Raw genomic sequence first — 262,502 nt, forward strand, 5'->3', positions numbered from 1 at the left:
AAGTGAGGAGGAAGAGACGTCTTTCACCATTTGATGTCCAGAGGCTGAGACAGGTCTAGTGTGCAGTGAGCATTTAATACATGAGTGTCAAAAAACCAATAACTTTCAAGCACGGGCATTCATTTCCCTGGCAACTTTACAGCTTAATTCTATCACAGCCATTTTTACTTAAATATTTATGGCCTTTCAGATGTGGGTGGCTCTGGGCACCATTTCACAGGTGGAAAACTGAAGTCTGACTCAGTGCGGAGGACTTGCCCAGGTAGCCAGAGAAGCCAGAAATCCAGTAGATCTTTTCCCCTGTACTCTTTCCGTCACCTCAGGAGCTTTTCTGCCCTGAGCTGTTACACAAGAACAGCATTTTAAAGGGGGCGTGGCTCAGTGGGTTAAGTGTCAGACTCTTAATTTCGGCTCAGGTCATGATCTCAAGGTCCTGGGATCCAGCCCCGGGGCTGGATCCCTGTTCAGTGTGGAGCCTGCTGCTGCTTCTCCATCTGTCCCTCCCCCCTGCCCCTCCTGCTCTCGCTCTCTCTCAAATAAATAAATAAAATCTTTTTAAAAAAGAAAACAGAATAATAAGGCAATTTCAGATGGTAATAAGAGCTACAAAGATTGTCACAAATGAGGGATTTTAGGGGAAAAATACAGGACAAAGTGCATCAGCAGAATCGAGCGCTGGGCTGTATGAGTCAGACGCTGACGTGCTCAGATACTTGGGGAAAGGAGAAACACGGGCAGAGCATGTCTGGGACACTTTGTGGCAGTGGAGCCCCGCATTAGGCCTTGAACAAAGGTGAGAATCCAGCAGAGTGAAGGGCTCAGGAGCCGGGTCTTCCCCCCGCATGAAGTCCACAACAAGGGAAATGGAAGTTGGGTGAGTTTATCGAGCATCTAACTATTAAGCCAGATGCTGTCACATCTGTCACAGCTCATTCCACAGACTTAATGTGAGGACGCGGGCACAGGGGAGAGATAGGACTACCGCAGAGAGGGGTGCAGTGAGGGGCAGGGTCAGAGGAGCAACAGTTAAGGTAGGCCCTGCCTGCTGGGACAGGAAACCACCCGTGACTTCCCAGGTGCTGCCAGAGCACTGTTCTGTGATCGTTCCGTTACGCGAGCTAAGCCAGGAGTGACCTGAGAGCAGAGACCGTTCCCACATCACCACAGTGGTCCCCAGACTTCAGCATGCCCCAAGGGACTTACTCAAACCCTGATGGTAAGGCCCTGCTCCCAGAGTGGCTCACTCAGTAGGTCTTGGGTTAGGCCTGAGAATTCGCATTTCTCACAAGCTCCCAGCCTCACAAGTGGCCCTCGTGATGCTTGCTTCACAAGTGGGTTTCTTCCCACACTGAGCAGAGCTGGCTCGTGTGACCCACAGGATACTGTGGAAATGATGGCGTGGGACTTCCGGACGTGGTCACAAAAGACACTGCAGCTGGCCACCTTTCTCTCAGATACTCCCAGCCACCACACTGGGAAGACACTCCACAACCTTGGGGAGAGGTGCACAGGGGTTGGGACCAGAGCGTCCCACCAGCAACCAACACTCACACCAGCCGCATGAATGGGCCACCCCAGAGGCAGGCCCTCGAGGCCCTTTCAAGCCTCCTGCCTGCAGACCCAGCAGAGCCATGACAGGCCCAAAGCCAGAAGCTGCAGAAACTGTGAGGGCTCAGAGATGGAGGCCACTGAGTCCGGGGGCCGTGGGTTAGGCAGCCACAGGCAACTAACACACCAGATGGGGCAGACGCAGCGGGCCCAGGGGCCACACTTGGAAAACGACCGCGTTATTTTAACCATGTACCTAGCATGTGCCTGGCATATAGGATGCACTCGATGAAGTTTTTTTCAGTCAGTGGGCAGGTGACTGAAAGACAGTGAGTGACTTAAAGCTACGAGCGCCGCAGAGCCGTGGAGTTGGGGAACACGAGGGCGACGGAGACGTGTGGGGCTACTTGCTGAGAAGGGTCTGTAGAGCTGTGGTTTGCTGAGGGGCCCAGACTAGGGTGCAGTGGGCACTCCAGTTTCCACCTTCTCTGTCCAGGGACTTGGCAGGCAGGGACGCCCAGGCCTGGGACTGGTCTCTCCAGTCCTCCTCTGAGCCTGCGGAAGACCTGCCGGGACACCTGCCCAGCCCTGCCTTCTTCCTGCCGTCAGGGTCTACCAGCCCTCTCCCCGCTCTCCTCTGGTGGCTCCTTTGTCTCCTTTGTCAGCTGCTGGCCCCAGGACAACTCTGCCTCCTCCCAGCCCAGGATGCTTTCTCCCTTCCACAGTACCCCCATGAAGCAGCACACAGCACAGCGCCACAAATATTTACCAAGCACCAGCCACCTGTGCTAGCCAGCACTAGACTAAGCATCTAGTGACAGATAAGACCCATTTCCATGTCTCTGTCTTCACTCCAATCCCTCTGCGCCCAACTCCACCCCTCACCCCCCACCCATCCCCATTCAACGATGCCATCTCTTTGGGGCCGGTGTAGGGATAGAGGCTGTGACCAGCGGCATTAGCTAGGCACCACCACCTCACTCAATGGCAGAAACATGCAGGAGTTAAATGAAGGCACTCTGTCAGAGGGGCACTCTCGTCTCAACCCTAGCCCAGGACAAGTTCTCTGCTCCTCGAAATACTTGATGATTGCATTTGCCGCTGGCCTGGAGTCTTGGAAGAAGCTGACTTCACTTTGATGTTTTGCCAGCTCTCTCTCTCTCTTGCCGTACTGGTCTCAGTCACTCTGCCGGGCTCTGGACTTGTTTGTTTTCCCTTGTATTTCGGCTCAGGGTGTTTGTGCAGCAGTACTCAGGATTCAGTTGGGATTTCTGAAAATCCCCGTATCTGATATATCTGATATTAGGCAGAAGCTTGGGGGTGTCTGGCTCACTTCTGAGCCGAGCCTGGGGTGCAGAGCCATTTATTTTTGGCATTCTTACAGCTGGCATAAGTCAGCCCACCCAAGCCCCCTTCTCTCCTGTGGGGCCCAGAGGTCACTTTCCAGGATGCCCAGAGCCTCCAAGATAAGTGGAGGAAGCCTCAGCCTCTTCCAAGCCTTCCGCACAGGAGCTCTAGAGTTATCTGATGATCCCAGTCAAATTCTGGAGAAACTCTCAGTCCACGAGGAAGCCACCCACATGGTCCCACAAAGGACACAGACCACCCGGGTCAACTCAGGCAGTGCCAACCCCAGAAACATTTCAGCCCTGCCTCACAGTCTGACTTCTCAGTCTGACTTCTGGCCCCTTCCCTGAGGCTGCTTTCTGTCACAAAAGCCCCTCAGACCGCGTCAGTCCAAATAAGAACATTTGATCTCTCCCTCTATCTGCTCACATTCATTAATATCGCCACCAACCAGAAAGTCTTTAAGCATTGGGAAGCTCCTGGTGGGCAAACGCTTTCCAAAACCCTGATGTTCACTTGAAACTTCAAATGCTATCATTGTCAACCCGTGTTGCTTCCCTCAACTTGCAGGCTCACTTTGTGCATTTTTGTTAATGTCTGCAAAATATCAAATCTGAATAACTATGGTTTTTCTGTCAATATATCTCAGAAGTAGAATGGTGTTCTGTTTCTGAAAAAAGTGGCTAGTTCAGCTCACAACTCAGAATTCGAGGGCTTTTCCTAAACACGCCCACTGCCTTTCCGTGCGCAGCAGAAGGGCTGTAGGGGTGCTCTGCACAGGCTTAAAGTCTTGTCTGAAAAGTTGAGAGGTAATAAAATGGTACTCCATACCTTCATCAAAGATATGCTTTAGTGCATCTGGATGTCTTTTTTCAAAGGTGAGTATGTGACAGTGAAAAATAGGGTGGAAAACCACTAGAACGTTTTGGTGGCATTGCCTTGATCTGGGCCAAGGTGCCAGCGGTTTTATCTGTCACTGTTTTTGAAGTGGCAACACCACAAAAAGGACAAATGAGATCTTAGTATTATCATGAAAAGAGTTTCAACCCTAGAGATCCTCTGAAGGCATCTCAGAGCCGAGGGGTCCTCAGACCATACTCTAGTACTGCTGGGCCAGAGCAAAAATGATTAGCTAGGACAACCAGATTCCCTCTCTGGGGGGTTTAAACCAAGAAATGCTTAACCAACAAGGTAGCTAGCAGCGAGAAGTGAACTGGAGAATGGTAGCATCCTCAGATCAGAGCAGCAGCGCCCCCTGTCCTGGGTGGGCCTCACACCTCAGGGGGGCCAGTACTTCATCTCTCATGCCTAAGACCTGTGGTGAGGGAGGCTAGCAGTATCATCTAGAGGGAGCACCCCAAGCCTGGACTAGGACTTGCAAAGGTCCTGTTCTCTGCTTCTTCCCTTTGGGAATCTCACAGATCTTCTACCTCATATTTGGGATTAACCAGATTCCCTGAGAGCTCTAGGCCCATAGCAATGTGGTTGTCTTGGGCCCTCAGTCTGGTGAGAGGACTGCTTCTGTTAGCCAATGCGGTACTTCTTTCAAGGGATTACAGAAGGTTAGGTGATCAGGATGGTATCATTGTATTTCTTTTAGTGACACTCACTCCTATCAGGCACAAGATGAGTTTGGGACTTCAGGCTACCAAAGGTCCATCACCCATCCTTGGGTTCATGTATCAGCTCTCATCCATCTGTGTTCATCCATAGTACTCTCTTCAGTCTGCAGTACCCAAAGACAGCAGGGGCACTGATGCTCCCCCACCATTAGCATCTCTGCGTTCTGCAAGCTCCATACATATGTCGGACCATCCCGTGGGGATGACTGGGCCATCTCCTCCAACGGCTTTGGAGATAATGATTCCACCATGCCAACAGGCCATTCTTATAAATGTCTTCTCTTGATTCTGGTGGATGTGATGACATCAGATTCTTTCAGGTTAGTCTTCCACCATTCAAAACAAAGGACTTCCCATTTCTTCCACCTCTGTGTCCTTCATCTATCTTCCCTGCAGGGGACAGCGTATAGAATACTGGAGTGGAGTCAACAATGAAAGAGATCATATTCCAAAGCACCTGAAGAAGTCAAAAGAAGACATGATTGGGGATGTCTTAAATTCACCTTCATTCTTTAAGGCCACTTCATTTTTTAAGGACACGTGTGCTGGATATAAACTTCTTGGCTGACATTCTCTCTTTTAGGTCGCTGAATCCCACGCCTTTGGGCCTCCATGAGATCTCATGAGAAGACAGCTGTTAACCCCATGGAGGAGCCCTTGTAAATGATGAGTCACTTCCCTCTTGCTGCTTTCAAGGTTCTCTGTCTTTGACTTTTGATTATTTGACTATAATGCATTCAGGTGTGAATCTCTTGGAGACTGTCCTTCTTGGAGATTGTCAGGTTTTTGTAGGGATAGATTAATGTTTTCAGTCAAATTTGGTTTTGGCCATTATTCCTTTAGATTTTCTCTCTGTCCTGTTTCTGTCATTCCTCTCCTTCTGGGACTCCTGGTATGTATATGTTGGTGACCTGATAGTGTCCCACAGGTCTGAGCTCTGAGCTGAGTCAAATAAGATAAGCCTTGAGAATGGCTCTCTTCTAGGGAGCTTCCTTATGACCCAAACAATAACACTTCTTTGGGTACAGTGCTTTTGGTGAGTCAAAACTCATTCTGCCCTCTTCTGTGGCTACTAAGCTGCTGATTTTATAGGAAACATAGTTGTGAGGCTGCTTCTAAGGTTACTAAGTTGTGTGGCTGTTTCTAAGGTTACTGTGGAGCTGGGGAGAGGGGAATGGGAAGAGAGGATGACAAAAATACCACAAAAATATGGTGTTCTTGCTGACATTTGGCCATTTCTTGTGTAAATGATCCTCAAATTGTTGTAGATCTTGGTTAAATTCCAGAATTCTAGAAAAGTTGATTTTGACTATTTTTGCCAGTGTTCTCATTGTGTTTATGGAGAAGATTTTTGAAAGTCCCTCCTCCACCATTCTAGAAGTGCTTTAAACGGAACACCCTGTTCCTGGTAATAGCCTTATCTGAAAGAATGTCAGTGAGGTAGAACATGAGCCATGGCTCAAACCAAAGTTAAAGAATCAGAAGCTGAGTGAGATGAGGAAGAACAAGCAGAAGCTACAAAGCGGATGAAAAACATAGAGTATTGGGGAAACATGTCAGCTGGTGGAAAGCAGAATAAAGAGCAGATCCACGGAGTTGCTGAGTCACTTCATGACCAAACATTAGAAGAAATGCACACACATTGCTGCTGCTGATGTCCCTTCAGACACCTTGAAATCAGAAACACCCACCTATTTCTGCTCTTCCTAAGATCTGTTCAGCCTCTCTTGGGATCTTTAAAATAAAGTCCCTATAAAATGAAGTAATTAAAGTGAGTCACTCTTCCTTCTAACCAAAAGAGGCTAATAAAATAGCCAGATGGGGAAAAGGGAAGGTAATCCCGGGCAGAGAATTTAGCACAGACAATGGCACAGCCAAATCATAAAACAGTCTGGAATGTTTGAAAAGATAGACCATGAGAGTCAGAAAGGAAAAAAAGGCTGAGAAGCTGGAGAAAAGAAATAGGCAGAAGAACAAGGATTGTATCATTGTTGTGGTTAAAGGAGATGCTCAAGAAACCTGGGAAACGTGGGCTCTGGGAATTTCTGTGAGGGCAAGGCAGGGCACACAGCTTTGCAACCTGGGTTTTCAGGCATACACCAAGGTTTGATACTCCTGAAGCTGAGTTAATACCTAGAGAATCCAGACCGAAAGGACCCGTTCTTCCAATCAGAAATGCTCAAAATGTGCTGCCAGGACCAGCAGCACCAACACCACCTGGGAATTTGTTAGAGATGAAAATTCTCAAGCCCCCATCTAATCCTACAGAACTAGAAACTGCATTTTGAAATCTCTCCACGTGAATCTAATACATGCTAAAGAACCACAGGTCTGAGAGAGGTCTCTGCTTGGACTTAGTTGGGGAAAGTCTGGGTAGAACTAGAGAGACAAACGTGCCCACAACTTGGCAAGGGGAGACACTCACCCTCTATGAGCCCACCTGCATGTGGCTGAGACGGAGGAGACCTCACTCCTGGTCACAGGACTCTGCGTCTCCATCACTGGCTTAGGGTGGAAGTGTGGAAGAAGGAGACAGAGAGGGGAGCATTGCATATAATAAGGACAATGAACTTGAGCCCCTCATACATGGAAGGATCCAGAATATCCTCGATCCAAATTTATCTTAGCATTATTGCAGGATCCCAGCTTAGTCTTCTAGCTGATCAGAGCTGCATGTGCTGATTTCTACACCAACTCAAGACTGTGAAAGCAGGAGGCAGAGCCGTCCTCCCCTAGACTGTGTCCCTTATCCCCTTAACCTGGGACTAGAATGTTCCGGATTAACTTGGTCAATCCCAAGACAGCTCCACCTCTCCTCCTCCCTCAACGGCAGGCTTGCGTGCGGAACCAGCTTGCTCCTCAGCTTTTGGCAGCTTGGATCACATCGTTTATTGATCCTAAACATTAGAATCAATAGGGGAGCTTTCAAAAAAACGTTTTAAGTCTTGAGTCCCGGCCCACAGCAATTAAATCAGAATTTCTGATGTGGGCCTATCGCTGGTATTTTTAGGGTGATTGCCATGGTGACTCTAAAACACAGCCAGGGTTGGGAACCACTGGTGACTGTGGTTCCCCTGGGAATCCCATCCTCCTGCCATGAAGGAGGAGCCTGCTGGGCAGGGGCAGGGCAGCTGGGACAGAACACACCAGGAGCTGCAGGTGCCTGGGTAGCCCAAAGGGTTTAAGAGCTGGAGCGAGGGAACTGGGACTAGATGGTGGAAGGACCCAGATTGTGTCGGAGGGTCCATACCCAGGCCTGGAGTTCCAACGTTATCCTGGGACACTGGAGAGCTGTAGACAGACCTGATTCAGGAAAAATCACAAGGTGATAGCAGCGTAGCATGAGGACCACAGGAAGGGAGCCGGTACTGAGCCGTGTAGTTAGTATGTTTGGCTCAGTGCCGGCTACAGTGGAGGTATCCCAAGAGCACTGGCTCCCTCCCTGCTCTTTACAACTAGGAGCAGTGGTCTGGCCACATGGAAAGAAACCATGCCCTCGTTCTCAGAGCCGCTGCTAGGTTGGAACCAGCTCCTTGTTGACGGAGAGGCCTGAGCTCGGCACACTCTGCTGGAGTTGACACCTAAAGTGTGTGGGCTGTGAGTCGGGGTATGAGATCTTGGAACATGATGCTCAGACAACCCCGGAGATGGGCGCGGCACTTGGGAACCTGAGCCCTCGAGGGTCACATGGCAGTTGTGACTTGTGTTCACGTGGGTGCGCAGGGAAACCAGGAGTCCGGGGAGGCTGCTGAACTTCCCCGTGGCGATCCCACAAGGTCAAGCAGCTCCCCTGAACCTCTCTATTCCCTTCACTGGCTCTTTTGCTCTCCACGCTCCAAGAACTCATTAAATCCTTCCTTGATGTGATCTTCACTCTCTGGTGTGAACACCAGAGATAACAAGCTCTCCTAGCAAGAGATTCCTTTTGTTCATGCTAAAATAAACTCCAAATTCAGCTTTGAAACCCAGCCAACAGGTCAGCCGGCACCCTGGCCATGACCTGCTTCTAATGTGTACTGTTCCTGCCAATGCACCAGCCCTGACTAACGTGTCTTCATTTGTTCAGTCCGCTCAGCTCGGCATTTGTTCTCCAGAAAATCCAGCCCAGCCCCTCGGGACCTTGTCTTAATAGACTGGCTTTGCAATGGCTGCCCCCACCCTGCTGTTTCCTATCAATTTAGCCTCTTTGCCAACTCACTTTCATTACAATCTCCTCTTAAGCTTCTCAACCTCCTACTTTCGGTGGAGGCTTAATGGGCTGCTTCTCTTCACTTGGAAGGACCAATGCCAGCAAAGGGTGTACCTGAGGAGGACCGGGGAGCCAGGACCACCCCTCACCCACAGTTTCAGCATGCCCCACCCTCTCTGTCCTGGGTCTTCCCCACCCTCTCCGTATATCGGATCCTGCAATTAACAGAGAGACCGAGGCTGCCTGACTCACAGACCCCTTGGACAATTTCGGACTCCATAATACCTGATGCTTCCTGATAGGGCCCAAGCCCATCTCCAAAGAATAAATTTCAACAAAGTTCACACGTATGTTAAGTCCCTTTCCCCCCTATACTGCTTATTGCACAATTTCTGCTAAAAGTCCACCTTGGACATCAGAAGAACCTATGTTTGGGGCACCTGGGTGGCTCAGTCGGTTAAGGATCTGACTCTCATCTCAGGGTGATGAGACTAAGCCCTGTGTCAATCCCTGCATCTGATTCCATGCTCAGTGGAGAGTCTGCTTGAGATTCTCTCTCTCTCTCCTCTGCCCTCTGTCCCTCTGCCCCTCCCCCCAGTTGCACACATGTACTCTCTTTTTCTCTCTCAAATAAATAAATAAATCTTTTTTTTTTTTTTCCCTTAAAGGTAGAAAAAGAAGAGCCTATGTTCTGTGACTAGTATGGAAGATATTCTTGGGAAAAATTAAGGGGAAAATGCAATGTTCATTCCAATTAAGAGGTATTTGAGCTCAGGCGTCTAATGTAAACTCACTTTGAAGAGGACAAGACAGCGCAGTGACTGGGTATGCAGGCTCTGGGGACAGACTATGGATTCAAAGCCCAGCTCTGCCACTTACTAGCTGTCTGACCTTGGGCAAGGCACTTCACCTCTTTGTGCCTCGATGGGGATAATGATTAGCAATCATCTCATAATTGTTGCAAAGGTGAAGAGTGCTGATACACGTAGGGTGCATGAAGCACACACAGGACACAGCAGGGGCTCAGTAAAAGGAGCAGTTAACCAGTTTCCTTTGGGGCAGTGGCGGGGGGGGGCGCTTTTGTGCTTTGCAGAAGTTCCATTAAATGTACACAGATAGAAGTTTCCCAATGGCCATGAGGTCTCTTGATAAACTGACATTTTGCTTGGGTCTCCCAATGTCCACAAATCACATATCAGACAAGTCCCTAGATTATACAGATGCCACATGCTGTTCAAAGGAAAGACGGACCCAGTGTACCCAGTCCCCCTTCCCACTCCCGTCAGTGCTGAGAAAAGTACCTGTAGAAACGTCCAACTGAAGAAGTGTGTATTAATGTAACCCTAACCGATCAACGTTGGCCATGGGGGGACCAGCTACTGTCACCCGGTGAATGACCAACACAAATAAGCCACTTAACACCCTTCACTCAGGGGAGGAATCATCTCGCATGTCTTCAGTTTCCCTACGTGGTTTGGGATTTCTCAAGTATTTCATTTAAATCTCACTTAAAATGTATTTTAGCCATCTAAACCATAATGAAAATGTGTTATATGCCTAGTTTTGGTCCTTGGGGACTACCAGCCCATTAACCTCACTTACAAAATCAATTCATTTTTATACAAGCCTCTGAATGCAGTTTTCTTCCTTTAACTAAAGCTATCCTGAGACTGAAAGTCAAGAAATGCAAAACCCATTCCCATTACTAAGAACTTCACCAGATAATTCAGGATTCCTTGGTGCTATGCAGCCAAAACCCAAGTCCGTAAAAAACCATGATCCGAAGTAAATTGAAGCATTGCCCCGGACTTCAGCTTCTCACACTCATCCAAACAGCATCTCTGTTCACACCGATTCTATACTAAGTCAGTATGGCCAGTTGGGAATTATAAAATAAATGCATGCCCATGAAATGCCGCTTTGTGTGATCTATTTAAGGGCTCCAAATAAAGATGTTTATCTTTAAAAGCAGTCTGAAACCTTACACTAATGGTTAGTACCCCTCAAAGCCCACCTGCACGTCTCTTCCAGAATCACCTCTCCGTTTTACACAATACCCTCATTATATGTGACCGTGGCGGTCTCCTGCTTCAGCAGTCTCCAAGACTCCCTCCCCCTTACCAGGAGACAACCTGAGGACTCCTTGGCTTGGCTGCTGCACATTCACTGGTATCAGATCCTGTTCTGGGTCCACAATCATAGAACGACTAGCACAGAACCACCAGCTCTTTCCCAGGAAATATTGAGTATTTCTGTATTGCTGTTCTCTTGGTCCCAAACGCTCTTGTTCTCTCTTCCTCTCCTTGCTGTATCCCCCGCCCCTGGCCCAGCTCAGTTCTGACATTCATCTGTCAAGGCCCTACTCAGGCAGAGTCTCCTCACCCAGGCTCATACCTTGTTCACGCTCTTGTAGCCCCTTATACCTGGCCCCGTCCTGAAATGGTTCGTGTATGTCTCTGAGCTCCCTGCCTGACTTGGAGTTTCTGTTGAAACAGGGAAATACTTATCTCTACATTCCTGCACACAACAGGCATGTAACAAAAACAAAGGAAGGTCAGGTGGGGGTATGGGAGAAGGGAGGATGGACGGAGGGAAGGGGGGGTGGGCAGAGGTCAGCAGGATAGATCGGCGAGGACTGGCTCCTCCGTGGCGGCCGTCCTGACAAGGCAGACACAAAACTAAATGTGGCCTCTCGTGCCAGGTGACCGGGCCACTGGAAGTGTGCAAGACCTTCCAGATGAAGCTTCTGGACCACCTGTGTGACTACCCTGCTGCATGCTCTGTCAAGATAATGAAGACAGACACTTTGGCAGGGCACTTAGTCTTTTCTACTAAAAACATGATTCAGCCAAGGCTCGCCTTCTTGTGAATCAGAGGCAGCATTTTGTTTTGGGCTTTCGAATCGGCACAGATATGTTGGTATGGAAACCATACTTCTGAGATTACGATCGAAACATCATTTGCCTCCACCAGCTTTCCTGAAACCTTACATGCTGATAGCAAGTGGGAAATGTCTGCATTTACCACATCACTTCTTGCTGGCAACAAGCATCTTTCCGTAAATGGTTATAAAGTCATGGTAGCACACTCTTTCAAAATAGCTCATATTTGTGTCTTTCAGCAAATAATAAATATAACCAGTTTTCAGCGCTGGTCTGTTACCAGAGCATGAACCCCTTGAGGACAGAGCTATTTCATTCAGTTCTGGGTGGTCCAGGCTTATGATGGGGCAGGACACCAAGAAAACATCCAGTAAGTGAGGCTTGACCGGCCAACCACGACGACTGGCAGATATGCCATATGTATCGGAAGCCACACCCTTCTCCATTTGCCTAGCTCTATGCAATTGCCAAAGCCTTCTCATCATTTAATGTGACTTGGTCTCCTGTCTACTCTGAGTTGCACTGGGCATGTCATTAGCCCCATTCCATACGGGAGAAAATAGGAACTCAACCAAGTCCAGACACAGCTGGGCTCAATAAGAAGTGATGAGAACTGAATCAGAACCCAGGCTCCGGGTCTCCCGGGAGCAGCACTGCCCTCCCTGCTAGTGGGCCTCCCTAAATGCCTCCCAGACCTGGTGCAGCAGATACCCAAGCCACAGGCCGCACACCGAGTTCCCTCTTGTATTTATGCTCTTGTTTGATGAGCATCTTCTATGGTGATTTAGTTTGATATTAATGGGTGAGGACTACTGTAACAGAAGACCGCAGGCTGCTTGGTTTAAAGGACAGAAATCTATTTTTCACCATTCTGAAGCCCGAAGTCCAAGACCAAGGCGCCATCAAGGTCAGTTTCTGGTGAGAACTCTCTTCCTGGTTTGCAGGTGATCACCTTCTCAACGCATCCTCCTATGGCCTCTTCTCTGTGCTTGGGAGGAAAGAGAGAAGGCTGTGCCCCTTCCTTTTCTTATAAGGACGCCAGGGAAGACCTCACTTGACCTTAATTACTACCTCCCAAGGGCCCTGTATCCAAATATAGTCACACTGGGGGTTGGGGCTGCCACATATGCATTCGGGGAAGACAATCTGTCCTCACCTCTCTTGCCTCTCCCTCGGCCTGCCCCTGCCGTCCCCGCCCTCTTTGACCACTCCCTCCCTCAAGGGAGAAACTCAAAGGGCTGAGGTCATGTGCCTACTCTGAGCCCACGTGCCCCCTTCTAGACCCTAGAATTCAAGTGGCCCTGAGGCCGCACAGGCCTCTTTCCCGTTGGGCACAGCCCTAGGCAGGAGGAAAGCTCACGAGGCTGTCCACCAGGCTCTGTGTAGGAGGGGCTGGATCAGGAGGTGGGAAGGAAAGGCAGCCCCCTGCTGGCCCTCCCCAACCCATCGAGCTCCAGGAATGAACCCAAGGATTTGGATCTGGTCTTCCACAACTTGAAGAAGGTTTATTTGTCATGGCAAAACATTTTAAATTTATCTATTTGCTAGTTTGATGTCTGACTTTTAACCCTTTAGACAGGGGGTCTGTGGCCTTCCATCCACATTCTTGCCCTAAGACCCATAAATGTTAGTGTGGACCAGGCAGAAGCAGGCTTCAGAGGCTAACTTAAGAAGCCCCTGTAGGGAAATGACCACACACACACACACACACACACACACACAAACACGCAACTATAGGTCTTTGGTTCTTGTATATGACAACTGGGATGGTCACTGTGCTCATGATAAGGGCCATGAAGGATTACTTCCTAGTAATTTATGATCATGCCTGCTTGGGTAAAGTGTTGAGGTGGTGTGTGTGTAGTGGGGAGGGGGGAGCAAAAGGTGGGGGGCCTGTACATAGACACTGGCCAGAATTAGATCCACCTCTTCGGGGTGAGGGGACACATTCTGTGGCACCTCACACACAGGTAAACACACAAACACACACACAGGAGGGAGGAGCAAGATGGCAGAGGAGCAGGAGACTAAATATCATCGGGTCCCAGGAGTTGAGCAGGATAGTTATCAAACCGTTCTGAACACCGACAGACTCAACAGGAGATGGAAGAGAAGAAGAGCAGCAATTCTAGGGACAGAAAAGCGACCACTTTCTGGAAGGTAGGATGTGCAGAGAAGTGAATCCGAGGGGACATACAGGAAGAGAGACTGCGGGGGAGTGGCCGGCTCCCGGCAAGCGGTGGAGCAGCAGAGCACAAAATCGGGACTTATACAAGTCGCCTCCACTGAGGGACATCGCTGCAGAGGCTAAGCAGGGGGTGGAGCCCTCGTGGGGACAGTGTGGTCTCAGCTCCCACAGGGTCACAGAAACACCAGGGGTCTCTGAGTGTGGCAGAGCTCCCAGGTACCAGAGCGGGGAAGCCACTGCAGACAGAGCTAAGGAGGGGTTCTCAGCTCAGGGTTACCTTAAACCATGATCCAAGGCACAGTCAGGCCACTGCTCTTCGAGCAGGGACCCCACAAGTGGCAGATCCGGGAAAACCCCCACCTTTCTCCTCCAGGAGAAGCAGTGTGGGAGCAGCATGGTAGGAATCTGCTGGGATTGGAGACTCCAAACAGGGCCATGCACTAGAGACAGAAACGCTCGGTCACAGGCCGGATGAGCACAAGTGCGGCCGGAGACCAGGGAGACGGGAGGGACTGACGGCTTTTCTCTGAGGCGCACTGAGGAGTGGAGTCCCCAACTCTCAGCTCTTCCGGTGAGATACAGGGCGGCCTCCATCTTCATTCCCATCCTCCAAAGCGGTACGGAAAGCCATCAGGGAACAAAAGCTCCTGAGAGCGAACCCTTAGCCTGGCCCCTGGCAACGGCGGTGCAATTCCGCCTCGGGCAAAGACATCTGAGAGTCACAGCAACAGGCCACTGACCCAGAAGATCAGCAAGAACATCCAGCCAAAGACCGAGTTCACCGATCAATGATCAACAAAAGTTGCGGAAATGTGTAAGCCTGATGATTCACAGACCTGTACCCCTGGGGCAAATAATACATTATATGTTAATAAAAAATTTTTTTAAATAATAAAACATTTAAAAACTTGCTTCAAACTTAAGCTACTTCACATAGTAAATAAATTATGTGAACCTTAAAAAAAAGGCACACACACACAGAGATATGCACACAAACACACACACAGACCGCACATACACACACAATACAGATCAGATCACTTCCCAGGGACCACCCCAGCCCCTCGGACTTTCCTTTCTTCCGCTGCCTGCCACCACCAGTTTTGACCCATTAGGACGACTACATAAAAAGTTGTCCATCATTTGTTGGCCCCAGAAGCAGTACAGTGTTGCCAAGATATGGGTTGTATCCCCTTGGACGTGCACGTAGGGGTGACAGGGGACCCCGTGAAGGTTGATGCCAGCGGAAAGCCCCAGCCCCAGCCCCAGCCCCACCCAGCTCCAGACTGGGCTAGGCTGTGATAAAGGTCATATCTCAATTGTCATTACCAGGGCCATGAATGACAATGAACCCAGCCTGGAACCCTTTCTTCTGAGGTCCTCATTGGCAGCACACCCCTCAGGCCCACCACGTGCCTCTGGGTTTAGAGATTCTTGAACCCAAGCTGCTTGCTATGGGTTCATGCAGGCAAGAAGGTGGGAGAGCGGAGGGACCCTCTGGCCCCTGGTGATGGGAGAGTTGGCCTAGAAAGCCCCTCGCAGCCTGGCCTGCAGCTCCCCGGGGTCCTTGCGGAAAGATGACCAAGTCTTTCTCCCTGAGTCCCAGCCTCGCTCCCACCTGCTCCAGCCCCTCCTCGCCCAGATCCGCTATGCAAATACAAGGCCACCGCCGACTGTGGGAACAGTAAATCTTCCCTCACTCTTTTATTCATGCCCTCACCTCTGCAGACAGTGCTGAGGAAAAACAAACCCCACAAAATCCCTGCGGGCTCCAGCAGTCTGGCAGTCTCTTCTTTGCTCTTCTCTGATCCCCTCCGTCTGGCAGAGGCTGGAGAAGAGACCTACCGGCCTCCCAGGGGGACGACGGCACCCCTCTTCGCCTCCCCCAATGGTGCTCGCTGAGCCTCGTATCTGCTCTGGGGAGCAGAAATCAGGGAGACCTGGGGAAACTGGGAAATTATTATTCATGGCTTCCAGGAGCAGCACTCTATCTACCTTACCTGCCCAGCCTCCCCAGTCTGCAGGAGAGCTTCTGGGCCTGGGAGCACCAGGCTGGCGAGGTGAAGTCCCGCTGCCCGGGCCACCATCTGAGGAATGGCCGCAGGGAAGGAGGGGCAGCCCTGGCAGCCGGGTCGAGGCAGCGTCTGCACAGCAGTCCAGCCCTCCAGAATTCCCAGGAAACTTCTCTTCCTCCAAATCTGGGGTCACCAGGGCAGGTTTCTTTTAAGTCCAGTCAGACTGAAGGAGGACTGGAGGCACAGACTGAAGGGGGCCGAGGGGCACTAGGTTTCACAGAATGCCTTTCATAAATACAGTGGACTTGGCAGGACCCACTGTCGTTTGCCCAGACAGCGGTTTCTGGGGACATGGGGCTTTCGGAGATAAAACCAGGAGCATTTTAGGCAAACTGGGAAGATAGGGTCACCCTGAGGGGCCATGGGAAAGGATTCTTCCTCCATGGGACTGGTGACATGGCCAGGGGCAGAGGACAGCTGGGACAAACGCTGCCTGTTAACGGTTCTGCTAACCAAAACCTTTCCTCACCCCTCCTCCTCATGCACAGGGAGAGTCTGGGGAGCAGAGAGGGTCCTGAGGCCAGTTTACGAGCTGTCAAGAGAGAGGGGACAGAAGGAAAGTGTCCGTGGTCTTTATGAGAGGGAGAAAATTCCTTCACCGCCTTTCAGAGCTGGGGCCCCTGAGGCTCTACACGGAGCCTCGGGTGTCAGGAAGTAGCTGGTAGGGACTTGATACACTGCCAGGTCACGGGCCTCCACCTATCCTGGAACCTTGACCCCCATACACACAAACACTGGACAGATAGGCATGGGGGGAAAAATTGTTTCCCTGGTGTGGTCCCCACCCCCATCAGGACCCCGAGGGCAAGCCTCAAGGGAGAGCACCGGAAGTGCTGTCCTGGTGTGGGCCTGAGGAGCCGGAACGTGCTTGGTCCTTCACATCTGCCCAACACCACCCCTCGGTGCTCTCCACGGTGGGGCAGGTGTCTCCAGAGGTAACAGAGGTTTGAGTTAAAGCTAAGGGGGCAGATCCGTGGAGACCACCTGGCCCAGGCTCCCTGTTGGACAGGTGGGAGACCAAGTTCAAGGGAGGCGGAGTCCCTTACTCAGGGCAGCACACTCTTAAGGGGTTGGAGGACCAGACTGGGGCTCTACTCCATCAGATGCCACAGCCAAAGATCCATTAGAAGGGAGGAAGCTCGGAAGGTAAGCCCAGGCCCATGAAAGCCCCCGCTTTCCTGGAGCCCACACTTTGCTCTGAGAGAGGCACACGAGTGGGAGATCGGCGTCGTCTGGAGCCAGGACTGCTCTCTCCATTCTGAGTCCCCAGCTTGGTCTGTTCCAGCACCAACTCCAGGCAGAAACCTTCCAGCAGATTGCCCGGGACTGCTTTGCCTGAGGGCCTCTGGAGCCCTGGGCTGTAAGTCTACAGTTGTACTGCCTGCTCCACGTCTCACTTTCCAGGTCTCGGAATATGTAAGAAAGACCAGCCTTGCCCTCAGAAGTAGGAGTTCCTCCCCATCTGCTACTAGGAACCTTCTAGAGGTGGTGGTATTTAAGACCACTTAAACAGCCATTAACAACCCTGAACGCCAGTTGGTTAGCAGGAAGCAGAGTCCCAAGGGTGAGGCTCACCCAAGGAGTGCGTCCTGATGTGTCTGAGTCGAGAAGTGGGGGGTATCTGGAGCCCGAGGCTGGGAGAGGCTGAAGAGTGGCAGCAGGTGGAACTGGGCTCTCTCTTGAGTAGCCAGGAGGGTCCTAAGTGCATGGCCAGGAGAGCGCAGAGCATCCAAAACAGTGGGAGGGCTGGGGGAAATCTGCTCCTGGCAGCTCCAGTATCAGCTTTTAGCACTTACAGCACTTCCAGCTTTGTCATTTTACAAGTGAGCCCAGCACTTCCAAAAGTAAAATGTAAGAAAGAGCCTGGGAAAGGTTCCCAAGGAATGGCAGGGCTGCCCCTTCGTTCACAGCAAACTTTCTAGGAAAAGCAGAACTCCACAGAAGGTCTGACAAGGAGAGAAAGAGCCTGCACCCGCACGGTACCCTCCAGCCCCCGAAAGCATGGAGAAGGAGTAGACAAGCGAAGGAGGAGACCCTGGGCAGGGCAGCCAGGAGCGACCTGCTGGGGAAGTCCCAGGGGGCTTGCCAGCTCTGCTCAGGCAGGTGGGACACAGACCCCTTTGACAAGAGAAGCAGGTTTCCTGCACAGAAATGCCCTGACTTATTCCACGAGAAGCCCTTGGAGCTCCCTTAGCAATTACTGCTTCGCCATGTAGCTTTGTGCCTGACTGGCCACTATAATTTATTGCAAATCAGTCTCATCACTCCAATAAGGCAGTCGGCTTTTCTACCTCTGAATGCAGCTGGGCACCCAGCTGGTCCCCCATTAAAATCCTTCTGGACCTGAATCTTCCTGCCTTTCCTTGCCCCCCATCTTTATCCCGGCACTCAGGCAACCGGCCAGAAGAGCAGGACTAGCCCCCACGGACATGCCTCCTCACCATCCAAAGAGCTACACCAGTAGGTGCAAACAACTAAGTGCAGGCAGAGCCTCGGAGTCTACAGACCCGACTGGTCGCCTGGCAAAAGATACCAGCAGCTTCTGTCGGGAAACAGGGAACTGCTATTAGCAAATTCTCTAATCAGGGTTCTCTTTATCATCCTCCTGTGGAAGATACTCATTTGTAAGGTTTAAGGCAGACTGTGAAAATCACAGAGAACTGGAAATCTGTAAGAATATTGCCTGAGAAGGGTCTCTGGCAGGAGACCCTTCATTTCCCAGGTTCTGCTTTACCACACCTATAAACAGCAGGGGCCACAATGCCTCCGGGCAGGCAAGCAACTCAGCTGTGTTCCAAGTCCACACTTCTGGGCGGCACTGGACCTTTCGCTCATCCACGTGCAGAACAGGGGTGCGGAGGCAGAGTGAAAAGCCCCGGGCTTCCCTGGCACCTACTTGTGGTGGGTCTTGGGGGAAATACTCAATCTTTCTGAATGGATTTTCTTGCCTGTAAAGTGGCCGCAGTGATAATGATATCTTCGCCGCCAAGATATTATGAGATCTAAGTGAGATACACATGAATAGTGTCGATAAACTGGAATATCCCACTGTTCCTGGTTATTAACCAACTCTAATGACTGTGATAAATAAAAACCTCCCTTCGAATAAGCCAAGGCTTCCAGGTGACACGAGAAACACCAAGAGGATCACCGCTGATGGATTTGTTGGTAACTCTTCCCTGCCCAGAGTGATCAGCTGCCCGGAGGCTGCCTCTGGGGAGGGGAGCTTAGAAGAGTCAGGGAGTAAACACACGAGCTCAGAGAAGTGGCTGGAGGACCACGAACACAGGGTGAGGCAATTTTCCCCCCACTAGGGCCTCCCTGTGCTGCTCCTGGGGTTTGAGAGCAGACCCAGCAACCCCCTCCCAGGTAACAGAGCCACAGTAAACTGAGGCCCCTCAGTTTTAGTGCACTTCATGGAAAGGGAGCAGACCCTCCAGGAAAAAAAAAAAAAATGCTGATAAACTCACAAAAAAGTTGTGTTACTGCTAAACGCTCATTGCATTTCCTTGGGTAAGCACCATAAAAAATTTATTGCAGTTTTTAGAAACAAGATGCCAAGTGTATTTTAATTGCTAGGGTAGGGAGAGAGTCAGGGAGAAGCTGAACCAGGAAAATGCTAACTGGGCATAAACTCAGAAGGAAATCTCCCCAAGACGGGAGGCCCAGTGCTAAGACCGCAGCTCAGGAGACACAGGTCTTGGGAAGCCAGGCCCTCCTAAGATAGCAATGACTTAATGGCTCTCAGGCCTGCGGCTGTAGCCCACCTAGAGAGCTGGGGCTTTCTGCTGTAGATCATGTGGTGTGGACTTAAGAAATGTAAAGAATTAAATAAGTGAATGCCAAAATTCTAGAAAGATGAGCAGGAGCCCCGTTCTAGAGCTTTAACATGCATAGGAGAAAATTAAAATACTATATCTTAGCGTGTGTGTGAGAGAGAGAGAGAGAGAGAGACAGAAAGAGAGACTGAGAATGAGAGGCAGACCTAGACGAAACATCATTTCACTTTAATAACAACACGCCTTGGACCAGTTCGCAGAACTGTCATTTATAAACCAACACCCTATCCCAGTGCCAACCAGAGCACTCTTACAGGGCTCCTGCACCCCCACCCCACAGTGCCAGTCAGAGCCAGGAGGGAACGAACAGGCAGTAGGTGAGAAAGACTGCAGAGTGGGGAGGGTGAGGGTCCTTGACTCCATGCGCTTGGCCCTGCCTTGAGCCAGGGGCTCCTCTAGGGTGGCACCTGCCCCGCAGGAGAGCACACGGAGAGAGTGGTTGCAGGGTGTCCCTGAGCATCCTCCCAAAAGATATGCACAAGGTGGGGGGGGGGGGAGGCAGAAGGGCAGGCACAGAACTGCTACCAGTTGACTCCCAGCCCAGCCCCACCCACTCTCCTGTTACATGAGCAAGGCTGGCCCACAGGTGGTGACTGTCTTGTGTGGTAGGAGGTCCCGTGCCTTCGGCATCTGAGGCTGCCGCTTCTCCTCCATTTAGTGGACCTGCCAGAGACCCAGGAAGCGTGAGGCTGCGTGCAGCACTCGGGGAGGGAGTCCTAGGCTGACAGAGGAAGGAGCCAGACCCGCAGCATGGCCCCACCACCTACTAGCCCAGTAACGTTTACTGTAGTAAATCACTTGACCATTTGGAGCCTTGATTTCTACTTCTATCAAATGCAGCTAAATATACCTGCTTCTCACGGTTTTCTGAAAGGCCTGAATGAGGAGGTGGGTGCATGTGTCCCCTGTCGACTCTAAAATTTATTCCCTACCCATGCCTGTGCCCAGCCCTGCAGAAAGAGGCGTTTCTTCATCACGCCCTGCACTTGTAAAGCTCTTCATACACGTAACCCATTTCGTACACATTCTCCTGCTTGGCCCTCCCACCGAACGGATGGTCAAGAGCCTTGCCGGGTGTCGCACAAGAATTAATCCCTTGCTGAACCCAAGATGCTAAATGCCACGCTCTCTCCAGAGTGCAGGGAATGCAGGCGTTCCTAACCACCGTAGAAACCAGGAGTAAACCCGCATGTGCACAACACGCAGACCGATGGTGGGAGGCCTAGAGCCAGCTCCGTGTAGCCACTGCTCAGTCTGGCCTCATTCACTCCACACAGGAGCGGTCAAGGTAGCCATGGTGCTATTACCAGGAAACTGAAGCTTGCCAAGGTTAGCGATTTGCCAAAGCTCACAGTAAATGGCGGATCTGAGCTACAAAGCCAGGTCTACTCGAACCTCGTGAACACTTAAATCCTTAAAAATCCAATGGATTCAGTGTTACAAGCATCCCCTCCTCCTCCCACTCTCGGGACCATTCCCCAGCCCCAAGCAGGGCCCAGGCCTAAGAGGTGAGGGTCCCAGTGTCCGAGGGTTGGGTCCTTTACAAACCCACCCATCCTTGCCCCCACACTCACCCTCACAATGTCATGGATCCAGTCCAGGAACTCAGCAACCTTGGCGTAGATGCCCGGGTGATTGGGCTCCGCACAGCCACGGCCCCAGCTGACCACCCCCACCAAGTGCCAGGTGCCCCTGTCCAGGCACACCAGGGGCCCCCCGCTATCACCCTGAGGGCATGGAGACACAAAGAAAGAGGTAGTTAGTCCTTCCTGCTGGAGGGGACAGTGCCTCTGTTCCTGGTCCCTGCTGCTTCCAGCATGGGATCTCCGCTTGCCTCACCCCTCCATAAATCCTTAGCACACGACTCGACATGCCCAGGCACTCCTCCTTCTAGAGAGGCTGCTCGGAGCAGAGGTCAAGACACCGCAGGTCCTCCCATTCCCCCCAACACCACCACGGTCCCCCTCTGTGCTGTACCTGACACGCATCAGCCCTCCCATCCACGTAGCCAGCACACAGCATGCGGGGGGTGAGCGCCCCACTATACATGCAGGAGCTGTTGCAGAGCTCGGTGCTGAGCAGGGGCACCAACGTGTCCTGGAGCGTATCTGAGTTGTGGGCTGCAGGTACACATGGAGAAGGAGGGACACAGAGCCAGGCCGCGGGGCACAAAGCAAGGCCAGGAAGACACAACAACAAGAGGGAAGGTGATTAGGGGCCCTGGAGGCATTAGACCCATAGAGGGGAGCCCAAGGTGGGATCTGCGGACCTCGGGAAGGAAACGTGGGTCCATCAGACGTAAGAGTGAAGAGGAGTAGAACTCACACCCACACCCCCCCAAACACTGAAGTCACAGCACTCCTGGGATGGAGGGCAGGGGTGTCAAACACCTGGCTTCAGGAGATACTCAGGGATTGTTCTCCCAGAAAGACCCAGGCCAGGGAGACCAGGGCTCCTAGGTCTCACCAACAGTGATGCCAGAGAAAAAGGGGGTGGGCACCACCATTTGGCTGGGGGAGGTGGAGGTGGGAGATAGAGGGGCCTCACCTTGGCCAGAAGGTCCCCCCACCCCTATTTTACCCAGGGCCCTGGGAGCTGACTCACTGTGGCTGGGGTTGGTGTGGCCCCAGCCAGACACCCAGCACTGTGATCCCCTTGGGAAATCTTGCTTCTTGGCTGGCAGGCACACAGCACCCACGGTGTCTGTGGAGAAGCAGAAGGTCCTGGGTCCCACTTGGGCTTAGTTGCTTAGTTTCCTTTCCCCACCTCCTCACCCTCAGGTTGGGGGAAGAACCAGGGCTGGCAGGTCCTGTCACTCCTTTTCTTTTTTTTTTTTTCTTTTTTTTTTTAAAGATTTTATTTGTTTATTTGACAGAGAGAAATCACAACTGTCACTCCTTTTCAAACAGTCCTGGCTCCCTGCCTCCACCAGCCAGGTCTCCTGAAAGGTTGTGCAGGTCGTACACTGCACCACATTGGCACGGAGGTCACCACTGACACAGAGGATGATGTATAAACCACCGTGTGCCTGGTGCCTTCTAGGTTGGGCAATGGACACCCCGCACAGACTTCTCCAACTTCTCCTAATGAGGACTCATTTTGCATTTTCCTTAGGGTATTGGATCCCTCTTGGGGCACTATTTCCAAAAATGTGTAGCAAGTCCTACAGGGACTTGGGCCCAAACTTGTTCTAAAGTAACACACAGACATGCTGATGATAAAATAAACACTGAGTGCCATGGGGAGAAAGGATTCCCTTCTCAGAGCTCTTTCCACCTCCGCAAGAGCAGCCAAGAGAAAGATTCCCTCCAGTGCCATTCCGGGGCTCCCCAGTCCTGCCAGCCTCCACCTAAACACGGAGAGTGCAGGCCCAGGCGTGGTGGGTCTGCAGAGGGCAGCAAGCTGGAGCCTCAGTGCTATCTTGTTTTCTCTCCGTGTTTCTACGGTTGTTACCTATTCGCCACAAATAATATGGGTTCTCTGGTTCAGTCGTAACTTAAAGCTCCCCTTTCAAATATACTGGAGTCATTCTAGAAATATTAACTGCTGAGCCAAAGTTCAGGGAGTACACATGCGTGGTAATATTTGTGAGGGGCGGGGGGATGCAGCAACAGCTGCGATTTGGGAAACCCAAGGCTACAGGTGGTAATGGGAGGGAGGAGCAAAGAGTGTGTGTCCACGTGTGCACCTGTGCATGAGTGTGTACGCATGGGAGCATGTGTGCACGTGTGTGCTTGTGCATGAATGTGTACGCATGGGAGTGTGCGCGTGTGTTTACTTGCATGAAGATGGCATGAGCGAGTGTGTGCGTGTGTGAGCGCGTGTGTGTGTGTGTTTGTTGGTGAGGAGGCAGGCACCCGTGCGTGCTACGTGCAGGGGTGGGGGTTTGAGAGCCGCTGCCAGAGAGAAGCCGGACCCCGGAGTCAGGACATCAGGCTTGGGAACAGTTTGCTGAGAGATCTTGTAGAGTCACTTTCCTCACTAAACCCTGTGGTCCTTCCCTGTTTATACCTGCCTCATCTACCTGTCAGGGTTAGACAGAAGGAAAGACATTTGGGAAAATAAAGCTTAATAACTGCGACATGTCCCACGGTGGCTGGGACCTGGGGCCAGCCTGGGGTCGGGGTGGAGCAGCACGTGGGGAGATGGACCACCAAGGAAGCTCTGCCAGGTACTTTGAGGCAAGTCCCTCTTGCAGCCCAGCTATGCGGGGGGCCAGAACCTTCGCCCCAAGAAAGCCCACACACGTTGCTGCATGCTTCGGTCCAGGTAATGCCCAAGATCACTGTGGTCATCCAATGAACTGAACGTGTTAATGTCTACAGCACTAGGAGGGAACCTCAGAAATGAGCTCACTCCTCAGGCCCTAGCCACCACACACACACCCCCCACCTCCACCCCAGGGCCTGCCTCCCTCCCCACAGCCTGCACTTGCTCAGGCCAGGTCAGTGCCTCACCTGAGAAGTTGAGTGGCGTCCAGAGCCGCAGGAGGGCGATGTCATAGTCGTGAGTCTGGCTGCTGTAGAGAGGGTGGGGGACAATCCTCTCCACCACAGCCCCCTGGTGAGGCCTGACGGCACTGTGGCTGACCAGCCCCACGTGGACCCGCCAGCTGGACAGGCGGGGTACCCTAGAACTGCACACGGGAGCCATGCTGAGCCCAGGGAAGGATGGGGTGCACAAGACTGACCTAAATGAGGTGGCAGTTGGGGGAAGCTGGCCAGAGAAGCCATTTGTGGCTGCCCCCATCACCAGGCTGGGAGCTCCCAGAACCCAGGCTCCATGCCTCCTAAGTATCCTTGCAGCAGCTGGCAAGATACTGGGCATGCAGTAGGTGCTCCATAAATGCTCTAGACTGGCCAGAGAAGTAAGACAGTGTGGGAGATCTACAACTCCCACCCTCTCTGTCCTATATAAAACACCCTCCGTGTTTTTTAACAGACATCAAAGGGGCTTGTGTGATATGCTAACTGCGAGTCAGAAAAACCATGAGTCCTGTCTCTCCACCTACTGCGATCGATCGTGGGGAAGTTGCCTCACCGCTCCCAGCCTTGGTCCCCAGCTTGTAAAATGAGGAGTACACTATCTGCCCCACCCGCCGCCGGAGGGAGAGGTCCAAAGAGCTCATTCACTCGTCATTCATTCCTACATCCTACACTGCTCCAAGCTGTAGTTATGAAGCACCTATTATCTGCCAGGACTGTCCTTGGCCAGAGGGACATGGCCGCTGGAAAATCAACACAGAGACTCAGTGGTAAACAAAACTGAGAGTGTCAGTCCCCACGGAGCTTCCCGTCTAAAGGGGAAGCAAGACATTAAGCCAATAATTACATGGAAGGTGATTTAATTACAGTTGTGATAAACATTAAGAAGCACAGAGCACTGTGAATGGGAAAACATTTGCAAAACTTCAAAACTGAGCAAATATAAAGAAGCAATCTTTGTGTTATCACCACTATTTGTGCAGAGCTGTTCCCGGCAGGGACCAGGGAGAACTGCGCCATGCACGCCCCTCAGAAGGGACGCGGGGAGGCAGACCGTCCGACGGACGTGAACATGTTATACGGGACATACCACGGGCCAAACAGAAAAGGCTGCTAAGGCGCCCTCCTGGCCCGCAGCCCCGAGACTTGCCTGTGCACGCAGTGAGCAGCCGTCACCACCCAGTGGGGCGCCACCACGGAGGCCCCGCATGTGTGCCGGGAGCCCAGGGCCACACTGGCTTGCCAGGGCCAGCGCCCAGGAGCCACGGCCTGCCCACCAACTATCCGGGAGGCCAGGGGCCTCACCCCACACGCTGCAAACAGAGAAGCACAGGGGGGATGGTTAGCCAGAAGACAGGTGGGTGTCCGCATGGTCCTAATCCTCGGCGAGTGTGGCCCAGCGGAGACAGCTCTCATTTATTACTCCTGGCCCTGAGTTTGGGGGACAGGATGGTCCAAGTGTCAATTACACATCTGTCTGCCCCATCAGGCTACAAGCTCACTGAGAGCTGTGACCATGCTACATTGTCCTTGGAGTCCTGACACCTCATAAAAAGCCTGTTCCATGGGAGAGGTCGGAATGTTGGTGTATGGATGGATGCACAGATATATGGAGAAATACAGATGATTGGGGGCACGGGGTCAGACGAAAGGAGCTCCACAGACTGTCTCCCATGTGGCTCCTAATTTGCCCCCTTCCTTAGTCTCCTGAAGGTGCTAACTGGTTAGCAGCCAACAGTAATCCTTTTGGGGCTCTCCAGATGAAGGGGGGCGGGAGCTTCAGAAGTCAAGGCAAGTAGTCCCAGGAGGCGAAGCAGATCATCCGCCCAGATCAGTGACTGGTGGGGGACAGGACAGGGGCTTGGTCAGGGCTCTGTTGGGGCAGAACAGTGTCTGCAAGAAGGGGACCAGCAGGCAGAGGGGCAGGTGGGCAAGGAACCCCACCCCAGACCTACACTAAGGACGGGGGTAGACTCCCTCCTCCCACTGCCACCTTCCTGGACATGCCTGGATATGACTCACCAGAGCATCTGAGGGAAACGATTTGGCCGGAAGCGCAGCTGTTCCTACAAAGCAGAGGTGGCAGCAGGAGGCTGGGCAGGGGCCCACCCAATGGCTTGGAGGGAGGCCAGGGGCAGTCATCAGGTGCACACAGAGGAGGCCTCTGGTGCAGCCCCCATCTGCGTCCTGCCTGCCTCCCAGCCCTGGGCCCCTCCTCATTAGCAGCTCTCCAGGACAGCGTGCTACGCCGCCCCATCACCCCAGGAGGTCATGGCCCTTGAGGGTGGTCTTGGGCAGGGCCCAAAGTTACAAATCCGGTATCTGTAGATGGGAAGTCCAGCTGTGCCTACTAAGGACCCCAGAACAAACATGTGTCTGGTGGATGGATAAGGGAGTGAAGGAAGAAGGCGCACGTCACCCCACGCCCCTCCTGGGCTTCCTCTATTCTCTCTCCAACCCCTTCTTGCTCTCCCCTCTCCCTCCTTCTTCCAAGCAAAACTTCAGTTTCTGCTGGACCAAAACCCTCTTCTCTCTCATACACATCTCAGGCCCCGGCAGCCCAATGCCACGATCCCTCTCATATCCCAAACCCTCAGGGCCCTGGCTCCCTGCCAGAGTCAGTTCCACTCACGTGAACTGAGTTTGTGATTTCTGATTGGGAAACGCTCCTGTGTCCCATCTCACACAGCCAATGTCTTCACCCCCAGGCTCCCACAACAGGAAGATTTTTGCTGAACAGTTCACCAGAAGGGACCTACTCAGCCTCCTGAGAAGTCCTACCTGGACTGCCACACTTCCTCCAGGAAGCCCTCCAGTCTGGGAGGGAGCTGAGCAAACCGCTGGGAGCTGTTGAGCTTGATGTCAGACAGGTTCACTCCCTTGAGGTGAGTGAGTCTTGGCAGAAAAGGGGAACAGAACGGGAGGAAACTGATTGACTCTGCAGCATGGAGATGGCAATAATCACGACCAAGATGTGCCTGAGCTGCCGTTCCCCCAGCAGTACACAGAGCGAGACTGACAATGACCTCTTCTCAGATGCATATTTGTTAAAGAGCAGAGATGCTCAAAGGAGAGAAACAAGCTGAGGTCCCATCATGCCCAGAGGGCAGGAGATGGCCAAAATGACCTCTTGTCAGTTCCTGAGCACATTGACAGGACAGGCAGATAAAGGTCTCCCCCTTTTCCCCTTCACCCTCACTGGGCCCCAAGCCTGCCCCCACCCCTTACCTGAGATGCCCCAGGCTCTGGCAGATCCGTACCCCCAGGGCAGGGTTCCAGCCCTCGTGGCAGACCAGGAGCCAGTCTGGCCGTGCTCTCACCTGTGCTTCCAGCAGGAAGTCCTCGCTGTTTATTCTGAAAGATACTGAAGGTACCGCATGAAGTCACATCCTACCTCCTGTGGGGTAGAGGGACAGGCTGGGCAGGGGGAGCTGGACCTGGCCATGGGGGTCCTGAAGAGACCTCAAGATAGCATCTGGGTCACCCAGTGTCGGGCTCCCTGTCCCCGGGGCATCAGGCCAGTTCTGAGAACAAAAGAACCCCTATTTATAGTGCTGTGTTCCAGTTTGGTGTTTAATCAAGTGCTTTTAAATGTGCTGTCACCTGTTGTCATGGCAACCCCCCAGGGGGTGGGTATGACCACCCTTCCACGCTGCAGAGGGACCACTAAGGCAGGGAGGGTAAGGGACCTGCCCCAGATCACAGAACCTGTGCATGATGGTTCCAGGACTATGTCCCGTCTTCTGGTTTCAAATCTTGTGATCATCCTAGTAATGGTTACCGCTGAGCCTCTGCCTTCTTCAGGCTCTGTGCTAGGCTCTTTTACCCATCAGCTCGTATTATTCTTACAACTTCATGTGGCAAATAGTGGTATCTCCATTTTGTAGAGAAGGAAATAGGAGTTCCAAGAAGCAGTGTGGCCAAGGTCGCATAACTAGCAAAAGGCAGGCCCCATGCTAATAACTGTAACTTGGGTAACTGATTCCAGCCCCTGCCTGGGCAGCTAATCTTCTGATCCTCGACTCAGGTTTGGCAAGGAGAAGACAACATGAAGCAAGGTTCCCTGGCGCTACACACTGGCTCCCCACACGCACCTGTTCCCCCTTCCCCATCCTCCTGGCTCACTCTGCCCCAGAGGGCAAGTTGCCATCCCTCCTCCCAGCCTGGGCTCCTGGCTGTGCCCACGTAGGGATCAAGACCGTCCCCAGGGAGTGCTGAAAGCTCCAAATCCAAGATGGATTTTCAAAGCTGGACCACATCACTCCCTTCCCACCAGAGGAGGAGCCCCCACTGCTGGCAGTGATGTCAGGGCACTTCGTTCTGGTCCCCTTCCCCCGGCCAGAAGTGGGGATCCCAGAGCCATGAAGGGGCTCAGGGCAGGTGGGGTGGTCTGTAGTCTTGGGGGTGTGGCCCACCTGTTCTGGACAGCGTGGGGAACAGGGCTTCCGCACCGCTGGTCTCAGAGCAGCTCGAAGGGATCTCCTCATCCTGCAGAGTCCCAGGAGTGGGCTGAGAGGTCGCCGGCCGCAGATATAGCACTTCGGAGGACAAGGACAGGAGAGGGTCACAGAGAAGAGGCTAGGAAAGGGGAGGGATTCCCACATGAGAGGGTCAAGGGGCAGAACAAGACCCCTGCACGAGGGAGACCAAAGCAGCTGCCTGGGGACTCGCCCTCAACCACCCAGCCTCAGGCAGGTCCCCACCTAACACACTAAGAGGCACAGCTCTCTCTCCCTGTCTTTCTGTCTGTCTCTCTCTCTCTCTGACAGGGAAAGATTTCTAGAGACGGTTCGACTTCGGCCTCCCTGGCTCATCCATTCAAGTACCTTCCACTTCCCACTGCAAGACTAGAGCCTTCTGGACGCAGAGCCTAACTCCCTCCTGCTGCGGTCCCACCCCCGACCCCTTCTCCCCTGTGGGCAGTCCGGGGGAAAGGAGAAAGACGGGTCCTGGCTGCCTTTTACAGCTGCTTGTCTCTTCCCGCAAGGACCCCCCAGACCCTGGTCTTCGGCCTTCCCTGGAGCACAGAAGGGTCCCCGCACTGACCGAGAAGCCAGGAGCCGACGCTCACACCAGCCAGCAGCACCAAGGCTCCCAGCCCCGCACAGCAGCGCTGTCCTGCGCCCCGGCACCCTGCCAGAGAGGCTGCGGGAGAGGGGAGGGCAGCGTCTGTGTGCCTGGCCCCTGCCTGCCAGCCTTCCTCTGCCCGAGGCTCCACCATGGGGCTAGACAGCTATGGGGCTAGGGCAGGAGCTGCACCCCCCACTGAGCCTGCCCGCCTCCCCCTGCCCCATGCCCACAAGGCCCACAGAGCCACTCAACCCCCAAACAAGACACAGAGCAAAAGCAGGTCTGGGCTAAACTGTGGGATAAACTCGCCGTCGGCCACTGGGGGTTCTCTCAAGAAGGGTCTGGGGAATGTAGGAAGATTACCCATTTGCTGTCCCCACCCTGTCATTCCCCTATAGCCCAGTCTGGCCTACTGGGGTGCTGCTGGACTTCGGGCCTCTGCAGTGGGTCTCTTGGCTTTGCTTGGAAGTTCCTGGGTCCTGGGCTCTCCTCTGCATACTGAGCCTCCATGTGGGTTTGGCCATCCGGCATCAGGCTCTGGGGAAATAACCATTGGTCACTTGGGATCCCCACACCAAGGGGAGAAGCTCCAGCCCCTACAAGACGCCACTCTCTAACCTTGGCTGTGCACTCACTGCCTTTTTTTCATCTTAGAGACTCTGTGTGTTCCCACTGATGCCCCCCAACCAGGCCCTCTCTGCTCTCCAACCCCCTTATTCTCACACAGCCCGTAAGTACCAGAGCCTGTATTCAAACCCAGAACCAGCACTCCTCACCATTCCCTCCCTGGCCTCCTGCAACCATCAAGGATGCCCTCTGAGTCTCTCAGCATCCCTCCTCAGTCTAGATGCCAGCTTTCTTCATTACCTCCTGTCTCAGAGGAAGAAGGCCCCCTGCCCAATTCACCGTCCATTCATTTACCCAGTAAATAAGACTTAGCCCAAGCGCTTCTGGGTGGCTCAGTGGGTTCAACCTCTGCCTTCGGCTCAGGTCATGATCTCAGGGTCCTGGGATCGAGCCCCACATCGGGCTTCCTGCTCAGTGGGGAGCCTGCTTTCCCCACTCTCTCTCTCTGCCTGCCTCTCTGCCTGCTTGTGATCTCTGTCTTCAAATAAATAAATAAACCTTTTAAAATAAATAAATAAATAAGACTTAGCCCAAGTGCTAGGCCACAATGGAGGACAAGGTAGGGAGCTCAAAAGAAATCAACATGGAAAAATTCCAGGAATAAAATTACTATCTGCATGTTCAGTTTTTTAAATTATTGTTATGTTATGTCAGTCACCATATAGTACATCATTAGTTTTTGTCGTAGTGTTCCATGATTCACTGTGTAACACCCACTGTTCCATGCAACCTGTGCCCTCCTTAATACCCATCACCAGGCTCACCCATCCCCCCACCACTCTCCCCTCTGAAACCCTCAGTTTGTTTCCCAGAGTCCACAGTCTCTCATGGTTTGTCTCCCCCTCTGATTTCCCCCAACTCACTTCTCTCTGTCTTCCAATGTCCTCCATGCTATTCCTTATGTTCCACAAATAAGTGAAATCATATGAAAATTGTCTTTCTCTGTTTGAGTTATTTCACTTAGCATAATCTCCTCCAGTCCTGTCCATGTTGATGCAAATGGTGGGTATTCAGCCTTTCTGATGGCTGAGTGATATTCCATTGTACATATGGACCACATCTTCTTTATCCATTCATCTTTTGAAGGGCATCTGGGCTCCTTCCAGTTTGGCTATTGTGGACATTGCTGCTATGAACATCAGGGTGCATATGTCTAAAATGAAAACTTATGATCACACAAAAAACTATATGTATATAATGTTCATAGTAGCTTTATCTGTAACAGCTAAAAAGTAGGAACAAGTCAGGTGTCCTTCAATGGATGAATGACATCACCCATCGTAATACATCCATACCAAGGAATAAAGAAAAAGGAATGAACTATTGACACGTGGGACAATGTGGGTAAATTTCCAGAGAATTATGTCAAGTGAAAAAAAAACCAGTCTCAGAAGTTCACATACTGTATGATTCCATTTATATAACATTCTCATAGCAATAGCATTAAAGAAATGAAGACAGATTCCTGGTTGCCAGGAGTTAAGGAGGAATGGGATTGGAAGGGAAGTAGGTGTGGCTACCCAAAAGGTAACAGGAGGGATCCTTGGGGGATAGGAATGTTCTGCATCTTGACTTTATCAATGTCAATATTGTCGTGATATTGTACTGGAGTTTAGCACTCAGAGGAAAAGGGTACAGGTGAGATTATTTCTTATAAGTGCATGTGCATCTATAATTAACCCCCAATAAGTTTAATTTAATTAAAAAAAACCTTTAAGAACCAAACAAATAAAAAAATAAAATTAATTAAAAAATAATAAGGGGAACCTGGGTGGCTCAGTGGGTTAAGCCTCTGCCTTTGGCTCAGGTCATGATCTCAGGGTCCTGGAATCGAGCCCTATATCGAGCTCTCTGCTCAGCAGGGAGCCTGCTTCCCCCACCTCTGCCTGCCTCTCTGCCTACTTGTGAGCTCTCTCTCTCTCTCTCTGTCAAATAAATAAATAAAACCTTTAAAAAATAATACTATAAAGTAAAATTATTACTAAAATAATAAAGTAAAATAAATCAACATGAAACACTCCCCAACTGCCCCAGAGAATTTGCAGTCGAGTCCTGACATGTTAAAAAAAGGCAGAACATGTTAAGTGACAGAAGAAAGCAGGAGAGCTTCTCACTGGGAGATCAAAACAGGCTTCCTAGAAAAGGCAGCCTGAGACGGTCCCTCCAAGATGAGCTGGGCTTGCACAGACATCCATGGGCACTGGGGGAAGAGGCAAAGGCACGGGGTTCAGAAAGCACAGAGCAGAGTGAGCTGCAAGGCTGCGAGATGCTCACGTGCCATGAAGAAGAGTAATGGGAAAGAAGATCTTGGAAGAAACCCCAGACCGGCAATGCAAATCTCGGTCTGCAGCCTCTTACGTGAGCTGAACTCAGCTCCTCTCCAAACTTCAGTCTCTAGCATCTGATTTCCACTCACTGTCCAAGCCGCAGCAATCCTCCTCCAATTCCAAATGAGCAAGTTGACCCCCTCTTTAAGGACCCAACGAATCTTTCTACTCTTTAAGAAGAATCCAAAGTCCGAAGGCACCGCCTACAAAATCCTCTGAGCTCTCGCCCTTCCTCACCTCTCCATCCCCACCTGCCGGCATGACGCCCTCCGCAGTGGAACTCGGTCCTAGGAACACACACGCCAGTCTTCTGGGCCCTCACGTGCTCTCACACCACAGAGACTTTGCCTCTGCTGTCCTTCTCCCCGCGTCGCTGACTCGTAAGACCCAGCTTAGACGTCACTTCTCCAAGAAGCTTTCTTCTCTATGAGGCACCTGTTGTGTCCCTATATTGCGCTCATTTACTTCTCTTTCTCTCCGCCCTTCCTCACTGGTCTAGGCTCCCAGAGCCCAGCTCAGGGCCTGCCACAAAATGGGAATTCAATTAATGTACATTGAGGAGGAAGGGACACAGGTAGGGAGGCCACAAAAGATTATATGACCAAAAGGGTTTTATAAGTTATAAAGCACAGTGCAAATGCTAAGTATCATAATAATATTAATAAGAAATAGGGGGCGCCTGGGTGGCTCAGTGGGTTAAGCCTCTGCCTTCAGCTCAGGTCATGATCCCAGAATCCTGGGATCGAGTCCTATATCAGGCTCCCTGCATGGCAGGAAGTCTGCTTCTCCCTCTCTCACTCCCCCTGCTTGTGCTCTCACACTCTCTCTCTGTCAAATAAATAAATAAAATCTTAAAAAAAAAAAAAAAAAAAGATTCTTTCTCTCTCCCTCCCTTTCAGCCCCTCCCTGCACCTCGTCACCCGCACGGGCACATGCACTCTCTCTCTCTCTCAAAAAAAAGAAAAAAAAAAGTTAATAAGACTTGTCTCCTCTGAAGACCACAGCTTACCCTGTCAAGACCCAGAGTGGTACCCAATGATCATAAAAACCTGAAACACTGGGCACCTGGGTGGCTCAGTGGGTTAAAGCCTCTGCCTTCGGCTCAAGTCATGATTCCAGGGTCCTGAAATCCAGCCCCACATCGGGCTCACTGCTCCGCGGAGAGCCTGCCTCCTCCTCTCTCTGCCTGCCTCCCTGCCTACTTGTGATCTCTTTCTCTACCTAATAAATAAATAAAATCTTAAAAAAAAAAAAAACCTGAAACACTGACTCCAAGACAATGTTGGTTTAGGTGGGATTTCCATCCGTCAGATGGAATGTTCCTGTCACATTCCTCAGTCCTGCCTTTGTGTTCCATAGAACGTCCTCATGCTCCTGACCCTCTGGCTAGGAGGAAAAAAGGCCTTTGAAGACTCACCCAGATCAGTCACTTCTAAATCACCCTGGAAATCGTTCTACCAGATGTGTCAACACCCTTGCCAGCTCAGCTCGCAAGTAGGGCAGCAGCCCAAAATTCCGTATGAAGCAAGACACCACCCCTACCTACCTCCTATCCCCTCCCCCCTTCCCTCCCCTCTACCAGTTATGGCCCAGGACAGGTAGGGCTGGTCCTTCCACCAATAGGGCTTGCTGCTCCACAAGAAACATGGGGTCTTGGCTTGCCCCTCAACACAGACACTCCTTCTTGGGTCCAGAGATGAGGCTCAAGGACAAGAGCAATGAGACTGGAGAACCACAGGCTTGTTAGAGTCAGTCGGGCACCCATAAGAAAGCACAGAAGTGACAACGGCATTTATGGTTTGGGTTTCTCCTCTGGGAACATGGTTTCTCTTGAACGGATGTTCTTCTGAGCAAAGAGGCAATGCTTGGTCTGGAGAGAATTCCAGGGCATGGTCAGGCTTCCTCCTGTCTCAGTATCAAGGGAGCTTGGCTTTCAGTTCAGCTCCTGGACTAACTGGCCTCACCCAGGAGTTGCTCTACCTCCAGACTCATGAGCTCATCAGTATCCTGGAACGACTGGCCATCATGGAGCAGGACCTCCTGGTCCTCTCTTTGAGTATAAGTTCAGTGTAATAATGACTTGCTAAGCTCTGTCTATATGCAAAACACCTGGATAGGCCTATGGGGGACAGGAGAGACTAACAGTCAGTCCCTGGGGACAAACATTAGCCACACAGGGTCCCCTCTAGGATCTAGCCCTTGTGCAGAGCTGCCAGACAGGGCTCTTTCCACCTGCCTAGAAGCCCAAGTGTGGGGGCAGGGAGAGAGAAAGAGAGAAAGAGAGAGGCCAGGTCAGGGATGGCAGACGTACGTACGGCCTTACCATTCAGGTCAGTGGCACTGATGTAAACCCTCGGGGTCTCTAGGCAGGGTTCTGCTCCTGTTCTTGGATCAGCATCGATCAAACAGCCCAGCCCGCTTGGTCGGAGGATGAGGTCTCCCTAGTTCTCATACGCCCCTCCCTTTATCCTCCCCCTACACACACACACATACAGACATGCTCCAGAGAAACAATAAATCTGCTCAGAACCATGAATAGACCCCTTGTTGCAGGAAAGGGGGCCAAGGGCTGGGCTGGGCTGGGCAGCCTCAGCCCCTCCCATCTGCTAACTAGAAGCTTAGAAACAGAGAAAAAGGTTACAGGGAGGAGGGGAGGCCAGTGACTGTTGCTTAGCAACCAGGTCCCTTGTGCCCAACAGTGTGCCCCATGCATGCTAGCACAATCCCCCTTCCTGCTGACAGGGCTGTATCAGAAGGACGGTTATCCGCATCTGTGGAAATGCTTCTGAGCCCTCTAGGTTATACCTCCTCTCTGTGTGGGCCGGCCTTCCCAGCAGGCTGGGCTGTCACCGTGCTGGAATGGGGGAAATAAGGAGGAATCTTTGCCGTTTCTCTCCTCAGGGATGCACTTGTCACCCCAATGCTGGGGAACTACGGGCTTCTTCCCCCGGCTTTCCTGGGGGCCAGTCGCTGCAGGAGCCCTCGGCGCTCCCTTGCTTCAAAGCACAAGGCGGCCCAGCTGAGCCCAGGGTGGGCTGAACACATGGGAGCCGCATCACTTCAGGGAGGCAGAACAGGTGCCAGGGAAGAAAAAGGCTTGTGTGGTCTCCCCTCCTCCGAACGCTCCTCAAGGATCCCTCAGATGGAATGGTTAAGAATATGGGCCTTGGAAGCCGGGCCTTCACCTAACCCCAGTTCTGCCCCTTCCCTTACACGGCCTCACGTGTAAAATGAGGATAACAGGACCCACCTCCGAGGACTGATGCTGGAACCGAATGAGATAGTGAGTGTAAACCTCCTAGCCCGGCATGCAGCAGCATGGAAAAGACCCAGTAACTGTTGGCTGCCGGCATTATTATCACTGTTGAAGCTCGTGACAAGGGCTCTGCCTCTGCCCTCTGCTTCCTTCAGACGCTCAGTCAGCTCTGAGCTTGCGGTAGGCACACAGAGCTCCCCACACTTCCAACACGATGGAGACACGAAGGTCAGTTATGCATCACTGAAACAGGAGGAGAGAACTGGTGGCTCGGACTGAGACTCCCCGGGCTAGGCTCAGAGATCTCCTAAAACAAATACCCCCAGCCTACAAGCAGGCATACTTGCTGTGTGTTCCAGAACCGGTCTGGGCACAGACGATGAATAAGTCACCAACTAGGGAACGGCAGGCTGCGAGAAGACATGGGAACAGACACAAGTAAGTGAAAAGTGAATTAATAAGGCATAAACACAGGGGTATAGAAGACAAAGGAAGAGCTGACTCCTTTGCCCGGAGGACACAGAGAAAGCACCAGAGGGGGAGACATCTAAGCTGTGTTTAAGAAATGAGAACGCAATCATATAGAAGGGCATTCCAAATATACTATAGGTGATTTCAGTGAAAATGCCAGAGTAAAGACCTCCAAAAATGCTCTTCTCCATTAGAGCAAGGAGAAAGCAGACAAAAATTTATCAGAATCAAATTTTTTAAAGTCTGGAAATTAACCAAAGGCTCACAGCAATATAGAAAGTGTTTATTCAAGGAAAATGACACAATCTCAGTAAGAACAGTGATCTTTGTGGCATTTTAATTTGTTGTAATTCCATCGAGCTCTCTCTTAGAAACCAACATCCCTCAATCGCTAGGAAAACCAGCAGCCTAACAGCAACAGGTAGAACGGGTCTGGAGTTCCTTCAGAGCCTCCTCTCCAGAGAGCTGCCATTATTTGAAATGTCTAGAAAATCCCTTTTGTGAGACTGTCTTACTTTGACTAGACTCTGAGCCCAACAGCATATTATCAGGAGGGAACTCACAACTCTCAAATTTTCCCTGACGAGGGCAGTGTTTGGACCCCACATCTTGCGCTTCCAACTTTTCAGACTTCTGCCTGAAGGACGGGCTCCCCTAGTGCCTTGTTCTGGGAGGGAATGGAGCTTGCATGCTTGATAACCGCTGTAAGATCTGAGCACTGTATTCATCTTAGAACTCTTTAAAGTTATAAACTTCGGGACTATAGTTTATAACACTGCAGTATATAATTAAAATTTGCTAAGGGTATATAACTTAAATGTTCTCACCAAAAAGGACGTAAATAAACATGTGTGTCTTAGAGTAAACCGGGACTAGCCTCTCTATGGCCATCCTTTGCTACCTGAGAAGGCTCCTCTGTCTCTCTTCACTCCTTCCCTTCTAGGTGAGCTATTCTGAGTCCGCTGGCTGTTTCCCTGGTCCGGAGAGAATACCCATCTCCAGCATAAGGCAGAGGGGCCTATAGTGCAAACTTTAAGGAGGGACTCACTGGTAAGCAGAGTGCCAGTCCCTGAATACCCTAAGAGTGATGCCTCCTTAAATTTTGTCCCTTGCGGGCACTATCTGGAACCAATGGGAGCATGAGCCCTCTGCATGAAGGCCCTGGGAGCTCTATTTTTACCATGGTGATTCGTATGTAGGCTCATTTTTAAAATTTTTAAAATCTTTTTTTTTTTTTTTTTTTTTTTTTTTGGTAGGCTCATTTTAGTCCTGACCCTACTCTCTTACTTTCTGCCCCCTGACAACTCCCTGACTCCCAGGACCGTGTCTACGGATAGGCCTCGCCTCCTGAACGTTGAAATTTTGCTTTCTCTCCTCCTTCAGTCACTCTTCCCCAAAACAAGAAGGGCCTTTCTCAGCGGTCCTTTCGGGGAGATCTCTCTGTTGTTGTATTTCTCCTGTAGCCAAATGGAAATGTCTGAGTTCAAGTTATATAGAATTCTCAGACTTAACAAAGTTTGATGAAAGAATCCATCGTTCATGCCCCAGGAAGTTGGAGGCCACCCAAACTCAGGTCCCCTGACATCTGGTGTGGGGTTTTCTCCCATTCCTATCACACATACACACCCCGCAAGTCACCTATTCACAGAACATGCAGGCTCTGAGAAGAAATCCCATCTATGGACCGCTGCTCTGGCCAGTGCCTTCAGAGTTCCAGTCTCCTCGCGATGTTCCCTTCCCGTCTGCTGGTAGACGACAGCTCCGGCCCTCCTTTGTGGATTTAAGCCTGCCCATGATCCTCCCTTTCCGACCGCCGGCCCTACAGATTTCAGACGTGCTTGCATGGCCCCCATAGTCATTCACTCTTTCTCTCCCAGAGAAAGGGAGTTTGGTGCTCTCGGTGGAGGTCATGAGAGCAGGCGTGGAACGAGCTGCAGGATGGAGATTCTTAACAGCTCTGTACATGCCCTCAGTGCTGTCCATTCCCCTCTTCACCTTCCTCTCGACCAAGAATGCGTCTCTTGCTCTCAGACCCTATCTGTTGCATAGTGCATCTGTATATACAATATCCCCGGGTCCCCTCAAACAAGTCCCAGCCCCTCCTAGTTGGGTTTGGACCACCACACTGGGGTTAATTCAAGCCACCAGACCCTCTAATGCCATCTCACAGCCTAATGAGGCCCAACTCCATACCTCCTTCCATCTCCAGCCCTCTGGAGAATGGTTTTCTCAGTGAAGAAATGAATGATTCCTAAGTCTAATAAAAGATAAACTTTAAAAAGTAAAAACTGGGAAAATGCGAGATCCAATTAATTTATTCCAGACCATTACTGCGTCTTAAGAGGCAGTGAAGAAACCCTGACCGTCTGTTATTGTTTTGCTTGCTTGGAATACAAAGAAATGGATAAAAGAGTATTTAGGAGGAAAAGAAGAGCTCTGTGGTCTCCTATGGTAATGAGTTGCTTATTCATCAGCATACTGCTTTCTGAGTACTCCCTTCTGTCTTATTCTGACTGAAATCGAAAATAGGGGATGCCTAAGCAAGTGTGGAGGGCAGCTTCCTCAGAAGGGTCCCGGAGATGACGCCCATTCCGTCTTCTCCTTTCCCTCCCCCTCCCTCGCCCCAGCAAGACCCCACTGGCAAGAAGTTTGACCCTTGCTCAGCAAATAGCAATCTTGAATATCTTGGGGTCATCTTCGCCTGCTTCCAACTCCTGACCTTCTGCCCAGCCATTCAAATCGGACACTTCTCAAATCCCCCCCTTCCTCCAGCATCCTAAACACCCACCGGCATCTTCCCCCATAACAGCCGCCCAAATGATCTCCTGCCTCTCGTCTCTTCCATCCTGATCAATATGTGCACCTTCCCTCCTTTCGAGCAAATCCAGATGCTCCACTAGCAATACGGAAGGGTAAAATAAATGAAAATGGTCCCTCCTTGGTACTCTGCTGCCAAAGTAACATTTCCTAGAGCAAAACTGAAAATATTTAAAAAACCTTCCATAGCTCACCGTAGCTCCCACAATAAAAGTATTGATTCATTTGCTCATTTATTCCTTCAACAAGTGTTTTATAGGTTCCTACCAAATGTAGGCATCTTCCTAGATTCTGGAATTACATCAGTGAGTAAGTCGGGCACCACCTCTGCCCTGGAGGAGCTCATGGGCTTGTTCTAGCAACCCAGCAGTTAGAACGCAGTCTCCGACGGGGGGAGAACAGGGTATAACAGGGTATACCTAACCTGCACCCAAGTTAGTATGGCACAGGTTTTTTTCACAGGTTTACCCAACATACTTTTCTAGCCTCATTGTTTTTCCTCCCCTTTAACCTCCCTCCCGTAAGCCAGTCACTGGTTGTTTCTAGAATATCCCCAGAACAAAACATTGCACCTTCGTTCATCCTGCTCTCCATTCCTGAAATGCCCTTCCTCATTTAACTAATTAATTATTTTAGCCCATCAATCAGCCAGTATGCATTCATGGAGAACGTACTATGGGCCAGGCACTGTGCCAATACTGAAGGTAAGAATGCTGGGCAAAACCAGGCACAATTCCTGCCCTGAAGAGCTTACCAGTTAGTGGGAGGAGACACACACGAATCAGAGGACCACATGATGCGCACACTTACAGCTCTGAGAAAAGCGCTATGAGAGAGAGGTACAAGCTGCTAATGAAAGCATGTAACAGGGACATGACTGAGTCTGAAGACTCGGGAAAGACGTCTCCAAGGAAGGGATGATTCAGATGGGATCTGGGAGACATGAGAGTGCTCCAGGCAAAGACAACAGGCAAATTCCCTGTCCCAGGAGAGAGTCTGCGGACACCAAGGGACCAAAAGAAGTGGAAGCCAGACCGCAGAAAGGAGACGATGTGAGCGGAAGCTGGAGCAGGGGTGGACCAGATGAGGTGAGCCTTCAGAGCTGAGGTAAAGGTTGGTCCTTATCCCTAGAACCATAACAACCATTTTTAAAGATTTTATTTATTTATTTGAGAGCATGAGTGGGGGGCAGGGGGTACAGGGGTAGAGGGAGAAGCAGACTCCCCACTGAGCAGGAAGCCCAATGCAGGGTTGATGCCAAGACCCGGAGATCATGACATGAGCCAAAGGCAGACGCTTAACCTACTGGACCACCCAGGGACCCCCAAAACCACCATTTTTTAAAAGCAGCCCATGGACATAATCAGCTTGCCACCATCCTTTAAGACCCAAGTTAAATGTCCCTCTAATTCCCCCAACAGCCTCCACACTAGTAGCTCATGAATCACATGCATGTGGGACATGATTGAGGGCTAACTGGGGTAAATCCTTGGACCAGAGACACTGTCTCTTCACCTTTGTCCTTTCAGCTACACAGGGCCTGTCTGGCATGTGGTAAGAGCTCAGTAAAGGTTTGTTGAAGCAATTGATCAACATGTGCCAGTCTGTTTTATTACCTCCCCTCCACCATGCTGCCCACTCAGGAAAGTTCTCCCCACCACTCCCCAAGCCCCAACCCTACCTTAGTTCAGACTCCTATCATCTCCTGCTTTCTAAACAATCTCCCTGCCTTCCTTCTCAACCCCACACAACCCACACTCCATGTGGCTACGGAATTCCTCCCCAAACAAAGGTCAAACCAGGCCACTCTGCTCCTCATATAAACCTTCACTGACTCCCCATTCCCCTCGGGGTCAAATTCAAATCCTTTAGTCTAATTATTCAATGTAGATCATGATCTAATCTCAAACTAATCTTTTCAGTCTCGTGTTGCATTGCATCCTTTCTCCTCCTGTACCCTGTATTCCAACTACAGTCAAAGTCCTAGAATATTCCTCAAGTAGACCTGCACTTCCCGCCCCCACCCCCGACTTTTTGCTTAAACTGTGTTCTCAGCCTAGAACGTCCTTCACTCATTTTTTTTTTTAAGATTTTTTTATTTGTTTATTTGAGAGAGAGCAGAGTGAGAACATGAGCAGAGGGGAGGGACAGAAGGAGAAGGAGTAGCAGACTGCCCCCTGAGCAGGGAGCCCAACATGGGGCTCAATCCCAGGACCCTGGGATCATGACCTGAGCCAAAGGCAGAAGCTGAACCGACTGAGCCAGCCAGACACGCCGTCATGCAGTTTTCGTAAGGAGAAAATTGCAGGTGCTTCAAGATAGAGCTCAAATGCCAACCCATTATCAAACTTTTCGCTAATCCCCCAAACCCAGAATTACTGGCTTCTTTCCGTACAGGCAGACCTTAGAGATATTGCTGGTTCAGGTATAGGCTACAGCAATAAAGCAAATATCATAATAAAGTGAGTCAAATGAATTTTTTGGTTTCCTAGTGCAAATAAAAGTTATGTTCACACTATACTGTAGTCCATTAAGTGTGCAATGATAGCATTATGTCTAAAAAGCAATGCACATACCTTAATTAAAAAATATTCCAAAAAACTGCTATCAACTGAGCTTTCAGAAAGCTGTAATCATGGATCACAGATCAAATATAATAATAAAGAAAAACTTTGAAATATTGCAAGAATTACCAAAATATGACACCGAAACACTAAGTGAGCAAATGCTGTTGGAAAAAATGGTGTCATAGACTTGCTTGAACCTTTAATTTGTAAAAATGAAACAAGACAAAACAAATCAACAAAACACTATCTCCAAATCACAATAAAGCTAAGTGCAATAAAGAAAGTATGCCTGCATAGATAGAGTTATTCCTAGCATTTTACCCAGTAAACAGCACGTCATAGTCCTCAAATTAAAAAAAATAAAAAATAAAAAAGCTCCCTCTGTCCTCCCCTGCACTCCCCCCACATTAGCCACTATGGCAGCCATAAAAAGTGAGAAAGACAGAAAAAGCGATTTTCTACTCCCCACGCAGGAGCACACATTCCCGAGAGGCTAGGGAAATAAGGCCTCCCTTGTTCAAATATTCAGACAAAAAACTACCCAAGTTGTATTCTAGGAAATGATTTCTAAGCCTACAAAGATGCATCCATTGTTTCTGGTTGATTTCTCAAGCTCAGACATAAAATATGAAGTTTGTGATTTACATACTATAAATAAAATACCCCCCCTCAAATTGCTCATTTGTTTTTTTAAAAAACTTTGTTTAAAGGCCATTTACTTTGGGAGCCATTCACATTTCTATCTGAAGACTTACGCTTGCGGATTACTCAGCCAGATCTGGACTGTGAGAAGAATTCCCCACATGGTGAGTCGGTGGTGTCACTACTGGACAGAAAGGGCATTTTTCATCTGCTTTTAATTGAGACAAAAAGGAGAAGCCAAAAATATCAGCCATGGGGTTGATTAAAAGTACCTTCGCAAACATTTACTCTAGCTTAGCAATAGCCGTCTGACACTTTAGATCAATGTTTAACGACTGGTCAGACTGTAAAACCTTCATGACTCCGTGTGCAACCTGCTTGGACACCCACTTTGTCACCCACTTGTCTTTCCTTTCTTCTCCGAGACTGGCCTTCATCCATCAACCAAAGCCCATTCCCGCCTGACCGCACGCCGAGCAGGGTGGGGCGCCACGCGGAGTTCTCGCTTCCTCGGCGGTCGGCCTAGCACCGACACAACACATGCCTGCATCATGACCTGGCCAGTCTGACAGCAAAGTGAGAGTCTTCTTCGTTTCCTCATTGGCTTGTGTAGGGGCAGCTCCTTTGAAGTGGATTCCCTCTTCACAACCATCCTGGACGGTGGTCCAGACAGGGACTCCTGTGTCCGTTTGGTAGGGGACCGCACTTAGCAGAGGAGCTAAATGGTTTGCCCAAGTTCACACTGCTGGGCCAAGAAGAAAATCGTGTCTTCTGATTTGGCATCTAGACCTCTCTTCCCATCTCCAGGGCCGCCCTAGCCCCCCACAGACTGGGGGAGGCCAGTGAGAGACTGACAAGTTCAAGGGCTCCTCAGAGCAAGAGGCAAGCAGGGTGGGGGGCGGGGGTTAAGAGAGGTTTGGGGAACCATGTCAGCTTGGATTGGGGGAGAAGGATGGAAGCAGCTGACAATGCCAGCAGCAGCCCAGGAAGGTTCTGCAGTAAAGGAGATTTTTGGAAAGCCTTTAAATTATGGGAGAACTGACTTGCTAAGTGGCAAGATGAGGAAAGAGGAAAATGAAACTGCAGGGTCTTGACTTTTGTTCTGGTTCACATTTAATTTTAAAAAATACATCCAGGGTAAAGAACCCCAAATGCCCCTTCAGCTTCTCTCTCTTTTCCTGCCAGAATAGGGGCAAAGTTGCTAGGGCCCGGGGCTGCACCGGGGATGCCTGGAATCAACAGTGAGCATTGCCTGTCTCGTCTCTGTCCTCTGCCGATCTGTGAACCAGGGTTACAAAGCAGCTGTCACAGGAACTTGACTAATTAAATTAGAGCCCACTGAATGCCTTCTTGACCTCAAACTCAGTCCAGTGAGCAGGCCCACTTAAAAGGTGACTATGTTCATGGCTGTTAGTTAACAGATTAAATAAAACAGGCACAGACAGTGGTGGGCAAGAGGAAAAATCCTGCTACCGTAAACAAAGTGTGAAGAGCACAGCTGCCAGAGTGTGTGACCTGTAGATGTGTGCCATGCAAGCGGGTGAACTGTGGCTCCCCCTTACACAAATACATATGTTGAAGTCTTCACCAAGAATCTGACCTTATTTGGATAGGGTTTTTACAGAGGTAATCAAGTTAAAGGAAGGTCATTAAGATGGACCCTAATCCAATATGACTGGTATCCTTAAAAATGGGGGAAATTTGGACAGAGACACATAGATGATACAAAGAGACACAGACAGAAGATGGCCATCTGCAAGCCAGGGAGGGAGGACTGGGACAGATTCTGCCCTCACAGCCCTAGGCAGGAACCAGTCTAGCCAACATCTTGATTTTTGGATTTCCAGCCTCCACAACAGAGACGATACATTTCTGCTGTTTAAGCCACCCTCTTTTTAGTTCTCTATTATAGCAGCTCTGGCCAACTAGCACATCTGGAGACATCTGAGAGGCAGGAAGACCCCTGGGTGAGGAGGACTTTTCATGAAGACACTAAAAAGAGCACCAGCATGGGACTCAAACAAACCAGGGCTGGGTGCCTGACTTTGTGTTACCCACTGTGCGTCCTTAGGCAAGCTTCTCAACCTCTCTGTGCCTCGATTCATCATCCATAAAATAGGGATAATCATACCTTCCTCAAAGGAGCGGTTTTAGGATTAAATGTGAAAACACAGTCTTTGGTTTATACAGACCTAGGCTACACATGACCCATTAGCAATTAGGCACAATGGCCACCAGCAAATACTGATCGGAATGATCATCACTTTTGTAAAATAACAACAAAGTGCACATGACCCTGATAACCACGCTCCCACACGATTCTGCGAACGTGACTATTGACAAACATTCGCCATCTCTGTTCCTTCTGTCCCAGCTGAATTTATTGCACACTTGCTCCTTCTCTCTGTCCCTCTGACTAAAGACTTCAGCTCTGCTCCTGTGTCCCTCTCTTGCATTTCTTTCTCCTGCCAGACATGGAGCAGAAGAGGAGTTTACTCGGCAGCCTCCAAAGCCTCTGTCCCTCATCACATCCCTCTCATACTCATTTCTGGAGACAGAAATACAGACTTTGAAAAAAAAAAAAGTTGTTGTTGTTGTTGCCTGCTTTAAAAAGCAAAACAAACAATAAAAAAAACGTTGTTACTTAACTCCTCCCACCTCCACCCAAAGATAATCATCATTGTAATAAAACTAAATGGAAAACCACTTCCAGTAGCAGTAGTAATAATAATAATAAGCTCACATAATAAAGCCCTATTTGTCCAGAATAGCTGGCAAATTGACCGCTTGGGTTAACTGCCTATTCTATTTAAAAGTTGCCCCAAGTTGAAGACCAACTTTCCAAGAATGAGAACGTAAATCATGTATGTTAATTCCAAGTGCACTAGGATGGTTTGATCTTCGCCAGTCTGGAAGCCTTGCAGAACTTGGCAATGGTTCAGGGACACTGTCAGGGCTTCAGTTAGTGCTGAGGACTCCTGATAACAAGAACTGAAGGTAATATATGTCTCTAGGTGGTATAAATTCTACGAACAGTCTTTTAAACCTATATGTAAATACAAATATCTACACACAGCCTACGGGAAAAGCCCCCTGGGGACCCCAAATCAACCCTTTCCCATGTTAGAGGCCGCACAGGTTACTTACAAGGGCACCCCAACTCACAGGGCAAAGGTGCCCCTTTCTCTCTTTATGTGGGCCACTATGTCACACGTCCTGTGGGGCTGACATCAAACCACTCCGTGATTATTCATTAAGCTTACTGTGCCCAGCTCTAGATCAAGAAAGTATTGGACACCATTCCTGTCCTCGGACGAGTTCCAGTCAGGTCAGGGAACTGCCTACAACACTAAACTCTAAATTGGGTGCATTGAGCTAGAGGCGGCCAAACTGGTATCAACGGATCTATGATCACTGTGCTGTGTCAGGCCTGTGCTCTGTGTTTGACCATGGATTATCTCAGTCAATCTTCTTAGCTAGCCCATGAGCTCAGTCACATTATTATCCCCACTTTACAAATGAAGATTCTGAGTCAGACAGAATCAACAGCTTATGTGAGGTCACAGAGCTAAAGAAACGTGGACTTGGGTCAAGCCAGGCCAGTGCGAGCCCACCGCCACCCTCCAACCACCCTTCCTTCCTCCTGAGTCCAGCCGGACCTGCTGCCCCCAAGAAGATCCACCAAAGGACCAGAACCAAGTCCCTTCAGTTTTTCTTCCTTTCCCTTTTATCCCCACAGACTCACCCACAGTTCCCACTAATCTTCCCTAAGATAAGATGAAACAAAAAAACAAAAACAAAACAGAAAAACTAAGTCTAGAGGCTTTCTCGGGAGCTCATTTCTTCTACTCTGAAGCAAACTCCAAGGCAAAATTTATTTCAGTGCAAATGTAAAAAGGTGTTTACTATCTTCACTTCATGGAAGAATAATACTGTTTTCTTAATGAGACTGTCAGTTTGCCTTTATGAAAAGAAAACTGTCATATAGGTCTGCTTCTCCTCGAGCTGAGCCACCCTTTCCTACTTACTGCTTTGCTGCCAGAAATTACTGAGATAAACAAAGGCCAGAAAGTTAAGATTCTGTGGTGTTCTCAGGAGCCCAAGTGAAATGATTATAGGTTGACAAAGTGTATGTGAAGCAAGCAGGCATGGGAGATAAAGGGAAACAGAAAGGGGCACCTGGGTGGTTCAGTGGGTTAAGCCTCTGCCTTCGGCTCAGGTCATGATCTCAGGGTCCTGGGATCGAGTCCCGCATCGGGCTCTCTGCTCGGCGGGGAGCCTGTTTTCCCCTCTCTCTCTGCCTGTCTCTCTGCCTGCTTGTGATCCCTCTCTGTCAAATAAATAAAATTTAAAAAAAAAAAAAAAAAAAAAACGGTGGGGGTGGACAGAAAAAGAATCAGAAGTATGAAGCACCCGGGTAGTTCAGTCAATTAAGTGTCTGCCTTCGGCTCAGACATGATCCCAGGGCCCTGGGATCAAGCCCCATGTCAGGCTCTCTGCTCAGTGGGGAGTCTGCTTCTCCCTCTGTCTGCCACTCTGCCTGCTTCTGCTCTGTTACATAAATAAAGTCTTTTAAAAAAAAAAGTAATATTGCCACACGTGTGTACTACAGCACCACCCAGCCAAGTGGACAAGGAAGCTGGTATTTTTCTAAAATGAACAAGAAGTTGATACACTGCTGTAGGGGCTGTCAGCTCTCCAGACGCCCACTCAAAGTCCCACTCTGCTAAAAACCAGAATGTCCAATGTGTTAACTAGTAATCTTGCTAATAATTGCTTTCAGAAAGTCAAAGAAGCAAACAGGGGAACTTTTGTCCAAAACATCCATTAGAGAACAATTGTGAATTTCACAACAGGCGCGGAAGAAATGATGTGGCCTAGACATAGGGCCCGGCTTTAGAAAAGCATAGTTCAAAGACCGCAGAAGTATATTTCATGGCCGTAGACTCTAAAAGACATCATTCTATGAATGAAAGTGGGGGGAGGCAAAGTTGAAAACTGAAAATCTGACAATATAATAAAATACGATTATATGAAAAAATGTGCTGCTATCATATAAAAACAGCAGTGTGGCTGCAAATGGAAGCCAGCAATGAGTTCTACAAGACAACAACAAAACCAGCAAAAAACAAACGGAACCTTCATATTGCAAAAATAGCAGAATGGCCTGGACAGAGAAAGATCACGTCAGGAAGATTAAATCCCAGTTTATGAAAAACATTATTTCAGGGAATTTGGGGGGGGGGGGGTGGGGGCAGGGAGGGAGTGTTGTCCGTGAAAGGAAAGGAGCAGAAAGAAAGGCTCTGCTGGGAGCCAACAGGGTGACGTTAAAAGCCAACAGAAAGCAAGCTGAACACCTCCAACACCGCTGTGCTTCCACACCCATAGCAAGCAGAATTCTCTTTGGCCTGGAAAGGATCGAATAGAAACATAGTCAGGAGGAAAAGGAAGCCCGAGATGCGTGACAAGACAGGAAGAGAAAAACTGGGCTTAAAATGAGCTCACAATTCTCCCTCCGATGAATTCTATCCCATGGGACTTAATAAAAGAAACTGCACATGTAATCACAGACCCGTGCTACTAGTGAATGTGAGCAGGTGCCCTGACTTTGAGAAAGGGGAGAAAAGATCTACTGGTCCTTCAGACCCATGCAACTGAAGTTAATTTTACAAAAGATCCTAGGACACATTACTAAACAGATAGTTGGTGAACAAAAAGTCCGTTTTGGGGGGGGTTTTTTAGTTTTAATAATAATAATGTAGATACAGATGTGGCAGACTACCTAGATTTTGCACTAAGGAATAGAGCTTGGTATTGAAATGCAATGAAATTGATAACAGGGTTAATCTGACATACTTAATGTTATGCAAAAATTTTACCATACTGCACGATAATCAAGCATAAATGGAGCCCTTCGTGCAGATTAAAACAATTACTATTCTTTTAAAGCAGCATTACTAAAGTCAGAGAAATGGAGAAAGGGGAATGGGAGACAGAAGCCAGGTAGTGGCTGCTACACCCCTTGTCCCACCCACTACCCCCAGACAGACCTAGGGAAAGGGGGCTGCCTGGCCTTAAACCAAGCCAGTGCCGGACTCCAGCCAATAGCCAGTCCTTGGACCCACCAGCTGGAGCTGAGTCACTATGTCCTCTGGATTCTCTGTGAAAGAAACCAGGAAGACCTCATTTTAAGAGGGCAGAGGACATCGTCTGATGAAGACAATCAGCAAGAGAGATGTCTTTACTGGGCACCTTTAGAACACCCACCAACTATGGGATGTCGGGGGCAAGCGGCTGGGGCAGAGAGGACTCGAAGGGAAGTGATGGCGTAAGTCGGCTGTCAAGTGTGGTGGGTTTGGTGTTTGTTGGCTCACACCCAGTGTTCAGGGAACGGGGGTCGAGTGGGACAGGATGAGCCTGCGTGGAGAAGTAAGGTTGGGGAAACAGGGAGGGAGGCAGGCAGCTAGAGGACACTCCTGCCGGCAGAGAGGGGGAATGCTGAGATCTGAAAAAGAAGGATGCAAACAGACAAAGCTTCAAAGGAAACAAAATTCAGACTTCACACAGGAATGAGCCCTGGGTTTGAAATGATACGCTGTCTGGCATCTGCTTCGGCATCCCCGTGTTCGCGGGAGCGAGGAGGACAGAGGATCACAGGTGTTACACTGCCTGGATGACCGTAACTGTTGAAGACGGGTGATGGGTACCTAGGGTTTCACCATAGTATTTTCTATGCTTTTATATATGCTTCCCCCCACCTTTTCTTTCGAAGCTACTGAAGCTTTCCTACTTACTCAGAGGTAAAAAGAAACAAAACAAAAACCTTACGATGGAGTACGCAGTCGTACCTTCTCCTGTTACTTCTCTAACGTCCCTTCCTCCTACTCCTCTCCCTCACTTGCCAGTTCTTGAGTCCACCAGGCACACGCCCACCACCCTAGGCCTTTGCAAGGGCTGGTCTGTCTACTCAGAATTATCTGCACCCAGGTAGCCACATAGCTCGCTGCCTTCTCAAGAAGATGTACTCTATCCTCTTTAGAATGACAACTCCCTCCCCTTTTCTCCTTTCTCTGGAATTCTTGTGGGGTTCACATTTATCCCTCTACATTTATTTTTCCCATAGCGAAGCTTAAAATCTTCAAACATACTATCTAATCTACTTAGTTTATCACCTTTGTCACTAGAATTTAAATCACCAGAGGGACAGGAATTTTTGTTCCAGGGTGGGGGGGTGGGGAGGTTGTTCAGTGACTAGGACAAGCCGGGGCACCCAATAAACTTAAGTGGGGGATGAATACAGGAAAATCCAGAACTGCCCGGAAGGCTGAGGCAAGGCAGAGGTAGGTGTCTGTGGTCTTGGTACCAGTTTTCTTCCACCACAGTCTTTCACACTAAACAGGATATCTAGAGCAGCTGATTTCTGAGGAGAAGCGCAGAACTTAAATGGAGCTCATCAGAATTATTGCCCTCCTCCCAACCTCTGGGCAGAGATTTCATAACTTCATTTTGAGACATCTAAGTCTGTCCCCAGTTATGTCAGGTGACATACCAAAATTCTTAAACCCCCCCCCCCCCCGCCAAAAAAATCTTAAGCCAAAACCCTCGTGACAAAGGGAGGAATTCTATCTAAACCATATGATAATTGAAAACCTCAAAGTGGGGCTTTGTTACTTTCAGGAAATGTTAGGCTTTAGGACAATGTATATTTTTAGGAGGAAGTCACCACAAAGCAAATGTTCAAAATCAAGTCCATGATTAGGAAGAATGTGGCCATCAAAATCTAATTTTAAAAGATAACTTTGGGGGCGCCTGGGTGGCTCAGTGGGTTAAGCTGCTGCCTTCGGCTCAGGTCATGATCTCAAGGTCCTGGGATCGAGTCCCGCATCGGGCTCTCTGCTCAGCAGGAGCCTGCTTCCCTCTCTCTCTCTCTCTGCCGGCCTCTCCCTCTACTTGTGATCTCTGTCAAATAAATAAATAAATAGATAAATCTTTAAAAAAAATAAAATAAAAAAACAAAAGATAACTTTGTGCCAAGACTTTTTGTATGTGAGACACTTTCCAATAGCTTCATCCTCTCCTGCATAACATCCTCTCCTGAAGAAGTTACTTCTATATAGAGCTTCATGTATCCATGCTACAAACTAATTGTGGATCTTGGGCAAACTCTTTTGGGCCAGTTTTCTTATAAGAAAACTACCCTCTGTGTATGTGTGTGTTTGTGTGTGTGTATACACACACATACCACACAGAACTTACAGATGATAGACAAAATCTTGAGACATCAAATTAACAATAAAAAGAAACCCCACAAAAGGCCAGGAATCATTGCCGTAAGCAATAGTGTAAGGGAAGCAGACTATCCACTTCTTTCACAATGTTACTGATGAAAGAAAACCCATTTGATCTACTCACAAGTGATGGGTCGGTCACATCTCACAGGTTACAGTGAGTAAGGCTGCTGTCCGGAGTCTGAAGGATCTTCCAGGGCTGACCCAGGCCAACAATATACACCCAGGGCAAATTTCCACAGACCAGACCTACAGGCCTTGTGATGCTCCCAGGCCTGAAGTAAGAGTGCCATCTGGAGGATCTCCATTTTAGAGAGAAATCCTCGTGCAAAACTGACCGTAGAAAATCAGGAGGGAAGTCAACAATCCATGATCCGCATAGGGACAGAAGTCACTACCAAATAGATTCAGGCTGTTTGCCATCTCACCTTTTTAACAAAAATTTTTCTCCTAAAAGCTTGGGGAACCTTCTTGAATTTCACTCTTAGCGTCATTCGTAGAGTCCTGGTTGTTATTTAGAAAGGGGTTTTTTCTAGCTGGCCCACAGAGCCACTCAGTGAGTCCTCTGCAAGTTCCCTTCCTCCCATAATCTGCATGGTCTCTCTAAAAGCAGGTTCTACTCCCATTCCCACTCAGGTTCCCAATCAGAACAGGTACTTTCAAGGTCCCTGTAAGAGCTTCTGGACAAACCCAACTGCCAAGTGCCCCACTGGATGGCTTGTCTCTGCCCAAAATGAACGTCCACTTGATCACCAGCTCCCCACTGCCCTGGCCAGGGAAGAAGAGCCATGTGCCTCCTCTGTGTGTGTCCAAACTGTTTGCTAGGGGAAACAGTCCTGAGAGACACAGTCGACAAGGCCTCGCAAGAACTGCAATGCAATTTTCTGTGCTACTGAGGGGAGGGAAAGAATGCGAAGTGTGCCTTTCAGTTATAAGAGATCCCACCCCCAAATTGCTGTACCTGTCAAGCAACAGGAATAGCTTCTATGAACAAAAGAAGCCCGCTCTTCAGTGTAATAGCCCTGGCATGCCTTTATTTCAGCTCTGTCCTTAGCTCCCCATTCTCTCACTTGCTGAGAGAAGAATGCTACCTGAAATTGTGCGAATTTTCAACAACAGATATTTTCTTCACCCGTGAAAACGGCTCCTTCCTCTCTCAAGAGAGACAACTCCTTTGTTCTCAAAAAAACTAAAGTTGGTTCAGGCAGTACTTTTTTCTGTGAGTTCTCAATGTAGGACGTGCTCGGTATAGACAAATAGCTCATCGTTAACCACAGCTGAGCTCTCTTATTAAAAACAAAAACGGCCTTCTTTTTTTCATTATTCTCTGATCCCTATAGTAGGTAAAAGAAAAACTAAGCAACCGGAAGGAGTAGGGGCTGAACCAGAACTGAGGGAGAAGGCAGGACACTTGAAGACAGGAGGAAAAATCATTGTTCTTGTGTACCAGGAATCAAGGGGTTAAGCCTAAAGAAGCATGCCCACTGTCCTGAAAACTTCTTCCAGGCTGTGTCTACCTGGACAGCATCTAAAAAATCACACCCTTTATTCTTTTCATGAGAGGAAACTGTCTTTCAGTATGAAGAGTCCTACAGAGGGCCAGGATAACCTGGACATCATGCAAACCTCCGATGGCTGAAAAAGAGTTAAAAACCGATTAAGCAGAGCTGAAGAATTGCCCATTTCAGCAAATCAAGGATTAGGCTACGGAGCCCAGAGTTAGTATCTCAGGGCATATATTATGTGACAAAGGAATGTGACCAATTTAAAACCTTGGCCATTTGATAAGGTACTGAAACAGTGGAGTTTAAGAAAAGGTGAAAAAAGATTTCCAACCAAAAAAAAACAGAATTTAGTTGAAATAGAAAAAATGTCAAAAATGTAAACTGAAAGGAAGTCCTAAGACTCCTACAAATTACCAGACAATTGAAGAAAGAAGATGCAATTAAGTCCTCTGTGAGAATCATGAATGTCAACAGAGAGAATGGTACAAAAGACCAGAAAACTCATTGGTCTCTTTTGTCAAAGCTCCTATGTTATTAAAGACAGTCACCCTTAACTCTGAAAAGCATTATTTATTGGAAAGAAATATTAAAGGAAGTCTTCTTAATTCTGGCAAGGACAGATATGGCTCCCCTAGCCCCCAAAATATACCTCCCATCTGCACACAAATTCTTCACCCTGACTCTTGGAATCCCTAGGATTCCTCGATCGGAGGCCAGGGTCTACATCTACAATGGATACAGTTCCCAGAAGGCCCGGAAGCGACATGAAATAATGCTATCCGACAGTTTCTTATCAAGGGAGGATGGCTAAAAAGTCAACCAATTGAGGTGCGTCACTTGACAGTTTATATTAACGTCCAGTTCTTTAACAAAGCCTCATACAAGCCAGAAGGTAAGGCGTTCTTGGGTGAAATCAGACTTCCATGATATCCTGGTTCACCGAAACTAATGGACGATTCCAAGAAGTCTTTAAAATAGTAATTACACCAAGAGAGGAATCCACACAGTCAAGACATGGCTTTCTTAGGAAGACGCAGCTATTTAATCTTAGCAAGGGCAGCTGCTCTTCTTTCTGTGTTCTGGAACAAGGCACGAATTAAAGCTCTTACTTCACTGGAAGAGAATGCAGCTGCCAAGGGCCCTTTTCCATCTGCCCACCTGCAAAATAAAAGATAAAATTCTATTTCCTCTTATGTCTCTGTATAAGCAAGATTTTAAAACTGCTTATTTATACCCAAATGCTCATTTGTCTTAAATGGAAGTAAAACAGATCCTGGCATCCTTCCCCCTCTTGATGGCTCTACCACCAAATCTCTGTAACTTTTGCTTCTCTGAGTTATTTTGGTATCAGCACAGTTAGATGAAGAGATGAGGTTAGGAAGATAACACTGTCCCCCCTTATTCTATATTCACTAAGTCTTGCTTGAACTTGAGAAATATGGCCACATCCTCATAGGGTTAAATAGAATCTTGGGATCGGTAACTATTTTTAAAAATGAGCCACAGGCAACAAACTTTAACCAACAAAGGACTGGTATAAAAAATACATAGCAAACTTCCCTGAATCAACAAGGAAATCACAAACAATCCTATAGAATAAAGGGCAAAAATCATGAACAGGCATTTTACAATAGAAGAAAAACAAATGATCAATAAAAAGATGCCCAATATCATTAGAATTTAGGGAAATTTAAATTACAATGACAATGAACTACCATTTCACACTAACAAAAATTTTAGAGCCTGATAATACCAAATACCAGGGAAACTATGAAGCAATAGGATAAATAAACAACGAAATATCTGTACAATAGAATCTGATACAGCAGTGAACACAAACTACAGCTCTGCATACTCTCGTGAATTTCAAAAACAGAATATTGAACACAAGCAGCAAGTTATGGAAGACTCCGTTTATAGAAAGCAAGACTAAACTCTATTGTTCAGGGATATGTGCAAATGTGGCAAAACTCTAAAGAAAGGAAAAGAAGTAAGTAAAATTCAAGATAGTGGCTGCCTATGGGAAGAAATGTCTGGAGAGGGGCACATAGGAGCCTTCACGGTACTGGTAATATTTTTCTTAAATTAGGTAATAAGAACACAAACATTTTACTTGTTTCCTTTAGATTGTAAATATGTTTACATATATGTAAATTTCATAATATTAAAATATTTAAATGTATACATACATATATTTCATATATATATTTTATAATATTAAAAGATTTAAACTATATAACTGCAGGTAGTTTCCTCAGAAAAAAATTACCCAATTAGTTACCATTCTTAGGTTTAAGTGAAATCTCTAGGAGAAAAATTCTTCCTAGGGAGAAAATACGAAGCTAAGATATACCAGTACTTCTTCTCACAACAAAGTATTAATGATTATTGGGCTGCAGGAGGGTTAACAGCAGAAAGAAAATTTCTTATCTGCTGCCCTCTGGAGTCTTACCTAAAGACATTACCTACGAAGGACTTGTAAATAACAAATAAATAAATCAAATTTTATACTAAGGTAGTATAGATAGTATAGTTAGTATAGAAATCTCATTTTCCCAGTTTTAGGACAGACAGTATACACTGAGAATAGCTCAGGCACATCGGGATGACTGGTCTGATACAGTGGTGCATCCGTAATGAACTAGTAAATGAACTAGTAACCAGGCTAAAACCAGGTAGCTCTGAGGATGGAGATGGACCTGAAGGCCGACTCAGGGAGCTCCCTATGTAAAGTACGCATACTCATCAATAATTTACCAAGACAATAATAAAAGCACCCACAAATGTATAACTAACCCATATCTATCCTCCTCTGTGCAGCATCAGTGACCTCCGCACACCAAGTATGATACAATAAAGCATGTATTTACTGCTCACAGCAATGTTAACAGATGGTCTCTGATGTCGGGGAAAAACACCATCCACTTTATTTCAGAAAAGATGAATCTTCTCTATGTGTATGATGCTTAATCTCTAAAGCCACTGTACTCCCTGCAGAAGAACTGCTGATCGATCAAACTGTGGTTTGATGCTGAATATTCCATTCAAACAAAAGTCACTTCACTTTTAACAAATCAAAGTCAATCTTACAATGTATCTACTTGGGGCACCTGGGGGCTCCATCGTTAAGCCTCTGCCTTCAGCTCAGGTCATGATCCCAGGGTCCTGCTTCACCCTCTCCCACTCCCCCTACTTGCGTTCCCTCTCTTACTATGTCTCTTTCAGTCAAATAAATAAAACCGTAAAAAAAATTTTTTTTAAATAAAACGTATCCACTGTTGGTTAAAATGGGCAACAATTTCCACCCAGGTGTCAGAAGGTTGTCCTTCTTAAAAATGCAAGATTATTGGCACAGCCTGCCAGAATATGTTCAAGACCAAAGTAATATGAAACAAGAAGTCTTTATGTTATCAAACAGGAGAAAGTGGTAATGAGATCTACACTATTACAGATCATGCAAAGGCCCCAACTGCTGTGACTCAATATGAAACTTTCCTGAGCAAAATCAAGAAACGGAGAAGAGCACTGCTATCAATGGCACCACTACTTTGTAACTATCTTTGGAGAGACAAACAGACACAGAGAGAGAGAGAGAGATAACCCTCTATAAAAGGGTTATACCCACCGATCCCCAATTTCTTGCAGGCTGGCTTGTAACATCATCATCAATTCCTTAAATGGCATCCACTTTGGCACAAAGACTGGAACCTCTTCTTGGTATTTCTTGTTCTTGCTTTCTTCAGACAGAGGTGCAAATACTTGGGGTCCTTCATCCATCACTGTTTTGCATAAGGAATACAATCTATCAGCATCTTCAGTAGAGATGTCCTGGTTTTGCCAAGAGGGAACACAAAAGAAGAGAATTGGGCCAGCTTAGCCGTCAGGAAAATCTTTGGTGCATGCTGTCCAAGGGTCAGATACAGCAATTCGTTTTCCAAGCACCTAAGCACACCTTAGCAGACATGAGATATCATCGGCTCTCTGACAGTACTCCTCACGCAAGAATGACACAAAGTGTGTTTCAACAGAATGTCAATAAGTTAGTATGCCTACACGAAGAAGCCCATTTCTCTGGCAGAAATGTGGCACGGCTTGCTGAAAAGCGGGGATATTTTTATAAACGAGGATTTGGCCAATCTATGCTGTAGAGACATCAGCCGGCAGAGTCCAGGCAACCTGCATCTAGGTTCACATATGTAATCCCAACGGCAAGAGTGTGCTGAAAAGTGGTATCGGCACCAGGCCGCATCTCACTTTACCAAATCATTTAGTTCACTTGCAAATTAAATAAATATATGACTTCACACTTTATAACACATCTAAGGACTACACAGTTTCCAGCCTTCTCATTCATAATTCACACTATGCTAAAGGGAGAAGCAGTAAATCCTACTTCCTTATATAAGTATAAAAGATAGAACTTAGCAAGTCTCTAGCAAAACAGAATTAAGATGGAACTGAAAAAAATAACAGTATAATGAGTTAGATGTTAAAACATGAGCAATCTCTTCTACCATCTGTGTTGACTAGAAATGAGATTTCAACATCATTTTCTTAGTAAAATGACACTCTGAGACAAGGACCGCCCTCTCAAGTCTGGCGAGCATCTAACGGCCCTTACCTCTAGAACAGTGATTCTGCCGATGATCTCAGAAATTGCTGTATTGAGTAAAGTCCCCATGGCCTTGCAGTATATATTCACCGGCAGGACATCCTGCCACACGATTCCAAGTCTCTTCAGCTGGTGTAGTACCTGTCAGAAGAGTACAGCTGCTGACCCAAAAAAGAGACGGGTGCCAACTCCATTCTGCACATTCACACTCAGCACATGGATATGGGGAAAGAGGCATCATAGGAAGGGGAGGTAAAGTCATCAAAATAACAAGCTTCTTTTGAAGATGTCACCCCAGTGATACCCCTGCCAGATGAAAAAGAGACTTATCCCAAGGATGGGAAAACCACTGCAAGATAAACCAGACGCACTGACAAATGGACAGGATTGTGGACTTACTACATTGTATGCCTGAAGCCAATATAATAGTGTGTATTAGCTTTCACTTCAATAAACAATAAATAAACAAAAACCATGTGCTCAAAATAAATAAATAAATAAATAAAAAGACAATGACAAATCATGTAGGAGAGAGAGGGGCACTGAGGTAAAAGCTATTATTTCAGATTTCCCAAACTCAAATTTGTGGATCAAAACCTTGCTAGGACACTTATTAATAACTAGTCATGTTTATTGGATGGACAAAAAGAAAGATAGCTTCCTATTGGCTTGGTGGGATAAGGAAAGGGAAAGATTGTAAGCATGACTATAAAAGTACCCCTATCTTCCCATGGGCGTTATAGAGAATCAACTGAGCTACCTACTGTGCATTCTTTGCTGTGTAAAACACGAGGGGGAATTATCTAGTGGAAAAGTACAAATCCCACAGCTAACAGCAGCTGCCCACCTGCCGGACTGCTTTACTTGCTGCAGAGTAATTCTCTTCATCGTCCATGTTGGAAAAGTTTCTAGCACTTGACAGTCTTTCCAGAAGTTCTCCTTTCTGTGCCCTCATTTGACCCAAAAAACACTCTGTCCCTATGGTGCAGAAATAGAAGAAAGAATTCTAAAAGTTGTTCCGTTGCATACTAGAACTCCAGGGTGGAGGAAGAGAGACAAGCATGAATCATCCATAATTCTGCTTATTCGAAAACAACTGCTTGCCTGATGACATCATAAAGCTGCTATAAGGTTACTAAAAATAATCACTTCTAATACATTAGCCAGTCCCTCCGAACCCACTCTCCAGATAGTAAGTCTTTCCCAGTAGTCTGTCCAGGGTCAGATAAGAAATATTAGTTATTCCAAAGAAGCAGCTACTCATTTTTCTAATAGATCTATACCACCTAAGTTAGAAATCAGGAAGTAAAAAGCTAAGTGAATCATATACAGTCCCTGCTTTTCTTAGAATATCGTTATAGTAAACATATTGATTTATTCCACATTTCATTTCTTTTGATTTTTAATAATGCCAAGTAAACCTAGGTAGAAGGGCAGAGAGCTATCTTGAGGTTTTGCAAAAGAACAAGCAGTGACATTAGTAAGCACTTACCGACAATGCTAACAGAATTATCACAATCCAAATCTCATTATGTGTCATTCTACTGACATGACTTTGATTTGGTGAATTCACTGCACACCAGCCATGCAGCCTGGATCTCTAATGTACCATGAAATCATGTCATAAAAAGTAATATTTCCACAAAGACTGCATTCACTTTATAAAATTAAATAACCGGGAACAGTTGCAAACTAAATGCTCTCCCATTTCCAATATAGCTCAGGACCACCACCTAATTTCTAGCTGCCTCATTCATAAGTTACAAAGACACTAGGCTGAGAAGCTGCATGATCACTCTGTTTTCCTAAAATGAAGGTATCGTTACCAAGTCTCCTGAAGCCAGGTACGAGATCCACAAAGGTCGTGGTGCCATCACAAAGAATGGGGGCAAAACGCGATCTGAACTGATGCCCAAGCGTCAGCAGGTGGTGAGCAATGTACATACAGTTGTTGTGGTGAATAGCGGCCAACTGGGGCAGTTTTTGAAGATTCTCCCTAGGCCAGGAGGAGGGGGAGAAAGAGAAAGAAATCACAGGTTACCAAGGCTGAGACAAGGTCCAGTCTCATCACTCCCACCCCAGTCAGTCAGAAGGAAACTATTCTGCCCGAGTGCAGCCTGATCCTATAATCCTACCCCTGTAATTAACAGGAAAGAAGGAGCAAGGGAACCCAGATGTTGACCTGTGCTGACTCTGTATGTAAACCAAGCAGAGCTGTACCCAGTCATTCCCCTCAAACCCAACGCTGACCAGTCAGAGCAAGTAGAGACTTGCTGCCCTTCTGCCAAATTCCTTTTTCACTTAGACAATGAAGCACTAAAACTCTTCTAAATCACTAGTTTTCAAATTGGCTACAGACCAGAGCCACTTGGGAAAGTTTTAAATATACAGATGTTTAGACTTGAGTAAATAACCAATATTCTCCCAACATGATTTTTTAAATGGTTTATTGCGTTTCATTCTGAATTTTAGTAACCAAAATATTTTTGGTGGGAACATACAATTACTGGCTTTAACCCCACTTACGCCTCAGATATACAGAACCATAGAGAAATCAGACACAGTGGCACTTACTTATGGTATGTTGGCACGACATCATGGAACAAATGGAAGATATTCCTCACTGAGTAGAAAAGTTGAACAGCACTGGAGGAAAAAAAGTTTCAACAGGAATACATAAGGATACTGGCAATGAGAAAAAAAGGTCAAACTAAGTGCACATTAGTCATCAACCAAAACAACAGTTCAAGAGAACACCTGCCCTGGTCACTGCTGAAAACACCCTTAATCTAGATGGAAATATATTCTCAACCAGTATTTACTAACTAGATCGCAGTTCAAAAAACCTAGATCTATTAATAATTTTCAGAATAGCAGCATTAACCCAAAGCCTCTTTCCCATTATCAATTTGCATTCTGCCAGTACCCAGAGTATCCCTTCAGTAACAAATGGAGCTAAGCCTCAAGCAAATGTCACGCTCTCACTGACACACTCTGCAAAGGGCAAGGTATCAATAAAGGCATTCACTTGGTTCTTTTAGAATCAGTCTGACTTTCAGCTTTCACCTTTTCTCTTCCTTACCCCAATGCAAGGAGATGAATCAACATTTCTAGGATAGACTCTAACCTCAAAATTTCTTGCCCTTTAAATCTGGCCTTGGAACACCTCAAGATTATTATTAAAATGCACTTAGAACATATATTAGGTTTACACAGCTTATTCCACATAAGACTATCTTAAACTGTATACCTTGAATAAGTAACAGGAATTCCACAAATATTTAGAAAAACAAGCCACGGTTACTATATCTTGAAACACTGTTATTACTTGATTACTATTTCATTTTACTTTGGAGCACTTGTTGCTATTCAAGGTTTGGTAATGGGGAAGTGAGTCATAATGTAGTTGTGTTTCTGCTTGTCCTATTTAAAACTATTTCTTTTGGAGGAAAGAATGCATATAGATATGCAGTATAAAAACTACTGTTCAGTGTTCTGTTATCAAAAAATTGAGGAAATAATGCCTTGCCTCTCTAACTTCTGGTCTAGTATGTTTCAGGTGAAATAAGAGTTACCCCTAAATTTATTTTGCCAAAGGAATATATATATTATATATATATTTTTTTTTTTCTTTAAGGAATATATACTTTTCTACATGTTTGTTCTTCCTCCTTATATTTAAAACTAGATGGGCTTATGAACACAACAATTCCCTGAAGTCATGGAAGTATCTTAGTAAACATGTTCTTTCTAGAGCAGAATAAAATAAAAGGGTTTGTTTGCACGGGGAGATAAAAACAAAAACTCTGGAAGCCAACCTGAGAGGCAATGTAGTTGAGTCAGGCCCTAACTGGGAAAGTTCTTTCCTGTGAGGACAAGAAGTAAAGAACCGCTACCCACAGACTCAAACTAAAGGGGCTTTTGTCAGTCGACTCTACAGCCTGGGCTCCAGCCTGGCATCTTCTCCTCAATTTTGTCTAGGAGTAGGAGAGGAGCTCATGAAGCAGAGAGGTTGAAAACAAAATGTGGACTAGAGCCAGAGGTACCCTGAATACAGGATAAATTAAGAGAAATCATTATCTTGAAATGATAAAATCCGATCTTCAGAACATTCTATGCTTTTCCTTCTACCTTTGGCCTTCCAACCAACCATTACTGCGTCAAAAACAAAAATGTAAAATAATTATAATTAGGGACTGGATTTCAAAACGTAAAATGAATGCTAAGCTAAAAGGCCAGGGCAGGCTGCAGCAGATGGTGTAACAACCACTATTACCACGGCCACCAGTAATAAAATGAATACTGGAGTACTGATCATTGTCCCGGAAGTATTCTAAGTTCTTTACAAGTGCTTCTTCATATAACATCATTCAACCCCTATAAAAAGTAGAAATTAAACAAAAATTAAAAGAGCTTTTTGTAAAAAAGTGATTAACGTATTTAATGTCAAAGAAACTCCATTCGTTCATCCATACACATGCTTCCATTTCTAATATATGCTCTGAGAAGTACATGTTATTGCAGATAAAAGTGAATTATCGATATAGATCTATCTGCTACATTGTTTCTCTAGGGAAAAAAAATACTAACTAATGGGATAAGAAAACCCAAAGAATTCCACTAATTTTCTCAATAAATGTCCTAGTTTAGATGTGCATATCACCACGTCACTGCCATTTTCAGAACTCTTACCACTGATCACTGCTGGTTATTGCCTCTAGTAAAGTCTGATAGGCAAGTTCCATTAACTGCTTCACAGATTCACTGATGCGGCACGTGGGCAAAGAGAAGGAATGTTGGTCCAATGTATTTTCAGGCTCTAAATTCACCACCTCGTTGTACTGAGTTGTGGACATTTTCTGTACTTCTGGCTTCTCATCCTCCTCAGGACAGGGCAAGTCCGGCACACTTACCTTAGAATCAGGAGTAATCTAAGATTCAAACATAAAACAGAGGAGATGTATTGTCCTCAGAATAATTCAAATGCAAGCTGACAGGAGTTAAGATACTGGTGGACGTGCATGATGATCAAGTTTTGGCTCTACAGTGTAATCAAAAGATTTGAATAAATATGAAAATTATTTTGACAACTGCTTGATCTTGGGTGAGAGCATATCCTAAGAAACCAAGAATCCCCTTTACTGTACCATTCTTCCATTTCTTCTTTGTACTCTTCATACTGTTGGAAAGAGCAAAGCTATAAAATTGGCCCAAGATTTCAGGCAAATGAAAGGACCTTCAAAAATCATCTTTCTCAGACTAGACACCTAATTACTGAAGACCAGTCTAGTTTTGTGTTCTGTTGTCATTAAATTATTCACCATCAGTAAGATGTATTGGCTTAGTCTAAGAAATAACCCATTCAGGTTACCTCTACTAAACAAAACAGAACTTCAAACTAAAACCAAAAAAGCTTTCCTAACATTTATACAGAATGAAAACTCCAGGGCACCTGGGTGGCTCAGTCAGTTAAGTGTCTGCCTTCGGCTCAGGTCATGATCTCAGGGTCCTGGGATCAGGCCCCACATCGGGCTCCCTGCTCAGCAGGAAGCCTGCTTCTCCCTCTCTTTCTGCCTGACACTTGCCCTGCTTGTGCATGTGTCACACTCTCTCCCTTTGGCAAATAAATAAATACATACATAAAATCTTTAAAAAAAGAAAGAAAAGAAAAGAAAATTCCTACACTTATCAAAACCTACTGAAAGAACACTAGGCTGCTAGCCTGGAAACATCAGTGATATTTACCTTGACTTTTAACAAAGTCATTTAACCTCTCTGGACCTCAATTTTCTCATCGTAAAATGAAGAAACTGTGCTACAGTAATGGTCTTCAAACCTTGTTTTCCCAAGATGCCAGAGGGGCCGAAAACCAAAGCAACCAAGCAGGCGGAGCAGCAGGTCTGCTCTGTACATGCTGACCTTCTCCACAAGCCGCTAAGAGAAAAAGCTCCAGGTCTAATAAAAATGTTTATGTCACCAAATTTGCCTTCCTGATCTACAAAATAATATAATAATACCCATTTCAAAGGGCTATTAAGGAGTTTAAATGAGAATATAAATGTCTGGGAGCTGGCAGTCAAATTTATGGCAAAGATAGAGAGAAGAAAAAATGTAATTAGAGAGATGATTAAAAAAACACTAATGTCTGTCTGAAAAATAGTGGGCCCAAAATACACACGACCCAGTGAAGTGACTTCTTGGGGAAGCTGAAGGAACCACGATGGAAGAATATAAGATCTGGACAGTTAAAATGTCAAAACAACAAAAAGTAGTTTTAGATCTTTTGGGAAAAGAGTGGGTATATAACGGGAATTGTTTAGAGAGAATTTAGATGAAAACCATTAAAGGCAATTAAATTGAAAATGGCTTTCAGAAAAAGGAAACGGAGCTTTTCAAAGTTGAGCAGTTTAGAAGATCTAACCCGGGGCTTAAACGCCAAGAGAAAGAACCAGGATTGAATCTAGAGCAGTGGTTCTCAATTAGGGACAATTTTGCCCTCTGGGGGACATGTGACAATGTCTGGAAACATATTTGGTTGTCACAACTGGGAGAGGTGCTACTGGCATCTAGTAGGTAAAGATCAGGGATACAACTAAGCATCTTGCAAAAGGGCCGCAAACAACAAAGAACTACCTGGTCCCAAATGTCCACAGTGTCACTACTGAGAAACCTGACCTAGTGCAAGCTACTGTTGGGATTTGAGCTCTTGAGGAAAATACAGTCTTAAAAAATGTCAGAGCTAGCTGAGTAGGGAGCTCAGAGATTACCTAGTTCCATTCTGTCACATTACAGAAAGGAAAATGAGGTCCAGCAAGGTTAAAGATTTAGCCCAGGGTCACAGAGCAATTCAGTAACGATCCTATTTATATCAAGAAGTTATGGGACAGGAAAGTGAGAAATACATTAATTCATTTACCAAATGTTTACTCAGTACTAAGTTTACAGTATTATGTACAGGTATTTTCTTGGTGCTGGAGATAGAACAGTAGTCAAAAGGGTGGCGGGGCGGAGTGGGGGGGAAGCCCCACATGGAGTTTATTCTCTAAAGAGAAAGAAACAATAAGTAATTCATTGGGTATGTTTGTTGATAATAAGAAATATGAAGAAAAATAAAGCAAGGAGAAAACAGTACAGGATTGGGGGAGGTCACAATTTTAAAAGGAGTTGCCAGAAAAGGGAACAAGTCATCCAGGTATCTGTAGTAAAAATGTACCAAGCAGAGGGGACAAGAGACTCAAAGGTTCTGCAACCAGGTGTGCCGAGCAAATTCGGAGAACAGCAATGAGGCCAGCACGTCTGCAGCCTGTAGCTGAAGAATGTAATAGCAGAGCGGGTCAGAGAGGGAATGGCAGGACAAATCCTATAAGGCTTTACAGGCTACAGTCAGGCTACTGGGTCTTTTTCTAAACGGATTTTGTGCAGGAGAATTACATAATCAAGGAGTATTTATGTAAAAATAAATAAAACCCCACAGCACAGCTGCTGGCACTGAGTGGCCTATAGCTCCTTAATAATCCAAAATACCTCAAAATGTTTTAAAATCTGTGCATCTCAAAGGGCTAATGAACTGCTTTGCTGGGTGGACACTGTAACAGGGGACCCCCAAGAAAAAGGGAGGATCGCAAAAGAAGGGAGAGAAGGAAAAAAGCCTAGTCCTGTGACAGGAGAGAAAATGGCTGAGGAATTTTCTATTCAGGGACTACCTTCGTCTGTTTTACTTTAATCTAAGTAACACCTTACATTTATCAGATATTTTATATACACAAAACAAAACAAAACAAACAACCCAGAAAAGAAAATACACAGACTTACCTAAGGTCAAAGGAGTAAATTACCTTTCATGCAAATTAAAGAGCCCACTGACTTTGCAGATAATTGCTGAAAGCCTACAATGATTATCTTTTTTGTTTTATTACTTTGACTACAAAACTAGTGCCTCTGTTAGCCAAAGACATGAACTCAACACTTTCACAACACGGTATAATCTCTGGACATAACAAAACCCAATCAGGGCACCTGGATGGTTCAGGTCATGATCCTGGGGTCTTGGGATCTAGTCCCACATAAGGCTCCCTGCTTCTTCAGGAGCCTGCTTCTCCCTCTGCCTCTCTCATGAATAAATAAATAAAGTCTTTAAAAAAAAAAAATTGCAGGGGTGCCTGGGTGGCTCAGTTCGTTGGGCGGCTGCCTTTGTCTCGGGTGATGGTCCTGGCGTCCTAGGATCAGGTCCCACATAGGGCTCTCTACTCGGTGGGGAGTCTGCTCCTCCAGCTGACCTCTTTCCTCTCATGCCCTCTCTCATGCTCCCCTCTTTCTCAAAAAAAATAAATAAAATCTTTTTTCAAATAATTAATTCATTAATTCATTAATTTTAAAAAATTACACCTGTCCCAAAATTGTGTACCAAAAACGCAAGTAATAAAATCGAGAAAAATCTACATAGGTTGATATATGGTCTAATTTCAACAACAGGGATCTCTTATATTTACATGGGCTTTTCAATGTCCACAACGCTTTCATGTACACTATCTCATCTGGGCCCCACAGGTATCCTAGAAAAGACGCAGATATCAGGACCACTTGAAAGATGAGAGAACTAACTACTGGAAGATGAATAACCTCCCAGTGCCTCAGCAACTGTCATGCTCTTTCACTCTACTAAATGTGTCTCAAAACTGCATGCCCCTTCCTAAATACAACAGAACACAAGATAACTCCCAGCACCTTCACAGTGTTGTGAATTTCAGAGGTCATTAGGTTTCTGGCTGCCACAATCACATCCTGACATTTCTTGTTAGCAAAATGAGAATTGATGTTACGGGCATATTTCAGCAAATCGGTAGTATCTCCTTTTAAAAACCTCATCTCCTTGAGGGCATTTTCAAATTCTTCAGTAGACTGTATGATCTGAGAAAGAAAGAGAAATGGGAAAAAGGAAAAAAAAAAAAAGAATTACATACACACAGTCTATTCCAGTATTAAAATTTCAAATCCAATGTAGAAAATATAACAAGGACCAGCTGGTCATTTAAGTTTTACAGCAAACCAGCAGCTTGAAGGTATACATATATTAGACATTCTTTCAGCCCTAAGTTAATTAGGAATAGTACCTTCAATATAAACTTCTGATCTACTGAGTAAAAGTGGGACGAGCTCTAAAATAAATACACTTATTTTTCAAGGAAATACATTTCCTTATTTCAAGGAAATGTTAAAAAAAAAAAAAAAGCAAAAAAAGTAAAATGTCATATAGTAACTACTATGGTTGATGAGTATAAAAGAACAATGGTTTTTCAAAAGGTAGCTCACTCACAAAAATATACTTAGAAAGTAAACACTCTTCCCAATAAAAAGGTAGAAAGCAAGGAGAGAAATGAAGTAACAGCGAATTTGCTTCCACTCCCTATTAATAATTTCCTTAAAGATGTCACTACACAGCAAAAGGTCTCCCAGGAAAAACAAGACACTGAGAGGCACCTACAGTCTCGTATAACCTTCTGTGGCATGTCTGCACTCACCTCCTCATACTGCTGTAACTTGCTGCTGTTAGTTGGGATAGAATAAACCAAACAGTTTTTAATGAGGCACTCGGACAAGTCCTCCCAGACCACGTCACCAAGCATCTCAGCCAATACGATCTTAGGTGTTTTTTCATTTTCTAGGTCAGTATCAAGAGGTAAATCTGAATCAAAAGAAAAACTTTTAAAAACAAGAAGCCATTCACAGTTCAGATTATGCGCAAGTTCCCTAGTTTTCTAGAATTCTTTCATTTTAGGATGGGGAAGAACACAGCACAGACAATTCTACAGTTATCTCAAGTACTTGCGTGGGACAAAGCATGACATACAATAATTACTTTATTTTCAGTGCTCAGCTGAAGAGTCTGCACTGTATTACTGCCTGCACTCTACAACAATGAAGTATTAAGCCATCTACATTATGCAGTAATCATCTACTGCTAATCTACTGATCTGATTATATGACAAGCACTCAGAAGTTCTGTATGCCAAGTTGAAACTCATTTAGAATTAAATCCCAGTTCTTTAATAATGAATAAACATCCTCTGTCATCTCTGCCTAGGATCTGCATGTTTATCCTAAGTAAAATATCAATAAACATCTTATATTACAGTGTAATACCTAACCTGGCAAACAAAATACTTCAATGCTTCTTTGCAATATAGTAAGGTGGGTTTTTTTTTTTCCCCCAGCACATTTTTAAGGGAGGAGAGGGACAAGCAGACTCCCCGCTGAGCAGAAACTCCCCCCAACCCCCACTAACCTGGGACTCAATCCCAGGAACCTGGGATCATGACCCAAACTGAAGGCAGACACATCACCAACTGGGCCATTTAGGGGCCCCAAGAGACAAGCTATTTTTTTTTTTTTTTTAAAGATTTTATTTATTAATTTGACAGAGAGAAATCACAAGTAGACAGAGAGGCAGCCAGAGAGAGAGAGAGGGAAGCAGGCTCTCTGCCGAGCAGAGAGCCCGATGCGGGACTCGATCCCAGGACTCTGAGATCATGACCTGAGCCGAAGGCAGCGGCTTAACCCACTGAGCCACCCAGGCGCCCCGAGAAAGCTATTTTTAACGTAGTTCGCATTCGCCAAGGAAGACCTTAGGGTATGAGAACCTTGAAAGAAAGTGAAGCATATTATCTCAGAGCCTTGAGAACTTTACAATGTCTAAAGTCTACACCTCCACAGCCACTGGCCACATTTTGCTGCTGAGCACTGAGGAACTGAATTTTTTAAATTTTTAATCGATTTCAATTTCAGTTTAAAAATGGAGCCTGGGTGGCTCAGTCAGTTAAGCATCTGACTCTAGATTTTTGCTCAGGTCACAATCTCGGGTTGTGAGATGGAGCCCTGCATCTCTCTCCCTCGCCCTCTGCCCCTTACCCAGATTGCATGCTCTCTCTCTAAACAAACAAATTAAAAATAAATAAACAAAATCTTTTTTTTTTTAAATGGAAGCAGGGGCGCCTGGGTGGCTCAGTGGGTTAAGCCTCTGCCTTCAGCTCAGGTCATGATCCCAGGGTCCTGGGATCGAGCCCCACATTGGGCTCTCTGCCTGCCTCTCTGCCTACTTGTGATCTCTGTCTGTCAAATAAATAAATAAAGAATCTTAAATTTAAAAAAAAAAATCATAAAAAAATGGAAGCAAAAGTGTGTGATTATAGAGGTAGCATAAAGCAGCTGTGGTGCTAGAACAGTCCGTATCCTGATTAAGGTGGTAACTACAGGAATCTATGTGTGGTGAAACTACACAGAACTACATACTACACACACACACAGGAGTGCAGGTGAAATCGGAGTAAGCTCTGTGAATTGGACCATCGTCAGTTTGGTGGGTTTGATATTGTGCTATAGGTACACGAGATGTTAACACTAAGGAAAATGGCAGAAGAGTACATGGGACCACTGTACATTCTTTGAATAAAACTCTCAGAGTAAAAAAAAAAAAAAAAAAAGGAAGTAGTATAGTTTTCTGTTAAGGACAGCTTCGTTGTTTCAATAAGACTGCAACTGTCACTTGAACAACTGTACCATGTAGGCAGTTACATTGTCTTTACTGCTCGAGGCTGGCACACACATCATTTTTCCAGAACAGCACAGGAACACATCACCAATCCCGTCCGTGTAAACAGATTCATTCCATTCGAATTATTTTTTTCCTATGCACCAATGTAACACTATAATGCATTTATTTAAATATTTATGCATACAGCACAAGCGACAATGGTACCTATATAAACTGTAAATGGCAATTAAATAGAAATATTTATCTTATTAATCATGGTAGAATTATTTTTCGAAGTTTAAGAAAAATAACTACGGACAAGGTGTACTACCGATGCAGAATTAAGTGAAGATGCAAAAGCAAGTAGAATCATGGGAACAGGAAAGGAAAAAAAGAGAGACTGGAAGAAAATATGCCACAAATATCACAATAAATGGCAGCTTCAATTTACTAACACAGAGTGAAACAAAAAACCTGTCCTTTTTTTTTAAGATAATAAGGTAAACAATATTAAGAGACATTTTCAGCTAATATCAAACATTTCACCATACTACAAAAAAGTACTCTATTTATTTTAGTTTTTTATTAAGAAAGGGTACTGAGTTTTGTCATATTTTCCATATCTAATGATGTAACCCCTCTTAATATGCTGACATAATAAACTGGTTGATAGCTTTCTTATGCTAAACACCTCTGTACTCCTGGAATAAACAATGTCTCCTTTTTAAAGGTACTGTTGAATTTAATTTACATATTTTGTAAATGTTTCCATTTATAAGCCAAAGGTAAAATCAGTCAACAATTGTCTTTCCTGTGTGTAAACTATCATTATTACATTTTGGCATTAAGTTTATTCTGTTTGGGTTTTTTTGAGATTTGATTTATTTATTTGAGAGAGAGAGAGCATGAGTGGGAGGGTCGGGGGGAGAGGGCAGAGGGAGAGGGAGAAGCAGGGTCCCTCAATGAGCAGCGAGCCCAATGCAGGACTCAATCTCAGGACTCTGGGATCACGACCTGAGTGGAAGACAAAGACGCGAAAGTGACTGAGCCACCCAGGCACCCCTATGCTGGTTTTTAAAAACTTAAGCAGAAAATACTCATCTTTGTTTCTAATGACCAAAAGAGTTTAACACAGAATTATCTACAAACTGAAATAGACACGGAATTTAGCTATAAACTTTCTGTGCCTAATGGTGGGCTTCTTAGTGGCAAGTCTTTAACAACCTTTCAAATTTCTTCTATGATTATTTGTTTGCTCAGAGTTTCTGCTCCTTGGTAAAAATCTGTAATTGATACTTTCTAGAAAACCATTCATGGGAAAAGCTATGTTGAAGCCTTAAACCCCCAATGTGACTACATTTGGAGACAGGGCCTGGCCTTTAAAAAAGCAATTAAGGTTAAATGAGGTCATTAGGGAGGGGCTCTCTAATCCAGTGTGACTAAGTGTCCTTATAAGAAGAGAAAGAGATACCAAGGATGCACTCTAATAGAGGAGAGACCAGTGTGAAGGCTGTCTGCAAGGCAAGGAGAGAGGGCTCAGGAGAAACCAAATCGGCTAATACCCTCATCTTGCACTCCCGGCCTCCAAAACTGTGAGAAAGTTGGTTTCTGTTAAGTCACACAGCCTATGGCATTTTGTTATGGCGGCCCCAGCAAACCAATACAATATTCATATAAGGGACTGCTTTCTTTTTTATAAAAATGGGTTCATGCCATAGATTTTATACTTTTTTTTTTAATCACTTAACAACAGATCGTAGCCATCTCTTAAGTCAACATAGCTAGCTCTACTTCATTTCTTTCCCATAGCTGTAAAATGTACCACAGTATGGCTCAAACATAAGTTATATAACCATTTCTCAAATGAGGCCCAGTCCAGTGTGCAAGGATACATTACTCACACACACAAACATAAAGCCTATTGATATCACTTCTGTAAAGAATTAAAAAGTGGAATACCTAGCTCAAAGGATTGCATATTTTAGATTTTACTATACATACACAGTAGTAGAGCTTCATATTATTTTCTACAAAGCACGACAGAAAGCAATGAAGGAGACTATCGTTCCACTTTCTTGCCAGAAGTGTCTCCCACTCTCTTAATGTCGCCCTAAAGATCACAGTTCCCCCTGAGGGTGTGATTTCCATTCCTCTACTAGGGAGGATAAGCAACACATTTTTAGGTTTATTAACAAATTGCACCTTTTCTTCCATGAGTTGCCTATTCAAATTTTTTGCCTATTTGTCTATTCATGTTCTTTTTCTTTGGAAAAATGACCTTATACTAACGCCTTATCTGTCAAACATTTTATAAGAATTTTCTCCCAGTTCACTATTGTCTTTTGACTTCCTTTACAGGATTGTTTGGCACATGGAATTTAACATTTATACACAAATTTCTCAGTCCTTCCCTTTACGCATTCTGAGCTTCCTCAGCCTATTCACAGCTCCTAAATTTTCTTCTAACATTTTTATTGTTGTTGTTGTTGTTCCACATAGAGGGCTTGAACTTACTTCGGCATAAGTATGAAGCAGGAATCTAACTTTGCTTTATCACACAGCCGGCCAATTTTGCCAGCACCATTACTAAATGAACTGTCTGTCCCGCTAAACTGAAATGTGACTTTGATCAAACATCAAGTTCTCATTTATCCTGGCTCTACTTCTGGACTCTTGCATTCCCTTGATTTCCTTGAACCAAGAATATGGTTTTAATCTTAAATTATCCCACGAGTGTTTCTTAAATCTTTATTGGCAATTCTCCAAATCTATTTTTGATAAGCTTTAGAGTAATTTATGAAGTTTGAAAATGTATTTGGTTAGAAATGTATTAGATTTATAGACTGTTTTGGAAGGAACTGACAATTTTATGAGACTTCTAATCGACAAAAGCCATCTTTTATTCAGGTCTTACTTTATGTCCTTCAAAGATTTATGGTTTTCTTCACGTATGTCCTCCTCTTTTCTCTTATTATAACTTATCTTTAAGAATTGTGTAGATTTTGTTAGCATTATAAATATCTTTATATTTTAATATAACTGATTATTATTAGTGCATGAAAATGTTACTGATTTTTATATCTTCATACTGGATCTAAATAATTATTAAATTTTATACCATAAATTTAAATTAAATATAAAGAAGAAGTAAAATTTAGATTAAATTATGGGGCGCCTACGTGGCTCAGTCGTTGAGCGTCCGCTTTCCGCTCGGGGCATGATCTCCGGGTTCTGGGATCAAGCCCCACATTGGGCTCCCTGCTGGCGGGAGGCCTGCTTCTCCCTCTCTCACTCTCCCTGTTTGTGTTCCCTCTCTGTGTATCTCTCTGTCAAATAAAGAAATAAGATCTTAAAAAAAGAGACCTTAAAAAAATTAATTAAATTATGAATTTAATATGATTTATAATCATGTGTGATTTATAATTGTATTAATTATAAAAGTTTAACCAGAGTCTTTTGGCTCTTATGTATGCAATTATATCATTTATACATAAAGATAATTTCTTCTTTAAATATTCATACTTATTTTAATTTTTTCTTCTTTGCATTAGCACAACCCCTAAAAAAATAATACCAAATAATGATAGTATGCATTCCCGATTTATAACTGGTTTTAATGGAAATAAATCCTTCTTTTTTTTTTAAGGTTTTATTTATTCGACAGAGAGAGACAGTGAGAGAGGGAACACAAGGAGGGGGAGTGGGAAAGGGAGGAGCCAGGCTTCCTGCAGGGAGCCCAATGTAGGGCTCAAGCCCAGGACTCTGGGATCATGACCTAAGCTGAAGGCAGAAGTTTAACGACTGAGATATGCAGGTGCCCCAATATTTAATCCTTTAATAGAATGTCTGTTGTTTGCTTTTTAGAATCAGTTAGTTTTAAAACCAATCATTACTTCAAGAAAGTTCAATAAAATAAGTATAACATAATTAAGTGATCTATTACATAGCTATATAATTTACTTAATCACTTACCCATTCTTCAAAATTTTATTACTTTCCAGTATTTTAGCATAAGTAACATTATGATGAACAACCTTATATATAGTTTTATATCTTTAAAATTATTTCTGTAGGGCAGACTCCCATAAGTTGAAACCTTGGTTCAAAGGATTTAAACATATTAAGGCTTTTTATGTATTTTGCCAAATTATTTCCAAATGAATTTTCTTTTTCCTTTTTTAAAAACTCCTTTGTGAGAGGTACTTAGGTGGCTCAGCAGGTTAAAGCGTCTGCCTTCAGTTCTGGTCATGATTCCAGATCAAGCCCCACATCTCAGCTCCTCACTGAGCCAGAAGCCTGCTTCTCCCTCTCTTTCTGCCCCTCCCCCTGCTCATGCTCTCTCTCTCTCACAAATAAATAAATAAAATATTAAAAAAAAAAAAAATTAAGGGGCACCTGGGTGGCTCAGTTGTTAAGCTTCTGCCTTCAGCTCAGGTCATGATCCCAGGGTCCTAGGATCGAGCCCGGCATCAGGCTCCCTGCTCGGAGGGAGGCCTGCTTCTCCCTCTCCCACTCCCCCTGCTCGTTGTGTCCCTCTCTCACTGTGTCTCTCTCCATGTCAAATAAATAAATAAAATTTTAAAAAATAAAACAATTAAATAAAAAAATAAAAGCTTCTTTGTATACACCTGAAATTAATATAACATTGTAGGTTAAACATAAAAATGAAACTAAATAAATAAAATTTAAAGTAATAAAAGCTTCTTTGTCATTGGTATAACAATGCTTTCTAATAAAGAAAACTTTGAAGGAAAAATACAGATTTAAAAAGGTGAAAAGAAGAGTATATAACCAAAGGCCAACATAAGAGGAAGGGCAAAAGCCCTTAGAAAGGGCTTAGGAAGCCATTAGGAAGTTTCAGAATAACTAAAATCCAAAGAAAATAGAGGAGTCCAAAAAGAACTAAGGACTCAAAATGGAATTTTCAGGTTATATTTAGATCAAGAAGATGAAGGAAGGGAATGAATGCTGACTGACAGGTATCACAGAGAACAAAAAATTCCTGAACTCACTCTGATACCCTCTTCTTTGTCAAAGACAGTGATCTCTAAACCAGAGGGGAAAGAATAAATAGTAAAAGAGAAACTAGAGTCTAAAATGCATACAAAGAGATTAGAAAAGCACCTGGCAACACTAAGTAAGCTGTCTTCTGCTCTGAATATCCTAGATATAAGAAAACTTAGAAAAGAACAACAGGTCTAGTACTGATTAATTTAATGGAGCAAAGTAAAATTGTAAAGAGGTCCATGCCAGAACTCCCCAGAGCACCCTCTGTCTGTGACCCAGATAACAATGTCATTGCTGACTCAGATTAAACTACATGAAAGCTTGGGTGTCCATCATGCCCATGACATGAAAGGGAAAGGACAGGAAACACACTGCAAAATTTAATCAGGTAAAATTTGACAAACTAAAAAGTCAGGTCTAAGATGGGAGAGCAGCAGTTTGCATTGCATTAAGTATGACAGAGGATGTTCATTTGGATTGAGCTCAATGAGTTAACTGTGTAATAAATAAAAAGCCTTTGGCTATACTCATAGAAGCATGGAACTGAGAATGAGGCCATGAATGCTCCCAAACTATGCTGAATTAGTTCACACTATACCTATAAAAGTTTGTTCTGTTCTGAATATCATACTTTAATAAGACTACAGAAGAAATGGAATATATTCATAGAAAAGCAATGAAAGTAAGAACTTAAAACGTTATTCAAAAAAAAAAAAACCTAAGGATGTTTATACTGGTGGTAAGATATAAAGGAAGTAACAGCTACTGAAAAGAGTTTAAAAGTCCATCATATGTAATGGGAATTTAACATGTTCTATATATTAAACAAAGTAGAAATAGCATCAATAAAGCAGGCATTACAGAGCACTGTATTTTGAACAAATTTTTTAGACAACTACCTTGAAGATTCAATTTGCAACATGGAGGTTTTGCTAATAGTATTTACTACAGATACAGGAGACATGATTTTTAAAAAACAAACAGAACTCCATACAAATCAGAGCTGCCCAGAGGCAGGGCAGAATACATCAAGAGGAAGGGACCTCCCCCTCACTAACAGTGCTCAGGCTGGCTATGTGACCCGGAGAGACTCAAGCATCTGAGATCTCTAGTTCCTTCCAATCCTTTGTTTATTTATATGTATGTTTATTTATACCTATGTATTATTTCCCTAAGTGAAGGAAGAAGAAAACTACCTTGGATTTCTGCAGTTTACACAAGTCTAAAGACTCTTTTTTTCCTTCTCTGCTACTGTTAAAACTAGAACCAATTCCTTTACACAGAAATTATTTTACGTAAATAAACTAAATGACTGCCAGGAAAGCATATAAACAACACCAGCATTTTTTAACTTTTTTCTACATCAAGAATGCTTGACTATTCAGTAAGACAACTGAGAAAAGCATAAAGAAGGTAGTCAAAATAAACAAATAAATATTTTTTTAAAAGAAGGTAAATCAAGTAACTAAAAAACAGTATTAAAACACCAGAAAAACTTTAGTAGTATGACAACCGAAAAAATTATTCAAAGAAATATAGAAATTGGTTATTTCAATCATGAATATATAAAGATCTAAACCACAGCCTAAAATGGAATGTAATTTATTTATGTTAAATCTGGTTTGTTTCTATCAGATTAATGGAGATTTTCCTACTGAAATACATAGAACTTGGTTCAGGCCGCCTAGGGGGCTCAGATGGTTAGTCATGATTTTAGCTTAGTCATGATCTCAGGGTTTTAAAATTGAGCCTGTACTGGGTTTGGAGCCTGCTTAAGATTCCCTCTTTCTCTCTTTCTGTCCCTCCCCCCACATCTCTCTTTGTCTCGCTCTCTAAAAAACAAACCAAAAAACAATACTTAGTTCATCTCTGCTTTTCCCATAATTAAAGCAAGAGTCCCAAAGTGTGATGTTACTAGAAGTCCGGTGAGAGAAGTATATCCTAAAATTCAACTAAATATTACAAATACAGAATCTGGGGTAGCACTGGTGACCCTATTTTCAATATAGGGAGGAGAATGAATGTAAAGCAGAGCAGGAAATAAGCAGGTGATAACTTTACTTCTTTGGCATCATTTACTCACCTTCAATTCCTCCAAACATCCTTATTAGGGGCATTTTTATCTACTTTAAAATAATGTTTACTTTTAAAAACAATATCCACTTTTCCCAGACATAAAAATAGAAAGCACAACCTGGGAGATACAGACCTAGAAGCTGTTTCTGGAGCATTTCCAGTACCAGTCTGATCTTCACAAAAACCTCAGACGGTGACGGATGTTCCAAGTCAGTCATCACAGATTCAAAACGAATAATAATGATGTTGGGCTGGCTTTCTATAATGGCATGAAGGGATGGGCAAGATGCCAGAGGCCTAAGGATATACTTCAGCAGCATCTGACCTGAAAAATTGTATGAACATTCATCACAAATCACTGGAACAAACTTAAAAAAAGCAAGCATGCCCCCTCACCACCAAAAAAGATCTTTGAACCCAACCATAAAAATACATATCCTGTGACATCACACACCACTAATGAGTGTACATATTTTTATTTAAATCATTTAAAAAGTCAAATTAAATAAATAGCAGTAGCTAGTTTATAAAAAGGAAAAAAGGAAAGTCAAGAAAGGATCCAAGCCCTTTATGAGAATTCCATCTGATGAATCTTAAGGTAAAACCCTAAGATCCACCATCAATATTATCTAGAGAATATTTTATAAATCTCCCTGTCATTCCTTTAATACTAAACATTCTGAGATGTCACGAAAATGAAACAAAGTAGTATGCCTTACCAAATGATTTAAGCTTCATTTGTAGCTCCCCAAGAATAGAAAATGCCAAGAGGACAGAACTGATCGGTGGTACAGGTGTCTTCTCTTCCTTCTGAGACTGTTCAATGCATAAATGAAGTTCTGTTTGCAGGCAAGATTCCAAGTTGCTGGTATCTAAGAAAAAGGAGGAAAACATCAGCTGTCTCAGCAATGCAAATTATTTCCACTTCTACTCCTCAGAGCTCATTCTCTACTATGATTCCTAAATATGTGGTTTTATTACAATACACTTCTAATGTAACCAAATTTTAATTATGACGTACATGTCCTTGGCATCACTTTAAAACAGGAAATGACTGTATATTATATAGTCATATTCACAGAATGTGAATATTCATATTGGTATATTCACAGAATCAAACTAGGTGCAAAAGCAAGACGTGCCTAATAAATGGCTTATTAAATAGGTATTGAACGGAGGTAAGGAATGACAAGTAAGGTCCTCGTTTCAATGAAGACCTCTTTTTAATGTTTCCTTGAGTACAGAGAAGTGTCTGCCTAGTAAGTTTAACAAGAAGGGTGTATTATAACAAAGAATTAACATGCCTGCTATCTTCTCTTAATTTTATTCTGCCTGCAAATAGAGTCCAAAATTGTCTAGATGACTTCCTTCGAAATACCTGAAATACATATGTGTGTGTGTGTCTATATACATACATACATATTTAATGAATCTGAAGGCCTAAGTGGGAATGGGAAAGGGGTTGGGGGAGACTGAAAGAAACTAAATTTCAATACTAGAAAATATAACAGGGGTAATGACATGTTCTCTACATATATTCTTAGGGCTTTGCTATGTGTAAACAAGACATCAAAGGCTCACACCTAGCAGTGAGCAGAGAGCCCCAGAGCCAAGCAACGTAAAGCAAAGCCAGGCCAAAGTAATTCTATTTTTTTCATCTTGCAAAGCACCCCGTATCTCGTGATTTTGCCACCGTTTTTTCCCCCAAGGACTGAGAAAAACTGAGAAAACCCCTGTCTCACTGAGTCCCCTGCCTTCTTTCCTCACCAAGAGAGAAAACGGATGAACAGCTTTTCAAAGCTTCCTGGCCAAGGTAAATGGCAGGGATTGGGGCTGTTGGGAATGGGTGTACCTACAATGCAGTGAAAACTCTGTGTGGTCTTTAAGTGCTACTGCCTCCTCCACCATACCCTCATCACGTGACTCTTAGCCACCCAATCATCTCCCCCTGCTATGCTCCTTCCTCCAGAAGGGAACAGAGAGAGACGGAAGGGAAGTAAAGCGAGGAGCTAGTCCTAACATGCATTCTGCTTAGCAGGAGAACTCAGTGCAGCGGAGACTGAGAAATCCACCAATATAAAATATTTAGAATACATTCAGAGGCCACACTGGTTCAGGCAGATTAAGCAAAGCAGTCCACCTGAGGTCAGCAGCACCTTTTGATGGTGGGAACTTCCACACAATCAGCTTCTGCCACTCTTCTCCAAGGTGATAAAGGATGTTCTGTTTCTGTATTGTGAGCTCCATGCTGAGAGATTTCAACATTTTTAAATCAAGGCATTTTCTGGATTTCAGTAACTTCAAGCATTTCTGTGCCTGGCAGTGAAATGGAGTCATCATTAGACATTCCATCTGGACTCAGGGTAAGGAGAAGGTGTTGGTATAAAAGGAATACGTGGAACACAAAATTTACTAAAACCAAGAACAGTACTGATTGCTGGTACTGTGGAGAAACGTTCAGTACCTCTTCCAGACACTGAGCCGCAGTGACATACTTCTTCTCCGTTAATGCGCAATTGTATTCTTCAATAGCAGCAGAAAACTAAAACGATAAACACAGCTATCAGGTATTTCATTTTATACATCCTATTATTTCAAGTCTGTCTGCTTGTTTGTTTTTAAAATACAAAAAAAATCTTAGAATCGGAGGTATACACATTTAATTATTAATCGGAGGCCAACTGGAAAAAAATTACTTTCTCACCAGCAAAACACTCAAGTTTGAGTTGAGTTTACTGACCTGCTGCAGCTGCTTAAGCAAACTTAAGACAACGGAGTCTCTTTCCAACTGTTGCTTCAAGTCGGTAAATTCAGCTGTTGATACATGAAGATCCCGGCGAACCTAATTCACACATCAAAGGTAAGTACTCTTAAGTTATACTATATCCAAGAAATAAAACATTCAGAGCTAAGCAATAAGCTTTATTAGGTGAACATAATTCATACTGAAACTTAAAGGCTGGTCAGGATTGGAAATAACAATAAAAAAAAAAATCACAGAATGCATTGGGAATCGATCTTAAGCAGTTTGCTTAGTCCAAACCATTGCCCTACGCAGCAGTTCCCACTGCCATCAACATAACAGGCTCATGGCACCATCTAGCCTTAATTTGAACCATATTTTTCACCAGAGAGCTCACCCACCTGGGTGACTAGAGGGGTATCCCCACCAGCAAGTGACAACTCATTCTACAGCTGATAGCTCTCACCATTAGAAAAATTTTGTGCTGAACCAGAATCCACCTCCCATTCTGTCCTGCCTTTACAGGTGCAAAGTCCCTTCTTTTCTGTATCTCTACCTCTTCCTAATTCATTTTTCATTCATGAAAGACACACTCGATACCCACTAGAGCAAGGCTCCTTCCTTCAGGTTTGAACATGCTGAAATTTCCTCCATCTTTGAGGAAAAACTCCCTCCACCTCAGCAACCCCATTTCTCAGTGGTTACCTTGTTTTTCTCCTCTCTCTCATGAACAAGCCTCTTGCAAGAGTGACTCATGTTCACTGTCTTTACCTTCTCAATTCTCATTCATCCTACAACTCACCGAGATCTGGTCTCTATCCCCACCATTTCAACAAAACTGTTCCAAAATAGTGCCCCAAACACCAATCAATTCCTTGCTGCTAAATCCAAAGCAAACATCATCAGTGTTTAACTATTTATGAGTACAGTTCTTTTCCTTCCCTTAGGTCCCTGAAATTATTCTCCACTGATTTTCCTCCTAGTTCTCTGGCCATTCATTTTCTTCATGGAACTTCATTTTCCCTCTGACCACTTCATACAGACTGACAATCCTCTCTCCCTGGCCCTCCTCCTACTCTGAACCACTGGTTCTCAAAAAATAATTGTATTTTTTCCCCCACTCCCATCTAGGGACATCTGGTAGTGTCTGGAGACGTTTAGGTTGTCACAACTGAGGGAGTTCTACTGGCATTTAGGGAGTACATACCAGAGATACTGTTAAATATTCCACAAGGCACAGGATAGCCCACCACAACAAAGAACTATCCAGCCCCAAATATCAGCAGTGCTGACGCTGGGAAACCCTGCGCTATACACCCTCTCTGGACAATCAGTGGCTCACAGCTTCCATTTCTAAAGACTCCTATCTCAAGTCCGCATCACCTTCCTAGGCTCCAAACATGTATGTGGATGGGTCATGTATAAATTGTCCACTAACAGCTGTTTTCCCGTTCCCCACAGTAATAGCACATGGCTATCCGACGAGACTCTCTCAGTGGAGCGTGACCATGTGTCTAAGATCTCACCAATGAAATACAAGCAGAAGTGATGTGCACCATTTCGAAGTCTGGGTCAAGCAAACAGATGTGCCTCCTCTGTGCCCTCTCTTTGTTCTTAACCTTATACAAAACACCCAGTCTGCCCACTGCTCTGAGTAATAAACTGTCTTTCATCTCTCACCCAAGGAGTCTTATGTCTTCTAATGGCGTCCATGAAACTGTGGCAGGCTAACTAGCTAACCTGCAAGTAGATTAAAATCTCAGATCCCCTCACAGTTCTGGACTGTGTAGAATTGGCCTGGAAGCCCAGACTACTGCATTAAAAACCATTTGAGCCACTGCATTTCAAGGACTGCCTCTCCCTCACTCTCTCTCGTCTCGTTTCATTTCTTTTTGAAGTCTAGCCTTCATCTTTATACACTCCAACTGGGCAGCTCCATTTGGATATCTCACAGGCACCCCACAAAAACCTACTCCTTCTCAAGATTCTCTATTTCATTGAATCAGTAACCTTGTTCTCCATGATCCTTCATGCCCCACATCAAGTCCCAAAGATCCCACCCCTTAAATGTCACTAGGATTCATCCTCATCCTCTTCTCCATCCTCATGGCCACTGACCTTACAGCAGGCCCTGTTCTTTCTTCCCTGATCAGTTTAACTGCCTCCTAATGCTTTAACTGCCAGCTCATTTCCTTGTCTCATTCTCAAGTCCTTTCTTCAAGTTGCCAGCAGAATAGGATTCCTAAAATTCAAATCTGATGCCATCAAGATAATGTCCACAAGGTCCTTGCTTACCTTTCTAATCTTATCTCCTGTCCCTTCCCACCAAGCTCTCTAAACATGAGTCATATGGAACCCTCGCCCCTCTCTGAAAGGCGTCATCTCTCCATTCCATCTATGTCTCTGTAACGCTGTCCCCAGTGTCCACCTAAAACGCTTTTCCTTCCTCTTTGCCTAACTACCTATCACTTGAGGTTTGGGTCTGATGCTATTTCCTACAGGAAGCCAAGCTCAGCTATATTTTCTATTTGAATTATTCCTATTTAATGGATATCATACTATTTTAGTCATCTACATTAGGCATGAGATTCACACTTCGAAATTAAAAAAACCATCATTACTGTTCAGTAACCAGCACAGTATTTGGTGCCTTGCAGATGTTCAGTAAGCATACCAAATGACTGAGTGACTCCCTTTATAATATCTACCTATTAAATCTCATTTTCAGTCTCCAGCCCTAAGTTTCAATCTTACTAGGGCTAAACGCCCTCAGTTTCTTTCACCATTCTTCCGATGACAAAATGTTTAAGTATGGACCTTCTCATTTAGACCAGACACTTTACAAAATGCAACCACCAGAACTGAATAAATTTCACCAACCATAATCTGGTCAGCTAAAGGTATAGACATGACTCTCTTGTTCCAGACACTGCATTTCTAATAGTATAATCTAAGACTGACTATTGACTCACAGATCAAACAATCAACTAATTATAAATATACTTTGAAAATATTATTTGAACTGTGCCAGAATTGTAGAGGAACAAATTTGTTTTTATTAAAACCTCGAATCAGAATGACTGATGAACTGGCTGTTAAACAGATTTTCTAGGTACCTAGAAATCCCCATTTGTGCCTGAAGTTTTATACAGAACTTTTGAAAAACGTATCTACTAACTTTCCTTCTTTAGTAAATCACATAGAAAAGACTTGGGTGTCTTTCCTTAAGGACTTTGAAAACATTTCACCATCTTGATCTGAGATAACAATGAGCCCTGCCCAATAATTTAACAAGATAGAGAAGGCCTCTAAGATTATGCCTGTTTAAACCTCTAATATCACTGCTTTCCTTGCTTCAAATGACTATGTCTCCTAAAAGTAAAAAACAGGAAAAAAATTCCTGGTGAAATAATACATGTGAAAAATGTTTTTAAGATTACAATGTGATGGGGGCGCCTGGGTGGCTCAGTGGGTTAAAGCCTCTGCCTTCCACTCAGGTCATGATCCCAGAGTCCTGGGATCTAGCCCACATCGGGCTCTCTGCTCAGCAGGGAACCTGCTTCCCTTCCTCTCTCTCTGCCTGCCTCTCTACCTACCTGTGATCTCTGTCAAATAAATAAATAAAATCTTTAAAAAAAAATTACAAAGTCACAATTTTTGTTTCCAGACTGGCTTGTTTTTGTGATGGCAGCACTCCAGCAAACACGGTAAGCATTTCTAAACCCCACCAGACTTTGCCTAAGAAGCAGAGCAAGCACTGACCCAACACAGTGACATGATACAAGACAGGCAAGGATTCTTTGTGTGTCCAGATAAAGAGGCTCAATGACAAGCAGTAGAGTGGTTGTAATTGGCAAATCAAGCCAATTTTCCAGGAGTAGGCCAAATGACCAAGATTATGCTGAGTCTGGAAAGTGTGGAGGCCAGCCATAGATATAAGAGAATGCTAGCCATTAAGAGAAGCAAACATTTTAAACTAAGAGACAAGAAAAGGCCAGATGATTCAGCTTTATTTTGAAGACAGTAAAATTCTAAGATTATTTTTTTAATTTACAAAGTGCTGTTCAAATGCAAAGTTTTGCTATGAAAATTGTTTATAGTTCTAGAAAATATTTCTATTTTAAAATTGAAAGTTACTCTAAAGTTATCTAATGCAACTTCCAATGTCCAATAAGGAAGGAAAGTGAGATCTTAAAAACTTACACACAGAGTTGAAATGTCTTAGGACTCAAGAAGCTGAACTACCACCCTACAAACCTAACCAATATAATGAACCATTTTTACCTCACTCTCTATCCTGGATTTCAGCAGGTCAATGTCCTCAGATAGCTTATCCACTTGGGTAACCAGGTCCTGGGCACTCTGCATGCTGGGCAGGAATTCACTATACTTCTTGCTGATCATAGTGCACACCTCACCCTATAAAATAAGACAGAAGAATTACAGTGGGATGAGTAGAAACCTCTATTAAAAATATACAGCTCATCTTTCATAAGGAATCCTCCATGTTGGAGCCTTCTTGCCAGTTACCCACACCCCTTTACTTTTCCTCCATGCCAGTGGGTTTCTTTGAAAAACACATTCCTCCCACCCTTAAGGATCTTGCTTGTAACATTATTACGATGCAAGAAGACAATGATCACCAAATTCCACCAGTCCCCAAAAGTTATACAAATGCTGGAAAAGAAAAGGGGAAGCCAGAAGTTCTCATAATAAACTAGATTGGCTCTGACTACAGCCACCAACTTTAATCATATAGCTACTAGAAAAAGCAAATGGATAAATTAAATCCACAATCTGTGTACTTCAGTTCATGAATTTCTATTTTCTTGCTTATAAAATTTTAAGGCCTAATCCTAAAACTCTAACTTAATTTGAGCTTCATCAATAAACAAATTATTGAATACTTTGCACTGAACGCTTTGGAAAATACCAGAAAAAAAATTATGCCTGCCCACATATAAGTTATTTTAAGCAGGAAAAATACTATACACTTAAGTAACCAGAATATAAAAATGTAATATAGGAAAAGAGTTAATGTCCTTCAGAAACACAAATGAGAAAGAGATCACCTCTGCTTGAGGGAAAAATGGACATACTTTTCACGCACAAAACTACGTTTGAGATAGGACTTAAAAAATGGGTAGATGGGGCACCTGGGTGGCTCAGATGGTTAAGCATCTGCCTTTGGCTCAGGTCATGATCTTTAGGTCCTGTATTGAGCCCCTCTTCGGGCTCCCAGCTCAACAGGGAGTCTGCTTCTCCCTCTCCTTCTGTATCACCCTCTGCTTGCTCTCACTCTCTCTCAAATGAGTAAATAAAATCTTAAAAAAAAAAAATGGGTAGAAACACTATAGGTAAAGATGAAAAACACTATAGGTAACACTATAGGTAAAGATGAAAAAATGGCCACATAAGCAAAATCTGGGAAACAGGAAAAATACTGGTTCTGCTTGGAGCATAGAAAGTAATTGTCGGTTGGCTGAAGATCCTTGGTGAAGGAAACCCAGTGGAAGGAAAGCTAGGTCCAGAACAGTAAGAGCCTTGAGTGCCATGCTAAGGTCGCTCACCGGTGTTTCCACCATATAAAAAGTGTTGAAAAACCCTAAACCCATGTTAGAAGGAGAGATGGCGGTAACATGACTACTTACAAGTCAGGAAACCATTTTTGTAAAATCAGGGGTTGTCAGGAAGACCTACTTCTTGTGCCTTTATGACAGGGTTGCCAAACTTGCTCCCTGAAATCCAGACTTAACGCCAGACTTGAGTCCTAAACGAACCTTTCACAACTTCCAGACTTAAATCCAAACTTAAACACTCAACTTTAAATGAAAGCCACAAAGATGTGAACAAATACTGGCAAGGGAAGGATACCAATACAGAGTGAAACTGTGAATGGAGATGTGCTTTTGGGGTTTGTATCAATCGCAAGGCAGCGGGGTCCACCGAAGCGTTTTTTGTATGTTTTACAACACTCAGACCAGCCTCAAAGGACTTGGGGACAAAGACCAGAGTTTCATACACATGTTGACAGGCTGGAACAACAAAAATTTCAGAGGGAAGGAGGGTACAATTCTCCCAGCTATTTTATTCACCGGCAAATGGCATAAAAAGGAGTGGGCGGGGGAGATAAACACAAATCAGGGAGGTGGTCCTGACCGCATTTCTCTTCTCACCTGCAACCTCCCCGGACACCTCCGGGCTTCCGGTCCCACCTCCCCTGCTGGTTTCCTCAGTCCTGCCGCAAAGCCCCCGACCCGACCGATCCCCACCCTAACCCCAGAGCCCAGCACTCCCGGGCCACCGCCTCCTCCTCCCCTAGGCTCCAGGCCTCCGCGCCTCCTTACTCCCCAACTCCTGCCGGGGCTCCCCTCCGTTCCCCTCCCCAATCCACACACCTGCCGGCCCCCCTACTTCACATTTTCCCCCTCAGCCCCTACACCTGACTCTGCTCATCACCCCTCTCCCTGCCCTTAGCCCCCACTCCTTGCCCCGTCCCCCCAAACGGACCCGGCGTCCCTTTTCAGTCAGCCTCCCGCTGCCCGGCCTTCACCTTGATCTCCTCCACCCGCCGGGTCAGGCGGCTGATCCGAGTGCCCAAATCCTCCTTCTCCAGCCTCCCGGAGTGTGCCAGAACCTCCGTCACGAAAGAAGCCATCGCCACGACAGGAACCAACACCGACGGGGTCCCTATCCAGCGGCCAGCGCGGCAGCCCCAGTCCCGCCGGCGGGATTGGCGCGCGGCCTGCCGGGAAACTGAGCCCCGCGGGGCCCAGACTGTGGCTCTGAAGGCGAGGCCGCACTACAACTCCCAGCAGGCACCGGGACCGTCCTAGGTTGGAATTCCACGGTGTCCCTTAGCTGGCAAACTGGGTAGACGCGTTTCTTTCCCTGGCTGTTTTCAAATAGTTTCTTCCCGCTTGTTTTTCGCTAGAAGAAATGAAATGTTTTTACTTAAAAACCAGTCCTAAATGAACCTTTCTCAACTTCAAAACGCTTAACTCTGAAATTTATCGAGCCGGAATACCGGAGGAACCCACCTTGATCTTTTTTCGTTAATTATTCACCCTTAAGGGCCGCAGCTGCCAGCAGAGTCTATACGAATAGAGCCCTCTGGAGTTGTGCAAACGACGTCGCATTACCTCATAAAAAAAGTCTGCCTAAATTGCCCTCCTTTTATGTTGCATAGTTTACAATGCAATCTATGGACATATATTACATTGCGTACAACTATGTGCATCTATTACATACATACTACATCTGTGTAACAAATGCACGTGTTTCTTCTATGTAATACATTACATATTTATAAATATATTTTTTAAAGATTTCATTTACTTATTGGAGAAAGAGTGCACTGGTGAGCACAGAGGAAGAGGAGAAGCAGACTCCCTGCTGAGTAGAGAGCCTGACCGGGGCTTGATCCCAGGACCCTAAGATCATGACCTGAGCTGAAGGCAAATGCTGAACCAACAGAGCCACCCAGGCGCCCCCATTACATATTTATATTGTTTATATGACTTAAGTATAAATAACATTAGAACTGTGTAGACTAGGGGCTCCTGGGTGGCTCAGTGGTTTGGGCTGCTGCCTTCGGCTCGGGTCATGATCTCGGTGTCCTGGGATCGAGCCCCGCATCGGGCTCTCTGCTCCGCAGGAAGCCTGCTTTCCTCTTTCTCTCTCTCTCTCTCTCTCTCTCTGCCTACCTCTCTGCCTACTTGTGATCTCTGTCTGTCAAATAAATAAATAAAATCTTTAAAAAAAAAAAAAAAAGAACTGTGTAGACTAGAGCAAAAGACTTTTTAATTTATTTGACAGACAGCGATCACAAGTAAGCAGAGAGGCAGGCAGAGAGAGGAAGGGAAGCAGGCTCCCTGCTGAGCAGAGAGCCCCATGTGGGGCTCAATCCCAGGATCCTGGGATCATGACCTGAGCTGAAGGCAGAGGCTTAACCCACTGAGCCACCCAGGCACCCCAAGATATTTAACACTTTCTATCAGAGGTTACAAATCAACATTATCTAAAGTTTTTAAAAAATTGATCCATATTGAAAGATGTTCATTATATACCATGTAGAGGATGATTTTTTAAAAAATAAATAGATAGAGATACATATATAGAGATAAAGGGTATACACCAAATTATCTGAGTGGCAAACTTATATTTTTTCTCTTTTTTGCCCTGTTTTCCTATTTTTCTGTCATAAACATGTACTGCTTTGATTAAAATGTCATCTCTGATTTTTAAAAAAGTATCTGGTGAGAGTTGACCCCAGATAGATGCTGACCCTAAAGTCCTTGTCAATTTTAGGTGTCTGTAGGACTATCTGCTTATCCCATTGAGCCAAGGGCAGCTTTCTGTGACACAAGCAAAGGAAATGAAACAGGGGTTGAGACAGGAAGCACAAAGGACAGCCATAACATGCTGGAAAGGCATCCCTCCCTAGAAAACCAAATTAGTTTCTGATCAGTAGACCTGTCAGCCACACTTTGAATTCTAAATGCTACGACTACTACATGCCCAGTGAGAAAGAAGGACCTGCAGGGGACATTCCTGAAAACTTACATTCTATTTAACTACATATGGCAGACATTGGGCTAGGCTGGAAATCCAAAATATGTGAATAAATAATCCCAGGAAATATGATCATTGCCATCTTGAAGGTAAATGAGAGATCAGTCCAGATTTTGGGGGGGCCTAAATCTTATCCAGTTGCTGGGATGGGGAAGACTCTTTAAGGAAAAGTATATAAAATAAATTCAAAGTTAGGTGCAGGCCCAAGAAGGGACCTGTGCGAGTAACAGGCCCAGAAGCTAAGTCACCTCTGAGGAAGATACAAAGGGCAGAGGAAATAATGGAGTAGGCTGTCCGGCAGTCTGATTGACCCAGAAAAGTTTCATAGTAAGAAGGAATCTGAACTGAGAGTGGAAGGAGGTACCACTTTGAGGTTGAGGTTCTGGGATCTTCTCCAGGAAACCAATCCATGGGTCAGACCCACAGATGCAACTGCAGAGCTTTGCCTCTCCCTGGGCAGAGAGGCCAGTGGATAAGCTGCAGACGGTCCGTCGCGTTTGCAGGCAAAGGCCAGGAAGAGCCAGAGTTAGACTGAGGAAGGAGAAGAAAGAACATAGAGAATGGAGTGGAGTTGCTACATACACACAGTGCATGCAAGCGTGAATGAATATCTGCATAAATGAAAAAAAAATTAATAAGATGAATGCATTCTCTTTTCCCTCACTAACCTGATCTCCCCCATGGTTCACATTTATCATGGTTTATATGTCTCCCAACTCACAGATTTTCACAAATTGTCAAGAAACAGTCCTGAATGGGGGGGTGGGGGCACTGGGTGGCTCAGTCAGTTAAGCTTTCAACTCTTGATTTCAGCTCCGGTCATGATTTCAGGGTAATGGGATCGAGTCCTGAGTCAGGCTCTGCGCTCACCGAGGAGTCTGCTTAAGGTTCTCTCTCTCTCTCTCCCCCTTGCTCCTTCCTCCACCATGTCTACACTCTCTCTCAAATAAATAAATAAATTTTTTAAAAGATTTTATTTATCTTTAAGAGAGAGAGAGAGAGCACAAGCCAGGGGAGGAGCAGAGGGAGAGGCAGAAGCAGGATGTCCGCTGATGCAGGGCTCAATTCCAGGACCCTAGGATCATGAGTGGAGCTGAAGGCAGACAGTTAACTGAGCCACCCAGGTGCCCAGATAAATAAATCTTGAAAGAAGGAAGGAAGGGAAAAGAAAGGGCTCTGAAGAAAAAGCAAGGTAATAAGGATAATTCTTCCTGACCTCAGAGCTCATACACCTGTAGCATGCCTGTGTTCAAGAAGGAAAATGTCAAATACAAACCTGAATGAATAAAATGCAAGCAGACAGCATTTCCAGGGAAGCATACTATTTTGCCATTGTGTTGATTAGAACATGTGGTTCTTATAAAAGCAGCCGAAGGAGCCTACAATCTGGGAGAGCCCCCCATTTGCTTCAAAACAGTGGAAAGGGAGGAATGTGGATGGTGGATGTGGCCATGGATGAGATCAGATCGGTATGTGTGGATGGTTTCTGAAGCTAGGTGGTAGGACATGAAATTTCTTTTTCCATTTGCTCTACTTGTATATTATTGAAGTGTTCTATAATAAAGCATGAAAGAAAAAAGGGGCCTTTGAGATGATTCTGGTCACCTCCCTCCCCCCCCCACACCACTGGTAATCTGATCAGACTGTACTGAGACATCATTCAGATAAAGTCAAGGTAGTGTCTTCTTAGATCCTTTCCCCATGCTTCCCCTTCCTCACCGTAGGACTATCAGTAGCTTAAAATATGAAGAGGGGAATACAATGGCCAACATGGATGTCTTTATTACAAGAAATCCCAATTTTCTTGGGTGTTTGTTCATAAAGATGAACCATGCCCATGTGCTCTGTCACTGGTGTGCAGGCGCGGTGAAGGGGGAGTCACTGTGGTGGCCTGGAGACAGGGCCATGAAGTGACACAGTCTGAAACCGCCTGGCCCAGGAGCTAGATCTGTTGCTTACCAGCTGGGGGACCCTGGCATGTTACCTAACATGCATCTCACAGCAGTGGGGTGAAAATTCAATAAGGATAAAGTATCTGGTCAAAAGTCTGGCATTTAGCCATACTCAGTAAATACAAATTATTTCCTTTGCTGTCAGAACCTGCCTTTTGGCTGCAGCAACACATAGGAACGGAAGTTGGCATGAGTAAGTACCACCTCTTACAGCTACTGTCCTACAGCAGCGGGAGCTTGGTGGCAGCTGGGGGGGGGGGTGCGTGTGCGGGGGGCACATCCCTCCTGGCAGATTCTGGTCTGTATTGCTTCCTTGGATGGGGCATTTTCCATTTGTTTCCTGCTTACAAAAATATTAACTGATACACTTACAAAATGTATAAAATATATAGATAATCACAAATACGGAAATAAAAACTATCCATAATCCTTCCATTAAAACAACCACGATTAACATTTTGTGGCATGTGATACGTAGATAAAGACATACTCTCTTTTTTAAAAGTGAAATTATGCTCTACATGCTCTATACACTGATTGGTCACTTGCCTGTCTCACTTAACGATAAATCAAAAATATTTTTCACGTCACTGAAATTCTTTCTACATCACTTTAAAATGGCTGCCCAGTACTAACCAATATTTCAAATGGGCATTTTCATAATCTTTGTATATATTCACCATAAATTAGGGTCAGTTCCTGCAGGTAAGGTGCTGGGTCAAAGTAAATGCATATTTAGAAGTATGAAATATGAGGGATGCCTGGGTGGCTCAGTGGGTTAAGCATCCGACTCTTGGTTTCAGTTCAGGTCATGCTCTCAGGGTCCTGGGACGGAGCCCCATATGTGCCTCCATGCTCAGCGGGGGGTCTACGTAAGGATATCTTTCCCTCCCCGTCTGCCCCTCCTCCCTCTCTCTTGTTCTCTCTCTCCCAAATAAATAAATCTTAAAAAAATAAAAGTATTAAATATGAAGTCGTGTTACCTTCCAGAAAGATTACACCAATGTATATTCCCAGAACACCATTCTCATCAACTGGGAAGTGATTTTACTTTCAAGTTTATGAATTTACTCATCAAATAGATATTGATGAGCACATGGGGTTTTTTTGGAGTTTGGGGGTTTTTTGGTTTTATTTTGTTTTGGTTTGGTTTGGGGTTTTTTTGGTTTTGTTTTGGTTTTGTTTTGTTGTTGTTGTTGTTGTTTTTTTGCCTCTCAGGAGGCCCTTCCCCAGAACCCACGCCCACATCTGATCTTGGGCACACCCCCGTAAACCCAACCTTGCCAAGTTCCTAGCACCTGCCTCAGCTGCTGCCTAAAAACTGAAACAAGAGCCCTCAATGAAAGATCTTCCACTGGGCCACCCCCAAAGTACACCCGCTAACCCGTCACCAAGCCATCTGTCATTTGCTTTCTGCCTCTGTAGCGGGAGCAGCCATGGCCTGGAGTCTCCGCGGGAAAACCCAGCTTGGAGGACTGCTCCTCTCTCTCCTCGGCTGGGTCTGCTCCTGTGTCGCCACCATCCTACCGCAGTGGAAGACTCTCAGTCTGGACCTGAACGAAATGGAGACCTGGGTCATGGGACTTTGGGAGGTCTGCGTGAATCAGGAGGAAGTTGCCGTGTGCAAGGCCTTTGAGTCCTTCTTGTCTCTGCCCCAGGAACTCCAGGTATCCCGCATCCTGATGGCAGCCTCCCACGGGCTGGGGCTACTGGGGCTTCTGCTCTCTGGCTTCGGGTCCGAATGCTTCCAGTTGCACAGGATCAGATGGGTATTTAAAAGACGGCTTTGTCTCCTGGGAGGGACTCTGGAAGCATCAGCTGCAGCCACTACCCTCCTCCCAGTCTCTTGGGTGGCCTACACCACCGTCCAAGACTTCTGGGATAATAGCATCCCTGAGATTGTGCCTCGCTGGGAGTTTGGAGATGCCCTCTACCTGGGCTGGGCTGCTGGGATTTTCCTGGCCCTCGGTGGGTTAGTCCTCATCTTCTCAGTGTGTCTGGGAAAAGAAGATGTGCCCTCCCTCCAGATGGCTGGCCCTACAGCCCCACCATTCTATGCCCCAGCGGACGAGTCCAGTGCCTCCTTCTATCTAACACCAAGACCCAGGAACCTATTCATCTAGGAACTGCTCCTGCCAAGGAACATGTGGAATAAAGGAATGTCGGTAGAATCTTTTCTCTTCCTTATCCTCTGCCACTCTACATTTAGTTCCCTCACATGGGGGTGGTAGTCACTGTCCCATTGGTTAAGGATTTGACTATCTTGGTGATATGGTGATCCATAATTTTGGAATAAAAAATCAAGGCACAGGGCACCTGGATTGTTCAGTCGGTTAAGCGTCTGCCTTTGGCTCAGGTCATGATCCCAGGGTCCTGGGATCGAGCCCCACATTAGGGTCCTGCTCAGCGGAAAGCCTGCTTTTCCCTCTGCCTCTGCCTGCCTCTCTGCCTGCTTGTGCTCTCTATCTCTCTGTCAAATAAATAAAATCTTTTTTAAAAAATCAAGGCAGAATTTCTAATGAACATGTTTTTATGACTTAGATTTTACTTGTTTTAAATGCTTTTAAACTCATAACATTAATTATATACTCCATTCATTACTAAATATATTGCAAAATTACAACTATCATAGGAAATCTAAGTGTGAATAGCCACTATAGATATGAATGGAAATGCTGTGGGGTGCCTGGGTGGCTCAGTCAGTTAAGCATCTGCCTTTGGCTCAGGTCATGATCTTGGGGTCCTGGGATAGAGCCTGTGTCAGGCTCCCAGCTCAATGGGGAGTCTGCTTCTCCCTCTCCCTCTGGCCCTCCCTCCACTCACAATTGTGTCCAGGCTCTCTCTCTCTCTTTCAAATAAATAAAAACCAGCGCACCTGGGTGGCTCAGTGGGTTAAAGCCTCTGCCTTCAGCTCAGGTCATAATCTCAGAGTCCTGGGATCGAGCCCCACATTGGGCTCTCTGCTCTGCGGGGAGCCTGCTTTCCCCTCTCTCTCTGCCTGCCTCTCTGCCTACTTGTGATCTCTCTCTGTCAAGTGAATAAATAAAATATTTTAAAAAAATAAAAATCTTTTTAAAAAGGAAAAAAAAATGAAAGAAAGATATGTTGGAGAATATGCCTTGGCAAATGAAATGAATTATTGCCCCAGGATAGCACCTTAACATAGGAAGCTTCCTTGTGTTCGTTCTCTTTCTCAGGTACGCAATCTGTAAGGGGAGCGTCACAATATCTGTGTGGTTCTGTGGATTCTTAACATCCCAGAGGGAAGACGAGTTCTTGTTTCTGCTGTATTATGAGGCTGTGAGTGGTCAGCTCTGTCTTCCCAGAAAAATAGGGTGAATGAGCCGTAGGGTGAATAGCTGTCCTGGTTTGCCCAGAACTCGGCACTTGCAGTGCTAAAGCCAGGAGAGTCCCAGGCACACTGGCACAAACTGATTACCACAGACTGGCTGTGCCCAGGAACTGCCCAGTGTGGGCACGGATGTGGAGAGAAGTAGCAGCTTCTCAGAAATGTCTTCTATGCTAGGCAAATTCACATTACACTTCCTTTCAAGTGGAACCCTCAGGTCAGCAGATCTACCCAGGCTGTGGCTACAAATTAAGTCCCCTTCACAACTGTGACTCCAGCTCCTTTGCACCTGCCCTGGCCAGTAGTGGGCCTGACTACCCCGCCCCTAGGTCTTCAGGCTTTTGTGCAAGTCCTCAAGTGGGAGCCTCACGCTTACTTAGGAACCTGCATGTCAGCTGACATGACCACGCGTTACCCACCCTGATCCAATCACTGCCATCTGTCCCCCACTCCCTTAATCAGTGGAGAATGAGTCTGTGATTCCTGCAGGAGAATAGAGGTGCTGGCTCCCAATGTCCCCCCGCGTGGGTCACTTCCCCAGGCCCAGAGGCATGCCCAATTGCTAGCAGAGCTGAGGAGAGACGACGTCCCCCAGGCCAAGCTCTGGGTATGACCAGCTGGTGGGCCTTTGCCTCTCGCTCCTCCATCAAGCAGCCCCGGTGTTTTTAGGGAGCCGCTGCAAGAGCAAGAGGTACACCAACATGAGTGTAAACGAGTTTGCCAACATAGCCCAGGCCGCTTTCCTCCTTAGAGAAATAAGGGTTTTTGGTTGGTTTTCCTGAGGAAACGAGTCTGTCCAGGTGCAACTTCATTTCTGGCAACGTCTGCCTTCTTACCCAGAGTGGGGGGTCTCTCTAGAAGTCATGCTTTCTCCAGAAATCTCCTTTCCCTTTAATGCATGTCCTTTTGTGTATATGTCCACTCGATGTCCACAAATCCAAATGACTTTCAGTAGATAAATTTCTGGGCATAAAAGGACAGTTTGCACCAAAGTCATAGTCTGGCTCTCTGTGGCCCAATGCCCATTTCGTCAACTGCTCCTTCTCAGGACTGAGCCTCAAATATCCAACACTTACGCTTGGGTCTCACCAGATCTCCAGGGTGGATCCATCTACCATTCATCCACCTGGTCCCTTGTTCATTCATTGAACAAATATGCACTGAGCACCTACCATACTCCCGGCACCGTGCTAGGAGCCGGGAATAAAAGGGTAAAAGACAAAATTTATCCCTGCCCCTCGTAGAGGCAGAGGGGGAGACAAATATGAATGTGAAATCACTTAGATAAAGGGAAATCGTGATCATGACACGCTCGACAAATTCGGAACAGTACGTGCTTCTAGATCACGCAACAGGAGCAACTGTAAGGTAGTCAGGGGGTCACGGACGGATATCCTAAAGGGGCAATAACTGGCTGAAAGGTAAAGGATGGAGAGCAGTTCTGGGTGAAGAGAGGAAAGTGCATAAGGAGCGTTATGGAGCTGTCTCTACTGTTGGGACCACAGGAAGCCGAGCCTGCGGCCAGGAAGTGGAACTCAGCCCCCAGGTGATCGCTGCTCCCCCTCCTGTCACACCTCGTTCCCACACGGTTTCCGGATGACACAGTTATGCAAGGCGTCAGAGTTTATGAAACACTCTATGCATCGTGGGAGTTTCACTGAACACATCTTGAGGGCTGGGGTTTTTTGTTGTTGTTTTCTTTTGTTTTTGTTACTTGAGGTCGGGAGAGCTAATATGCTTTGTTTTGCTAAGGAGGAATGTGAGATGCAGAAACTGTGGGCCAGTGCGCTCGGTGAGTCATGAGCTGCCTGGGACAGGAACCCACTAGGGCCGTGAAATGAGTCTGTCCTGAGGAAATGAGTCTGCCAGGGCCGTCCGTCTCTCTTCGCACCATTCCTGTCGCTTCGTGAAGTTGGGTTACTGGGACAGTCTGTTGCTGAGATGGTCTGCCAGACCGGAGGAAGAGCTAGCACTGAAGCAGAAGAAAAACAAATCCAAGATCTACAAAGAAAAATCATATGCTTTGTGCTTTTGTTGAGGCCTAAACAGGGCTCAGGTGGCTCACCTGTTCCTGCTGCTGGCTCGGGGTGCTCCTCCTAATCCCATGTTTGCATGTTTGCAGGTGCTAATGGGATACTTATCACCAGCATGTGATTACGGCTTCCACTGCCAAAAAAAAAAAAAAAAGAACACAAACTACAAGCCAAAGATTTGTTAAGAAAATATTTTGTCTTCCTAATTCTTATAAAGGACACAAAGGCACTTTTTAAAAAAATGGGGATGGATGGGGATTGTTGATTGATTCCCAAGTAATCAACAGCATGTCATCTCCCAGAAGGGAGTGTGAATCCACATTTAGAGAAGGATTCTGAGGAAGAAGATGCGTTTCACTTAAAACTGCCACTGTTTGTTTTCATCTACCTGCTTTGTAGGGAAAATAATGAGAAATAAAAATAGAACTAATTAAATCTTAGTTTCAACTCAGCCTTTTTTCCCTAAGGACTCGCAGCACATTATCCTAACATTAGGAACATTTCCTTATTGTGGTTACCCATGGAGAGCTGTGTGTTGTCATGTGTATTAGAAATAGCAAAGGATACCAGTCAATCAGAATTCTAATTCAAAAGCTTTTGTTATATGCAAAGCACTGTAAGAAAATAACTCAGGGACTCACCAAATCTGTTGTCATTGGAATTGGTTGTGCCTCAGTCCTGTCTTCTCCAACAGCCTGTCTTTGGGTCTGAAAACTTCACCATGAATAGCTAAGGCATTCCAGAAGGCCCCTGTTAAGATATTCATGTGTTGGGCACCTGGGTGGCTCAGTTGGTTAAGCATCTGCCTTCAGCTCAGGTCATGATCCCAGGGTCCTGGGATCGAGTCCCGCATCAGGCTCCCTGCTCCATGGGGAGTCTGCTTTCCCCTTTCTCCCCTTTCATGCTCTCTTTCACTGACTTTCTCTCAAATAAGTAAATAAAATCTTAAAAATAAATAAATAAAATACTAATCTGTTACCCTGGGACGGGAAACCACTAGGGCGAGCTTCTGAGACTAGACCTAGAGAAAAGGTCCTAAGGGAAGTCGATGTGGGTTAAACACATTTTGGGATGGGAGAGAAGTCAGAAATAGTTTCATGAGCTTCTGGACAGGAGATGTGTCTTAGCAGCCAGGACTAAGACAATAAACCAGAATTAGGAAAATGTTTGTAGTCACCGGCCTCGAGCACAGAATGAAAGACCCCAGGGGTTACTTTCCACTTTGAATGTATTTTAAAAATTATTTTTAAAAATAATGACTTATTTTTTTAAGCCATTCTTCTTGCTATGCCATCCATGTTTATGTAGAATGGACTTCTCTGTTGCCCAGAATTTTTAATAAAGCCTCAAAGCCAAGGCCCATGGATGCCATGTGGCCCCTAGTCTAAAGAGAGAGGCTCAACCACTACTTCCAAGAAGGGGCCAAGCTGGCCAGCCCCACACTGACAGCCTACAAAAGAGAAGCACACAGATTCATTAGGGAGGATTCTGGGAAGGGAGTCTGTAGCATTGCTGGGTATGGTGGTGTTCCCTACCCTTCCATGTGAGGAATGGGTGGAAATGGACCTCAAGAGAATGACGCAGAGACAGGGGCTCTTTCTAAGAAGGAAGATGGTGTCTGAAACACACCCATCCCACACCGGTTGAGCTCCAGAAACTCTATAGTCCCACGCCTGCTCAGGTTCGGGACGGTGCCCAAGAAAGTTCTTGAGGAAACTGGATCTGAACTCTGGAGGCACAAAGAAGGGAGCCTGATGCCCACCAAGTGGTCTGCGGCAGGAGGCTGGCTGGAGTGCGGCATGGCGGCAGCAGCTGCACTTGGCCTTTGTGGGGTAGGGGTGCTGAGCTTCGCACAGCCCAAGTGGGTGTCGGGGAAGCAGTCTGGGTGACGCTGTGCCAGAGCACTGCTGGGAGGCGTGAATGACTTAAGTAGGCACTTAGGAGGTCTGTAAGGGGTCAGCTAGGAAGTCCAAAAGCCACATCAAAGGACAGTGCGGAGGTTTTCTATGGGCTTCTCTCGAGAACCCGTAAAATATCCCACGCAAGAGCTAATAATCACATTTCTGACATAACAAAGGACGTTTGAGAACCAAGAGGGCATTTCTGTTTTTACTTAAAAAGTAGACATCCTTCGCCTTGTCTTACAAAGCCTCCTCCCGCAGGCTCTAGGGGAGCCAGGATTTGGGGGTGAGGAGGGGCATGGAGCGGGGTGAGGGGGAGGACACCCTATGGCTCCTTCCTTACTGCTAGTCCCTGACCTTCAGGCCTTGGCCTGAAGTCAGGTGAGAGGAGAAGCACTTGAAAACGGATGAGTAAACTTTTGCTCTAGATTGGTGTGGGCTCTGCCATACAGGAAAATCATTGTTTTAATACTCCCACATGCCAGGGAAGGTACGCCATCTTCCTGAGACGCTGTCAGGGGCAGGGAAGGAGATCCATAGGATCGTATTGGAAGGTGTCAGTGGAAATAAAAGGGAAACTACTGTCTTGCTGGACTTTATTGAGTTCAAGCCTTTCAATGACATGATTAAAGAGAAAAATGTATCTGAAACAGGAGAAGAATCGGATAGAAGATGCCGTGATTCTTCTCTCCGGCATAAGTTCCCTTCAGTGTTTCTTTTTCCCAGACTGGCCAATGCAAACACTTCTAAGTACCAGAGCCCCATAACCCTTCAGATATCTAGCTATGCCCTGGTTATTTAGAACCCATCTGTGGGACCTACACAGGCCAAGCCGACTCTTAAAATTCTCACCCTGTGATAGATTCCCCCACGAGAACTGCATCTAGGGCTCTACTCATACTGAGTCATTGCTACTTCTCTCTTCTTGACTCTTAAAATATTACTATGAGGTAAGTATTTTCCTGTTTCATAGCCTGGGAAAACAGGTTCAGCCAGCATTTGAACTCAGACATGTCAGACTATAATGTCAATATTTCCATGGAACATCTTTTTTGTTTTTTACTTAAATTCAATTATCCAACATATAATACATTAGTTTCAGAAGTCGTCTTCAATAAGTCATCGGTTGTGTGTACCACCCAGTGTTCATCACACCACTTGCCCTTCTTAATGCCCACGACCCAACTACCCCATCCCTTCACCCACTTCCCCTCCAACAACCCTCAGTTTGTTTCCTATAGTTAAGAGTCTCTCCTGGGTTTTCTCCCTCTCTGATGACTTCCCATTCAGTTCCCCCCCTTCCCCTATGATCGTGTGCACTGCTTTTTATATTCCACGTGAGTGAAACCATATACTTCCTTCTCTGACTGACTTATTTCACTCAGAGTAATACCCTCCAGTTCCATCCATGTTGATGTAAATGGTAAGTATTCATCCTTTCTGATGCCTGAGTAATAGTCCATTGTATATATACACATCACATCTTTATCCATTCATCTGTCAATGGCCATCTTAGCTTTTTCCATACTTTGACTATTGTGGACATTGCTGCTATGAACATTGAGTGGCACATGCCCCTTTGGATCACTACATTTGTATCTTTGGGGTAAATACCCAGTAGTGCCTTTGCTGGGTTGTAGGGTAGCTCTATTTTCAACTTTTTGAGGAACCTCCATGCTGTTTTCCAGAGTGGCTGCACCAGCTTGCATTCACACCAACAGTGTAGGAGGGTTCCCCTTTCTCCGCATCCTCGCTTCCCTGTTTCCTGACTTGGTAATTTTAGCCATTCTGACTGGAGTGAGGTGGTATCTCCTTGTGATTTTGATTTGTATTTCCTTGATGCCAAGTGATGTGGAGCATTTTTTTTTTTTTTTTATGTCTCTTGGCCATTTATATGTCTTTTTTGGAGAAATGTCTGTTCAGGCCTTCTGTCCATTTCTTGACTGGATTATTTTCTGGGTATAGAGTTTGCTAAGGTCTTTATAGATCTTGTATACTAGCCCTTTATCTGATATGTCATTTGCCAATTTCTTCTCCCATTCCTTAGGTTGTCTTTTAGTTTTGTTGACTGTCCTTTGCTTTGCGAAGCTTTTCAGCTTGATGAAGTCCCAATAATTCATTTTTGGTTTTGTTTCCCTTCCCTTGTAGACGTGCCTAGTAAAAAGTTGTTGTAGCTGAGATGGAAGAGGTTGTTGCCTATGTTTTCCTCTAGGATTTTGATGGATTTCTGTTTCAGATTTGGGTCTTTCATCCATTCTGGGTCTATTTTTGTGTCTGGTATAAGGAAATGGTCCAGTTTCATTCTTCTTCTTTTTTTTTTTTTTAATATTCTTTAATTTATTTGACAGAGAGAGAGAGGTGAGAGAGGGAACACAAGACGAGAGAGGGGGAATGGGAGAGGGAGAAGCAGGCCTCCCGCTGAGCAGGGAGCCCAATGTGGGGCTCAATCCCAGGACTCTGGGATCATGACCTGAGTCAAAGGCAAATGCTTAATGACTGAGCCACCCAGGTGCCCCCAGTTTCATTCTTCTGCATGTAGCTGTCCAATATTCCCAACACCATTTATTGAAGAGACTGTCCTTTTTCCATTGGATAGTCTTTCCTGCTTTGTCAAAGATTAGTTGACCATAAAGTTGAGGGTCCATTTCTTCTTACAAGAGACATTGGTTCGGCAGTGATTTATAAGTCAGTCAAGATGGGGACCTGTTCATCTTGTGGCTATTCCTTAAGCAGGGACAGTCAAGATGACTTAGTGAATGAGCGGGCCACTTTCAGGTCATCACTGGGTTATCTGCCCTTGCTGTTGACATCTGAATGCTAAATTGGGAAGATCAACTCTGGCACGCAATACTACCTCTAGTCTACCATCAGGACTCTAGACAGAACACTGGCCATCCTTCCATGAATGTTAACACTAGGACTAGCACATACTTAATTTTCAAAGCTCAGTACTGGCGACTCCTGGGCACCACTTCTGTCCTAGCATGTCAACCCCAAGTCCCCTACATTCTACAGAAGGTCTCTCCCCTCCTTCTACTCAAACTAATATTCCTGTTCATTGCTTATTATCACAATTTCTCATCCTCTTGGTGTCATGGGAACGTGGTGTCAAAGCTGATCTTATTTTGAGAAGGGAAGAGACTAGGTCTCTGTCTTATAGGACCCATTCACCTGTCTGTAAGAGGTCAATAGGAGGTTGAGGGGTCTTCATAATTAGTCAACAACCTCACAGGCGAACCAACAAGCAAGACAGTTACAAGGAGGAAGACATGGAAATGTCCTGAAAAATCTCCCTTAAGTCAGTTCTACTCCGACTTGCAGTAGATTAATAGGTCAGTTTATTGCTCAATAGCTTAGAAAGAAAGTGGATAATTTTTTTCAAGTTTCAGAGGAAAGTAATGTAATAACAAGCAGCTGAGGGGTGCCTTGGTGGCTCAGTGGGTTAAACCTCTGCCTTCAGCTCAGATCATGATCTCAGGGTCCTGGGATCGAGCCCCATATTGGGCTCTCTGCTCAGCAGGGACTCTGCTTTCCTCTCTGCCTGCCTCTCTGCCTACTTGTGATCTCTCTCTGTCAAATAAATAAATAAAATCTTAAAAAAAAAAAAATGACAAACAGCCGAGAAGTTCAGCTTGTACAAACTTTAAGGAACTGATGTTTTTATATGAATTAAAGGCAAATTATACAGAAATACATTTTTCTATAGCTCTATCAGCCAAGTGCAGCATGAGGAATGCAAATATATAGTAGTTCAAAAAGAATGGCGGCCTCTAAAGTCTCCCTGAAGGAGGTTCTACAGACTTTTTGTGAACCCAAAGAATTCGGGTTTGTTGTGTAAAAGCCACTTTCTTAGCAGACACAGAAGTTCTTTGGAGGACTAGCTTGATTACCTCTCAGCTGTGACTTACCTCAAAATCACCTGCAATGCCTTCTAAGCGTGAACAACAGGGGCCCAGCCCGGATCTAACAAGTCAGTATCTGCAGGGTTGAAGCCAGTGGCCGTCTTTTTTATTTTTCTTTAAGTGACATAACTGACTCTGGATTGGCAACCAAGGTTAAGAACCACTGCTGAAGAGCTTTGGGTTAAAAAAAAGCAGGAAAAGAGGGGTGCCTGGGTGGCTCAGTCATTAAGCGTCTGCCTTCCACTCAGGTCATGATCCCAGGGTCCTGGAACGGAGCCCCTCGTCAGGCTTCCTGCTCAGCGGGAAGCTTGCTTCTCCCTCTCCCACTACCCCTGCTTGTGTTCCCTCTCTCACGAACTTTCTTCCTGTCAAATAAATAAATTAAATCTTTGTTAAAAAGGGGGCAGGAAAAGAAACCTACAAAGTCTTACAAAAGAGATACAAAAGCAAAATACAGTTCTTTGAAAAGACTAGTAAACCCCTGATAATACTAACCAGAAAAAAGATACATGTCACCCAGCATCAGTAAGAAAAAGAGGTATCATGAGAAATCACAGATCCTACGGTCATTTAAAAAAAAAGAAGAAAAAGAAAAATAATGAGGTGTTATGAACTTTCTGCCAGTAAAATTTAAATTTTAGATGAAATGGAAAAATTTATAATAATTTCCAAAATTCACATACGTAACCCCCCCAAATATGAAAATGTTGTATATATGAAAGAAGCTGCATCCATAATGAAACACATGCCTACAAAACACACAATTCTAAGCTCAGATGATGTCAAAAACAAAGACATTAAGGAAGAAATAATCTTATCTTATCCAAACTCTTTCAGAGCAAAGAAAATGAGAGACTATTTCCTAATTCATTCACTAAGACCAGAAAAACCTTAATACTAAAATCTTCACAAGGACAAAATAAGAAAAGGCCAATCTCCCTCATAAATATACATTCAAAAATCCTAAAAATAAGAAAAATTCCATGTACATACAAAAATATCATGATCAGTGTATTTTGGCAACACATGGTTGGTTTAACATTTAAAATTAATAAATGTTACACATGAACAGAAAAAAGAGAAGACACATATAATCATTCTAATAGGTACAAAAAAGCATTTGATAAATTTCAACATCCACTCATAATTTTTAAAAAAACTCTTTGCAAAACAAGAATAGAAGGAATCTTTATTATATAACAAATGGAATTTATAAAAAGCCTACAGCATACTTAATTGTGAAATGTTGAAAACCTTCCCCCCTGATATTAGGGGACATTGTTTCTAGATACCAGCAATAAGCAATTAAAAATGTAATTCCAAAAATGACAACATTTACAATCGCTTGAAAAACATCAAAGATCTAGGAATTGATTTATGAAATATATGGAAGAACTTAATACAGAAATTTAAGAAAAACTACAAACACAGGATATATTGTGGAATATATTGTGGAAAGAATTCAAAGGACAGCTAGCAGAATAAATTGTAAGGTATAGTCGTACAAAGAAAGAGCAATAAACCAAGCAATGAAAATGGCTAAACTCTGCTCCCGTGAATCTCTCCTTCGATCCCAGCTCTGTTTCCTAGATTAGAAGATGTCAATTCTCTCCAAATTATCTATAGTCACTGCAAACCTAACCAAAATCCTGGAAACTGACAAACTGATCCCAAAATTTATATGGCAAAATTTTGATTAATAATAGACAAGACGATCTTGACTTCATCTTGACTTGAACTTGACTTCAGTTCAAAACTGGAAGATTTATTGTACTGGAAATCAAGACTGATAAAAAGCTACACAAATTAAGACATTGTGATGTTGGTAAAACCAGCCAAACATACTAATGGAACCAACAAAAGGGCCCAGAAGGATACCCCTACAGAGACACTTGATTTATGACAAAGGCACAGCACTGGGAAAAAGACAGTAGATGGTGCTGGGTCCATCAGCTAACCGGGAAGGGTCAAAAAGCAAAACTTCTGGGAGATAACACAGAATGTCTTCATGACCTTGGATAATGATTAGAAGAATAGGTAGATTGGACTACACTAACATTAAAAAATTGTTTTCATCAAGCCACCAGGAGCGAAAACCCAGAGTGTGAGAAGATCTATGCAATGCATATAACTCAAAAATTTCCATAACTGGCTCTTTTTTTAAAAAAACTCCTACAAATCAGTATATAGCAAGATAGTAAATCCAACAAAAAGGCTGGCAAAAGACTTAACTAGGTATTTCACAAAAGAGAATAGCCCAAGCAATAAGCATATAAAGAGATGCTCAGCATTGTTAGTGTATAAGTTCAAATTAAAGGAACATCACATGGTCGTAATGGCTAAAATTTAAAATACTGACAAAACCAAATCTTGACAAGGATACGAAGCAACTGGAACTTGTAAACTGCCGGGGGGTGGCAGGCAGTCTCAGTTGGTATAACTGCTTTGGGAAACCATGCGGCAGTGCCTAGTAAAGACACAGCCCTCTATTCCTATGACCCATACACCGTATGACCCAGCAATCCTGCTCACAGTTCCATGACAGAAATGCCTTCGTGTGGGCGTTGAAACACATGCACATGAATACTCCTAGCAGCATTATGGGTAGTAGACAAAAAACTGGAAAGAATTCAAATGACAGCTAGCAGAATAAATTGTAAGGTATAGTCGTACAAAGAAAGAGCAATAAACCAAGCAATGAAAATGGCTAAACTCTGCTCCCGTGAATCTCTCCTTCGATCCCAGCTCTGTTTCATCAGCTTTCCTCAGGCCTTGCCTCCGGTTCATTCATTTTGTGAAACTGTTGTGTCTTTCCTCTCACAATTCTTTCTTGAGGCAGGGAGGGTAAAAACGAGTTTATACAGCTTGGAGTTCTTAGAGGAGCTAACAAATCCAAACAGAAGCAGGTTGTGATTCCAGCAAGCCACAGGAAGTCTAACCCCCGTGTCAAGGGAATTTACGCTGAGGTCAAGTGTCCTGATAAACCCTTGAAACATTTTAGGTTAAGAGTCTGGTAGGTTTCTTCCCCACACACCCCCCCAACTCCACCTGGCCCTCATCCTTTTTGGTGATCCTTCAAACAGGTAAAAACCCTGCTTACCCTGAGGCAGTTTGTGGACTCCTTAAGAAACCAGGCTGTCCCTAAAGCAGCCAGCAGATGTGAGGAGAAAGGACTCCTCAGCACTCCTCCTGCGGGTCTGAAGTGCCCAAACCACACATACAAATGGCCATCTGTTCCTTTCTTGGTCAACTATAGATTCCCAACAGCTGACCAGGAAGTAGCAAATGTGCGAAGGTACAGAGCAAAAGATTTTATTTATTTATTTGAGTGAGCAAGAGAGAATGAGAGAGAGCATGAGAGCAATAAGAGAGAGGGGAGAAGGTCAGAGGGAGAAGTAGACTCCCCGTGGAGCTGTGAGCCCGATGTAGAACTTGATCCCAGGACTCTGGGACCATGACCCGAGCCAAAGGCAGTCGCCCAACCAACTGAGCCACCCAGGCACCCGAGCAAAATATTCTTCCTGACTACTGAGAGCAGCTGAGCAGTTGTTAAAAGGCCATGAACGCAAACTACCAAGACTTAGCATCCTGGCTCTGCTCCTTAAAACATCTAGGACCTTGGACAAACCAGTCCCCACCAGCATCGCAGGACTCCTACATGAAGCCAAACAATTTAACAGTGCACAGCACTCAGTCATGACAGAGATGAGAAAGGGAACAGCAAATGGTGGTACTCGAAGCTTAAGTAGCAAATCAAATCAAAAGTAAGAAAACTGATCAATTTCCCATGAGACAATTATCTCTGCAGTGAGCTCTGAAACACAAAAGCACTTCTGAAATTCTGTAAAAGATGGCCCACCACAAATTAGTCAAAACGTAAGAAAGTCCACCTTAAGAGAATAACTTTTTTCCCTCCTAAATTCTACAAATTACAGGGGCGTCTGTGTGGCTCAATCGGTTGAGTGGTTGAGTGTCTGCCTCTGGCTCAGGTCATGATCTCAGGGTCCTGGGATGGAGCCCCACATCTGGCTCCCTGCTCAGCGGGGAGCCTGCTTCTCCCTCTCCCTCTGCCTGCTGCTCCCCCTGCTTAAGTTTTCTCTGTGTCAAATAAATAGATGAAATCTTAAAAAAAAAAAAAATTCTATAAATTAAACAGTAGATAGACTTACAAGCATTGCAACTGGCAAATGGGAGGGAAGACACCAGCCACCACTAGGTGCTGCCCAAGAGTCACTCTCCCCCATCAAGATTCTGAACACTTTCCTCTGCTTTTCTCTTCTAAAGAAGTAAAACTTCTTTAAAATGCTTACGGAGTCCGCCTAGTTCCGGAAGTATGTTTAAATGAAGGCCATAGCACACACCAAAGGTACAACAAATACTTTTATTGCACATTTATAAAATCTGCATAGTTGTATCAAGTGTTCTTCCTACCAGCTCTTCCCTCATTCATGTTAAAATTTGGTTAAAACACAATATCCAATCTGGAGCCTTTTAAAAATGGTCAGTTGGGGATAGTTTTCTCTCTACATATACATATATATAGATACTTTTATTTCTTTTTACAAACCCACAGCCCTTATCTTTTCAAAGCAAAAACGGGGGTGGGGGAGGGGGCGGGGCATCCAAATGTTCTTTCGGGCCAGCAGCAGCCTTAGACATCTGTTGTTGACAATTTTTGGACACTAGGAGATTTCACTGAAATGGGGACCAACGCTCACAAGCGCTCTCCTGTCTCGATCACGTTTCACCACGCCGTTGCGTCTACTGTCCTTAGTGCTTTGCTTTCTTTCACTCGGGACTGAGTGTGAGGTTTTCTGGTTTATTGAGAAATATAAAATAAGAGAGAGAGAGAGAGGAGGGGAAAGGCAGCTTTCTTTTGACTTTGCAGCATCCTGCTGCCACGCGCCCCTGTGTTTCTACCCACATGTGAGGCTGGCAGTTCATCAGCAACCCACTGCCATCTCCTGTCAAGAGACAGGCAGAGACTTCTCATCTCTTGCCGTTAAGAACTTTCAGATGTCACCTGTGTTTGATAAAATAACTAGTAGCTGTTCATCGGGTTCAGGTTCTGACGATCACCCTTCTATTCCACTGTCAAAAATATTTATGCCTCGGGATAATTTTAAAAGTGGCAAGAGGCTTACCGAAGCCCAAGCACGCTTGCAGGCTCAGGAGGCATTTCAGGTCTTCTGACATAATTCAATACCTTAATATACAATGGTTCTTGTGTTTTTTTAGTGAAATTGCTTTTCTGATTCTTTACCTAAAAAGTGCAATTTTATTTTCAATCCTTCTTTACACGCAGAGCATGGCTGGGGTCTGGATCTGAACCTTACTTTCCCGCTTAATCCCTCCCCCAGGGAAACACTGTGACAACAGACTTCTGTGCAACAGGCCGCCGCAAACCAAACTGGGTCTTGACCCCGAGGGGGCTTATTTCACTGTTACAGTTGAAACCCCCTGAATTGACTCCATGACAGCTGCAAATCGGCTACAAAGGTCATAGGGAGAATTGGGTCGAATGGTCGGAGGCTCCTTCAAGACAATGATTTCTGCAGAAGGATCCAGAAGCCTGGGTAGAAACTCTCCTAAGCACAGCTGTAGATTTTCTGTGGAGGGAAAAGGGATCGTTATGTACACAGCGAAGCAGGTCTCTGAGTAAAAAACAGCTAAGTCTGCAGCCAGAAGGTCTTCCCTAGAGCCCATTCATTCCCCAGCCTCAAAGGTCAAAGCATCATGCTGGCCAGCTAACAACAAATGATTCCTTCACTTCAAACCAGGAGTAAAGACTACTTGCCAGATATACCAAAGCGTTAGGTCACTGCTTTAAACCATGTGATGTGTAGCAGGAAAACACTAAATATTCATTTCACTGACAGGCCTTCTAATCCATCCTTTTAAAACTTGAGAAAGTGGATAAGATACTCTATGCCATAAATATAATGGTGTCATCTCCTTTCAATGATTAAAGCACAGGTGCATACACATGGCGCTGTAAATAAAGCTATGTGTCACCAGAGAGTCTAAAGGAAAACTGAAGACATTAAATAGAAATTCCTAACTACTAATCATAGAATTTTCCACTCAATATTATAAACATGAATACTCAAGATGTCAATACAATATCGTTACGTCGGTGAGGAACGGACAAAGAGGCTTCATATTAGAACACAGACCAACTTTCTAAGGCTACCAGAACTCACCTAAAAATGACTAGTTTTAGGCTCCCTCTCCAAAATGCTTTGGACAAGCTAGGCCATTCCATTTCTCATTTTATGAACCTTGAGGGCTTCGTAATTAGTAACCACGCTCTGTCTTGCAACTTCAAGTCACTGGAAAATTTAGTTATGGCCCCACCAAGTCATCAAGTTACATAAATAGATTTTGATTTCTAAGCTACAGAGTTTCGATTCTGGCAGAAGGTGTGACATCCCCGAAGAGGAATCATTTTATCAAACAGGCTTGCAGACTGTCTATGGGGGTGTTTCAGCAGCCAGGGGGGAGGTAAGGAGAAGCTGAGAGGGACTGAGGTCCAGGATCCTACCCCTTGTTTCACTAGAGCAGAGCCACTCTTAACTCACTGACACACATCAATAAGCCTTCAAAAAGGTTTGAGAACCAGTGCCAGAGTGAAAACACTGGAATTTCTAAAAGTCTGAAGAGCCACATAAATCATCACAAGTGCCAACCATAACCTACCAGCGATGTCTTGCCCGAGGTAAGAGCACCAGTGGTTTCTCATGACCTCGATGGCATGTAGGTCATCCTTGGAGATGTCGTTATTAATGATAAGGTGAATGCAGGGAATGATCAACTCATTCATCACATTAATGCCCTCCGTTACAGAATGGTCGTCGTTTGTTTCAAAGAGAGAAGCTGCTTTGGCGTTCAGCTCCTACAGGGAAAAAGCAGAGTGGGGGGAAAAACATTCTGAAAAAGATAAATACCTATTTTAGAAGAGCCTAAACAAGTGGTTCCCAAACTTTACTGCATACTGCCTGGGAATCGCCACAGACTACGGACGCCCCACCCCAGACATGCTGATTTGATTGGCGAGCAGGTGACCAGGACACTGGGATTTTTTAAAAAAGCTCCCGAGGTGATTCTAATGCAGCAAAGTTCGTGACCCACTTACCCAAACTTCCAAGTCAAGGTCTCGCCTACCACTTGCTTCTACTATAAAGCTTTATTCAATAGCTGCCAATCTCCACTGAGCTCGGAAACACCTGCAGAGCACACGCTGGTGCCCAGGCCCCTCCCCAGCCTCTGGTCCGAGAGTCTGGGGAGCAGCGCCACAGAGAGCTCCCTGAGGGACTCACAGGCACACTGGGGATTGTGAGCCAGTGATGGGAAGAACCTCAATCACTATTACCACTGACCAGCAGAAGATGAGCAGGACATTCCGGACATAATCTGTACTTGGGGATTTACAGCATAATAAAGTTCAGATCCATCAAATCTACCAGGCCCTTTTTCCAGCTTCAAAATGTCCTGCCACGCCCTAGAACTGATACAGAACTCAACATACACGTCAGAAAAGGAAGCCCTTGAGATGAATGAATGTCATGACTTAACCTCCTCCATTTGGTAGTAGCAAGGCAGGGGCAGAAATGCTGGCTGCACTCTTCCCAGGACAGGCAATCCTGCCAGGCGGCAGGGAGGCCCAGGGCAGCTCACATTCTAAGGGCCAGCCAGCGCGCTGTAGTTCTCTGAAGGACCAGCACATGTATAACCCATCTGCTAGACTGACAGAATATGGGTCTGCCATTCCCCGTGACAGCCAAATGCAAGTGAGGCCAGGCCAGACCTCCAGTGCTGTGCGACAGTGATAGTAACAGAACAGCAGAACCAGTTCTTAGGGTTTATACCATTTAAAAAAACAATGAAATATCTCAGGAGCTACTAAAATTCTCATCTAGTAGCTTAGCAGGGAACACTGCATAGAACACAGAAAAAACACTGCATTCCTTCAACACATATCCGTTGCTCGCTTTGTTGTGCCAGCTACAGAGAAAACAGCCAAAGAACAGGGTCTGTGCTCAACGAGCTCACGATGCGGTAGAGCAGTGATGTGATGATACACACCGTATTGCAGATGTCCGAGAAGGGCCCAGGAAAAGGAAAACACAAACTGATTCTCACCCTAACTTCAACCAGGGGTCGAAGAAGACTGATTCATTTAAGTAACTTAAAATCATCTGTTTCAATGTACGACTACTCTGAAGAGTTGAGAAAAATCTAAAAGTTATTGAAGATTATTCTATTTTTTAAGTTGTATTTCTTTGTGGCTTCAAGGAACAGAGGTGAAGACAATAAACTAATACAAATCGCGGGGCGCCTGGGTGGCTCAGTGGGTTGAGCCTCTGCCTTCAGCTCAGGTCATGATCTCAGGGTCCTGGGATCGAGCCCCACATCAGGCTCTCTGCTCAGCTGGGGGCCTGCTTCCCCCCCTTCTCTCTGCTTGCTGCTTTGCCTGCTTGTGATCTCTATCTCTCTGTCAGGTAAAGAAATAAAATCTTAAAAAAAAAAAATATTGTCAGGTTCTACCGACAATACATACCAGAAGGCATTTTCTTCGGTATAAAGCGATGACCGACTCCTTCACCCCGCGGCGAGGCCCCTTCATCAGGAGAGCGGCGTTGCTCTGATACGCATAGACCAGGTAGGAGAGCGCCTCTTGGTACCTGAGAAAACGGCAGATCAATTGAGGGCTTTGACCTCTCTGTCCCCCCAAGGGCAAATATTTTCAAGGTGGCAGTTAATGGAAGCCCCCAAGGACAGAGGCAGCGCGGTACGCTGGGAAAAGCCTGAGAGCCAAAGATGGCGGCCACTCTCGGCTCTTCTGCAAACTGGTCAAAGTGCTTCATGAAACATCCTGCACTTCCGTTTTCCTCAACTCTAAAGAAGGGGACTGCATGTTTACTAAGGTCCATTGTGACTCTAAAATTCATTTTCTGGGTTCATCTTCATTATTCAAAAGGAAAATCTGGCCATTACGTATCTTTACCACCATATCCATCACTACGTGAAGGATGAAAAACCACGTGTGATGCTTAGTGAAACAGCGGGAAAAGGAGAGGTGCCCTGGTGCATGAGGCAAGGGAGGGGAGGTACGGCTATGGTTCTCAGTACTCCCAGCTGGGGATCTGTTATCAGTGCCCTGACCAATAATCCAAGAGACGTAAAAGGCCCACATACTTTCCTTTTTGGTAGAGTTCCAGGCCTGTGAGGAGATACACAGACACCTTTCGAAATAAACTATAATCTTCATGCCACTTCTGAAAAGGAATGAATGCCATTAGCAACTCTGGTCACCATAAACGATTCCCTCACTTGCCACTGTGGTCAGTGTTACGTGCCATACAAATGCTTATTGAGCACGAAAACCACAAACACGAAAGCTTTTCGATAATGATGTATTGACCATTCACGATGTAAGCCCACCGCTGACCTTCATTTTCAGGGACCTGTTACTTCCTCTGAGAAACAGAAATGTTTACTTCACGTGAGCTTTAGAATATATCATCTTAATTTCCAGTAACCCTGTCAAAGTCCTGCAGCTCTAGTCTGAACAGATGCCTGTCACGGTCTCACAAGAACACGTGCATGCAGGGAACTCAGAAGGACAAGGCTATTCCAATCGCCTACAATAGCCCTCAGCTCGGCGGGTGCTGGGGTACCCCGAGGTGTCACAGAGCACTGTGTTACTCGTAACACAAGGCTTTTTTGGGAAATTTGTATTTTTCCACACATTTTAATGCATGGAAATTTCACTTCAAATATAGAATTATTCAGAAGGTATTATTTTAAAACAAACCAAAACCACAAATCAAGAATTTGATTTCCTAGATCCAAGGCTAAAGTAGGTATTAAAAGGAAATAAAGGGTTAATTTATTCTAATGGAAGAATGGACAAAGAAACTGGTTATTCTGAGGGTCAGAAAACATCATTTACCTCTTCTCACCCAGTTGTTTTTTGGGGGGTTGTGGGGGCAAGGCAGTCTGTGATGACGTGAAATTGTTAGTCTGGCCTCAAGAATTCATGTTTTTGTTTTGCAGACTTAAAGAAAAGACTTCACCTTGTACTCTTCCATATTCATGTCGTCAGGACCAATCTCCTTCAGTTTAGCTTGCGCCACCTTCATGATGCTGATGGATCTGTGTGGCACAAGGGTCAGAGGCCGTGAGCAGGGCAGGGCGCCACCTCCCTGTCAGAGCTGGTCACTGGGCCCAACCCAGAAGCGGTGGGTGATTCGTCTCACCTTTCATCGTAGCTAAGATTCTTATCTGCAAACTGTTCCAGGAGGGTCCGTTCTACTACTCTTTTGGGCGCTTCATTTTGGAAAAAGTAGACCAGCACATGCTGGAGCCGAGGGTCGCTGTGAGCAGTGGGCGTCTCTTTGGCAAGCTGGTAGAGCCTGGAGTATTCTTCATGGAATGCCTGGGAAGGGCAAGACTGGTGATCAGAACAGGGCATGTTCAGGGCTTCTGCTCATAGAACCAGATGCCTGTGCGCTACAGAGGTTCTCATAACTCCAAGGAGACTTCCAAGAAACTCATATTGGGGAATCACGGAGGCAACCACGAAATCCTTAAGATGTTTACATTCCATGAGGGACAGAACTCCTGTGGTGCCAACGATGTACTACACTTGGGAGAAATTCGTTTTTCTCATAAGGCTCTAAGAAAAACAAATATTTAGTTTTAATTAGTATCCTTGAGTCCTGAGGACTGGAATTTTTAAAATGCACATAAATGCAATTTATTCAAGCACCTTAAATTTTATTGAGGTGCCTTAAAAAGCATGGCCTACTTTCTTGTATTATGGCTCCCAAACCATAAAGACAATGTCTCCTTCCCAGTTTTATTAATAGATATTTCCTAAGGACAACAGCAAGCTCTCTAGGTGGGGCCTAACTTAGTTCAGCACAACTCACCAACGCTGCGTTAGCATCGAGGGGAGGCGCTATTGGTACCATGAGAGGGCCTGTCCCTTAGGTGGCAGGCAACAGAGTTTTGGGTGTTACTTTAAGGGACAACATTCTTCATCTCATTTTTCTCTTACCATCTAATAAAATTCAGTCCCTGTTACTATGATACCTGTGGTATAAGGATTAGATTTTTAAAAAGAGATACCTTAATAAGCCCTGCTTCAGACCCATCTCGGTCAAAGGTCTGACGGGCTTTAGCTATGGCCAGGATGACCCCTTGCATGGCGGGGCTCAGCATCACCTACCACAAGAAGGCACAAAACACAGAGAGAAAAAGGAGAGAAAAAAGTTCAAGAGAAGACTGAATGGAAGAAAGGCAGGCAAGCTGCTGAAGGGAAGAGTGGCTGTGAGCCCGGGACCAGCACCTGCCGCCAGCCCAGACTCACATACCTGTGCCCACAACCCCCCCACAGCCCTGTCCCTGTGCACCACGGCCAGACCCTGCCCGGGAAGAGCTATTCCTACAAACGCTAATGTAAGCAGATAAATAAAGAGGGACATCGGAGAATATTTACAAACGGCACTGCTAAAGAATCAAGTTAAATGATCGCTCTCCCAGGAAGTGTTCCCCGTGAGAAAGGCAACAGGGTTCTGTAATTTGGCTGTCTTGCCTAGGACACAATTATTTCAGAGTTTTATTAAAATGATCGGTACTTTTAAAACAGTCTGGAAATTGGGTGGTATACAAATACGACTTCATAAAGTCAAAACCTTTCAATGATCTGGAGAAAAAATCCCACAGGAAGAAACAGAACCCTGCGGGACAGGATTCACGACTGTCTCGTGCAGTGCCAGCGTAAAGGGGACCGACCATAAGTAACTTGGGATCCCACAGCTTCTTCTGAAAGTTTTAGGATTAAAAGCAACTTCAGCTTTAGGATTAAAAGCAACTTTTCATTTGTTTGGCCCACTAGACAACTGGGAATTTTAGATTTGGAGGAAAAACAATGGACTAATATTACCAAAGTCAGAGGTTCCTAATTTAAAAGGCATTTTTTCCCCCTCATAATACCAAGAAAGGAACCAAGTGCTAAGTTTCTGAGCCACCTAGCACCTGCAGTGCCTCCATCAGTATACGCCTGGGCAGACAGATACCAAGGGCAGCATCCGCTGGGAACCATGCGAGCTTTTACAAGACGTAGCTGAGGTTAAAACCAGGCGGGCCCTCCTATTCATTATTTGTTCCCATATTAACTATTGCCAGACACCTTGGCCAAGCATATGGGGTCAGGTGGGAAGGAAAGAAGGCTGGAGAGACGGCGGAGTCCTGCACTCGTCTCTGTACCTCCTCATCATATCCATCTGCATCAGCTCTAACCAGAATCCTCCCCACACTGGGGATCTCGACTTCAGACGCCTCAGAACTAGGCGGGGCGGCAGACTCTGCGTCCTTCGCCTTTGGGGGCTGCTCTGACTGCTCTGCAAGGGTTGTTTCCGGGGGCATGGGCTTCTTGGGTTCAGCTTCCTTAAGCTGTGGCAGTAGAATGGAGAGAGAGAGAGTAAGAAAAAACAGGAGAAAGAAAGAGCGACCGGTTAAATGCAGCTGAGACACAGAGTAACGGAAACGTGAGAGACTGGGGGTCTCTGCTGCGAGCCCACCCCTCCTGCCCACCCGCATGGGGGTGGCCCGCCGGTCACCTCATTCAGTGCCGCCTCGACGCCGCTCCTCTCATAGGCCTGCGCGGTGTTGGCAATGGCCTGCGCCGTCTGCTCCTTGACAATCACCGCGTGCTCCGACGCCAAGCAGCGGGCTCCGTGCGAGGAGGCTGCCGAAGGCTCTGATAAGGAACGGGACAGAGGGGTTAGTGTCTGATGATAAACAACCTCTAGAACACTGTAAAAGGCAAGCAAGACAGACACAAAGCTTCATCTACAGCCCTTCTAAAGAACTTTTAAAACAGAATCCAGGGCAGACGTTCTCCAGAAATGAGTGACTCAAAGACACGTCCACTTTATCAAGGATGCAGTGATGGTTCCGGAAAGTTTAACGGGCTCCTGACTGTCCTGTTGTTTTAGGTCAGTGAAGCCTTCCCACAAACGGCCTTTGTTAGGAAGATTATCTTCAGAGAAGAGTTTTCACAGAGTCTACTTATTCATCCTATCACAGCTTCTCCTACAGCCTGGGAAACCCTGAAAACTAACCAAGGGAAAATACAGGGAGCTCGTTTTGCTGATACATGTCTGCTCATCAGAAAGGACATCCTGAAGCCGTAAGTTCCTCTGCAGGTCGTGCAACACCAGCTACGCCTGAACTAGACATCGTGCAGACTGTGGCAGGCCCTCCCTGGGCTGAAGCCCCAGAGCTGGGCTCAGGAAGGGCAGGGTGGAGCCTACCAGACCACAGGCTCGCAGAGACCCCCTGCCCCCCACCTCCGACCTCTGCACCTGGGGATGGAGAGAAATCCTGTGATGCTGAGCTGCTGGAGGATTCCATTTGAGGGATTTTGCAAGACTGCTCTTCTTCCCACTCCTCGACTTCCTGCTCAAACCTCCAGTTATCCTCCTGGATATAATGCTTCAGTTCAACAGACAGCGCATCCACTTCTCCTAACATCTGATCCGATTCGCTTGGGGCTGCCTCTGAGACAAGAACAGAGACAGAGTTGAAAGGCAGCGCCATCCAGCAAAAGGTCACAAGGAATCAGAAGGTCCTCTCTAGAAAGAAGGAAGTAAGACGCTTTGTCCTTTTTCTTACTCCATGTGAAAAATACGCACATACATAATCCGTCAGAAGCAGGGACAACATAAAGCCAACAGTCACACCACACCAGTAACAGTGCCTGGCAGATTAGCAAGTAGGAATACCTATTGAAGGGATGAATCAATCAATCAACAATTGATTAACAGAAAGCAGGGATTCGGAATAGAGGCCAACCACTGGCAAGATAGCAAGAACGGACAGAACATTTGGAAATACAAAAAAATCATTAGATCCGGAAATTTCAAGCTGAACAGTTCTATCAATGTAACCACTACAACTGTTACTGATAAGAATGTCCATCCCCAGATGGTTAGAGATGAATTCCAAGACATTTATATTGCCTCCATTTCCCCCACAAGTGAGTGCTACCAGAAAGCAATGTGATACAACAGTTAGATGGTAAATAATAATTTTTGGCGGATAATTAAAGGCCTGGATGAAAAATGGCAAGAATATCACGGACATGTGGAATCTCATTTTTTTTAAAGATTTTATTTCTGTTATCTCTACACCAAACGTGGGGCTTGAACTCACAGCCCTGAGATCAAGAGTCACATGCTCTCCCGACTGAGCCAGGCAGGTGCCCCTAAATTTTAATTCTAAGCCTATGACTAAATCAAGACAAGAAGTCTACAGTAGAAAAAGCCATCCATTTCCTGGGTGCCTATAATTAGTCTTTCCATTAAGCAAATGATAGTTTCCATTTATCTGTTTCTATAGTGCAAAAATGAAGCATACGTGTAGTAGCAAGGCTCCTATCGACTACCAACAATAGTCTGGTCATTTGTACAACTCCCACAGGCAGCTGTCCCTGCTCTGGAGCTGCAAAGATGCAATTAGGAGGCTCAGTTACTGCTAAGTGGTCATTCTGTCTATCCCCTGTCCCCCAGCCACACCAGCAGATCAGAAACACAATGCACTGCCTGGACCAAATGCCTTCTGTGTTTCCGTACTTATTCAGCCCAGGACAGTTTGAATAGGATAAGAAAAAGCCTTCCAGGATCTCAGATGTGAAATGCTGGCCACCAGACCTTTCCCAGAAAACATGAAAAGAAGAGAGAACAAGGTAAATGTACAACAACATAGAATCTGGAGTCAGAACCGGCTCTGGATCTTGGGTTTGCCATTCATTCCCTGGCTGTAGGACTGTGAACGCGTAGAACACGTCAGCCGGCACATAGTAGGTAATAAAAATTCCCACCCTGTCTTTTAGGGTTGTAAGTTATTAGAGAAATAAAGTTTGAAAGCCTGTAGTAAAGAGGAAAAGTTCCAATATAAATGCTAATGATAATTGCTCTGAGAATTAGTAGTATTATGAGAAGGATGAAATTGTTCAGGCAAAGCCACTCATAAAATTTAGCTATTCTCAAAGAGTGCAAAAACCTATGCATGAGGATTTCACTAAAAAAGGGGGAAAAAAAAAAAAACTCTCGCCAACATAAAAGTCTATCAATGGGAAGCTGGCTTAATCAATTACATACATATTCCATGCGATGGAATTACGATGCAGATGTTAAAAAGAAGGAGCCGGTTCTATTTATAAAAATATAGAGATTGCTAATACACATGAAAAAGATGTAGGATAGCAGAGTAAAATATCCCATTTGGGGGGAAAAATGGGGCAAGGACACATATCAGTAAATAAAATCTAGCATCTGCCCAGAACATTTCCTGAATACTCCCTAAGAAACCTAAGAATGAACACATGCCAAGTCCAAGACGGGGGAGTAGGAATGCAAACTTATTTTTTTAAATTCTCTTTTATACTGTATTTTTAAAATGCATTATTATTTTATAGTAAATTCTAGTTTAAATTTTTTAAGATTTTATTTATTTATTTGACAGAGAGAGAGAGAGAGATCACAAGTAGGCAGAAAGGCAGGCAGAGAGAGAGGGAGAAGCAGGCTCCCCATCAAGCAGAGAGCCTGATGCGGGGCTTGATCCCAGGACCCTGGGATCATGACCTAAGCCGAAGGCAGAGGCTCAACCCACTGAGCCACCCAGGTGCCCCACAGTCTAAATTTTTTCTTAAAAACTGTAAGAGCAGGTGCCTGGGTGGCTCAGTGGGTTAAGCCTCTGCCTTCGGCTCAGGTCATGATCTCAGGGTCCTGGGATCAAGTCCCACATCGGGCTCTCTGCTCCGCGGGGAGACTGCTTCTTCCTCTCTCTCTCTGCCTGCCTCTCTGCCTACTTGTGATCTCTCTCTGTCAAATAAATAAATAAAATCTAAAAAACCAAAAACAAAACTATAAGAGCATTCCCTTCTGTGAGGAGGGCTTCTACCAGGCTATTTTTACCTGCACTGAAGTGAGGTAGCTGGTCGTTTATGTACATGAGACAGTAGGCACTAACGTTCCTCAGGCCCCCGTAAGAATCTCTCTCAAGTTCTTCCCAGGAAGACTCAGTAACAGAGATGTCATTGTACTTGAGCCAGACTTGTCGGGGTTGATTATAGATATAGGCCCAATAGTGTCCAGCGTTGGCTTGCCCTTCATGAACGAGAACAGCGTGCAGGCGATAAGGCACCTGTGGGGCAGAAGACACAGTCCAGAGTCAGATGAAGCAAAGTAAAGGATGTTTTAGGTCATTAATATCCAAACTTACCATCACCCATCCAATAAGAAAACTGACTATACACATGCTTGGTATGGGGCTAAGGGAAGCATCCTGACGATTCAATGTGAACTAACAGAAACACAGTCCTGGAATCTACCAATTATGTTTCAATTCCTGACCTACTCGATGACTCTTTAATTTCCTAAAGTCACAGATCTAAAGTCAAAGATAACGCAGACCAATTTATCCCTCCAAATCCAAACTCAGTTTATCTAAATTTAGAAATCACCTTCACCACTCAGGTTGGGAAACATGTACTGCACTCTCTTGGTCTATACCAAATTTCAAGCTGGCACATTTCATCACGAACCAGTCATATGGTCCCTACATTTCTTCTGCCCAATGATCCATCACCTATCTGGGGCGAGGACCCTTTTAACTCCATACTTGTTGGTTTCAGCAATTGAAAAGCATTTGTTTTTTTCAATATGGAGAAAACAGAGCAAAGCTTTAGGTGCCAAGTAGGTGCTGACAATAAGAAGGCAAATCGGCCAGAGAATCAAGTTCAACCTGCATTCAATCAGTACATTGACAGGTTTTTCTGGTGGGGACATTTCTGAAATGATACAGAAGAGCAAATGGAGAAAACCCAGGATTTACAGGGCATGTCCCTGCAGTGCCTCCATATGATCTGGCAGCAGACAGGGTTCTCCACTACCTGCCACGCACATGGAAGCCAGTGGGCACTTGTGCTCAGGATGGCGGCATCTTTTCCCCTCCATGCGCACGATGTATGCCCAACAAAAATGTATTTGGACAGTAAGAATTTCTGCCTTAACCACATTCCCTTCTGGAGTTTTCAGGGAAACAAAGCCTAAAAGCATGCTGCTAAGCAAAGCATCGCTGTGGATGACAAAACTTTGGCAAGGGTGGGTACCATCCCTGGTGGGGATTTTCCCCACTGCATGACTTAAAGGACCACTTGATGAGAAATTCTTAATGCTTGACAGCAAACCTTTCTACTGCATGAAAAAATAGCAGGTGGCAGAATCAAAACAAATATGTCTTAAATTTTATTGTTAGTAGACGAGACATCCTTGTTTTGGCCTAAAAATAAACAGAAAAATACCTATTTCTGTCCTAAGTTTATTCTTTTAACTCAGGGAGGTTCCCATACAGTCTCAGAGAAAACTATTCACTTTTCTTTCCGGTCTACGTCCGCACATGAGGACATGCCTTGACTACCTTCCCATCAATAAGCATCCTACCTGCCGAAGGAGAGGGTCACAGTACATCTGCTCCATAGTCTGGGTAGTGCTTGCAATACAGTTCTTTAAATCTGTTAAAAACACACACACACAAACAAACTTAGTTAAAATGACGTCATTCCATGCCACATGGGGTGCTTCGGTCAAGCAAAGAGAACCGCTTCTCGGGGTTCTGATGATTTCAGCCTCACTTCATAACCAAAAAGGACTGGAGGCCTTCCAAGCAGCTAGTGCTTTAGGTTATGAAGACTTTTAGTTTAATCTAATTCCATTAACGGTTTAAAAAAGTATCTCTTATAATTGGCACCAAAATTTCCTCCAAAAGAAATAATCTCCATTTAGAAAAAGACCTTCGTGGGTCAGGTTGGGTGTAAAATGAATGTCCCTGAGACGGGACCTGAGAGGAGAAGGCAGAGCAAAAGGCAGGGCAAAATTTCTGTGATGAGAACATGGGAGAAAGCTGGATTTGATGATTTATTTAATTTGACTGATCGGATTATTTTATTTATTTATTTAGCTCCCTAGATAAAAGAAAGGGAAGGAGGGAGAGTCTGAGCAACAGGACAATGAGGCCAAAGGACCTTTAAAAACAGAAGGCTGAGGGGTGCCTGGGTGGCTCAGTGGGTTAAAGCCTCTGCCTTCAGCTCTGGTCATGATCTCAGGGTCCTGGGATCGAGCCCCCCATCGGGCTCTCTGCTCAGCAGGGAGCCTGCTTCCTCTTCTCTCTCTGCCCGCCTCTCTGCCTACTTGTGGTCTCTGTCTGTCAAATAAATAAAATATTTAAAAATACAAAAAACAGAAGGCTGCTGAATAATTCTATCTTACATTGTGTACATTACTCGAACACTCTCTGCCTCATCAGCCTCCAAGAAAACCTGCTTCATACAGACAAGATTCATAAACGTGGAAATCTACGAGAGCTAAATTTTAAGTCCAGGTCAGCTAAAGCCAGAGTTCACATAAGCTACAGGAACAGAAATCAGAAGGTTTAGAAAAATTCCAGCTGAAAGTGATTGTGAGTGTCTAAGAGTCCTGGAAGAGTTCCCAGAAATTTTGAGGAGGGTTTCTAGGAGGGATCTTTCCACAGTTGTATGATGGGAGGAACTGAAAGTCCAGAAGCCTCCCAACTCCCGAGTCGTGCCTCTCCATCATCTATGCCTAACTTCCAGCAGAAAGGGAAAGAGTCATTGTCCAACAAGCTTTAAAAGAGCCAACCTTGTATATCTTGTTCAATCTCACTCCTCCACCTCTGAAGACAGGTCTTAACAAAGTTTATCTCCTCATCTGTAACGGTCCGAGGAGCTGGCTGGGCCGGCATTTCCATGGAAGACCGGGAAGATACAAGTGGCTTATTCATTGCCTTAGACTTGGGCAGAGAATCTTCAGGAGAAGAAAAGGTACCTTCAACATCCGAAGAAGAGCTTTCTTTATTTGAACTGAAGAAAGATAAAAATCGCATTCACATGGTAATTTCCAAAATATGCATTGGCCTCAGTGTACTTTGTAATGCTAACTGCCGTATGGAAAAGTACTGCTATAATGTAGTGCGTATTTGCTCTAAAAAGGCGCCGAGCCAAACCCGAGCCAAACCACTCGTTTATATGCATCATCTTATTTAACACTAGTTGCTTCTTAGGCAGATACTATTATCATGCCTAGTTCACTAGTTACGAACCTAAGGTTTAGGTAATTAAACAACTTACCCAAGCTCACCCAGCTAGTAAATTATGGGATTTAAACCCAGATCTGAGTCTATGATTTATGCTCTTATCACTTCCAAGAAGGGATGTGAAGGAAGAGTTCAAAGAAGACAGGACGGGACTGGCAGAATCGAGGCATCACTACAGAGTCTCCCTGATGCAGACGACTGAATAAAATACATGGAAGCAACATACGTGAAGCACGGACTCTTTCCCAGTGGGTTCTAGTGATTTTGTTAGACAGGACACATACAGCCAATCTGATCTGAACTGGGAGAGAATCAGAGGGTTCATGTGACCTGGCTTCCCGGTTCCTTGCCAAGTAAGCCCCTCTTGGCTGTCCTCTTCAATGTCTTGCCAGTTCTTGAACATGTTTTAATTGTCCACTCAGGAATAAATCTTTCCCTGAGGTTGACTTGGTAGAGCATCCTTCTCAGCAGGTGTGTGAATGGGGAGCAATCCCTGGGGGGCAGCTAGCTTATATCTGGTTCAAACCAAGGGACGCTTGGTGGGGCTCGAACACCACTGCAGATAGTTCAAGAAGCCTCTGAAATAATCCCACCCATTCTGTGGGCAAGACAAGTGAGTGCCCTGGTGGGAATCAGGAACACTCCCACCTATGTGGGCGGTAAACGTTTTCCTTTAAGACCAAGAACTCATAGCCCTTGCTCTCTAATGGGGGGAACCTTTTGTGGTGGGAAGATGGGGCACAGTCCAAATTACACAAAGACCCCAATGTGTACCATCTTTTTTTTTTCTGTGAAGATTTTATTTTTAAGTCATCTCCACACCCAACATGGGGCTTGAATTCCCAACTCCGAGATCAAGAGGGGCATGCTCCCCCGAGTAAGCCAGCCAGGCGCCCCGCCCTGCGCCAGATGCACTACTTTAAACCTCTGCTCTCATTACCTTTCCTCGGTCGCCAGGTCAGAAACCGGGCAGTGTGCTGATGAAAGCGGTAACATTGTGTGAGCATCACTTTGAGACGCGGTGCTTTCCGAGGCCGGTTTTGTACTCGCAAATTCAATAACGTATTTCAGCATGTCAGGGAGCGGGAACCGAGCTGGGCCTGAGCCGTACTTCACGTACCTAGGAGGCAAAGACAATGGCGCCCTACTGGCCGAGTCTGTCTGGCACCCTGCGGCTCGCTTACAGACCCTCTGCTACCACGTGGATCCCACGCACAGGCTTACTCCCGAAGGCTGTGCAGTAGGCAATGCGTCCAACAGTCCATAAGGCGAGAATTCTCTACAAAAGTAAAAACTGGCAAGTCCACGGGTTTACATCTGGCAGAAAACATTTCAAATGGGCGCCTAATTGAAGTGATGTCTAAGCTCTTTCTTGATAGCTTGTCACATTCTAGGCTCTGGCCAAAAAAGTAAATTCTATTTCTTTTTTTTTTTTTTTTTTAAATATTTTATTTATTTATTTGAGAGAGAGACAGTGAGAGAGAGCATGAGCGAGGAGAAGGTCAGAGAGAGAAGCAGACTCCCCATGGAGCTGGGAGCCTGATGCGGGACTCGATCCCAGGAATCCAGGATCATGACCTGAGCCGAAGGCAGTCGTCCAACCAACTGAGCCACCCAGGCGTCCCAAAAGTAAATTCTATTTCTTAAAGGAAAACAGATATATTAGCAGTAGGCAAATCTGAAAATCACGCTGGTATACAGGTACCTGAGGGTCTATTCTTTGCTACCCTTAAGACCCCTACTTGGAAATTCAGAATAATGAGAGAAAGCTGGAAATGAAAAGTAGGTGTTCACAAAGGATAGAGTTGAAGAAAACTGGCAAATCTTTCTTTTGTAAGGTCCTTATTAGTACCCTATTATTCATGCATTCATTCAACAGCCTAGCCCAGTCACAAATTACTGAAGATTTCTTTGGGATTAGTAAATAATACATATCTTCAATATGTAACCAAAATAATTAACAAATTATTTTAATACTATCCAATATTCTGTCATTACCAGCACATGTGAGACTCAGGTAAAAATATGAACTTTAATGAACTCTGTAATTCACTAGAGGGGACAGCATTTAAATAGTACTAGTTCACTGGCTGGTTCAGGTGAATCCTCTAATTATGGGGTTCCACTTACAAAGGGATAGGGAGGCACTTGAAAAGAAAGAAAAAAGTACAGAACTAGGAAGAAAGAAAACTGTGTCCATATCAAAAAGGACATTGTGAAAGGAGAATACCAGTGGAAATAAAGTACAATGCAGTTCAAAGTCAACCACATGTTAGAGGGTAGAGAGCAAAGACACTTCATCCTCACTAATTTAAAGGAGAGGTAGAATTAGCAGCTGGCTGTTGTAGAGAGTGGTGGCCTTCCCTGAAAAGGATGTCAAATACGTCAACTCAGAGGAAACTTAGAAAACCATACTGTTCCTTAGATGTATTTTCTTGTCTTTACTTCAGCTACTATCGGTGTATCTAAGTAAACTGCCTACCTTTCGAGATCTAGTTTCTCCATGACATCTTCTTCCACATCCTACCCACCCACTGTCTCCCCCATCCCCAGTGAACTTCTATAGGACAGGCTGTGAACCTCCAGTCTATACCACAGACATGGCCTTCAGAAGCATACAGGTTTGTGGAAAGAACTAATTTACACATGACTGGCCTGGACCAAAGCAAATATTTCTTACTAGAAATGCTGCACAGACACAATAGGCCATAAGATCGCATGTCATCATTTACAACCAACCAGCCCTTTAACACTTTCATACAATACTAGTAACGCAACTTCAGGAAAAAATGTTCCTCTAAAAAACCTGGCTTCAATTTTCTGATATAATCATTGTCCTGTTCTACTGAATTAATTCCTTTAGACACACTGCTTCATAGAAGGCTGCATCTATATGCAGTTAGTAGAATCTGAGCAAAAGTAACTTTAAAAAAGATATCTACACTATATGCAAGAAATCTCATTTTTCTATTATATCAAGGTATCCTAGGGAAGAAATGGTGAACCTTTGTTTCCTGATAAAAATAATGTATTTGCCTGGTACAAAAACTCAAATACAAAAGAGTGTAAAACAGATCATAAAAGTCACCCACTCCCATCTTGGTTCCACTACCTACTGGTAACCACTACCAGTTTGTGTATATCTTCCCAGGAGCAGGTCACACTTAGATAAGCAGTTTTTTTAAACTACCCAAATAAAATTATTTGAGATTTAAAAAGTTGTTTTATTTATTTATTTACTTATTTTAAAGCTTTTACTTTAAGTAATCTCTACACCCAGCATGGGGCTCAAACCTACAACCCCGAGATCAAGAGTCACATGCTCTACTGGCTGAGCCAGCCAGGTGTCTCTTAAAAGTCATTTTATTTATTTATTTTTAAAGTAGTATCATACTATAGGAAATGTTCCTATATTCTATTTTAAATTTTAAAGTCAGAACACCCTATTGGGTACTGGCAGATTGAGTTTTTCTAAGTTATAATACATCAGGTATATTTGGTTCTATAAAAACAATTACATTTTTCCAATCTTACAAGCCACCACTAAAACCTTAAAAGTAAAATATAGCCGCAAGTAGAGTCCTGTAAATCACTTCCAGGATGGTATTTGAAGAATCAATCCTCAGCTTAAGTCTATGTAAGACAACTAGAGAATTGATCACTGAACACCTTGGACAAGTTCTTCCCACGTGAGAGACAGGAAGCTGGAGATAGGGACCTATAGGAGCAGGGTCTACCTTGGGCTGGTAGAGAAAGTGCTGTCTCTCAGAAACAAACGACCCACACAATGGAGTGGGTAGAGGAGCGGTGGTGGTCACAGCAACACTGAAATGGATAAAGGGGGAAAAAGCCATTGACGTTATATGGGATTTCCTTCTTAAATGCTAAATCAATGGGATCGATCTTTACTAGAAAGAAATTACATTGATTCCTTCTTAGAAAGTCATGGGGTGATTGCAGGAAACAGTCAGTGGGAAACGAATTGACAAAAAGGGAGGATTTTGTCTGTGTCACAACGGTCAGCCCTTTGAGTCATTTTGCACCTGCTCCGGGTAGAATAGCACTGTTTTCGTTTTTAGCTTTCCCAGATCCTTAAAAAAATGCCTTCCTGAGACAGAGGGACTGCAGTACCGTGATGGTTACCTCTCTCGTGTGTGTGAGGATGACAACGAGGGGAGTAGAAAAAGTAAAGGCTATTAACTCAGAACACTGCCGGGGACTGACCTGTGTGACTCTGTCCTACCAGCCCTTGGGACTACTGTTGACCCACGGATACTCCGGCCCTTCATACAGACTGCTTCATGCTTAGAGAATTTTCCTTAGCTATTCTATTGAACACACTAGTTAATACTTAACATCCAAATTAATTTTTAAATTTAAGCAAATTATCTGGTTTTAATGTTCTAATCTTTGTTTCACATTTCTAAGCACAAAGGGGTCATGACTCACCTTTCCAGTTTTTGCTGCAGAACTTTTATTTCCTCCTTCAACTTTCGAATACACTCTCTCTTACTTCGAATAAGCTCTTTGCTCTTGTACATGTACCTAAGTAAAGGATAACACCACAAACACAATTTTTATTTATTTATTTATTTATTTATTTTAAAAAGATTTTATTTATTTATTTGAAAGAGAGAGAGAGATCACAAGTAGGCAGAGAAGCAGGCAGAGAGGGAGGGGAAACAGGCTCCCTGCCAAGCAGAGAACCCGATGTGGGGCTTGATCCCAGGACCCTGAGACCATGACCTGAGCCGAAGGCAGAGGCTTAACCCACTGAGCCACCAAGGAGCCCCAAACACAATTTATATTTAAAAGCATTAATGGCACACAGTGCCAGCAAACAAGGGATACAAAGGAACTTCCTCAAACAAAGGGAATCTATGAAAACATATGGTTAAGATCACACTTAATGGTGAAAGACAAAGCTTTTCCCCTAAGATCAGCAACAATGCAAGGATGTCCACTCTCGTCTCTTCCTTTACTGGAGGCATGGCCAGTGTAAGAAAGGGAGGAAGCAAGGGAGGGAGGAAGGGAAGGGAGAGAGAGAAAGAGGGTGGGGAGGGAGGGAAGGAAGACATACAAATAGAAAAGGAAAAAGTAAAACTGCTCTTAGTTGCAGATGACATAATTGTCTACATAGAAGGGACCAAAGAATTTACAAAAATGCATTAGAATTAGTAACTGAGTTTAGTGAAGTCAAAAGATATAAAGTCAATTAAAAAAGAGAGGGGGCAGGAAATTATCTATTGCATCTCTGTATACTTGTGAAAAACAAATGGAAAGCAGAATTTTTTTAGAAACCATTAGAAGATCTAAAGAATGAATTACTTCAGTAAAAATTTCCTCAGACATACGCAAGACCTATATACTAAAAATTACAAAACAATGTTGAGAGAAATTATTGATTTAAATAAATGGAGCTATACCACGTTCATGGATTAAATAATTCAAAACAGTTTCCCCAAATTGATCTAGAGATTTAACATAATGCCAATCAAAATCCCAACAATTACTAGGTAGTTAATTGACAAGCTAATTCTAATATTTACTAGAAATGTAAAGGATCAAAACAGCCAAAATAATTCTGAGGAAAAATTAACATGATCTGATGCCAAGATTTACAATAAAGCCACAGTAATCAAGACAATGTGTCACTCACAGGTTTAAGATTAGACAATAGATAAAACAGAGACTTCAGATAGACCCACAACTACATGCTCAATTAATTTTTGACAAAAGTACCAAGATAATTCAATGGGGGAAAGCATAACTGGACATCCATCCCTCCCCTACAAAAAAACAAAAACAAAAACAAAAGCCCTCATCTCATACTACATATATAAAAATAAACCCTAATGGGTCATAGATATGAATATAGGAGTTAAAATTACATAATTTCTAGAAGAAAAAATGGAAGAAAATCTTTGTGGCCTTGGGTTGGCAAAGATCTCTTAAAATATAAAAACACACTCTGCAAAAGAGAAACTGATACATTAGACTTTATCAAAACTAAAAACCTGTTGTCTCCTAAAGACACTGATAAGAAAATGGAAGAGACAGCACAGATGGGGACTATGTAGTTTTGTATCCAAAACATTATCAAAGAACTCACTCTTTACAACTCAGGATGAACAGAATCAACCCAATTAAAAAATGGACAAGAGATCTGAAAAGACACTTCACCGAAGAAAATAGCCAAATGACCATTAATTAAGCACCGAAAAGAAGCTCAACATTGACAGTTATCAGACAGATACATGTCCAAAGAAAAATATAATATTCCTACAAACCCACTAGAATGTTAAAATTTAAGACTGATGATTCCAATTATGAGCAGATTTGGAGCAAATGGAAATTTCTACACTGCTGGCGAGAAAGCAAAATCATACAGCCACTTTAGAAAGCACTCTGGAAAATTCTTATACTATTAAACATACACTTTTCATACAACCCAGCAATCTCATTGCTAGGTGTTTTACCCAGAAGCACTAAAACCATACCAAGACTTTGGGTGAACGTTCACAGCAGCTTTATTCACAATAGCCTAAAACCAGATACATCTAAAATGTCTGTCGACTGGCGAATGGGAAGACACTGGAGTATCACTGCAGAGAAATACGACTCAGTATGGATGAATTCCCAACACACTGTCCTCAGTGTGAGAAGACAACCACAACGGAGTGTGTTCCGAATACTAACGCCACTATTGTGACATTCCAGAAATGGCAAAAGCACAGGGCCAGGAAACAAGTCAGGTGGCTGCTAGGGCCGGGGGTGGGGGAAAGAGACTGACTGCAAGGGGCATGCGGGAACCTTCTGGAGGACGGAAATTCGCTACATCTAACTGTGCTGGTGGTTACTTGACTATAGACGTTGGCCAAAATTCATTGGCTCTACACCGAAAAAATGGTAATATTGTTTCATGTGTAAACTATACATCAATAAACCAGACTTTAAAAAGATTAAAATCCTATGAAGTCTGTCTAGGAATTCTTTTTTTTTTCTCCAGGAATACAAAAACTACTGAGATTGGAAAGAAATGCCCTGCGGCTGCTCCACACTCTGCCTCTCCCCAGAATGAGCAGGCTGTCCCCGGAAGCCCAGCTACTCAAGCTGTCCCGAGATGACACGCATCCCCTGCATCACCCTGACGGTGTCTCCAAAATGCCAACTCTTGGGCCCCAACCTAGAGCCAGAGAATCCAGTGACTCCACATCGCATATCATCGAGACCCTCAGGCGATTCCCACGCACACTACACTTGGTAAATGCTTCCTTCTCCCTCTGTCATACACCAAGAAGACACTCGACCACAGAACTCACCTGTCCATGTAAATGATCTGAGGAAATTCCAGCTTATTGTGAATTTTCTCTGGCTGGCCAAGGGACTGATTGAACTCGAATCTTGACAGTTCGAAGGTCAAGACTGGAGGTAGCTTTGTAAACCAACGCTATGTCAGAAGCAGAAATGCAAAAGAAAGAAGTTAATTAGGAAACAGCAAAAGCCAGATTTAAAACATCCCTCATTAAATTTTTTACTTCTGGCACAGAATTTATATTCAAATCAAATTCACCCTAGAGGTTTTTTTTTTTAAAATCCCAAATACTAAGATGACCACTTAGCCTTGTGCCCTCTCAGAGAATGTAGTGAAACATTCCTCAAAACTCCAAATTTATAAGCCAGTCAACAACATTTTACTCGACTATCATCCTCAGAAATACCCACCCTTAAGTAGGTGAGCTGCGCCAAGAATCCTCACTGCTTACTAAGTCATTAGAAGTCAAAAGAGGTCAAAACCTGAAGAGAATAGGCAGCCTAACCAAGGAGTCAGAAATTATGACCCAAGCAGCAGCATAAAACTAAGGAGCCAATTATCTCCATGAATCAGCGCAGAAGACACGTGTGTGTGTGTGTGTGTGTGTGTGTGTGTGTGTGTGTGTGTGTACTATTTATTTACAGTATATTAACCACAATTTGAATTCCCTTTCTTTCTAAAATAAGAAATCTGAAAGAGCCTCATGATTAAGAGTGCTCAAGTTTCTGAGAAAATCTCTGAATTCTAAGACTTACAGATGTCTCACAAGGGACCCAATCAAATCAACCTAGGATGTTAACCTTAAGTTTCAAGAAAAGAAAGCAATGACTTATTTAAAAAAAAAAAAAAAATCTCAGCTGTTCCTGATCACAGATAAGGAAGAGCTAAACCAGGAAGGGCATTTCTGTTCAATTCACCTGTATGCCAGCAGGTCTGTAAGAACAGCTTTAAGACGCTCCCTTTACCAAAGGTGCAGGTGGCTGAGTTCCCTTTCCTTTGTTGGCATGAGATGAATCCAGAGAGCCTGTCCAGCTACCTCAGGGTAAATCTAAATAAGCATAATGATTTTCTTTTCCCTTTTTTTTTTCTTTTTTTAAATAGTGTTCCCATTCTTGAATAAAGGTCTCCAGAGGTCTAGGTAGCTGGTGAACATCCCCTCTCTTTCGTACACAGATGGGACAGAGGCTGTGCCTCCCATCCAGGAGTCAGCACTGGCCTCGAAAAGCCGGGGAGGCAGCAGCTCTCTCCCAGTGCCCACGCTGCCCTACAGCTCCCAGCCTTGACATGGCTCGTGTGAGGCTCCCGACTTCAATTCAAAAAAAGCTCTGCTTTCTCCGATAATAACATAAGCCCACAGTTTTGTTTCAAAATATACAACAAAAGGAGAACAAGCCAAGCTGTGTGGTATTGGCAGTTATGCTCCAAATTCACTAATTCTTAACCCAACTGGAATTCTGAGGCATTAATTACCCTTGCTCTCCCACCAACTGCCCCCTCTCTTTCCAACCCCCCAAAATCAATGAATGTTAAATGTGAAAAATTTTAAAAGCAAAGGCAGAATTTACTATGAAGAACAGTAAATATTATAATAGGGAAAATATTCTAAATGGCATACCATAGGAGTTAATCACTGTACTTTTACCCTCCGAAAATATGGAGGCAGTGGGCTCTCCCTACTGGTACAGGTAGGCTTCAACAGAAAAAGAGAAACTTGATCATACTTAAAACATCAGAAGCAGCATACAACCTTTATATGATTAACTCAAATTCATATTTTCAGCAAAGAATTTATTTATCAAACACTAAGACTGACTAATTCATATCAACTCATGCGAGTCCTTCAGACTACTAGTTCGACATCCGTTAAGTGTAAAGTTATTTACTATAGGATGGGAAGACAGTTTGCCAAAAAGCTTGGTCCTACTTAACTGGTTTTGTCACTGGCACAGCAAATAAAAATATCCAACTTACCTCTTGCCCATACTTCACCGAATGATCGGAAGGAAGCAGCTCAATGTCACCCTCCACCATGGCCCCTTCCAAACATTCGTCTAAGTTGCGATAACCATTTACCTGAAGGGGATACTGGCCGAAGGTCTCATTGTTACAAAAGGGCTTTCCTAGGCAAAGAAACAGATGGCTTTTTTAAAGACCTCACTAGTATTATCTGAAGCCTTTTTTTCTGGCACCACAGAGACAGGGTTTTCCTAATTCAGCAACTTGCTGAGAACCATTAGAAGCTACTTAAGCCTGTTAGGGCCACTTCCAACAAACCGGATCCAGGCACTGATCGTGAGAGACTGCTACTGACACAGGAAGGAAGACAAGCAGATACGACGTGCCTCCTCATCAAACACTATGCCACCTCTTATGAATTAGTCTTGCCGAGAAACGCCTTACCTGAACCTGGTCAAACTCTAGATCCAACTACCAATTTATAAAAAGAGGAGTGGAGAGGAATGTGAACTCATGGATGTGCATGCAAGTAGCGAAATTTCAGACTGTGGGGAATCGCACAGAACAAACCACCTGGTTTCTTAAAAAATACATTCCTAGGTAAAAAGAGATTGAGAGGACAGTGTACAGATTTTGATAGGAAACTTAAAAGACGTATCAATGAAATGACCTGCATTTGGGTCCTGATTGAAACAAACTGTAAAAAATAAACACATCACCCACCCCTCCAACATATAAAATTATAAAACAACTTGGAAATCTGGACATTGACTGGATATCTGATATTAAATGCTACTTTTCCAGAGTGAGTAGTGGTGTTGCATTGTTTTACAGAGAATATCGGAAGGGTAAGAGAAGAAAGGAGTTAGGGAATGCCTGGCCGTGAACTAAAGGTGGCTGAGTTCATGGGGATTTTTAGACTGCTCTATCTAGATGATAAAAAATTCTCCATAATGAAGAAAAATTAAAATTACACAACCAACACAGAGCTTAGTTAAGCCTCTAGAGCAGAGAAATATTTTTGGCAGTTTAACTCAACAAAATCTTTTGAGATTAGATATTACATTGGAAATAACACAGAGAAAATTGACATTAATACTAGACGTTAATGGTACATTTGGGCTGTGTGAGTATTATATAATTTCATCTGACAACTCTGAGGGAAACACTGTGCCCATTTTACGGACGAGGAGACTGAGGATCCAGGCACTCTCACAGTTTGTCAGGGTTACACACGTATTTAAGAGGTGGAATCAATATTCAGGCCTAGAAATGCCTGACTTGAAAGCCTTTTTTGACTAATACAGATACGGTCACGAGTCTAGAACTAACAGAGCGAAGAATTTACCTTCACGAACCCCTTCAGTGAGGAAAGTACCGTAGAAAAGCTGCACCATTGGATTTTCAGATTTGTTCCTGGGATTGCTGCTTTTAAAAAAAAAGAAACAGTTTTCTATCATTTGGATCAGATAAGCACCACACTAAGGCTAACCATCATTCAAAAGCAAAAACAGGACATTTTCATCGACCTTCAAAGAGCTGGGCAGGGTCCAAAATTAGTCACGGGTTGGTTCAGTTTAAATACTACTTGAGCAAATATACGGGCATGATCCCTGGCTGTGAGGAGCTGAGGGAGAGTCCTACATGCTGGAAAATACATGTATCTGTATAAAATCAATATATACATGTCTAGCCAATGACAGATGTTTATAGATTCTAGAATAGGACAGAAGCAAGAATCAACCCTCTTGTGCAGTTTTGCAAATAAACACATAAGTTTCCCTGTGGCACAACAGAAATGGACAAGCCCATCTTAAATGAAGTGTTTCTATGTTACTATGTGAGATGCTCCATGCAAAGCTATCCTATGATACACACATTTCTTTTACTCACAGTAAAAACAATTTAGAAAATTCCTTAGCATCTGTATTCGAAAGGGGATACTTGTATTCTCTGCCCTGAATTTCACTTCCAAAATTCATTTCAGTGACTGCAATGACTGAATTTGATTTCCCACGTTCACATCTAGGATTGATTTGACCTTTTAATACGTTCTGTAGCACAGGCGATGTCTTAACAAAGTTCAGAGTTATGGCCTAACTTTCAGTCAAAGGTGGCAGACCGAGACTGAGAGGATTACTTACATCTTCAGAGAGGAAATCCAAAAGCAAGGAGGATACAAAATGACAAGTGTCTGAGCAGTTACCCCAGGAAGTTTGGCAAAACCCAGCAATTTCTACTGGAGAAGAGTAATCCCCCCCATCCTAGTTCTCGCTGGACCACTGTGAGTAGGAAGGTAGGACAAACAAATCCTCAACACTCACTTAACATTCACAGCTAGCTGGAATGCGTCCTCTAGCCAATCCAGGAGCTTGTGTGTGAATTCACTCACATCTTGCTACAAGAGAGGCACAAATTGCATAAGAGTTAGACCCAACACTACACTTAGGGAAATGAAAATCTGCCCTTAACCCGCCAATGACTAAGATTATAGGACTATGGGAGGATTTCTTTATTAAGGACAAAGAGCAGAAAGAGACAAGGAACCCTGGAACCCAGCCACTGCAGAGACAGAAGGCAGGGGCTGACCAGCTTGTGGCTAGGAGGGAATTGGAAAGCCACCACTTGAGCCACATCTATTTGTAACAAACCAACAAACAGAATCTTCCAGGTAGGCCTTAAAAATAGGAAAAAAAGAAAAGAAAAGAATAAAAGGTCCACACAATAGACTCTAATCCTCTAAAACAATCTGAGACTTAATGGAGAAAAGAAACTTTTATGAAGTGTTCTGAGAATTTAGAAGAACTTAGGACCTTTAGAGAAACAAAGGGAAAATTTAATTTTATGAAGCAGGTGTTTGTCTGCTGGAGACAGCTTTGTTTTTTTAACAGAAGTAAGGAAAGGATGCTGTCCAGGAGAAAAAAGACTGTTCAGAAAAGCTGCTCAACTTAGGTTTAGACAATATTAAAAATAAGATTTTTATCTGGGCCATCCCCAGGCAGAGGTGCAGACAGAGGGCTTTCCTTTTGTCAGTGACCCTTTGCTAGGATTCCTGGAGGTATTTTCAACCTCCTCTCTACTCCGACAGCCCCTGTGTACTTCTCGTCCTGCGTAGTCATGGTCAGAGCCTCTTACACAGCTGACCTGAAGCCACGTCACAGGAAGAGCCACAAGGCATGACTTCAAACATCACAGAATTGGAAGGAAAACACGAGCATAACGGGTTTTTCGTACCTGCTGTTCCTCAGGCGATCGGAATGCTCCTTTTAAGAGATCCAGGGCTGCTGAGGGGTCTACAAATTTGCGATTTGATCCCATCATCAGAGCAAACAAATACTGAAGCTCTTGCATAAACACGATATTTCTCTTTTCCTGCAGAGACAACAATGTGTGTCCTTATAACCCCTCATTCAGAAAATTAGAACACACGAAAGAGAAAAGTTGTCAGTGATCCCTCCCTAATTTATATTTACCTAGATCTAGATCAGTGAGGACTCAAACCATCTTACAGGTCCTCTGATGAGGTCTGTGTAGGGGACTACCTTCAACTGAAGACTATCTATGTGGAAGCCAGGAAGGGAATATTGTAGGAAAAGCAAAAATGTTTACCTTCTGAAGCTGCTGTCCTCCCCCCTGCAAGGAAAATGCACCCCCAAGGTGAAATTCTGGCAAGAGTTAAGAGTGCTGGCAGGAGGCCACGTCCTTGGGTGAGAGCTGAACACAGAACCTTCTAGAAGGTCCAGGCCTCCAGCATCAAGGCAGCCATTCTGCATCACTCAGCCTGAGCAGCTGAGGAGAAGCAGTGCAGGACGCCACACACACTTTCTGTGATTCAGAATTTCTGAATCTCCCACCCAGAGGCAGAAAAGTGGAAACTATCAGGATGACACCCCACCGAACTGGTTTTCTAATTTTGTTCCTATATAACTTAGCATTTTTGCAAACCCGTTTCACGTGACAAAGAAGGACAAATCCATTTGAAAATGAAAACAAATCCTAGCACAAGCCAAAGGACATCACAGCTATCAGCTCTGCCCAGAATTTAAAAGCCTTTGGGATGAGAGGGACCAAAGGAGAGGGAGGACTTCTCCACACCAACTTACAGTGTGACTTGGACAGTTTTCAAGCACATTCTGTGGCAGACTATAGCTGAGGACGAGTCTTCGAAATTCAGGCAGTTGAAAGAGAGACTGAAAGAAAGAAAGAGATTTGTAGCCTTTCTTCCCAAATAACTGTAGCGGAAAAGTATTTCTTTTACTTGAAAGTATAGGCGACTGTCCCCTGCTATTTCTCCCTCTACCCTGTCTGAGGGAATGATAGCTATGGTACAAACTGAACTGACGGAATATTGATTCTTCTAGGAAAACCCAAAAACGTCATGACTGACGAGAGGGATGGATTAAATAAGGTATGGTACGTGTACATGATATACCATTATGTACTCATTAAAACAGTGGGAAAAAAAGTTTTCATAAAATGAACCTGTACAGGGCGCCTGGGTGGCTCAGTGGGTTAAGCCACTGCCTTCGGCTCAGGTCATGATCTCAGGGTCCTGGGATCGAGTCCCGCATTGGGCTCTCTGCTCAGCAGGGAGCATGCTTCCTCCTCTCTCTCTCTCTCTGCCTGCCTCTCTGCCTACTTGTGATCTCTCTCTGTCAAATAAATAAATAAATAATCTTAAAAAATAAAAAATAAAAAATGAACCTGTACACAGCACTGAAAGGGACTGCCTGAGAGATATAGGATCAACACGGAGACATCTCAAAGCTATACTCTGTGTGGAAGAAAGTTCCAGAAAAACAAAGTATTAAAGTGTTTATAGTAAGTTTAATTATATATAAAACAACATGACATTTGGTCTGGGATACACGCCGGTGCGATTTTACCTGTGGGGAAGGGAGGCTATGACTGGGATGGGCACAGCAGGGACTGGGCAGCCCCGGGAGCTGTACCATTTCTTTCTAAAGCTGGGCAGTGAGTACAGTAACATGGGCTATGCTCCACTCTTGGTCACAAGAACTGCTTAAAAAAAAAAAATTTAACAGCAGGAACCTTTGGCTTACTTGTAAATCATATACAAACCTACCATGAATATCTTTGGAAGGTTAATGTTTTTAAAAATCCCTTATATATGAATATAGTTCCTTATCCCGATACATTGCTCAGAGGAAACCCCTCAGGAAAGACCCCGGTGGAAAACCCTAGAGGCAACCTCCTAGGTAGACAACAGGCCTCCAGTTTCGCTCCCACTCTCCCAACCCAACTGGGATGCCACCAATGCAGTGAGCACACAACCGGGCAGGGCCTTTAAAGTCGGGTCCCACTGTTCCACCAACAGAACGTTCTCTCTGTAGCCAGGGTGAGTCTGCTTGCTCTCTATTCAACCCATTCTTTTCTTTTCTTTCTTTTTTTTTTTTTTAAAGATTTTACTTATTTACTTGATAGACAGAGATCACATGTAGGCAGAGAGACAGGCAGAGAAAGAGGAGGAAGCAGGCTCCCTGCTGAGCAGAGAGCCTGATGCAGGGCTCGATCCAAGGACCCTGAGATCGTGACCTGAACTGGAGGCAGAGGCTCAACCCCACTGAGCCACCCAGGCGCCCCAACCTGTTCTCTTCTCTTTCTACCCGACCTGTCCCTTCCTGTGGTGTCACTCCTGCTCTGCTGACTACGCCCTCACACGTCCCAGAAATTCTCTGCCATGAGAAAACTGGCTCTCCACGTGCAGGTCACTCCACCCTACCCCCTCTCCTTCGCCCAAACCAGGCTTTCCCCAAAGACGCCGCCATTCTTAAAAGCCCTCAACGTGTGAGCTGATGACATTTCCCCACCCAGCACCGCTGCGGCCCTCCAGCGTGTGCTGCTTCTCCCGCATCACTTCACCACATCCTCCTCCTTCAGTCACCAAACTTTAGAACTCCAGCAGAATCTTCGAATCCTTCCTCTTTCGTAACTATTCACATCCAGTGAGGAAGAGGTCGCTTGGACTCTGCCTCTGGGGGTCTCCTCAGAACCCCCTCCTCCCTCCCGTCCCTGTCAAGGGCCCTCCTCGGTCTCCCCTCACTGCTCCCCTGGGCCACTGCTCACTCGCGTCACTGCTCAGCCTCTCTCTGCCTCCAGGGCCTGCCCTGTACCAGTTTACCTGCCACACGGGTTCCTCTGTCTTCCTGACAGGACTGAAATAAAGCTCCTGATTCACGGACACCTGCCCCAGGATAACGGCTCATCTTCTTCTCCCAGGTCCTGTCCACACCCAGCCCAATAGGACATCCTACTAGCTCTGCTCTCTTAGTAAATCAAGAACCCGACCTCTTCGCCACTTCCATGGCTTCTAGCCAGGTCCAGGCCACTGTCACCTGTCCCGTCCCATGGACAACTGCAGCAGCTCCCTGTGGAGTTCACGCCACCTGCCCCTCACCACGCCCATTCTGTTCTCCTCACAGCAGCCACGGCAAGCCTGTTAAGATCTGGCTCAGAGTTTATCATCCCTCTCCTCGGAACCCACAGTGACTCCCCAGCCTCACCTCCAAGGACTCCCCCTCTGCTCCTAGTGTCCTGGACGTCCCGAGGAGCACACCGAGCCCACTCCTACCTTGGGGCCCTTGCTCTGGGGTTTTCCCTCCCTGGAATGTTCTCCCTGGAAACCACCTGGCTCACACCTCTGCCTCACACATATCTGGTTCCTGCTCCAACCTCATCCCTGGGGCCAGAAGGCCTTACCTACCAGTATAGTCTGTACTGCACCCTGCTCCACTCTCTCCCACAGCAATTCTGTGTGCCCTGCCCTGGTCTTTTCCTATCAACCGATCACAAGCTAACACATCACATCAATTTGGCCACTGAAGTAGTTACTTTCACAGTACACTCTCCTGCCTCACAAAAATTGAAGTTCCATGAGGGCAAGGCCCCATCTGGGTTCTATTCATTCCCTTACCTCAGGGGCCTAGAACGGGGCTGGACACACAGTGGGTGTTCCACTAATGTTTGCTGAGGGAACACATGCACTTCCTTCCGCCCAGCCTGGGGACCCCCTGGCTTTGCGAGCGTCCATCTCTAGTACCACAGTCCTCCATCCCGTCTCCACACCCACGCCTGAGGTCACACCCAGGATAGGTTGATTCCTGAGACACAGCCAACTCTCAGGCCACAAATTCAGAAAATCCTGCTCTTGAAGCATGACCTATCTTCCGGCATTTCTGATCCAATCCCCCCTCAGGATATCTGTTCTTTGACTCCACCGAGGACCCAAGCAAATGGACGCCTCCTGTTCCCTGCTAACCACCAGTCCCTCCCTGACTTCATTTCTCCCTCTCTCTAGCTTTGATTCATCTTTAACTGCCCTTCACTAAATCCTCAAACTTTCCTCAAACCCAGCAAAGCCTCCGACCTAAATAAATTTAGTGGAAATAAATTTTCCACTAAAGGGTTTCAGAGTGCTTCTAAGAAAAAGTCCTGATACAAACAGCCCATACTGATGTCACTACGCATTTCAGGTCAACACCCTGAAGGAGACCTTCCAATCTGTAGAAATCCTCCTACTGTATCCTGGCGCCAACCGGCTTCCCACTGTCCGCGGTGACCCTCCCTTTAACATCCAACACCGCCCCACCTCCACGGCCTCAGAAAATGGTTGCTCACACCACAGGGAGGATGATCGGAAATTACCTCATCTGTAATCTGCAGCCATGTCTTCCTTGCCCTCTCCCCTGCTATTCTCCTGTCCCTCCCGCTCTATTCCCACTAAGGACCAGTCCCTCCCTCCAGCTTCCACATCCTGTCTTCTCCGGCTGCTGTCGCAGGAACCTTGCTCAGTGACACCCTCTGCTCTTTTCAACACCCCCACAGGTGTGAAGGCTGAGGAGGGTGTGAAGGCAGCCAGGGTTCTCAACCTCCCTCCCCGGCTCCCTCTGAAAGGACGAACTGATGTCCCTGATGCCACATTCCTTCCAACATCTTATTCTCAATACAAATGCCCGTCATCTTCTTCAAAGAGAAGTAGGACCATCTCACTTCTCTGCTCTGAAACTTCCAATACTTTCCCAGCTCACAGACCAATCCCTAAGTTCTCCTCACAAGCCCCAGCTCCCCCACCTCACCTCCACATCTTTCTGAGCTCCTCGCAGTCTGTTCCCCACCCTCGAGTCCTGCCCTCTTCCTATTTCTCAACACACTGAGCAAGCTCCCGAAACAGGGTCTTTTCACTGGCTCCTTCCTGTCTGCAGTGCCCTTTCTGTGACTACAGCATGCGTTCCCTCACCTCCCTCAGGCCTCTGCCCAAACGCCTTCCTTCTCGGAAAGGCCTCCGTCCCCCTCCAGCTCCTCCTGCCCTCACTCATGTTTTGTTTGGTTTTAAATATTGTATTTATTTGACAGACAGAGGTCCCAAGTAGGCAGAGAGGCAGGCAGAGGGAGAGGGAGAAGCAGGCTCCCTGCTGAGCAGAGAGCCTGATGTGGGACTCGATCCCAGGACCCTGAGATCATGACCTGAGCCGAAGGCAGAGGCTTTAACCCACTGAGCCACTCAGGTGGCCCCTTGCTTGTGTTTAGGGCACTTCACAACATCTGGTATTATTTTACTGTCTGTCCCACTCTTTTCAAAGGAAAACTCTTAGGAGAGGAACAGCTGTGATGTATCACTGCTGTTTCCCAGTGTGAACACATAGCCGGCCATAGAGTGAGCTGAATGAAGCTGGATCCTGTGTGTGGAAAGGGAGGCCTCCATTCTGGCTGAGCAGCTGGGTAGACGTCAAGTACAAAGGAGAAGATGGAGGGGCAGGATCAAGTGCTGCAATGCGGCCATGCCAAGATTAAGGTGCATGGAGCGTACTCCAGAGAGGAAACCCTCTCTCTAGGGGAATTCATCCACTCCCTGGCTCGAGCACAGTCTATAAGCTACCGAGTCCCCGAGCGGCACCTGTAGCCCAGATCTTTTTACCAAACTACAGATTCACGTTGTAGACTGCCTACATGCTTCTTCATGCAGCACTTTCAACTCAGCGTGGGTAACACTGAACGGAGATCCCACTCCTCACGCCCTCCCGCAAACATTCTTCTTCCGGCATCAACTGGCACCGTCATCCGCCTTGTTCCTCAAGCTAGAAACCTTGGAGTCTTTCTCAACTCTCAACCCTATATCCAATTGCTCTGCCAAATCCTGCAGATCTGATCTCCCACCCAGCTCTAAAATGCTTGCACTTCTCTCCTTCAAGGCTTATGCAGCTCCTCTACTCTAGGCCGCCATCATTTCCTGCCTGGATGGCTGTGACCCCCTACCAACAAACGCTTTCCCCTTACGAACTCTGGCTCTGCACCAACATGTGACAGGAAATGCTGATCTATTCAACATCTTTACAACCGTATTCTAAACCACGGGATATTTTGTTTTTCGTATTGCCCAATTTGGACACCAGAGCATCTGAAGTCAAACGCAGGAAAGCAACCAACATACAGTAATGCCATGGAAAAGTAAAACACCCAGTCTTATATGTGTTCCCATTTTTTTAAACTATGTTTCTCACATTTCAGTTGAATAAATTATAAAGTTGTTTGCAGAAAAAAAAGTTATCTCAAAAAATATCATACCTGAGGGGCACCCAGGGCCCAGTCTGTTAAGTGTCTGACTCTGGCTCAAGTCATGATCTCAGGGTCCTGGGATGGAGCCCCACATTGGGCTCCCTGCTCCACAACGAGTCTGCTTCTCCCTCTCTGCTGTTCCCCCCTCTTGTGCTTGCTCTCTTTTATTTTTTTTTTTTTAAGATTTTATTTATTCATTTGACACACAGAGATCACAAGCAGGCAGAGAGGCAGTCAGAGAGGAGGAAGCAGGCTCCCTGCTGAGCAGAGAGCCTGATGCGGGACTCGATCCCAGGACCCTGAGATCATGACCTGAGCCGAAGGCAGAGGCTTAACCCACTGAGCCACCCAGGCACCCGCTTGCTCCCTTTTAAATAAATAAAAAAATAAAATAAATACATTAAAATTATTATAATTTTATTTATATTTATATTTATTAAAATAAATTAATTAAAATTATTAATTAAAAAATTTTAAATTACACTAAAAAATAAATAAAATTTTAAAACATCATACCTGAATAACAGCACTAAACCAACATGTATTGCCAACATTCTTCAACCCAACGGGCCACCCGTCAACTCTCCTCCAGCCGTTAGGGTTGGGATGTTCTCCCCAGACTTCACAGCGTTTTCTCTTGGAGCGTTTCGTCTCTGCGGAGGCTGCTTCATGCATCCTGTTTGGTGCCGACACACCACGTATCCAGAAAGGGAAAAGGGAAGGAACAATGTAGTATATACGGAGAATATTGGTAATCTTCCTTGGATAATCCAAAATGCCAGATCAACTATTTACTGGGTCGTTGCTGGCTATATAGTAATTATAAAATTATAATACAAGTGAAAAGTGAGATTTAGACAGAGATCTTAATCCTTCTATCAGAGACTATGACTTCTAAGGTCCATGATGGAAGTGAGCTGATGCTCAAGCCTATTTATGGCTACTGTACTTCAAGTTTTAGATTTCAAAAACAGTGCCCTATCTGAGACCTTGCCATTGAAAAAGGCAAGAGAGATACTCTGCAAACAATAAGAGACTTTTAACGGCCTACCACACAAAACCCAGCCCTAGGTTTCCCTGGAAGAAAGAGCTCAGCGGTGTGAGGGAATAAACGTGTCTGGAAACCGACCACCCACCATCAGAACTGGAGGTTTACGAGCAATACCGGACAATCACCAAATGAGCACCAGTTCAAAAAACATAGTCCTGGTCCCTCCTGGATGGGGTAGTTGAGTGTTAACTTTCATTTTCAAAGAGCTGGCAAGAGGCCCTCGAAGTTTACAAAGTCTCCGGGTTGAGAGAGGGAATACTGTCAGATGCTTGCACGATGACGGGGTTTCTCGCCCCAGCAACTGTACTACCACAGCCTGTAGGCTTTTACTCAAGACCATAGCTGCTGTAAGACCCTTATCATGTTTGACTTTGTCAAAGAGCAAACCAAAGAGTAAGTAAGTTAATGTGAACTTAAATTTTCCCCTAAAAGAAATTTCACTGGGATGCAATTAAAAGACCTTGGCTGGATGGTCCCTCACTGGCATCCACAGCTATTACTGCCTTCGACCTAGACACTCATGCGGGGAGTGAGGAAGACAGATAACTTCACTAACCTGTTCAGATCTCTTCCATCAGCTTGAATTTTGGGGGATTCCAGTAGACTCAAAGCAATGGCAGCTTGAAGATCGTCTTTGTTATCATGGGTAAGGTCTATCACTTCTGTAAGATAACAGAAATTCTGTTAGTCTACATGCAGGAAACACTGCCCTCCTGGCTGTATGGTGGGGAAAAGAAGGCAAAAGCATTCACAAAGCTCGATATGCTCCCTAGCTTTCACTACAATGGCTCATCTGTGGAACAACTTGACTGCCCTGTGCCAGAGCCACAGGAGTAGCTCACAGCTACTTCAGATCAGCTTGAGATGAGCCAACGGGCCATGAGAATACTGACTTCTGAAGTCTTACTCCACAGAGTAAAATCCACATCCTGTCTCTGTAGGACAAGTCATCTCTTTACCTGTCATCATAAAACATCATAAACATAAACATCATAAATCATCATAAAACATCAGCTAAATATCAAACATTCAAGGTGCAGGTATTTTCAATCTCATACAAACTATCCTGGAGAATAGAGGACATACTCCCCACTTCATTTTATGAAACCAGCCTAACACCTAGCTATAGCCCAAACCCATCCAAGAATAGTAAGAAAGGTAAAACAACAAACTCACGTACAAGTGCAGACATGAAAAACAAAAAACAAGGTTTTTGCAGATAAAATCCAATAATGTACCCCCAAAAGCAAATATTAAGAACAAGTGGAGGTAACTGCAGAATGAAATCTGAGTTAACAGGAGAAAACAGAGCACTAGAATATGCTTAAAGGAATCATCATCTCAGTAAGTACAGAAAAAGTACTTAATAACAACAGTCAACCTGTATTCAGGAATAAAAACCCCAAGCCAGCTGAGAAGTAAAGACAGTATTTGTAGGCTAAGAAACAGAAGCCATGAAAAGCCTACAGCAAACTTTATACTTAATTGTGAAATGTAAAACACATTTATTTTAAAATCAAAACTAAGACAAAAATGTTTACTATCAGGGCTTTTATTCAACCTGGTTCTGGATGTTCTGGCCAATTCAATAAGAAAATAAAAGAAACTTGGGACACCTGGGTGGCTCAGTCAGTTAAGAGTCTGACTCTAGGTTATGGTTCAGTTCACGATTTCAGGGTCATGGGATTGAGCCCTGCGTCAGGCTCCACGCTCACAGCAGGAGAGTCCTGAGAATCTCTCTCTCCCTTTCCCTCTGCCCCTCCCCTCGCTCTCTCTCACATAAATACATAAGTAAAATTAAAAAAAAAAATATATATATATATATAAAGATTGGAAAATAAGAAACACAGTCATCACAATTCACAGATAATAATCACCTATGAGAGAAACCCAAAATAATCTACAGAAAATAGTTATCGAATGATAAGAGGTAATTAGATAAAAGATCAATGCACTAAAGTTAAGTGAATTTTGACAGATGAGCAATGAAGGACATTTAATTTATAAAGGAAAAAAAACCCCACAAAGAACACAAAACTGCAGTAATCAAGAGTGTATGCTACTGGCATTGGAACAGGCACACAGATCAATGGGAAAAAAGAACTGAGAGACCAGAAATAAACCCTCCCATTTATGGTCAATTGATTTTTTTTTTTTTTAATCGCCCAACATGAAGCCCAGTGTGGAGCTTGAACTCATGACCCTGAGATCAAGACCTGAGCTGAGATCAAGAGTCAGACGCTTAACCGACTGAGCCACACAGGAGCCCCAACGGTCAACTAAATTTTTGAAACAGGTACCAAGACAATTCAACAGGGAAAAAAAATACCTTCTCAATATGTCGTACTGGGAAAACAGGATACCCACATGCATAGAGTGATCTTTAACTCCTACCTCACACCCTTTACAAAAATGAACTCAAAGAGGACCAGACCCTCAAGAGCAACTCTTAGAAGAGTTAGAAGAAAACACAGGCACACATTTTCATGACCTTGGATTAGGCAACTGTGTCTTAGAAATGATGATGACACCCAAAGCACAAGCAAGGGAAGGGAAAACAGATAATTAGCATCAAAATGGAAAACCACAGGCTTCAAAGGACACTGTCAAGAAAGTGAAAAGACAACTCACAGAATGGGAGAACATTTTCACAAATTGTGTATCTGCTAGGACACCTATGTATGGAATATATTTTTAAAAAACTCCTGCAATAGAATAATAAAAAACCAAATAACCCAATATTAAAAACAGTCAAAGAATGTGAACAGACGTTTCTCCAAAGAAGATACAGAGATGCCAATAAATACATGTAAAGACACTCAACATCATCAGCCATTAAGGAAATACGTAAATCAGAACCACACTGAACTATCACCTCAAACCCACCAGGATGGCTATTAGAAAAACCTACAAAGAATAACAAGTGTTGGGGAAGATGTGGTGAGACTTCGGAAGGCTTGTGCACCACTGGCGGGATTGTAAAATGGTGCAGCGACTGCTATGGGAAACAGTACAAGGGTTCATCAAAGAAATAAAAATAGAGCGACCACCTGAGCCAGGGATCTCACTTCTGGGTATGCATCTGAAAGGCCTGAAAGCAGGGTCTCGAGGTGATCTCTGCACCTCCTCTGCACCTCCGTGTCCACAGAAGCACTGTTTATGACAGCCAGGCAGTAAAAGCTGCCCAAATCCCCACCAATGAATAAATGGGCAACGACGTGTACTATCTCCATACAACAGTGTAGTACTCAGCCTTGAATGCGAAGGATACCCTGGCACAGGCTATGGTATGAACCTCGAGGACATTATGCTGTGTGAAGGACGCTAGTCACACAAGGACAAATACTGTGGGATTCCGCTCAGAGCAGTCAAACTCATAGAAAAGCAGGACGGTGGCTGCCAGGGGCTGAAGGGAGGGTGAATGGAGAATTACTATTGAGTGGACACAGGTTTCAGGTTTGCATGATAAAAAAATTCTGGAGATCTGTTTCACGACAATACAAACATACTTAATACTACTGAACTGTTATGTTTAAAAATGGTTAAGATGGTAAACTTTGCATTATGTGTTAACAACTAAAAAAAAGGAATCCCAACTAATAAATTATGAAATCACCAATAAAATAAAAGCATTGCAGCAACAATCACCAGTGGCTGCAGAAAACACTAGGTGGGGGATTTTATAATAAACAGATCAAGCTGATAATATTCTGAACACACAGAGGGCAATGGGACATCACCTGCTTCTTCGCTATGACAAAACAGAAGATACACTACACACACGACACTACCTGTGACACCGTCATGTCAACTAAGCATCTAAGTCTCTAGGAAATTTGCTGATTGAAATCAAAACACATTCCAGAACACATGAAATCTGAGAGAACAAAGAGCCTGATTTCTCTGGACCGTAAAGTACAAGAAAGAAAGAGGGGGAAATTATAGAGAGTGTCTTAAAAGACACTCAAGCATATTTAATGTTTTAACGTCACCTGGATCATTATTTTCACAAACCAAATGGAGACATATCATTAATGAGATGAACAGAGAGATTTCTACACTGGTCTTTGGGATTAAGGAATTATTAATTTTTAAAATGTGACAATGTGGCAGCTATGAAAACCATCCTCTTTTAGAAATATTAAAACAAGAAATTTGAACACAGGATTGTTACATGACCCAGTAACCCATATATATATGGGTATATATTCTAAATATATATATGTATCTGGGTATATATAATATGCATGCCAGTCACAAATATATATAGGTATATATCCTAAAGAATTAAGAACAGATACTCAGTGAAACAGAATGGGAAACTTGAAAATCCAATATAACACAGAGCTGTTACTACAGATCAATGGGTAAGTAAAGTCTTTTTAATAAAAGTATCCTTTAGTATTAGGATAACTGCAGAGCTGTATGGGGCCAGAGAGTGGTGAGGAATCAGACTGTACCCTGTGAAGCCTGTTTGGGATTTTCTATCTCCCTCCCCCACTACCCCTCCCTAGCTCACATGTGTGTGTGCGTGCACACGCTCTCTCAAATAAATAAATCTTTAAAAAAAGAAAAAGAGGGGTGCCTGGGTGGCTCAGTCGTTAAGCATCTGCCTTCAGCCCAGGTCGTGATCCCAGAGTCCTGGGGTCAACCCCTAAATCGGGTTCCCTACTCGGCGGGGAGCCTGCTTTCCCTCTCTCACTCCCTGCTTGTGTTCCTGCTCTCATTGTCTCTCTGTCAAATAAATAAACAAAATCTTAAAAAAAATAAACAGAAAAATAAAAAAAGAAAAACGTCGGATGAAAAGAGTTATTATTTGCACTGAAAGATACATACGAGGATATTCATAACAGCATTGATCAGAATAGCTCAAAACTGCAAAAGTCCAAATATCCATTAACTCCATCTGCCCTAGTTGATGGCTCCCTCTTCCAGGAAGCCTCCTTGGTTTCCAAAGCCCCGTTCTCCCAGCTCTCCTGGGCTTCCTCCAACCTCCCTGGACACTGTCCACCTACCCTGGCCTCTGAGCACTGGGAATGTCCACTGTTCAATCACTGACGCGTTCTCTTCCGTGCACCCCAACCCCTTGAAAAGCTCCCATGGTCCCCTAACTTCGCATCCCATTCTCAAGTTTATGATTCTAAGTTTTTTCTCTCTGCAGCCAGATCCCTCCCCTGAGCCACACGCTTGGATCCTCACTGCCTTTCCAACACTCCACCTGACGTCTAGCAGGTGCCCCAAACTCAGCACTCTCGTCATCTGCCACCCAGATCTGCTCTAGTAGCAGTCATTCCAGGGTGCTTAGTGCGACGCCAGCATTTCTGCTGCTTAGGGAAAAAACCCAGGAGCTAACTTTAAGTCCTCTCTCTTCCACACCCCTTATCTCTGCTGTAAGCAAATCCCACTCGGCAGGTGCTCCTCAGGCTCCCACCACTACCTGCTGACCCACGCCCCCAGAACCTGCAAAGCCGCCTCATGGTCCGGGGCTCCCTGCTCTGACCCAGGCTCACCACCTCCCCTTGCAATTCTGTTCTCAACAGAATGACCTTTAGGAAATGGAAACCAGTGAACATCATTCCTGCTCCAAGCTCTCCTCGGGCTAGCCTCTAGCAAGAGGAAAAGCCAACCATGTAAGGAAACTGCAGGACCTCCTGGTCCATCTGTGCCTCACCTCTCAGCCACTAAGGACAGCCTCCTGGCTGTCCTTGAGCAGTACACCCCCATTTTAAGACCTCACTGACTCCCTCACCTCCCTTCCACCTTCTCAGAAGGCTCCACCTAGTAAAAATCCAATCCCTGGCACTCCTTTTTTTCATTTCTTTCATTCCATCCTTTACTTTTCTCTGTGGTACTTATCATCCTAATATGCAATACAATTTACTCATCAACTTGTTGATTTCACGCACGAGAAAGTAAGCTACACGAAGGCAGGGATACTATTTCTTCTGTTTATTTCCAGTGCTTAAAAGAGCACTTGGCACATAGTAGGTGTTCATTAAATAAATGCAGAATGAACGAATAAGTTAATCTATGTAATTGCTTAGAAATAGACATGGCACACTGTAATGGTAATTAACTATTATTAGCACTATTCCAAAAGGGTTGATGGGATTGATAGGAAACTCACGTATTTTTCGCTAGTTCACGGCAGGACCAAGACACCATGTACCTACTTGCTAATGCTTCTTTGCTGGCCGTGTTCCCCTCGCCTTCAGATGGTTCTGTAGCAACAGTGTCCGGACTGGGCTCTTTAACTCTTTCCTCAGTGAGAAGGCTGACAGCTTGGGTGATGTCACCATTACTGGCCTGAAGAAAGAGGAAAAAAAACAGAGATTTCAAAAGTAAAGCATCTCAGCATTTAAAATAAACAAGAAGTCAGTTTTTTGGTTTAATTCCTTACTACACCCCGTAACATTCTGAGGAAGTCAGGGCCTCATTCTAGGGTAGAAAGTAGAAGAAAGACAGTACGGGGGAGGACAGTGAGTGTACCATGCTCGAAACATCCAAATTCCTGGTATGGGAGGGGGAGCCACCTTGTTCTGACTTCCTATCACACGCAAACAAGAATGAAACCCTGCTGGAGATCTGTTCCCACTGCTCCAGATGCTACCACTCCCGATTTCACAGATTAGCTGAGGCCTGGTGTGTCAAAAGGGGGCTGGCAATGAAGACAGAGATTCTAAATGAAGTCAGTCTCTACAATAAACATGCCAAGCAGTTACCATATTCTATAGCAGTGACCGTATTTCTCTTTGTTTTTAACTTTTTATTAGGGCAACTTTCTAACACACACAAAGGCAGAGACACGGGGAACGTATAGCTGAAGCCCAGGCACCCATCACTCACCTTCAACAATTATCAAGTGATGCTCTATCTGACCTACTCTGCCTAACTTGCCCAGACTCTCTGAAGCAAATCTTAAGTATCTTATCTGTACATCAGAACGTACCTTTCAAAAATATAATCCACAATGTTACTACCACACCTTAATGGTAACAAGTGTTTTACTCTCAAATCATTAGCTCCAACTTGCCTAACTCAAAAGACTTTAATGTGTGTTTGTGTTTGAGTCAGGATCCATGTAAAGGCTATACAATGCAACTGACTGATGCGTTTCTTCCATTCTTTTGCCCTGGAGGGTTCCCCCAGTCCCCAGCTTCTCCACCTTACTGGATCATTGATGATACTGGGCCATCTGACCCAGAGAGCTCCTGTCCCTATATGCACTTTCGTTTGGCATAATAATAGCTTGACCTGATCTAACTATGATATGGACAACTGTTTTAAAGCCTGTTGACGAACGGTGGCCTTGAAACTAACCTTCAGAGCTTCATGAAGAAAGGAAGGGTCCTGAATGCCTGTGATTTCTCGTAGTTGGTTTAACAGCATTTGGCAGCTCTATATTTGAGAAACAAACAACAAACAAACCACAGACAGGTCAGTCACAAAGCAAAGCTGGATATGTTTAAAGAATTTAAGTACAAGCAACCTGGATAATCAGGTGTGAGATTGTATATTTACCTTCAAGAACCGAAAAGCTCCAAAGGAGGTACTGTTAGACACATTCTAAAATGCCAAATCTTGGGGTACTGGGTCACGATCTTGGGGTTGTGGGATCAAGCCCCATGTCAGGCCCCATACTTGGCACAGAGTCTGTTTAGGATTCTCTCTCCCTCTTCCTCCCAACCCCCCCAACTGCAGTGGTGTGCTCTTCCAAATAAACAAATAAATAAAATCTTTAAAAATAAAAAATAAAATAAAATAAAATAAAAATGTGAAATCCATTACTCTTTTAAAAGCTTAATCATGAAAAATGCTTTTGGCGCTTGTGGAAAAATTATGAGTAAAAACTACTAAGTAAATAAAACATTTAAATGTAATATCTAGCTCTCGTAGTAGCTGAAAGCGCCTGAGGTTTCTCTTTCCGTGAGTACTCCAGAACTAGGTCATACAAAGAGTCCAGGGAATTTGCATGGATGTCAAGATGTGCTATTTTCAGCTTCACTGCACATGCCATTTTTGTGTGTCATTTTTCACTGACAATAAATTTCCAGTCACGTAATTAACAAGTGATACCACCAACATCATATTGAAAACTACGGGTTTGATGACTTAAAAAGAAGTACAGACGGAACTATGATTTTCTGAATTATACATAAAATCCCAGGGGGAATAAAATATGGAGTGCTTTCCCTTCATTTAATCCGAATCATGGAAAAACCTATCTCGTTTTAACGTTCAGCTACCACAAGATCAGTTTATAATCCCTTTGCAGCTTATAAGGCTTCACTGGAACATTTTACCCTGTTTTGCACAAAGACAAAAGTTAACATTTAACACCTAATTTTTACAAGCAAGCTCAAGAAAAGAACTGGTTGGCCCAATTCTTCAGATGATTATTGAAGATGAAATAAATCAGGGATGCCTGGGTGGCTCGGTCAGTTAAGCATCTGCCTTCAGCTCAGATCATGATCTTGGGGTCCTGGGATGGAGCCCCACATTGGGCTCCCTGCTCAGTGGGGACCCTGTTTTTCCCTTTCCCTCTGCTCCTCCCCTTGCTTGTGCGCGCTCTCTCTCATATAAATAAATAAAATCTTTTTTAAAAAAAAGTTCAAATTTAATTCAGCGAGAGGAAATCATTCCTAAGGTTATTCTAGAGTTAAGTCCCAATTCAATACTTGATAACTCCCGTCCACTATCTTTCAGTTAGTAATATGTCTCTAAGAGGCAGTCCATGCTGTCAGCTGTAACAGAAATAGTATCCTATGTTTTTCAACAGCTGAGGGCCCAATGCAACACTTAAATATCACACAACTAGAAATAACCAACTGAAACAGCCCTGCACAGTGCTTAGAAAAGCAGCAACAGCCTTTCTGCTCTAGTCATGGGCCACAGTCACAGGCTAGAAATGGAACCCGACCCCGCTGAGACCAGCAGTCTTGGAGGCTATGAGTCTTATCGAAGGCAGTCATTGCCTGAACACAGGGAGAATGCTATCAGACTAAAAGGTGTCCAGATTTAGCCTTGGCAAATGCTGGAAACACAAGCATGGAATTTTAGAAGAACAATGTATCCGAAAGTTTTTTGCAGTGGGCATGTGGGTGGCTCAGTCAGTTAAGCGTCCCACTCTTAACTTCAGCTCAGGTCATGATTTTAGGGTCGTGAGATTGAGCTTCAGGTCCTGTCTGACACTCAGCATGGAGTCCACCTAAGACGCTCCCTTTCCCTCCACCCCTCCCCCTGAGTGTACTCTCTCTCAAAAGAATAAATAAAAATAAAATTAAAAAATAATGATAATAGGGGCACCTGGGTGGCTCAGTGGGGTAAAGCCTCTGCCTTCGGTTCAGGTCATGATCCCCGAGTCCTGGGATCAAGCCCCGCATTGGGCTCTCTGCTCAGCAGGGAGCCTGCTTCCTTTCTCTCTCTCTGCCTGCCTCTCTGCCTACTTGTGATCTCTGTCTAATAAATAAATGAATAAACAACCTTAAAAAAATAATGATAATAAAAATAAAAAGGGTTTTTTCTTCCCCAACTGAATTCTAATTCCATTTCATTTCATTGTGTGAATCTATGTATCTCAATCATATACGATTTTCTAAAAAATCAGAATCAACATGCCCCAAGAAGCGTGGGATGATACAGACCTTCCTCAACTTATGGTAGGGTCACGTGCCAGTAAACCCACTGTAAGTTGAAAGTATCATTAGTGGAAAATGCACTCAATATACCTAACCTGCAAAACATCGTAGCTCACCTAGCGGACCTCAGATGTGCTCAGAACTCCTATGTTAGCCTGCAACGGGAGAAGGGCATCTAACACAAAGCCTATTTTATACTAAAGTTTGGGTAGCTCATGGGATGTATAGATTGCTGTTCTGAATGTGAAAACGGGAACGGCTGTAGGGGTGCAGAAGGGCTGTAAGTGTACTGGTTGCCGACCCAAGATTGTGTGGCTCACTGGCCCTGCCCAGGGTCACCCGAGAAAAGCATGTCACACGTGGTGCCAGGCTGGGGAGAGATCAAAGTTTTAAATGCAGGGAATGGTTTCTACTGAATGCGCATTACTTTCACATCACTGTAAGGTCGAACTATTGTGTCAGGGACCGTCTGTCATTGGGAGGAGGATGGGAGCAGCGTCATTAGCCCTGAACTGGAACCAAGACAGCGGTGGGGTTGACAATCACACCGTCACCTCAAACTACTCTGTGCACCCACTGCCACTTAAGATTCACAGAAAATAATGCCAGTCAAAAAATAGCAGCTGACATACACTGCCTACTGTCAGCCAGGCATTGTGAGAAACATTTGTATAAACTAATTTCACCTTTGTAACAAAGCCGGGCTCGGTGCTAGGCCTATGCGACAGAGCCCAGGCATGGGAGGTCACAGCACTTACACAAGGTTATGGCCAGCGAAGGGCCACCTCCCTCGAGTCTACACTCCACTCTATGTTGGGCTATACCTGAGAAGACAAGGAACACAGGCAGGAGTACCTATTTCACGAGAAACCAGGCAATTACTTTCTTCCTGTGTTTTGATCTTGGTCTCTGCATCTTCCCAAGACCCCTCTGATCACAACCACGACCCTGATCACATCGCGGTGGGTCAGTTCCAAAGCAGCCACCGTCAGGAAAGGACTGTACCTGAGGAAAACGCTATTTCTGACTGAATCTAAGGGCCATTACTCATAAGGAACACACATGTGCCACTAAGGAGAAACACTGCTGCCCACTTAAACTAGGACAGGATGACAAGTCAGTCAGGATGACACGACAGTCTCAGGAGACATGTGAATTGGTCACACCAGCTTCCTGCAGCTCCACAATTTCTTATTTATGTGGAGAACTATGGCAGTTTTCCCCATTTCCAGGTGCCCTGCCTGGCATGTGGCAAGCAGTTCTTTTGCATGTTTTAGGTAACAAAACCTAATAAACCTAGGCTGTCTTCCTTTCTGGGGTCCCAAAACACTTGACTGTAGCTTTGCAGGAAAATTTGAAACTGACCTCATTCCTCCAGTGATGAGTATTTTGCCTCCACTTTAAATCAAACTTCTACCCTCCTGTTCTATTCTATGCCTTTCTTCACCCACTTGCTTTTTTCCCACTTAAATGCTGAATCACAGAGTGATCTTTTATTTTTTTAATTATTTTTTAAAGATTCTATTTATTTGACAGTCAGAAATCACAAGCAGGCAGAGATGCAGGCTGAGAGAGATGAAGGGAAGCAGGCTCCCCGCTGGCAGAGAGCCCGACCCAGGTCTCAATCCCAGGATCCTGAGATCATGACCTGAGCTGAAAGCAGAGGCTTTAACGCACTGAGCCACCCAGGCACCCCACAGTGTGATCTTTTGAAGTGGAAAGGAAACTAACCACGTGGCACCAACAGTAGGTATAACTCAACTGTCATGACAGTAGGAAGAGCTCTGACCAAGCCCATTCACATGCGGACAGTGATTAAGGACATCATCTCTGCTACTTGGAGGCCGCCGATGTAAGGAGCATCTCAGTTTCAGAGATCTCAGAATGCCAAATAAATATGAATCAATGAACTCGGTATTCAAGTGTTAAACAATTCACCAATCATTACATTTGTCTGTGGATTAAAGCTCCACTCCCCTTTCGCCAGGGGAAATAGAGAAGAGTGAAACATTAATACATCTAGAATACACACAGGGGAAGAAAATAAACTCCAAGTTTCTCTTGTTCAAAAGCTACTGGGCACAGATGACAACGATGTAAAATCATTTTGCACAACTCCAAGAATAATATTCTACATGTTAATTCAAATCCAACCAGATCTTGCTATTCAAAGACCATTAACTGATTCTACATTTAACCTGCTCAACCTTTTCTCCTACTGGCTCCCTACCTCACAAATACATCCTCTGTCATGCCTTCAGGTGTTACTTTTACTACTTCCAGAAATGCCTCCTACATTGTGGCAACCTGCACTCAAGGGCTATATTCATCTTACCTCCTTCTTAAAGTCGACCCCAAGAACTCTGGTCCACACTACTCTCTCCCTTTCTAAACTACCATATTGAGGGAAGGAATGAGCTTGTGAATGAAAGGGACTCCCCCATCTTTACCTGGTATTTCTCATCATATGGCTCTCTATTTGTTTCAAATATGAAATTCTTGCCCACGTAAAGCAAGAATCATATAACATACTATCTTATCTAAAGGACAGTGCTGGCAACAGTTGGGACAAACACATAAACACCTTCTTTGTTATGGGAACCTCAGTCGCCCCTGTATCCCTCTAATCCTTCCAACAGCCTTAAGAGGTAGGAATCATCATCACCATCATGCAGATCAGGAAACTAGAACTTATAAAACCCATTTTGTCATCAAATGTCTTGAATTAAAAGAAATCAGGGACACCTGGGTGGCTCAGTCCGTTAAGTGTCAACTCTTGACTTTGGCTCGGGTCATGATCTCGGGGTCGTGAGCTGGAGCCCTGCATCGGGCTCCGCACTCAGCTTGGAGTCGGCCTGGGGTTCTCTCCCTCTCTCCCCTTCCCCCTGCTAGCATGCTCGTGCATTCTCACATGCACTTTCTCTCTCTCCTCCCTCTCAAATAAATAAAATCTCTTTTCAAAAACACAAATCAAAGATAACTATTATAAGCCCGAATATATCTCACAAGGATTAAGCCATGCTAACACACTTCACTCTCGTGAACATTTAGCCAAGCCTATGTTCTGTGGTACCTTCAACCCAAATCCTAAAAAGTGCTCTATGTTAAGTATTAATTTTACTGTAACAGACATATTAAGCTTATTAGAGTCCTAATGTATTACTAACTCAGTTTTTCCGGGCACTTCACAAGAAGCGGATTTAAATATTAACTTCACCATAAACATGAGGCTCTCTATACAGAGTACACACCCAGTGTGAGACAAGACAAACCCTGTGCGCCAGGCATAATGAACTCAAATAACTGGCAAGAGCCAACAAGTTTGCATTTTCTTGGCTAAATTCACATTGTTTTCATAAAGCAAAAAGCACTCTCTTTTCTTGCCCAGAGGCAGTGAAGACAGACAGGTACACACAAATATCTAGAAAGAAGAAACCCAAGCTTTCTGACCTCAGCTACTCGGTGACTTTGGTCCAATCTAGTCCACTTCTTTTAAAGCAAAGACCATCCTTCCTCCCAAAATAAGCAGGGAACAGTACTAGTCACATAACAAAAACATTAAGGTAATCGAGTTTTTATAATAAACACCAACTGGTGAAATCCTACTGCAACTAAAATCAAACTCCCTTTGATCAGATGAGGCAAATCTGTGAGATTACTAATTAAGAGTTTTAGCTTTAAAACACCTATTTTGGCATTGTGGTGCAAAGCTTTCTAGACTGTCCCATTCCTTCAAACAGGGATGCTGTATCATTTTGATGCACACATTTCCTGATCTCAACTGTCTATTCTTCCAAAGACATTTCTAAATTTGAAACTACGTGAATAGCTGATAAACGTTCTTTTACTCCAAAGTACCAACGTTCTTTGTAAGTGCGCCCAATAAAATTCCCTCCAAAATTAAATAAAGATCGCCTTTTCCAATTTTAAGAAGCTTAAATGCCCAAGGAAAGCAAAAGAAGAGCTATAGGAATCAAAGGACATCTACAGCAGCAACTCCAGAAATCCAGTCTGGACATCAGAGTCTCAAATGCATTGAGAGCCTCCCATGGACGGACCCTCCCACCTTCCACAAAACAAGGACCTGGCCATGGAAGTCCCTTGTCCTTTCTTGGTTTTCTTTCCAGGAACAAATCTGTGTTTATTCCAAACTCAGGTTTACCCACACTGTGCCATAAGGACAGGACTCCCTAAAAAATGACAGATAGTAGGTTTTGGTGGGTAAAACTAAACCGCCTGAAATAGGGTTACTGACAACTCGCTGTCATGACGTGAAAAGTAGGTTCATGGAGAAAAGGATTGTTCCAGTTCATCAACTGGCCCAAAGTTTTTAAAAAGCATTGAAAGCTTTTAAGATGTAGTCACTCTTATATGGTATAAAAGGGGTTGAGCCTGGAATTAAAAGCCAGGAAAAAAAAAAGGAAGTAATCATTGTTTCTCATCTCTTTTTTTCAAATGCACTGAGCAATTCCAACAGCACAGAACGATACAGAGTGAAAAGGAATTTCTCTCTTCTGTCCAACCCAGTCCCACTTCCCAGGAGTAACCACTATTAATAGTTTCCAATATATCTTTCCAGAAGTGGCCTATGCTCATGAATATATCTTTTCATATTGAACACTGTGTTCATGAAACATTGTGATGAAACATTGTGTGAAACATTGTGTTCTTGCTTTTTTCATACTGTCGAACTCATTAAGACAATACTTTCTCATTTCTTTGAATACATGCCCCAGTCAAATACAAGAGAGGAGGCCAGGAAGCTTTTACAATAAGGACATATGGAATGCATCTTCACAAATCAGAGAAAATACCATTTTTAGCAAAAATTCAAAGGCTGAGAAATCAGAAAGATAAGGGCAAAATCAAATTTACATGCTTACAGTGTTACAAACCTAACAGTAAAATTAAAAGTTGTTAGGCGGGACTCAGGGTGCAGTTTCTATTTGTGATAAATAAGCAGGACATGAGAGTAGTGAGGGACTGGATTAGGAAAGGTTCTAAATGTCAGTATGAGTTTGGACTTAATCTGATGAACAATGGAAAATCATCACAGGTCCCTCAGCAGAGCATAAATATGAGGGAAAATAATGGTGCTCTAAGGGGATTAATCCAGTACATGTGAACAGTCAGTTCAAAGGGAGCTAAGACTAGGGAAAGAAAACTTACCCGTGAGTTAGAGTACCACCAAATACACAGGTGTGATGAGACAGGGAGGGGGCCGAGAGGAGAACTGAAAAGGCAGGACGTACAGCGAACATCTCAGAAATGGAAAAAATGAGGCTTAGTCAAATATTCAAAACTGGATGCGTGAGAGAATGCTGCTGGCAATGACATAAAAAGTCACCAGCAAGAAAACCAACCAGTGTAATACACCACACTACCAGAGTGAAGGGTAAAACACCTGATGACCTTGACTGATGTAGGAAAGCATTTGATGAAACACCTTTTCATGATGAAAACAATCAGAAAACTAGGAACAGAAGAGAATTTCAACATGATAAAGTGCATTTAAAAAAAAAAAAATGAGGGCGCCTGGGTGGCTCAGTGGGTTAAAGCCTCTGCCTTCAGCTCAGGGCATGATCCCAGGGTTCTGGGATAGAGCCCCACATCGTGCTCTCATTCAGTGGGGAGCCTGCTTCCTCCTCTCTCTCTGTCTGCCTCTCTGCCTGCTTGTGATCTCTGTCAAATAAATAAAATCTTAAAAAAAAAAGAAAACTCATAGTGAGTGGCATACTCAACAGTGAAAGACCAAATGCCACCCCCCTAAAATCAGGAACGAGCCAAGGATGTCCACCTTCAGCGATGCTAGTCAGTGGTGTCCCGGAAGTTCTGGCCAGAACAATCAGGCAAGTAAAATAAAAGGTATCTGAATTAGAAAGGAAAAAGTACAACTAGCTCTCTTCACAGATGACAGGATATATACAACTCCAAAGAATCTACAAGAGTCACTAGAGCTGATAAACACATCCAGTGATGTTGATACAAAATCAACAGGCGAAAATCAGCTGTTTCTATACAGCAGCAATATACGATCTGACTCCAGGGTTCTGAGACTGAGCCATGTGTTGGGGTAAGCGCTGAGTGTGGAGCCTGCTTAAGATTCTCTCTTTTCTAGGGTGTCTGGGTGGCTCAGTTGGTTAAGTGACCAACACTTGGTTTTGGCTCAGGTCATGATGTCAGGGTCGTAAGATTGAGCCCTGTGTCCGGCTCTGTGCTCAGCAGTCTTCTAGAGACTCTTTCTCTCCCCCTGCTGCCCAAGCTCGCTCTCTCTCTCTCTTTAAAACAAATAAATAAATCTTAAAAAAAAAAAAAAAGGATTCTCTCTTTCCCTCTGCCTCCACCCCTCCCCCATGCTCTCTCTCGAAAAACATTTAATAGTTAATTTTATATTATGTGAATTTCACTTCAATTGAGTGAAATCAAGAGAGATTTTTGCTTCCACATGCACACATACACCCCCCAAAATAAAAAGGACATCAGGGAAGTACTAATTTGTACAAGAATATTGGAGAATAAGTTATTTGTTTGGGGTAACTCAAATTTAAACTAACAACCATCACGCAGCATGCTACCAGCACCTACTCACACAGATTTTTTTTTAAAGATTTATTTATTTATTTGAGAGAGAGAGAAAGCACGTGTGTGCAAGCAGAGGGAGGGAAGAGGGAGATGGAGAGAGAGAATCCTCAGGCAGACTTCCCACTGAGCACGTCCGACGTGGGGCTGGATCCCGGGACACCTGAGCCAAAACCAGTGGTTGGATGCTTAACCCACTGAGCCACCCAGGCACCCCTACTAGTGCGGATGGTTAACTTGGCTTTTTCTTTCTGGTATTCTGACCTCCCTTTTCGGGTAGAAAGCCTGGATAGTGGGAATAGTGCTCCACAGTGCAGATCCCACCACACGTTAGCTTCAGAGTAAATCTCAACTTTCCAGGGCTTCAGTTTCCACACTTGGAAAATAAAGTAAACGGTAAGCTTTGGTGGCACCGGGTATGACCCTCAGATGAAATAATGCATATAAGATTTGTTAGTAACATGAAAAAAAAAGAAAAGAAAAGAAATGTCAGACGCTGAGACCTGCCCATCCAGCAAAACTCGTCTAGATGTTGGGAGAACACTACCCACGTGAGGGTTTCGGTGTGGTCACTTACAGCTGTGTACCTTTGCAACTCCTACTTCCTCCTCACACTAAATTTTACTTCACAAGGTGGCTCTGTGGGTTCCATGAGAACATACAACAAAGCACGTCATACGTCATCAAGTGGCAGCTGAAAAGTTTGGTTTTACTTTTTTTTTTTTTTTAACATTTTATTTATTTAAAAGAGAGAGGGAGAGAAAGAACAAGCATGAGGGGAGAGAGAGCAGAGGGAGAGGTGGAAGCAGGCTCTCTGCTGAGCAGGGAGCCCCATGCAGGGCTGGATCCCAGGACCCTGGGATCACACCTGAGCCAAAGGCAGATGCTTAACAGAATGAGCCACCCAGGCCACTGAAAAAAGTCTGGTTTTAGAAAGGCACGTGTTCCAGGAAGAAAGTGGGAGTGGCTTGAGGTCCCAGGCCTGCTACTTAGCATTTGAGCTTAAGTAAGCCACACTTCCCATCTGCAACATGCAGGCCAAGAGACTTCACCTTCAAATCTCATTGTTAGGCCCTTATAAGCTATATTAAGAGCTGAGTCTCAGTGTCCTCATCAGTCATAAGACATAATAATTTACACCTTGCATAACTGTAAATATACAGAAAGCACAGAAAAGTGCTTCAGGCCATAACTGGCACGTGGCAAATACTATTAGAGCAGGTAGCTGTTCCAATGCCTGTGGCAGAAGTCCCTATGCAGCACAGGGTTAGAGCCAAGGACACAGATATGCAAGTACCACTGTTTAAACAGCATTTGCAAATAGAGGAGGAGTCACTGGCAAGTCGTGATTCAAAATGCAGACTTGAAGTTAGTAAAAGGAACATTAACAGCCAGGAAAGCTAACAGGTTAGCCCCTCAATGAGAAGAAAGGTAGAAGAACCAGAATAAAACAGGTTCCAAATGTTCCAAGGGAGAGAGTTCGGGAAGTAAGGCAGTTGTACAGTAAGCGTAGTAACAGGTCACTGTCTAAGAACTCCTTCTATACCCTCGAGTCATAAGATATTAAAATTGTAAGATGAAGAAGAGAAACTCAAACATATTTTCCAAGACTAATTTTCCTAAGAAAGTTGTTGTTTTGTTTTTGTAGTTTTTAGGAAAAAGCAAAACCATTGATATTAAGTAGGAATAAAGTCAAATGCCAAAATAAACATCAACCAAACAGTGGCAATGAGGAATCATCACATACAAAAGCAGGAGAAAGGGGCTTGAGTTGGTACTTGAATAACCAAGGAGGAATGGCCAAAAGAATTACTTCTGTAAGTCCACGGAGTTCACCAGAAGGTGGTTAGTCACTGATCGCCTCGGAGAGATCAGTTTCATTCTCAAGAGACAAATACTAAAAGCCTACTACTGGCAAGGTTCTCCTTGGGTGGCCTGGGGAATGCTGATCCCATACAGTCACTGCCCTAAGATCTAACCTTCTGGTGCCTTGTCAGCCTCTCTGCATGCCTCTAGGCAATCAGACCTCTTTCTCGCGGGAGCCTAGACTGGTCCCCCACAGCCGTCTCCTAACTGGATGTTTTTCCTGAGGCCTGCTGCCACCAACACCTCTGCAGGGCAGTCTGGGAACCCATATGCCTTGGACTAGGGGCTGGGCCTCCTATCACCCAAGAGCAGATCTTGCAAGGGTCTGTGATTTCCAAGTTTTCCACAGTGAGTTGAAATTACAATATAATTGAGAAAATGCTTAAGGAAAGAAACAGGTGGACTTAGAAACTCTGGTCGAAAAGTAAACAAAACTAAAGTAAGGTACTGGACAAGTTCAATCGCTGGATAGGGCAGAAGTCAATGTCACTGCTGTTTTGCTGGAGGACTGGGGACACGTGCATAGCTAAATGGAAGGTGGGAATTCTGCACCAGGTCATCACCCAGGGATGTTATCCAAAGGCAAGCTGCGATTCAATAGGTAAGTGCGTTGGTTTGTGGAGCCTGTTTAGGTCCCTGGTATAAATACTCCCACGGTGACGATTTCAAGCTACCAACAAGAGGCCCCGGGACACAGGGTTGGGAAGAGATGTACACATTCAGACGGAAAGGCAGCCCGAGCTGGCTCAGCGCACCCAAATCTCTACATTTCCAACAAACTCCTGGGGGATGCAGAGGCTGCTAGCCCACAGACTGCTAGCCCACTGACAACGAAGGTGTCTGGGGCTTAGGCTAGAATAAAGGAAATGTGAGATAACTTAGAAAGGCAAGGAGGGGCATCACTTAGCTCAGGGTTTCTTGAGCTCAGCATCACTGACATTTGGGGCCAGATAACTCTTTGTTTTGGGGGCTGTCCTGTACATCACAGAACATTCAGCAGCATTCCTGGCTTCCACCCACTGAGGCCAGTACATCCTCCTCCTGCAATCCCCATCAAAAAGCTCTCAGGACACCACGGAGAGAAATGAAGGAAGAAGGGAAGGGTGGTACCTCTTACACCAAGAGAAAAGAGATAATGAAGAGGAAACACAAAAAGAAAAAAAAAAAGACATCTCCTTACAGAAACAAAAACAAACACCCACCATCTCTTTTGATAGCAGCAGACTCAGCCAAGTAGAAAAGAAGCTATATATTTAGAAAGAATGAAGGGAAGATTGAGTTTAAAACATCAGGAGGGTTCTGGAGGGTAAAAGAAAGGTTCTGACCTAAGACAACAGGTCCATTGACTCAGAAGTAGGATCAAGGCTATCTTAGGCTCTTAGACTCAGAATTTCTTGGGTTCTATCCAGGCTGTGCCATTTGCTAGGTGGGTGATCTTGGGAAAACTGTTTAATAAATGTAAGTCTTCCTATATGAATACTTCACGGAGTGGCTCTAAGTCCCAAGATAATACAGGATAAGTTCTGAGCACAGGTTCGGGCATATACTACATGTTCAATTAACGTCAGCTCCTACTACTACCAGCATCATTATTTTCCTTAAAAAACATCTGCTTCCCTTGGCTACCACTTACATTCCTTCAAGGAAATATAACACATGGAAAGATCTTGCCTGGCAAGGCGCTACTTGTCACTGCTTTTTACAAATATTGTACTCATTGTGTGAGCAGAAACTATCTGTAGCTGAAGAGACCTTAAAGTTGTGAGAGCCAACCAAGCGCTAACGGGCTGGTGTTCCGAAAATCACAACTAACGAGACAAGGTAAACGTGAATGAAAAGCCAATAAATCAAGAGAAAGCAAAAAGGACATTAAATTTTCACGGAAACTGGCAGGTTTTCATAGGGCTCCAGGCAGCGTCAGGAGCATGTGATGAATCCTCGTGCAGCTGCCAAGGATGACGGGTTTGTAAGAACCAACCTGACTTCAAGTTGTTTATCCTACAGTAACAGAAAATGTTGCTGCTGGTTTTTTTGTTTGTTTGTTTTAGCTAAGTCAAGAACTGATTAAAACACAGAAATCTGTCTGTTAAGAAATCTCTATAGATGTTCGAATGGGCAGTCTGGGGTGTTAAGCGACATCCCAAAGTATCCTCTTTCAGACTCTAGAGCACATATTCCAAGGGTGCTGCATTTTTCTCACTAAAATTCTTGGGAGGCTATAAAGGGTTCTGTCTGTGCCCATGCACCACTGACCAATAAGGGAAGGGCTGCATTCTAGGTTTTAAATAGCTTCCGAGTGCCCTGGACGGATAGCTCTTCTCAACCGGAACTGAAGACCCTTTAAGGGAAATGCAGAGTGCCTCTGAGAATCCAAAATAGAATTCATTCTAACATAAAACTCATCAAGATGGGGAAATTACTAAAATCCTTCCTCTGAGATGTGAACAGTACTTTCCCTCGGTAAGATTCCTTCAACCTAGCCTGCTAATTTCAAGCATTTTCATTAGCAAAAACAAAAGGGGCAAACATTATCAAGCATTCCAAGCTTATCAGGCTGTCTGTATGGGGCGAATCACCAGGAAGAACAGTGAATGTCATCACTCTGCAGGTGGCCAAGAGTCAGGGTACTTGGGCCAGCCACAGCCAAGCCGAGTTCCAAGTCTTCCCAAAATAGCTATGACTTACATACAAGTGCTCATCAAACACCTCAGACAAACCCTGAATGGTGAGAGACAGTGCTCAAACTGTGGCAGAGGTAAACGAAGATGCCACTGATGACCAGGCACGTGGTCCCCGAACATATTTAAATATGACCTACTCTCCCTTAAAATAGCCTCTCCCCTAAACCAACAAAACTATCTCAAAACTCCGATTTTTCCCCACCTGTTCTGAAGTCACTGTCCTAAAAACAAATAGAAATGACCTGTGAAACCAGAGAAAATCCTGACTCAGAGACCATTAGGTATTCGCGGACACCGAACAAGAGCATCCCCATTAGAAATCGGCAGCACGTGAAGGACCATCCATGTTACTTTCATTTTGGAGCCCAGGACCTGGAGGACATTAAAAAGGAAATGGGTTCACTATACACCACGGGTCTCCTGTGTGCACAAAAAGAATACACAGGCACAAAAGGTTTCCCACGTGGAAGTAGCTGACAGCTCTGCATTGTAAATATTTTTATGAAATTCCTCATTTCCAGACTCTCACTGGAATACTTGGCACAGGTCTCCCATTCGGTCTCGAAAAAGCACAGCAGTGGAGGGGGGAGGAAGGGGGTGTGAAGTTATAACTTTCCAAAGTAACATTAGAAGACGTTCTTGAATTGCCCACTTAACCAAGTTTCTATACACGGCATTATCAGCCTTTTGATTTCTCCCAAACCAACTCACCAACTCAGCCCAGAAATCCTTGTATTGATTTCAATCTTCTGAGATAATAGGAACAGGAACGCATTTACGAGAATACCTTCTATTCACCGCGCTGTTTCTTCTCCCTCCTTAAAAATCTCCTGATGAATGCACCGGGCAGGCTGCTCTCAGTTTATTTAAAAAAGAAAGAAAAGAAAAAAGAAGGGGGCTGCTGGGGGAAGGGAAGGGAGGGAGTGGTAGCCAGGACCCCTGGTCTTCCACACAGTGTTCATCAATCCCTGCTCTAAGTCAGGTAAGTTCGGTCTGCTTCAGACACTTGAAAACAGTACTGCCAGAAACCGGACTAAAAACCACCTTAGCGGCCCTCTTGAGAAGTTTCTCACCCAGGTCAGGGCCCAGGAGCGCTCCCCCTAAAGATCCCTGATGCACACAACCACCCCACGTCCTGCCCTTTATAGTTGGTTCTCCAAAACACCGACTCCCCCAGAACTTCAGCTCGCCCCCAGCCCGAGCCTTGCAAAGACCTAGCGCCCCCCACCACCCGGGCGCACCGCCCTCGCCCTCCGCAGCCCCCGTCCGCCCCGCAGCCCCGCAGCCCCGTAGTCCCGCAGGCCTGCCCGGGGCCCGCGCCGCTCCAGCCCACGCCCCGCAGCCCCCTCCCCGCCCGGGACCTCGAGCCACCCCCGGCCCTCGCTCGCCGCCGCGGGGCCCACCGAGCCGTGCCGGTCGGCTGCTCGGGCCGCGTCGTCCTGGTGTAGCTCCGCAGTCATGGCCGAGGTGCCCCTCCGCGGGTCATCCGGCTCCCGCCGCCGCCGCCGCCAGCCCAGCCTCGCAGAAGAAGGAGGAGGTGGAGGCGGAGGAGGAGAAAGAGGAGGAGGAGGCCCCGCCCCGCCCTCCGCCCCGTTCGGGCCCCGCCTCCGCCCCGAGCGCGCCGGAGGCTCGCCCACACGCCCCGCCCCCGGCCCGCGCGCGCACGCAAGGCGCGCGGCCGAGGGCCGAGAGGCTCTGCGTGCTCCCGCGCACGCCGCGCTCTGACCGGGCGCGGGTCACATGACCCCCAGGCCCCGCCCGCGGCTAACGGTCAGCTGCGCCGCCCCGCGGCGTTCGCGTTCAGAGCTGTGGACGCCCGGGAAATGGTCCTGGCAAGTGCGGACGCTGCGCTCCGCGGTACGGTTCTCGGCGCTCTGCCCCAAGAACCCACTCCTCTGTAGGAGCCGCTGCCGCCTCAAGCCTGCCCGCAGAAGAGCTCCAACTGCCCTCCACCTGGGAACCCGTGTGGGGACCGCGCGCGCAGTGGTTTCCCACCTGGCCGCGCCGCCGCTTCGAAGTCCGGGAACAGGAAGGACTCCAGCGGTCTTCCAGGGCCGGCGGAGGCTGAGCGCTGCGGCCTGTCCCCAGACGGGCCAGCCCTTCCACGCACGGTATCCCAGCGTGGTACCCGGATACCCCCGGGCCCGGCGGGCAGCAGTTGCCGAGTTGTCCCATTTCCGGTTTCCTGCGGTTCCAACCACAGCTCTGTCCTATTTGGTTAAGTTTGAGCCGGACGCTGTGACGGCCTGTTCATAGCTAAGATGCCGCACCCCCCCCCCCCCCCGCCCCGCCACATCCCAAACTGTATTTTCAACAATTCGGTGGAAATGTTCACTACTAACCATGTTTCACATTTATTCACATGTATCACGACGACAATCCCGCTGGCACCCTTTTGGCTGTCCCCAGTGTATGCGGAGACCCGGCGTGGAAGAGCCTCTTTCAGGGGTAGCGTTCTACCATGTTCCCGGTGCAGGCCCCTGGCAGCATCCTGGGTGTGAGTTGCATATGGAGGGTAACCTTTCCTGCGCTCCTGGCATTGTTGTCCGTGTGATTGTGATGTTTCACCTGCAGGGCTTTCTAGTCTGCATGTGGGCACAGCTTGTGGCACGAGGAAACCCGTACGGTGCAGGGGCGGCTCCCCTGAGAGGAGACCTGGCTCGTCTCGGGAGCCTGGGCCATGACTGCAACTGCTGCTTCCTTACCTGGAGACCCAGAGGCGCCCCTTTCCTTGACAGGTAACGCGCAGAGAGATTCCACCCTCAACGGACTGACTGTGTGTGTGTCCGATGGTTGCAGGACTTATGAAAGTTTCTGTCTTTGCCTTTTTTTTTTTTTTTTGGTAAGTAGTGTGTCTTTACCATGTCTGTGGGGCAACTCTTGTTTGTCTTTGCCCGCTCATTTTAGGAAATTGCTTATTTAATGTTAGTGAACAGGGTGGAAACCTGTAACTTTTCCACGAAAATTTCCTTAAAAGACCACCAGGGACCACCTATGCCCATATTTCTGAAACAGATATATACAGGCCATTTGATAAATACAGACCCCTGAATTCTGATTAAGCATCTTTGTGCTATGTGGTTCTAAACAGAACTCCAGATCTAATAAGTCTGATAAAAAAATCAATTTGAGGGCTCTAGATCTGATAGATACTCTTAGCCTCCTTGAGTTTAAGTACCAACTGATCTTGGACATGGTAATCAGCTAGAGACACTCCGTCCAACCGGGGTTCATGAACAGTCTGCAACAGTGCTTGGCCATCTGTTGGCAAGTTTCGTGGTGATCAAGTATCCAAAGTGGACATCAAGGACCATGGGCTGTCACCAAAGAAAATCCATTCTTATTCCCCCTAAAAACCCATACATGAAGGTTCCAGAATAATTACATTCTTAGTTGATAATCATTTCAGGAGAGTTCAGGAAAATAAACAATATTGTTAAGGATCGATAGCAAGTAACTGACATAATGTAAAGAGGGAATAGTTTTCAGAGTATTTTCCTGAGGAAGAAATTGAATTTTTTTTTCTTTCCCTGGAAACTTTTTGTCACCGTGCTGTTACTTTTTCTGAGTCAGTGAATTTATATTTCTGCTTCTGATTTTCCTCACACTATGTAGTTTGTATTACAGTAAAATCATCCCATTTCATTGTTGTTGAGTACTTGGGCGGAGCTTGTGTGGGATAAATGACAATGAAGGGAAAGCGTTAGGAAGAGAAAGGGTAAAGAAGGGTGTGTATACTTCTCTGCCTCATTCTGTGAGCAGTGCTTGCCCCGGGCTTTGGAGCAGTTGGATCTGAAAGCTGGAGCCTCAGGCTGATGATGGACAAGTATGGCTGTTCTTTGAGCTACAGATTCCTTTCCGGGAATGATGGAGTCACAAATGTCCTTATGTAAGGGCTAGCTTTTTAGCAGTAGGAAAATGGCCTTTCTCACTATTTTGGAAAAAATATGGATATTTCTGTTATAATCCCTAGATTAAAGAATTAGATGATATACAAAGTTAAGTGCTAGGTATTTTTTTTTTAAGATTTATTTATTTATTTGACAGAGAGAGAGAGGGAGAGATCACAAGTAGGCAGAGAGGCAGGCAGAGAGAGAGAGGAAGGGAAGCAGGGTCCCCGCTGAGCAGAGAGCCCGATGCGGGACTCGATCCCAGGACCCTGAGATCATGACCTGAGCCGAAGGCAGCGGCTTAACCCACTGAGCCACCCAGGCGCCCCTAAGTGCTAGGTATTAAGAAAGTGTTTCAGAAAAGGCTCTCTTTGGCTATTTGAAAAGTAAATGCATTTTTAGCCTTCCTGAAATGTGTACTGTAGGCAAATGTAGTTTGTGGGGAATCAAAACAACTTTTAACAAAATGAGTGAGTTCATTTCCGTTTTAGAAGTATTGGCCTTGGTATTCAAAATAATAACCTCCCGGTCCCCTTCTTTTTGTTTCTCTGGAAAATATAAGCAAACACTAAAACAACAACAAACCCTCTTAAAATCAGTTTTCTTCAGAATTCGTAAAAGCCTTCAACTCCTGGGATTCAGCTTTCCTTTTATAAGAAGGGGAAAATAATTTTAGCTTCCAGATTGAAAGGTGGTAATAAAGAACCAGGATTAAACCCATTTTTTCAAACTTGATTTTTGACAGCACTCTAGACCAGTGGGAATAGGACAGATTTTTAGCAAATGGTGCTCAGACAGCTCGTTTTCCATATAAGAATTTAATTTTGGACTCTTAGTCATAAACAGAAACCAGTTTTGGGTTGATTAAAGACGAATGTATAAAAGCAAAATCAAAAAAATTTAAAACACTCAATTGGAGAATAGATTTTGAGGACAGGGGCACTTTCTTAAATCAGATGCAAAAAGTACAGTCCATACAAAAAAAACCCTGATAATTTCAATTATGTTAAAATTAAGAATTTCTCATCCAAGGGTACCATTAAAAAAAACGAAAATACCCACAAACTGGGAGACACTGCAACACATACATGTAACTGATAACATTTTAGTATCTAGAGCAAAACTTCAAAACCTCGGCACTGGTACCTTACTGGGGCAGATACTTCCTTGTTCTGGGAGCTGTCCTGCGCATTGTAGGCTGTTTACCATCATCTCTGGTCTCTCCCTACCAGATGCCAGTAGCTCCACTTCCCGCCTGTGATCGTCAAAAACAGCTCAAGACATTGCTAAGTGTTTCCTAAATAGCAAATTCTCTTCTAGTTAAGGAGCACCCATCTAAACTGGGTGAACAACCCTTACGAAAGAGACCATGCACTTGAAGAAAGAGCCAAAGGCCTCTGTAGGCACTTCACAGATGGGAAACTCAAGCATATAAAAAGATTCTAAACTCACTAATGATCAGGAACACAAGAATGAAAACTACAACGATGCCATGTCATGCTTACAATGGACAAAAGTTTTAAAATACCACAATAACAAGTGTTGGAAAGAATGTGGAGCCATGGGAGAGCACTTACACGCTGTTTAGTAGTGTAAATTAGCACAACCACTTTGGAAAACAGTTTGACATCAAGTACTAAAATTTAAAGTTGTGTATGCTTTACAGCCAGCACTTCCTAAATAATATCCTAGAAAAATTCTTTTTTTTTTTTTAAGATTTTATTTGACAGAGATCACAAGTAGGCAGAGAGAGAGGGGTAAGCAGGCTCCATGCTGTGCAGAGAGCCCGATGCAGGGCTCGATCCCAGGACCCTGAGATCATGACCTGAGCCGAAGGCAGAGGCTCTAACCCACTGAGCCACCACAGGCGCCCCTATCCTAGAAAAATTCTTAAACGTTACCAGGATATATGTACAAAAATGTTCATAACACTTTTAATAGCAGATGAAATGGGAATCAACCTAAATATATAAACAGTAAATATATATAATATAATAATAGATAATAGATAAATATATCAACTGATCAATTTTTTATGCAGTCATTCAATGGAATTATATATAGTAGTTAAAATAAATTACAGCTATGCAATATCAAGGATGAATTTCAGGAATATTATATTATAAAGAGCAAATCACAGAAGATGGCATACAATATGATTCCATTAGTACAAATTACAAAAATTGTCAAATAATATATAGTCCAGGGAGATAAACACATGCCTAAACTACTACTAAGACCGTAAATATTATGAACACAAAATTTGGACTAAAAGCTCTGAGGGAAGGGGAGGGCAGGAGAGGGGAAGGGGTATATAGGGGAACTTACAGATAATTGGTAATGCTCTATTTTCATAAATCAAGTGATATATGAGGCTTTGTAATATCATTTTACATACATTTTATGAATGTAAAACATTAAAAGAACATTATTCTAAAATTAAGATCAAAAGGAAATCTTTAATAATATTTCTGTGCCCTCCAAAAATAAAGAAAACACAGTCTCCATAGTTTACAAAGATTACTCTTTTACATTGGGTGATGCATGAGGCAACATTTTAACATTCTGTCCTAATAAGTAGAAATTGTAATTTGACTGTCTTCAAGATAAATGAAAAATATTACCATTCCATTTTATGCAAAGTGTGCCAAAAATCCAGATTTTAGGTGACACCCAATGAGTTAGTCATTTTATAAAACATTTTCCCTTTTGGCTTCTAGATTTGGGGAAAGACTTCCTGTGTCAAAGTTGGGGCCTCCTATAGAAACCAGAAACCTTTAAGATAAAAGCCAGAAAGTTACCCGGGAAGAGCAAATGTATACTTGTATAAAATGTGTAATATATGTGTGTGTTTATGTGTGTATTTATATATATATATATATATATATATATATATATATAATGTATATATATAATATATGTATATACATAATTATAATATGTATAATATATAATGTATAAAATGTATAAAAGCAAATTGTATAATGCAGCAAATACTGGAGCATAAATTGGAGCTTAAGGTGACTTAATTTTTCACTTAGGACACCACTGAAGTGAAAAATCTTTCTCCTCAAAATACCAGAATTTGAAAAAGTAGATACAGCAAGAGTAACTAATACCAGCTTGGCTTCAGAAATGCAGATGTTTTTACTGATCTGGGACTTGAGTCTGGTAGAAAAGAGAACATTTTTAGAGGAAGTAATAACTTACTTATTTATTAAATAAATAGCATTTACAGGCCAGGTGGTGTTACAAGAGCTTCGCATTTATGAACTCATCCTCCCAATGTGCTGTGAAGTAAGTGCTATCATTATTAATACCTCGTTCACAAATGAGGAAACCAACAAAGAATGGTTGAATACTTTGCCCAAGATTTTTCTACTGATAAAGATAGAGCCACGATTCTAAGCTAAGCAGTCTAGCTTTCTTTCTATAGGCCGAGGTAAAAAATAAGATTCTGGATGATTAAGTAGAAAAAAGATCCTGTAAATATTTCTCTGAAGAGGTGCCATTTGTACAGAGTTGACAAAGACGATGGGACTCTGGGCCCTCTACCAAGGACGAGTTTTAGGAGGAGTAACCAGGTCCCAGTTTGCCTGGGGCGGTTCAAGTTTACCCCTGTTTTCCCAGCACGGTTATTAATAGCTTCTCCTTTCTCAAGCTTCTAGGTTTGGATGATAAATTGTATGGTCATCTTACTGACAGAGTTTATCTTGAACAGAAACAATTCCTAAAGAATCACACTGTAGTAATCCCAAAGTCTTTGAGGTATAGCTCAAATGCAAATCTCTAGCCAAGTCTGATAACAAGAACTGGTTAACCTGTTTCAGAAGAACAGCCAGGGGAAATAGCGGGCACCCTATTGAAAGCACATGGGATCACTGCCTTGAATCCCATGCCCTGAAGGGATTGTAGCATTTTCAGTTTTGTAACCCAGCTTCTGTGGCATTTAAGCCTAGAGGTAGGTGCCTGAGAGCCATCCCCGGAGAGCTGGAGACACTGTAGAGTTAAAAGGAGAGAAAATCTTTGATGGTCTCTGCCAAGAGGGGCAGAAGTTGAATGAGGTTTTCTGTCCCCATGGGAGAAAAGCATTTAGAATTTTGGACCTGGGATGTTGAAGGTAAGAACATTAAAATTCTGAAACAATTGTTTGTTGTAATATTTATTATATCCTTTACTTATCCAGAGTAACAAGAAACTTAAAACCAAAGGAACAAGGTGCCCAACAGACCATCTGGACTCTTCAGCCATTTCTGTGAGGAGCTGCAATGCCCTAGGGGGGGTGTCACTTGCTTTAAGGAGTATAGGTAAGAACTGCATTCCCCACGCCCTTCAGAGAGCTGGTCTGGGAAAATCAGAGTGCTCTAGTACCAAGGAGTAAAAAAGATTTAGAGAAGTACTTCGTGTAAAATTATTAGTCATGTTATCGGAAGTAGAGAATTCTCAACTCTAGAGAAAAGACAACAGTGATCCCAACAATTATTGATTATCAGTCATTTCATTGGCAAACCAAAGAGAATGGGACAATGGCAAAACCAACACTGAGTTGATCACGGTGAGTAGGTCGGTGATCTGGTTATAAGCTCATGGGGAGATCATGATGAAAATATTTTCAACATTACGAAATGACAAATAAGTTTTGATTTTTACAAAAACTAAATCTGCATTGCTCAAACTGGTAGGAGAAAGAGCCCCTTTTCTATAGCTCTGTGACAAGGGAGCCTACACGTTCAGCACAGGTTATAAAGATTCCTGGGGGGAGGCTTCTTGAAACAAAAGTTTAACAGATGTGACATTTTTGTTTTTTTTCTTGGCTGGGAATTCATTCTCAGTATTTAACAGTACTGGAAAAGCTATGACATAACTTTTGGCTTTCCTACCCACTTACATTCATTATTTAGGAATCTCTCTGTTGGTTATCATAAATCTGGGGGGACCTGGGTGGCTCAGTCAGCTGAGGTGTCTGGCTCTTGATCTCAGCTCAGGTTTTGACCTTGGGGTTGTGGCTTCAGGTCTCTCATTGGGCTCTATGCTGGGCATGGAGCCTACTTGAAAAACAAAACAAAACACTGAGGGCGCCTGGGTGGCTCAGTCGGTTAAGTGCCCAACTCTCGATTTTAGCTCAGGTCATGATCTCAACATCATGAGATCCAGCCCCATGTTGGGCTCCACACTCAGAAGGGAGCCTGCTGATGATTCTCTCTCTCTTCCTCTGCCCCTCTCCACCCCCATGCTCGTGCTCTCTAAATAAATAAATCTTAAAAAAAAAAAAAAAAAGCAGAGTCAGAACACAGAAGAAAGGACTGACAAGGGGTGTGTGCCCCAGTTTTGCAGCTTTTCTCAGGCAACGGGCCATAGAGTGTGACATGAGGTGGCGGAAGTGCTGATAGGAGACCAAGCAGGCTTCTGGCCTGAGGAACCATGAACTAGAAGTTAGGCCAAATATACTCACTCAAAAGTGAGGAGAGAATTGTGAAAAGGAGAGAGGTAGAGAAAAGGATCCCTAGGTTTTTGTGCGGATTCAACCCAGGTCCCTGGCTACCCTTCTACCACAGACATGAAACACCTCGAAAAGGACAAAAGAAAGCAGATGAGCTCTGAGCTGTTGCCTACATCCAAATGAGACCATTTGCAGTTTGAGTCTCACCAAATGAATTCACTTCTAAAGCACAAAAACATCAGCATTCACTGGAGGAAGATTTTACACAGACACACACACACAGACACACACACAGACACACACACACACGTTCTCTTTACCCTTTAGACATAACAGAATTCAGAGTCTCAGTAAAACATAGTATGCAGGATACAATCCAAAATTACTTGATATATAAAGAACCAGGAAAATGTGACCCATTATCAAGAGAAAAGACAGGCCAGATCAAGATGTTAGAATTAATCAGACAAAAACCTTGAAATATCTATGATAACTATACTTTGGAATAAAGGAAAATACACTCATAATAAATGAGAAAACAGAAAAACCTCAACAGGTAATTATAAAATATAAATAAGAACAAAAATGAAAAAACTTCAAACTTAACCATTCAGTATCTGAAATTAACAAGTCGTTGAATTGGCTTTATTGTAGGGTACACATTGTGTAAGGGAAAAATTATGACATTGGCTTGTGGTGTGTATCTATTTAGATGTAATGCTTATGACAATGAACTTAAGTAACGGCAGGGCTGGTGAATGGAACCAAATGATTGCAGGATTACTGTATTTTATCGGAAAGTATAGTAAAAGACTAAAAAGACTGTGAGGAAGTAAAAATAGTTATTTTAATTCCTAGCATAACCACTAAGTAAAAAGTATAGCTAAAATGCTAATAGGTAGGGCACCTGGGTGGCTCAGTTGGTTGAGCGACTGCCTTCAGCTCAGGTCATGATCCTAGAGTGCCAGGATCAAGTCCTGCCCTTCTCCCCCTGACCCGCCCCCCATCTCATGTTGTCTCTCCATTCTCTCTCTCTCAAATAAATAAATAAAATCTTTAAAAAAATAAAATGCTAATAGGTAGTCGTTCATTGATATTAAAAATAAAAAAATCCAAAAGTAGGCAGAAAAGGAAGAATAAAAACACAATATAGAAAACAAACATTAAAATGGGAGATTTAAATCTAACATCAATTACTACTTTAAATATTAATGGATTAAATATTCCAATTAAAAAGCAGAAATTAACAAAATTAAAAGGAAGATCTACGTACACCATATGCAAGAGATACACTGTAAATTTAAAGACATGCACAGGCTGAAGGAGAAGATACACCATGCACCATGGACTGAATGTTTCTGTCCCCCCAGATTCATATATTAAAACCTTAACCCCCAGTGTGATGGTATTAGGAGGTGAGACTTTCCAGGGGTGATTAGGTCATGAGGGTGGAGCCCTCATGATGAAATTAGTACCCTATAAGAGACCCCAGGAAGCTCCCAAGTCCTCTTTCTGTTATGTGGAGATACAAGAAATTGGCAGTCTGCAGCCCAGAAAAGATCCCTCACCAGAAACTTGACCATGCCGGCACCCTGAGCTTAGACTTCCAGCTTCTAAAACTGTGAGAAATAAGTTTCTGTTGTTCATAAGTGACCCAGTCTGTGGTATTCTGTTATAGCTGCCCAAAGACACCACGTAAACAGCACAGAGAGCCTGGGGTGGTTATTAGTATTGGACAAAATAGACCCATGACCAAAAGCTCTACCAGAAACAAAGAGAGTTGTTTTATAGTGGCAAAAGTGTCGATTCATCAGGAAGACCTAATAATCATAAATAATAACAGAGCTTCAAAAATACATGAAGTAAAAACAAAGACTAAAAAGAAGAAACAGACAATTCCACAATATTAATAGATTTTAACACCCCACAGGAAATGGTCCAACAAGAGACAGAAAAAGCAATGAAAATGTAATCTGAACATTATTGGACCACCTTGATCTAATTGATATTCACAGAATGTTAGAACCAGCAATAGCAGAATATACATTCCTTTCAAGTATACCTAGTACTTTTGCAAGAATCATGCCAATCCATGAAACATCTCTGAATTGAAATAAAATTATTGCAATCATAGAATATGTTCCTTGACCCCAATAAAATAAAATTAAAATTACATATGGTCCCCAACTTTTGATGATTCCACTTATGATTTTCAACCTTATGGTGTTGTGGAAGTGATATACATTCATTTGAAACTGTCCTTTGAATTTTGATCTTTTCCTGGGCTAGTGCTATGCAGTCTGATTGTCTCTTATGATGCTGGACAGCAGCAGGGAGCCACAAAGGGTCAGTAACTGATCCATTAGAATCATTTTGTACCATACAACCGTTCTGGTTTTCACTTTCGATATAGCAGTCAATAAATTACACGAGATATTACTTTATTATAAATCAGGCTTTGTGTTAGATAGTATTCTCCCAGCATGGGTTAATATAAGTGTTTTTTTTTTTTTTAAGATTTTCTTTATTTGACAGACACAATGAGCAGGGAACACAAGCAGTAGGAGAGGGAGAAGCAGGCTTCTCGACAAGCAGGGGGCCCGATGTGGGGCCCCATCCCAGGACCCTGGGATCACGACCTGAGCTGAAAACAGATGCCCAAATGAGTGAGCCACCCAGGCTCCCCTAATGTAAGTGTTCTAATAAGGTCAGCTAGGCAAAGCTATGATGTTTGGGAGGTTAGGTGTGTTACATGCATTTTCCACTTAGTGGTATTTTCAACTTGTGATGGGTTTATGAGGTTGTAACCCTGTCATAAGTCAAGGAAGACCTGTATGATATCTAGAAAAACATCCCAAATTTTAAAATAGACAACTTCTAAATAATCTATGGGGCAAGAAACATCACAAGAAAAATTAGAAAATATTTAAAAGGAAAAGTAATGAATATACAACATATCAAAATTGGTACAATGCCACTAACCTAGTGCTTAGAGGAAATGTATGGGTGTATTTTTTTGAGTATAGTGACACACAATGTTACATTAGCTTCACGTGTACAACATAGTGATGCAAGAAATCTATACATTATGTTGTGTTCACTACAAGTCTGGCTACCATCTGCCCCTATACCTCACTATTAACAACATCATTAGCTGTATTCCTTATACCATGACCTATTCATTCCGTATCTGGAAGCCTGTATCTCCCACTCCCTGTCACCTGTTTTGCCTAACTTTCCATCCTCCACCCCTCTGGCACCCATCCATTTGTTCTCTGTATTTATAGGTCTGGTTCTGAAAAGGCTACATTACCTATATAACATTCTAGAAAAGGCAGAGCTTCCTAACATTAAAATTCTGTATGGTTTTTAGTAATACTGTTTGTAAATTTTAGAAGTGGAGGACCAAGGCTTTATTTATCTCCACAGTTAGGAAGAAAGTAAGGAAGTTACCCCTTAAAAAGTCACTGAGTCTTTGGGAAACTTGGGTGCTCTTAGGGACCAAGAGTTTGGAAAAGCAAGAGTAAGGAAGTAAGCAGGGAGGACTTTGCTGACAGTTGCAGCAGAGTAGAAATAAATTAGATGAGATGATGTTGGGGACCCTGAAGACGAATGTTTAGAGCAAGGAAGGAAGACTAGTGAATAGAGGCACGGCATGACTCTGAAGTTGTGGAAATGTGCACTGTGGAGTTAAAAAAAACATACCAGAGGTTGGCTGGAGTTCTCTGGGGCTGCGAGTGCAGTGGCTGCCACAAGGCGGCGCTCTGACTACATCTACTTCGGTTTCCACTGTGCTTTTCATTGTCCCACTCCTCTCTCAGTCTTTAAGGGCTCTAACTAGAGGTCTGTCACACTCCAGCCATAGTCAGCCAGCCTATTATTAGTGCCAAGCCTTCCGCCTGGAGCAATGACAGTGTAAATTTCAGCAATGGCAGAAGGGGGACAAATACAGCTGTTGTGCATTTTAGAATAATTGCTACAGGCCATTTGGAGACAGCTTTATAATAATGGCACTTATACAGACTTATACAATATTTCCCTTTTCTGTTTTACACCCCCCTCAACACTCTGCAACATGAGTTTGTTAGTCCGCTCATCTCATGAGTCTAGAATGATCTTCTCCCTAATTTTATTTGATTTTACTTTATTTATTTTTTAAAGCAAGAAGCATTTATTTGGGCAATTAGAATTGCAAGTCAGAAAACAACAGATTCAGGTAGAAACCTGGGTTCTGTCTGCTTCTCAGTTTTATAAAAGAAGGTACCATCCAGGGACGCCTGGGTGGCTCAGTTGGTTGGACGACTGCCTTTGGCTCAGGTCATGATCCTGGAGTCCCGGGATTGAGTCCTGCATCGAGCTCCCAGCTCCATGGGGAGTCTGCTTCTCCTTCTGACCTTTTCCTTGCTCATGCTCTCTCTCAAATAAATAAAATCTTTTAAAAAAAAAAAAAAAAAGAAGGTACCATCCAGCCCTTTCATACCCCGTTCCTTCTGCTACGAACTCTGCTCTCACTGCCCTCACCTAATTGACTGTCTTTTCCCAGCACAAATGCTGTTTGTGAAAAACCTCTCCTCAGCCCACCCCAGGTCTAGCTCTTGTTTTCGCTTCCATTGTCCCCGGTTGACTCACCAACTAGCTTGTGTTCATCTCATTGCATTCTCAGTGTGTCTTACCAATCACTTTGAACTTGAAAAGTTCGTTGAACTTTTCTTCTCTTGTATTTCCCAGTGTCAGCCACAATTCCCCACACAGTGAGCAGATGAATAGGTAAATAAATAAAGCCAGCTCTGACAGACCAAAGTCCTTGTCCCATCTTAAGTCCACAACTGGGTTGAAAATATCCAGGCATGTAGACCTGAGCCTGTCTTCCTGGCTGCAGTGGTTGACCACAACCTCTCCACAGAAAAGTTATAAATGGGCCTATGTGGAGAGGTTCTGGATCCTGCACTGAGCCACAGATCAGGGAAGATGCCCAGAGCTGGCAAAGCAAGACGTCAAGGCCTATCATCTGTGCAGAAGGCCAGGACAACACGGGTCACTGAGTCAGACTACCTGTCTGCCATTGCAGTCGAAGCTGTGTCCTGCAGCTGATGTATTAGAGGCATGGAAAGAAGCAGCAAACCTGTGATTCCGTGTTCCTCTAGTTTGGGGGGCCCGTCTTGCTCCAGGGAACTGTGACACCCCTGAGTCTGAGGTACCCTCTGAGAGAATCAAAGAGGCATGAACTCCCTGTGTCTGTGTCCCACGTTTATACTTTGGCTGCTTTCTAGCTGGTTCTGGAGCACGCCAAATAAGAGCAGTCTTGCTCCAAAGACCCCGCCCATCCTTGGTGAGTTGGTGGCGAAAGAGCAGCATATTGGATGTGGCTGCAAAAAAGCTCGTCCTTTCTGGTGTCCTCTTCTTGCAAAAACCGAGCTTCTTTTCTGCCCACCTGTTCATTCTTCTCTCCCTCTCTTTCTCCCATCCTTCTCGCATATTTAACAAGTACTACCACGCGCCGAGCTCTTTGCTGGAGATGCCAAGATGAAAAAGGCACCGTGCTCTACCCTCAGGGAATTCACAGGATTCTGGAAGAAATAGGGAAGTAAATAAATAGTCTTAATTAAAAAAAAAAAGTCATAGTTGAATAAATGCTGTCATATAGGAGGTGTCTGTGAGGCCCTGGAGGTTCAACAAGAGGGCCATGGTGCAGTAGCAGATATCCAGTAGCCAGTTGGTGGGAGGAGCCCTTCCCATCATGGCTGATTTCAAGCTACTACTAACCGGATGTCACTGAACACAGAGTTGGGAAGAGATATACACAGTTGGCTCTTTTGCTGCAGAAAGACCCAGCTCTGGCATACAACCACCATGATTTCACCTCCTAAGACCCTGAGCAGAACATCCCTTCAAGCCATGCCTGGGTTTCTGACCTATAGAACCGTGAGCCCATAAATGAGTTTTGGTTTAAGCTGCCAAGTGTGTGGTAATTTGTTACGTTGCCATAGAAACCTATAGAAACAGAACCTATTATACAGACCTAAGCTTAGAAATGGTAAGCAATTTGACCAAGGCCATGAGCATCTAACAAGTGATGGAACAGGGAGGGAAAATGACATGTGTCAGACTCAGAAACCTGGAAACTTATACCCGTGTTCTATGACTTATCATAGAAAACCGTGTCACATGGCCATGAAGGGCCAGAGTCGTGAGGAATACTATTCCTCGTTCATTCATTCATTCATTCATTTTTAAGAACCAGATGTGCATTATTATTAAAGATGAAATTCTGAGCCAGAAGAAAATCAAATGTTGAGTGTGGCTTTGGACTTGAAGTGGTGGCCCAGTGGTTACCTTGATACTTATTTCAGAGGATAATGCTGTGGAGTAAAGAAATTCCATATGGGACTGTACTCATTAGATATTTGATTTTGGCTAGAGCATCCATTTCTACTTTTCTCCTCCAGCCTGACCAGATGTGCTGAGAAAATTTGGTTTCCCCCGAATATGTACATCTGTCAAAATTCCTGTCAATTTTAGCACTACTGCCAAGGGAGTGAACAAAGAGGGTTAGCGATTAACTTCAAAGAACTTTGTTGGAGAGGAATAAAGATATTTAAGGTCTATTTTGTGAACTAATTGCATTTGCATATTTATGGGATTTACTGATATAGCAGTAATTAAAAACTATTTAGTAGTCTTAAAGGACACATAACTCAGTTGCTGTTTGCATAATAAACACTTCCTTATTATGTTTGCATAATAAACCCTCTCCCCCGCCTTCTTCTAAAAGACACTGGTCCAGCTAAGAGGTGTCATAGGAAATAATGGAGAAACAAAGTGCAAGGACTCATGGGAATGTGGGGAGGGGGGGCTACTGAAAGAAATACATCTCTAGGTAGTCAGTTGTAGGCCTGACCTAAACCATGTTGAGGAAACACTGATTCAAACCTCAGATTAATAAGTCTTTCTTTTCCCAGCTGATATTTGAGAAGCCTGAATGCTGAGCTCCTGACAATTCCAATTTTTTATTTTAATACACTGATCTGCTTGAAGGACCTGAATGAAGTTCACTTCCCATTCATCTTTCCTAAAGAGCTCTCTAAGGGTGGGATAGTGGGGGTGAGATCCTTGAGTCATGGATGATAAGAAACAATGTGAGTAAAAAGTACTGTAATAAGAAAAGACAGTTTTCATGAAAAATTAAAGGTTGAACAGGGAAGAGATAGCAAATCTAAAGACACTGAGTAAACAAACTACATGCAGACCGGGCAGTAAGGTCAGAAAAGGTACTATCTGAGCCTTCTGGTGATGCGGAGCAGGGCGGGCCATCAGGGAAGGATCAGGAAGCATCTGCATATAAACTATTTTGAGGACAAGTCACTCACACAAAACCTTTCCCATCTTGGCAGAATTCATCAGCCAATAAAGAGCTGTAATGGGCAGGATCACCAGACTGTTGTTAAATTAGCTAATGAAGGTCGTAATGTACCTGTATTACACATCATTAGCAATGGCCTTCCAGTAACAGATGGGGATATGAGGAAGAGAGAAGAAAAGGGAGGGGAAGCATGTCCCAGAAGGTTTGACATAGAGCCATGCTTACTAAAATGTGTGGCAAGAATGTAATGTTGATCATCATCTCAATTAAACCTTTGCATAAAAGCAAGCTTCCGTGTTGTCTTCCCATAGAAAGTGCTGTGTGCATGGATATGCTGCCTGTAGCTTGCCTTTCTCCCGATGGACAGGGCTGGGACCTTGATGGCCAGACCAATCTTTGGTGATGTTCTCTCTTGATAAAGCCCCATTTATCTGGCCATTCTCTCTAGAGGATATTTCTCAAAACTTTCCATAACTTTGTATCAAATTTCCTCTACCAGATTACATTTTTGTTTTCTGAAATATTTTCAAATACACAGCAAGACTGGAAGAATAGTAGAATGACCCCCCCCCCCCATATACACACACCATTTGAGAATAAACTGTCACTGTGAGTACTTAGTGGGTGATTCTTACAGACAAGAACATCACATGATTTCAGCTCCATCAAAATCAGGGAATTAAGATTGCTACATCATTACCATCTAACCTATAGGCTCCGGTTTGAGTTTTAGGAATTCTTCCCAACATGTTCTTTGTAACAACAGGATCCAAGCCAGAATCACAGGTTATGCTGAGTCATCCTGTCTCTTTAATCTACTTTTGTGTGATATGGTTTCTCAGTCTTTGCTTAGCCTTCATAACTTTGACACTCTTGAAGATGATATATGCCTGTTGTGTAGAATGTCCCACGGTATGGGGTTATCTGGTGTTGCCTCCTCGATAGATTCAAGTTTTGAATTTTTTGCCAGATGATAACAGAAATGCAGCTGTGTCTTCTCAATTCCTCCTATCTCCGCAGCACACAACTCCCATGATTGGTAATGTTAATTTTCATTGTTTGATTAAGGTGTTGTCTGCCAGATTTCTCCATGGAAAGTTTTTTTTTTTTTTTTTTAAATCATTGTGATTAATGAGTATCTTGTGTAAGTGTCCTGTTTTTCATCACTTTCACCAACTAGTTTTTATCAGACACTGATGTTTCTTGAGTGAATAATTACTATGAAGATTCTAGCATTCCTTCTACATTTCTTAGTTGGCATTCTAACTTAAGGAAAAGCCGTCTCTTCTTTCCATTCATTTATTTAAATATGCTTGGACTTGTGGATTATTATTTTATTTAGTGGGTTATAATTCTTCAGATCATTATTGATTTTAATGCTTGAATTGTCCCAGATTTGGCCAGTGGGAGACCCTTTAAGCTGATTATATCCTTTTACCATGTCCCTATTATTCTGCCTAGCACTTTTTTACTTTGTGATGCAATGAGATGTTCTAGGCTCTTCTTAACACTTCTCCTGTCTAGCCCAGAAATCAGTCATTTCTCTATTTCTTCCTTTTAAGTAGGTATGTTATTTAGAACTTAAGCTCTGGGTATTGGGTATACTCATTGCTACTGGGGTGCCCCTCCCCACAGACCCACTGGAAGACAGAGCTAGGGATGTATGTTTATAAGGACATGTGTACACACACATTTACATCTGTGTTTATTTCCATTTTTAGCTAACATGTACTGAGAACCATAAGTTCATACCGATACCTACAAAACCAACTCAGTACCATGGGTTTGTCCTAGTTTTCTCCATTTCCATATTTGTAACTCCTGTCACCAATAGTAGGACACCAATCAGGCTACATTTTATTGGTAGATGAAAATTAAGACAATGTCAAAGATTCTAAACAAAGGGGCTGCATAATTAGGAGAACAGGGATCAGGTATGTATGTTTCTCCTCAGTTTGCTCTGTGTAACTCGTCTCAATCCTGTGCCTCTATAGTCCCACTTACAGAAAAAGCAGATGAGGGAAATGGTATGAAATTTAGTTTTTGTTTCTAGAGCATCTAGCATTCTACCAGTGGCAGAAGAGTTATATAGAATCATGCTTCTTTTTCCTTAAAAATGAAGAGTGGATGGGTACTCGATCAAAAAGTGAAAGGAAAATTTTATCGAATGATGTTAAACATTAGTAGCTCTTATCTTCAGTAAGCCTGGAAGCATCCTCTCATACACAGTTACTTTCTGAATTGTACACAGGGACAATTGAAGAGACACTCCCATTTATCAAAAATCAATGTTTCTTTTAATTAAAGGGGCTTAGGAAAAACAAAAAGCACTTTCCCTGTCTTGTTAGCAGTTGTCCTTCATTGGACAATACCAGGTTTCCATTAGCTTTGTGTAATTCCAGAGTCCAATAACCACTGTCAAATGCTGAAGATGTAGCCGCATAAGTCTGATTTAGAACAGCTATTTAGATCTCAATTATTAATGAAATTAGTGTCCTGAATGTCAGCAAGAGCACTGCCTTAGGTAAAGGCTGTAAAGGAAATCATATTAGGGTGGAATTTCCTCTCCTTAGGGGCTCCTCTTAGATTACATTATTCACTTAGCTATCTCCTGTCAGGGAAATTGAAATGTTGGCCATGATCTGAGCCTGGGGCAGAACCAAATGGAGAAGTTAAGGGGTATCTCAATGGCATCGATTCCAAAACATTTGCTTGGTGCCGACGTTGCCGTTGGTCCGGTTTAATGTTTACAAAATAGCACCAGCACGGACAGCAGACACTGGCCGAGAGAGAAGAATGGAGTGAAGCGGAGGCCCTTTAGGAAGAATTGAGTGCAGCCCATCTAATAGGCAAGTTTGCATGTCTCCTCTTCGGGCCGAGCCCGAGAACACTGGCAGGTACCATGGCTTTCCTGTGGCCCTTCATCCTGGTGGCTGCCTCAGGTGGGTCCTTTTAATGATTTTACTTTCGGCCCAGAATAGTAACTTTTAAAAGCCAGAGACCGTATTTTTCTACCTGGTGCTGGATAACTCCTTACAAGTGTTCGTTTTTACTTAGCATCTGTAAAGCACCAGTCCTGCGAAGCAACGTGGAGCCCGGTGATTTGTTATCTTTGCTCCTACAATTACAGATCTGTAAATACGGAGTCACACAGTGGGGCTCTTGACACACAGCTGAAAATATGCTGGAAATGTTATAGCTGCTTGATAAAGCTTCTCCAGAAATCAAGCTCTCTTTGCGGCAATTTACATCAAGAGTTGAGGCATTCCTTATTCAGATTTGCTTTTGTGTCTGAATAATAGATTTTTATTATCCCAGTCTTGGCTTCGTTATAAGCTTTTGGTAGCCCAGAAGAGTTTCCTGGATACAGCTTGGATGAAGACACCTGCGTATCATTTTGGTATTACGGGTCTCACCCAGCCATGCAAAGTCTGTGTAGGTGATGAATATATCTCCAGAGACAACTACTAGAAACTTGTAGGTTTTTAGTGAACATTTCCCCTTAAGATTCTTTTAAAAATTATTATAGCCTCCTGAATTTCTAGAACTAAGTTTTTGTGGTATGAGTATTAACTCCACTGAATTGGGCCATTTGTGTTAAGATCCAATAGATTCTTAAAAAACACACACAGATCAAGAATATATGATTATGCTGGTGTTCCCCCAGTTCCCACTTTCTTGAGGGGTGTCCTCGAGCTCATATCTCAAAGAGTTTCCATGTTTTAAAATATAACTGGAAGTGGAATGAGTCAATTACTGAGATGAGGCAGGAATTTGGAAGCCCAGCAGCTGGAAATGATTTTTTTATTGGGTAGAGAAGAAAAATAGCCACTTATCATTAAAATAGGAGAATTCTGAATGTTGAACTTAAAGGATAAAAGCATATCTTAATTATAAAAATGAAAACAGGAAATTTCATTAAATGCCAAATGGGTTTCTTAGCAGAAAATAATTGTGAACATTAAGCTAAGTAGGATAAAATAGAAAAATAAAAGGTAAGGAAAAAAAAGAAAATCTTCTTAATGTCTCTTTCTAATATTTTTGTATTATGCTTGATTTTTGTTCTAAATGTGACAGAAAGTATGTTTGAATGGTGTCTAGTAATCAGTGCTTGACCATAAATTATACTGGGGACATGTGTTGCAGAAAAAGCTGCCCTTTGGAATTTTTGCTGGGTTAATATCAAGATGACTTGTAAATACAAGAGCACTAAACCAACCACCAATTTAAGGCCACTGCCTGATGGCAGTGTCCTGGGTGAGAGCCTAGATTAAGAGACCTGTTTAGTTCCTACCACACTACTCACCAGCCTTGTGACCCTGAACAAGCCAATTAATCTCTTAGAGATTGAGTTTTCCTGTAAGTTAAATGCTTATTTTGTATATTGTGGTGATCAAATAAGATAGCATTGTGAAGTTGTAAGGTGCAATGCTAATAGAAGGTATTTTTGACCCCAAAACACACAGACACAGAAAATAACAGTAGGCTGTTTCTGCCCAGTGATGTACACCATGCAACATGTCGGTTTCCTTTTGGAGGACCACTCACTTCTGTCCCTAATATTCTTAGGGAGCCAGCTCAGTGTAATGTCACAGTAAAGAGCTTGGGCTTTGGATCCAGTCCAGCCTCTTCATTTGCAAGCTGTAGGACTTTGGGTGGTCCTAAGCTCACTAAGCCTCTAGTCTGTCACCTGTAGTGAGGTGACTCCTCATGGGGGCTGGAGAGTACCTGTCTCATAAGGCTGTTGTAAAAGCCAAAGGAGGTCGTTCGTGTAAAATGCTCTAAGCCCAGTGCCTGACGTGCAGCATGTATTCAGCCAGATTTGGGAATTCAGTAGACCACACCCCTAAATCTCATTCCTCCTGCAACTTCTCAGATGTGTGTGTAACTCTTTTATACTTCCAAAGCTGACATACTAAGTGAGAACAGCTCTTTTCATCACAGTGTCCAGAACACTTTAAGGTAGAATTCGTCAAAGCAAGGAAAACAAAGGAAAAATTCCATTATATTCTTATCTTAAAAAAAAAAAAATCTCTGCCCCAAAAGTGCTTCATAGCTCAGTCCCTGACACATTCCACTTTCCAGAAATCTTACAAGTGAATTATTTGGAGCCAATTATTAGCATCCATAGAGGCCGCGTAAACGAGGAATCTTCCCTGGGTCTGTGGATAGCTTCCATCAGTGTCTGTTGAAACATCACTGAACTGTGAGTCATTTAGTGCTTGTGTGAATGTCACATTAGCTTTCAAGGGGCATAATTTACTGTTAATTAATGGTCACTTAAATCCATAATCTCTCTCCTGTAATTGATCTTTCTCCTCAGGCAAATTTGCATTCATAGTAGAAATGTAATTTATTATTTCTTCCCATTTTAAACAAAGAACTCTTTACCCTTATAGTTTATTTAAGCATACTTTCATTTCCTTCTTATTTTTCCTCCTATTGTTGCTTGTTTCTCTATTGTTCCTAGTTCTAGATTCTAGAACTTTGTCTTTTTACCCAAAGGCTTTGTCACATCCTAGAAAATATGTTTATCCATAGGAGACATATGGATTGTTTCCTAGAAAAGACAGCAGAAGGGAATTTGAGTCTTAATAGCAGAGGGTATAGGGAAAACACATTCATTTCCCAGAATTCTGTTTTAATTCTGTCTCAGATAGTTTCCTGTATCGAAACATGCACATTTCAGTGTTTCCCCAACTGGGACTTGAATTGGGAGCTTCCAAGCGAGGTGAAAGTGAAGTTGCCCGGAGCGAAGTTCACAGGAAAGGCACCAGACCAGCTTTGCTTTGTGTTCCTGACTTCTCTCCCCTGGGGTACACCAGCAAGAAATGGTCTCAGGTAGAGAGAGTCACAGCACATTTTTTTGACAATCACAGTTCACAAAAACCCTAAAAATGATGCTCGATGCATGCCACCTACCTTAGTCCTCCATGCCTGAATAGCGGATGCCATTTTAGGCATCTCCGTGGGTGAATAGTTAGGGAGTTAAAATGCTCATTAGCTTCCCAGTTCTGGTGGTAATGAAAGTGAATATTCCACTGCCCACGGTGACTCTGCACTGCACCCCCAGCATCGTCGTTAGCATTTTGGTCACACTGACATTGATAAATCATAGAAATTGCTGCCTGTGGCGGCAGGTGACACGACATCATTCATAAAGAAATGGGTATAAACAGGACTGTCACACAGGGAGAAGATATCTCATTTACAGTTTCCTGCTGGATCCCGCATACCTTCAGCAGCTCATCAAAATAACTATCAAAACCACTGAGAGGAGGTGAATTCACGCGCAGGACACTACAGATAGATTTCACTCACGCACTGTGGCAGGAGGCGTGCAATTTGCTCCAGTCCAATGACTTAGCGAAGCTTTGAATCCCCCAGGAGGTGGCAAAGCTTGTGAGCAAAATATCTTTTTCAATTCAGAGGAAGCCCTCACAAATTTGTCACTTCCAATTGTTGGTGCTCATTCCTCTTGCTTCTTTTCCCCTGGCCTCCCCTGCCTCAACACCAATCACTGCTCCTCTACAAATCAGGATTCCCAGGCCATAAAGAATGGTTGTTCTCTGGAAACAGAAAGAATTTTCCCAAAACGAAGATCTCATTTTCTGACAAGTGTGTTTTATTTAAAGACAGTTGAGTGAGAAAAGAGGGGTTTTTTTTGTTGTTTTTAGGAGAAAAGTATGAATTGGAATCTTGTTAATCCCATTATATAGGAATTTTTGGGTTCACTGGTCCATGTTTCTGCATGAATTTCCTTTTTAACTGTTGAATTACAAATGGAAAAAAAGTCAAGGAGGAGATCACTTTTGATTAAATGTAGGGGAAGGTTTGTGTTTTTTGTTTTGTTTTTTCCCTGTGTCTTAGAAGGGGGTGATACTGGAATACAGGGTTCTGTCTCCAAGATGCATGATTGCTGTGAAAACAGAATTGTAGGTGCAGTTTGGATTCTTGGAGATCCGAGATGACTTACTGATCGCTACAATGAGCTGTCTTTTGGGGGCAGTCAGGTCATCAGCTTACTTTAAAGTAAGCGTCTGCCAAAGAGCCCACTAGCTGCCTGTGAACTTCAGCAAATTGTGGTAAACTGAAAACTGTATTCTGCCAGGACCCACCAAGTCCTCAACAGTCTGAGGTCTCCTCGAGATGCTAAGCTCCTCTTATTTTCCTCCTCATGATGCCAGTTTTGTTTTTCAGAAACCCTAGCCATGGACATGCCTCATCCCACGAACCCTGCTCTGTATCGTCTCACCAAGCACCTACTACAGAAATATCACAAGGCAGTGAGGCCAGTTCACGACTGGACTGAGGCCACCACGGTGTATCTAGATGTGCTTGTCCACGCCATTTTGGATGTGGTGAGGACCGTCTTACCCTTACCAATCCCAGTTACCTGTTTGTAACAGCACCTGCTGTTTACATGGGAGCCTGGTTGAGCTGGTAGGGAAGTTGACCTGGACTCGTGTTAGCAGTGAGCATGAGGTAAAACACTTACTAGGCAAACCATGCTTTCTAGTCCCTGACTTGCAATGTGAGAGGCAGAGCATCTAGAAATAGGAGTTTCGTGGAACTAAGAGGTTTTAAAAATTGTGGTCACAGACCACTGTACATATTTTATGAGTTTGCTGAAACAAACAAACAAAAATGGTATTTTTTTCCCCTATGGCTCACATTTCTTAGGGACAGTAGTAAATTTCAGAAAAACATCTACCACTTATTGCCTGAAATTGAGAGAAAGAGAAAAACGTGTTCTGGTACTTTGAGTTTATACCCAAGGTGTTTACTAAGGGCGGTGAGGGAAGATTTGCTTATATAGCTATCTTCTATATCTAGAAAGTGGGTTGTTGTGGGAATTAAATGAGAGAATACATGGAAAGCATTTACCAGAAGTCTTAGTAGGTCCTCCGTAAATGATGGCTTATCCTTGCTTCCTCTTTCTCCTCTTTTCTTAATCACAAAGTCTTCAGTATTGATAGATCCCAGATTTATTTTGATTTTTCTTAAGAGCAGACTTTACTGAACTTGTTTGTTAATGTAGTTTAATATCTTTTTTCAATTTACTTCTCAAAACATTTTTTTCTAACTGAGGTATACATATGCTGAAATGCACAGATCTTAGTATACGGTCTAATGAGTTTTGGTGACTGGGTGCGTGCATAGAATCCACACCCCTATCAATATAGCAAATATTTCCATCACCCCTCATTGACTTCTCAGCCAATCCCCATCGCTCCATCCACAGAGACAATCACTGTTCCCATTACTTTCATCATAGAGTATTTTTTGCCATTTCTAGAATTGCATATGAATGAAATGTTATTGTGTGTCCTCTATTGTGTCTGGATTTTTCATTTGGCATCATGATTTTGAGGTTCACTCATGTTGGGTTTATCAGTAGTTTTTCTTTTTTATTGGTGAATAGTATTTGATTATGGTTATACCATGATTTGTTTATATCATTCTTTCTTTTTTCTTAAGGAGAGAGCACAAGAGCGTGTGGTCAGGGGGTTGGGCGTGGGTGGAGAGGTGGAAGGAGAGGGAAAAAGAGCATCTTAAGCAGCCTCCATGCCCCACACAGAGCCCAACACAGGGCTCAGTCTCACAACCCTGAAATCATGACCTAAGCGGAAATTAAGAGTTGGACACAACCTACTGAGCCACCCAGGTACCTCTGTTTATCCATTCATATGCTGATAGACGTTTGGGTTGTTTCCAGTGTTGGGATATTATTATAATACTGCTATACAAGCCTTTTTATGTACATGTTTTTATTTCTTAGGTAAAATCTAGAAGTGGAAGAATTGGCTCAGATAGGTGTACCCTTATTGAGAATCTGCAAGACTGATTTACAAAGTCATTGTATATTTTATACTCCCATGAGTCAGATAGCCGAGTTCCCATTGCTCCACATCCTTATTGGTATTTGGTATTATCAGTCTTATTTTTAGCCATTCTGTTGAGGGTATAATGGTATTTCACTAAGGTTTTACTTTAAATTTCTCTGATGGCTTGTGACCGGGAATTCTCTTCCATGTGCCTATTGGCTACTTACATATCTTTCTTTGTGAAGTAGCTTTTTAAGTCTTTTCCTTTTTTTTTCCTTTTAGATTATGTTGTTGGTCTTTTTGTTATAGACTTATAGGCATTGTTTATATATTGTCATACTTATACATTGCAAATACTTACTACCAATCTCTGACTTGTCTGCTCATTCTCTTAAAGGGTCTTACGGTGAACAGAGATCTTAAAGCTTAACGAGGTCTATTGTAAATCAATTATTTAGTTGTGGTTGGTGCTTACTGGGTACTAAGACACCTTCAATACTCCCAAGTTCACAGACATATTTTCCTGTATTTTTTGTCAGAAGATTTATAGTTCTTAGTTCCTTAGATTTCATCCTAGGATCTATTAAGAATTAATCTTTGTGATGGTGTGAGGCATGGGTCGAAGTTTTTGTGTGTTGTTTTGGTTTGGTTTTTTGCATTCGGACAGGAGTTGAAAAGGCTTTCCTCTCACCATTGAACTGCTTGGTGCCTTGGTTGAAAATTAGATTGACTGATAAGTGTTGGGCTATTTCTCTTGAAATCAGGCAGTGTGAGTCCTTTCCATTTCTACATAAATTTTATAATTACCGGGCGCCTGGGTGGCTCAGTGGGTTAAGCCTCTGCCTTTGGCTCAGGTCATGGTCCCAGGGTCCTGGGATTGAGCCCCACATTGGACTCTCTGCTGAGCAGGGAGCCTGCTTCCCCCCCCCCCTCTCTGCCTGCCTCTCTGCCTGCTTGTGATCTCTGTCTGTTAAATAAATTTTAAAAAAATTTTTTAAAAATTTTATAATCACCTTGTCAGTTTCTTTTTTTTAAAAAAAACTGTGAGTTTTTTTTAGGATGGTGTGGGATCTGCAGAGTAATTTAGGGGAGAACTGACATCTTTATAATAAATATTCCAGTTTTTAAATACGTTCTCCATTTATTTGGGTCTTCAGCAATGTTTATAATTTCTGATGTAGAAGCTTTATATATATTTCTATTAAACGTATCCCAAAGTATTTTTGCTGCTATAAATATTACTTGGAACTTTTTATTTTCTATTTGTTATTATTGTAGATAAATATTAATTTTGCATGTTGACTTTGTATACTGTGGTCTTGCTAAATTCACTTGTTAATTTTGGTAGTTTTTTGGTAGATCAATATTGTCTACATATACAATCATGTCATCTGCAGATAGTTTTACTTCTTCCTTTCTAATCTGTTTATACTCTTTATTTTTTCATTGTCATGTTGTATTGCCTAAGACCGCTCCTACAATTTGACAGAAATAGTGAGAGCAGACATCCTTGTTTATTCCCATTCTCAGGGGAAATTTTTTCACCATTAACTATGACGTTAGCTATAGCTTTTTTATCAATGTTCTTTATCAGGTTGAGGAAGTTCCTTCTTATCTATTGTACACTAAGAGTTTTATTTTGTTTTTTTAAATCATGTATGTATATTGAATTACATCTAATGTTTTTTCTCCATCTATTTGGATGATCAGATAATTCTTCTGTTTTATGCAGTTAAAAGGGTGAATTATTTTGATTGATTTTTCGAAAGTTAAAATGTCCTTGTATTCCTAGGATAACCTCCATTTAATCTTAATATATTATCCTTTTTATATATTTCTGGATTTAAATACCTACTTAATGTAGATTGCATCTATGTTAATGAAGCATATTGGGCAATAGTTTTTATTTCTTGTAATGTACATGTCTTGTTTGGTATCAGGGTTATCTTGGCCTTAATAAAACCATTAAAATGTCTTCCCGCTTCAATTTTCTGTAAGAGTTGTGTAATATGGATATTTTTCTTTCTTAATATTTGATAGAATTCACCAGTAAAATCACCTAGGACTGGAGTTTTCTTGGTGAGAAAATATTCAAATGTGAATTCATTTTTATTAACATATATAAGAATGTTCCAATTTTCTATTTCTTCTTGTGTTGCTTTTAATAATTTGTGTTTTTCAAGGAATTTATCTGTTTATCCAAGTTGTCAAATTTGTTTGTTTATAATATTGCCTTTTTTATCCTCATGTGGGTAATTTGTGTTTTCTCTTATTTTCCCTTGACCAATACTGGGAAAGTTTTCTTAATTTTACTTATTTTTTCCAAAAAACCAAATACTCACTTTGAATTTAATCTGTTGTTTATTTCACTGATATCTGCTCTTATCTTTACTTAATTTCTTTCTTTTAATTTGTTTTTCTTTACCTACTTTCTTAAAGTGGAAGCTAAGGTCATCGATTTTAAACCTTTCTTTTTCTAATTTTAGCATTTATACTATCTCTAATCACTGCTTTAACTGTATCCCACAAAATTTTAAAGCATTTAAAATTAAAACATAAATTACATAAAATGAAACATCTTTTTGAAGCTGATCTCTTCCCCCTGCCCCCCATACCTGGCAACCAGCGATCTTATCTTTCTCACTATAGTTTTGCCTTTCCAGAAAGCCAGATAAATGAAATCCTATGAAATTTGCCCTTTGTTTTGGCTTCTTGGGTGTGGTATAATGCCTCGGAGATCACACATGAGTTGCTGTAGGGTTAGTAGCATTCCACTGTGCAAGGACGTGTACTGCAATTGGCTTATATGTTTACCAGGTGTTGGACATGTGGGTTATTTCCAATGTGGGGAAATCATGAGTAAAGCTACTAGACACAGTTGCAAATATGTTTTCACTTCTTTTGGATAAATCCTTAGATGTAGGTTTGCTGAGTTGTATGATAAGCCTGTATTTAGCTTTATAAGGTACTTCCAAACTTTTTCCCATAGTGGTTGCCTCATTTTGCATTCCCCCTGGGATGTAGGGGTTTCTTCCACGTCATTGCCAGCACTTGATATTGTCAATCTTTCTAAATTTTAACCATCCTGGTAGATTTGTGATGATACCTCCCTCTGGTTTTTAACTTTTGTTTCACCAAAGACTAATGACATTGAATATCTTTCTGTGTGTTAATTTACCAATTGCTATCTTTTTAGTAAAGTGCCCAAATCTTTCACCCATTTTCAAAACAGTGTTGTTCATTATCTTATTGAGTTGCAGGAGTTCTTTATATATTTTGGGTCTATTTCTGGACTCCATTTTGTCCAACTACTCAATGTTTCTCCCGACATCAGCCCACTGTCTCAGTTACTGCAGCATTACAGAAGTCTTGAAATTAGAGTATGCCTTCCAACCTTCTTCTGTTTCAAAATCATTTTGACTCTTGCAGGTCCTTTGCATTTCCATATAAACTTTAAAACCAATTTCTTTTTTTAAAAAGTGCTGGAATTTTTATTGGGATTACATTAAATCTATTGGTCAATTTGAGGACAGTCAACATTTTAATAATAGTTTTGTAATCCGTGAGCACATTTTAGCTCTCCATTTATTTAGTTCTTTAATTTCTCCTAGTAATATTTTGTAGTTGTAAGTGTTTTATGCATATTTGGTTAAATGTATCCCTAAGTATTTCACAATTTTGGTATTATTATAATGGTATTTTATTTTATTTTTATAAATGGTATTTTTAAATGAATCTCTTTGTGGCTAGCATACAAAAATACAGATGATTTGGATGCATTGGCCTTGGATCCTGTGACCTTACATCTCTTATTAGTTTTATAGGCCCTTTTGTGGATTCAGATTTTCTATGTAGAAAATCACATTGTCTGTGAATAAAGACAGTTCTGCCTCTTTATCTCTATTCTTTATACCTCTTTTTCCTTTTATTGTCTGTTGCACTGGCTTGAACCTCCAATAAAATCTTAAAGAGAAGGATGTGCTATTCCATAAATATCAATTTGATAAATGTGTTTGGTAGTATTATTAAAACCTTCTCTAACTTTTTAAATTTTTGGCATTCTATTAATTTCATAGTGAGGGGTGTTAAATCCCCAGCTGTAAGTGTGCTTTGTCTGGTTCTCCGATTGTGTTTGGTGAGTATACATTGAGAATTCCATGTCTTCTTGATGAATGGATCCTTTTGTCGTTATGAAATACCCCTCTTCATGTCTGGTAATATCCTTTTCTTGAAGTTTTTCTCATGCTTCTTGCACGATGGATGTTTTTGCCATCCTTTTATTTTCGTCTCTCTGTATGACATTGTATTCAAGGTCCTTTCCTGGAGGCAGCATATAGTTGGGTCTTGCTTTTTTTTTTTTAACTTTTCTTTTGAAATAATTATAAATTAACAGGAAGTCGCAAATAAATTTACAGGGAGGTTCTGTGTACCCTTCACCCAGTGTCCCCGCATGTTAACATCTTGGGCCAATGCAGTGTAATTCCAGCTCTAAAACATTGACATTGGTTCAATCCACAGAACTTACTCAGATTTCTCTAGTTATACATATACTCGTGTGTGTGTGTGTGTGTGTGCGTGTGTGTGTGTATCTTTATCACATGTGTAGCTTTGTAACCACGGCTACCACACCTCAAGTTTACAGTCATCACCAGGGGATGCCTGGTTCCACACCCCTGTCCCTACCACCTAGCCCTAACCACTAGCAAATGATAAATCTCTCTCCATCTTTGTAATTGTGTTATTTTGAGAATGTTCTATAAATGCAAACATACAGCATGCAACCTTTGAGATAGGTTTTTTCATTCGATATAATTCCCTTCAGGTTTACCCATGTAGCACATATCTTGAGTTCCTTTGTTTCATTGCTGAGCAGTATTCTGGGGCATTGTTTTTTTTAACCTGTCCATCTGTGCATTTTAATTGAAGCATCTCCTACATTTACCAATAACCATCTTGCTGTTTGTTTTCTAGTGGCCCCACCTGTTTCTGTCATTGTTGCTCTTCTCCTTTTTTCCCTTTCATCTTGCTTTAAGTAAATCAAACATTTTTTAAATATATTTTTTAAAGATTTTATTTATTTATTTGACAGACAGAGATCACAAGTAGGCAGAGAGGCCGGCAGAAAGAGAGAGGAGGAAGCAGGCTCCCCACTGAGCAGAGAGCCCAGTGCGGGACTCAATTCCAGGACCCTGGGATCATGACCTGAGCCAAAGGCAGAGGCTTTAACCCACTGAGCCACCCAAGCACCCCCATTTTTTAAATATTTGACTTCAGTTCTTCTCTTGGCTTTTTAGCATCCTTCTAGATTATTTTTTAGAGGTTGTTTTAGGGATTTCCATATCCATCATTCACTTAATACAGTGTACTTAGAATTAATGTTACTGTCCTTTACATAAACTGTACAAATCTTACAACAGTAAGATTCCATTTCCCAGCTCCATTGTCCTTTGTACTACTTTTATCTTCAATTTTACATTTATATACATTATATTCCCCATAATACGTTATTATTTTAATGTATTTTGTTAAAATAACTTAACAATTCCTCTTTGTTTATATGGAGATATTTTTCTGTGTTAATATCTTAATGCTGTGCTGTCAATCATAGACTCCGATTTTTTGACTGAGATTTAGACATTGTAGTTGATTAAAAAATAATTTGAAAGTTAAAATATAATTGATATCACAGGGCTTAAATTTTTTTTTTTTTTTTGTCTGATGCTAGTTATTTTTTTAAAGACTTATTTATTTAAGAGAAAGAGAGAGAGAGAGAGAGTGCATGTGCCCAAGCAGGGGAGGGGCAAAAGGAGAGGAAGAGAGAGAATCCTCAAGCAGGTTGAGTGGTGAGCACAGAGCCCAAGATCATGACTGAGCCGAAAATAAGAGCCAGCGGCTTAACTGACTGAGCCATCCAGGCGCCCCACAAATTATTTTAACATCACTTTCCTCCAGCTCACATAAATCCCTAATCATCATTTCTTTATGAAAAGGAACATTTAAGTGATAAGCACACCAAAAAAAAAAAAAAAATCAGTTTTCACAAAAGTACCAGTTCTAAGATCCTAGAAAATATTTAATGGAGTGCCAGGAAATATCCACCCCTACTTCAAAGGCCTAGTCTTACATAAAGCTCCCAGAAAGCATAGAGCTTACAGAAAACTCCCTTAAATTTCCTCTGTAATTGGATGTTGAACTAAAATTTTTGAGAGTTAATTTCCTGGGGCTATATCTTCACATACTTAGGGAATATTAGTCCCTACTAGTTGTCAGTGGGTTATTACGACTGCATTGTTTATCAGTCATTGTTCAATAGGAATAGCCTGATTTGAATAAAGACACAGGATATGAGTCACATCCTGCAAAACCCCAAGACACACAGATAATCAACTTTGAATAAGACTACCTTTAGGTCTATCCTCATCCTCCCACTTTCTGCTTCGTATTGATTAAGATAAAGTAGAATTGCTCAGGCTTTCCTTTAGAGGGTTAGCTGGAGATAAATAGAGAAAAGGAGTCAAGTTTCTATGTTAATATTTTTCTCTTGGAACAACTATATCAAATTGAAATTTATCTGTTTCTCTCTATCCTGATAAAGCCAGATTCTTTCTGGTAGTTAAGGAGAACACCATTATTTTTTCAAAGATATGTTTTCTCCATTGGCGTGGAATATACTACTTTTTACTGGAATGCGTTAGACAGTAGTACTGTCTTACTGGATTTGGCAGACTTTCCTCCAGAAATCTGGAAAAATCTCAAATTCCATCACTCTAGTTTTATCCCTGTCTACTGCCTTAGCCTTATCTCCTCAATACTGCAATGAAACCAACCCCTTGTTGTCTCCTGTTTCCTCCACTGAATGTCTTTGTCTTCATTCTCCATCTGTAAAATATTATAATCCTTCAAATCTCAGCTCCCAAAAGAGATTTCCCTCAAATCTGCAAGCTGACAGCAATGTCTCCTTCCTTTAAATCTACAGAAGTCTATATATTTCTTAACACAGAGAGTTATTTGTTAAAATGTCACATACCCTAGTTTATTAATAAGCTGCCTGAGGGAAGGGCTTGCTTCATGTTCATGTTCATGTTTCCCACAATATGCAGGTAGCGGATCTTACCTCAAAGACAGGGATAGATATCTGTCAAGCAATCAATTGATTAAGATAGTCTAATATGCTTTGCAAACATCTCTAGGACATTCAGCAGGGCTAAGCCTAAAGTTCATTGTGGAGTCAAGGCCCGTTTTGAGGGACTTAAGGAAATCATGCACAGAATCAGACAGGACACCCCCTGTGGGAATAGATAAGTTGTTGGGTGCATCCGCTGCTGGCAACTTTTGTCTGGAGTGAAGAGCTTTCAGCGCAGTTTCCATCACGGCATCTTGCTTCCGTTATAATGTTCTGCCTCCTGTTTTGTTTATATGAAAGACTACAGTCTTGTCTTAGAATTTCTGGGTATTATGAGTACCTTAGGGAAATCTGATTATAGAGATAGTCTACTCAACAGTGAAGAGTTTCAATTTGTTTCTATTGAGTTTTGTCAATTCCGAGTCTCAGCTACCTTTGTATTCCAGTCCATTGACTAGAGCCTCCTAGCCAGACGTTGAGGCATCTGTTTCTATAGTCTTTGGAACTGGGAAAGATAAATAAGAATGTGCGGGAATTATCTGTATATTTGCTAACCACCAATTTAGATCTAAATAGACTCCCTCTGTTAGGAAGACTAATGAATTCCAATTCTCTGAAATATCCTTTGCTTTTAACAAGCAAGATGGAAGGTATCTAAAGAAAAAAGAGAGAGAGAAAGAGATACACAGAGGGAAAAGCTGTGAATAATGCCACCAGAGAACCAATTATGTTCACCAGCTGGCATTGAGAAACTTGTTTCCTTTGACAAAAAAAAAAAAAAAAAAATCAGTTTTAGCCTCAGACTTCTTTTTGACATTGTGTTCTTTAGGGCTGAATAACAGATGCTCCCAGGCACCCCTTAATATATTAGAAAAAAATTCTTAACACTTGTTACATGTAACATGACAAAACAATGGGCAGGAAGAGAAAAATGAGCTAAGGCATCAATCTGGCAGTTAATAAGAATCAACTGAGTAAAATAATAGTCTCTTCAGCCATGACTGAGTCAGTGACACATTCATGACCTGGTGTGACAGACATTTAAAAATAAAAAATAACAACTGATCAGGACATTTCATTAAATTAAATTTCATTAAACTTTAATGAAATTTAATTTCCTTAAAAGTATATTTGCTGTGAAAGAATGGTTACAAGCTATATTTTCCAGTAAGACAAACTACATTTTGAACCCGGTCTCCGCCTCCCCCAGTTTGTGGGGAACCCTCATCAGTGGCAGCTAACCTAAAACTGAGCCCTTTGTGCTCTAACTGGGGAGACAGACCCCACATCTTCCAGTGTCAATAAATCAAAGTCCGGTTCAACAGCATGACAGTTCAGAGCAAGAAAATCAAATCTAACTAAATAATGCTGATTTTAAAAACATGATTTCAGAATATCTCCGCTGGTAAAACTTGGAAGGAAATGGTGTCTCCTCAAGGTTCATTCATGTTGTAGCATGTGTCAGAATTTCTTTCCCTCTTAAGGCCGCATAATGTTACTTTGTACGTATAGACCACATTTTGCTTATGTATTCATCTTTGATGGACACTTGGGTTGCTTCCACCCCTTAGCTATTGTGACTAATGGTGCTGTGAACATGGATGTGCAAATAACTGAGTCTCTGCTTTCAGTTCTTTTGGATTTATACCAAAGAATGGAATTGCTAGACCATATGGTAATTCTATTTTTAATTTTTTAGGAACTGCCACTATTTTCCATAGCAGCTGTACCATTTTATATTCCCACCAATAGTGCACAAGGATTCCAATTCTTTACATCTTCACCAACACTTATTTTCTGTTTTTGTTTGATTTTGTTTTGTTTTGTTTTAGTAGCCATCTTAATGAGAGTGAAGTGGTATTTCACTGTGGTTTTGATTTGCATTTCCCTAATGATCAGGGATTGTGTTAGCTGGCTTGGAGTGCTGTAACAAGTACCATAGACTCTATTTCTCACAGTTCTAGAGGCTGGGAAGTCCAAGACCAAAGTTCATAATTTGGTCCATAGCAGGGATATTGAGCATCTTTTCATGTGTGTATTAGCCATTTGCATATCTACTTTAAAGAAATATCCATTTTGAAGTAGGGTCATTGTTTTGTTTTAATTTGTAGAATTATAGATTTATAGATTCTGGATATTAACTCCGGATCAGATATATGATCTGCACATATTATTTCCATTCTGTGGATTGTCCTTTTACTTCTTGAAGCTGTCCTTTACCTTTAAAGCATGGAAGTTTTTCATTTAGCTGAAGTCCCATTTACTTTTTCTTTGGTTGCAGTGATTATGGTGTCATCAACCGCCTAATTCAAAGTCACGAAGATCTACTTTGTTTTCTTCCTTTTTAGAAATGATTTATTTATTTATTTGAGACAGAGAGAACGTGTGCACATGCAGTTGTGGGGAGGGAGAGAATCCCAAGCCGACTTCCCACTGAGGTTGGAGCCTGGCATGGGGCTCTGTCCCAGGACCCCAAGATTATGACCTAAACCGAAACCAAGAGTCAGCTGCCTAACAGACGCCAGGCACCTCTCCTATGTCTTCTTCTAAAGTTTTACAATTTTAGCTCTTACATTTAGGTTTATGGTCCATTTTGAGTTAGTGAGTTGATGTTTGTACATGGTGTGGGATATTCCTTTTAATTCCTCAGGACATAGCAGTTTTAGAATGTTCTTTGGTACAGTAGATACGAAAAAATTAGTAAGGAGCAGGTTTTTTGGTTTGTTATTCTTAGGGGTCTTTTAAAAAAATTATTCATTGCCAATATGGGGAAATCACATCTATATCATCAAAAATACACTTCATTTACATGAAGCTCATTCAGTCTGTTTGATAAGCAGAGAAATCCAAACAGAAGGTAACTTAACAGGAATGGCTGCCAAGAGCAGTTGAGATAACACTCATTGAAATATTATGAATAATATCTTAATTACAAATGAAAGCTTGGTCTCATCTTTTTAGCCCAGAATTGGCTAGGCTACATGTCATTTTTTAGTTTGATTAATGGCAGAGTAACTAATTAGGGTAGGAAAGGGATTAGCAAATCCTTCAAGATGTCAGATGTAGTCATGGTGCCATTTTGTCATAGATACTATAGTAAAGTTCACAGTGACAGGCATGTGTAAATAAATAGGAACCGAGAATACTCAGATTTGAAGAGTGAAGGCAATACTTTCAAACTCAACATATTGAGTTAGATTTGTTTTTTTCTCTGAATTATCATCGTGTTGAATTGGACTTTCATTTATTGACATTCTAAGATTTGGTACAGACTTTCTCTTTGCCTTGCAGGATGCACAGAACCAAAAATTGAAGACAAGTATATGGTACCACGAGGTAAATGACGTTTCCTTCTGTGCATGCTGGACCCTTGATCTTAACCTGTTGCAAAATATCATTATTCTAAGGAATAGATATCTTCTTTGTGTTTGCAACTTAGCTTCATAGATATACAGCAGATCCAATTTATTAGAATTTGTGTAAGATATATGGCCATGGTTTCTGGTTGGGGTACCATCTTTAGGATCTGGGAGGAGAGTCCTCTCCCCTAACAGTGCCAACAAGCAGATCAGTTGGGTTATTCACCCAAATCCCTCTTCAGTTCTTTGGTGAGACTGACATTGCCCCTTTTTGATAAATTTCTTTTCTGGCCACTCCTTACAGGTTTGGGATGATGAGTTTTTATCCTGGAACCCCAGCATGTTTGATGAGATTAGAGAGATCTCTCTACCTCTGAGTGACATCTGGGCGCCTGACATCATCATCAAGGAGCTGTAAGTGTGCTGGGGTATATTTCCATGGGGTTTAACACTACTTGGACTGTTCAGGCCACTTGCTCTTACTTTTAGTTATTGCTTCTGTTTTTTGGTTTTCATCTTGAAGAGGATGACAGTTTTGGGAATATTCAAGTTGGAAGTACCATGATTTGATGTCATCTAAGATACAGATTGGATTACAAATGCTTGAGGTTACTCATGGATTATGTCTGTGCTTCAAGAGCACCAAGTGAATTAACTTTTGAGACTCTGATTACTGAGTCCATCTTTGCCAGGGTGAATTATGTCATGGGAAATGTGATTCTTATTTGCACTTCTAGGTGAGTCCTGGGTATCGTGGTCACTGCCATCTTATAATCAGTTCTGCCTGTGGATTGAAATGGGGAAGACCCTTTCTGTAACAGCGAGGTCTCTTGTGTTTTACATAGTGTGGACTTCGAAGGATCACCCAACCTTCTGTATGTCTATGTGAACTCATCTGGGACCATTAAGAACTCTAAGCCTATCCAGGTGGTCTCTGCGTGCAGTTTAGAAACCTACGCGTTTCCGTTTGACATCCAGAACTGCAGCCTGACCTTCAGTAGCGCCCTGCACACAGGTAAACTGGGAGAGGCACAGTCTGCTAGTGGGAGACACACTGCCTGGGTTGGCACACACGGGTGACATTTGGTAGTGCCATCCGCGAGGTCATTGTGTTCTTGCACATCATTGACTCTTTGCAAATCTCAGTGTCTTCTTACCGTCCTTTGGCTTCTGTTGTCATCCCGACTAAATCCTGTGCTATGCCTAGCTCACCGCTGCTGTTGGTTTGGGAATACAATATTTGACCTCTGCTGCCTCTGAGAAGGTTATAGAAGTTCTAGGACCGGGGCCAGCATTCTACGGATAATGGAATACAAACTGTAAATTCACAGCTGGGTTTCGTTCCTGTTTTTCTTTTGTTTTGTCTTCCTGCTAAAAAGATTTTATTCCACATCGCTATCCCTAATTCAAAATGGTTATACTGAACCCTGTCTCGGTGAGACTGTACATGCAGGGGCAGGAATAAAGGGAAGAATTTGAATGGGGAGTTGGAAAAGTAGGTTGTTATCAAGGCCTGTCTCTGTGGGGGAGTCACTTGCTTCTGTTGTTGTCAGTGCACGACGTCAACCTGGCCTTCCTGAGGAGCAGAGGAGACATGAAGCATGACAAGAAGGAATTTTTGAACGACAGTGAGTGGGAGCTTCTCTCTGTGTCCTCATCGCACAACATCCTACAGAGCTATGCTGGAGAGTCTGCCCAGATTCAGTTTCACGTAAGTCCTCCTCCCTGTCCCGGCTGCCCACTTCTCGGCAGTCCTGGGCCTTCTGTGTTGGGCTGAGGAGTCTCTGATCTGCTGCTTGTTCTCACTTGTGACCATCCGAGAACAGATGACTCTGGTGGCTCTGGACTTCCCCCGGCGTGGGCGTTTCCCAGACCAGAGATTCAGCCACAGGCCCTGGACTCCTGCTGCAGATATCCCTTACGTGGGTATAAAAAGGTTGATTTTCAGGCACCAGAACCACCATCATAGCAGGCATCCTCAAGCCTTTTGGTACATACTGACATCCTCATTCCTAACAGCCATGGAGAGGGAAGAAAAGAAACCCCACATACAATAACAACAACAAATTGGGAGAAGACTGTCTCTTCAGCATTACTGTCCTGTTTTTAACTGAGTTAATTATTAATTCCAGATACAAATTTATAAAATTATCATTATTAGCTTGACTATCTCTAGCAGTTAGCTAACAAATCACCTGCAGGATCCTTGGAACCTATTGGCGGTTTCTGGACCAGAGAGGACAGCTGCTCTAAAATGACTCAGCGATTACCCAGACTTCTCAGACGCGCCACCAGGGATGCACTTGGCTACACTATCATGAGGAGGTTTGGTTCGTAGGAGCTTGGGAGGTGGGTTTAGGACAGTGAAGCCTGCTGGTTTACACTCCAGAGGCAGCCATTCTCCCTTCCCTGATAAGTGGTTTGCAGCAAGTTCATGCAGCTGGTCGACCCATGATTCATATTCATTTCTGCTCTTCCACACCAAGTCAGATAGTGGTGGTGGTCGGGTGGGGAGGAGTCCTTTATGCCAGGTAATGTCTCTGATTGAAAAAGAGGGAACAGACAGGCCAGGATTATACCCAAGATGAATTCTCCTGAAAACAAATCTTTTGAATAAGAGGGAAAGTTCAGACTAGACTAGGTACTTTGGTTATGCTGGGTAATTATATGCTAAGAGAGGGTGAAATAAGCTATTCTCGAGGGCACAGATGCCCCTCCATTGTTAATAAATGTTCTGTGTAACTTTCTAGCAAAGCCCTGGTTAAATCAGGGCCTCCTAGAAATAGCTGTGGTTTGAACCTGACTCCGTATGACTGACTAATCGCAACTCATGCCTTCCCAGTGGTGGGGTTTGGGTGTTTCCCTGTTCTGCTTGGTTTCTAGCAAAGCTAGTATTGTGGCTTGTTTGTCCACCTCTTTGTAAGTGAGAGAAAAGGAGGGGAAGGAGAGAAAGCTTTTTTAATTTCAATGAGTTTCTTGGCTAAGAGTAAACACCTCATTAATTTTAAAGATATCAGCCCACAAACATTATTAATGCAGCCCAAATAATGGAGAGCATTAAAGGGAAATGCGAGGGAGCAGCATGCGCAAGGTGGGGCACAGTCACCTAGCAAGCGCGCCGGAGAACGCTGCACACACCATTACCTACGCTGCACGAATGAGACAAACAAAGGCAAGAGACAGGGCAGGTAAACAGGAGTCATGCATACACATGCGTGCATACTCAACACCCACACACACACACTTTCCATAGAGCAGCCATTACTTATGGTTACACGTCATCCCTTACCCTGAATATTAGTTTGTTTTCTCAGTAGTGGCCAGAGGTTTTCTATTTGGTAGCTCCATTTTAAATGTGATGAACAGAGATGTGAAAGATCATTTAAAGAAAGGAGAAGCTTCCTTGCATCTCATGAGCAATGACCCCCGCCCCCAGCTCTGTTCGCCGCCATGCTGCATCTGCACTTACAGCGTGTACGTGGACGCAGGCTAGAGGTGGACCGCAATAGAACTTCCTGCTTGTGGAGCTTTGCCCTGGGTGGGGGCTGAAGTGGGCTATCTGGCAGGGCTGCCTTCTAGCCTGGCCCTCTAGAACAGAAGAGGGAGGCAACCCTGAGTAGAGTCACAGATCGTGTTTCCTAGGGCAGGGAGCCAGACTCAGCAGCGGTTCCACTACTCTGAACAGACGTAAAGTGGGTTCAGTGACTATCCCAGTTCTCTATTTCCCTGACCTGTCTCAGCCTCTGTGCCCCCTCCCCCACCTGCTATGTGTACTGTGGCCAGACTTTTGTTCTCTTACTCTCAGTCCTCCTGCTCTGAAGTTAACAACTGACAAGTCCTGGTGTCTTTCAGTAGCCCTTGGGCAATGATGTGAAATTCAGAGCCCGGATTTGTGCCAACATTGGGTCTACTAGGGTCCTGACAGCAAAGGGCCATCTCCCTCTTAATCTAATCACGTGCTGTAGCCCTGTCCAGGCTGCCCAGCAGGGGGTTGGAGACAAGTCCACGCAGGCGGGAAGGAAAATGATCTGTTCTAAACATGTTGTCGCTCTGGGCCTGATGTACTCTGCTGCCGTTGGTACTAAATCACATGCTCAGGATGCCTTGTTGGTTCCAGCTAACGGGCAGTCCTATCTGCTGACTCCAGGGCATGGACTGACTCCAGGACACGGGCACTGCTAACACTTTGGAGTCAGGCTGCGTTCCATAGAGGGCCCAGAACACAGGCCCTTCTGCCTCCGGGGGATGTCTGTGTTCGCCTGGCTCCCGGTCCAGCAGCCTTAGGAGGGGATCTTACCTCCAATATGTTATTGGAGGTGCTGGTTCCCAAAAGCAGCAGGGGAAGCATTTGATTTCCGTATGGCAGCTTTTTGTTTTTTGGGTTTTTTAAGGATGAGGGTAGAAGTGGGAGGAGGGAGGAATAAAATGTGAGAATTCATTTTGGATGGAAGAGGGTGGACAGCTGTGGGAACTCCTGGGAGCCCAACACTCAGATATCGTCACAATGAGCAAAAAGTCCATGTGGGAAGGAGGCGGGAGCCGTTTGGGGGCTCCTGGAAAAATGCAGAGGGGCATTTGAGAAAGAAAGTTCCCTCCTCTATCCTCTTTCTCTAATGTAGTCTTTCTTTCTAGATTGGGGTAGAGTGATTTTGTTGAGATGTCTATTGAATGCCGTTAATAAACCTGATAGAAGATCTTTTTGAATTCACCAGATCATGAGAGAGAGCAAGGGAGAGAACGAAGAAAGAGAATTTAGAGTCCTAGAAGTCTTTCCAGGGTCACTCAAGGGCCCCTGGAATCATGAGCTTTCTGCTCATCCCCCCCCGACCCGTGGTCCAGATCCAGGAAACTCTCACTCCTATGCAAGGACCTCACTTACATGGCAGCAACTTTCCCATTCTTTCCGAATTGGGAATGTTGGGAGGGGCGTGGGAGAGGAGGAAGATGGGCTTCTGTATGAAGCGTGAGTCTGGGCGTCAAAAATTCCAACTATGTCATAAAGACGGTCATGCAAACTTGAGTACTGGTAGGTCTGCCATCAAGGAGGCAATTAAAGGCTAACCTTGGGGCCTATTCCATCTCCAAGGAGCTCTCCACACACACATTCTGAATTAGATTGATCTCTTTCATTAACATCAATAGGCTCCAAATACCTTTGTGTACTTATTATTACCTGGCTTTAATGGATAATGAAATTGTGGCATAATATTGCTAACACCTGAAGGGTGTCTAATGGAGAACACGGACTGAAACTAAAGTGCTTTTTCTTCCCTTTCTGTGGAATTTAAAGGCACCAGCTCCTTTAGTCCATTAGAAGTGATGGGCTCTAGGTAGAGCCAGTCCCACGGAGAGCGGTGCCTCACTGAGCAGGTGACTTTCCTTCTTCCCCAGCATCAGCAGTCAGGTACTGGCTCCAGCATGACCTGCAGAGAGGCAGCCCTCAGAGGACCAACCTCACCCGGAGAGCCCCTGTTTGTGCAAGCCCCACACTCCCACCTAATTGGAACTAAAAGTAGCGTTACTCATAGACTCAACTCTGTAGAACTCAGCGAACATTTTTTGAGCTCTTATCACGTGCCAGTGTCAGTGGCCCCACTGGGACCACAAGCATGAGTAAAACGGGGCTCCTGGTATCCATCATGGGCCTCAAATGTGGCCCAGGGAGACTTGAAATAATAACCACAAAACTGAGCATTATTTGACACCACGCACCATTGAAGAGTTTGAACATGTGATCCTCGCATGTCTATGCGATTGGCGCTCAATCATGTTGAGCGTACATTTGGAGTACAAATCATGCAGATGGGTGATTTGGGGACACAGAGAAGTGAACTCCCCCAGTTCTGAGTAACTTGCCCAAAGGGACAGGGTGACTGTGGAGCCTGAACAGTCTGACTCTGGAGACCACAGGCTAATCCTATATGTAGCTGCCACTGCCACACAACTCAACATATATGTTCTAGGGCATTTTTGGCGTTCGTCGCTGTGTGTTATGGGGCAAGTCACCTGTATTTGTTTCCTAAGGCTTCTATAACAAAGGACCACAAATCGGTGGCTTAAAACAACAGGAATACATTTATTCTCTCACAGTTCTGGAGGCTAGGAATTGGTGTGTCAGCATAATTAGTTCCTCCTGGGAACTCTGAGGGAGAATCGGTTCCATGCCTCTCCCCCAGCTTTTGGCAGCTGCCAGCAGTCCTTGGCTTGTAGATGTGTCACTCCGACCGCTGCCGCTGTCCTCACGTGGCATTCTCCTTTATGGATCCCCTCTCTTCTCATAAGGACACCAGTTATCCTGGGATAAGGGTCCACCCTACTGAACTAAGACCTCTTCAGAACCACTTTGTATCTGCGGTGATCCCATTTCCAAATAAGGTCATTCTTAGCTCCCAGGAAGGACATTCATTCTTGGGCCATTATAATCCACTGCCCTCTGGCCCTCTGGCTCCCGAAAACTCAGGTCCCTCACATGTGCAACATGCACTGGGATACCAACATCCTTAGATGTCTTAACCTATTTCAGCACCAACTCTGAGACCAAAATATAATCGAAATATAAACTCAGAAGGTCCCACATCTCATCGTCTAAGTCAGGTACAGACTCTGGGTATGGTCCATTCTGGCGCAGACTTCCTTTCCATCTGCAGACTCCAAAACATCCAACCACCAGAGCCCAGTGGCTGATTCCACGGGATGGAGAGGGGAGAAACCTATCCTATTTACTGTTCTAATTCCGATATTTTAAAAAGTGCCTGACGTTCTGTTCGTGCTCATTGTTCCTTGAACAAGAGAATAAAGGGATTTGAGGATCAAATGAGACATGAAAACAAACCATTTCTGAAAACTATGTGATAAAATTTAAAATTTCTTTAGGCTGCACTGGGTTTGTAGAAGAAATTAGTCTAGTCCATAAGTAATATTGCTCCTAAATCAGTCTAAATAAAAAGGAAGGCCCTTTGCTCTTGAAGAAAGTCAATAGAGAGGGTCTATATGATTGTATAATCCAAACACAAGCAGGGGAGACATCTGCTCTGTGTGACAGCAGAGTTAGTTGTCCACCCTTGTGGCTACAAGTTTCCCTTCTACTTTCAGCTACAAAACATCCTCCAGGGACAAAATAGCCCCCTGACAGGGTGGGCTACATGGTTGGCGGGGCCAGGTACAAAGTGAAAATGTGGGGTGCCCTATTCAAAATTACTGGTTTCAGAATGGCACCCCAGCAGAGCATGAAACCAAGCACCGATCCCTTCTAAGTGCTGGCCCCAGTGTAACTTCCCAAGTGGTACGCCTATGACGCCAAGCCTGCCTCCGAGCCTCTTGGCCGTTGCCACACCTCTCCCCTGGCAGCTTGGGGGTCATGGAATCTGATAAAACTGGGGTTCCACCTTTGGTTCGGGCCCAGGTTTACATTCACTCTCTGCAGCAGCCTCTGGTTAGAGAGGAACCAGGTAAACACATGCTAGTTACACAGAAGCATTATTTGGAGTAAAACAGCCAATCTCAATCATAGCCAAAAGTAAGGTGCTTTTTAATTTTTTTTTAATTTTTAAAAGAGGATTTGTTTGTTTATTTTGTGGAAGAGAGACAAAGGAGGGGAAGAGAGAAAGGAGGAGAGAGAATCCCCAGCAGACCCCATACCCAGCACAGAGCCCGACATGGGGCCCAATCCCATGACACTGAGAACAAGGCTTGAGCTGACACCAAGAGTTAGACACTCAACCAACTACACCATCCAGGCTCCCCAGGAAAGTACTTTTTTAAAAAAGGAAAATCAAGACATACAGCCCGGGCTTAAACTAGCACACATGGGCACTTAGAATTGAAGGGGTCCTGGAGCTTGAATCCCTTGCCTCTAAGTCTGGGCTGTTTCTGTTTACCCTCCCCCCTCCCTTGCCCACTTGGACTTCATTTAGGATGCTGTTCTTACACTTCTCATCCTTTTCTGTGAAATCTCTAGGGGAGACTTCCCACTTCTCCCCCCTAGAGACAGCAGGCTTGATCGCCCCACACCAGCCCACATAGCCCAGGCCGGGCCCATCACACAACACCCGCGTGGGCTCCAACCAGTCAGCTCCCTTCCTCCCGCCCCAGCTGACCTCAGCCATCTCTGTCACAGCATGACAAAGAGGACCCGAGAGGCCCAGGGTGACGACAGTTCATTTGGTGGTGGTTTTCTTGCTGACTGTGCTTTGGTAGAAATGTGTTTTAACCAAATTATTACAAAGCGTGAGTGTTGCTCTCCTTTAGATATTTGCAGCCAATTGGGCTTAATGTGAAAGACAATAGCCCAACTACAGTCCCCCAGGTGGCTCCGGCCTGCCAGGCTCCACTGAGTTGGGAAATGCTCCCAGACCCAAGGGCTGGGGCCGCCGCTGTCTTCTGCAAGGCAGTAGATGTCAGGTCTCGCCCAGCCCAGCTTTTCTCTACCACCTTCTCCTCCATCCCTGGCCTCTGCCTGGGCTCCCTCAGAATATGGAGTCGAGGGAGAAGAGCCCTGAACTCAACTCCCATGTCTGCTCAGGCCAAGAGCTGTAGCCAAGAGCTGTGGCGGAGGAGAACACTGGAGCTTGGATTCAGATGTGGGGCACTGCCCAGCTTTGCCACTTACTCCACTTACTTCAGGAGCTGAGTTTTATTTTTAAGAATCTAGACTGGGGGGTGTGCTACTACCTGCCAACAAGCTCACAGTGAGAATTCAACAGACCACATCATACACATAAAAGCATCGCACATATTATCTGACACACAGAAAGCATTCAGCTGTTTGGTGGATCAGAGAAATAGAAGATTTCAGACATTATTTTTCCCCCAGATCCAACAGGAAAGGGCTCAGAACATTCATTTGTTCAGTAAACATGAATAAGGTAGGTATTGTTTCTGGCCCCATGAGGAATTTTTCATTGTTGTTGTTTTGCCCTCAAAGTGTCCTGGGGAAGCAGTCCTGTCATTTCCTGATGAAAATAGTATGTGTTCATCAAAGACACTTCCTATCACCATCCCGGAGAAGTGAGGTGTACCAAAATGGCCAAAACAGAGCAACATTTTGGGTCTCCAGTTCCCAGCTACAGAACCCAATTAGCAGGTCTGTACGCCCAGCCATCCTGCCGGGCACCTGCAGCCCTGCCCCCACTTACATCCGCGGCACCCCTTCTCTTCCTGCCCTGTGCCCCTGGACATGAACCTTGGCCTCACTGACCAACGGGAAGAGGGATGGAATGGGAGGAGGTTGGAGAGAGGGAGAGAGTGAGCGGGGTTTGTATCCCTTCATTTTTTCTCCCTGTGGAATCACCACCAGGGCTGGCTGTGCCCCAGAGAGGGAGGAAGGGGCCATAGCTCCTTTGTGGTGGCCGCCTCCACCCAGCTTTCTCTCCTCAGATTCTAGTCACATTCCCAGCCCTAGACCTGTTCAGGACTCGGGAGACACAGCTCACCCAGTCCTCCCAGATATCTGGGGCACTGCCCTCTGCCTGCCCATCCCTCGTCAGCAGTCTTTTTGCCAAGCCTTCCTCAGATTCCCTAGGAGTACCATTTGGTCCTGCCCAGACTCTGACAGACACACAGGTGCGGAGACGCTCGCATTCCACAGAGGGGGGCAGGCCAGGCCAAAAGCAGTACAATATGTTGTATGAGTGGCGTAAGAAGGAAGATTTTGGTTTAAGACCTGGATTTAAAACAGTTTCTCACTCGCCAGCTGTGTGAGTTTGAACAAGCAGTTTGATCTCTGTGAACCTCAGTTTCTTTGACTGTAGAATGGAGATAATAATAACCAGCCCTTCAAATGGGCATGAGGATTGAACAGGACAGGAAACAGAAGACACTGGGGGTGGTGCCTGGCATACAGCAAGCAGCAAATAAATAGCCACATCTTCTTATAATTAGTGACTAGTGATTAGTTCTGCATAAAAGCTTAAAGGGTTTTTTTTTCTGTTTTCTAAACCACAAAATAATCTTTTTCTAAACTACATAACTTTTTCACATTATGCAAACATGTTGGGACATCAGGGAATGTTCTTGACTCTGGGTTCTAGTCCCTTAGCACAGATCCTCTTTTCACTGGATGCCTTGTCCCCGGTCAGGTAGTGATTCGCAGGCGCCCACTGGTCTATGTTGTGAGCCTGCTGATTCCCAGCATCTTCCTAATGCTCGTGGATCTGGGGAGCTTCTACCTACCACCCACGTGTCGTGCCAGGATTGTGTTCAAGACCAGCGTGCTGGTGGGCTACACCGTCTTCAGGGTCAACATGTCTGACGAGATGCCCAGGAACGCACTGAGCACCCCTCTGATTGGTAAGCAGCCCTGGGGGCACCAGACACCCATCTTCCGTGACTCCCATCACAGATCAGGGGAGGGAGGGGTCCCAGACACTGTGGCTGCTTACAGCTCTCTGGTTCCTTCCCTCAGGGGTCTTCTTCGCGGTCTGCATGGCCTTCCTGGTTATCAGCTTATTTAAGTCCATCCTGTTGGTCAGATTCCTCCATGACGAGTGGAGCACTGGGCAGGAACGGCCCCTCTTGTGCCTTCAAGGGGTCACTGATGCTGATGGGCCTAGGACAGATCCCAGAGCCCAGCTTGCTGGGGCAACAGGTTTGTGAGAAGCCTTGGGGTCCCTACCCTGTCCTGCTTGATCACTCTCCACACCGGTTCCCATTGGTGGAGCACCAGGCCATGTGTCCTGCTGTGTGAAAAATCTGGAACACTGGCTTCTTAGCCTCTGTGCCGCACTTGATATGACCTCTCCGGAGACCTCACTGACTTTCCAGAAAGCCTCGCTTTAGCTTAGAGGTCAGGCCCTCAGTTGACTTTGCTTGTTTTTGTTTGTATTTTCCACTTTTAACCAGTCAGCTGGAACGACTCAGCGACTGACTCTGGAGTAATCAAGTACCAGTGTGTGTGCACACGGGCTTGTATGTGTTTGGGTCCCCATTGTTTCATGTGAACAGGTGTGTGAATTATCCCAGGACTCGCTTTGGCAGCACATGTAGTAACACTGGCACAGTGCAGAGGTTAATGTGGCCTCTGCTCAGGGATGAGAGGCAGACTTGTGAAGCATTCTGTATTTTTACTGTTTACTTGGAAGCTGCTAAAGAGAGTGTATCCTGAAAGTTCTCATCACAAGGAAAAACGTGTGGCTGTGTGGTGGTGGTGGTTAACCAGACTTATTCTGGTGATCATTGTGTGTGTGTGTGTGTGTAATGCTGTACACATGAAACATACTATAATATGTAAATAATAACACAATTAAAAATAATCATCCTAGGGGCGTGTGGGTGGCTCAGTTGGTTGGGCGACTACCTTTGGCTCAGGTCATGATCCTGGAGTCCCAGGATCGAGTCCCACATTGGGCTTCCTGCTTGACGGGAAGTCTGCTTCTCCCGCAGACCTTTCTCCACTCATGCTCATTCTCTCTCTCTCAGATAAATAAATAAAATCTTTAAAAAATAAAAAATAAATTAAATAAATAAATAAAATCATCCCAGCCCCTAAAGCTCCACTGGAGTCAGTCGGGCTGGCCCCCGGCTCAGAGGATCGGGGGAGATGTAGCCTGGACAGGCTTCCTGCACCACCCAGCTCTGCCACCATCTGCAGAGCTTCTTCGAGCAAAGCCCTGCCCCCGGCCCCACCAGCCCAACCCAATCCACCACCCTGTTGCCCCTATAAACCTTCCTTGTAGGATGAGGCCGTCAGCTGCGGTGGGAAGCCCAGGGGGCATCGGGAGTCCCCAGCTCACCCGGGATGTTTTCCTCTCTCGCGCAGAGCCCCCCTTCTGTCAAGAACACCAGGTCCAGCCAGGGACCATGAAGGAGGTCTGGTTCCAGCTGAGGTCCATCAGCACCTACTTCCAAACCTGGGAGCAGGCGGAGCAGCAGGAGGTTATGTGGCTGGCACTCCTGCAGCGTTTTGACCGACTGCTCTTTCAAGCCTACGTCGTCGTGCTGGGACTCTACGCCGTCACCCTGTGCTCCCTGTGGGCACTGTGGGCCAGCTCGTGAACGTGATTTCCTTGGGGGTGGAGATGGGGGCACATGGGTTAACAAACTCCTCACTTCTTATTGCCTCTTGTCCTTCAGTGCAGGAGCTCACAGCTGAGGGGACACTGCATGACCCAGGATTAGGCATTCTGGAAGAAAGTGCCTAGACATCTCAAGGTCTACAGTGAAAAGGAAGCCTGCCTTCTTATTCTGGTTCGCTCCCCCAGAGTGACCACCATTAGCAATCTCGTTCAGAACATGCCTAGGTATATTACATACATTCATGTTTTGAGAGTTGTTTTTTCTTTAAGCAAAAGACCACTTCATCCCCCAGTTCTTTCTTGGTCATTCAGTCAACCATAAAAATGTTTACTGTCTGTCGGTTAAGTCCTAGGTGTTATGTCAGGCACACCAGAGAGCACAAAATCCATCAGTCACAGATCATTCTTCACTTGACTTGATTCCCAGGGTCAACCTTGCACAAAGCAGAATGCAAGATTCGCACCATATCCGTGTCCTGAAGCCCTTGTTCCCACTGTCTCCCATGAGCACCTCTCCGCCTGCACCCCATCACCTGCTGGAGGGAAGCCGGTACCAACCTCACAGACCAAATCAACACAACATGTGTAAGGCATGGCACTGGGGGATAGGCTTCCTGCATGGCCCTTGGGTTCAAGGACATTATAATCCACTGTCCTAGTATTTGTCAGCTAGGGCTGCCGTAACAAAACACCACAGGCTCCCACACTTAAACAGAAATGTCTCTTCTCCCCACTGGGATCAAGGTGTCAGCAGAGTTGATTTCTTCTGAGGCCTCTGTCCTTGGCCCACAGCTGGCTGCCTTATCCCCGTGTCCTCAGGTGGCTTTCCCTCTGCAGTGTCCGAATCTGTGTCCGCATTCCTCTTATGAGGACACCGACTGTGTTGGATTAAGGCCCACATGAACAGCCTCATTTAACCTGAACCACCTCTTTAAAGGCCCTACTCCAGATGCACATTCTGAGGCACTGGGGGGTTAGGATTTCAATGTGAATTTGGGGGCAGGTAACACAATTCAGCCCATGCTACCCACATGGCTATGGTCACTTGGCCAGTCCAAAATCTGCAGGTAGGCTGGGGCCCAGGGAATAGTTGCAGTTTGAGTCCAAAGCAGAGGCATCGTGTCTGCTGGCCAAATTCCCGCTTATTCCAGGAAGCCAGTGTTTTACTCTTGAGGCTTTCAACTGATTGGATGAGGCCCACCCACATTCTGGAGGGGAATCTTCTTTACCAAAGTCTACTGATTTAAATGCTAATCTCATGTTTAAAAAAATACCTTCACAGAAGCATCTAGAAGAATGTTTGATCAAATATCTGGCCTACCCAAGTCCACACACAAAACTAGCCCTCACGGTCCCTGTGGCCCCATAGCTTTCCATCTATGCCAACAGTTGCTTGTTAAGACAGAAGAGCTCTGGTCACTAGGCACTCGCGTAACTCATCAGCTTCTGGCTCTTACTCTCCAGTAGCCAAATCTGTACTGACCGGCTTACCTTACAGCAGTTCCCGGGGCCCCCTCACCTGAAGGTTAGAGTTCAAGTCTTCCACAAGTTTTCCTTCCTCTTATTTTGACTTTCTTCCTTTTACATTGCTTTTTTTTTTTTTTTTTTTTTTTTTTAATGGAGGCTTTGTCTGGCCAAGCTCACCTGCTTGCCATTCCGTCCAAGCCTCCACAGCTAGCTGACATATAGTCTTTTGTGTCACCAAATCTGTGTGCCCCTCTAAGGACCCTGCTGAAAACGGCCTTCCTGCACCCTCTCCACCTGATCATCCTGTGACTCTGTCTCCTTCTCGATCTTCAGTTTTACCTTATCCTTTAGCCTTGCCCCTTTGGATGTTTTATGGCTTCCTGTGCATGAGTGTGTATGTTTGTGTGTGGGGTATGTATGTAGGTGTGTGTGTTGTGGGTGTGTGTTTGTAGTGGGTGTGTATGTGTTGGGTGCATGTGTACCTGTGTGTACACGTGTAGGGTAGGTATGTAGGGGTGTGTGTATGTAGGTGTGGGGGTACATGTATACGTGTGTATATGTGTATACATGTGTGTATGTAGGCATGTGTATGTAGATGTATGTGTGATGTGGGGTGCATGTGTACACGTGTGTGTTGTAGGTGTGGGGGTGCATTGTACATGTGTACGTGTGTATACATGTGTGTACGTAAGTGTGTGTGTTGTGGGGCATGTATGTGTGTAGGCGCATCACTTGTCACACAGACCACATACTCCTAGAGGAGTCCCCTGTTGGCTGCTTGTCATCTCTCTGCCATGTCTGCACAGGTCCGCACAGAGCTCTGCTCCTGGCGACCCTGCAGTGACAACAGCAGAGCGGCTCATCCCAGCTCACTGCTGCTGTTGGACACGTCTCTAGTGTGTTCTCCCAGGCCTGAGGCGAGAGTCTACCCAAGGTCAGACTCCCAGGGCTCCAGCCCTGCTCTGCCTGCCTTCGGGGCAGCCATCGGGAGCTTGCTGGGTGGGCCTCAGGAGGCAGAGCGAGATCAGCCCCCCTAATGCTAGGAGCAGAGGACACAAAAGTCCAAAGCTGTTTTCTAGGAACTTTTTGCAACACTAAAATTGCCTTTTAAAAAACCTGCCCCCCCATCCCCCTAAAGAAAAAGAATTTAAATTCAAACAGCCTTTACCTGCATCCTCCCTCTCTCATTACCTCCCAGTTAGTGCTCAACGCCAATTGTCCATGAAATTCCGCTGCTGCTATTAATGAAATGAGGAGTGTAAGAAGTTTGTGAACAGGAAGTGTCCATGCAAACCTCCACCTGTTTCTCTACTCACTTCCTCCTTTCTACCCCCGGCCGCCTCTGTCTCCCGCCGCTCAGTTAGCCTCTCCAATGACCCCCTAGATCTCTCTGCACGTCCTCCGTTATAGGGAAAAGGCCTGCTGTGAACTCCCCGCTATAGAACCTCCTTCCTGTCCAGCTGTACTTGGAGAAAGCACCTGGCTGGGGTCTTGGCAGCATCACTATCTAGCCAGGGGACCTTGAGCTTCAACTACCCTGTCTGGCGTTAGGGTAGCTCATACTTCCTCCACCAAATCGCACAACGCTGAGTGTCAGAATGAAGCCGTGTATTTAACAGTACTCTGAAAAGTAGATAATACATCACAAAATAAAAATAGGACCTGCCTGCTGTTAACAGATGGATTCCAGCCTGAAGTCTTTGGTGTGTCGTCCTTCTCCCACTGCCTTTCTCAGAATCCAGTTATCGGCTCTGGTTCAACCCACAAGTGCCCTTATTCTGGGACGCACAGGCCAAGGACTGAAACCATCCTGTGCCTTCCTGTAGGAGACTCGGGTGGGGGGAGCTGCCCAGGGCCTTCCTATTCCACTCTCCATGTAGCTCCCTTCCGCTGCCTCCCTAGAGGACATCCCCAGGTTCTTTGTGAGTGCCTCTACGAGGCAGCCCTTCAGGGGTGAAGCCTGGCCGCTAAGCTGGGCCCCAGCATGAACCACCTTTGTCTGAGCACCAAGGGCCCCTGATCTCAACACGGCAGCCGGGGATTCATGTGAAGCTCTGGGGTCAGCTCTGCATCCGGAAGCAGCACCGCCAGTAACCAACGGCCCTAGAGCAGAGTCCCTGTGCGGTGGGAGGCGGGGAGGGCGCCGGCACCCCTTCTGTGCACAAGTCCTCCACATGTTTATCCGTTTCACGATTTGTTTCACAGAGGAAGGAAACTGAGGAACAGAGCAAAAATGGGATTCTCCCAGCTGTGAATGCTCTGACCATCTGCTGTTTCCCAGAGTCTAAGGTAGTTTTGGAACTCACCAAGAAAATCACAGCTCCAATTCTGGGGACTTCACTGATGTCTAAAATAAAGACTTAGCGAAGCACAGCCCGAGGCTAGACAGGCAGCCCTCCGTTTTATATGTCATTCCATCTCAGAATAACTTGCAGGCACTCTGCCGTGGTCTCTTGTAGCCTGGGGGGGGGGGGGGTCTCGTGCATGGCCTCATGCACATCCAGGTGGTGGAGGGTCTCACTCCCTCAAGACCTCCCCCTCTCCCTCCCTGCTTGTCCTAGAGGGGAGAAGCTGTTGTGGTTAAGGAAGCTGAACCTCTCACCCTTCCATCTCAAGGACCCAGCCAGCTTCTGGGGTCCAGCTTTGAGCCTGGACAGGTCAGACCAGGAAGCAAACCAGAGCAGTCACAATTCCAACCCTGGCGCCAGGCAGCATGAAACAGCCCGTGGCTCTCGGTGGGGGGGGGGGGGGGGGGGGAGGATTCACTTCTCATGGATGGAAATACACATAGGTGAGATTAGGGGCGCCTGGGAGGCTCAGTTTGTTGGGCGACTGCCTTCGGCTCGGGTCATGATCCCGGAGTCCCGGGATCAAGTCCCGCATCGGGCTCCCGGCTCCATGGGGAGTCTGCTTGTCCCTCTGACCTTCTCCCCTCTCATGCTCGCTCTTTCTCTCACTCTCTCTCTCAAATAAATAAATAAAAATCTTAAAAAAAAAAAAAAAGGTGAGATTAGCAAAAGGTGGTGCACCTGATATTTTTGTCTCATGGTTCGGCTTTGAGGCTTCTAGTAAACTTCAGATCTTATGTTTAAGGTAGGGAATTTGTCCATCAACTCCTGGCTGTAGGATGATCACCCCCAGGCAGAGACGCCCCCCACCCCAGTCCCCTGTTCCCTCCAGGACGGCTCTCCCCCTCTCCCTGCAACCCCATCTGTGCCCTGGGGCTCATCCCAGGCGTCTCTCTGTCCTGTTCCCTGGCTCACACTCCATCTCAGCAGCCCAAACCTTTCAGTCCTGAGTTATTTACCTGCTGAGACAGTAAGAGCTTCATAATTAGCTGAGCAACAGCATGGAGGCTTTGATGAGCAGCCAGGCCCCCATCACACTCCGGTGTCCATAATTGAAATGACCCACGCCACTGATTAGATTAGGGGGCTGGAGCAGCCCAGTGTGCGTCCCCAGCCCCCTCCCCTGTCCTGTCGGGGGGGTGATGTAGTTAAGTTTGTGCTTCATTTGGCAGAGGCCATAAAGCAGGCATTGCAGCGAGGATTTCTGCAGGGGTGGAAGGCACTCCTGGGCAGTGCCGGGCTCTGTGGCAGGGAACAGAGTCCGGATCCATTGGATGGAGTGGGGCATGCTTGCTTGCCCCTTGCCTTGCCCCCTCTACCTTTCCCCCAGCCTAGTGCCAGCCTCTGAAGACCTGGACCTAGCAGGATTATCAGCCCTACTCAGTGGCCCTAGGGACCAGGGCTGCATGTGGATGGCCAGACCCTGAGCAGACCTTACCCCCGGTCACCCTGATCATCCTCTTTGGAGAGCCCTGGGCCAAGAGCAAGAGGGTCGAGGTGCTGTTGGCATTTCTTTTTCTTCCCATCTCCCTGGCTAATCTCAGCTTCTCAGCTCTTTCCTGTACAAACCTTCCCAACCCCTGTCTCCTAGCTTTGCTGCTTCCGCCCCCAGGTGGTGGACACCACGGGCTTTGGAGTCCGAAGTATTCATTTGTTGCCCTAGAGCACAGTTACTCAGAGCCCACATGGTTTGCTCTCCATGCAAACCTGACGGAGTGCCGTCTTGAGACAGGTTTGGGGGCCCTAAGTGGGCTCTGTGGGAAAGAGGGCTGTGATCAGTTGGTGATGTCTGCTCCGGGAGAGAGAGGGGTAAGAGGGAAAACGGTGTTTTCGAGGCTTTCGTCACGTGTCAAACACCATGCAGCGTGCTTAGGTGACACAATGTTGTAGAACCCCAAGAACGCCAGCCCTGGGAGAGCAGGGAGGTTATTGTGTTCCCCGCTGGGCTTCCAGTGCCTACGACAGTGCCTGACACACAGCAAACAATCCGTGTGGCCGTATGTTTTGGGTGAACCACACCAGGTTCGAATTCCACTCACCACTTATTAGCTATGTGATTAGGGCAGGTCATGTGACCTCTGTGCCACAGCGTCATCTATAAAATAGGATTAATACCAACCCTAGCTTATAGGGTTCTTAGGAGAACTGAATGAATGACGATATGTAAAGTGCTTACAGATGTGTCCAACACATGCTAAGCACTTGGTTAAGTAATCATTTTTATCGTGGGTATCAATGTCCCCATTTCTCAAGTGATCAAGATCACTGATATTTGGGCCAGACACTGATCTCTATGGGTAATCTCATTAGATAGATGACAGATAGATAATATGAGGGTTATTATGAAGATTACATATATTACGAGATATGTACATATAATGAGACCTCCTGGTGTATATAATCCTCATAACAACTCTAGTATTATCATTGCTACTTCACAGTTGAAGAAACTAAAGTACGTGGAGGTTAAGGACATTGTCTAAGATCACCAAATTAGCAAGGGACAAAGCTAGGATTCAAATCTAGGCAGTCTGGCTCCAGACTCTGAGCTCTTGGGGACTCCGCTGTGGTCAGACACAGTATCACTCCAGAGCTCATACCCTTGATCATCACTTCCTAAGAGAGGCTCATCTTTGTTGACTTTATAGATGGCTAGAGGAGGGGGCCGCCGTAGAAGATAGGAGCGTGCATTCTAATTCTACCACTCATTAGGTTCGTGACCTTGGGCAAGTGACTGAGCTCAGAATGTCCATTTTTACCCTCATCTGTGAATTCTGAGAAAGAGCTTTTCCCCGAGGCACTGTGAGGACCGAACGAGATAAGATTTATGAAGCCCTGAGCACGTAGCTCGCATTAGAAGCATCGAGAGCGAGAGCAATTATTATTATTTGCCACGTTTCCACAGAGCTTTTACCAGTGCCCAGAGAGATTGAGATTTATATAAATATATATTTAAAAAACTATGTCAACTCTAAAGATTTCTTCCATGCATAGTCTCTGGATCAGCAGCCTCAGCAGCACAGGAACCGTTAGAAATGCAGAATCTTGGGTCCTCTCAGACCTACGGAGTCAGGACCTGAACCCACCTGACCCCAGAGGATTCTCCTGCGCACGGCAGTTACAGAAGCCTGGATGGAAACAGTTACAGAAGCCTGGATGGCAGTGGGAGTTCCTGGACGGAACCCCACAGCAGGCCCGGGAGCTGGGGTTCAGGGGCAGCACAGACTCCTGTGGAACCCGCCTCTGTGACCCGGGCAGCTGGGCCCACAGGGCACCTGCCAATCACCCCACTCACTCAGTAATCTGCCCTCCCCACAATCAGAGCAGTCAAGCACTCCGTGCAGCTGGGCAACTGAATTATAGGCTGTGGGCAGATGGCGGAGATGGCTCTGTGTGTGCCATCCGCGGGGAGAAGAGAGTGAAGGGAGAGGAAGGCCCCTTCCACTGCCCTCCTTCCCCTGACAGCAGACACCCTCCCTTTAGGAGAGCCAGAGCCAGGCCGCTGGCACCAATGATCAGGCGACCCCTGTCCCCCCCAGAACCCACTTGCTGCACTGGGCAGACCGCTGAGCCCACCAAGGCTTGGCACACGAGCAGAGGTGGACCCGAGACCGCAGGGTCCGCACTGCAGTCCTCCTTCCTGTGTCTGGCACAAGCCCAGCATGGGACCCATGCACACAGTGCTGGCCCACACACCTGCCTCCCAGAAAGCCAAGCCACCATGGGTGAGGGCTTTGCTGCCTTCTCACATTGCACTAGGTACGGGGGTGGGGAGGGGAAGAGCCCATCTCCCTGGCACTGCCTGCCCTCTCGCCTTTCAGCCACCCTGGCACTCTCTCTGGCACTTGAACTTCACACGGAGGATGCACAGGCTTGTCATTGTGCCTTTATAGGCTCTGGGCCCCTTGCTCTGCCTCTTTAGGCTGTGTGAGTGTGTATGCGCGCCTGTATAGGCGTGCGCACGTGCGTGTGTGTGTGAGGCGGTCACTCAGAGTTGGAGGAGGAACGACACCAGCTCGTTCAAGGCTCTCGTTTTTCAGATGAGGCTGGGACAGGAGAACAATAAAGCCTAGACAGTGGTAAAGATGATTACGGATCGCCCCTAGCAATGGGACACTTAAACTCTGTGTCACACTGCCCGTACTGTATCCAATTCCGTTCTTAGGGTAGGATAAATGGGTAAATACAGAAACTGAGGCCCAGAGAGGGGAAGTGACCTGCCTCATATCAATGAGGAGGCGAAAGAGTGGAATTTGAACTCAGGCTTATCTCAGGGAGCATCCAGAAGCTTCCGTATCTAGATGGCTTTAGTGTCGTGTTCGGGGAGACGGTGGTAGAAGCAGGTGGCCTCCCTCCTCCTAGGGGCCGTGGCAGAGTTAAATGAGCTCCTGGGCATGGAAGCTGCCAAGGTAAGGGACTGTTATTCTCAATGCAGAGCCCATGGGAGAGCTGGGGTCTCCTATTTCCTGATGCAGTGCACTTCCTTGAGGTCTTACCCTGCTGGGCAGGAGGCCCTGCCCCAGTGCCTTTGGGTTCAAAGGTACACAGGCTGTCTTGGGCTAGAATCCTGAGAACCTCCGCGCTTCCCTGCCCAGGCAAAGAGAAGCAGGTGAAGGGCAGGGGAGGCATCCAAAATGAGGCGAGACTGCTGCAGGTCAAGTCGGGGTGGACGATCTGGGGAGACGGCTGGAGAAGGCTGGCATTTCAGAGCCCCTGATGAGCCATGCCGATGTTGGAAAGTGATGAGGCCGGCTTGAGGGTGGAGTGGACGAGGTGGGGTTTCAGGGGGAATTGCGTGCCTGGCACTGGGGAAATTCTTTCTTTTTTAAATTTTTAATTTTTTTAAAAAGATTTTATTTATTTATTTGACAGAGATCACAAGTAGACCGAGAGGCAGGCAGAGAGAGAGAGGGAAGCAGGCTCCCTGCTGAGCAGAGAGCCGGAAGTGGGACTCGATCCCAGGACCCTGAGATCGTGACCTGATCTGAAGGCAGAGGCTTAACCCACTGAACCACCCAGGCGCCCCTTAAATTTTTAATTTTAATTCCAGTTAGTTAACATATAGTGTGATACTGGTTTCAGGTGTACAGTATAGTGTCAGCATCTCCATACATCACCCGGTGCCCACCACCCCAGGTGCCCTCCCTTCTTCCCCATCACCTGTTTCACTCCCCCCACTCAACTCCCCTCTGTGACCATCATTTTGCTCTCTATAGTTAAGAGTCTGTTTCTTGGGTTGCCTCTCTTTCTCTCTCTTTCCTTTATTTTGTTTCTTAAATTCCACATATGAGTAAAATCATATGGTGTTTCTCTTTCTCTGATTGACTTATTTCACTTAGTGTAATACTCTCTAGCTCCATCCACATTGTTGCAAATGGCAAGATTTCATTCTTTTCCAGGCTGAGTGATGTTACACTGTGTGTATATACACCCCACATCTTTATCCGTTCATCAATCGATGAGCACTTGGGCTGCTTCCATAATTGAGCTATTATAGATAATGCTCGTATGTACACCTCACATGTATCACTTTGAATTAGTATTTTTGAATTCTCTAGGTAAATACTTAATAGTGCAATTGCTCGATCGTAGGGCAGTTCTATTTTTAACTTTTCGTGGAACCTCCATACTGTTTTCTGCCCCGATTTGCGTTCCCACCAACAGAGCAAGAGGGTGGGGAATTCTCTTTCAAGGAAGGTAAGATGATGGAGAGAGAGTCACCCAAGCATAAATTCAAATCCTGGTGCCACCACTTAATAGCTTCATGATGCTAGACAACTTAAATACTTCTCTGAGCCTCAGTTTACTCCTCTGTAAAATAGGGATTGTGACACCCAACATTTAGAATGAAGACTCTGCAAGTGTATAAGACATAACAGTTGCTCCAAAGCATGAGCCCTTCCTTGTCCCATACCCTTCCAACCATTCCTAACTAGGGCACTCTGGCCCCCTAGTTGTAGTGACTACAACTTCCATTTACTGAGGACTTACTACATGGCAGCTATAACACTAAGCATCTTATTCCTATTATCTCATTAGCTCCTCCCCAGAACTCTATGCTAGATTCTATCCATCCACACTGCCAGGCCCTAGAGAAGCTGATGGGTCCATCCAAGGCCACAGAGCTGGAAAATAGCAGAGCTGACATTGGAACTGGGTTAATCGGGAGAGGCTAGCAACAAGGACCCCCAAATTGCTTTACAGCATGTTGTGTGCCCACCGCAGGTCAGCTCCAGTTCTGGGCCATGTCTTCCCTCTGAGACCCAGGCTGGTGAAGCTGCCTCTTTCTGGGACATTGTCGGTCACCTTAGCAGAAGGAAAGAGACCTCACAAGGGTCTTTCCAGGCCTGAAAGGCATATCTGTCTCTTCCGCTCACAACCTAACCCATTGTCCCATTGTCCTCATCATGCAAACCACTTAAATATCATGTCACCAGGAAAGGCAGTCTTTCCAAGCACCCAGAAAGGGGGACAGCCAGAATGTTTGGAGTATAAATGAATGACCACCATATCCAGTTTCTAACCCCTATGCTCAGTGGGTTCCCACTGTAGAGTGAGCCCCAGTGTCCTCATTTGTAAGGAAGGAATAATAATTCTACCTTCCAGGATGGTCACCCTGATGAGAGGACATAGGACACAAGTACTACGAAACACTGAATCATGGTGATTACGTGTGGGCTTCAGGAATACTCTGGACTGGTCAGCTCAGCCGTTACTTGGTGGAGTGGCAAATCCCACTACGGAATTCAGAAGTTCCGGTGAGACCAGGGGACATGCTTTGGAAAATGGTGTTGCTCTCACTGCTTATGAAACCACCTCCAGGGGAGCCAGAAGGGAAGGAACATTTCCAGGATGATGATCAGAGGCAACAGCAAATGTGATTATGTCAGCAAATGTGCAAAAGTGCTGTACGCTTTTGGAGGACTCTTCATTTAGGACTAATTAAATACTTGGAAGCAGGAAGATTGAAAGTGTCCTCTCTGGGAAGCTACTCCAGGCCAGCAAGGCACTTCAGGGTCTATTTACAGCATTTGGAGAGCTCCGGAGGAGGAGGAAGTGGGTGGCTTTACTCGGAACAACACTCTAGAGGCAGAACATCAAGCTCTCAGGGGCTGAAACTACTCAGGACGTTGCGGCGCTGGTCTACTCCAGCCTGAGTTTCCCAGGTTTGGGCGATGTGAAAATACAGACGGGGGGTTTATGCTGGTGTTTGTGAAGGGGGGAGCAGCCTGTAGGATGCTGTGTATCCTGGGGCTGCCGTAACGAATCACCACAACTTTAGCGGCTTAAACAACACGAAGGTGTTCTTTTACAGCCCTAGAGGCCAGAAGTTCAAAGTCAGTGTCACTGGGTAAAAGGCAAGGTGTTGGCAGGACTGGTTCATCCTGGAGGCTATAAGGGGAGAATCTGTTTTCTTTTTCAGCTTCTAGGGGCCGCCCACCTTCCAAGCTCAGCTCTGCTTTCTGCTTCTGCTTCCACATGGCTTTCTCTTCTCTCATCAAACCTCCTCTGCCTCCCTCTTAGGAGGACACTCATGATTCCATATAGGGCCGACGAGGATAATTCAGAATAATTTCTCTATCTCACAATCCTTAATACAATCCCATCTGCAATCTCTCTTTTACTGCACAAGGCAACAGTCACAGGTTCCAGGGATTAGGACCTTAGTCTCTTTGGGGCCATTACCCAGCCTACCATATGGGCCATCCAAGATGGGCTAGAAAGCAAAAGGGCAACCGTGAGCCAGCTGCACACATCTCCTGTGGGGCCTGAGATAAGGGGCATCGTCTAGGCCAGAGCCATGATAGGACTTCTGTGGCAACCCCTGGAGACCCTATGACACCTCCCTCCCTCCAGCCATTTAGGAAGTACCTGATACACAGTGCTACAAGCAGCATAGACTTGTCACGTAATCAGGTAATCTATGTTTTAACAAACATGTATTCAGCACCTACTGTGTCCCACAGGAGGTGGTTCAGACCCGGGGCCCTGCCAGGTCCTCCAAGTAGGAGACTCGCTCAACAAATATTTATTGAGCCCCTACTAGATGTCAGGCACGGTTCTGGGTACTTGGGAAATACTTGCTCCCTGCCCTCATGGTGCTGACGTTCTATTAGTGGAGGCAGACAGTAAGGAGTCATCATGTCAATCACATAGGATGTTAGGGGATGATATGGCCATGGAACAAAAGAAAAAGTAGGGCCAGGTAAGAGGGCGGGGCAGATGGGACCAGGCAGGTGAAGGTCCTAAGCGGATTAGTCAGCACCAGCTTCATTGAACAGGTGAGGTTTAGGCAAAGACCTGAAGGAGGTGAGGGGGAATCAGCCAAGCGGACATCTGGGAGGGGGAGCTCCTGGGAGAGTAAAGAGCTAGAGCGAAGGTTCTGGATGGAGGGCGCAGAAGGATGGTAGGGCCACAGCAGGTGAGCGGCGTGGGAACAGGACCCAGGTGGGCTGCTTCCGTGGAGTTAACTGGGCCTAGCCTGAAAGAGAGACGACACAGTAAAACAAGCTCTCTGAACACTGCGGTATGGAACCCTGGAAAGTCCTCCGAACTGGGAACTCGTCGTGGGGCTGGGAATTGCATGGCCTTGCTGAGGTCCCTTAGCTTCCCTGAGATTCACTTTCTTCCCTTACAGATGGAGAAGCTCCCACCGATGTGCTCACTCCTCTGTCCATTCAGAGGACCCCGCCAAGCACGGCTGAGGCCCCAGGCCGATGACACGTACTGCAGGCCCCAAGGAGAGTCATGTGTGGCCTCTGCTCTCCCTAGCCAGGTCCTGCCTGTTCCGCTCTGCGCTGACATAAGTGAGGGGCTGGGCCAGCACGTGAATGGGCATGATGGTGGAAGGACTTGGTGTCGAGGAGGAATTAGACTTCTCAATATCCTAAAGGAGAGCATTGGGGAGAAACACAGTGTAAGAAAGATCTCTGCAAAACTGTGCTGGGCGGTCACAGTCACGAAAGATCTCCTCTTCAGGAGGAGGTCTGCAAGCAAAAGCTGAGAGATCGTTGGTTGGGGATGTCCTAGAGATCTGGGTGCCGGAGAGAGGCTGGACTAGATGGTTCCTAAGGCCAAAGGGAGCTCTCTGTGATGTCTCCACCTCCAGAAGACATTGGTGCAAAAGTAGGTGTGTCTTCTGGGATGTGTTGAAGACCTTGTTTTTAGGCTGACTGCTCTCCCAAATGTCAAGGGGAATGAGACCGTGGTCCCTGAAGCAGGCAGGCCGTGTGACCTCCTTATTCGGTCCTGCCTTTCCACTGGGTGGTGTTGGAAGAAGACTCCTTAGCCTAGTCCTGCTGTGGGCTCTCCCTGCCTCGCTCTTGTTAGGAACGGGGCTGGAATTTCTCCCATGCCTGTTCAGAAAAGATATTCAAATGGCCAACAGGTACATGAAAATGCTTTCAACATGACTAATCATCAGAGTGATGCAAGTCTAAACCATGATGAGGTTTAGCCCTGTTAGAATGGCTGTTATCAGAAAGAAAGAAAGAAATATTTGTGGGAAGGTAGACCAAAAGGAGCTGTTGTGCACCGTGGATTGGGATGCCAGTCAGGGCAGCCACTGCGGAAAACAGTATGGGGGTTCCTCAAAAGAATTAAAGGTAGAGCTACCCTATGACCCGGGAGTCCCACTTCTGGATTTAATATTTGAAGGAAGTGAAATCACTACTGAAAGAGACATCTGCTCCCCCAGGTTCCTTGTCAGCCTTATTCACAGTAACCAAGTTTGGAAACAACCTAAGTGTCCATCAGTGGGTGAATGGATAAAGAAAATTGGTCTCTGTATCCAACGAAGTATTTATTATTCAGTCATGAAAAGAGGAAATCCTGCCATTTACAATGTGATGCACCTGGAGGGGATTATGTTAAGTGAGTATCAGCCAGACAGGACAGACAGACAGACTGTACTGCGCACTATGTGTGGGAGCAAAAAAAAAAAAAAGAAAGAAGAAGAAGAAGAAAATTGAACTCATGAAGCAGAGAGGGGACTGGATGGATGGTGGCTGCCAGGGACTGGGGGTTGGGGTAGAGGGGACGTCGGCCAGGGGTGCAGTTTGCAGTTATCAGATGAGTAAGTTCCCAGGATCTAATGTGGAGCCTGGTGGCTGCAGGTGACGATACCGTACTGTCTGCTCAACACCGGCTGAGAGAGTCGACCCTAAGCCTTCTCACACGCACGCGAAGATTACTGTGTGAGGAGGTGGCTATGCCCGTCGACTTGATTGTAGTAATCATTTCACAATGCATCCAACCACCGCTTTGCACACTTTGCACAATTTTATTTCTCAGTTATACCTCCATAAAGCGGAGACGGGGAAAATCCCCGCCTTTTGGAGCTCACAGTCCGGTAGGGGGAACAGATAACAAACAAGATACACAAACCGAGCGTGTGGGGTGTGAGATGGTGACAGACAGCGTGCAGAAGGACTGTAGGGTGTGCGTGTGACGGGTAATGTTGGATAGGGTGGTTGGAGAAGGTCTCGCTGAGAAGGTGATGCTGGAGGCAGGCCACGGCAGCCAGGCTCACAGACAGGCTATCGCTTTCCAGTTCCTTCCCCTCTTCCCAGGCTCCACCCTGCGTCCCCAGGACAAGCTACCCCCAACCCACCCCTTTCAGGCTCAGTGGCTGTATTTAACTCTTATAGAGTGTTCACAAGCCATTATTTCATTTATTTATTCATTCTATTGATCCCTTTTGCTTGCAATGGGAAGAAAACTAGTAGCTTCTGAGTCTAGGTTACGTGGGGGTGTTACACTCCCTCCCTACCTTGCTCAAGCCCATCAAAGCCTCATGGCCCCGTGGGGGGACATGTGTGCTTATGCCCACTTTGGACTTGGGAAAACTGAGGTTAGCTGCTTCAGGTGTCTTCACCAGCGTCCTATGACTGGTAAGCTGAGCAACCGAGATCTGAGGTCAAGTCTGACTCCAGAGTCTGTGCTTTTCTCATGACTCATGAATTACACATTTTGTAATTGTGTGGTAGGGAAGAGGGAGCAGGTCTCAGAATACCTGGGAGGGGGCGTGCGTAATTTGAACCGGGACTGCTGGCATTGCCTTTCCCGTTCCAGATTCATGATTCCGGAACTGTATGATTCTCAAAACGAGTCTGTGAATTTGGCAGACAGGTGAACTTTGTAGGGAGAGCAATTATTCCTTTGTTCCCATTTGGTAGGTGACATGAGTGAGGCACAGAGAGCTCAGCTGGTTTGCCTGGGGCTACCCAGGAAGTTTACGATGGAACCAGGGCTAGAGCCGGCTTGTAGTCCACTCTTCCTCCACCTTCCTTTCAAAAACCCAACTTGTTGTTTTGTTTTTGGGATTTTTTTAAGAGATGATATATTTACACAGTACGAAATTTAAAGGCATAACAGGCAGATAGAGAAAACGTCTCCCTCCCCCCACACCCCATCCCCAGTTCCACATCTCACGGCCGCTGAGGCAACAACCACGACAGTCTCTTGGCTCCTTCCCCGAGTGGAAAAGGGAGAAGGGAGAAAAGAGAGAATCCCATCTTCACGCGCGCCGCCCTTGCTGGGCTTAGGGTCTGAAACCGGGCTCGGCCACCTGTTCGCTGAGTGACCTCGGGCAGGTCACTGCATGTCTCCGAGTGGGGTCCGCGTCGCCTCACTCAGCGTGCTCTTGTGACCATCAAAGTGAAAGAATGTGTAGGAAAATGCATGGAAAACCCGCATGCTGGGCTCTGGAAAAGCCCAGAAACGGTCACAGTGTTCTCCACACCTCTCAGAGACAATGGAGAGAACGGATAGGAGACGGAACTCATTTCTACAGGATGAAAGGAAATGATCCAAATGGTACCAAGGGCAATTAAAGTTTAATATTAGAGGAGATTTTGCCTCAGAATCCCAAAGGGGCTTGTGAGGTTTCTTTCTTTGAAAATTTTTCGGAAAATACTAATAACAATATATTAAGACCGTAATCTTCCCAGAAGCCAGGGAATGGATAGAAAGTCCTCTCTGATCTTTTCCTCTCGAGAAATTAGAAGTCAGGGAAAAGAGAAATTTAAGCCAAATGGCCTTCTGTCCCCAGGTCCAGCTCTGGGGTGACCATTGGGCTAATGACCCATCACCAGCCACAATAAGGCCTGGCTTTGCTACCAGCTTGCTGGTTATCTAGATGCACCTTCCCTGGCGACTTTCTTCCTGGAGACCACCCTGGAGTCAGCTGTGTGTTTGTGGCCAACAAACAGAATTTGATGGAGATTTGGGGAAAGAGGTACGAGGGGAAGCTTCATTGCATAGGAAGGAGACATTCTTCAGAAGCTGGAGCATCTGGGTCTTGGATCCTTGCAAGGATCTGGAGTGAGACTGTTCCCTCCTGTGCCAGGAAGGAGGGGAGGGGAGAGGAAAGGCAGGTCTTCCTCTCTGCTGTTTCTCATGCTCATGATTCCCTCATGGTCTGAAGGAAGGACGGCCACCTCCCCTGTGCAGACAAGTTCCCAGATCTCCAGGGTTTTGCAGCAGGAATGTCTCCAGGCAGGTGGAGCAGTGGGGCCAATCAACCCATCACAGACCCTTAGAATTCACTTTCCTCAGGTGTTTTCTCTCTCAGGCCATTGCTGCTGCCACCATTCTGGCCAATTCAGGAGCAGAGTCCCCTTCCTTCTCCCCGCTTAGTGTGATGGATCAAGGCTGAGAATTCCCACACGAACACATATGAAGGGAAGAGACTGGGGAAGGAAGCAAAGGAGTCTTTGCAGACTGAAACACTTGGTCTTATAGGCCTCACAGCTCTCCGTTATCCCAGACCTGCCAAATCTCTCCTCATGTCCCCACAGTGCTTTAGAGGGTCCCAAAGGAGCAGCACAACTTCACAGGCCCCTTGCTTGTGTTTCTTCATTCCTACTCCTTGTCTGTCTGTGTGGGGAGAGTAGCCATATAAGCCCCTTAAAATAACTCAGCCACCTTGACCTTTAAGGTCAATAATCAGAGAAAAAAAAAACTCCACTGTGCCATTTCCCACAGGAGTCCCATCCTGTGTGCTTGGAGGACTACAAAAGGCCTCCTCAGGTGACAGGTGACAAGAAAAACCCCATCCTTTTAAGGAAACCCATGCACCCAGACTCAACAGTACTATTACACTTCAAAAACTCTATCATCCTTTCCTTACCAGGAGGAGGGACTACAGAGATTCCTGGTCCCAAATTTACTGTGAAGCCCCATAACATAGCATTTGCAGAAACAGGGTCTACTCTGTTGGGGCCAGGATGGTAAAGGGCAGTATTTCTGAGTCCACTCTGTCCCGGGGCAAACAACGAACATAATGGTCCATAAACTTATCATGTATTCTTACTCATGACTACTCTCTAATAAAAATATCTTTAATTCATAGGCTTATGTGCAGCCAGCCCAATGAGCCTGCCCTTTCAATCAGAGCAATCAAGGTAGGCATGGGGACCCCCAGCTGTACCTGGGATTGGATCCAGAGTCCAGTTAGCCTGGGTGTCAAGCCTGCAGAATGTTCTGGAACTCCGTGACGTAAGGTGGGCCCAGGTTTTTGAGTTTGTAGGTCCAAATGTCTCACCCTCCATTTACCAGCTACATAATTCCACAAAGGTTGGTAAACTTCCCTGTGCCTTAATTTCCTTATCTGCAATGTGAGAGTCATGAGATCTTCTTCATAGGAAATAGAGGCGAAATACGATAACGTGCTTAGCACAGTGCCTGGCACACAGCGAGCTTGGAAAATAGCAGGGATGATTGGTGGAGTGGGGCAGGAACAGGCCACTCCAAGGACCAGGGCCTGGATAGAGAAAAGTCATGCTGGGACGTGATCGGACACCCAGGAAAGCAAGGCCAGCCCTTCCCTAGCAGCGGGCGCCTAGAGGGGCCAGATGGGACTCCAGGTTGCAGAATTTTTTTTAAGTTTATAGGTTCTAAAAGGTCAGGCTCTTTGGTGTTAAAAGTTTTAAAGACCAGTAAAATTTACAGATTTGAGACACGGCTGTCTTGGAAAGGCTGGAGCCAGGAGCCTACAGGTTCTCCGCTCCGTCCATAACTGGCTGTGGGAACTGAGGCAGGTCACAGAGGCCCTCTGGGCTCTGTATTTTCACCTGGAAAATGGGAGCAAGCCCCGTGGTAAGGGGTAGGGCAGCGTGTGCCGGCATGAGCCTGGGCTCGTAACCACCTAATGACACAGAGCTCTTTCCATGGTTTAGACCCAGGCTGATTGACTTCTGGAAAGCCCCAAGCACTCGTGTGACCCCAGTCTTGCTTGCCACGGTGTTGGGAGCACAACGGAAGGCCCTGGGCTATAGGTCCTGCATTCTTGGGGCTTTTCAGTCCCCACGTTGGACCGCTGCCATCTGCGTGTCTGCCTCCGCTCCCTGGGAGGAGCCCAGCCGTCTGCAGGCAGAGCCCGGAATCAAATTAGCCAGCCCTCTCGCTTTTCCCTTGTCCCCACCGGCCAAGGAGAGTTCATCAAGGTCTCGCACTAATTTTTATCTTGTTTGAAAGGGACAAAAGTGACTCCGCAGTTTCATCGGAGGCAATTTACACCCCGCCACTGGCCACAGCTCCAGCTGCCCCCTGTCTGTTGTGCCATCAAACCCATTAATGGGAAATTTCTTCAGGGGAAGCTTCGTTGCAGCCACATCGGAGAGGCGCACAGGCAATATATCTCCATTCCAGGCCTCGGCCTGCCCGGCTCGCTCTAATCCCATTACCTAGGGAGCTAATTCTCTAATGCACACACTGTACCGAGACATCCTCTCTCCCCACCCCACCCCGGCTCATTTGGGCAGTCCCAGAGGATTCCAGGAGCTCAGCGCAGAAATGAAGGCTTCGGGCTCAGAGCACAGGGCCTCCAGGCTGTCTCACTGCCCCTGCACGCCCCCCACAGTGTCGGAGGGTCAGCCCCCTTCAGTCCACACCCCACCCCCACCCCCCTGCTTCCCAGCTCAGCCTCTCCTGCAGCCTTCTCTTCCTCCTTCTGCGTCCCTCTTTGTGTCTCCTTTTCTCCTGGTCTTCTACTCCTAGCTTTCTTTTCTTTCTCTGTTTCCTGCCCATGTTCTCTTTTCTCATCTTCTTTTTTATTTTTTTTTCATATTTTATCTATTTATTTGACACACAGAGAGAGAGATCACAAGTAGGCAGAGAGGCAGGCAGAGAGAGAGGAAGGGAAGCAGGCTTCCTGCTGAGCAGAGAGCCCGATGCGGAACTCGATCCCAGGACCCTGAGATCGTGACCTAAGCCAAAGGCAGAGGCTTAACCCACTGAGCCACCCAGGCGCCCCTTTTTTTTTATTTTTTACTTCTCTCCCTTCTCCTTCTCCAGATCTCCCTTTTCCTGTAGTCTTACCTTCTGCTTCTTTTCACCCTGCCTTGCTTCTGCACCTCACTCAACAGGTTCAGGGCCAGAGGCTCCTTCCTGCTCTCTGTCTCCAGATGACTTGGCTCTGCGGCAGGCGTGGGCTCCAGGCTACACTGGTCTCAGCTGGGAGCAAGAGACGAGGGAGTGCCTCGTGAGTGCACATAGGGAACCTTAGGAAGGACAAAATGGGGCATTGGGGCAGTAGTTAGGGCATGCAAGGGAACAGCTAAATATTGTTTATTCTAGAAGGGTGAACCCCCAAATGGGTTACTGCTAAGCACTGAACCTGGTAATGCCATATGAAGACATCCCATCAGGGAATGGTATAATGCCATATGCAGGTTTTATAATGCTCAGCAAAAGGAAAAGTCCTAGAAATTTGCAGCAGATTTCTAAGTGGCAGTGGCCAAAGAGGAGGTGAGCTTGAGCCTAAGAATCTTTGTGTATCACTCCAGATGCTGGGCCCCAGGATGCATTTAACCCACTGAGCCACCCAGGCGCCCCTTCCCAGGATGCATTTAGAGGTCCACAAGTGCCCCTCCTAATTTGGAGCCCCTTCAAGACCTCAGCCTGGAGGCCTGGGGGCAGCCTGGTTCTGGCCTTACCTTCTCCAGTTGTCAAGCTGGGAGTCTGGATGTGTTCATTCTGGGGTGGTGGGGTCTGGCTCTCTAAATTCCTTAGAAGTTTGGGGGTGCCTATTTTCTCCTTCCACTTGCCCCCATCTCCATTCCTCTAAAAGGAAATCCTGGAGATGATTTTCCTGGTTTTTCTGAGTTGTGCAGTGAGGAAACATGTGACTTAAGAGAAGTGTAGCCCAACCTCCTTGAGCTTGACTGAACATTCCAGGACCAGACTCTGGCTCAGAGCCATAGGAAGGGACTCCATTGGTGAAAGGTATAGTGCTAAATGTAGATACCATCCTGTGCATGAATAAGGGGGAAAATCCAGACAAAGCCAAAAAGGACTCATCCCTGCCCAAGGTGATTTTTTTTTTAACTTAATTGCAATTCAGAAAACTCCTTCCTCCAGGTTTCCCGGCTTATGCCACCCTTAAACTCAACTGGAAAAAAAAGTGAAAGGCATAAAAATGTTTTGCAACTGAGGGTCCCATGATCTGAATACAAGTGCATTGTGCTTTGAACGCACTTGAGGTGGAAATGTCCGCTTCTACTCCAAATGGTGATGTAGGAGTGGGATTCACTCCAACTCACAGTGATACTCTTCTCAGAAAATTTTGTGGGCACACAGTTAGGGATCTGAGGGCTAGATCGTTTCCAATTCGATTTACAAAGGAAAGAGAAACACTCCTTCGAGGAAAACATTTCAAAGATAAGTGTTGAGAATGCTTATGAATTGATATTAAGCAAAGAAAGGAGTGGGGTGCAAAGCTAAATGCTTGGTATATTGACTTCACTGCATATAGATCACAGAAGAAAATAGTAGGGCAATACACAGCCAAATATTAACAGGGGCTGTGTCTGGGTAGTAAGGAAGCCCACGGATGATTTTTAGTTTTTCTTCATATTTTTCTATAATAAGCATGTGTTACTATTATATTTTAATAACATATTCTTGTATGTATTAAATATATTAATATATTTGCATAGTATAAACTACAGATAAATATATGTATTGCTACTTAAATATTTAAATTTACATATTTAGATGAAAAAAATAGATGAATAGTTCGATAAAGACAAAAGAGCAGACATGGGCTAACCTTCCTCTGTCCGCAGAGATGCCCGGTCACCTGCTTGGCTAGGGGCTCTCATCCCCCGCGTGGTGTAAAAGAAGAGCCTTCCTGCTCCCACAGCCTGGCCCCTCCCCTCCCCTCCCTGCTCCCACCACCTCACCTCTCCCTGCCCCCGCCCCATGCTATGAAACCACACTGCAGGAGCCCAAACACCTCCCCGCAGACAGACGCACCCTCCTTCCGGGGGGCTCCTGCAGTTACTCCCAGTTACTCCTTGGGGAATTTGGCCAGACCACCTGGCTGGCTGGCCGGCCCCATGACATCAGCTGGGCGGGCTCCTTTCTCACTGGCTCCTTCTCCTTCCCTCCCGCCCTGAAACCTGATCCAGCAGAAGAACTGATTGCAGGAAAACCTGGCGGCCGCCCAACCCCAGTGGCGGGGCTCTGTGAGGCAGAAGCCTCAGAAGGTGTGGAAAGCGGCCCGGAGAGGCAGGCAGGCTGGGACACACGAGGCCGGGAGCGCGCGGGCAGGCTGTGCCCTGGCACGACTCACCCCGGGCTCACGCCCAGCATCCCACACCCGGGAGAGCTCACCATGCTGTTGTGGGTGCCACGGGCCCTGCTGGCCTTGCTTCTGCCCATGCTCCTGGCACAAGGAGAAGGTAAGGGGACTGGTCACGCACATACGACTTGCTGACCCCTGCAGACATGGGCGGGGGGCGGGGGTGGCTTGATTCCCCCAGGGCTTGAGGGAAGCAGGGTTTGCTGTTGCAGGAGAGTCAGGGAATCCTGCCGCAGGTGAGCATGAGAGGAGTTGAAGGGACTGGGGTCCGCCTCCAAAGTTGGGGCAGTTGAGTGTGGGTGGTGCGCCAGACCTGCTGAGAGGGACCCAGCAGCAGCCCGGTACACAGAGGCCAGAGATGGGCTTCTCTGTCCTTTGCCCTGCCCTAGACTCATGGAATGACATCTGCAAGGTTCCTTGCAGCTGAGGCAGTCTACCCCTTCTTGTTGTCAGTGGGAATGCAGGGGTCCAGAGAGGGGTAGTCATTCACTCAAGGTCACACAGCGCCTTCGCAACAGAGTGGAGACCAGAGCAAACATAGCCATCTTTCCTCGACTTCCCTAGTCTTATTGCATGGGTTCCCTGGGCCTCCTTTCCCAAAGTTCCCTTCCGGAGTGTAACTCCAGCGACACCAAACTTCTCGCATTCCCCCACCCACCTTTGCCTGCCTTCCCGGGTTGGGGTCACCAAAGGATCTGTTTCCTTTGGCTACAAACAATATCGGTTCCCCATTCCGGAAGGTCATCTCCCCATCTGGAGCTAGGATGGAGCTGGGGCCGGAGCACAGTTAGGATGCCGTCTCGGGGCTGGACGGATAGGAAGAGCTTAAACACACGACGGTTTTCCTCTCTTGAGCTGTCTGTGGGGAAGTTCAGAGGGATAAACGCCCCAGGCTGCTTTTCAAGACCCTGGTCTGGGGCTTCCCTGGCTGAAGAGAAGTGCTGTCCCTTCCAGCAACAGCTTTTCGCCCCGAGTCCTGTGGGGCCCCCTCTGGTAAGACACACAGAGACGGGGATTTGAAATTGTTCCTCCACTCGCGGGCCCAGGACCCACCTTTCTGAGCCTTGGGGACTCTTCTCTGTCAACGATGCTGTCATGACAGCCGCCCCAGGGGGCTGCTCGAGATCGAATTGAATAATATGTTCCCTGAGATTATCCCACAGGAGACACTCAATAAATGGTCTCTGGCCTCCTCTCTGCTCTTCTCTGTCATTCTGAGGGAAACGGAGAGTTTATCAGGGACAGGGCAGGGAGAGGCACCTGCTGGGGCAACAACACAGACGGCACCCATCTCTTCCTCTCACAGCCCACGCCCTGACCCCCTGGGGCCTTCCCCTTCTCTCCCCTGTGCCTTTCACCTTCATACTTCTTGGCATCTCTCAGGAAATCCTTCTGCTGTTTCCCAGAGGGGTGACAGGTACACATGAAACCCCCATAGAATGGGGAGAGGCCTAGAAGTTGGGTTTTCTGCTCTCTGGTCCCTCTAGGCCTCCGGCTCTGGGGACAACTCGGTTTCTCCCCACTTCCTGTCCACCCCACACCTAACCCTCTTCCTATCTTCACCAGATCTGCCCACAGAGCAGAGCAGGACACCTCTGAAGGAGTGCTGCCCTACCCGCCCCTGGGAGCGTGTGTTTGCGGCTGAGAGGGGGGGATTCTGCAGGAAGGGAAAGGAACGTCAGTGTTCCTGGAATGGCTCCCTTCTTTCCTCGTCAGTAGCGGCCGGGGTCAGGGAGCCAAGGGCAGACACCAAGGCAAACCCTCATGCGGACCTTGGGGCTTAGAGATTGTGTGCTTGGAGCAGCCTTTCCTCTTGTAGCCCCGGTTCCACGTCCTGGGGCCACTCCTCCCTGGCTCCCCGGGGCCCCTCGTCCATCCCCACAGGCCCGCCGCCTCTGAGCTTGTACCTGCTCTCAGCCTTCCTCAGCCCTTGGCCTCCTTAGACCTCACCTGTCTTGCGGCCCGGCCTCTGCAGCCAGGCGAGCACCCCCCCTCACATACAGGAGCATACCTGTTACCCTGAGGAGACAATAGCTTCAGATCTGTTTTTCTCTATAGACAAAATGTCCCAATCATGGGAATTTCAGTCAGTGGGCAGACCTGGGGATCTGAGATGGAAATAGTAGAGACATTTCTCTTAACAGCTTTCAAACCAGGGCAAGAGAACTGGGGAAAGCCTCAGGCTCTGAGGCCCACTGTGAACTGTTCTCCCCAGCCAAGCACTGGAGGCCCCTCCAGGCCCAGAACAGCTCCAGGCCAGCTCTGCTGAGGCTATCGGAGCACCTTATGGCCAACTACGAGAAGGGCGTGCGGCCCGTGCGGGACTGGAGGAAGCCTACCACCGTGGCCATCGACGTCATTATCTATGCCATCCTCAGCGTGGTGAGCACTGGGCCCCAACTTGCCCCGCTCGGGGTGGGAGACCACGGAAGGGGTGGGAGACCACGGAAGGCCAAGTCACCCCCTGCACAGTACAGTGGCCATTAAAGGACTCAGAGTACCTGTGACCTGGCACAGACCCGTGTCAGGACAGATGATGTCACCCAACACCTGCACAGCTGCCCAAACCAGAGAACGGGGTCACCTGTGTGTCTGCCTCTCCTGACCCTTATGGCTAGAGACCCACTTTCCACTCAGTATGTCACGGTCACGACGTCTCCATGTGAGTGCTGTGAGGCTTCAAACTGCCCTGTTCCTCTCTAGGCCCAAGCTGTGTTACGTGCGCCCCCATAAAAGGCAGGTGTTGCTAAAGGGTTGTTGCAGAATGAATCCGAAACCAGTGATGAATCTTGTTCTCCATGAGGTCTTGTCCCTCTTGCCGGCACACTAGGGCAGGAAGGAGATACAGATCCGGACATAGGCATACAGATACGTAAAAACATATAACAGAGAGAAGATATTGTCTATAGGTCTCCTCTTATCTCTATATTATGTATATTATATACATAAAATACATGTAATATAAGAGATGTATACATATAATATGCATAATAATAGAAAATAGTAGAAGATATATATACACTTTCATATATATATGAAATTTTATATCTATGGAATATATATATATGAATGTGTGTGTATATATATATATATATGTGAAATTTTTTGAAGAATTGGTTTCTTTCTAGATGTGTCTAGTAAAAGACCACCTCTTCCTGGCTGGCTCCCTTTCCCCTCTCCTTCACTCTCACTTCCCAAAGAACTAGGGACACAAAGCAGCAGCTCCTGTTGGGGTGTGGGTGCAGGGCGAACGCCCACCCCCAGGGCCACCGAAGCTGAGCTCCCTTTCCCTTCACAGGATGAGAAGAACCAGGTTCTGACCACCTACATCTGGTACCGGCAGGTAAGCCACCAACCGCGCGCCCACCGCCCTGTCCTGAGATCTGGGCTTCCCCTGACAGGAAGGATTCCTCCATCTCAAAGGAATCCGGAATCTCAGAGGCCTTGATGAGGGAGAGGGAGGGAAGAGGTTAGGAAGCAGACTCTTGAGGCCCAGAAGTCTGAGCTCTTCTCATCTCAGGACTGGCAGTGGAAGGAAGCATGTCTGTCAGTGGAGGAGGAATCCTCCAGACCCCTCTGGTTTCTGGGGGTTTTCACAGCATCTCAAACAACTTGCCCAGCCACTGTTGATGGACTATCTATAGTGACCAGGAGCTCAGTGAGCAGCAACTGCACTTTCAGACAACTCTCTTTGCTAGAAAGTTCTTCCATCTATTACGCCAGATTCAATGACAACCAAATTGGGCGATTGGCAGGGGATGACTCCATCCACCAAGTCCTCCCCCCTCGGCCACCTCCCCACTCAGTTTCTGACCCACGTCGCTCCAGCGCTGGTGGAAACTCTCTGAGGCCTTTATAGCACGTCTGTGGGGAGCCGGCAGGGAGGGAGGCCAGCAGCACAGGCTGCTGTCTGCGGGCTGGTCTGCTCGGGCAGCCCCTGAGCTGGGGGGTGGTCGTGAGAGCCTGAGGGAACCCCAGTGGCTGGAGAGCATGGGCAGGAGGACAGGGCTGGTTCCTGGCACATGAGGGTATCAGTTAAACCCCTCCCACTCCTCATGCACATTCGCCACTGCCAGCCGCTCATGGGGCAGAGAGTGGGGTAGAGGAAGACGCGGGAGCGTGGATTCCCGCCGGCGCCCCTCGGCCTCACAGAGATCTCTCACTGTGGCACACACCTGTGTCAAGGGAAAGGGCCCAGCCCAAAAAGGGAGGCGGGAGCCCCTTTCCTGGGACCTCGGGCTTAGGTCCCACCCCTGGACCTCAGGGTCACTTGTCGGCCCAGCAGGGAGGGGACACCAGCCTCTCGTGTTTCAGGGACTATGCTAAGGGGCCAGAATCAGAGACACAAACTAGACTCAGTGAGCTCACAGTCTAGGGGGCCCCCACACATGGACAGACCCATGAATGCAGCAAGAACAAGAGGCCAACCACGGGAGCAGAGGAGGCACCTAAACACCCCACCTGGGCTGTGGGGTCCTGGAAGGTTCCTGGAGAAGAGAGCAGACAGATGCCTTGGTAAAGTCTGGAGGGACGAGGAAGACCTCCCTCAGGGGTGAAGACGGGGGTTGCGGTGTGGGAGCGTGGTGAGAAGAGATGTGGAGGGTTCCCCTCCCGTGGCCGGAGGTGAGAAGCTACAGAGAGGCAGAATTCACGAGGCTAGAGAGAATGCTGGAGGGGTCGGACGATGCGGCCCATTGTAGGCCGTGAGGTCGAACTCTATCCCAAGGGGAAAGTTGGCAACTGGAGTTCTAAGCGAGGGAGTGACACCATTAAGTTGACATTTTAGATCAGTCATTCCGACAGGATGGTGAGCAATGCATTGATCCCAACTTAACAGTAACCATCTCTAACCTGTGAGGTGCGTGTTATTATCTCAGTTTACACGTGAGCAGACCAAGACCCAAGAGGCTATCTGTCTAAGAGCCCGCGGTTGGCAGCTGGGCTGTTCAAACAGGAGAAATGGCCGCATGCCTTCCCTGGGCAAGGCTTCATCTGCCTGGGTCATACCTGCGTGCCGGGAGTGTGTGAGCACAGAGATGGGAGCTCTCGGGTACTGCCGAGTGATCGGGGACACCAATACCCAGATTCCCCCTGAGCGGTGACATCACCCCAAGTTGCCGATGTCCCCCCCCACCCAAGATGGAGGGGGCTGCCTGTGACCCTCCCCACTCCTCCCCTAGTACTGGACTGATGAGTTTCTCCAGTGGAACCCTGAGGACTTTGACAACATCACCAAGCTGTCCGTCCCCACCGACAACATCTGGGTCCCAGACATTCTCATCAATGAGTTGTGAGTGCTGCCCCCCAGTCCTGGGCTGCCCGGTGCCTCCGGGGCTGGGGAGGGACAGGGCGTGGGGACACGGCTCTGCAGGGCAGGAGAGGTCCCACCCAGGCTGGCAGCACTGTCAGGGGACTGTAGGAATTGTCTTGGGCCCCAACTCCCCTTTGTGGTTGGTTTGTTTTCTCTTTTCTTTCTCTTTTCTTTTTAAAAACTCCTTTTTTCTGTGCCTAATGTTGAAACTTTGCTCTTCTTGGTCCGAGGGCCCTCTTCCTGGGGGAGGGAAGCTGAGGAATGAATCCCCACTGTTAACAGTAGCTGAATGAGAGGGAGCTGCGTTACCAAAAGGGGTGTAGTGCCCCAGGGGTCACCACCTTGGTCACAGGGCGATTTGGAGCTGGAGAGGCTCAGACCTTTCAAGTCATGCAGTGGCTGGCTGGCTCCAGCTTGCACGCCCAGTGAGAAGTGGGTACTCCCACCCTTTATTACCAGCAGCTGAACACTGTCTCATGGGCCCCCAGCTAACATCCGTTCCCTCCATCCTTCAGGCTCCTTCCGGCTCTGCTGCCTGGGCTTCTGAGAGCCAGGGCATGGAGAGGGCTGGGGGAGACAGAAGGAAGGGGGAAGGGGCCCAGGGCCAGTAGCCTTCCACTCAGTAGACACTGTGTTGTCCGATGCCTGGGGTCCCACTCACTCTATTTTTCAGGAAAGGCAGCTGACCTGGAGCTCCATGACCTGCGCCGCTCAGGCCGCAGGGATCCCAGTTCCTGGCTGGGTCTCCAGTTAAACCGGGAAGCAGCCTGAATCTTGATTTCTCATCTCTCAGCCTTGTTCCACAGGAGGTTACAGGCTCGGGACGCCCAGCTCAGGCCATTCCGTGCCACGGTGGCCACTTGGGAGAGCCTAGGGGTTGGGGATCTACCGAGAGAGTGGGGCTAAGTCTTGCAGAACTTCCCACCTTGCCTCATTTCTTCGCCATGATTTCTCTAGTTGATTCTCCTCCAGGCCAGATCATTCTCATGTTTAAAGGACTACTAGGGATGGGGAGCAAAGGGAAGCCCGGGTCAGGATGGAACCCGAGGTCCTGCTTTCCCACTGAGACCGCCCATTGCCACTAAGCCAACTCCTGAGACTAAGCTCTGTCTGGCTGGGGGTGGGGGCATAGGGACAACCGCGCATGTGTGTTAGAGCCAGTGGCTGTGAGGTACATGGATTCCCTGCCTGCCTTTTGTGGCGAGGTTGCCAAGGGAATGAAGGAGAAATGCCCTTTCCTGCTTGGAAGGTAACCCTGACAATGGCAGGTAAGAAAGCCTAGAAGAGATGAGAAGGCAACTGGGAAGGTTGTCCTGCTGCCCAGACCCTTCCTGAATTTCTATCCCTGCTGGGTTGCTCAGAAACCTTCAGACTCCCAGAGCTTGACCTGCTTCTTGAACCCCCCAAACTGACCCTCTTCCCTGGCCAGTGTGGACGTGGGGAAGTCTCCAAGTATCCCATATGTGTACGTTGGGCATCATGGCGAGGTCCAGAACTACAAGCCCCTTCAGGTGATGACTGCCTGTAGCCTCGACATCTACAACTTCCCCTTCGACGTGCAGAACTGCTCCCTGACCTTCACCAGCTGGCTGCACACCAGTGAGTGCTGCACGGGGCTCCGGGAGGGGGCAGGGCATGGGAGGGGACAGGGCATGGCGGAGGGGGGCACCCCCTAGGAGGCTCTCTCCTTTATCCAAGTCACTTCCTGTTTCTTTTCTTAATGCCGCTGAGCCTGGCCTCTTCCTCCAGACAGGGCTCCGTGCTTGCCCTCGCTGCTGCCTTGGTTGTCTCCAGGGTCCAATGAGACTGTGTAAACTTGCAGCAGGACACTCAGTAGGCCAGGACAGGATGTGGCCCTAAGTATCCCTCACTTGTCTTCTCCACGGACACACCACCGCCCCCGCCTTCTGCAGTAATCTCCTGGCCAGTCCCCTCCAATCCATGCTCCCCATAGCAAATGGTGAGAACTTACTAAAATGCAAATCGGACCTTGTCCCAGCTCTAGCTTAAAAGCCTCAGTGGCTTCCTGGGACCCCTGAGACAGAATTCTTCACCTGGCTCGCAGGGCCTGCCCTTGACTCACTACAGCATCCTCAACCCAGTGCACACTCCCCTGAGTTCGGCTCCAGCCCCGCTGCCTTCCTTTCCAGGCCCCAAAGCCCCTTGTTCTCTCCCTTTATCCCAGGTTGCTTCCTCTCCTGGGCCCCCTGCCTCGTCCTCCTCCATCTCCTGCTCCCCTTCCCGCCCCACTCTTGCCCCCAAACACCTCCTGCTGCGGTCAAGTCCCCTGCTCTCCCAAACCCAGCAGCAGCCCAGCGCCTCAGGGAAAGCGGGCTCATTCCCAGATGAGGTCCCCCCTTGCCCAGTTCTAGAGCACCCTGTTCTCCCCACTTCCATTGCATATGTAGGCGCTTGTTCAACGTTTGCTTCTCTAGCAGAGAGAAACCCAGAGAGGGCAGGACCACGATTTCTGACCCAGCGATGGGTCCCCAGGACAGTGCCTGGCACAAAAGAAGGGGCTCGGCCTCTTTTATTTAGTGGGTGAATGCCAGGGGCTCAGTAAATCCCAGTGAGGAGAGCGTCACACTCCTGCAGAAAGGCATCCTCACTTCTGTCTGATTTTATCACATTAACTGTACATTACAAGGTAACACACAACTTCCTTGGGCAAAAACCAGAATTAAAAATAATCTTAGACTTTTGACCTCTACCTACCTTCAGTCCCAAACTCTTCCCCAGAAACTCCCCACACCAGGATGGCACAGCTCTTATAAGCTTCATATGGCACATTCTTCCAGATCCTTCTCTGTGCTTGGCCTATACACGGGCAGACACATCTGTGGAAAGCCCATGAAATTTATTTCATATACTTTCATTTTACGAAATGCATCATTTATGTTACTGCTACCTGGTTCTTTGCACTCTGTGAGAGGTCTTGGACGTTTTTCCGAGTTAGTGCCTATTTACATGTTTCCCATAAATGTCTGCTATGGAGTAGTCTGGAGTTTGGAGGCATCGCAGTTTAGTAAGCCTGTTCCTCATTGATGGACACGTACCTCTCCCCGTATGTTGCTGTAATGGACACTCCCGGCCTTCTAGGATGTACCTGTTTCTCCAGCAGGGATGCAGACGAGTAGAACTGCTATTCTCTAAGTGAAGGTTTCACTTATTTCCCTAGTTCTCCTTTATTTTTCCTTTCTTTCTCTCTCTCTCTCTCTCTCTCTTTCTTTCTTCTTGAGAGAGAAAGTGCACACGCATGCATGGGGATGGGGGACAAGGGAGAGGGAGAGAAGGAATCTAAAGCAGGCTCCACGCTCGGCACGGATGTGGGGCTCGATCTCAGGATCCTGAGACCATGGCATGAGCCGAAATCAAGACCTGGATGCTTAACCTGACCGAGACCTTAGATCTCGTTGAAGGGCAGGCAACTCTATCGGGGAAAGGTGAAGAATGTTGGTTTTTGTCCATTTCATAAGTAGGTGACCCTAATGGAAACATAGGTTTGGAAGGGGGATGTGCACAGCACATACAGACATACAGACAGAGAAGGAGATAGGGAGGGGGGGGGGCTTTCTAATAAGTCGTTTGTTTGGTTCTGGTTCTTCGCATTTCACTGTGTGTTCATGCACACTGTCACTCCCTCGCTACTGCCCCCTCCCCAAGGTGGGTACCGTGTACACTGTTACCTCATTTGAGCTAAGCCCCATCCCAGGGTCTGCAGCCTCCAGAGCTGGCTTGCTTTCTTGCCTCTCAGTCCAGGACATCAACATCTCCCTGTGGCGCCTGCCGGAAAAGGTGAAGCTCGACAAGACCGTCTTCATGAACCAGGGCGAGTGGGAGCTTCTGGGGGTGCTGACCCAGTTCCGGGAGTTCAGTTTGGAGGACAGCAGCCATTACGCAGAAATGAAGTTCTATGTGAGTGGGACTGGGGTGGGCACAGGGGGACGCCCACCGGAGCTGGGGGTCGTGAGACCCACGTGGAATCCAGGAGGCACGGGGTGGGGGCCGGAGGGGAGAATCTCTGCAGCCCTTTCCCTAGCCCAAGGGCCGCACTCATGCCTTGGAACTTCGGGGAAGTAAGTGGGGAGTAAGGAGTGTCCCTATGCAAGTAAGCTGTCCCTTACTGCTCCTTGGCCGCCACAGGCCTCTATCTGGAGACAGGATGTGAGGTCGGCCCAGTCTCCTCTCTCAGCAGTCTGGCCCAGAAGCTCACAAAGCGAGGGGGTCCGGGAGGGGCTGGCAGTTCTGGGGCACAGAGCCCGTCTGCCCCAGCTTTCCCCCACAAGCTCCCGTCCTGGTCTTAGGTGGTCATCCGCCGGCGGCCCCTGTTCTATGCGGTCAGCCTGCTGCTACCCAGTATCTTCCTCATGCTCATGGACATAGTGGGCTTCTACCTGCCTCCAGACAGCGGCGAGAGGGTCTCCTTCAAGATCACGCTCCTCCTGGGCTACTCCGTCTTCCTCATCATCGTGTCGGACACGCTGCCGGCCACAGCCATTGGCACTCCCCTCATTGGTAAGCCCCCGCCCCGGGGCAAGCATGCAGTTTGGCCGAGGAACCGAGAAACCAGCCCCCTCCCACCTGCGCTGTGTGTCCCTCACCCCCGCCCCATGTGCACAGGAGTCTACTTCGTCGTGTGCATGGCACTGCTGGTGATGAGCTTGGCTGAGACCATCTTCATCGTGCGGCTGGTGCACAAGCAGGACTTGCAGCAGCCCGTGCCCGCCTGGCTACAGCACCTGGTTCTGGAGCGGGTGGCACCTCTCCTTTGCCTCGGGGAGCAACCGGCTTCTCGAAGGCCCCTTGTCATCTCCCCAGCCACCAAGACTGACGACTGCACAGGTGAGAGAAGGAGGGAGGTTCCCACACCGGGGCCTGGGCCTGGGGACCTGGTGGAGAGCCTCTGGCTGCCGTGGCGGGATATGCCAGGGTCTGGGCGGGGCCTCAGAAGTGGGTACTGTCCCACTTCTGGGAAAGCTGGGGCAGACGGGCTCTGTGCCCCAGAACTGCTCATGACCCCCCATCCCCGGCCTCATGGGAAGGCAGCGGAGTTCAGCTGCGGCATCAGCGGGACCCTTTCCATGCCTTCACCTCCTCTCATCATCCCGGGGATGGGTAGGGAGAAGGAAGGAGTTCCAGGGGCAGAGCACATTGGAAGCTGAGATTTCGGGGCTGAGAAGAGCCCTTCTCCGAGATGGGTCCTAACAGGGAGCAAATGTGTGCTCCTCAGACAGCAACGGGACTTCTTCCCCAGCGGGGCGAGCTCTGCAGCAGGATCGCCAAAACTCCTGCATTCCATCAGCTCAGAGACCAGGCCCCTTTGAATTTCAAACACCTATGGGACAGATGGGGATGCTGGGGACACGGACTGTGGCATTAGTTTTCCCTGAGACATCGTTTCAGCCACTACCTGGTGGTGGTGGGCGGGGTTCGTTGTGGCTCATTGATGTATTTGTCGAGCGCTTTGGGCCAGGCATGAGTATCTTCTGTGCATCACCACAGGCCATCCTCAGGCCCCCTAATAGCATTCCCATCCTCATTTGTCAAATGAGGAAACAGAAGCTTACGGTCAAATAGCTTGCCCTTAAGTCACAGCACCAGGAACTGGGGGAACTGAGCGGAACACAGGCCCATCGGCTGCTAAGCTGCTATTCCTAACCACTGCACCCGCTTTTGTCCTCCCTTCTGGCAAGACCTAGGCCTTTTACAGACGGTATGTGGCCGTCACCCTGAATGGATGCGCTGGTACACCAGCCTCATGCCCAGCTTATCTGCTCGCCTGCAAGGTGGCCGTAGCTAGAGGCAGATTTCCTGGTGCAGAAGGCCTAGGGTTGGAGTCACGGCCTACCGGTGAGGGCCGTGGATTCGCAGCCCAGATGCCTCAGGCCTTGGTGGCCTCACATTTAAATGATGTCCTGGGTGTGACCACAGGCTCCTCACTTACCCTCTGTGCGCTTTAGCCCCTTCCTGTAAAATGTGCAAGTAATTATCACCCCTACCCAGCCTCTCTCATGGGCTATGAGACTCAGATGAAATAATACCAAATTGCTGGAGGAAGCCCAGGCCTTTAAAAACGTGCATGGGAGGAAATAAGCACCAGAGTCCTGATCTCGGTGACCTGCGGGGAGGGTGGAAGATGTGAGTGAGAAGGGTACGCGAGAGTCGCCAACGGTGTTGCTTTCCTTATTTGTTTAAGTCACGTGGTGGGTCCACAAATCGGTGAGTTAACCTCTCTAGCCTTTCTGTCCAAAACTGTTCGTAACATTTTCTCCAAGCCACCATGGAAGCAGAAGGGATGGTATTCACACTCCCTCCTTTGCCAATGTGCTACCCTTTTTCCAGACGTGGGAAACCACTGCAGCCATTTGGGAGACCCCTGGGACTTGGAGAAGACCCCCAGGGGCCGAGACAGCCCCCCGCCACCACCGCGGGAGGCCTCGCTGGCAGTTCGAGGGCTGCTACAGGAGCTGGCCTCCATCCGGCGCTTCCTGGAGAAGAGGGACGAGAGCCGAGAGGTGGCCCGGGAGTGGCTGCGCGTGGGCTCCGTGCTGGACAGGCTGCTGTTCCGTGTCTACCTGGTGGCGGTGCTGGCCTACAGCGTCACCCTCATCGCTCTGTGGTCCATCTGGCAGTATTCTTGAGTGGGCATGGCCCGGCAGGGGTGCGGGGGCGGCAGGCGCTGTGAGCACAGGGATGGGGCGCAGGGCCCAGAGGGAGCCACAGACGTCTTCGAGACCCTGTCTAAAGCCAGTGCGTCTCAGCAACTCTGAACCAGGGCTGAGGCTTCCCCAGAACGCTTGGCGTTCAAGACCCTTCCACCCCCGCTTCCCACCCCCAACTTACCATGGCTTTAAAACATGCTGCTGTAGATCAGGACCAACCCAGGCGTCCCCTGCCTTCATTCCATTCATCTATGCCTCAAGCCTCGGTTTCCCCTTGTCCCCTCCCTGCATACGGCACTCTGGACTTCGGCCCATCTCCTTCAACCTTGGTTTTAGATTTGAGGCAAACCAGCTCTCTACCACACAGGGCTGACTGCACCTCCTGAGGCTGACCCGACCTTAATGGCTCCTGCCTCGCCTCACCTGTGGCCGCTTCCCAGAGCGCTCCTGTTATGTCAGAGGACCCGGGGGGAGGGGGAAAGGGCAGAGGGGGCAACAGAATACAGTGAAGGCCTAGACTCACTTTTTTTTTTTTAAAGAATTTATTTATTTGACAGACAGAGATCACAAGTAGACAGAGAGGCAGGCGGGGGAGGGGGGAGAAGCAGGCTCCCTGCAGAGCAGAGAGCCTGATGCGGGGCTCCATCCCAGAACCGTGAGATCATGACCCGAGTCAAAGGCAGAGGCTTAACCCACTGAGCGACCCCGGCGCCCCCCCTAGACTCACTTCTTTTTTTTTTTTTTTTTTTTAAAGATTTTATTTATTTATTTGACAGAGAGAAGATCACAAGTAGGCAGAAAGGCAGGCAGAGAGAGAAGAGGAAGCAGGCTCCCTGCTGAGCAGAGAGCCCGATGCGGGATTCGATCCCAGGACCCTGAGATCATGACCTGAGCCAAAGGCAGCGGCTTAACCCACTGAGCCACCCAGGCGCCCGCTAGACTCACTTCTTAACGCTTTGTCAGCAACTGGGTGGGGGGAAGAAGAAGTTTAAAGTTACTGATGGAAAGGAGGTAGAGGCATTATCCGTGGTTTCAGTTGTTGGGTGCTTCCTGCCCCCCAGTGAATCAGGAGTTGACCAAACAGGGGCTGTAAGAAGACACAGTAGGAGGTAGAATCTAAGGTGGGCGGATAAGGACCACCACCACTTAGCAATGGAAAGGTGAGGAGCCGGAAGGTCAGTTCTGTTAACCCCTAGGAAGATGCTGGAAGTGTTCTTAGGGTCCTGTTACCATTCCTGGCTCCTGGACTCTGGGAGAAGCTGGGAGAAAACTCTCTCCCTGCTAGCGGATCCCGTGGTGGAGGCAGGGACATCAGCACCACGGCCAGCACTCGCTGGTCTTAGTCTTTGGAAGATGGAGGAAAGCCAGGACTTGACTTTAACTATCTCCTTTGGGAACTCTCCACAGCCAGCTTTGGGCACATTCACCCAAAAGCAGGACCGTTTCTGCCCCACTAGCCACAGCCAATCAGCTCATCCATCCGACATCCTAACTGTGCTGCCCAGGGACAGGAAGCTGAGGCCCAGGGCCAGAGAACCCCCAGTGTACTACCTCTCGTCCGTCAATACTGATCTTGGTCTTCTCCCAAGGAGACCTTTACCCTGTCTGGGATATGAGAACATCCAGAGTTGGGTGCAAGGTCTTTGGTGTTACGTCTCATATCCTGGTCCCCTCTCCTAAACACCAGGGTTTACAAGACATGCTGAGAAGTGCCACGACTCTACAATTCCCTCACTCCATCATCTGACAAGCATTCAGAGGAGAGAAATGCTAGAATCCGGCAAGAGTGACCTGAGTGTCACAATGTTTGCTTGACTCTTTCTCTGGGCCACCCTTTCTCTTTCCAGCCCTTAGGCTGCCTGTCACTCGGAGGAATATATGGGGGAGAAGGACTGAACCTGCCAGTCTAAAGGGAAAGGACCCCAAAGGAGGAGTATCTGGGATGAATGTTCTGGGCCGGCCAGTCATGAGGGTTTCAGTATGGAACACCTGAACTTATACCTTCTTGTGATCCCAAAGAGCAGTTCTACTGTAGACCATCCTGGGAGGCTAGGAGGACGCCAGACCTTGGGCCCTCGGGATCTTCAAGACTGGGAGAGCCTGCAGACCGTGGAAGGGAACTGAATCTGTTTTAGCTTCTCTCAGCTTCTCCCTATGTTCCCCAACATGCAAAATGAACTCATTAAATATTATTTAACTGGTTGCTCGTTCCTAAGGGGGAATTGGGAATGAAGTTTCACCTGTTATTTCCACCCCTGACGTATGTACCTCTGCTGTTAATTAGGGATTTAAATTTATCTTTGTTCTGTTTTGGGGAGGATATCAGGGACCTCCAGCAGAAAGCAGGAGACTGTGGGGGCTGGGGATTGGCTGCATCACAGCTCTTGCCTCCTACTAAGCAGAGACTGGGCTCTTTCGGAATGGTGTTGGAAGCTCATACTTGGAGCCTGGTCTTGGGAGCAAAAGTTGCCCCACTCCAGTAGGATTTGGTGGGGCTGGTTCCTGCCATCAGCTGGTTCTTATGCCTCAGGCCAGAGAGAAAGGTGGACAGGCCAGTACTGTCGATGCACCACTGGTCAGTAAGTGGGTGGCTATTGACAAAGTGTCCGACCAGAGAGCTAGTAAGACACTAATCAACCTATCGATTCCTCATCTCCCCCCTCCCCACCCTTCACCCACAATCAATGGGGCAACAGAGCCCAACATCGAGGCAGCCCATTAACCACCTTGAGAATGAGCCGCCACGTGGAACCTCTTCTGCCCCACTAGCCACAGCCAATCAGCTCATCCATCCGACATCCTAACTGTGCTGCCCAGGGACAGGAAGCTGAGGCCCAGGGCCAGAGAACCCCCAGTGTACTACCTCTCGTCCGTCAATACTGATCTTGGTCTTCTCCCAAGGAGACCTTTACCCTGTCTGGGATATGAGAACATCCAGAATTTCCTTCCCGCCTGTTCTGTCTCCCAGAACCTGCTCCCTTCCTTCCTCCTGCTGGTTCAGCTCTTTGCCTCTCATGAGAAAACCAGAAACCACCTATGTCTTTGGAAGTGTTTCTGAGAAGCTTGCTGGTTCTCTAGTCTTCTCCACTCCTCTCCTGCGGCCTTCCCTCACCACCCACAAGACTTTTGCTCTCACCTCCTTTTCCCACTCACCCTGTTTTCCAAACCTGTCATGTCTGTGCCAAAGATCCCACTGAAGGTCTTGAAAGTAGCCAGCGTGAACCCTTCCAGCCCTCTGGATTCGTGGCTGGAGCCCACTGACATCATCCCATTGGGGAGGCTGCCTTTCCGCCAGGTCAGTAGCAACCTGGGCCTAGTGACCTCAGGCCTCCTGACACGAGTAGACCTCCCTTGGTTTCCAGGACAGTCCAGGGAGAGGAGCTCTGCTCAGAGTCAGGATACGGGAGATTTCTCTAAGAACAGGAGAGAGGGAAAGTTCCCCGGTGGGGTGAAGGCGGAGGGAGCCTGGGGAGGGGTGGGGTTCAGCAATCACCAGCCAGCTTTTCCTCCCTCCCCCCACCTCCCCTCAGCCTCTGAATCAATACATTTTGAATCTAATCTAATAACAGAGATTTAACGAGGGGATAATGCACGTGGAGCGGCCAGGCGCTTTGTCTCTGCTTTCATGCGGCAGCTGGGGCCCATTATCCGGGGACAATGCCCCATGCTAATCACTCCCTCTCCCCTCCCAGTGTTTGGGGAGGGGTGGTGGGCAAAGAGGGCAGCTCCTCTCTGATTAGAGGGGAGTGGAGGGGTGGAAGCGGGGAAAGAAGTAGAGAAGGGTCTGGATGGGCCCCCCACAATTGTCTTGACCCAACACCAACTCCTTGCCCCCCGCCCCCTGGCCCACACTGTCCGTCCTGACCAGTCAGGGCCGGGGAGCCCTAACTGCGCACAAACAGCGGATAATTACCTATCAGCTGCAAGTCCCAGTGGCTGGGAGTTGGGTGGGTTTTTTTTTTTTCTTTTCTTTTCGCTAACTTGGTCCTCTATAATTTAAGCTCTCCCATTAATGCTTGTGATTGGCCAGCCCTGTCATGGTTAGAGAATTAAACCGTGGTTTAGAGACCAAGAATACCCCCTCTCTGAAACACAGCCCCTTCTTCTATCTCTTCTCTCTGGGACTTTATATAAACGGACTGGACCTGCTGGAAGAAGTGTGAGGTCAGACTGTAGCAAGAACTTCCTGATAATCACCTTGACAAGGATTAGATTGGGAGTCTGAAAGGGAAGGAACAGAATCTAATTTTTGAGCAGCCTTGAAAGAAAGAGCCCTGTACCTAGGTTGGGAAGGACGGACCAGGGCGGAAAGATCTGCCTCAGTTTCCCCTGTCAGAGCTCTAGTTGGAGGAGCCCAATCCCTGCACAGGCCAGTCCCATTCCTTTCTGTAACATAGTTATGGGGGGCACTGTGGGTGCTCAGGGTAGTAGCCACAGACTTGTGACTTGGCCCCCATCACACGCCCGCTGTGAAACTGGGTCGGGAACGCCTCTATGCCTCCATCTTCTCGTCTGCAAAGTGGGGATCATATTAGCACCTGGCCTATTGGTATCGTGGGCGCTGTGCCCCCAACATGGGGAGAAACCCAGGGAAGCACGAGGCTGCAGTTGAGAGACGGCTCCTGGCTCTATCAGCCCTTCCTCCGTCTCCTCACATCATGCTCTGCATGGGTAGAGCTCTCCCCAGGGAGACTGGAGATGACGCCTTTGTCCTTCTCATCCGTCCCATTTCAGAGACGGGCAGGGCGAGGTGAGCTTGTCACTCACCATAAGGCCAGTGGGAGCTCAAGTTCCCAGGCTGGATTCAGACCTCTGTGCCCCGTACCTTTGCATCTCTTTTACTCCCATTACTGTCCCCCTCCCTCAGCCTGCACATTCCCACCCCCTTTGCACCAAGTTCCTCCTCAAAACCACAGATTTGAATTCCTGCTCTGGGAAGACGCATTCGCCTAATCTGATCCTGAATAGGTCTCTCTCATTCCACTCCACTGTGTCCCTGTCTGCAGAGAACGAAACTGTTAGCAGAGAGACACACCATGCGCATGACAGCGGGGACTGTGGGAACCTGGGGATTCACTTCCGCGTGTCTGGGAGAACCCCACCCTCAAGTCTTAGAAAGATCTCGCCTAAGGCCTGGAATGGGGTGTACATCTCTGGCCAAAGGGAACCACAACCTTGTCGTTCTAAAGTCTGTCCACAAGGTGGCAGCAAAGTCCAGAAATTCTATGGAGAGGCCTTGAACCATTTTATCACCCCTTCGCTGCTTCCCAGGGGTCTCTGAAGCCCCCTTCCAGGCCAGCCCTTTATTCCAGAGTGCTGGGTGCCCTGTTTTGATGCTCTGGGCAGAGGCTGTCCCACTGCTCCCTCCCCCGTCACACACCTGTGGCCACACGGATCCCTGAGGAGCTGACCCTCTTGCTTCTGTGTCCACACTAAGCCACATACTTTGTCTCTCTTCAGCTCTCTGCAGTGAAGATACTGGTCCCCGGGAGTGAAGACGCTGTTTTAGCCAAACCCATGCATGTACAGGCTCATGGAGGACTCTCGGCATTTCTCTGCTGCCCGAGTCACCAGGGCCCCAAACTCAGCCCATGCCCAACTGGTTGAGATGGTTCTCAAGGGTCCCAGGAAAAGCAGGTGAGAAGAAGGTTCTGCCCAGAGCAGGAGCTAGTTGGGGGCCAGCGGTCCGACAGGGGGCTGGGACATGGAGACACTCGTCTCTCAGCTCTGGGGTCAGCAGTAAAGAGGTGAAGTTGGTCCCAAATAGTGGGAGACGATAGGATGTTTTTACCCATCCCAGCACAAAGCCCGGATCTTTGCTGCTGCCACATGCTAGCAGGTGAGATCAGCCTCCTGCTGCTGTAACAAACGACTAATCTAAACACACAGGTGTATTATCTCGCGGTTCTGAAGGTCAGAAGCCCCAGATCAGGGTTGTGTTCTTTGCTGAAGCTCTTGGGGAGAATCTGCTTTCTTGCCTTTTTCAGATTCTAGAGGCCACCAGGATTCCTTGGCTCGCGGCCCCTTCCCCATCTCCAAAGCAGGACTGGAGGAGCTCCAGACCTCTCTGCTTTGTCCCATCTCCTTCCCTGAGTCTTCTGCTTCCTTCTCTTACAAAGACCTTTATGGGTACAGTGGGCCCACCTGGAAAATCCAGAATCATCTCCCCATCTCCAGACCCTTAACTTCATCATAGCGGCCAAGTTCCTTTTCCCTTGTAGTGCGTTGTGACCACAGGCTCTGGAGACTAGGAAGGGGACATCTTCTGGGGAACAGCACCATTCTGTCTACGACTGTGTGAGAGCTTGTGCAAACCTCTTAATTTACTTTCCTCACCCGTACAATCTGCACAATCGCAGCACCTGCCTGGCAGGACTGTTACCGAGCATTAAAAGAGCCAACCCAAGGAAAGGGTCCAGCACAAAGTAACGGCTTGATGGATTTTAGCTACGGTTTTCTTATTGCTTTTACGTATAAACCTAGAAGCTTCCTGCCCAGACCCCTGCCCAGCAAACAAGGTGTGGTGCCCTCAGACCCATTTAATTAATACTATGTAAGAAATATACTTCCTAGTAGGCAATATTCCTTTGTGCGATCATTTACAGTGATGTTGACTGTGTTACTTTATTACTTAGGAGAAGGGACTGTGAAAGCTGAGCCTTAAAGGCAGTGAGCCCAAGAGCCCAGCCTGGCAAAAGATCCAGGATCAGGTGGAGGCGGCCCTCTCTCTGCCCTCCTCCCCAACTCCCCAACAGTGGTGCGGGGCAAGAGGCGTTAAACCCAGAACGGGGTCAGAAATCACTTCTTTTCTCCAGATCCACCATCTTGGAGCAAGTTCACAGAGGCAGGAGAATGGACTGGATGACCTCCAAAGGACCTTCGCAGCTTAGGGTCCAGGAAAGCCTCGTGTCATCGAGGTGATACTTAATCATGGCTGAGGCTCCAGCTCTGCGTTCTGTCCTCCTCTCTGCTGACCTGTCCAGCCCCACTGCCCCTTTCACCCAAGGACTCATTTTTCTGGTTCTCACTAATGAAACTCGAATCTATCGGCCATCTGGGTTGATCATTGGGCTTAGCATTCCCACCAAGGTCTCCCTCCTCAAAAGCCTCGTGAGGGTGAATGGGGCTGGTCCTACCACCTTAGCCTCAGCTGGCACAAGCCTTTCCACACCCCCGCCAATTTCTTTACAATAATTGTAGGACCCTTACTTATTGCTGAGCGATTTGCTTAGTGTTTAGGCCGGCTCCCAGCCTGTGAGTTTACAAGGGAAGGTGTTTCTGGTCCGACTGGCCACTCACATGGCACCCGAAACACAGCCCATGCTTTGCATCTGGGGAGCGGATCCGTGAATGGAGGGAGGGAGACCATCTCTGACATCCCGTTTCTATGTGGCCTCACACCATCAGTGTCGGTGGGGAGCAGGGAGTCCCGTACAAGAGAAAGAGCCCAGGGCAGCTGAAAGGGCCCTGGGGACTGTGGGGGCAGGGGAGGCCATGAAGCTTGTGGTGCTGCTTCCTCAGCAGATCTTCTCTGAAACCCTTAAGAGAACCAGGCACCTTCTGCTAGGACTTCTGTACTGCACCCTAGCTGGCCTGCGGCTGTACCCGCCAAAGTGGAGAGTTCCCACACCAGGGACTGACCGCTTCTTCCTCGGCTCCGGATGCCCAGGCCAGGCACATGCCTATCCGGGTAAAGGCTTCATATTTGTGCAATGAAGAGAACGGAGGTGGCCGCCTGGATCCTCGCCGAATCCGTTTCTGCTCAGATGACCATATACTTTGCCACCCAGGCCAGAGCGGGTTTGTTCTGGATGTGGAAGCAGTATTGGTCATTGCTCGTGGACACTCTGCCCAAAAGTGGGATTGTCCTGGGCAAGCAGGAGGGACGGTTACCCTGGCCCCTTCCAGGGCTGAGACCCTGCCCAGGGCTGGCCAGCGGGGAGTCCTTCCACTCCCACAAATTCTAGAGACAAGAGATCTCCGGCTGGGGGAGGGGAGGAGAGGCCTCCGCACTGCCCTTTGTCCACTCTGGGCTCATGGTTTTCCTCCTGAGGTTTGTCTCAGAGGTCAGAAGGATTTCCTGTGGGTCACAGGTCAAATGCCACATTCCTGAGCAGAGCTACATGGAGTCCGGGGCTGGCCTCTGCCCTCCCACCCCCAAGAAGAAGGATGGGCTGATTTGGGAGCAGGAAGCAGCGTGAGGCAGGCCCAGGCAGGCAGAAAGGGGCTCCAAGGGCCCCACCCCCACCACTCAAAGGGCTTGGTTCTGCGGACCCCGTTGACCCCTTTTACACGCCCAGCCAGTGATGGTACCTTGCGCTGTGTGTGGGGTACAGTGCGGAGGGGGCGCTGCTGACAGAGGGAACGTGCCACATGGGGTTGGGAGTTTGCTAAACAGGGCTGGACTGACAAGGAATCCTCAGATGAACCACTGTCTTGAAAGTCTACTTTTCATTAATAATCCGTGTTTATGGAGGAGGAAACCCCATGCCCCCCTTCAGAGTAGAGAAGTACAATTGTGTTGCTAAAGGGAGAAATGGATTTGGTGTTTCCCAGAGTTTGGGAATAGAACAGAAATCCCCCTGGGGCCAGGCCATATGTAAGCAGGAGATCCCCCTGAAAGGCCTGATATCAGGGAGATGGTGGGAAATGGGAGTGGGGTGAGAAGTGCAACCCTGTAGGTCTATTGGGGTGTGTGCTGGGATTTGGGGATCAGCCTCATCATCTCTGGCATGCACCTGGGTCCCAGCTTCATGGGGCTGCTATGTCAGGTTGCATAGGTTGTGCACTGTACAACTTTGGGGACATCATTTCCATGGTCCCCAATGTGAATGGAGCCCCTGGAGTTGTACCACTCAGAAAGCTCTGTCATGAGCCTTTACCCATGCTAGTCCCTCTACCTACAATGTCATTCTGGCCAGATCTGCCTTTGATCTTAGCTTCCTTCTCAGTGCCTCCTTCCTGTATACACCGTGCACCCACACATCTGTTCCACATTTACTACATGGAATTGCAGCAATCTGCTTCACTGTCCGTCGCCTCCACTTGTCCTCCCTGCTGCCTTCCCAACGTAGAGCCTGCAGCGTCCAGGAGGCTCCTTGTAGCAGTGAAGGGGAACGTGATGGCCAGGCCTGGGCAGCAAGCCAGCTCTCAGTCCTAGGGACAGGGCGGGCTCCTAGGAATGAAATGACAGTGGTCCCTATCCTAAAAACACCTGGGAGCTGGGGCCCAGACCCTCTTTCTGGTTGGCCATTCCCTCCTGTCCTCTTCTCCTTCTTCTCACTCTCCAGTGACGGGGATTTTAAAGGCTCTTTTGACTCTCTCTGCTGTAATAAGAAACTAGCAATTAACTATTATAAGGCTGTTTTACAATTGTGTGGAAGCCCCTTTTATCCACTTTGCTTTAAATGGTTATATCTTTTATCCCTAGTTTTCAGGAATATAAAACTTAACAGCGTTTGCTGCAAACCTTCATACTTTGCTTTACAGTTTATTGTTCCCTCTGCAGATATATCTTTCACATAAATAAGACTTTCGTCTGTACAGTGCTGGGCTAGCGCCACTGTGGAGCTCCGTGCTTTCAATGGTGAGACTCACCTTGGACACAAGGTGATTCACACAGAGCCACTGGCCTGGTTGCCTGTCATTGGTCTCTTGTCCTCTGATCAGTGCTGGACCAGCAGCCCCGCAAGGAAGGAAGTCATGAACCCCAGGGAGATGAAGACATGATGGGGAATCCTGGGGTGGGGGGGCGCTCCCCTCCCCCTGTGCCTGATCTGAGGGTTGGCCTCAGTGGCCAAGAGTGTCCTGACCTCTCCTATCCTTGTGTAGGGAAGTCCTCCCGGAAAGTAGTAGGGAGAAGCAGCAGTAAGCTTCGCCAGAGCCTACCTACAGCATGCCTGCATCATGGCACAGACCAAGTTCATGGGTAACCAGTGTCCTGGTCTTCCCGAGGCATCAGCCTCAGGGACCCTGAGTAGAGGCTTCGTCTGGAACAACCAAGGTAGCCAGGAGGACCATGCGGGCCATTCTGTCTCCAGGTGAACCAAGTTTGAACCAGTTTTCTGTTTTTCAGCTTGGAATATGTGTATCAAATGCAAACATGGATGGCACCTCATTTGGGGGCTCGGAGAAGGCACCCCTCCCAGACCTCCAAGTCCAGTGAGGCACCCGTCAGGGCCCTGCGGCCACACTGACACCCACCGCAGCCTGTGTGCCCAGGCCGAGCCTTCCGTGGGCTGCTCCTGGCCAGGGACTCAGAGTGCCTGGGAACACGCCCGTCCTCTCCCGCACTCAGACTTGTGGAGTAGACGGACGGCAGCCCAGCCAGGGCCTGACTTACTCTCCACGGCCCCTCGCAGGCTTTCCCCCTAATAAAATCCTGCATATTTCATCCCACATTGGCATCTGATTCTCACGGGACCTGGGCCAGCACACCTCTCATCGGCACGAGAGATGGTCGTATGCATCGGCGTTGCCGACAGAGGTTTTGTGCCTACGTGTTATTTATGCAGACAACTGCTAGAAAGACAGACAGACAGACAGGCAGGGAGACAGCGTTTATAGCAATGTTAGAAGCAAATGTGTACAGATCTCTAGGTATCGAAGTGTAGGTGGGTATAAACCAATAGATATAAATACACTTTTTTTAAAAGACTGTTTTCTTTTTCTCAAAGATTTTCTTATTTATTTGACAGAGAGAGAGAGAGAGAGCAAGCACACAAGCAGGGAGCCCAATGTGGGACTCGATCCCAGGACTCCAGGACCATGACCTGAGCCGAAGGCAGCTGCTTAACCGACTGAGCCACCCAGGAGTCCTAAGATTCTTATTTTAGAGCAAGGTTAGATTCACAGCCAAACGAAGTGGAAGGCACAGAGATTTCATGTACTCCTGACCCCCACCCCCGCACATGCAGTCTCCTCCATTAGCAAGGTCTGCCACCGCATGGCGTACTTGTCACCATCCACGAACCTACCCTGACTCACCATAATCACCCGGGGCCCGTAGTCTTCACCAGGGCTCGCTCATGCTCTTGTAAGTTCTGTGGGTGTGGGCAGATATAGAGCGACACGTACCCATCAGTGTGGTGTCCTCCAGAGTAGTCGCTCTGCCCTAAAAATCCTCTGTGCTCTATCCATCCCTCCTGCACCCCACCTCCTAGCAACAACTGATCTTTTTAATGTCTCCATAGTTTTGCCTTTTCCAGATGAATGGAATCCGACAGTATAAATATACATTTAAAACTTTACTCGTCCTACACTTAGGAACCAATTGCTAGTTTGCCGGCGATGTTCATGTGTGGAGGGAGAGATGGATGCGTAGCCATAACAATAATGAGCTTACACACACACACACACACACACACACACACACACCCATTTTTATTTATATGCACGATTTCCTTTAATTCTCACAATTCCATGAGAAAGATTGTTATGATCTGTGTTTTATTGATGTGACAATGGAGGTCAAGAGAGGTTTTCCACTAACAGGCAGTTGAACTTGGTCTTGTCTGTCCGTAGCTGTGCGGGTATGGGAAGCGAGATGACAAGCACGTGTGGAGGAGGACGAGGTGGGACTAGATGGGTGAGCAGACACAGCTGAACAGATGTGGAGACAGATGTGCAAACCTTTCCCCCACAATCAAGACCTCTTGTCTGTAACTCAGGACTCAGGATGCAGCTGTGTTTAAACTTGAGCTCGAACAGCTTCTGTCTCAGTAAACATACTGCACTGCTCAGCGGTAGGTCAACACCCACTGCCTCCTCCTACCACTCGCCTCATCACCTGGATACCAGGAAAGCCAGTCCCTACTCTGACATCAGTCCTAGTGTTGGCATCTGTAGTGGATAATGAGAGGCTTATAACTGTATTTTATATAACTGTCCTCAAGGCTCTTTTTCAAAATAAATGGCTCTTCCTAGATCAATACAGACCTCCTACTGGTCCAATCCAATGGCCATATCTCACCACTTGTCTTGACTAGTCCCTCCCTGAATCTTCTCCAAGGCTCCCTTGATACATGATGTTCTGCTGTCTGGACACCCTCTTTCTTGATTCCTTCCAAGCTGTTCTTTGCCCGCTCCAACAGTAGACGCTACCAGTTGACAGAAGGATTCTCCCCACATCCTCTAGTCTTCTCCTAGACACTGCTGGGATCCTGATTTTGTTCAGGTATCCACCCTCCTCTGAGTGGAAGTGTCTTTGCCAGGAGATGAGCCCACTTCTCCAAGATGGATCCAGATGGGTCTGGGCCACTGGTTCTCCCAGGAGGAGCACAACATCACCCTCACCTGGAAACTCAACCAAGTCTCACCCAAAATTCAAATCCCCAGACTTCACTCCAGACCTTCTGAACTGGAAGCACTGGCTGGGGCCCAGCAATGTGCATTTGAACAAGCCCTTTCCTTAAATGGACACCAGTCAGACTGGATTAAGGTCCACCTTACTCCGTAGTGACCTTATCTTAACTTGATTACATCTGCAAAGACTATTTGGAAATCGGTTTACATTCTGGGAGTTTACAGTCCTGGGAGTTAGGACTTCTCCTCCTCTGCCTCCCCCACCCTCCTCCTCCTTCCTCTTTTAAGATTTTATTAATTTGACAGAGAGAGAGAGAGCACGAGCAGGGGGAGCAACAGGCAGAGGGCGTGGGAGAAGCAGACTCTCCACAGAGCAGGGAGCAAAACACAGGGCTCGATCCCAGGACCCCAGGATCATGATCTGAGCCAAAGGCAGAAGCTTTAACAGACTGAACTACCCAGGCACCCCAGAAGTTAGGATTGCAATGTATCTTTTGGGGAAATTCAAATTATAATAATCTTTTTAAAAAATTTATTTATTTTGGGGTGCCTGGGTTATTAAGGATCTGCCGCAAGCTCAGATCATGATCTCGGGGCCCTAGGAAGGAGCCCTGAGTCCAGCTCTCTGCTCAGTGGGGCGTCTGCTTCTCCCTCTACTCCTCCCCCACCCTCATGCTTTCTCTCTCTCCATGTCAAATAAATAAGTAAAATCTTAAAAATTATTTTAATGGATTTATATAAAAATGCTAAAAGCGGAGAAAATCTTGTAAGAAGAATAACAGAATTGGAAGATTTACATTTCCCGGTTATCAAGACTTGTCACACCATTATAGTAATTAAGACGGAATTAAATAGGAGGGGGCATAGATATCCCAGTGGAACCACAGAGAAGGTCCAGACACAAATTCAGGCAAAGATCCTTGGTTTATGGCAGAGGCGACAGCCTCCATGGCTATGGTGGAAGGATACCCTTTTTGACACGCTGGGTGTCTATCCTTCACATCTATCACACACATCCATCCTCCGGGGATTGTAGATCTAAAAACGAAAGGTAAACCAATAAGGCTTTTAAAGGAAAACATAGTGTCTTTATGATCCTAGAGTGGTGGATGATTTTTTAAGCTGGGCACAGGGCGCATGAGCTATTGTGGAAATCTGTGACACTGGTGGCCCTCAGTGAACCACCCCCGCCTGTAGTCACACCCCGACACACACCTGCATGCGGGGCTGGGTTTGTGACTTTCCGTGATCAACAGAATCATGTGGCAAGAGTGACAGGATGCTAGTCCCCAGCTCCAGGAAGAGCTGTCTTCCAGAACTCAGCTGAGGGCTCAGGACCCCAGAGGGAACTCTTAGCACGTTCCTCTGGGGTCCCTCTTGGTAATGGTAGCATTCCAGCCTACCTCAGATCTCTCCTGACTTAGGAACCTCTAGAAGCCCAGGCCTCCTGGGTCATCCATCATCAGCACACCGGCTCCCCCCTCACCCAAATCCTCGAAACTGACCCATTTTCCAGAGCCCCCAAGCCCTTTCATCTCTCCCCTGGGGCTTCCAATCCATAGCCACCTCACTCCCTTATATCTGCACGTCTGTCTTCTGCGGACACAGCCTCCCCTACAGCCGTCTCCTGTTGTTCTGGAGTGAGGCCCCCAAGATGCAGGTGTGATCAGTTCTCAGTGATGCTGATGGTTCCAGTCCTACCTTCAAAACCACTGCCATTGTCCTCATTAAATCACTGTCCCGTGCACATCCTCAGCTCTCAGGTCCACTCCCTCGCGAAATACACACCTGGAGAAGCCACTGCTGGCTGAGCCCAACCACCCACACTCTCTGCTTCCCTGGCTGAGGAGCTGAACAATCTCGGAGAAAATCACACTGAGCTGATGGGGTTTACTCTAAGTCCGCGGCCTCAGAATGCAATGGGCACTGGATGCCCCTCTGGCAAACCTACATCTCTCTCTATTTTTTAAAATATATTATTTATTTATTTAACAGAGATCACAAGTAGGCAGAGAGGCAGGCAGAGGGGAAAACAGGGTCCCCGCTGAGCAGAGAGCCCGATGCAGGGCTCCATCCCACGACCCTGAGATCATGACCTGAGCCGAAGGCAGAGGCTTAACCCACTGAGCCACCCGGGCGCCCCTACATTTCTCTTTTTGATTTCTCACTCTCCAAATAATTATATCATTATTTCCTCTTGTTTGCGAACTTCCCACACATCTTCCTCTCCACGTCCTCCTAAGACCTCATCCTTTCATTTGCCGGGGAAACAGAAGCCAGCAGAAAGAGACCCGTCCATCTCAAGAACACCAGGCTGCAGGTGAGCTACACCTGTTCCCGAGTTCTCACGGCTAGAATGGAGGGAGGGGGGACGCTTTCAGAGGCCACACCTCCCTCGTGCTCTTGAGTCCTGCCCTCATCACCTTCTCAAGAACTTTGTTTCTGAAAATACCTTTCCTCTGCTCTGCATCTCCAAGCAACCACGTCTACTGGAACATTCTCAGGAAGGAACAGATTCTAGTGTCTCCTACCATTAAGAGAACACAAAAATGAAGATACTTTCTTTGAAACTGCTCCAAAGAGAACCCTCTCAAATGGTTTTCATATTTCCTTTTCCTAATTCCTTACTTTCAATTCTTTCTTTAAAAATAAGAAAAGAAAAGATTTAGGGGCGCCTGGGTGGCTCAGTGGGTTAAGCGTCTGCCTTTGGCTCAGGTCATGATCTCAGAGTCCTGGGATCAAGCCCCACATGGGCTCTTTTGGCGGGGACCCTGCTTCCCTCCTACCCCCTGTCTCTCTGCCTGCCTCTCTGCCTACTTGTGTTTTCTCTGTCAAATAAATAAATAAAATCTTTTTTTAAAAAAAAAGATTTATTTTTAATGAGAGAGAGAGCATGAAGGGATGCATGCTGGGAGGAGCAGAGAGAGGGAGAGAGAGAGAATCTCAAACAGACTCTATGCTAAATGCAGAGCACAACCTAGGGCTCAATTCCATTACCCTGAGGTCATGACCTGAGCTGAAATTAAGAGTCAGATGCTTAACCAACTAAGCCACCCAGGCACCCTCCCTCAATTCTTTCTTTAACTTAGTCTGGCTTCAATAGCCACCACTCTCATGAGTCTGTCCTTGTCAAATTTACCAGTAGTCGAATACAAATGGCTAATAAGCACGTGAAATAGTAATCCAGGAAATTAAATTATAAATAGTAATCCAGCAAATTAAAACCACAATGAGATACCGTTTCATACTCCTTAGCATGGCTAAAATTAAAAAGCCAGGCAATAACCCGTGACCATGAGGGTGTGGTGAAATCGGAACGCTCAAACACGGCTGCTGAGAACAGAAAAGGGTTCAGCCACTTTAGGAAACAGTTTGGCAGCTTTTCAAAACATGAAACAGAGTTAGCATGTGACCCAACAATTCTGCTCTAGGTGTAGAACCTAGACGAGAGAAAATGTACGTCCAAAGAAAAACTCATGTACAGATATTCATAGCAACGTTCTTCGTAAGAGCTGAAATGTGGTAACAACTCAAGTTTCCATCAAATGATGTATGGTTATTAAAAGGCAGCCTATCCAGATGATGGAATATTATTCAGTCACAAAAAGGAACAAAGCAGTGATACATGTTCCAACATAGATGTAACTTAAGAGACATTACACTCTGCTATAGGAGCCGGATAGAAAGGGCGACAGACTGTATGATTCTATTTACAGAAGATGTCCAGAATAGGCAAATCTATAGGGAGAGAAAGCACGTTAGTGGCTGCCTGGAGCTGGGATTGGATGGGGGTGGGAAGGAGAAAGAGGAGTGGCTGCTGGGAGGTATGAGTTTTCTTTTCAGAGCCATGAAAATGTTCTAAAATTAAATCCTGCTGAAGGCTGTCCAATTCTGTGAATCTACTAAAAATCGCTGCACTGTACACTTTACACGAGCGAATATTGTGGCATGTGAATCATATCGCAATAAATCTGGGGTCTTTTAAGTCATTTTAAAAAAGTATCAGCAGCCCTCACACTTCCTTTTCCCCATTGCACACTTCTTGGCTCTTCAGCTTCACAGGAAGGTTTCCCATGCCCTCCCTCCTTCCCACCTTGCCTTCTGGGACTTCCTGCGGACCCCCTACTGGTTCACCCAATCACCCCACCACCCCCACTCCCCACCCCCCACCTTCCCTTCTTGACCGCTTAGTTGGCTCTTCCCCTTCCACCCAGGGCTCCCTGCAGGACCTTCTTATCATCTGACACTTTATTACTCTGGGGGTTTAGCCAATCCTATCCCAAGACTTTAAATACTGTCTTCTATGCTGATGCCTCCACGTAAACAGGACCTCTCCGCACTACTGTCTGCTTCTTCAATGTCTCCCATTAGTGATCTCTGAGTCATGTCAGGCTTCCTATGTTGAAGTCTGAACTTTCTATTTATTCTAGATCACCACAGCCCACCCCAATGCTATTTCTTTTTTTTTTCTAAAGATTTTATTTATTTATTTGACAGAGAGAGATCACAAGTAGACAGAGAGGCAGGCAGAGAGAGAGAGAGGAAAGCAGGCACCCTGCTGAGCAGAGAGCCCGATGCGGGACTCGATCCCAGGACCCTGGAATCATGACCTGAGCCGAAGGCAGCGGCTTAACCCACTGAGCCACCCAGGTGCCCCCCAATGCTATTTCTTCCTTATGTTTCCTATCCCAGGAAATAGCTCACACAATTGTCCAAGTCAACCCTGATTTACATATTTTCCTCCTACCTTATACCTGACTTGCAGAATGCCCCCCTAACCTGCCCATTTTTTTCATGGTTTTTCCCCTAAGCACAAGCCTCCCACCTTCTGTCTGTAACAGGCTCCTAATGGTTCTATTTCTGCTTCTTGTATTACTTTTCCAATAATGATGCCTCCTTGACGTCCCATGACACACTAAGCCCTCATCTGTCTCAGGGCCTTTGAATGTGCTGTCCCTCTGCCTGAAAGGCTCTTCCCTCAACTTCCCTATATGTGATCCATTTTCTACCTGTCTCTCTCAGTTCATATCACCTCCTCAGAGAAGCCTTCCCTGCAGATCTACCTACGTTCTAACTCTGTCCCAATTATTCTCTAATACACCATGCTATCTTTTGCTTCATTGCACTTACCATAATCTGTAATTATCCTCTGTATTTTACTTTCACTGGCTAATGAAGGAGATAAATATTTACTGTGTCTCCTCTGTATCAGGCACCGTGCTAGATGCTAGGGATAAAATTATAATCCAAAGGACAAGGTCCCTGGTCCAAGGGAGCATAGAATGTAGTGAAAGATACAGATAGCAATTAAACAATCATACAACTACAAAAGAATGATGAATTTCTATTTTACAAATAAAAATATAAGGACAAACTCTAATAAGTTCTTGAATGAACAGCTTGTTGGAGAATAAACACCTAACGGGTACTGTCTGCTTCTCATGTTCTAGGTCCAGAACTAAATGGCAGCTGAGCCAAGGTTAAACTCAGGTGCGTCTGACTTGTTAGCCAGGGTCCTGCAGGGGTTCTTCCAGCTCTGGCCTTTCTTGGTTTTCCTCCTCCCTTTATAGCCCCCGGTTTCCGGTCTCCACCATGATATCACTCCCTACATCCTGATGCTTCCCCAGGCTCTGTTTTCAACCTTCTCTTCCCCAGGTGTGCCAGCTGGGCCAGAGCTGAAATTAGACATTATTGGCAAAGAGGTCAATTTTGGAGAGCGATCTGGCACCACTTCCGTAAGTGACAACCTGGCGATTCTACTTCTAAGATCCCCACGCAATTCTCACAGCGGCCCTTGAGGCTCCCTGCACGAGGAGAATCACGGTGGGGTTCCCGAGATGGGGTGAGGCTGGGGGTCTGGGCACCCACCGCTGGGTAATAGGGTAGTATCACACCAGGAAGTGCTACGCATCCATTAGAAGCAACGTGGATGTTATCATGAACGATGTTTAGTGGAAAAGTAAGAAACAGAAATAAAGCTATAATGAATATCATCTGCAGAAGCTAGAGATGCATGCACATAAGAATACACAAAAATACACAGTTTCTAAGTATATATAAAAACGATAGGGGCTGGGGCGCCTGGGTGGCTCAGTCCTTAAGCATCTGCCTTCGGCTCAGGTCACAATCCCAGGGTTCTGGGATCGAGCCCCGCATTGGGCTCCCTGCTGGGTGGAAAGCCTGCTTCTCCCTCTCCTACTCCCCCTGCTTGTGTTCCCTCTTGCGCTGTGTTTCTCTCTGTCAAGTAAATAAATGAAATCTTTAAAATTGGACTTAAAAAATTTATTTATTTATTTATTTGACAGACAAAGATCACAAGCAAGCAGAGAGGCAGGCGGGGCAGGGCGGGGGCGGAAAGCAGGCTCCCCACCGAGCAGAGAGCCCAATGTGGGGCTCAATTCCATGACCCTGAGATCATGACCTGAGCTGAAGGCAGAGGCTTAAACCACTGAGCCACCCAGGTGCCCCAATAAATGAAATCTTTAACAAGGTTTGGGGGGCACCTGGCTGGCTCAGTGAGTGGAGCATGTGACTCTTGATCTCGGGTTTATGAGTTCAAGCCCCATGTTAGGTGCACAGATTACTCTAAAATATACAATCTAAAAAAGCACACACACACACACACAAATTAACAACACGGACACAGGAATGGACGTGAAGTACCGGCAGGGTGATTGTATGTCCTGGTTTGCCCTCAGCAGCCCTGGTTTATACCCAGGGTCCCGGCATAGTAACTATTCACATGCTTCTTTCTCTTCTCAAAGTGTTTTTGTGTGTATGATAGAACATACGGTCATTCGAAGTACGGAAATAAGAGGTATACATAGTTAGAGGGAGACTTCCCACAGATCCCACAGAAGTAACACAAACTGAGGACCGTGTCCACTCGAGTGTATCTGAGCTCCGAGACAAGCTGAAACAGAGTGAACAGCCACCACGAGACTTAGCAAACGAAACCACAAAATCAGCTCTCCCTCCCCAGTGTCAAACTACTCCAAGACGTGAGGGATACTCACATCGTCATCAGTCTGTCCCCCCGCGCCGACACACCTGGCCTGAGGATCATTTGTGTTTGGGACTCCAAGCATCTATGTTTGGGTTCTAGGCCCATAAGGCTGTGTCAGGTACACTGGGAGGGGCAGAGTGGGAGACTGGGGGCAGCGGGCAGAGGTCAGATTATAAGGATTTCCGGGCCTCTGGGAGAGAACCCACCACAGAGAGACGACTGCTATGATACAGCACGTCTCCTGGTCACCCCGGGAGGCCAGCGAGCTAGTGCCGAGCTGGGAACTGCAGGGCAGCTGGCTCAGAGAACCCTCGGAATTCAGCTGATGGCAGGTGTGCCCCCTGGAAACAAGGGCTAAGGGATCTCATGTAAGTAGCTGTAGGTTCTAGGACAGCCTCATAGCTGGAAGGGAGGGAAGGCAGGGGCTCCTCCGACCTCCCAGCAGGGGAACTAAGCTCCTGCATTACCTGCCGCTTCCGCACACCTGGGCAGAGCTCCACTTGCCTACTGATGGCCATGAGAGGGCGGCGTGGTGGACCTCTGGCTTGGCAGAGTCTTCCTTCTGCAAAGACGGTGTCTGTGAAAAATAACTCAGATCGATTCACGATTGTTGGTAAGACTTTTAAGATGCCAGGAGTTGTTTCATTTTGTTTTGTTTTGTTTTTCCTTTGAGAGAGAGAGCACGCCTGCACAGAGGGAAAGGGGGAGAGAGAATCCCAAACAGCCTCCAGGGCCAGCAGAGTTGAGCTGAAATCAAGAGTTGGACACTTAAGTGACCGAGTGACCCAGGCGCCCCAACATGGTAGGTGTTCTTTAAGAAAACTTTGCAGGGATCTGTAGATGGGGCTTTGAACTAGTCAAACTGACATTTAACTGCTAACGTAATAATCTTAGTCCCCACGAACTGAGGAAGCTAAAGGACCACCAGTCACTACTGAGGTAGAAAAGAACCATCTTTCATTTCGTCTCCCCAAACCAAAACCTGGGTGTTCTCATAGACTCCGTTTCCATCATCTTTCAAAACTAACTGGTCACCAAACCCTGTTCAACCTTTTGGGAGTTTGCTAATCTATAACTTCCTCTACACTGCTGTGGTCACTCTTCTTGTTCAAGCCACTATCATTCTCCCTTGTGTGATGGTTCGTTTTATGCGTCCAACTTGACTGGGCCACAGCGATGCTTAGATATTTGGTCACACATTAGTCTTAGCATGTCTGCAAGGGTGTTTCTGGATGAGACTGACGTTTGGATTGCAGACTGAGTGGAACAGATTTCTTCCTAAGTGTGGGTGGGCCTCACCCAATCAGTCGAAGGCTTGACTAGAACAAAATACTGACTCATTTGCTAGTAAGAAGGACCTCTTCCTACCTGATTATTTTGGCTGGGACATTTTTGGGGGCGGGGGTTTGGGGGTTTTGTTTGTTTGTTTGTTTGTTTTTCTGGTCTTTGGAATCAAACCAAAACACCAGCTCTTCCTGGGTCTTGAACCGGCTGGCTTTCCATCTAGAACTATACTTCGGTTCTTCTGGATCTCTGCCTTGGCAACTGCAGATCTTGGGAATTCTCAGCCTCCAGAATCCCACAAGCCAAGTCCTTATAATAAATCTCTATATAGAGAGGGTTCTCTGGAGAACCCTGACTAATGCACTTGAGTTACTGTGGGAGTGGCCTCTGGAATGGCTCCCTGCATTACTAACCTACCTTGACCTTGCATACTTTCAGGGAGACCGTCCCAAAACATAATCTGCCTAGTCCTGTTCCCTACTCCTAAGAGCTCTCTGTCCCCACTGTCATCTTCCTGACATTTCATTTCCTGCAAAATAACTCATCTCTACATGCCATGTGAATGCTGCTGACCACAGTCACACAACTGGACGGTATGGGGTTGGGAGTTCTGAAAACAGCACAGGCCCCTGTCATGGTAGGTGGGGCAGGGGGGGTGTAGTGTAAAAGAAAAGTCAAGGGTACATATTTTGAAACCAAACCACCCACATTCAAATCCTGGCTCACTCATTCTCTAGCTCTGTGGTCTTAGCTAAGTGATTCAGCCCCTCAGTGCCTCAGTTTTCCCATCTGTAAAATGGGAATGAGAATAGCACCCGTCATGGTTCATTGAGCCAATTAAACGAATCAGTATGGGAACAGTGGCCAGCGCTCAGTATGCCCTGAATGAGGTAGGCAATAATTGGTATGCCTCCCAATTTCTAGGGATGGATTTGTTCAGCCCCATATCCTCACTGCTCATTTGAGTTAAAATTCTTTGAAGCAGGAGTCGTCTGTGGTTCCTGTTGGGGGCTCATAGGAGGGAAAGAACAGGCAAGGATGGATGGGTGTCTTAATAACATCAAGGCAATGTTGCCTCCCTTCACCTTTGGACCATGAAGATCAAGGAGGCTCAGGGCCCTTAGGGTTTTGGGCTGGTAGAGTCCCAGAGAGATCTCTGCGGCTACTCCTCTCTGACCCTTTTCTATATCCTCTGCTAGTACAAGGCCCTGAAGAGCTAGGTGACAGCGTGTGGCTGCCAAGAAGCTTTATGGCGCTTC

General features: G+C 45.8%; 6 protein-coding genes and 1 long non-coding RNA gene across 23 annotated transcripts; 3 read left to right on the forward strand and 4 right to left on the reverse strand.

The window, feature by feature from the left end:
- Positions 1-12,472: 12,472 nt before the first annotated feature.
- On the reverse strand, positions 12,473-17,705 carry LOC131820310 (uncharacterized). Its single transcript, XR_009349575.1, has 3 exons — positions 15,497-17,705; positions 14,054-14,620; positions 12,473-12,576 (listed from the first exon to the last, which is right to left on the reverse strand). It is a non-coding gene; the product is annotated as an uncharacterized LOC131820310 (long non-coding RNA).
- Positions 17,706-19,356: 1,651 nt separating this feature from the next.
- Positions 19,357-34,633, reverse strand: TMPRSS5 (transmembrane serine protease 5). The gene is made up of 13 exons (XM_059181083.1): positions 34,522-34,633; positions 29,658-29,781; positions 29,221-29,319; positions 28,590-28,712; positions 27,403-27,538; positions 26,956-27,069; positions 26,197-26,240; positions 25,325-25,487; positions 24,148-24,326; positions 22,295-22,393; positions 21,668-21,810; positions 21,265-21,417; positions 19,357-20,353 (listed from the first exon to the last, which is right to left on the reverse strand). The coding sequence occupies exons 1-13, from the start codon at positions 34,522-34,524 to the stop codon at positions 20,345-20,347; spliced, it is 1,389 nt and encodes a 462-aa protein (XP_059037066.1). The 5' UTR covers positions 34,525-34,633; the 3' UTR covers positions 19,357-20,344.
- A 17,661-nt stretch (positions 34,634-52,294) lies between these two features.
- ZW10 (zw10 kinetochore protein) lies at positions 52,295-84,479 on the reverse strand. The gene is made up of 16 exons (XM_059181094.1): positions 84,263-84,479; positions 81,994-82,128; positions 77,707-77,808; positions 77,431-77,508; positions 77,123-77,282; positions 75,686-75,838; positions 75,100-75,291; positions 65,875-66,038; positions 65,081-65,263; positions 61,049-61,287; positions 58,931-59,002; positions 58,183-58,352; positions 57,204-57,334; positions 56,366-56,497; positions 55,370-55,572; positions 52,295-52,902 (listed from the first exon to the last, which is right to left on the reverse strand). The coding sequence occupies exons 1-16, from the start codon at positions 84,365-84,367 to the stop codon at positions 52,782-52,784; spliced, it is 2,340 nt and encodes a 779-aa protein (XP_059037077.1). The 5' UTR covers positions 84,368-84,479; the 3' UTR covers positions 52,295-52,781.
- Positions 84,480-89,532: 5,053 nt separating this feature from the next.
- Positions 89,533-91,250, forward strand: CLDN25 (claudin 25). Its single transcript, XM_059155836.1, has one exon. The coding sequence runs from the start codon at positions 89,672-89,674 to the stop codon at positions 90,356-90,358; it is 687 nt and encodes a 228-aa protein (XP_059011819.1). The 5' UTR covers positions 89,533-89,671; the 3' UTR covers positions 90,359-91,250.
- Positions 91,251-103,787: 12,537 nt separating this feature from the next.
- On the reverse strand, positions 103,788-160,821 carry USP28 (ubiquitin specific peptidase 28). 6 transcript variants are annotated; one of them, XM_059181111.1, is made up of 26 exons: positions 160,668-160,821; positions 145,821-145,898; positions 144,674-144,806; positions 139,057-139,162; positions 137,966-138,125; positions 131,980-132,066; positions 131,111-131,248; positions 130,201-130,274; positions 129,225-129,301; positions 127,892-128,040; positions 125,928-126,055; positions 123,055-123,150; positions 119,546-119,725; positions 118,152-118,372; positions 116,937-117,007; positions 115,410-115,638; positions 112,797-112,991; positions 112,050-112,189; positions 111,697-111,882; positions 110,557-110,652; positions 109,683-109,861; positions 109,500-109,578; positions 108,619-108,698; positions 107,981-108,104; positions 106,120-106,315; positions 103,788-105,029 (listed from the first exon to the last, which is right to left on the reverse strand). In XM_059181111.1, the coding sequence occupies exons 1-26, from the start codon at positions 160,722-160,724 to the stop codon at positions 104,854-104,856; spliced, it is 3,435 nt and encodes a 1,144-aa protein (XP_059037094.1). In that variant the 5' UTR covers positions 160,725-160,821; the 3' UTR covers positions 103,788-104,853. The 6 variants fall into 6 exon arrangements, with proteins under 6 accessions (XP_059037094.1, XP_059037086.1, XP_059037105.1 ...); XM_059181103.1 differs by having other exon boundaries at positions 129,225-129,304; XM_059181122.1 differs by lacking the exon at positions 160,668-160,821 and adding an exon at positions 159,976-159,996 and having other exon boundaries at positions 129,225-129,304.
- Positions 160,822-161,032: 211 nt separating this feature from the next.
- HTR3B (5-hydroxytryptamine receptor 3B) lies at positions 161,033-210,418 on the forward strand. 12 transcript variants are annotated; one of them, XM_059181166.1, is made up of 11 exons: positions 161,033-161,121; positions 161,674-161,761; positions 161,839-162,002; positions 183,155-183,315; positions 195,197-195,241; positions 195,569-195,678; positions 196,110-196,279; positions 196,818-196,975; positions 205,341-205,551; positions 205,667-205,849; positions 207,020-207,609. In XM_059181166.1, the coding sequence occupies exons 3-11, from the start codon at positions 161,945-161,947 to the stop codon at positions 207,253-207,255; spliced, it is 1,332 nt and encodes a 443-aa protein (XP_059037149.1). In that variant the 5' UTR covers positions 161,033-161,121; positions 161,674-161,761; positions 161,839-161,944; the 3' UTR covers positions 207,256-207,609. The 12 variants fall into 12 exon arrangements, 11 of the variants coding, with proteins under 11 accessions (XP_059037149.1, XP_059037166.1, XP_059037191.1 ...); XM_059181183.1 differs by having other exon boundaries at positions 161,849-162,002; XM_059181208.1 differs by having other exon boundaries at positions 161,674-161,712.
- An 18,116-nt stretch (positions 210,419-228,534) lies between these two features.
- Positions 228,535-242,088, forward strand: HTR3A (5-hydroxytryptamine receptor 3A). The gene is made up of 9 exons (XM_059181256.1): positions 228,535-228,777; positions 230,893-231,059; positions 231,976-232,020; positions 233,858-233,967; positions 235,418-235,587; positions 237,743-237,903; positions 238,293-238,503; positions 238,609-238,830; positions 240,331-242,088. The coding sequence occupies exons 1-9, from the start codon at positions 228,711-228,713 to the stop codon at positions 240,627-240,629; spliced, it is 1,452 nt and encodes a 483-aa protein (XP_059037239.1). The 5' UTR covers positions 228,535-228,710; the 3' UTR covers positions 240,630-242,088.
- The last annotated feature ends 20,414 nt before the right edge of the window (positions 242,089-262,502 follow it).

Source organism: Mustela lutreola, chromosome 1 (assembly GCF_030435805.1).
Source record: "Mustela lutreola isolate mMusLut2 chromosome 1, mMusLut2.pri, whole genome shotgun sequence".
Lineage (NCBI taxonomy): Eukaryota > Metazoa > Chordata > Mammalia > Carnivora > Mustelidae > Mustela > Mustela lutreola.

What these genes read in the sequence shown, in the direction of transcription:
- TMPRSS5 (XM_059181083.1), bottom strand. An exon ending in CCCCACGCTGTCCAGAACAG is followed by an intron (nt 27,539 to 28,589) that starts GTGGGCCACACC and finishes CGGTACCTTCAG; the next exon opens with TATCTTTCAGAATAAACAGC. An exon ending in GACGCCACTCAACTTCTCAG is followed by an intron (nt 22,394 to 24,147) that starts GTGAGGCACTGA and finishes GCTTCTCCACAG; the next exon opens with ACACCGTGGGTGCTGTGTGC.
- ZW10 (XM_059181094.1), bottom strand. Translation starts at nt 84,367, where the DNA reads ATGGCTTCTTTCGTGACGGAGGTTCTGGCACACTCCGGGAGGCTGGAG. An exon ending in AATGAAGCTTAAATCATTTG is followed by an intron (nt 75,292 to 75,685) that starts GTAAGGCATACT and finishes ACAATTTTTCAG; the next exon opens with GTCAGATGCTGCTGAAGTAT. An exon ending in ACCTGGCTTCAGGAGACTTG is followed by an intron (nt 57,335 to 58,182) that starts GTAACGATACCT and finishes TCTGCACCATAG; the next exon opens with GGACAGAGTGTTTTTTGGGT.
- CLDN25 (XM_059155836.1), top strand. Translation starts at nt 89,672, where the DNA reads ATGGCCTGGAGTCTCCGCGGGAAAACCCAGCTTGGAGGACTGCTCCTC.
- USP28 (XM_059181103.1), bottom strand. Translation starts at nt 160,724, where the DNA reads ATGACTGCGGAGCTACACCAGGACGACGCGGCCCGAGCAGCCGACCGG. An exon ending in ACCGAAGAAAATGCCTTCTG is followed by an intron (nt 106,316 to 107,980) that starts GTATGTATTGTC and finishes TTTTCCCTGTAG; the next exon opens with GAGCTGAACGCCAAAGCAGC. An exon ending in CCTCGGGCAAGACATCGCTG is followed by an intron (nt 105,030 to 106,119) that starts GTAGGTTATGGT and finishes TTCCCTCCACAG; the next exon opens with AAAATCTACAGCTGTGCTTA.
- HTR3B (XM_059181166.1), top strand. Translation starts at nt 161,945, where the DNA reads ATGACTGCAACTGCTGCTTCCTTACCTGGAGACCCAGAGGCGCCCCTT. An exon ending in GGCGCCCCTTTCCTTGACAG is followed by an intron (nt 162,003 to 183,154) that starts GTAACGCGCAGA and finishes TTTGTTTTTCAG; the next exon opens with AAACCCTAGCCATGGACATG. An exon ending in TCCACGCCATTTTGGATGTG is followed by an intron (nt 183,316 to 195,196) that starts GTGAGGACCGTC and finishes TTTGCCTTGCAG; the next exon opens with GATGCACAGAACCAAAAATT.
- HTR3A (XM_059181256.1), top strand. Translation starts at nt 228,711, where the DNA reads ATGCTGTTGTGGGTGCCACGGGCCCTGCTGGCCTTGCTTCTGCCCATG. An exon ending in CCTACATCTGGTACCGGCAG is followed by an intron (nt 232,021 to 233,857) that starts GTAAGCCACCAA and finishes CTCCTCCCCTAG; the next exon opens with TACTGGACTGATGAGTTTCT. An exon ending in CACCAGCTGGCTGCACACCA is followed by an intron (nt 235,588 to 237,742) that starts GTGAGTGCTGCA and finishes CTTGCCTCTCAG; the next exon opens with TCCAGGACATCAACATCTCC.